The sequence below is a fragment of the Phocoena sinus genome, chromosome 16 (genome assembly GCF_008692025.1).
Source record: "Phocoena sinus isolate mPhoSin1 chromosome 16, mPhoSin1.pri, whole genome shotgun sequence".
Taxonomy (NCBI): Eukaryota; Metazoa; Chordata; class Mammalia; order Artiodactyla; family Phocoenidae; genus Phocoena; species Phocoena sinus.
Window position 1 is genome coordinate 6,730,391 of NC_045778.1, and position 235,046 is coordinate 6,965,436.

At 39.7% G+C, this 235,046-nt stretch overlaps 1 protein-coding gene across 5 annotated transcripts; it reads right to left on the minus strand.

The window, feature by feature from the left end:
- Nucleotides 1-8,314: 8,314 nt before the first annotated feature.
- Nucleotides 8,315-183,979, minus strand: LYST (lysosomal trafficking regulator). 5 transcript variants are annotated; one of them, XR_004346215.1, is made up of 53 exons: nucleotides 183,884-183,979; nucleotides 159,602-159,691; nucleotides 155,585-155,783; nucleotides 141,312-141,402; nucleotides 137,527-139,606; nucleotides 135,080-136,097; nucleotides 133,158-133,319; nucleotides 131,471-131,627; nucleotides 129,113-129,339; nucleotides 128,546-128,612; nucleotides 124,644-124,753; nucleotides 122,088-122,520; nucleotides 118,547-118,691; nucleotides 117,369-117,542; nucleotides 113,597-113,757; nucleotides 112,556-112,746; nucleotides 109,836-110,081; nucleotides 106,156-106,329; nucleotides 104,728-104,877; nucleotides 101,006-101,143; nucleotides 100,011-100,209; nucleotides 97,700-97,831; nucleotides 94,622-95,249; nucleotides 93,721-93,898; nucleotides 91,759-91,928; nucleotides 90,267-90,497; nucleotides 88,456-88,622; nucleotides 87,189-87,341; nucleotides 81,314-81,505; nucleotides 79,435-79,610; nucleotides 77,497-77,703; nucleotides 72,176-72,352; nucleotides 71,536-71,612; nucleotides 71,212-71,400; nucleotides 69,204-69,349; nucleotides 69,017-69,113; nucleotides 67,796-67,857; nucleotides 66,287-66,342; nucleotides 64,102-64,254; nucleotides 59,393-59,637; nucleotides 54,588-54,654; nucleotides 53,055-53,211; nucleotides 43,204-43,344; nucleotides 40,246-40,463; nucleotides 32,719-32,949; nucleotides 30,511-30,701; nucleotides 27,241-27,377; nucleotides 23,300-23,398; nucleotides 17,612-17,751; nucleotides 17,237-17,334; nucleotides 11,770-11,926; nucleotides 11,293-11,364; nucleotides 8,315-10,355 (listed from the first exon to the last, which is right to left on the minus strand). XR_004346215.1 is itself a non-coding variant. In XM_032608455.1 (53 exons), the coding sequence occupies exons 3-53, from the start codon at nucleotides 155,774-155,776 to the stop codon at nucleotides 10,217-10,219; spliced, it is 11,397 nt and encodes a 3,798-aa protein (XP_032464346.1). In that variant the 5' UTR covers nucleotides 155,777-155,783; nucleotides 159,602-159,691; nucleotides 183,884-183,979; the 3' UTR covers nucleotides 8,315-10,216. The 5 variants fall into 5 exon arrangements, 1 of the variants encoding a protein (XP_032464346.1); XR_004346213.1 differs by having other exon boundaries at nucleotides 69,017-69,116; XR_004346214.1 differs by lacking the exon at nucleotides 183,884-183,979 and adding an exon at nucleotides 183,652-183,775 and having other exon boundaries at nucleotides 69,017-69,116.
- Between the last annotated feature and the right edge of the window lie 51,067 nt (nucleotides 183,980-235,046).

Here is a 235,046-nt window from a genome sequence, read left to right on the forward strand (position 1 = left end):
CATAGGAGAAAGATTTCTCAACACTGAGTATGTTCAACACAATCAATTGTAATAACTGAAAGATTTAAAATTCAGGAAAATACAGTAGGAAAGAGACCACCAGTCTAACATAAAGCAGTGCAGAAGAGGATGGCTCACTAAGTGAGTACTGGTATAAAGCACATGTATCTAACGCAGCTGAACTGAAGTTGCAATGATGCAAAATGATGCCTGTACTGAGGACCAAGGAACGATGCTTGTGTATAGAGATGCACAGGCTAGAGAGGTGTGCAAGACACCTGTTCTTTCAGTCTCAACTACAGGCTGAGAGGCATCAGACCTCACAACGGTGTTCTCCAGACCACCATCAAATACAAAGCAGATGTGTAATTCTTATCTAACTAGGAGTACACAAGTTGGTTTTACTTAGTTGTAATAAAACTGTCTGTATAATATTATCTGTAGAAAGCACATAATGAAAGTAGCTAAGTAACCATTTGTGTTTAGGTCATATCAACAAGTATGAAAATTACAGTTTAGGTTTTTCCTAAAATCTCAGAAAAGATGGTCTTTTATCTTAATGCTTGAAACAGAATTCTAATGATTTTTAAAGCTCTTTTAATAAAATTAAGATCTGAGAATGAACGAATGACTTATTGTGATCAGGCTTCAGAAAATTTGGTAAGACCAGTTTAATTTACTTTGGAAATCAGCCAAACTTTGCCACAAAACAGCTTTTCTAAACTCATCTCTCGTTAACTTTGGTCATGAGGGAAAAAACAAGCTCAGCGCTTGAGTAATACTGCAGCCCAGACTCAGATGATATTCTAGTCACTGTGGCCTCAAAGGACACATTGTATTATTTAGTTTCTCTCAAATAGCTGAGTTGCAACCCAGCATCCCCAAAGTGGCAGGATGTATTTTTCTGTTCAGCTTATATAAGACAATAAAATTAGGGGTACCTCCTTCCCAACTCAGTGTACAGTCAAGTGTGTATATTTTGTATTAACAAATGTAGCTGCTTTTTATTTTTATTTTTTTGTAGCTGCTTTTTAAATTGTGGACTTTAAAATTGGACATAACCTGGGGGGAAAAGCTGATAAATACCGTGTGTGTTGCTACTTTTTGTGTGATACTCCAAGATACCAGTTTGTGCTGAACCTAAAACCTCTTTTGTTTCCCTTTGACCTCAATCTGGAATTGTTATTTCAAATGGCAATTCTTTGTTTTGTTTTATCCCCCATCTTCCCTCCCCACCCCAACTGCTCCTGCACGGTTTTAAGCCCGTTAACATTTGAAATGCTTTGGCTTCATAGTATATGGAGTGTTATCCTGAGGAGTATATTGAAAAATAACAGAGCTGTCCAAGGATTGGACAGGTTGGAAATAACTGGGTATATTTTGCCCCCAATTTGGGACAAACTGGAAATAGTTGAAGGATAATCAGCAAAGTTAAGGGTAACATGGATAATTCAAAACCTCCAGTAGTTTCAACCTCCAAATGTTAAGCTATTGAATTTCTTTCCTCCCTACTCACTTTTCTAAATATTGCCTTGTAACCCTCCCTTAACATTTGGCAATGTTATTATAATGTATCTTGGTGTGGGTTCCTTTGGGTTCATTTTATTTGGAACTCTCTGGGCCTTCTGGATCTGGGCTTCTGTTTTCTTCCCCAGGTCACAGAAGTTTTCAGCCATTATTTCTCCAAATAAGTCTTTTACCCGCCTGTGTCTCTCTTCTCCTTCTGGGATCCCTATGATGCAAATACTGGTCTGCTCAATGCTTTCCCACAAGTCCCTTGAGCTCTCCTTACTCTTTTTCATTCTGTTTTTTCTTTTCGCTGCTCTGATTAGATGAGTTCCACTGCCCTTCCTGTCTTTGATTCACTGGTCCTTTCTTGTACTCCATCTAGTCTGTTGTTGAACCCCTTTATTATAGTTTTCAGTTCAGTTGTTATATCCTTCAGCTCTGTGATTACTGTTTGGTACTTTCTGATATTTTCTTTCTCTGTTTTTGCTGAAATTCTCACTTTGTTCGTGCATCGTTCTTGTAAATGTCAGCAACAACAAAAAATCAATAGTCAATCTAAGAAAGAGACGGAAAATTTTTTACAAGCCAAACTGCAGATCGTAATCTGGGAGCCAGCCTCTCAGAGAGCTCTGAGAACTGTTCCAGAGCGGTGGAGGGTCGGGGAGCTTCAGTATATATGTGATTTTGGTGAAGGGTGCATGAAACCAAGCACAGGCCTCAGTAGAAGCTTGCTGCTAGCCATGAGGGACAGACATCTTAGTTAATGGTTTTAGTACTTTTCTAAGTATGGAAAGATACAGGAATCCGGGTTCATACAAAATTTCTCCCGAAAATATCACAGGGCCAGTTCTGTCAGTTTTCCCAGAGCGCAGAGTGCTTCATCCTGATCTTAACCCTGAACTCCTTTCAAAGTGTATTGTAGGTCCATGACTGTAGTGGCTAATGGCTTGATTCTCGTAGACATTGATGGTGAGCAATATTCTTTATTTTTCAGTCCCTTCCTTTTTGGTCTTACTTGTGGCCAAGGTTTGGGAGGCATTTCATGACCAATGTGTTCCACGGTGCTTGGGATGCTCACTCCCAGGTCAGGCAAGGATTCTGTGGATAGGCCACTTGCTGTGCTATTACTGGACTAGGCTCTGTTAACAGTAGCCACAAGCCTCTGGACCAGCTGTCTCACTATCCTGTTATGGGCCTGGGAATCATTCCCTCTTGTTGCTTCTTCCCACATCTAGAGGACACTGTTAGAGTCATTGCTCTTATAGAACTATATATCTGGTCAATTGTTGCAAGTTGCTTAATCATCATTAATTTTATCTGAGGCTCAGTCACACATTTGGTAATGCAAGAAACAACAAGCGTGTAAACTAGGCAGAATACAAGTAATATAGCTAGTGACAATTAATGAGATTATTAAGTAAATAATTAAGCTAAGAACTTCCGTTAGGTGCAGCCCAGTGTCTCTCCACATCATCTGACCAGTCTGCTCTGCACCAGTCACTATCTTTAAGGGAAATGATAAATGATACATAAAGTTCACCAAAGATGTCTGCACGTAAAAGGTGAGTGGTGGGTCACTGTGACCGCTTACAGGACAGAGAAACGAACGTTATCTTCTAAGGAGTTACGTGGCTGGTGCCAGAAGGAGGCCATGGGGGAGGCCTGGGTAACACATAATGCAGATGTACAATGCACACTGGGGGTGGGGGGCGGGGAGGAAGCCCAAACGGGCAGAGAAATCGTTTTATGTTTAAATTTTTCTTGTCTTGCCTTAAAATGTGAATTTTTATTTCATCAGTGCATTGTCCTCCTGCCCTTGGTGTCTTTCTATTTTCAGGTAAGACGCTTACCTCGGTTTCATCAAGGTATTTTGCTGAGGTTTTATCTTGTTCTTTTGTTTGGAGCGTATTCCTGTTTCTTCATTTTCCTGGACTCCCTGTGCTGGTTTCTGTGCATCAGGTAAAACAGCCACTTCTCCCAGTCCTGAAGGAGCAGATGTGTAGGAGATAAACCTTGTCCAACCCTGCCCTAGCTCCTGTTGTTTGCATGCCTGTGTGCGAAGCCAGTTCTATCTTGTCAAATGAGGCTCTTCAGGGGAGTTTTCAGGGCGAGATTTCCTTTTGTCTTCCTTTCCTGACACCCCTTTGATGTCCTGGAGAGGCAGCCCCTTCAGGTTGTCCGCACTGAGAATGTAGCTCTGGTATCTACCCAAAACTCACCTGGCTCTCCCCTGACTTCTAGGGTAACTGGGGCTCCTTGGGGGATTTGGGGGGGTGTTGTGAGGGGCCAGTTGGGGAGCCCCCAGGCTGCTGCTTCAGTTAGCAGGAGCTGAAAGGAAGGGGGTTTAGCTCAGGCCTTCCCCCTCTGTGGTTGGTCGGGGCCTCCCCACTTTCTTGCAGTAAGTGCACTGACTAGGTCCCAGCTTTGCTGGTGGCCTGTGTGTCCCAAGTCCCATGTTGGGGGCAGGGGCGCTCACCTGTGGAGTCTTCTTATTCTCTCCTCCCGGGTACCTGGGGTGGTCTGCAGCGCTACTGCAAGCAAGGCGCCTGGCTTCTTCATCTTCTTTTTCTTCTCCTGCCACATCTTAGTTATTGAAAACCAGCTGGTAGGCGGGGGTGATAGGTCCCTACAGCAATCTTTTGAAGTTTGCAGTGAGTATCTGGAGCACTAGGGGCAAAGGAAAACCTAAGGGGTCTTCCGGGGATCCTTTCAAAACAGGGAGCGAGGTCTTCCCCCCTGAGTTAAACTGCTGAGCAGCCTTAAGTCTACATTTCTTCTGCAGCCTCTGCTCTGGTAAAGGGCCAGAAAGCACTGTACATGTCTTACCTCATGTACTGTCTTACCTCATTTCTCTTTTCTCACAGAGTAAGTCCAGTTGGAGCATGGTGCTATGATTTAATGAGCCATTCTCGGGCCATTTTCCCTGGTCACCTACTTGTTATTGCGGCCAGACAGTATTACAAAAGAAAATAAGTGGACATCTTTGTCATTTGGAGTAGAGCCGTAGAGTTTCCGATGACTCAGAATGCACCCTAATGGGCTGTCTGAGGGGACTGATGTCTGGTTGCCCACACCCTTGGATCTGGGTTGAGAATGTGCCTTCACCCACCAAGAGGTCTATAATAAGTGTTGGTGGAGACACAGATTCGGCTGTTCTCAGCCCACTGAAAATTTCCTTCTCTAGAGAGTTGGTAAGTAAGTTCTTCCAAATGATAATTTAGAAGTGCACACTCGGGTTGTTCCGGCACGCCAAACTGACGCCCCTCTACAAATAATTCAAGTTACCAGGACCCTCTAACAAAAGTCATAACCAGGGCCCCTTTGGGTTGTCAAAGCCAGGACCCCCTAACGAGGGTCAAAACCAGGAAGAGGGACGCAGATTATTTCACTGAAGCCTTTAGTGACCAGGGTCCCGATCAGCCTCCAGGACTCAGGCAGACGGGGGTGAAGTTAGTATTTCCCATTTTGTTGAAAATGCAAGTACTGATACACAGAAATAGAAACAACAAACACAGTCGCACAGACAAAAAGATCAGACTATGGAATTGTAGCCTAAACAATTCCATCCCCCCTCCCAGATGCAGACCTCAAGACCAGATTGGCCCCGCTCTCAGAAGAGAACAGCCCAGATCGGCTCATTTCTCAAAAGGGCATAAGCCTAGATGAAGGAGGGTAATTCCCAGCTTGCACAACCGACTTACCCCCAAATGAAACAGAAGGCTGATGGTAGGTCAGAATGCATCTGGCTCAGAGTTCCCTGGAGCAGAATGAGCCCCAGTAGCTCCTGGGGACCCAGGGAAGGGGCTGCCCCAGTCAGGGTCGACCTGCCACGGGCACAGGCTCCTGGCTGGCTTGTCAGAAATTGCTGCTGAACCCAAGGTCGTGTGCCCTGTGCACAGGGAGACCAAACCAAAATGTCAGAGTTTCGAGCAGAGAAAGGTTTATTGCAGGGCCAAGCAAAGAGAAGGGGAACTTGGGCTCAGAAGACCCAAACTCCCCGATGGCTTTCAGGCCAGGGTTTTTAAAGACAGTGTTAGGGGAAAGGGTCGTAGGGTGCGTGAGCAGCTCGTGGACCTTCTTTGGACTGACTGGTGGTGAAGTAATAGGGTGATGTTTCCAGAATCTCAACCTTCTGGTTCCAACTAGCCTGGAGTCTAGGGGTTGGGGGCCCTAGTTTCTGTAGAACAGCTCAAAGGTCTGCATCAAAATTGTTGTGCATTTCCCTTCAGGAGGAACTAGGCTTCCCGCGAGTCTATTGTTCTGAGCAGTAACTGCTTGAGTCTGCTCTTTGGAAGTCAGCGAAGGCCTAGGAGACTAAAGGCTTTTTTCTGAAGGCTGATTGGAAGCTGGACCCTCAGGCAGTAGCTTTTAAAGTACACAAATGGACCTCTCTTTGGGGAAGACCGGAGGATGGGCGTTTCTGTCTGCTCCCTCTGCACTGAGCCCTGGGGTGTTAGTTGTTTCTTTGCTACCATCCCATTGAACCTGTGAACACAAGCCCTGAGGGCCACCAGAGCCAGGCTTTCAAGGGATATGGCCTCTGGGTAGCAACGCCAGAGATGCCACAGGCTCCTTTCTCGGAGACACTGGAAACCTGGCGGGGCAGAGGGAGAGCACGAATGTGACAGCCACTGGTTCCCATTTCTGAAGAGGGCTGCCATCGGCCTCAGGATGTGTGTTTAATTAGCAGCACCCCGGCACCCCCGCCCGCCCCCCCACCCACCCACCGCAGCCATCAAGATAAGCTCACAGCCTCTTTCACGGAAAGATAGGGGAGTTTGCTGCCTCTGGGCTCTGGCCTGGGTGGTAGCTGGTTAAGAACTGTTTTCCCCTTGTTACAGTTCTGTGGGACCGGGGAATGTAAGCCTGGTTGGCCACCAGAGCCAGATGGTCAGGGGGCACCCCCCGGCAGGCAGCGCCAAATCCGGAGCCCCAGACGTGCACACCCCCCTTTCTGGGAGATCCCCGCAACCCCAGGAAAGGAGAGGGCGCGCACAAAGATGGTGCCTGCCGCTTTGGCCGTCCTTGGGGCGTATTTCAGTGGCCTCCAGAAATGTGTTAAATGCCCGCCCCTCAGGCTGAAGCTCTCAAGACAGGCAACAGGCCTCTTACACAGGAAGACTGGGCACAGTTCAGTCCTGGCCTCGGCGCTGGGCCCTGGGGCGTTAGTCTGGTGAGTCCTGGAGAGCCCTTGAAGGTCGGCTTCTCAGATGCTCTAGCCTCGTGGGTCTTGGGGAGGCAGCCGCACTGGCTTTCCAAGCTAGATGGTTTTTGGGGGTTCATCTCTCGGGGGTAGGCCTTAAAAGTTGGGGTGCCCGATGTGGAGGTCAAAGCCTTACTCCTCAGGGAGAAGCTGGGAGCCGTCAGCCCCCCAGCCCACCCCTGACTGTGGGTCGCTGTGCCAGGAGTGGGGTTTAAGGTGAGAGCGCGTCTCGGCCTCTCCTACCCCTTTTGATGCGGGGTTTTGTTCACCAGATTCTAAGAATCGCTTTGCTAGTTCTTGGATTTCTTTCAGAGGAAATTGTTCTGTGTGTAGCTGTAGATTCAGGGTGTCCGCGGGATGTGGGTGCGCTCAGGGTCCTCCTGTGTCACCATCTTGAACCGGAACCCCTTGTAGCTCTTCTGTCTTTGATTCAAAACATTAACAGGTCATCCAAAATACTGAGAAGCAGATGACCAGCGATGAGCTCTGAAAGGCTGGAAAGAATTCCCCACGCCTCCCCTCCCCTCCCCCATCACCTAGTACTGGGCTTGCACGTAATTGGCAATCAGTGAACGTTGCTGAAAGGAAAAGTCAAGCTGAGATATGCAGGTAAAGGGGACATTCAGGTTGGCAGGCTTACACTGATAGATGCTGCTCCTGAGTTCTTCTGGGAACAGACACGTAGAAGCGGGTGTGCCCTCATCTTGAGAATCCCTCAAACACCGCAGATGCAAAGCAGAAAAAAAGAGTAATTCTGAGTTCCTGGAGTGCTGGTGGTTTAAGTCACCCACCTTTTGCAAGGCCCACCAGAGGAGCTGAGGTGTTTCCCTCCCTGAGCCTCTGTTCACTGACACTCCTGCCTCAGGTCTGCACGCGTACTGCCTGGAATACATCTGCTCCCATCTGCACCTGTCAAATTTCTCTTCATCCATTAGACAGCGGCAACGATTTGACTTTGCTGGATCCTCTTGATTTAGACTGAGTTCTTTGGTTGTGTTCTCTCAGAGGACCCTCCACTCTTCCTTCACAGCACTTACTACGTTTTGTGACTACGCACGCTGTGTTACGGACAGCACGTTGCCCTGGCAGTGCAGATCTGCTATTGGGCCTGGGGAGGGGGGAGGGACAGATAGTCTTTTCCTTTTAAAAATGAGTGGTTTGGGCTTCCCTGGTGGCGCAGTGGTTGCGAGTCCGCCTGCCGATGCAGGGGACACGGGTTCGTGCCCCGGTCCAGAAAGATCCCACGTGCTGCGGAGCGGCTGGGCCCGTGAGCCATGGCCGCTGAGCCTGCGCGTCCGGAGCCTGTGCTCCGCAACGGGAGAGGCCGCGGCAGTGAGAGGCCCGCGTACAGTTAAAAAAAAAAAAAAAAAAAAAAAGAGTGGTTTGACCTTAGGACTTCTGTCTAAACTCCATTTAAAGGCAGTAAAGATTGAAATATACAAGTTCTCACAAAGACCACAATTAAGAAATGAAAGTTATCCTTTTCTAGTGACATAAATTTATAGGGGAGCTAAAGAGAGAAACTATATGGCTTACCAAAAACAGCCACCAATTTGAGATCTGGTCATAATATTTAAACTGCAATGAGAATAGGCCCTCAAGTCTATTTTTATGAAATTTATCCCCACTGTGAAGTGGCAGTGTGTACAAAGGTAACACAGCTTGTGATAGTTTACAGAAATATTTGCTACAACATGCATATTATGAAGTGCTTCAAACATATACATATTAAGTTTCATGCTGAATAAATAATCCCCCCAATTTCATTTTTATTTTTACATAAAAATATAATATTGCACTCTTAACAAGACCAGTCATTTTGCATATTTTCTCTTTAGATAAATGATGAAATTCAGCCTTAAAAAAAAAAAAAGACTGAGTAGCAACCTTATTCTAATAAGGGACTAATGTAAAGTTCTCAGTAGAAAAATGAAAGTTAGACAAAAGCTGCGATTTTTTTTTTTTTAAACAAAGCAAATCACTTCAACGTGAATAGGAATAGTCTCATCTCTGCACCTATTTGGACCTCAGAATTAACAGGTGGTCTGTGCAAACCATGATCTCAGCGCAGCCGTGAGGTGCTCTTACCTATGTATGCAACTGAAGGTTACGAGCATACGTAGCCACTTGCTTCCTCTTGTATTTACCTTGACAGCAGAGACTTTGCAATTGCATTTTATACAGTTTTTAAGCAGAATGTTTTAGAACGTCTGGAAGTTACAAAAGTAGTTCTGTAAACACCATATGAATTAAATTTCCATAACAAACACGCAAGTAATTCTTAGGCAGGAATACATCTTTGTATCTCATGGTGACAGCTTATTTTACAGTGTTTCCAAAGCCAATAAAGCAGCGCCCCCAGTAAAAATAGAGCCATAATATCATGATAGACTATTCCAGGAGTTTTAGGAATTCTGCCTTTATCATGTGTAAGTTTGCTGTGGAGTACACAGATTTTTCTATTGTTCCTAGAATTCTCAAGTGGTATAGGTTAGTAGAAACAGTGGAAACTGCTTCCTAAAAGAATTATTCTGCCTCCTGTTTAAAACGAAGTAAGCTGTGTCCTTTTCTTTTGTAATTCTGTTTTGGGGAAGAAAACTCCTCCTGCATATTAGATTCAATGCCTTAACTGGACTGCATTATTAATATCTGTGCAAACTTCTTCTGAAGTGGAGGCTTTCTATTGCAAATTGTTAAGTATTTAATGCTCTGTAAATGGCAGATATTAAAAGAATTATCACTGTGTTTAAATCTTAGTGACTCAACTAAGGATATTCCATATCTAGTGTTACGGATTTTAAGTAGGATTTTTATGAAGAAACAGAATGTGTCTGAAAGTCAAAGATACTTGTGTTGTTGTTTGTGACTGTCAAAAAATTCTGGTTCTACTTTGAGCTAAGAAGGCAACAGGCAAAAACTGCCTAACACTGAGATTCAAATACTCAGATATTCCAAAAAATCTTTGGTGCAGAGGCACCTACTGAATTACACACTTCTCAAAGAAAGCAATGATCAAGTCCAGAATTCTTTCTCCTTATCTTTCCTTTTTTGGGGGGAGTGGGGTGGGTGTGTTATCTTGGCAGAAAACTTTTAAAATATAATCTTTAGAGCATTTTATACAAACAGCTGACCAATTTAAATCCTACTGGCTTTTTTGGAATAATAGAAAATGGAAAGTAATAGAAAACAGAAATAGAGAGACGCTCATCTTTTCTTTAGAATCCTCTATGGAAAAAAACCTTTAAGAATATGATTTTAATTTACTGTACCAGACTTAGACCTTGTTGGTTAGTGCATACTGACACACCCTCCAGGTTATCACTAAACAATACTTTCCTCTCAGGACCTCGTGAGGCTGCAGAATTCTATGCAGATGAATAGACTTTATCATTACTTGGACGGTTTGTTTGGTCATCCAGTTCTTCGGGTTTGACCTCCTGTAACCGGCGAAGTCGGCAAATCTAGCTTGGAGTTAAAGTGCCTTGCAGAATGCGAGGTTCTCACTCATCCTGCTGCATAGCTGCTGAGGAAGGAATAGAACATTGGCTGTTTCAGGCGCTGCTGGTCCTTCCGGCACCAGGCGATCACGGTCCCATCACTGTTTGCTGTGTACAAATGGTGGCCATCGCAGGAAAATGTAAGGCTGTGAAAAAAAAAAACCCATTTGTATATTGTGACTCTGAAAAGTGTATCAGCATATTGGTGATCGCATGGAAATCAGTGTAAGGGGGTTAAGATATGTTTACTGGAGCACAGAGACAAACAAAATGACGGCCTACAACTCATTGGTTTTGACTGTAATTCTAATGTAGTTTACTTGCTCTGCTGGCATGTTTGTGAAGCTCCTTCTAACCAAGTGATACAGACTAAAACCAGGACCAAAAGGATCGGTACTTTCTGTTCCTTCTTTGCATATTTTCTTTTCCCTTCTTGTTTAGCCTGATTACTTAAACTACAAATACTTGGGTACAGGAAACTTCGAAAAATACAGCAGTACTACACTTTCTCTCTATAGAAATAAATGGTGATTATTTTATGGAGGTATTTTATTTCCCTGAAAGGGGAAAGGGTAAAAAATGTTAACATTAATATATAATTAATGTAGGTTCATTAAACTTTACATTTAGTGGATTAAAAATTATTTTAATAAAGTAGAATTTGAATCCCTTCCTTCCAATTGAGTTTTTAAAGTCAAATTTGTTAACAGAGCAAAGGGTAACTGGTTGTTTAGCAGTCCCGTCAAGCACACGCCTGTAGCCATCAATCACCATTATGCGATCTTCCATAAGGAAAGGGAAAAAATCCATCACTTCTGCAGTTCAGGAGGCTTCCCTGGCGCGAGCCCAGCACGCCTGCCTGTGTGGGCTGTGAGCTCCTGACCCAGATTTTGAGCTCCATGAAGACAGGCATTTGGCCTCCTCTTGCCACAGGGCCCCGGGCATCCTGGGCTTCCATAAATGGCCGGCTGTTTATAATGACTTTCATTACGTACTTCTTTACCTCTGTGTGCTTTACTGCCTCTCCAACAAAACAGTCACAGAGTACGTTATGGAGGAAAGAAGAGGTGAGGGAGGTTTTACCTTACAATAGGCTTATTTGATTTAGGAAAGGTAATTTCCCGCACAGGCTTTAGGTCCCAAGTACTCCATAACCTAGAGGAAGAAAAAAGTCATCATCTAATTATGCAAACTAAAGTTTCCTTCCCTAAAAGTTGAACCTATGTGTTTACTTGTTAAAAGTCATCTGGAAGGAAACACAATAAACCGATTAACGGTAGTTACTTCTGGGCAGTTTGCCCAGGTGGGTGGGGAGAAAGGAAACCTAACTGTGTATTTTCATATTGTTACCCTTTCATAGTTGACAAACAATATAAAATTTCAAAAATGTACTAAAGCCACCTTTACTATTTATAAATAAAACGAAGAACTGAAGAACAGATATCCAAAGGTGATTTTAAATCTCTAAATATTATTATGTTTAGATAGTAAAAACCAATTTTTGAAACTGCTGTGCCCTTATAGACAAAAGTACACAAAGAAAGAAAAAACTCCTCTTACCTTACAATTCCATTTTCTAATCCCCCAGCAATCACGTTGATAGATATTCCTTCAGGCTGGTTAGAGAAAGCCACGGAACAAATGATCTCTCTGCAGTGGACATGTCCAACGAGGTCCCCGTTCACTGTCCAGAGTCTGAGGTCACTGCCCCCGCCAGCTAAAATGCCACAGTCACCTGCAGGTCACCAGGCTGTGGGTGTCACAGAGCCCCCTACACTGGGCCCCAGAGGGGCATCCCTGAGGGCCTGGCTTGTTTGTTTTAGTGATGAAGTTTATAGGCAACTCACGAAAGAAGTCTGTATAAATGGAACTACTGCACTGTAAGTCACACAGAGTTGGCATATTTATCTAGAGATGATGACCAGTGAAAAAATGAAAATAAATTAAGCTACAAGGTAGAGCAACAATGTAAATTAACCATGAATCTTTCTGTAGTCATGATATTTCAGCATACAAACTGCCAAATCTGAATTTGAAAGTACCTAGAAAGCTAAACAATCTCCAAAAAGAGAAGAAAATATTCTGTGAAACTATCTATAAGAAGTGACTTCTGGGACTTCTGAAGAAACAAAAGTTACAGTAGAAGCTGAGTTAAAAACTAATTCTTAAAAAAAATGAAAGCTAATTCTTCAGAATGTCTAAGATTGACTCTTACAAATCAATGTCTTATTAAACGAATTTTTTTTCCTTTCAAAGGCCATGAGTAACCAAACTTTTTGTAGTTTTCCAGGGGGTGGAGGAGGCACTAATTGCTTTAATATCTTCTATAAACTCGGGCTGTGGTTTGGGGCCTCATGGTGATGTGTCCAGCCTTCTTTGGAGAAATATTCTCATACTGATAAGACAGAGGTTAAGAGGTATGATAAAGTAAAGTTTGGACGACATAATGTGTTACTACACTTAATTTTATCTCTCCATTAGAACTAACAGAAAAGCAGACAATGTGTTTCTCTCTTTATTAAGGAAATGAAAAGATTTTATAGCAAAGAAATAAATATTGGAAATACTTCTTTACCTAAAGGTATGCGGAAGACCTTCCAACCAAAAGGCCTAGTGTGTCACCAACCAAAAGGCCTAGTGTGTTGCAGTATCATTCACAATAGCCAAAAGGTGGGAACAACCCAAATGTTTATCAAGAGATGAATGGATAAACAAAAATGTGGTGTATCTATACGATGGAATATTGTCTAGCTACAAAAAGGAATGAAGTTCTGATACAGGCACCAACACGGATAAACCTTGAAAGTGGTACGCTAAGTGAAATAACCCAGACACAAAAGGACAAATACTGTATGATTCCACTTATATAAAATATCTAGAATAGGCAAATTCACAGAGGGAGAAAGTCGAATAGAGGTTACCAGGCTCTGCTGGGGAGGGAGGAGTGTGGGAGTTATGGTTACAGAGTTTCTGTTCAGGGTGATGAAAAAGTTTGTGAAGCGGACAGTGGTGATGGTTGCACAACACTGTGAACGTAATAATGCCACTGAATTGTATTCTTTAAAATGGTTTAAATGGCAGCTTTTATGTTAAATATATTTTACCACACACATACACACACAAAGATTAAAAAATGCCCAGTGGTCTACTTCCCATTGTAGAATACTGATTAGGAGAGATTATCCAAATAAAGCATCAAGATATAAGAGACTCTGGGACTTCCCTGGTGGCACAGTGGTTAAGAATCCGCCTGCCAATGCAGGGGACACGGGTTCAATCCCTGGTCCGGGAAGATCCCACATGCCGCCGAGCAGCTAAGCCCGTGCACCACAACTACTGAGCCTGCGCTCTAGAGCCCGCGAGCCACAACTACTGACCCCGCGTGCCACAACTACTGAAGTCCGCGCACCTAGAGCCCACGTGCTGCGACAAGAGAAACCACCGTAATGAGAAGCCCGCGCGCTGCAATGAAGAGTAGCCCCTGCTCGCCGCAAGTAGAGAAAGCGCATGTGCAGCAACAAAGATCCAACGCAGCCAAAAATAAATAAATTAAAAAAAAAAGATACAGGAGACTCAATATGCTAAAGAAATACAATTGTAGATGATAAACTCATCTTTTACGTAAGTAGAGATTTCACTCTTTCTTTTGAATTTAATACCTAATAAAGATTTTTAAAAATATATAAAGTAACCGGATGTGTACTAGTACGGTCAGAAGGCTTACTGAAGTCATTGGATACCTATCCATAAACAATATTGATGTAGGGGTTGGTAATTGTAAGACACAGCTATTGCATGGCTTAGTTCTTCAAAATAAAAAATCTAAATGTGGTCCTCAACTCTGAAGTATGGTATGGAACTTAACAGGCAAAGAATTACCCTAGCAGATTGCCCAGAAACTTGGTCTACCACAAAACCAAGTAACCACTCATCTGCCTAAGATTATAAATATATATTAAAAAAAAATCGAGGCCCTTACCCAATACTGGATTGCTTTCATGTATAATTTAACATATCAACTAAAAGTCAGAAAGTTGGGTATTCCTGAAAAAAATCTTTATTCTTCCTATACATCTTCATCAAAATTAAAAGAAATTGGAGAACTACCCCCTACTCTGAATCTTAGAATATTATATTAACTTCAGAGTACCACTGGCAACACAGGAAAAGGCTATGAGCCCTAGTTGAAATGCATATATTTTGATATAGTGGCAGAATGATTTAAAAAAATACAGAAATCATCTACTATAATATTTACATAGTTTAATAAATTTTACATCTTATCACTATAACAACCACATCCCATAATAAGCCCTGGGAAATTAGGATCAGGAGGAATGAGTTTGCCAGTGTATCTTCAGCCCCAATACAGAAAAATTTGAGATTATATATGTGTATATATACTCACATATACACATTATATATTATATATACATATACATACACATGCATATGTATTTATTTCTCTTAAATTTTGATTTAAAAGTTACTTGGATGGTTATCACTAAAGTGTCAAGACTTTTCGTAGGCTAAATCTGGTAACTTTCTTCCCTTCCTGGACTATGAGAATAGGAGAATGAAATATAGTCTGGATCACTTAACATAAATTTGTCCTCTCTTTTAAAAAAAAATCATTATTTAAAAATAAATAAATAAATAATAAAAAATCATTATTTTTATTATGCTGTCTATACCAGTTGCTCTTTATGAGTCCTCTTCTATATGCACTGAGAGGCCTCAAACAAGTGTAGAAGGCCTTTTTGTTCAAAGTGGAAAGAACGTTCTAGCCATTACTCTGTTATACTGTGCACACTACCTAGGGGCACCTGAACACCCTACTAGTGAGCTGGTAATTGTAAGCAAAAGTAATTTGGTTTCTTGTTCCCATATGACTAGCTAATGTAATATCACAGATATAATAAATCACTACTGGCAGCAGGAAAGTAATTAACTTTACAAAATTTGGTTCCCTCGGGATCAGTCCTAACTTCCAAATGTTGCCAAAACAAGAAAGTAGAGAACTCTATATAAATAATCATTATATGATTCCCCCAAATTCCCTCTTGATGTGACATACTAAAAGCCACTAATGTATAAATCAAGGAGGAACAATTAGCAAAGTCATCAATCATCTGCCCACACTTATATTACCAAAGTCAACTGTTTAAGATCTTTCCCCTTAGTTATGCTGATTAGGAAATAAAAATGTTTTCATGACATTATTTTATGACTAGGGGTGAAGACTGGCAAATACTTCACACTGAAATCTTGAAGCATGACTGAAGATGTTACTTTTCTTGAATACAAGCATGAATGAGTGTTTTGCAAAAACAAGAGTTTTACTGTGGTATAATACAAAAATAAATATTCGGACTTTGTCCCAGGTCCCTGGCATAGAGCTCCTAAATCCTTGTTAATTTACTGTCTTTTTTATGCTAATGAGATAACTCCTGGGGGGAGGCCAAGACAGCTTCAGGATGGGAACTGGTCACCGGAGAAGCCAACCCTGAGTTAGAACTTACAGCACCTCCCACTTCCAGGGAAGGGAGAGGGGCGGGAGGTTGAGCTCAGTTCCTAATGGCCAATGATAGAATCTACTGCCTACAGAATGGAACCTTAGAAAAACTCCTAAACAACAGGGGGAGGAGAGTTTCCAAGTTGATGAGCACACTGACATGCCAGGAGGGTGGTGCAGTCTGACTCCACAGGGACAGACCCTGTAACCTCACCCTACCTAGCTTTTCTTCTGGCTGTTCACTTCTATCCTTTGTAATGAACCATAGTAGTAAGTACAGTGTTTTACTGAGTTTTGTGAGTCATTCGAGAGAATTATCAAACCTGGTGGGGGGTCCTGGGACTCCCAAATTTGCTAACTTCAACTAGTTAGTGTCAGAATTGAATTGCACTGTTGGACACCCAGTTGGTGTCATAGAATTAGAGAATTGTTTAGTATCTGGAAAGACCACACAGTTGGTGTCAGGAAAAAACAAACAATATGAAAAATGCAAGCAAAGGATAAAAGACCACCCACTGTAGATGTGTGGAAGATATCTGTACTGAGTGGACAAAAAGAAACAGTTTTTCAAAGGATCCTTTCAATGAATGGAAATGCAAACAGAAAAGTTATGAGCTTTTCAACAGTTCTTTCCCTCTGGATGCATCAAGTTTTTAAATATGTATACATGAAAAAACAAAAACTAAAAGCCAGACCTTTGATTAGGAGGCATATCTTTGTCATGTAAATTTTGGGCAAATCATACTTCCATTATTATTTTATACTACTCTCTCACAGGAACTACAAGACACATGTAGGAAGTTGATCATCTGCTGATGCTTTTCATTTAGTCAGGAGGGAGGTAGCAAAGTCAGTAGTTAAAAAGCAGAAGCAGGGCTTCCCTGGTGGCGCAGTGGTTGAGAGTCCGCCTGCTGATGCAGGGAACATGGGTTCGTGCCCCGGGGCCGGGAAGATCCCACATGCTGTGGAGCAGCTGGGCCCGTGAGCCCTGGCCGCTGAGCCTGCGCGTCCGGAGCCTGCGCTCCACAACGGGGGAGGCCACAACAGTGAGAGGCCCGCGTACCGCAAAAAAAAAAAAAAAAAAAAGCAGAAGCAAAAAAGAATGGAAAAATAAAACCAAAGAAAATTCAGATAATTATGTAACAGTAATTTGCTTAACTTACATGTGCTCAAATGCAATCTTACATATATCAGAAAAAGTTAAATTATGACAATACTAACTTTTGCATAAGTAGATGCCTAAATTGATGAACTCAATCTTCAACCTTACTGGTTTGTTTTTTGGCCTCGCTGTGTGGCATGCCGGATCTTAGTTCCCTGACTAGGGATCAAGCCCATGACCCCTGCATTGTGAGTGTGGAGTCTTAACACACATACATGCTATCACCTAAGTATACAGATCTGGCAGGGACCTGAGAGATGTAATGCAACAGTTTAACCTATGATGTAACCAGCCTGGCTGAATGCACTGTGAGTGCAACCACCCTGTGCTTTGGTTTGGGGCCAGCTCACCTGAGTCACACACGGTGGCAATGTCACCTGTAGTCTCACTGGCAGAGACGGCTGTGACAGGGCTTTTGTGTCCTGCCAGACTTTGTACGTAGCACAACCTGAAAGACCAAAGACATGAAATTGCATATGATCATTACATATAATTATATTCTCTTATTTGTATAATTCTTTTCCTCAGTGTATATGTATCTATTTATAAGGCATTCCTGACTATATTCCTAACTGATTTTTTAATTCAATAAGATTACAAAGGTAAAGTCCATACTTCATGCTTAAAGCTATTATGATATAAAGATATTATTTTAGTGCATCTATTTCTCACAGTAAGAACTAAAACATTAAAAATAGCTATTTTAGAGTTGGAGATTTCTGTACCTGTTTAAATCCCATATGATGCAGGTTCCATCTCTGCTCACACTTATCATTATACTGTACGGTTTGCAGACAAATAAGCTGGTTATCTCTTCTGTGTGCCCATAGAGATGCATCTGAGACTCCATTTCTATCTCTGAAGGCTAAAATTTAAAAAATAAGTAAAGTATAAGACAAAAACCATGACGAAAGGTATCCTAGTGTCGTATCTCAAAAATAAAAACAACCCAAGTGATTCAAATATTCTTCTCAAACATCTCATTTTTCAATCTAGTTCAACTTTTTCTAAAGAGTAAAACTAATTAAACATTAACAAATTTTAAATTGACCATAATTTCATCAACAAATAAGCTTTTCATTTTTGTCTATTCTTTTCCAGTCTTTAGCCAATTACATATGTATTTTATAGCTGTGATTATTGCCATACAAATAATTCCCTATTTTGTATTTTATACATTCTCCCATAAGCATTTTCCATTTTGACAGTGTCTTCAAAATGATTAAGTGTTATAATATTCTATACAGTAGTATACTATAATTTACTTGAGCATCCCTTTTTTTAAAAAATTAATTAATTAATTAATTAATTTATTTTTTGGCTGTGTTGGGTCTTTGTTCCCTCACACAGGCTTTCTCTAGTTGCAGTGGGCAGGGGCTACTCTTCCTTGCGCGTGCGCGGGCTTTCTCATCGCAGTGGCTTCTTGTTGCAGAGCAGGGGCTCAAGGTGCGCGGGCTCCAGTAGTTGTGGCACACGGGCTCAGCAGTTGTGGCTCGTTGGCTCTAGAGCACAGGGCTCAGTAGTTGTGGCACACAGAGTAGTTGCTCTGTGGCATGTGGGATCTTCCCGCGCCAGGGCTCGAACCTGTGTCCCCTTCTTTGGCAGGCGGATTCTTAACTACTGCACCCACCAGGGAAGCCCCCTTGAACATCCTTTATGATAGACATTTAAAATTGTTTCAAATTTTTCAAAATATAGATGTCATAATTAAATCCTTCATGTATATAAGTTTTGTTCCTCCTCTAAATCATTTCTTTAGAATTTCCAGGATTCTACTAGTGGATCAGTGAATATTAATAATTTTACAGTTCTTGAGTGTACTTTTCAAAGGCTTTGTACCAATTCATGATGCCACCAATGGCGATGTATTACTCATCAATAGTTGTGGACTGATTTTCTAAATCAAACATTGAAAAGTGATGTTCCAAGTTCCACATGGCTCACAGATGCCAGATGTCCACACAGGGTCTAACCTTTGTTTTCATTAGGGTAGCAGTTTATTGTCATAAAGTATTTCAATACAAAGAATATAGAAAAGTAGAAAGAAAGTATAATAAAAAGCTGTATACTGACCACTCAGTTTTAAACTAATCCTAATATTTTATAAGATCAGCTTATTTTTTAAATAAAGAAAACACTAAACATTACATAGTCTGTGTACTGTTTTACATCCTATTTCCTCTCTCTTGTCAGAAGTTACTATTATCCTGAATTTTGTATTTGTTTCCCATGTATGTAGAATTTATGTTCTACTATATGTTACTATAACAATTGTATTGTTTTTCATGTTGCTAAACTTTATATATATGGTATTAATTATTCTTTAGGTATCTGCTGCATCTTGCCTTTTTGATCACCACTGCTTTTGAAACATATGTGTTGAGTATTAGCTGCAGCTCATCTATTTTAAGTGCTTTATTTTTCACGTAAAAATACCTATTTTATTCTTAAAGACTCAAATGACCCGGCGATACCAGGCTTACAGCTCCCCTTGGAACCACTGGCTTGAGCCTGTGTGGCAGTGGCTTCTGTTTAGCTAGGGCACGTGGCCTTCAACTGCACACAACCACAGCAACCAGATGGCTCTGAACAAGGGCACGAGTCCTGGTTTCTGGGCCCCTTCTGGTTTCTCCTCCGTGACCTTCCCCGCAGGGCCACAGGGGTGTGCCAGCGCCCTTGCAGACCATTCTTCAGGGTCCCTGGGACCAAAGAATTCCTTGCCCCCAAAGGCCTGAGCTCCTTCCTTCTGTGCTTGAACTCTGCAGCACTTCAGTTTGTGACTCAATTCCATTCTAAATCTGTGAAAATTTCCCGAGTTTTAAATGGCAATCAAGGTTGCTTTAACTTGAATTTCTCTATTGTAACTAAGTTTAACTTTTTCACATATTCATTTTCTTATCTGTAAATCTGTGTGCTTGGTTTTGTGTATTTGTTACTACATTAAGAAGATTATTTGTAGGAGTTCCTCTATCTGTGGAATAGAATGCAAGTACCTTTCTTGTTTCTTCTGCTAGATGACCTGCCAGGCTAGGGACGCCTTACCCAAAGTCAAGTCTTGAGAATCCTGGACAACCCAGGGAATTCCAATCCAGGCTGTAATTCCAGGCAAGAGTTGGTCCTATCTGACTCATCCTTACTCTTAGGGACCAGCCTTTTGGACAAGGGCCTCCTTGGGACTCCCCAGCTTGCTCTGTCCCTTGTTGTTGTTTTCTATTCCTCTCACAAGAGGCTGTCCAAGGACAGTGTCAATATTCTAGGATTGACAAATGCCCTCAAGGCTAAAGCTCCCTCCTTGCTTATTAAAAAAATAATAATAATAAATAAATATATATATGTGTGTGTGTGTGTGCATTTTTTTTTTACTTCATGATCATGAATAATATTTATGGGGTAAACACAAGATAGGTACCCTATAGTGGTTATTGAAATTTTATAGATTTTTCACTTTAAAATGATTCCAAGAGTTAGTGTTACTAGATGATTCCCTGATGGATCAGAAAATAATTTCCATGGGTAGACCAGGAATCTTGTGTTGGCCTACTTCTCATAAAATGTTCTTGAAGGGTGTAATACTACCTTGATACACTGCATATATATTCTCCTACCACCATCAATTTAGAGAATAGAAATACAGGTGTTCACTTATATGAAGATGATGTGGCCACACTATTTAATTAGTGAAAAATGACTCAAGACCAACTATTTTTAAAATCAGTTATCACTTTTAGAAGACATTTCTTCTCTAATACTGTATATAAATGGCTTATAGATAACCATTCCCTATAACCAAGCAACGTATTCGTCATTACACATGTAGAATGCATTTTTAGCAGACTATCTTGGGATAGTCAACAGAAGAAACTCACAATGCTCAAAGTTATATATGCTTCACTAGCTCAGGAAAGTATTCATAAGATTTCCCTTGAAAATATTTTCAGACAACAATTATTTTGGTCATATCCTACATGGTGCTTGGGAGGTGGTCTTTCGTATGTGTCAAGGCCAACACAAACGAGAGCATAGGTACTTTTAGAACCATGGCATTCAGCGGGTTGGGAGAACAGAAGCTAGTAAACATGAGGTGTTTCCTGCCAACCTCACAGGCATAGGGTCACAACTGCAGCTTCAGGGACCCCAAAATGATGAGACGGTCCCCAATAAAAGCAACAACAACATCTACAAAAACCCAAGTAACCTTCTCTCAGATCAAACAAGGATAAAACCACACAGCTAAGATACCAATTTTGACATGATTTAAATAGTAACTGTTAATCTCATGACTTGATTACCTTAATACTATTAATACTTAGGAGAAAAAGAAAACCCCTTACAAATAATTGAAAAAATCCACTTTCAGGCAAATACAGAACTGAGGAAAGGTAAGCAACCTAAGACTTCACAATAACTTCAAACTAAAAGAAGCATGTGTCTTGCTGTATTCAAATGATAATAGCTACATCTTGATCTATTTTCAAAGCTATGTTGTACAAAATTACTCCTATACTGAGTACAGCTTAAATCTTTTTTTTTTTTTTAACCAATACTGTATACTGTGCTAGCGTACAATTAAAATTTTAAATTATAGGAAGAATGGAAGTAAGGAAAACTAAGAGCAAGGCTGTTCATAGTGTTGGGGAAAGCAAGAGGAAATAAAAAACAAAGATCAAGCTAGTTTTTAAATAGGTGTCTATGATGGTGCAAATGATCTGAGTGTACAAGCAGACAACGTGCTCTAGCAGCAGAGATTAGAATATATTTGTAGAAAAAGGAAACAGGGTGAGCTCGGAAGGTGAAAGGCAAATGGCAGTGGTAAATATTAGAGACATTATAAAATTAACATCCGCTTTAGGCCTTGGGGAGTAAAAAGGAGAAAACAGAAGACAATCCAAAGTGAAGGCGCCTCTCTGCTCAGACCCTCTAGCATTCTTCTTATTGTGGCCTGTGTATAAGACCCTCACCTCACTCTACTGTTCCTGCCCTGGATTTGGCACTCCTCCCAGCATGTTCTACTCTAAACTACACATAAAAGTATCTGCCATCCCCCAAACTACCATGCCTTTGTTTCCATGTGTTGGTTTACTTTTGCTACAATACTCTTTCCTCTTTTCTCCACTTAGTAAAATGGTCCTTTAAGATCTAGCTCATGTGTAACTTTTCAGGCTCCCTGACATCTGGTTGGTCCCACTTGTGGCTCTTCTAAGCTGTGTGTGAATCTTTCTTAGAGCACAACCTCACTGTCCTGCAATAACCTGTACATGCCAACCTCCTGACTCGGAGCCCTCACCACGGCCAGCCTGTATCACTACAGCGTCTCTGAACTGGTACCCTCCCCTCCAGCCCCACACCCCTTTTAAGCGATTCTCCTTGTAGGCGTTACAGTGATGGCCTTTAAAATGCTGACTGGATCATATCACTCCTGCTTCAAACATTTTAATGACTCCTTAGACTAAGAGACAGAAACAATATTATGGTCACATTTATACCCCAAGGATCGTGGCAAAGAACCTTAACAAGGGCTTAAAAGGGAATAAACTTGGACAGAAAAGTAAGGAACTGAGAATCACCCCTATGCTAGAAATACAGGTTTCACCCAGTAAACATGTTTTATAAAATAATGCAGAAAATTGTAATTAAAATAAAGCACAGAGCACATTTTAGACTAGAATGATAATCACTGAGTTATCACCCTAAACTTGCCACTAATCCTCAACAGCACCACAGACAGCTGATTCAAGAAAGGAATGACAGACCTACAGTGGAAATGCCTCTTGGGAATTGGTTCTTTAATTAACTACTAAAATACTGTAGGTTAATCTCTTAAAAAGCAAGTACTGTTACTGCAAAAAAACAAAAAAAGGAATGACAGTAGATTAAAAGAAGTATTGCATAATGTCTCTTCACTAGAGTGTTTTAATAATTTAACTCTCAAATCCAAAGGATTCAGTGAATGAAAAAATTTCTTCCAGTAAGTGGTAGAAATCAAGACTGGCTACTTGGATTTTTCTGTCATTTAATTCACACAGAGGGCACAGGAATGTTGAACATTAGGAGTTCTGTACTTCCAACTTTTATAGAATATCGTGGGGTACTTGTAAGCACTCAGGTTGATACCGAGAATGAAAGCAAGCAAGCATCAAAATGCCATGAAAAAGCCTAAACTCAAAACAGGTCATAACTCAAAATACTGTCTGTCTCTGACCTTTACGGTTATTTTCAAAATTTTTGTGATCGTAATAAACCTAAAATTAAAGAGTTAGACATGTGACCTTTTATATTTTAAGAGCTTATGTGAAGAGACTAAAGTACAAAAGATTAATGTACCAAAAATTTAATCTTATACCAAATGTATACTTTATAAAGGGTTTCTTCCCCTCACTGACATGAAAATCCCACAAAACGCGCCCAGGACCTACCGTGCCGCTCATGAATCTGTTTGTGTAGGCTGTGATGACACCACATTTGCTCCCAGTAAACAGTTGGCAACTGTCCGGTACCCAAGCACAACTAGTCACCTAGAGAAAGGACAAATCAAAGATTATCATGTTTAAAAAGCATAAGAAATGCTTCTACTTTTCTGACAATTATTTTAAAAATATACGATCACAAAATTTAAGGTAAACATTTTACTTGAAATGATTAGAATATTACAATGCATTGTCTATGATTTTACATTTTTCTGTGTACACACACACACACACACACACACACACAAATACACACAGGGCCATTTGTTCCTCAGAAATTTAAACAAAATGATCCAGGATTGACTAGATCCAAAGTTGAGAGAGAGGAGAGAGAGATGAGAGAGAGAGTGAGAGAGAGAGAGAGGAGAGAGAGAGAGAGAGGGAGGAGAGAGAGGTGTGTGTGTGTGTGTGTGTGTGTGAGAGAGAGAGAGATGCATGTACCTGATTTTTACTTTTATTCTTTCTTTTTTCCTTTTTCTGTCTTTGTAGGGAAACAGAGTATATATATAAATAGAGGTATTGCTTCTAACAGTTCTAAAGATTGCTAGATAGGAGAAGAAAGAAAGATAAACGTGGAGAAAAAATCTGGGATTATTCCTTGGGGATATAAACCTTTGAGTCCCAACCATGGCGACACTATTCAAGATGGCTCACCTCTTTGCTCGGCCTGACAGTCTTCCTCTGGCACTAGTGGACTCCCAGCACCACACCCCCAGCAGCTGTCCCCAGCGCTCTGCCCCCTCTCCAGTCCCACCTCTCCCAGTCGGTCGGCTGGTCAGCAATACCCACACACTTCACTTCACTTCACTAAGAAGACGGCGATCATCAGCCACAGACCTCATCCCTTTCCCTCCTTTGGGCCTCAAAATGTGTCGGCGTCGCCTCCTGATTTAGAGAAGCCCCTCTGTTTTTAACGCCAGCCCCAAACCACCCTGGTGTTTCTCAAACAACTGTCAGAATTTCAAGCTGTCATTTGCTGGCTTCTTCCCCTGGCCCTGCAAACGTTGTTCAAGTGTCTGCTACCTTGAAAAATGACTTGCTTGGAGCCGGACTCTTCTTAACTCTCAATATATCTTCAGAGTCCATTGGATCTAATTTTATCCTTTTGAGTTTCTTTCTTGAATAGTTCTATTTGTAAAGATTGATATTCATAATTTTATTCTTTCTTAGAGGTCTTCAAAGAGCAAAAAGAAAATGTACCTATTTCTTATATGAAGAATAAAACTCATTCTGTCTTGCAATTTACCATATGGGTCGACTGAACTCTTTTATAAACCTAAGTTACATTTCTAGGATTTCAATAATCTCATTTTTTTCTCTATTTTGAAACACTCTGCTATTTCATCATCCTAGGAATTATTTCATCTCTACTCTTCAATTATTCCCAACTATGCTAAAACAGAACAAACAAAATAAGAAAATGAAGAATGATGGATCTCCTGGAAGGATAATGTAAAATGTGAAATAAATTGTCACCTTAAAAAAAATAAATTTATTTATTTATTTATTCATTTATTTATTTTTGGCTGCATTGGGTCTTTGTTGCTGCACACGGGCTTTCTCTAGTTGTGGCGAGCAGGGGCTACTCTTCGTTACGGTGCGCGGGCTTCTCATTGCGGTGGCTTCTCTCATTGAGGAGCACGGGCTCTAGGCGCATGGGCTTCAGTAGTTGTGGCACGCAGGCTCAGTAGTTGTGGCTCGCGGGCTCTAGAGCGCAGGCTCAGTAGTTGTGACGCACGGGCTTAGTTGCTCCGCAGCATGTAGGATCTTCCCGGACCAGGGCTTGAACCCATGTCCCCTGCATTGGCAGGTGGATTCTTAACCACTGCCCCACCAGGGAAGTCCCTAAATTGTCATCTTTTGGTTTTCTTATTGCATTGTCAAAAGAATGTTGTCATCTTTTGAGAAAGTATAAAAGAAGACCAAAGACACATTTCTGTAGTCTACTTTCAGCTGTCATCGAACACAGTTGGAAATTGAGAATTTTTCATTTTCCGGCAATAATAGAAAAGAGAAGAAAATTGACAGGAACATGTTTCACAATTATGAGATCAATCAGAAGATAAAGGCTAAGAGACAGCAGGACTCTAATCTGTAATGATGATGATGAAATTGATCAGATAAGTGAAATCTCAGAGTGTGAGTCTTCATATGATAATACCCTGGACAAACTTTCTCACACTAAACAACCAATGAGTGAACAACATATTTCTAAGAACAAAATGAAATATGGTATTCTTATCTAGTTAGTTAGGCACTTGACCGGAAGTACTTATCACACCGTGTTTGCTAGAATCTGGATCATCCTGTTTTGCTAAAAGGACTTAACGAGAGTATTTTTCATCTTTAATGAGTTTCTGGGCCCAACTTTACATGATAGAAATAATTTTTCAGTGCTTAAATTCTTATTAAATGTATAATAAGCTTGTTTTTTCACTGTCCTTTATTCTTACTTTTGTTAGTTTACTGGTAAGCCAGATGACAAAAGGCAGTGACCTTTTTTTTCCAGGCATATTGAAGGTTAAGCAAACAAGCCATTGCTCTCCTTTCTTTCGCTGCCAAAAATTCCCCCAAAGTAGATGACTCCATCTTTAAAGTGCTCAGGGAATGGTGACGAATGTTAGGACTATATAAATAGGCACCAGGTGCTATGCAGGTAACGAAGTCAGAAACAGTAAAAGAACTTCCTATGGAAAGACAGTCAAAGAAAGAAGGTTTAACATACAATTTAGTACCGGAAAAAGTTATGGCAGTACTGTGTGTGTGTGTGTGTGTGTGTGTGTGTGTGTGTGTGTGTGTGTGTGTGTGTACATGGTGTTTTATAGTTTACAAAGCACTTTCAGAAACATTGGAGACATTTTTACAACAGCTTTATGAGAGAGTGGTGGGAGTATGACTAGCCCAGTTTTAGAGAAGAGGAAAGAAACTCAAGTTGGGTAAGGTTAAATTCCTTGCCAAAGGCTACATAGTAAATAACAGAGCTGGACACTAACACAGATCACAGAGCTACAGTTAGCTCCAAGGCTCTTTCTACCATGTTGTGATGCCTAAATACCCGGTTCCTTTAGAAAAAGCCAAGTATAAAACGTGGCACTCTGGTTATTGAAAATGACATAGTAAAGGGACTTCCCTGGTGGCGCTGTGATTAAGAATCTGCCTGCCAACGCAGGGGACACAGGTTTGAGCCCTGGTCCAGGAAGATCCCACATGCCGAGGAGCAGCTAAGCCCGTGCGTCACAACTACTGAGGCTGTGCTCTAGAGCCTGTGAGCCAAACTATTGAGCCCTTGTGCCACAACTACTGAAACCCACGTGCCTAGAGCCTGTGCTCTGCAACAAGAAGCCACCGCGACGAGAAGCCCGCACACCACAACAAAGAGTAGCCCCCGCTCACCGCAACTAGAGAAAGCCCGCACACAGCAATGAAGACCCAACACAGCTGTAGAGAGAGAAGAGAGAGAGAGAAAGAGAGAAGAAGAGAAAGGAAGAAGGAGGAAGGGAGGATGGGAGGAAGGAAGGAAGGGAGGATGGGAGGAAGGAAGGAAGGAAGGAAGGAAGGAAGGAAGGAAGGAAGGAAGGAAGGAAGGAAGGAAGAAAATGACACAGTAACTAAAGGTAAGTGGACGCTGAGAAGAAAGCAATGCTGATTTTGTTCCAATACTGAGCCATGAGCTGATGCTGGCTCAACAAGAGACTGGGTAGAGGACAAACTCTGGGGACATAGACAGCGGCAGTTAGGGAGTCTGTCAGCACTGTAAACAAGGCATACATCCAGCATCACCAGCTCCTGGACTGACTGTAGGATATTAAAGACTAGCTGCCATCAGTCTGACTCCTTTTTAAAGCATTATATTTAATTATTATTATAAAGTACTTCATGAAAATGTTTACCTGATACTGCTGTGAACCTTGTATAAAGTTTATTGGAGGCTCGCTCTGTTTACTCTTCAACCTTAGAATGTTATCAGCATACCCCCAGCTCAGGATGGCGGACCACTGAATGTCAGTACTGTTCATGCTTCTCACACCTCAAGGAGGAGAAATAAAAGCATCAGTTGCCACTGCCTCAGTTATTACCGGACAGCCGGCCACAATGGCAGGTTAAAGGTTCAAGTTCACACAGCAGAACACGGTCATTCCAGTGCAAAAGCATCTTTATATCCGTAAGATGGACCCAACTGTGTTAGTTTTATTCCTTTAAGGTTAATGGGATTCTAAGGGTAGAACTGTATTCTTTTTCACCTGTGGTGTTTTTGGTTGGGATTTATATGACTTAGTACTAAATTTCTGTTAAGAAATCTTTATAAAAGACAGTGATAATCAAGCTTCCTCTATTCATGTTCTGTGACACCTTACTTTTAACAATAAATATGAACTAGAAAATGTTTTAAAAAACATAGATACCCTGTTGAAAAATCAATATGGACAACTATTAATAATACCAGAAAGGGACCATTGCTAGAGCAGAAGCAATCCTGAGAAGGGATAATTTAATCCTTTCAACTGCAAGGACTGCACGGGAGACCTTCGTTTAACAAGGTTCTTTTCTTTTCTCATTGGACCCGTACACAGTATTATGTCCTTTTGGGATAAAGATCTGGACCTCCTGACATCAGCGTTTCTCATGATCTACACCTTGTTGGCACATTGACTAGGGCAAATGCAGCATAAATGCTGTAGCTGGTGCTGCCCTGGAAACTTAGAAGCTTTGAGTTCCTTAAGGAGAGAGAATGTGAGTACCTAGCATAATACCCAGCATATAAAGCAATAAAACAAATAAATATTTGTTGAATGAATCAACAGCACACTGAAAATGTAATTCACAGATTTCTTTTTGTTTCGTTGAGTATAATCCCAAATGTGGACATCACTTTTGCAATAAAGAAATTGGGATATCCTTGTTAAATATAAACTCCTCTCTATATAAGCTGCTATGGAAAGGAACCACACTTCATGAGCCTTGGGACCTTGCAAATTCTACCATAAAGACTGGCATGTAGTAGGAACTCAGTAACTGCTCCTGGTTTCTCATTCCAGCAACACAAGAGGCACCATATTTTTTAAAAAAAGAAAAATAAACTTCTGCTTTATCTATTTGAACAGTGGATCTTAAACAGGAGTTTGCAAGAAAATGGCTTTTGTAGCATGCACAGGCTTAGACTCAAGCCCCAGAGATTCCGAAGCGGTATGTCTTCAATGGGACCCAACCAAGTATCAATATATTTTGAAAAAAAGTACCTCAGGCAATTTTGAGGCATTGTCAGTTCTCAAGTAATTGGCCTATACTGGGCTAAAGATCATGAAAACCATGGCAGTTTAGTTGCTATATTGTATTATGCATATATAACTAAGCAAAATGACACAGTTATTTGACACAGCAGTGCTTAACACACATGGCCTTCCATCTGCCAGGTGCACTCCCAGTCAGTCCAGGCCTCTCCGAAATGGCCCCGTGGACAGTTCTGCGCTGGGTACAGCAGTGAACACTCACACGGCCCCTGGCCCCAGGGTGCTAACTGTCCAATGAGCATTTATTTATTAAGCACTTAGAATGAGTCCTGCGCTGTGTTAGTCATTCCTTATATTATTTCATTTAATCCTTACAGTGAATTACCCTGTGAGATAAGTCCTTTCATTACTCCCATTTTATAGCTTAAAAGCCAGGATTCCAAAAGTGTAAGTCATTTCCTCAAGATCACACAGGTATTAGGCAGCAGAACTGGAACGCAAATTCAGGTACCGTGCCGCCCGAGGCCATGGCTGTAACTTGTACGATACCACTTCCCTGGACACACCTAGATTCTGATAAATCCCAAATACATTCTATGAGGAAATAAAGTGTAATCTGAATGAACACAGCTATTAAGGGCCACTAAGGGCTTGTGACTGAAGTGGCACCAATAAGACAGGTTAGCAATTATACTGGACATATTTAAGTCCCATCATTAGCATGATAATACCAGCCCTTTCTCTCTGCTCTAAAGAGATAAACTTCAATCCACCCTAATTAATTTTTTAAAGATAAATTATTCACGCATTTTGGTACTTTAAGTATTATTAGTAGTAAATTACTCGTGACATACCTCATAGCTAATTGCAACGTACTAGTGAGAATAAAGTACTGATATTCCGACGATGATCAAACAGATTTTACCTTCTCCTCCTAGCTCACTAAACTTAGATAAAATGGTGCGCAGCCTCTTTTATTACTGACAACTATAAAGGCAATCGATCATTCATTTCATGACAGAATGAAGAGTGAGTCTGAAAGAACTGTGGCCCAGCCAGCACACTGAATTCCTTTAGGTGGCCGATGTTTGGCATGGTCCTGGCATCCCTGCACTGTGGTGCTCCGTCGGGTGGGAGGCCATGTGGACCGAGGAGCACAGTGCACAGAACGCAAGGTTAAACACTAACAGCGCGGAATGCTAAGACGTGTCTGGTCCACACGCGGGCTTCCGGGCAAATCTGCACACACCTGATACGAACAGATGGGTGCCCTCAGTCATTCATTTTAGTGTTTAAAGCCCATGCCTAGGACGTAGGAAGAGTTCTTTCGCATTAAGTAAAACGGTTAATTTGGGAGGACAGAGGGATTACTTGAGCGGAAAATGTCACTAGTTTGCCACAGTGTAGGTGACATTTAGAAATATGAAGAGGGCCTCTACTGACAGCACTTTTCCATGTGTTGCTTTCAGTGAGTCAGTGCACAGAAAGGTGAGAAAAACATTGCCTTCCAGACATACATATTTTTAAAACCTATTTTCAAGGCTATCATGACTTTCTTGTTTTGTTTTAATCTCATGCCTGTCTCTTCTGAGATCCTAGATTTGCTGGTCAGGTAAGTCTGTCTATTCTGGAATTCAAGAGTCTCAAAGTGTACATTTATATAAAACTGTTAATGTTTTCATCTTGTGAGACATTATTCTTGTCTCCTTCAACACCTCCTCTCATTTCAAATGACATTGCATTAGTTCCCATTTTTTTCACGTACTATGTTTTTAATTCCTACGTTGCATTAAATGAACACAAATTTGAGTTTAGTTTTTTGCCAAGGACTCAGAAAACTTAGAAATAAAACAAAATAGCAGCACAGATGAGGGGAAACATTCAGATCTCATGAAAGATTATGCCTAGGACAATTTTCATGTTTGATTTTACCTTGTTCTTTTGCTGTACGTCATCAGAAGACAGAAATTTCGGGACAAACCGCAGATTGCTCTAGTGGGCAGCGCCTGGAGAGAACCAAATCTTTCTCCGTGTGGCTGGCTGAAGCAGACCACAGGTACTGGGGCACTTGGGGAACCGACATACTCCCCCCACTTCAAGCCTTTTATCCATGACAAAGGACTCTACAACCGAGGAAAGTAAAGAGTACAATTTAAAAAAAGGTAGTAAATATAGAATCACTTCTAATTTAAACTCCAAACAGAGTAAGGGAAAGCAGCCTGATTATAAACCCTGTGTGGGCAAGAATTATTTTATAATTTTTTACTTCCCCCGTGCTTAGCATATGGAAATATGTGTTCTTGGTTGCTAGACACAGTGATGAACAAGACACATGAAGTCCCAGCGCCCGTGGAGCTGTCTGATAGCCGGGAAGCAGGGCAGACAACAACTAAACAAATACATCACAGATGTCAGCTGGTGCAAGTGCTATGAAGAAAGTCAAAGAAGGGGAAGAGGACCAAGAGTGACAGAGCTGCCCGTTTAGACGCGGGGGTCGGGTAAGACTGTCTGCGGACATAATGTCTGAGCAGACACCTGAGTGAAACAAGAGAGCAAACTGGGGGTTCTATCTGGGGACAGGGCATGCCAGGCGGAGGGAACAGCCAGTTGCAAAGGTCCTGGGGTGGGAAGGAGGCAGGTCTGTACACGTTCCCACTGCAAACAGACATACTGCCTCAGGTCCTTCATACTTGCCAACTTCAACTAGTTAACGAGCAATAAGTATAGTGGCAAATTAAATGGCGTTTATTACTTTTCAGAGACGTACTGTTATTTTGACATGTTAAAATAATCGATTCTAGTAAAAATAATGACCCTGGTAATGACAATGACTAAAATGATTTGTAAGGCTTCAAAAGCATATGAGTTTCATTGACAAGTAAACACAAAACAAAAATACAGCTTTCAACTATGAAACACAACACTGGTGGCCTGGGTTCAGCAAAGCAACATTGTCTCTCATATTGATGTTTTAAATTTAAATTTCATTTTTTACTAGTTGTATAAGTTTTGTTTGTATTTAACATGCAAATTTGATATATATGAGCTCTGAGCATAAATAACTTACATTTAGTATTCTATTTGCGTTCTACCTTTAGTGTATTTAAGAAGCATTATTATAAGAAACGACTATCAAAGCAAGATCTGTAAAAACCATGTTCTCTTAAAGTGGCTCCCAGATGACTGCAGTTCGACATCCGTGCTTTACTTTATCTCCAAGACCTTCACAACCTCTTTCCCTTGCCTTTTCATTTTCTGCGATTTCCTTCTGCAAACCTTTGTAACACTTCACAATTCACAATCTCCCATCTTTGCTGCTTTTATAATGAAGAATTTAGTTGAGGATTAGAATCCATTTTACTCTTAAGGCTTGCTTGCTTTATTTTTCTATTTCAGAGTAAAAATTATACCTACTTCCCTTTTTTTTTTTTTTTTTTTTTTTTGCGGTACGCGGGCCTCTCACTGTTGTGGCCTCTCCCGCTGCGGTGCACAGGCTCCGGACGCGCAGGCTCAGCGGCCATGGCTCACGGGCCCAGCCGCTCCGCGGCATGTGGGATCCTCCTGCACTGGGGCACGAACCCGTGTCCCCTGCATCGGCAGGCAGACTCTCAACCACTGCGCCACCAGGGAAGCCCCCTACTTCCCATTTTAAGAGGCAATACTTCTTATCATTACAACCTGGAGGGGCCAAAAAAACATGTATGATTTCCCCCTTCATTGTAAACCCAAACATTTACACTTCTGGTCAGCACCTCTGCTGGAAGATAATAACCAGGAAGGACCACGCTAGGCATGTCTGCACTGGCACAGCCATGCTCAGACTCTTCCCGAGTCCCGGATGGTTCCTTTCCTCTCATTTGCAATGCCTGTTATGTCACTGCCTGGTGAGGCTCTCCCCAGTAATGACCCTCAGGGAGGTTACAATCCGACCTGAGCTCCCAAAGTACTTTCTTCATAGCACTAACGCAGCATTTCCTACACACAGAACGTAGTGCAGGCATCTGTGTTCACTGGCTGGCACTCACCTTCAGGCCGGGACCGTGCTACTCACTTCCCTGCCCCTAGAGCCTGGGAGGGGACCTGACGGCTCAGGAGTTGAGCCAGTTTTTGCTGAATTCTATTGAAATCCAAATGACATACCGGATAGGGAATTTCCTTGACCTGTTCTCTGGTTTCCCGGAAAGCAAACTGCACCAACAACCCCACGGCAGCAGGAAGCTCCCCTTCGATGTTGAGCTTGGAGCCAGGTCTGCTCGCATGGGCCGACTGGAACAGCTGACGAGGGGTTCTGGCCGTAGGTTTTATCATGGTTTCCAGTGCTCGTCTCTGAACTGGATCTTCAACTGCAGAGACATCCATTCCAAAATATGTCTGAAGAATAAAAGAAAACGAGAGGTATGTAAAAAGCAAGACTTGGCGATAACACTGAAGGGGAAAACAACAACTTGTTTTATTCTCTAGGCAATGGTTTACTCTTCTCTGTTTCAAATGAAAAGGATTTTGAAATGTTTTTGAACAGGTTAACAATCATTAATAATCAGAATAGGAATTGAGATCAGAATAGGAATGATCAATGCTTCTGAATGGATGAATGAAAATAATGCACCTTGATTGGTGCTAATTAGGTATGTTTATAAAATTAATTTTAATTTAAGAGAATATCATATGAGACTTGATTTATCTGCACAGCAAAGGAATCCATCAACAAAATGAAAAGACAACCTACTGAATGAGAGAAATTGCTTGCAAATCATATATCTGATAAAGGGTTAGTATCCAAAATCTATAAAGAACTTACACAACTCAGTAGCAAACAAACCCATCTAATTAAAAAGGGGCTGCACTGTTGGTGGGAATGTAAATTGAAACAGCCACTATGGAGAACAGTATGCAGTCTCCTTAAAAACTAAAATAGAGCTACCATACGACCCAGCAACCCCACTCCTGGGCATATACCCTGAGAAAACAATAATTCAAAAGGAGTCATGTACCACAATGTTCATTGCAGCACTATTTACAATAGCCAGGACATAGAAGCCACCTAAGTGTCCATCGACAGACGAATGGATAAAGAAGATGTGGCACATATATACAATGGAATATTACTCAGCCATAAAAAGAAACAAAATTGAGTTATTTGTAGTAAGGTGGATGGACATACAGACTGTCATACAGAGTGATGTAAGTCAGAAAGAGAACAAATACCGTATGCTAACACATACATATGGAATCTAAAAAAAAAAAAAAATGGTTCTGAAGCACCTAGGGGCAGGACAGGAATAAAGACGCAGATGTAGAGAATGGACTTGAGGACACGGGGAGGGGGAAGGGTAAGCTGGGACGAAGTGAGAGAGTAGCACTGACATATATACACTACCAAATGTAAAATAGATAGCTAGTGGGAAGTGGCTGCATAGCACAGGGAGATCAGCTCAGTGCTTTGTGACCACCTAGAGAGGTGGGATAGGGAGGGTGGGAGGGAGATGCAAGAGGGAGGGGATATGGGGATATATGTATACGTATAGCTGATTCACTTTGTTACACAGCAGCAACTAACACAACAGTGTAAAGCAATTATACTCCAGTAAAGATGTTAAAAAAAATGGGAAAAATTACGGAACTTTTCTGCAAAGGAATATTATAAATAAATAAAGGAAGAAATTAAAAGACCATGGCGGGGGGCGGGCAGAGGACCTGAATAGACATTCTTCCAAAAAAGACATACAGACGGCCAACAGGTATATGAAAAGATGCTCAGCATCACTAATCATCAGGAAAATGCAAATAAAACCACAATGAAATATCATCTCACACCTGTAAGAATGGCTAGTATCAAAAAGACAGGAGATAACGACCGTTGGCAAGGATGTAGAGAAAAGGAAGCCCCTCTGCACTGTTGGTGGGAATGTAAATTGGTGCAGCCACTGTGGAGAACAGTATGCAGGTACCTCAGAAAACTAAAAATAGAGCTACCATATGATCCAGCATTTCCACTTCTGGGTATTTTTTTTTTTTTTTTAATTTATTTATTTATTTATTTATTTTTGGCTGTGTTGGGTCTTCGTTGCTGCACGCAGGCTTTCTCTAGTTGCAGCGAGTGGGGGTCTACTCTTTGTTGCAGTGCACAGGCTTCTCAGTGCAGTGGCTTCTCCTGTTGCGGAGCACGGGCTCTAGGCGCACGCGCTTCAGTAGTTGTGACACGCGGGCTCAGCAGCTGTGGCATGCGGGCTCAGTAGTTGTGGCTCGCAGGCTCAGTAGTTGTGGCACACGGGCTTAGTTGCCCCACGGCATGTGGGATCTTCCCAGGCCAGGGCTCGAACCTGTGTCCCTTGCACTGGCAGGCGGATTCTTAACCACTGCGCCACCAGGGAAGCCCCACTTCTGGGTATTTTGAAAACACTAATTTGAAAAGATACATGCACCCCTATGTTCATTACAGCCTTATTTATAATAGCCAGGACATGGAAGCACCCTAAGCATGCACCAATGGAATGGATGGAGACAATGTGGTAAATACATGCAATGGAATTATTACTCAGCCATAAGAAAGAATGAAATCTTGTCACAACACGGGTGGACCCTGAAGGTATGATGCTAAGTGAAACAAGTCAGACAGAGAGACAAATACCATACAAATAAGTATGATCTCATTTATATGTGGAATCTAAACAAACAAAAGACCAAGCTCCTAAGATTGGTGGTTGCCACAGGTGGGGTGTGGGCAAACGGGTGAAGGGAGCCAAAGGTACAAACTTCCAGCTATAAAGCAAGTAAGTCCTGGGATGTAACGTACAGCATGGTGACTGCAGTTAATAACATTGTACTGCAGATCTGAAAGTTCCTAAGAAAATAAATCTTAAAAGTCTTCATCCCAAGAAAAAAAATTTTTGTAACTATGTATGGGGTGGATGTTAACTAGACTTACTGCGGTGATCATTTTGCAAATGATCGAAATCAGTATGCTGTATACTGGAAACTAATATAATGTATGTCAATTATACCTCAAATTAAAAAAAAAAAGAAAAACTAAATGAGGTTTTTCTTTGGTCTTGTCTTTCAGTGAGAGTTGATGAAAAATAATCAGGTTTCAAAATTCAGTTCACCCAAAATAGCTTCTGCAAGCAGGTTAGTAGGTGGCTCTATTTTTTCTGTGGCTGCCTGTCAGATATTGGTCAGAAAACTAGAGTCAGGGAATTGGTCAAAATCATTTCAAGTGGTCAACAAAATCAAAAGAGACAAGAGAATGCAGCTATATGGCAACACGAAGACTGAAGAAAACTAGGGGAACCTGCCCCACCTCAATTTCTCAATTCCTAAAAATGAGAACTAGAAGTTCAAAACCATCTGTGTCTGCCTGAAATTACGTGATATCCAAATGCCCTTTTGTTCTTTGATGGGAATATGCTCAAAGAAAGAGTCTGATTCCTCTCAAAACACAATGGCTGGTGTCACAGGATGACTTTGTGTCGCTACCCCATCTTGAAGATGTCTAAGAATATCAACTATTGAGATATATTTTCTTACAAACAGAGACATTAGTAAGGAACCTAGATTTTTGTAGGTCTATATCTCTTCTCCTGTCTGGGCTGAAGAATCAGGATTCTAAACACCAGCATCACTGAAACCTAAGCAAAGTCTTTGTGCTTTCCATCCTGTAAGCTCAAGAGCAACTCATCCATGCTTTATTTATCCTTGGAGAGGATTAATTGAATTCTGATTCCCTCTCTCTGTGTTTGCTGTGCAGGTTTCCACATACATTTCTGAACCTGACTAGAACGTGGCAGTGAGAAGGCTGTAATGTGATGTATATCCTTCCAGCCTCCCTTAGCCAACCAGGCAAAGCTGTCAACGGAGGAAGCGGGACAGCTTCACCTCCCCGGCAAGGGGCAGAAGACTGGATGAGAAACAAAGTCAGGGTATTCCATCTTCAACCAAAACACTGCAGAGAGAGGTTGGCACACTTAATGTTGCACGCGACTGGTGTCCTCCATGCTGTCGCCTTTCTTAGGACATGAAGCTAGAGAGAAAGGGGGTTAGGGCAATAATCAGTCTAGAAAAGGAGTAAAAATTCAGGATCTGTCACAGTCCTTTTCTTTCCCACCTAGTGTTCATACATATATATATATATATATATATATATAAAGACTTCATGTGTAATACTAAATTACTGAAAAAGTCATTTGTCCAAAGTGATACATAGGAAAAGGTATATAAAAATGAAATTGCGATAGAATGTTAGTAGGTAGCTTAAGAGACTATTATTTAGGTTCTAATGAAAACTGTAAGTGCATCTGAAAGAGCAGCAGTGAAAATTGCAAGCTTTTTAACGTGAAGGGTGTTGTTACACTTTTCTTCTTAGTGTTAGAGTCAGATGGAGGGTGATGTGTACTTACTTTATTATTTTTAAAGCTAGCAGTCAGTAGCTGGGTATAGATCTGTAATGCTTGTGCATCTTGCTTGTGTAATTTAGCTTTTAGCATTGAATCAGTCAGCAAATTTCAGTTTTATATCTGCATAGAACATCTCTATAAATACCAAAAAAAAGTTTCAAAGATTCTTCAGAAGTTAATCTTCAACATCCACTCCCCTCGCCACCACCCTCGCACGACCACAAGGGCTCAAATACCTGTTGTTATAAACGCTTATCTAAGCAGGCTCATTCCTAATGGTTGCTTGATTTAATATACCCGAAAATTCAAATGAAGAATGGAATAATCCGATATCCAGGACTCTTAAAATTTACTTTAAATTAGTATCTTTACATTCTGTGGTATCAGTTTCTAGTGAACCCCATATATTGGTGAATGACGAATTAAGATCAAAAGGCATTTTTACATTCCTCTTAAAATATTTTTTCTATTTTTTTTAAATTAATGAATGAATTAATTTATTTTTGGCTGCGCTGGGTCTTCGTTGCTGTGCGCGGGCTTTCTCTAGTTGTGGCGAGCGGGGGCTACTCTTTGTTGCAGTGCGCGTCTTTCTCATTGCGGTGGCTTCTCTTATTGCGGAGCACGGGCTCTAGACGCACGGGCTTCAGCAGTTGTGCCACGCGAGCTCAGTAGTTGTGGCTCGCGGGCTCAGTAGTTGTGGTACATGGGCTTAGCTGCTCCACGGCATGTGGGATCTTCCCAGACCAGGGCTCGAACCCGTGTCCCCTACAATGGCAGGCGGATTCTTAACCACTGCGCCGCCAGGGAAGCCCTTACATTCCTTTTTACAAAGTTAACATTTATTTGGACTTAACTGGATGGCAGACATTACCCTGTATGCATTTTCTTATTTATGAGGCTGGTATTATTGTTCACACTTTACAAATTTGTACATTAAGGTACAGAGAAGTTAAGGTCACACTGCAGGTCACACAGTAAGTGGTAGAGTCACAGAGTGAGGATCTGAACTCAATTGTGGATTTAGAGACTGTGTGCTTAATTGTGACACTTGGTTTTGTCCCATGAATTGAGTTTTATTAAATTTCTAGAACAGGACTTCCCTGGTGGTCCAGTGGTTAAGACTCCACGCTTCTACTGCAGGGCACACGGGTTAGATCCCTGGTCAGGGAACTAAGATCCCACATGCCGCGTGGCGCAGCAAAATAAATAAATAAATTGTATTTAAATTTTCTAGAACAATGGAATAAACTCTATGCTTTTTAAAGCTGTAAAGTCTCAAAGAATTAATGAAAAAAATCTAGTAAGATGAGAATTAAGTGGTATATTTCAGCATACAGATACTTTTAATGTGAATTTTATATGAGAACAATCGAAAATTTGTGCCAGGATTATAGGCACAGAGTATATTGAGGTTAATGTCCAAATTCTTAATTGCGTTTAAAGTTACATTTTGCATCAAATATGAACAAAGTTCAAAAATTACACCTCAGTCTTTAAAACTCATAAAAATTTTATATACATTTTTATAGAGATATATTTTACTTACAATAAAACAATACAGATTTTTATAGTACCATCCCATGCAACCATCATGCAAATTAAGGTATAGAGCATTTCCATCACCCCAGAAAGTTCCCTGGTGCACCTGTGGCAGTCACTACTCTACTCCCCAGAGGCAATTAGGTTGGAAATTATCTTAAAGAAATAAAGAACCATCTTTAAGATAAATTCCCCATGATTTCTACCACTAAGAGATTAATGTTCCTTGTTCTTGAATTTCATGTAAACGGAGTGGATTCATACAGAGTGTACTCTTATGTAAGGCTTCTTTCATTCAGTGTAAAATGCTTTGGAGATTCATCCATGCTGTCACAGACATCTGAAATCCATTCCTCTTCACTGTTGGGTAGTATTCCACCTACCCAGTATCTGGAATTGTTAGTCTTTTTACTTTCAGTCATTCTCAAGGATATAAAGTGGTAACTCATCGTGGCTTTAATTTGCATTTCCCTGATGACTAAAGATGCCAGCACCTTTATCATTTGCTTACTGGCCATTCATATATGTTCCCTCCCTATGTGAATCTTATTCACCTTCGTATCCCTAGAGCCTAGCAAAATAAATGTTTCCTGAATAGATAGATTTTTTTTAAAAAAAGGTAGACTATCTAACAACATTAAAAAACATATGTTGAGGTGTAACAATTCTGCTTCTAGGAATTTATCTTGAAGAAGTGAAGAGGTACGTAAAGAAATAATCTGAGGAATATTAATTTTAATAGCAAATGCATACTAACTAAATATCCACAATAGGGGACTGGTTAAATAAATTATTGGATAGCCATACTTTGGAATAAATAGTATTAATATTATATAAATGGAGTGATACATATGTATAGATAAAAGTCTAGAAGGTGGTTTGATATTTATTTTTGGATGATGATATCAAAGTTGATTTTAAAATTTCTTCCTTTTGCAGTCTGTATCTTATACATTTTTCTAACAAGGCACAAATATTGCTTGTGCAATAAGGAAAAATGAGGCCATTTAAAAATAGAACATGTACTGATACACAGGACAGTATGCAGAAAAGAGTTACGTGGCAGGCCTGAAGGGCTCTCCTTAGGATGACATGCCTGCAAATGTGGTCCTTGGCTGGTGTCTGGGAACATGGATTTCAAGAGAGTTCCCACCTTCTCTACCTGATAAGAGTGGCTCACTGCACCCAAACTGTACAAACAGTGTGGTGTATACTGAATACTGGTCTCCTTCTGGACGCCTGGAATTTCAGGACTTGTGAGAGGGAGGGTGCCTACATGACCAGTCCTCAATAAAAACGCTGACACTGCATCCCTCATGAGCTTCCCTGGTAGACAACATCACACGTGCTGTCACAATTTGTTTCTGGAGGAAGTGAGTGAGTTCCTTGTGATTCACTGGGAGAAGTCTCTTGGAAGCTTGTGCCTGGTTTCCTCCAGCTTTGCCTGGTGCATCTTTTCCTTTTGCTGATTTTGCTTTGTACCCTTCACTGTAATAAACCTTAGCTGTAATTACAACTATACGCTGAGTTGTTAAGTCCTCATCCAACCTGGGGATGGTCTTGGGGAACCCCTGACAGATAGTATCTTAGTTATTCTTAAAGAGGCGAAATATAAAACCTGAAAAATCTTGGGCAAGTTTAGTGTCTTTGTCAATTCTCTTTGATAACTTGAGTATTGTAAAGAAACAGTCTAACCTTCTACCTTATATAAATGCAGAGTTTTAAAAGAGTCACTTACAGCAGGATGAAAAACATTGATGGCTTGGACAGAGGCCTTCCCTTTCTGCTTATACCCGAATACCAAGTCGATCCACTGACAGATGTTCTGGGACACGTAGTCAGACTCTAGAGCCTGTCTATGGATAAGGATAAAAAGACGAGGATCGTTACGTGCCCAAGGCGGGAGGTTGACGTGATTAACCCGTTCACCATTCTGGCGTACACCAAAATCGAAACCTAAAAGAGAAGAGTAATATCAGTGTTTATCTCCCCCGGAGCATGCTTCCTTTGGCCCACTGAGCAGATCGTAAGAGTTCACAGAAACAGCTATTGTGTGCTATAAACTAGAGAAGGAGCAGCGAGAGGATAGTAACACGGTTGCTCACCCGCTGACTTACCCCTCACAGAGCTACATGGATTAACGCTATCTATCCTAACTGAATCTGAGATCTTTCAACTTTACCCTTCCACCGCTTTATATCATATTGAAAAACAAGCAGAAAATCATTGCCCACTAATTCCAATATTCCAGTTATCAAATCTTCAAATGCATCAAGTGAGAAAATATCTCAATTGTAAACCTGATTAAAATAAAGTGAAGGCTTTTGTGTAAGCATTTCTGAATGATTGGTGTTAACATATAATAAATTCAAGACTACTTATATGTAGTAAGTATTAGCATTCTGTAGTTTAAAAACTCAACAAATACAAAGTATACACATTCCTAGAACGAACTGTCTTAGTCTATTAATTTTATGGTAAATCTATAGGTCTGTTCTGATTTCATTTCCACTAAGCATTCCTGTGGACAACAAAATTATACTAACACACTGAGTAAGAGGGTTCTTCCGCGATGTAAATAAGGTATTATCTAATTGCCTCATTAGTCTGCTAGTGTAAACAAAAATCTCAGAAGTGTTTCTTTAAAAAATTGTCCTAAAGGAAATGTCACCTTTGAACAGAAATTTTTTTGTGCTAACCTTTTTTTTTTAATGGACAGAAAATCCGAACACCATAGCAGAATCCAAATTTAAAAAGGCCTCTTAAAAGCTAATTATGCTCCATGTAAAATTAAGTTGCTGTCTGCCTACTTCTTGATCTTGTGAAAACAACTGGAAGGATCTTCACTAATTTTGGAAGTGCTCTGAAATGATACGATATAAAATATAAACTAAGGGCTTATATAAAATTAATACGGGGTGGGGGTGAGGGTCACCTCAAAAATCCCAGCAGTCATCCAACAGACAGCTGCAGGGTGACAGCGTTGGGATGTACTGGCTGAGCACCTCCATACTCTATGCGGCGGCTTCAGGGGAAGCAGCAGAGACTTACTGATTGATCAATGGTGACGAGGCATCTAAGGGCTGAGCTAGGAGGGGTTGAGCCACAGGGGGTCTCTGTGAACTCAAATCATTCCCAAATTTTTGGTGCTCTGGGGACACATCACAGAGGTAGACACTGTTCACCCAGAGCAGATGCCTGGAGGTACAATGAGAGGCCTAAAGGAATGCTCATAGGAAATAGCAGGATGTATATCTATAGCAAGTTATCGCTTCCAAAAATGGCTGTAACAACACCTGCTGTTGTGCATGCTTTTCTAGAATCTTGCTGCTCCCCTATCAAATGGCAAAGTCTATGCTCCTTCCTTTTGAATGTGGGCGGGCACTTGTGACTACCTCACAAACAGAATGCAGTGTAAGTGCCACCGTGTGACTTCCAAGGCTAGGCTGGAAAAGGCCATGCAGCTTCTGCTCATCTGTCTAGGGACACTTGCCTTTGGAACCCTGAGTTGCCAAGTAGGGTGTCCGAGGCCACCACGCTGTGAGGAAGTCCACACTAGTCCACGTGGAGAAACCACATGGAAAACCATGGACACTATCTGAAGAGAGAGATGCCCACCAGCCCTGTGCTGCTCTGTTCCCCTGGATGTTCCAGCTCCAGGCAATCTGAATGCACAAGAGACCCTGAGCCAAAACCACAAAAACCACTTGGCTGAGCTGTTCCTGAATTTCTGACCTGCAAAAACTGTGATGGATAATACATTCAATGTTGTTTTGAGTCACTAAGTATTGGGGTTATTCACTATGCAGCCACAGATAACAGGAACATACATACAAGAAACCACAGAGGAATGTGGTTTTTGGACAGAGAAATGAGTCCCTGATTGAAAGCCACCAGGCAGGTACCCCAGCTGCAGGTGCTGATATTTCACTGAGGCATTTCTCACTTGGGCAACACTATGAAGCTTGCTCCAGGTAATTAGCAGCACGGATTTATTAATGATTCTCTAAATAACTCCAGAGAGGCCAGTTAATATAGGAAAAAATTCTGAAGTCATTTGTCCAACATTAACCTCTCTAAAGATATAATTCTCAATTTCATGTATTTCCTAAAGGTCACATAAAAATATGAAAGTAAGTAATGTAGGAAAACAAGCCAAAGATACCCTGTAAAGGATTAACTGATCTTACGTTAAAGAACAGGTAAGATTACCAAGATTGTCGGTCACTGGCATCACAGAAAATCAGATTTTACCTTCTAGTATTCCTTTTCATTATTAGATAACTCTAGTTAGAGTGTTTTATTTCTAACTTGGTCATTCCTCATAAAATCATTGAGATTTTGGTTAATTCACACTGTTCTTTATAAATTCATGACCTTTTTTTAAAATCAGCATATTATAACTTTTGTAATCAGAGAAAATAATAAAGCAAGTTCTGTAACAGAATTAAAATACATGTTTACAAATACTTCTAATAGTTAAAAGTTACAGTTTTCCAGATATACCTAGTCCCATAAAATATTTAACATCCTCAAGCTCACTTGGAAATAACATTACATACTTAATAAGTAAAGGTATTTCTCTCATTTGGGGACTCAAATTTTAGGACTTACAAAAGGTATTTTTATTTTTGGAAAATTGTAAAGTAAGTACAAACACTCAGAAATTTAAATTAGAAACGGTTTACTGTTATACCTTCACGGTTAACTAAGAATTCTGGAAGGTAGAAAAACTCTGGGATAAGTTCTTTCACATCAGTCATGGACTCAAAAGAGGAGAGACGCCAGGTTGTGTGTGTAGAATGAAAAGTTCTGTCTGGGATGTCAAAACTCTGATCTGAAAAAATACAAATAACACACTTTAGACACAAAGACTTGATTCCATTTGAAACTTGTTACAATTAATTCACTTTTACTATTTCAAAAAGATTAAAATGATGTTCACTTTGTCCATAGTTTAAAAGAGATTATTCGTGTTCTTGAAAATAAATATTTCTCTACATAATTTGCAACTGCATTATGTTATTTTTAATCGGTATTATGCTTTCATAGTACATATAACTAGATAAATGTATATCACTTATTTGTTTAATTGATTACTGTCTGCCCAAGTAGAATGAAAGTTCTGTAAAAGCAGAGACCTGGGGTATCAACCATACCGAGCACATTCTAGGAACTGGATAATCATTTATTTACTGAATGAAAGAATAAGGAAGGAAAATTAAAGTTCAAATAGGTAAAATAAGTTTTTTCCCCCATCAAGAAGCAAGATTATTTCTTTACCTCCTTTCTTCCCTCTTTTATTTTTTTTGGGGGGGGGCACTGCTTTTTAGATGTTCTAACTCTAACCTAAAAAATTAAGTAAAATTTCCTATGAATGAAAATAAAACTAAGAAACCTTACTCCTTTGTTAAGTTTTTCTGGTGAACACTATTAATAATCAAGAACTGAGTTTTGACCCTGTCTTTTCTGTCAACAGCTATCAGACTTTCTATCCTAGAATATGAAATGATATCTAAAGACTAGCCCTTGAAAACAGCAGCAGCGTGGATGCTTCTTCAGAACCATGCTGTACCATCCAAAACTCCTCTCAACTTGCTGAAATTTGAACACATCTTTTTATCTGGAGACTGTTAGAGACTAATTTCAGCATCAAGCAAGGCACAATTTTTTAAAAATATGCTAAATCTTCCGCAAGCCTGACCTGCTTTGCCGAGCAACATTTTCTATTACTACTTTCTCATCTATTCTGTTGAGTCAGCATTGGCTGGGCACTAAATAAAATCTGGGGAGAAATTAGGTTTATAAATATTTCTTTTTTTCTCAGAAAGTAGGGAGGGCCACTTAAAGAAATATTTACTAACTCACTCAGGAGAAAAAGTTATTAATCTAAATGGAATCCAGCAAAATTAAAGGCAGTTCTGTGAGGCTATGATAGAATCACAGTATCTAGAGTAGAGACTACAGAACTGTGGAACAGGAGAAGCACACTGAGATTTCTGTTGGGATTTTTAAATTCTCTGCAGCTTCTTAATTAAAAAAAAAGTAATACTACATTTCCTATAATTTAGAAGATGTATGAACTCAACTGGTAGTTGTTAACCTAGCACTTTTGTCCCCCAGGGGACACTTGGCAATGCCTAGAGACATTTTTGGTTCTCACAGCTGGGTGGGAGGGGATGCCACTAGCATCTAGTAGGTGGGGGCCAGGGATACTGCTAAATGTCCTACAATGCACAGGACAGTCGCCATAACAAAGAATTATGTAGCTCAAAATGACTACAGTGCCAAGGTGAGAAACCCTGGACTAAATGAGAAGTCTAGAAATAAATTAAAAAGCCATCACACATCATTTTAAATTAATCAGAAGAAACTGAATGGGGACTTAGGTTGTCCCTGTTTTCTTTTTTTTTTTTTTAATCATTCTTAAATACACAATGAGGAAAACCTAGCATAATAGTTGATTGGGAGTTTTATATTACTATATCCTTGGGCTACATGAAAAGAAACGGAGGGCAGTAACAGTTCTGTTATACACTGCAGTCATCCCAAACCACATGTGAAATATTCTTTTTTATTATGACTGCCACTTTTTAATCAGAGCATTCACAAATCAGAACATGTCCAGAAAGATGAGCAGAGCAGTGACAGGTTTGGAAACCAGAGCAAACACAGCTTAAATATGAGTTTTTAAACACTTTACTAAGTACAGAACTGTCTTATTTATTTTTGTATTCCTTGCAGCAGCTGGGATAAGGCCTTGCATATAGGAAGCTCTCAACTGGATGTCAAATTAACTAAGGATAATTAGCCTGGGAATAAGCAAGAGTGAGAGGAGAAGGGGGACAGGGCAGTAATGTTCAAATATTTGAACAGCTGTCATACAGAATGTTTGTTTTGTGTACAGACAGAGGGACAAATATAAGAAAGCCCCTTTTATAGACCAAGTAGTCTACAGTCTATAAATTTCATTCCTCCAAGAGGTTGCATATGAGTATAAATATATACAGAAGTTCAAGAAGGGTTGAGTAAATGAACAGATGATTCCATAAAGGATTTTGGGCACCAGGAGGAACAACTACAGGACTAGTACCATGGTTTTCACTGGAAACTGATAGGTGAGTGTGTCCCTGTTTGCACGCAAAGCAGTAACTTCATCTCTACCTAAGTCATCTTCAGGCCTGAGGGCTGCCACTGAAAATGCCGAGGTAGAAGATTAACTAGACAGTTACTATAGTGAAGGTGGCAGTGTGGCTCTCCTATAACCACTTACAACTCACTCAGTTGTCAGAACAACTGACAATAACATATTCCCCTTTAGGGGCCAACGATAACTTAGGTGATCTCAAATAATTATTAAGTTGAACATTATAAAAAAGTGAATTGCATACACTTTAAAAGGGTAAAAAGCATAAATTTAATGCTATGTGAATGACAATTTTTAAATAGTGAATTGCACTTTTATAAACTTAGACATGTTCAATTTGAAGCTAAAATGTAAGACATTAACAAGGTCATGTGGCTTACTGCTGTTTTTTTTTTAACAACTTTATTGGAGTATAATTGCTTTACAATGTTGTGTTCGTTTCTGCTGCATAACAAAGTGAAGCTATATATATACATATATCCCCATATCCCCTCCCTCTTGTGTCTCCCTCCCACCCTCCCTATCCCATCCCTCTAGGTGGTTGCAAAGCACCGAGCTGATCTCCCTGTGTGATGCAGCCGCTTCCCACTAGCTATCTATTTTACATTTGGTAGTGTATATATGTCAATGTTACTCTATCACTTCATCCAGCTTACCCTTCTCCCTCCCCGTGTCCTCAGGTCCATTCTCTACATCTGTGTCTTTACTCCTGTTCCGCCCCTAGGTGCTTCAGAACCTTTTTTTTTTTTTTTTTTTTAGATTCCATATATATGTGTTAGCATACAGTATTTGTTTTTCTTTTTCGAACTTCCTTCAATCTGTATGACAGACTCTAGGTCCATCCACCTCACTACAAATAACTCAATTTCGTTTCTCTTTATGACTGAGTAATATTCCACTGTATACATGTGCCACATCTTCTTTATCCATTCACCTGTCAGTGCACACTTCGGTGGCTTCTATGTCCTGGCTATTGTAAACAGTGCTGCAATGAACATGGTGGTACATGACTCTTTCTGAATTATGGTTTTTTCAGGGTATATGCCCAGTAGTGGGATTGCTGAGTCATATGGTAGCTCTACTGTAAGTTTTTTAAGGAACCTCTATACTGTTCCCCATAGTGGCTGTATCAATTTACATTCCCACTAACAGTACAAGAGGGTTCCCTTTTCTCCACACCCTCTCCAGAATTTATTGTTTGCAGATTTTTTGATGATGGCCATTCTGACTGGTGTGAGGTGACACCTCATTGTAGTTCTGATCTGCATTTCTCAATGATTAGTGATGTTGAGCATTCTTTCATGTGTTTGTTGGCAATCTGTATATCTTCTTTGGAGAAATGTCTATTTAGGTCTTCTGCCCATTTTTGGATTGGGTTGTTTGTTTTTTTGATATTGAGCTACATGAGCTGCTTGTAAATTTTGGAGATTAATTCTTTGTCAGTTGCTTCGTTTGAAAATATTTTCTCCCATTCTGTGTGTTGTCTTTTCGTCTGGTTTATGGTTTCTTTGCTGTGCAAAAGCTTTTAACTTTCATTAGGTCCCATTTGTTTATTTTTGTTTTTTTCCCATTTCTCTAGGAGGTGGGTCAAAAAGGATCTTGCTGTGATTTATGTCCTAGAGTGTTCTGCCTATGTTTTCCTCTAAGAGTTTTATAGTGTCTGGCCTTACATTTAGGTCTTTAATCCATTTTGAGTTTATTTTTGTTTATGGTGTTAGGAAGTGTTCTAATTTCATTCTTTTACATGTAGCTGTCCAATTTTCCCAGCACCACTTATTGAAGAGGCTGTCTTTTCTCCACTGTATACTCTTGCCTCCTTTATCAAAGATAAGGTGACCATACCTGTGTGGGTTTATCTCTGGGCTTTCTATCCTGTTCCATTCACCTGTATTTCTGTTTTTGTGCCAGTACCATACTGTCTTGATTACTGTAGCTTTGTAGTATAGTCTGAAGTCTGGGAGCCTAATTCCTCCAGCTCCATTTTTCTTTCTCAAGATTGCTTTGGCTATTCAGGGTCTTTTGTGTCTCCTTACAAATTGTGCAATCTTTTTGTTCTAGTTCTGTGAAAAGTGCCATTGGTAGTTTGATAGGGATTGCACTGAATCTGTAGATTACTTTGGGTAGTATAGTCATTTTCACAATGTTGATTATTCCAATCCAAGAACATGGAATTTCTCTGCATCTGTTTGTATCATCTTTAATTTCTTTCATCAGTGTCTTACAGTTTTCTGCATACAGGTCTATTGTCTTCTTAGGTAGGTTTCTTCCTAGGTATTTTATTCTTTTTGTTGCAATGGTAAATGGGAGTGTTTCCTTAATTGCTCTTTCAGATTTTTCATCATTAGCGTATAGGAATGAAAGACATTTCTGTGCATTAATTTTGTATCCTGCTACTTTACTAAATTCATTGATTAGCTCTACTAGTTTTCTGGTAGCATCTTTAGGATTCTCTATGTATAGTATCATGTCATCTGCAAACAGTGACAGTTTTACCTCTTCTTTTCCGATTTGGATTCCTTTTATTTCTTTTTCTCCTCTGATTGATGTGGTTAAAATTTCCAAAACTATGTTGGATAATAGCAGTGAGAGTGGGCAACCTTTTCTTGTTCCTGATTTTAGAGGAAATGATTTCAGTCTTTCACCATTGAGAATGATGTTGGCTGTGGGTTTGTCATAAATGGTCTTTATTATGTTGAGGTAGGTTCCCTCTATGCCTACTTTCTGGAGAGTTTTTATCATAAATGGGTGTTGAATTTTGTCAAAAGCTTCTTCTGCATCTATTGAGCTGATGATAGGTTTTTATCATTCAGTTTGTTAATATGGTGTATCACATTGATTGATTTGTGTATACTGAAGAATCCTTGCATTCCTGGGATAAACCCCACTTGATCATGGTGTATGATCCTTTTAATGCGCTGTTGGATTCTGTTTGCTAGTATTTTGTTGAGAATTTTTTTTTTTTTTTTTTTTGCAGTATGCTGGCCTCTCACTGCTGTGGCCTCTCCTGCAGCGGAGCACAGGCTCCGGACACGCAGGCCCAGCAGCCATGGCTCACGGGCCCAGCCACTCCGTGGCATGCGGGATCCTCCCAGACCAGGGCACGAACCTGTGTCCCCTGCATCGGCAGGCGGACTCCCAACCACTGTGCCACCAGGGAGGCCCTGTTGAGAATTTTTGCATCTATGTTCATCAGTGATATTGGCCTGTAGTTTTCTTTCTTTGTGACATCTTTGTCTGGTTTTGTTATCAGGGTGACGGTGGCCTTGTAGAATGAGTTTGGGAGTGTTCTTCCCTCTGCTATATTTTGGAAGAGTTTGAAAAGGATAGGTGTTAGCTTTTCTCTAAATGTTTGATAGAATTCGCCTGTGAAGTCATCTGGTCCTAGGCTTTTGTTTGTTGGAAGATTTTTAATCACAGTTTCAATTTTAGTGCTTGTGATTGGTCTGTTTATATTTTATTTCTTCCTGGTTCAGTCTCGGAAGGTTGTTCTTTTCTAAGAATTTGTCCAATTCTTCCAGGTTGTCCATTTTATTGGCATAGAGTTGCTTGTAGTAATCTCTCATGATCCTTTGTACTTCTGCAGTGTCAGTTGTTACTTCTCCTTTTTCATTTCTAATTTGGTTTATTTGAGTCTTCTCCCTTTTTTTCTTGATGAGTCTGGCTAATGGTTATCAATTTTGTTTATCTTCTCAAAGAACCAGCTTTTAGTTTTATTGAACTTTGCTATTGTTTCCTTCAGTTCTTTTTCATGTATTTCTGATCTGATCTTGGATTTCTTTCCTTCTGATAACTTTGGCTGTTTTTTGTTGTTGTTGTTATTCTTTCTCTAATTGCTTTAGATTAAGGTTAGGTTGTGAATTTGAGATTTTTCTTGTTTCTTGAGGTAGTATTGTATTACTATAACCTGCCCTCTTAGAACTGCTTTTACTGCGTCCCAGAGGTTTTGGGTCATCGTGTTTTCATTGTCATTTGCTTCTAGGTATTTTTTGATTTCTTCAGCGATCTCTTGGTTATTTAGTAGCATATTGCTTAGTCTCCATGTGTTTGTATTTTTTACAGTTTTTTTCCTGTAATTGATATCTAGTCTCATAGCGTTGTGGTAGGAAGAGATACTTGATATGATTTCAATTTTCTGAAATCTACCAAGGCTTGATTTGTGACCCAAGATATGGTCTATCCTGGAAAATGTTCCATGAGCACTTGAGAAGAAAGTGTATTCTGTTGTTTTTGGATGGAATGTCCTATAAATGTCAATTAAGTCCATCTTGTTCAATGTATCATTTAAAGCTTGTGTTTCCTCATTTATTTTCATTTTGGATGATCTGTCCATTGGTGAAAGTGGGTGTTAGAGTCCCCTACTATGACTGTGTTACTGTCGATTTCCCCTTTTATGGCTGTTAGCATTTGCCTTATGTATTGAGGTGCTCCTATGTTGGGTGTATAAATAGTTACAATTGTTATATCTTCTTCTTGGATTAATCCCTTGTTCATTAGGTAGTGTCCCTCTTTGTCTCTTGTAATAGTCTTTATTTTAAAGTCTATTTTGTCTGATATGAGACTTGCTACTCCAGCTTTGTTTTGATTTCCATTTGCATGGAATATCTTTTTCCCTCCCCTCACTTTCAGTATGTATGTCTCCCTAGGTCTGAAATGGGTCTCTTGTAGACAGCATATATGCAGGTGTTGTTTTTGTATCCATTCAGCTAGTCTATGTCTTTTGGTTGGAGCTTTAATCCATTTACATTTAAGGTAGTTATTGATAGGTATGCTCCATTTTCTTAATTGTTTTGGGTTTGTTTTTGTAGGTCTTTTCCTTCTCTTGTGTTTCCTGCCTAGATAAGTCCCTTTAGCATTTGTTGTAAAGCTGGTTTAGTGGTGCTGAATTCTCTTAACTTTTATTGTCTGTAAAGGTTTTAATTTCTCCATTAACTCTGAATGAGATCCTTGCTGGGTAGAGTAATCTTGGTTGTAGGTTTTCCCTTTCATCACTTTAAATATGTCCTGCCACTCCCTTCTGGCTTGCAGTTTCTGCTGAAAGATCAGCTGTTAACATTATGGGGATTCCCTTGTTTGTATGTTATTTGTTGCTTTTCCCTTGCTCCTTTTAATATTTTTTCTTTGTATTTAATTTTTGATAGTTTGATTAATACGTGTCTTGGTGTGTTTCTCCTTGGGTTTATCCTGTATGGTACTCTCTGTGCTTCCTGGACTTGACTATTTCCTTTCCCTTGTTAGGGAAGTTTTTGACTATAATCTTTTCAAGTATTTTCTCAAGCCCTTTCTTTTTCTCTTCTTCTGGGACCCCTATAGTTCGAATGTTGGTGTGCTGAATGTTGTCCCAGAGGTCTCTGAGACTGTCCTCAGTTCTTTTCATTCTTTTTTCTTTATTCTGCTGCCTGGCAGTTATTTCCACCATTTTATCTTCCAGCTCACTTATCCGTTCTTCTGCCTCAGTTATTCTGCTATTGATTCCTTGTAAAGTTATTTTTAATTTTAGTAATTGTGTTGTTCATCACTGTTTGTTTGCCCTTTAGTTCTTCTAGATCCTTGTTAAATGTTTCTTGTATTTTCTCTATTCTGTTTCTGAGATTTTGGATCATCTTTACTATCATTATTCTGAATACTTTTCCAGGTAGGTTGCCTATTTTGTCTTCATTTATTTGGTCTTGTAGGTTTTTACCTTGCTCCTTTGTAACATATTTTTTTGTTGTTTCTTTTTCTTTTTTTTGATGGATGGTGCTGTATTCCTGTCTTACTGGTTGTTTGGCCTGAGATGTCCGGCACTGGAGTTTGCAGGCCGTTGGATAGAGCTGGGTCTTGGTGATGAGATGAGGATCTCTGGGAGGTCTCACTGTGATTAATATTCCTGGGGTCTGTTAGTCCAGCGGTTTGGACTCGGAGCTCCCACCACAGGAGCTCGGGCCTGACCTCTGGCCTGGGAAACAAGATCCCCCAAGCTTTGTGGCACGGCAAAAAAAAAAAAAGAAAGAAAGAAAGAAGCAGTACAATATCAAAGAATAAAAAACAAAATAAAATTAGAAAGATAAAAAAATATATTAGGAAAAATAAAAGTATAATTGAAACAACTGCAACAAGGCAAAATAAAAACACAACAGAAAAAAGAAAAAAAAGGGGGGGAGAATAAGCTAAAAAAAGAGAATGATAACAGTATAAAGAATAAAATTAGAAAACTAAAAGATTTATTAGGAAAAATACAAAAGAATCAACAACAATGAATCAACAGAACAGAACTCCAATCTAAAAGAGGAAAAAAGAAAAAAAAAAAAAGCCTTGGCTATAGGGGCGGGGTTTAGGTGGGGGATGGAACTTAGGCAGGGGCGGGGTTTAGGGTGGACCGGGACCTAGGCGGGTGGGGGGGTGACGTTTCAGCGTGGGGTGGGGCCTTTGCTTAGGACCTGCATGGAAGGGGAGAGGCAGCACCTCGAAAGGAGGGTCTCTGGAGTGTACAGTTTCGGAGGTTGGAGGCAGGGCCCTGCCTGAGGGTGTGTGGGTGGGGTTTAGGCCCAGCTCGTTGGAGGGGGTCTCAGAGGGGGTTTCTGCGTGTAGAGGTGGGGCCCCGGGTGGGGGGATGGGGTGGGGCTTGGGCTCTGCACGACAGGAGGGAGGCTCCGAGGGCAGAGGATTAGGCGGTGGAGCCCAGCACGTTCCCTGGTGCCTAAGTGGACAGGGAAAGCACTGGCCCCCGTTCCCCTTCGTTCCTTTGTGCCCCTCCCCCACCACCTCCCCCAGGGTCTCCCCCATCGCCACTGGACCCCTAACCGTGGGTGGGTCCTCCTGGGTGTAGGAACTCCTCCTCTCCCCCAGCCACCCTTCAGGGGTGCCGGTCCTGGAGGTCTGGGCTTTACTTTTGCTCCCCCTTCCCCACCTCCCACTCCCTCAGGACCCGCGCGCCTGGAGGGGGCCTCAGTGGGCAGAGGATCAGGTCCGGGGATCTCAGCAGGTTCCTGGGGGCCCAAGTGGGCAGGGGAAACCTGGCCACGCTCCCTTTGATCCTCTGCCCTCCCAATGGTTCCCCAATTTCCCCCTTCTGGCCTGGGATCCCTTCCCCTCAGGGGCGCCAGTCCCGTCCCGCCTCCACTTCTCCCACTTCACTCCCCCCATGCCCCGCGTCCTTCCCGGTCACTGGGGGTTCCTCCCGTCCCCTTAGGTATCCGCAGTCCCCCACTGGGGCCTGGTAGGTGCCCTAGTTGTGCGGAGACGCGAATTCCACATCCTCCTAGTACCACTGCTGGTTTCTTGAAGAGAATTTTGTTGCGGGAATATATAGAATTCTTTTTCCTATGGTTTGATTAGTTTCAGTACGTTCTCAGGACGTCAGACAAGTGTTTTATACCTGATGACCAATCTGACCTTTGAGGTAGTTATGAAACAACCCTTACCTTGATAGGCTAAAAACATCTTTGTGAAAGGAGGCATCCTGACCAGGAAGTGGAGCACGGTGCCGCTGTTGGAGTAGTGGGAACCGTAGTGGTAGGGCTGCACCGGGGGCATCGGGTCGTCTTCCCGGGCTCCTTTGCGGTACTCCTCCTCCAGGTACTGAAGGACACAGGGACCAGAACTCGTGACAGTGAGCTCCAGGCAGAGCTGGAGCCACCTCACTTGTCTTCTTTCCCATCCTCTCTGCTGCCCGTTAGATGCCATTCTCCATGGCTTGCCCATAGCCCTCCTGAGTGTCCGGGGGTCTGGTGCCCCACTAAGGCCTGACCACACACTGTGTGCACGTTTACCCTCTCATTTGCTCATAGAGAACCCACCTGTTCTGTACCCCACCTCCCAGCCCTCTGGCTCCCAACAAATACATAAATCTAAACTGATAATATCAGTTTAGATAATATATATCTAATATATCTCAACTGAAAAAGGGCTCAATAAATAAGAGCTGCCTCTCTCACTAGAGATGTCTTCGTCTTAAGAGGGTTTCAAGCTGTAATGCTACATTCTTTAGAGAAATGCTTCTCTATCAGAGGAACTGCAATAGAAATGTAAAACCTGTATCATATTATTGGAATTCTTTAATATAACATTTTATAGCTGTTTTGCAGTGGGGTTACACAGAAATAACGAAGATGGTGGTGACTTTTCAACTACTCCTGTCTTCCCATCATAAAGTAAGAAGCTCAACCAAATTTTTAATATCTGTCACTATTCTCATCTCCTGTAGCTTCTGTCTGTCTCTAATAACAAAGTCAGGTGACGGTGAATTTTCTGGAGTCACTTCTCTTTGATTCCCATAGCACTGCTGCATTTTTAGCTGCAGAAGAATCAAGCAGTGACAGTTGTAAGATGCTTGGATGGACCTTTCTGGAACTTTGACATAAGATAACATGGTGAATATGAGAAAACTGCTTCAGCTGCTCCTATCTTGATACTGTTGTGAAGAATGTAACATATGACTAATGGGTTTTTAAAAATCTCCAGCAGGATTCCATTAATATTGATTTCACAGAAATGGGTAATTAATTTCTATTTTTAAACTTTACAATCCAGTATTTTTTGTTAATAAACCTGTGCACAATTTGCTGAGATGAATAATAAGGGATTATGGTACATTATAAATATATTGATATTATTATATATAACACTAGGGGATACAAATAGTAGGTCCCTGGAAATCTTTGTGATTTTCATAAGGAATATAATTATTTATATATTTGAACATTATAATGGATTATGAGCTTCCAATTTATGTAACAGTAAGTGCATTTCTTTTTCTGGGCAAAATGTTTTCAGAGAATTAAGACAGAGAATAATATTTAAAATCACATAGTGATTTCCAGTTGTCTGTCAATCAAAGCACAAGGAAGTGGGAAACAGAAAAATCAATACTACACGTTTAAAATTAGGTAAAACAGTCTGTAAAACAAAAATCCAGTTTTTACTTATCAAAATACATGAGGAAAAACTAAACCTACCTTGTATGTGTCCACGTAACGATCTTCTTTTTCTTTGTACTGCACGGCTATGGGCTTGGAGAGATTTCTAAAAAGGAAGAGATGATGGAAAACATCAAAGTATGCTGATACTGTCAGGTTTAAGCTGCCTTAGATGTTTACAAATAAGTGGTCAACAAAATACTCAGCCCTTGGTTTAGTGCTTACACATGTTGCTTTGCAATTAAGTCACAATTATGACTTCATAACCTATGAACATAGAATTTTTCTAAACAGATGCATACCATTATTAGGAATTCCTGACTTAACGAGTAACCTACACAAGAAGAGCTGCTGTTCTCCCTCCCTTCTCTGGTTCCTCTACTTCCTCCAAATCATAATTGATGCTACCCATGGCAGCTGATTCCTACCAAGCCCTGGAAGTTCCTGCCCCCATTTCCAGATTCTACACCCAGCTCAGCAAGGAAGAGTGAAGGGCAGTTTGGACAGGAGATATGATCATGAGGAGATGTTATGTAATTACTAAGTTAGCGAAAACTGAAGAAACAACACATGCTTAAAATGACCACCCTGAGATCTGGAGTGCGAGTACTGACATAAACATTTTGTTATCTAATTCGGGGATAGTGACTGACACCATGTGCAGTGTAGCAAAGGTGTGCACGCGTATGCATGTCTGTGCTGGTGTTCACACTGTATCAGGGAGAGAAGAGAACTCTAGGATCAGTCTCCACTTTCACAAGCTACAGAGTCAAGCAGCATCTGTGTGAGGCCCATGAAAGAGCAAGAGAACAAGATGCAACGAGGAAGGGCAGAGGCTGCTCCGGCTGAGGTACCATCTGGTCGGGCACCGGGATGGGACCACCTGGAGTTTCAACATCTGGCACCACAACTAGTTCAACATCAAGATTTGCCCAAGTTTCAGTTAAGTCAAACCAGGTCTGCTTAGCCAGAGGTTGATATATCTATTTTTTGGGAAAATTATTTCCTAGGGATATTAAAATTAGTGATAGCAAACACATTCATTTCATTTTTGAGACTTTGATAATCCTAAAAACTTTGTTAAAAAGTAAAGACAGTTTTATAGCATAGATACAAATTCACCTCAATATAGGAGAAATCATGTTCAAGATCCTGTCATGCATGCAATTTTTTTCTAAACAGTGTAAGTAGTTTTTTTGAACACAGGTAATACTGTTGTGTTTGGAAAATCAGAAGTTACTGATGAGTGAATAGAATAAACCAAAAATCAACCACAATACTATTATTCACAATATATCTGGAAGGGTACATACCTTTCCAGATGCTCTCTCCTTATTTGTGTATGTATAATTACTTTTTAAATAAAAATCTCCCCCTCCCCCATAATATACATTTCTACAATATCATTCTTTTTTTAAAAATATAAATTTATTTATTTATTTTTGGCTGCGTTGGGTCTGTTGCTGTGCGCACACGGGCTTTATCTAGTTGCGTTGAGCTGGGGCTACTCTTTTCTCCGGTGTGCTGGCTTCTTATTGTGGTGGCTTCTCTTGTTGCGGAGCATGGGCTCTAGGCGTGCGGGCTTCAGTAGTTGTGCCTCACGGGCTCTAGAGAGCAGGCTCAGTAGTTGTGGCGCACGGGCTTAGCTGCTCCACAGCATGTGGGATCTTCCCGGACCAGGGCTCGAACCCATGTCCCCTGCATTGGCAGGTGGATTCTTAACCACTGCACTACCAGGGAAGTCCTCAGTAGTGTAAAAATTTTAATGTACATTAGCAGTGTATAAAAATGTCTAGAAGATAAATAATGTGCCATTTGCTCTTTTTTAAATTGACAAAAACTAAATTGAATCTGATTTCTTGAAAGCTGTCTGAACTAGGCCTATTTAGCAGGTATAATTAAAATATTCTAATACACTAAGTAGTATATTGGCAGTCAATTTTTCTTTAAACTACATAGATAAGTTTTTAATTGAAGTGTAATGGACATATAACACTATATTAGTTTCAGGTGTCCAACATAATGATTTGATATTTGTATATTCGAGATTACAAAATGATCACCACAGTAAGTCTAGGTAGCAGCCATCACCACACGTAGTTACAGGATTTTTTTTGTTGTGCTGAGAACTTTTAAGATTTACTCTCTCAGCAACTTTCAAACATGTAATGCAGTGTTATTAGCTAAGGTCATCGTGCTGTGCGTTGCATCCCAGGGCTCATTTCATAACTGGCAGCCTGTACCTTTTGACTCCCTTCACCCATTTTGCCACAATCCCACCACCACCCCCCAATGCTTCTGGCAGCCACCAATCTGTTCTCTGTATCAATGAGGTTTTCTGTTTGTTCTGTTTTTGTTTTGTTTTTATTTTTAGATTCCACATACAAGTGAGATCAAACTTATTTGTATGCTATTTGTCTTTGACTGACTTGTTTCACTTAGCACAGTGCCCTCAAGGTCCATCCATGCTGTCACAAGATTTCATTCTCTTTTATGGATAAATAGTATTCCATTGTGTGTGTGTGACATTTTATTTATCCATTCATCCACAGATGGACACTTAGGTTGTTTCCGTATCTTGGCTACTATAAATAACGCTGCAGTGAACATGGGGGTGCAGATATCTTTTCAAGTTAGTGCTTTCATTTCCTCTTGATAAATACCCAGAAGTAGAATGGTTGGATCATATGACAGATCTATTTTTAGTTTTTTAAGGAACCTCCATATTGTTCTCCACAGTGGCTGCACCAATTTACATTCCCACCAACAGTGCACAGGGTCTCTTTTCTCTGTATCCTTGCCAACAGTTGTTATTTCTTGACTTTTTGATCCTAGCCAGAGAATGTTATTTAAAACTAAAGAAACAGAATATTCCCTCATCAACTAGGGCTATTTGGTTACTCTAAAAGGCAACTCATTCAGGAAAGGCAGGATAAAAGCTTAATTCTTTTCCTTAGTTGTCAAATTTCAAAAGCAGGAATTGGTGCCCTACCCAAACAGTGACCAGTGAGTTTAGTTTTGCTTTGTTTTGGGGGCCTTTAAAAAGTGTCATTGTTAACTTAAGTATTTTTTAAATTCAAATGCGTTCAAGCAACTGTAGTCCTTATTGTTTCTGATGCCCAGATTGTCCTATCTTTGGCAGTGAGAGCCACTTCAAGTTGGCTCCTAAGTGTTTTATTTTTTTGTTAACTGTGGTAAAAAAACGCACATCACAAAACTTACCATCCTAACCATCCTCAAGTACCTAGTTCAGTGGTGTTAACAATATCAACACCGTTGTGCAATAGGTCTCTAAAACTTTTTCATTTTGTAAAGCTGAAACTCTACACCTGCTGAGCAACAACCCCCTATATCCACCCCCCTCTTCTCCTGTCCCCCACACCCATCATTCCACTCTCTGTCTCTCTGAGTTGACTGCCCTAGACAACTCATGAAGAGGAATCACACTGTTTGTCTTCTGTGGCTGGCTCATTCCATTTAGCACAACGTCCCCAGGGCTCATCATGTGACAGGACTTCCCTCCTTCTTAAGGTTGAATAATATTCCTCTGTATGTATGCACCTCATTTTCCCCATCCATTGATCCACAGACAGACACCTGGGCTGCCTCCACCTCCTGGCCACTGCGAATAAAGCTGCAATGAACATGTGTGTGCAAATATGGCTCCCGAGTCCTTCTGACAAGCCTATAGTAATTTCCTTGCTCTCTGACACAACAAAATAGCCTGGGCTCATCTTGTATGTTTTCTACTAATAAATGCAGAAGAAATGAGAGAATAGGAAATCACCATTCTGTAACCCCTAGTGAAATAATAGACTTGAACAATAATCATCAATGAAAGAAACAAGTTCAACGGGAGGCTGAACCCACGGACCAGCCTGAGCATCCTTAGAGTTGGGATATCACAGGCCTCCTGATATGGGGCAATATAAAGTCCACACCACCTCCTCTAGAGGATTCTTGCCAAAAAATGTTGAATCTGAATCTAAGCAAGCCTTTAGAAGTAATTTGCAGTCTCTAGGAAGTACAGAGGCTAGAGGAAAAACCTAAATGCTAATGTGGAATGGGGGACATCCTACAAGATCAATGACTTTTTTTTTTTTTTTTTTTTTTTGCGGTACACAGGCCTCTCACCGCTGTGGCTTCGCCCGTTGCGGAGCACAGGCTCCGGACGCGCAGGCTCAGCGGCCATGGCTCACGGGCCCAGCCACTCCGCGGCACGTGGGATCTTCCCGTACCGGGGCACGAACCCGTGTCCCCTGCATCGGCAGGCGGACTCTCAACCACTGCGCCACCAGGGAAGCCCCAAATGACTTATTTTTGTTTTAAAAACAGGTCAATGTTAGGAAGAAAGAAAGAGAAAAATACATACATAAAAATAGGGCTGTTCTAGATGTTATGTCTTTAGACACAAAGCATCCAAAGGTGACAGTGGGCCTGACTCAAACAAATCAACTATAGAAAGACACCTCTGATATACTCAGGGGACATTTGAAAATGGACTGGATATTAGATGATACCATGAAATTACTGTTGATTTTCTTAGATATGATAACAGCACTGAGGCTATGAAAGAAAATGTCCCACTTTTTTCTTAAGAGATGTGTACTAAAGATCATATGAATGACATAAAAGATTTGTGTGGCTCATCTTAAGAAGAAAAAAAAAGATGACATAAGTTTGGCAAAAATCTTGGTAATTGTTGAGCTGGGGTCATGGTCATATGGGGCTCATTATACATTCATTCTATTTTTGTGCATGTTTGAAAATTCTCACAATAAGAACTTCAGTAAAATAAATACATCATATTGACCAAGCCAAAAGGTGATGATGCCTTTAGTTACCTGTACACTGATGGATCGCTGAGGTCAAGGGTCTCACTAATGTAGTCAGCTAGGATAAACGGGAACACTGGATACTGCATGAGATCATTAAAGGATCGGCCGGCATGTTTGTTTAAGTGAGTCAAATATTCAAAATTAGTAATTTGTCCAGTATACCATAAATTTGTCAGAGCGGTGATATTGCCATATTCCAGAAGATTAGGGAGGTTATTTGTTAGTATATTGTGGTACACATCATCACGAACCTATAAGGGAAGGAGAGAAAAAAAACCCAGATTTTATTTTTAGGCTTGACATTTTCCTCCAAAGAATCCATGATATTATAGGCATGTTACTAATCTCAAGTCCTCCAAGAAAATACTTTTTGCTCAATAACACTGACTGGTGGGGAACTGAGATTCAAATCCACGTCTTCCTCCAAAGGTTGGGCTATTTATTTATTTATTGAAGTGTAGTTGATTAACAATATTATATTAGTTTCAGGTGTACAACATAGTGATTCAATGTCTTTATAGATTATACTCCCTTTAAAGTTGTTATAAAATGTTGGTTTCATTCCTTGTGCTGTACCATATACCCCTGTAACTTATTTATTTTGTACATAATAGTTTGTGCCTCTTAATCCTCTCCCCTTATCTTGCCCCTCCTCCTTCTCTCTCCCCACTGGTACCACTAGTTTGTTCTCCATATCTATGAGTCTATTTCTTTTTTTTTAATATTCATTCACTTGTGGCTCTTAACCACTATGTTTTGCAGCTGGAGAAATCAGTAAGAAACTAAGAAGTCTGTATAGAAAAGTCACTTATATACAGACCCTAAGAAAAAAAATCAATAAAGGAAAATGAAGAGTCTTCACCTAAGTAAATGCAACATGATGCAGCAGAAAGAGCATGGTTTTCTGACAGACAGAACGGGTCTTTTTTCTTGCTTAAACTCTTTGTGTTACAGTTATCATACCTGTAATATGAGGGTAATAATATTTATTTCCTGAGAATGAAATAAACTATCCTATGTAAAACAGAATACTTGATTTTCACTACTGATTGAAAACTAGTATATAAACTCCTTTTTAAGAGAGGCACAAAAGTTCTGTCACAGAAAAAAGGTATTCTGATTTCTTCTAAAGCAATTAAATGATAATTTATAATAAATGGAAAAAAACAGACGAGCCAGGACTTTGCTAAAAACAAATTTGAATTACCCCTCTTAAATATGTATATGCTTTACGCATAGGAAGGTGAGCCACAGATGTGGATAATCAAAGATGAGACTAAAAGTGAATGAGAAGAATGATCTTGGTTATGGAATAGGCAAGATTACAGGGTGTTTAAGAACCTAAACCTGAAGGTCTGTTTCACAACAGTGTGAATATACTTAACACAACTGAACTGTACGCTTGAAAATGGTTAAGGGCAACTTTTATGTTATGTATTTTTATGATAATTAAAAAAAAAAGAATCGGTTCAAGGCAAAAACAAAAACTAAACTTATATTCTAAATCTGAAGGTTACAATATGGAGGTTCCCTAAAAAACTAAAAATAGAACTACCATGTGACCCAGCAATCCCACTACTGGACATATACCCAGAGAAAACCATAATTCAAAAAGACATATGCACCCCAATGTTCACTGCAGCACTATTTACAATAGCCAGGACATGAAAGCAACCTACATGTCCATCAAGAGAAGAATGGATAAAGAAGATGTGATACATACATACAATGGAATATTACTCAGCCATAAAAAAGGAACAAAATTGGGTCATTTGTAGAGACGTGGATGGACCTAGAGATTGTCATACAGAGTGAAGTAAGTCAGAAAGAGAAAAACAAATATCATATACATATATATATATATATATATATTTTTTTTTTTTTTTTTTTTTTTTTTTTTGCAGTACACGGGCCTCTCACTGTTGTGGCCTCTCCCGCTGTGGAGCACAGGCTCCGGAAGTGCAGGCTCAGCGGCCATGGCTCACGGGCCCAGCCGCTCTGCGGCATGTGGGATCTTCCCAGACCAGGGCACGAACCCGTGTCCCCTGCATCGGCAGGCGGACTCTCAACCACCGCGCCACCAGTGAAGCCCCAAATATCATATATTAATGCATATATGTGGAATCTGAAAAAACTGGTATAGAAGATCTTATTTGCAAAGCAGAAATAGAGACACAGACGTAGAGAACAAACGTACGGATACCAAGGGGGAAGAGTCGGGGTGGGATGAATTGGGAGATTAGGATTGACATATAAACACAATTGATACTATGTATAAAATAGATAACTAGGGCTTCCCTGGTGGCGCAGTGGTTGAGAGTCTGCCTGCCGACGCAGGGGACGCAGGTTCGTGCCCTGGTCTGGGAAGATCCCATATGCCGTGGAGCGGCTGGGCCCGTGAGCCATGGCCGCTGAGCCTGTGCGTCCAGAGCCTGTGCTCCGCGACAGGAGAGGCCACAACAGTGAGAGGCCCGCGTACCGCAAAAGAAAAAGATAACAAATGAGAACCTACAGTATAGCACAGGGAACCCTACTCAGTGCTCTGTGGTGACCTAAATGGAAGGAAATCCAAAAAAGAGTGGATATAGGTATACATATAGCTGATTCACTTTGCTGTACAGCAGAAACTGACACAACATTGTAAAGCAACTATACTCCAATAAAAATTTAAAAAAAATAAATCTGAAGGTTGCCTACTGCTGAAGCTAAGGTTGGTGGAAAAGAATTTATGACAGTTTGCATACTAACTTCGGCAAGAAAAAGGAAACATTTATTCATTCAACAAATATTTATTGAGCACCTATATACCAGCATGTTTAAGGTGCTAAAGCTGAAGCACTTAACAAATCAAAGTCCTTACAGTCTACTGGGGAGAGACTGTTGGATGCTTTTAAGTGCTGTGAAAAAAATAGAGCAAAGCAAAGGAGATAAGGGATGCTTGGGGGTAGCAGTGAGGCAGGTGTTGCTGTTTTATTTAGAGTAATCAGGGAAGTCTCTCTGATAAGAAGACATTTGACCAGGGAACCTGAAAAAAGTAAGGGAGTCAGTAATGTAGTCCTAAGAGGAAAAGCATTCCAGGCAGCATTCTAGGCAGCAGTAAGTGCCAAGTCCCTGAGGCATCAGTGTGTCTGCTATAGTCAAGGTAAACAAGGTCTCCACAGCTGGATTAGAGACAGTGAAGGATAGAATGGAAGAAGATAAGGTCAGAGAGATAAGGAAGTGCCAGATTATTCAACACTGTAAGGTCTTTGCCTTTAATAGAGTGACACAGAAAGTGGTCGGAGGGTTTTGAGCAGAGGAATGGCACGACCTGACACACTTTAGCTGCTGTGTTGAGAACAGTCTGAAAGAAGAGGGAGTATGGAAGCAGGGAGGCCAGTTAGGAGGCTAGGGTAATGATTTATGCAAGAGATGACAGTGGCTTGGACCAGGATGGTAGCAGTGGAAGCAGTCAGATTCTGGATGTATTCTGAGGGGTGAGCCAACAGAACTTACTGATAGAGTAGATGTAGTAGATGAAAGAATAAGAGGAGTCGAGGATAATCCCCAGGTTTTTGACCTGGCCAATCAGAAACACTGGAGTCACCATTTACTGAGATGGGGAAAACTGCAAAGAGATTTTGCGGGGGAGATTAGAAATTCAGTTTTGTCCGTGTAAAATTTGAGATGCCAATTAGACTTCCAAGTGGAGATGCCAAGTAGAAACTTAAATATTTGAGTGGGCATCCAGGGAAGAGGTTTGGGTGGTGATATAAATCTGTAAGTCATTATAACACAGATAGTATTTAAAGTCACAAGATGGGATGAGAAGAGAAGAGGTCTGGAGGGTGAGCCCTGGGAATTCCCTAGCGTTCCAGTGTAGGACTCCGCGCTTTCACTGCCATGGCTTGGGTTCAGTTCCTGGATGTTCAATCCCTGGTCCGGGAACTAAGATCCTGAGAACCGTGCACTGCGGCCAAAAAATTTAAAAAATAAAAAATAAAACGAAGAGTGAGCGCCGAGATGCCCAGAGGAAGCATCTGCAAACAAGACTGAGGAGGAACGGCTGGTGAGCTAAAAGGAGAACTAAGAAAGTGATAACGCAGAAGCCCAGTGAGGAAGGTTTTTTTTTTTTTTTTTTTCCCTTTCTTTAAAGAAAGAGAGAATAATCAGCTGTGTCAAAGGCTGCTGAGGAGTCAAGTAAGATGAAGACTAAGAAATATGACCATAGGGTTTAGCAACACGGAGGTCACTGGTGATGCTAACCAGAGAAGTTACAGGAGGAGTGGTGAGATGAAGATCTGACTGGAGCGTTTCCAAAGAGAACCGGAGGGGAGGAACTGGAAGCAGCAATTATTCACAGTTTCTTCCAAGAGGTTTTCTATAAAGGCTAGCAGACACATAGTAGCTGAAAGGATGTGGCGGTCAAAAAAGGGTTTGTCAAAAATGGAATCTACTATCAAGGTTAAACTACTTTCAGGTTGGTTATACATTCGTTCATTTGCTTTTTACAGATACTGTCACTCTGGGGAATGAGAATTTAATACAGTTTTGGAGGACAAAAGTAATCCTAATATAACTAAGTATTTAATCAGTACTAAGAAATAAGGCAAGTTTTATTTGATTTCAGAAACAAAGTTTAAATAAGTTAAAACTTCATTTAATCAGTATGAGTGTAGTTACACTGATCCATGATCGCTTTGAAAAAGTATATGTATTAATAAAGGCAAATTTACCTTGGTGTTATCAAATGCCAACAGGAGTGTTCTGCCATTTGTTAAAAAGATTTCTACTGCATTATCTCTCAATTGCCACCAACGCTTGTGAACTTCTTTAATTTCTTCATATGTCCAGGAAAATGATGCTGGTTCCAATTCTCCCTGAAGGCTCTAAAGACAAAGGAAATAACATGAAAGTAATTTGCTCTACATAATTTTAGATTGTTAAAAACTATCAAAATGCAATAGAAAGTCTTCCTTTTGTGGCAAAATGGCAGATAAGATTCTCTGAAAATCCTCCCACTACTAAACCCTTCAAAATGCTGGATTAAAAAATCTAAGGAAAAGAATTTAAATAGACTTCGTTTAAACTTTTTTAGTAGGCTGTATTTTTTAGAGCAGTTTTAGGTTTATAGAATTGAGCAGATAGCATGGCGTTCCATGCTTCCCCACACTCAGTTTCCCTACTGTGAACACCTTGTTCTCACGTGCTGCATGTGCTACAACTGATGAGCCACTATTGAATAGGTCATTCTTAACTAAAGTCCATAGTTTAATCTTGGTGTTGTATAGTTCAATGGGTTTTGACAAATGTTTAATGACATGTATCCACCATTACAGTGTCATACAGACCAGTCTCACTGCTCTAAAATTCCCTTCTGTTCCATCTGGCAGCCACTGATCTTTTTATTGTCTCCACTGTTTTCCTTTTTCCAGAATGTCATATGGTTGGAATCATACAGTATGTAGACTTTTCAGACCGATTTCTTTTACTAAGCAAATATTCTCTTACATGTATAGTTGAGCTTGCAAGAAAGTAAGGGAAATGAAATCTCCAGGAGTCAAAAATAAAGAGAAATTTGAAAAACAGCTGTAAGGAGGAAGTGACACTTTGGCCTGCTCTATGTGTGCTTTACTACTGTACTGGGTCCCAACCCATTTCTAGAAGTAGAGACAGGAAATATATTACAAAGAAAATAAAATATTTTAATGAACACGTAATATTCTCATTCTTAAAAACAAAATCCTCCCTGTTTAGCTTCGACATTCAACATGAATTCAAGTTAATAAACATTAATTAAGCATCTACAGGCAAGGTGCTCTGCTAAGTGCTCTGCATAAAATAAATCTATGTATGATAAAAAGGGGGGACGAGATATTTGCACCCACTTTTAAAAGGCAAGATAGCAAATGTCATACAGGAAGTAAGAAAAAATGCTACAAAAGGACAGAGAAAAGAAGAAGCCTTCAATCTATTAAAAAGCAAGGGTCTTTTTCGAGTTTTAAAGGTGGAATACGTAACCTTTTGGATCCAGAAAAAAAGCTGGTTCATGTATCAACTATTAAATTCTTTGGTTGCTGAAAAGATACATCTTGAAAAATAACGTAACTATATTTTTACTAGCTGGGATAAATACTGTAGTAATTCCTATATGAATGATGAAATAATGCCTACTCAATTTTCGGGGGCTATATTAAATTAATTATTTTTAAACATGATTTGCTTTACAACCAAATTTTATGTTTTCACTCATTAATTTCTTTGAATCAAATATGTATTCACCATTAAACCATACATAATCTTATTTACTTACATCCTTAGCAGTTTGCAGCTTTAGAAGTTCTGAAACAAAGAGCCTTACTTCTGTTACAGGGCTCTCAAAACAATATTTTAATGGCTTGTAAATGAATTCAAATGGATAAAATGCTTTTCTGTACAAAAATGTGAATTGAGTCTGTTTTGGTATTTTTTGATTGATATCAGTATTTCCAGAAGAATAAAAATCATGACTACTAAGCTATGTGAATATCAGGATTACTTAAGTTATTCAATTAGACAATATTTTTCTTTCTTTTTGAAGGCAAATGTACATGATAGTAAACTGGGAGTGGCAGGGAATTTGTTGCTACTGAGGACAGTAGTGAGAAATTGAGTGGACATACACAGAAATAACAGGAGCACTTTAGAATATGACTCAATACTCAGGGCTCTGTGAATCAGACCATGAGCCAGAGGGGATGGCATGGTCTTCTTTTTAAAATTATCTTTAAAAAAAAAGTTGGAATTCAGACAAATTTACACAGAGTACGACAATTAATGAACTCTAACAGTTCTTTCTACAAGCTCTCTGGTTGTATTCAATTTATACATTTTGGGAATTTATCTAGATCCATACAAATGCAAACTTAAGCCTCTACTCACGGAACTTTCAACTGTGTCAGAAGCGTTATCTTCCACAAAATACATTCCACATTTACCTGCAGAAAATAATCGGTATGAGTTTAAAAATGTATATGCACTATTACCTTATATGGTTAAAGGCATGCCTCTGGAGTCAGTTGGACTGAATTTGAATCCCAGAACCCAGAACGAGCTAATACTCAATAAATATTTTTGAAGAGCATCCATGAGATCTTCGGCAAGTTGCTTAACCTCTTTGTACTTTAGCCTCATTATAAAAAGAAGAGGGAGGACTCTATTTCACAGGGTTACTGTGGGAATTAAATTAGAATATATGTAAAATGTTTATTAACAGTGTCTGCCACTTCATGCTAAAAGGTTTAGGCTATTAATTATTACCAGTATTCTTCTTAGGTTACTAGCATATTACTTTGCTTTATTTTGTCATACATTAACTGAAGTCAAGTTATCAACTAAATTTTCTAGCAAAAGAGGAACGCTTAATTATTTTGCTGACTTAAACACTCAATAGGGCAGAAAAGGCCTTACAAGATACTTCCCCAATTTTTCCCGCTTGATAGGCTGTTGTCAATGCATGTCCCTACGTCATGTATCCAAACAGTAGAAACTTCCCTGGGGCTCTGCAGTGGGTGCTGGTCACCTTGAGCACTGGCACGGCTGGCTCAGAGAAAGGCACCAACTCCATCCTTGGGACCATGGCGCTCAGCCCTGGCAAGCTCGAAACTCTGCCTGTCAGGCCTTCGGGGCTATAGCTTTAGCCAACTGCAGCGACTCTCAAATTTGAGGGTGCATCAGAATCTCTGCAGGGTTCATAAAAATGCAGATCGCTGGGCCCCACCCACAGAGTTTCAGATTCAGCAGGTCTGGGCTGGGGCCTGAGAATGCGTATTTCTTAGAAGTTCCTATGTGATGCTGACGCTCCTGATTCGGGGACTGTGCTTTGAGAACAACTGGCCCACAGCGTACAAATTGGTTCTTTAAGGGAATAGAGACTAGAGTGATAAAACCTTATTCCTTCATGTCTTGAGGACAAAGTTTCTCACCAAATGTAACTATCCATGGATCGACAGTCTTGGCCTTTCTCTCAGAAGTACAATAGAGAATATAAATTATGAACAATCTCAAGGTGGATATATTTCATATGCATAGGGGTATCTGTTAAAACAGTAGGCTTATAAGTATACCAATAATTCTTTACTTTAAAAATAAAAATTGATATATAATAAAAGGAATGATTAAATATAAAAATGTATACTCATGAAGAAAGTCAATTTTATAAAAATTAAAATGCTGTTCATGTGCTTTTCAGAGAATAAGACTGTCATTTTTCACATTCGTGAGTCATATACATTATATACAATGTTAAGGCAAAATAACCTAAAGAAAGAGCTTATTTGTTATAGAAAGTTCATCTCATTTAATGGTAGTGTGTCAAAACAATGCTTCAAATTATCTAAGAATAAAATAGGCAGGGTGAATATGTGTAAAAACCTGCAAAATGTGACTTACCTAACAACAATTCACCAGCTGTCTCTCTAGATGGTGCGACGCTGATACATCTTCGATTCACTCTGTCAAAACATATTTAAAATTACTATGATTAAATGTTTTGACCAATTTCAGAGAGTAAAAGCTTTATTTTATCATAGAAGATTTCAGCAACGCAGACTAGAGTTTCAAAAGCATAAAACATCTTGTTAAAATCCACATGAAAAGATCTCATTTATTGACGTTATAATAGAGGAGAAAATAGCAGAAACTTTTAGAAAAGGTGAATAATCCCAACACTCTTATGCAGAATACAGGGATTCCGTTATTTAAAAGAGATTTCAATATTTTATATTTTCCAGTAAATAAGCAAACATTGGTTCATGGCTCTGATACTTCAAACACAGAAAAGAAGCTTAGCATTCTAGGAAAAAGGGGGGATTCAGAGTCAGAAAAGTTCCTCTATTCTTTTTTTTTTTTTTTTTTGCGGTACGCGGGCCTCTCACTGTTGTGGCCCCTCCCGTTGCGGAGCACAGGCTCCGGACGCGCAGGCTCAGCGGCCATGGCTCACGGGCCCAGCCGCTCTGCGGCATGTGGGATCCTCCCAGACCGGGGCACGAACCCGCATCCCCTGCATTGGCAGGCGAACTCTCAACCACTGCACCACCAGGGAAGCCCTCCTTTATTCTTTAGTCAAGTCACTTATCGTTTTTGAGTCTCGCAGTTTTTTATCTATACGATGGGCATCATAACAACCTCGACCACAACAATAATGATAATACTATCAATAGTTACCATACTGACCCACTGAATAGTGCTATGACTTATCTTCCTCATGTAACAGATGAGGAAACTGAGACAGAGAGAGGCTAAGATCAGATGGCTAGTAAGAGGAGGAACTAGGATTTGAACCTTTAATCAACACACTAGATTGCCTCTTGAGATGCCACCAGCAGCGCTATCTATTTCACAGAGTTGTTGGAAAAATCAACTACAAAAATATATGTATGCAACCAAGGGCCAGAGCATGATGACTTAAGTCCAATGAATCCTCCCTAACAAAAATGTCTGTTCTTTTTGGATTCTGGCCATTCAGCTTTGTCTTCTCTTTGAGCCATGTTTGGGATCTTTCCCAAAACCATGGCATTATCTAAAATAAATATTACATAAGCGCAACAATAGACTATTAAAGTCTTTAACACCTTCAACAAAAGAGAAAATGTCTTATGGATTCAAATTTACCTTATAGACTCACTTGCAGCTTTGTCCTTTACAGTAGAAGAGAAAGAAGAATGAGTTTTGTCTTCAAATAGGTAAGAGAGTGGTGGTTTGACCACATCTGCTGAGGAAAAAAGGACATTATTATCTTTGTGTAATGCCCATAGTTAATCTGCTATATTTACATGTTGAGTCAAGAAGCCACTTTCACCTTCTGATTTTTGTCTATCCCTAAGGAGATACTTATTTGGAATAGTTAAGTAACATCTCTGTAAGCGCCTTCTCTCTCGATTTGGCCCTTCTGTTGGATCCAACTGCCATGAAGTTGGATAGTAGATGGGGTCATACCAGACTGCTCTGCAAGTGAAAAGAAAAGATTTTAAGTGGCAACCTGAAGTATTTGTAGTTTAAAAAAAATCATTTTAGAAATCGAATAAATAAATCAAACTGTATCTATTCAATTGAAAAATCCCAACCAGTTATATAATTAGAGTAGGATATGCATACACATTGTACAAAAGAATAACATTAAAAAAAAAAGTATCCTCTGCTCCAGAGTCCCACTGACCCTGCCTCAAGGCAAGCTCTGCTACCAATTTCTTGTATCTATTAAATTTTTAAAAAGATATAGCATGACTACTATGTATGCTTTAGCCATATATTAGACTTAGTATGGTTAACTAAAGAAAAAAATCAATTTTCCAAATTTTCTTCATTTCCCATTTTGCCTATTATCTAATGAAACAAATAAAATGAGTTCACTTTTGTAGTAATCACATTTCTTAACATGTTTTAAAGTAAATTAATATTTTAAATGAAAGGAAATAGAACCATATTAAATACATTTTTAGAAATAGATAAGAGAAAAAAAAAATTACCCTTAATCCCACTACCCCAAACATACCAAAATACTGGTAGTGATTACTTTCTTTCAGTTTTTAAAATTGCAGTTAAAATGATTATGTATACACAGTTCTATATCCCACCTTCTTTCACTGAACACAGTATAGTCTTTATTATTACCATTTTAAGTGGCTAACGTTATATTGAGTGGATGCATAATAACGTATTTAACTCTATTACTATTATTATATATTTAAGTTGTTTCCAATTCATTCACTAACATAAATAATGCAGAGATGAAAACCTTTATGCTTATTGCTTTTCCATATTTTGAATATTTTCCTTAGGACAGAATCACTAAAACAGGGTAACTGGAACTAGAAATAAAATGTTTGTAGGGTTCCTGACACATGTCAAAGTGTACAATGCCACCAAACCTCTGACCAAGGGCTAAGATACATTTCTTCCTGCTGTGGAGATTAGCACCTAAAAATAATTTTTTTTTGTACCATAAAAGGTAAAATACGGTATCTAAAGGTTTTAAATCAGCTTCTAGCAATAGTCAGTATTTTCCCATCTGTTTATTAATTCTATTTGTCTTATGTGAAGAGTATATTCATGTCTTTTGCTTATTCAAACTTTTGGGATCTTGATATTTTATTTTCAAATCTTTATGCATTTTTAAAACCATAAAAGTGTTAACTGTGAAATACTTGCTGAAAATAAACTTTGATGTTTTGTTGTGGCTATGCTTGTTAAATACACTGGAAAATATGAAAGGTCAAAGCCATTAATTTCTTCTTTGTACTTTCTTCAATTGTGTTTGATCTTAAGAAAGTTATCTGTCCATCACCATTGATAAATATCCTATTTTCTTCTACTTTGTAAACTTTTTGAGTTTCGTTCATTTGTTCACCTGGAATTTGCTTTAGTGCACAATGATTAATGTATAATGTTTAGTGCCTCAAAGTCATAATACCAATCAGTTACTTTAATCAAATTCAGAGAATAATACTTTAATTTCCCTCTTTTCCTTATTTGTGATGCATCTTTTTAACTGTGTTATTAAAATCTTAACTAGAAAAAGGTCTATTTCCCAACTATCCTGTTTCAGTGATTTCTCTATTCTTTTGCAAAGATCATATTTTAAAATGAAAGCCAATATATAGATTTTTCTCTCTGGAAGAGCTAATGCCTCTCCCTCTCATTATTTTTTCTCTCCCTAAAAATTAAAAAAAAATATTCTCATAGGATTATTCTTCAAGATGAAATAAATCACAAATGAGTAAACAAAAAATATTTAAACTAATGCGATAATGTTACGAATCTTTACTCTGGAGTGAAAATAACATCAATATATAAAAATTCATGCCTACCTATCATGCGTCAGTTGTTGAATAAGCTCCTGCCAGTGTCTGCTGGCACTCAGATCCACTTTATACATTCCTCTGATGTGCTGGATCACCTTTTTTCTCTCAATTCCTTGGGAAAGAGACACTGCCTGGGTGATATCCGCAGCTATTTTAGATATATCCTTTGATTTTGAATCAAGACGCTGAAAAAGACTAAACAAACAAGATGCCCATAAGTTAAGCATATGTGGAACATTAAAAGTATATCAAAACATGATACTTTAAAAGTATATGTGAAATCTAATGGGTTCCTAAAAGGCACAGCTTTTAGAACACATAAAATCCTACCTTTGCTGATTATTATTAACTGTTTTCTGCCAGTTGGCTTTATTCACATGTTCTTCAGTTTCATATTTCTTTTGTTCCTAAAAGATTTGGATAATAATATATTATATAAAACTTATTATTTACCATTTAACACTGGCACAGAGCTCAACAAACTAAATTTAAAACAAAGTTAACAAAGGAAAAAAATATTGTCCCCACGAGACCAAAATATTAAAATACATTAACCACTTAAATAATGCTATAACTCCCCTTTGTTTCCACACAATTTGGGTCACAGAAATTAGGGTGGAATGGTTAACTAGGGTTGCCAAACCCGATGGGTGTGCATAGTTGCTTGCTTCCTTATTTTGCCTTTTCATTAAAGAACCCAGAACTTAAGGTTGATGATTCAACTTGCTTGTCACTATTAAAATCTTTCCTTCCCTGAAAGCTAGTGACAATGGATAAGCAAGACCACAGAGAATAAAATGCTCCTTAAAACACGCCTATTTGTTCTCTCATAGTAAAAAAGCAATATAAAGTAAAAAGAATCAAATTCATTATCAATAGTACTCTATAACAAAAAAAAAACCTTTCATTCTTCAGTTATATTCAATCAGATATCCTAAGAAAATTGTTTCTTATGCTTTCACTGACTCACCTCTTTAATCACTTTAATAAGGTCTGATTTTGTTGATGCACTGGGGGGGATGCACTTATGACCACATAACTTTAAAGCATTCATAAGCAGCTCTGCTGTGTCTAGTTCTTCTTCAGTCAATTCATCTTCGTGATTATGTATCAACTCTGACAAATACAAAACTAACTTGGCTCCATGCTTTAAAAAAAAGTAACAATTTTTTTAATTAAAATTTTTTTAAAATCATAAAGAATTTTTATTTCTTACATTTAAATTATTTAACAGTAAATTAAATTACATTGCTAGATTTATTTGGTTGGATCTGGTTTAAATAAATCAGCTAAAAAAGACATTTTGGAAACAACTGAAGAAATTGTCAAACGATTATGTGTTGGGTATACGATGACATTACGGTACATGCTAATTTTGTTAGGTATAACAATGTTGTTACGGTTACATAAAAAATGTCTTGAAAAATGTCATGATTACTATAATTTACTTTAAAATACTTCAGAAAAAAGAAATGATGTTAATATGATAAAAATTATTAACAATTGTTAGATCTATGTGATGGTCATATGGTATGCATACAGTATTCACTAGTCTCCATTTTTCTTAGTATGTTTGAAAATTTTCATTGTAAAAGGTAAAGAAAAAGAGAAAGAGAGGAAAAGAAGGAAAGAAGGAAGGAAGGAAGGAGAGGGAGGGAGGGAGGAAGAAAAGAGGAAGGAAAGCAAAGAAGGAAGGAAAAGAAGGAAAGAAGGAAAAAAGCAAGCACACAACCTTTTGGGGAAAGAATTTTGGAGAGGATTTGCTAAAGGAATACAGAAAATAAGCCTGGGATAAAGAAAGATAATTCTTAGTTCTTCTCATAGAACTGAACTGGAAGGAAAACTTTCCTTTAAACCTTAAGGTAAGAGGATTATGCATGATTATTCTTTCTCCTTTAATTTCTGCCTGGGAGAATAAACATTGGAGAAAATTCCAGAACAAAAATGTATCTTTGGATCTGTTTGTAAGCATTCACTATTCCCTAGGGAGAACAAAAGGTGAAAAACTCTAAACCAATAACACGTCATCACTCAGTTCTGTGCATGTCTAGAGAAGGGTTGGTTTAGGCCAATCTTCTATGAACAGACCCTAAAAAGAAAATTAGAGTGTTACTTAAGGTAATGACAATGGTCCTTCCAAGTGTAAACCTAAACCAAACTTTGATTCATGATTTTTTAAGTGGCCCTTTCATGCCACAGATATTACACCTGATGGTTATGTGTACACTATGTATATTTAGACATTAATTTTGCCAACAAGTGAAATATGCATAATTTTACTTTTTAAAAAATTTACATCGATACAAATATCACTGCATTTGGCTTTATGATATTTTAAACTGTGAATAGTCAACAAATGGATTTGGAAACTATTACATTTTGGGTGATATTTAAATTAACACGCTGAATCACATCATGTCATTTCGCAAAAGCATAAGATGAACATATGCAATGATGAAAATAGCAAAGCTCATTTTAATGCAACATTTTAAATTAGTCAGGAGACAGCTGCTACCTGACCAAAAGAGAAAAATGAACAGATGCTCTGCAAGTAAAAGGCCTGAAGAGTTGGCAAATAAAGAGAAATGGTAAATGACTAGAATACTTTCATATGTGTGTCTGAAAGGCAATGTTCTTGATAGAACTCTAAAAAATTTCAGTTTAGTATTCAGTGACATTTAAAAATCATCTTGAAAAACTAGCAGAAATGTTTTTATTCATTCTGAATATCCAAAGAAACACATGATTTTTCTAGACACTGAAGTTGTTTCTAATATCTCATTTTAACATCCTCTGATCAATCATTTATTGGCTGCAGTTCCTGGGACTAGAAAAGGTGTTATTGGAGATACACACACGCGGAGTTATAAGTTATAAGTGATAATGTTGTCATCTTATTTTGAAAATGTTTTACAGATAGATAAAACAAATAAGTAATTATGGTAATGTCATCAGGAATTAAGCTTATCAACATTAATAAAAAGAAATATGAACATAAAATCCAAGAAAATCATGAATTCATGATTTATTTTTCTTCCTAAAAAAATACACAATTCTTAGCTTTGTTCACTAAAAAGGCTGAGAAGAAATGACAACCCAATAGAAATAAACGTACCTAGTCCCTAGCTTTAGAGTCTCTAAATACTATTATCTCATTACAAGGAAATAGGGGCTTCCTGGGGGAAGAGTTTGGCTCCAGGCCCAGGGAAGGAAATGTACAAGATGAGCCTGGGACATTCTTCTGCTCCAGAATGGAAGGAAGTTAATCATATTAACTTGTTAAAAATTAAAAAGGCCATGTTAAAAGGATAAAACAACTTGAATCTACAGAGGTGTTAATCTGAACAGGTGTGAAACTACTTAGTAAATTTATTAAAAAGTACCTGAGTTCATGACAAGACCTCAAAAATAAAATAAAAACAAATACAAAAATTAAAGGTTGCCAGGGCACCAACTTATTATTCTAAAAACAAACAGAGGAAAGAAGCAAGCATTTACCTTGCCTTTCCTACACAGACTATATTTCAGGGTAGCCAAAGAGCTGATAAGGGAATATTCTTCCCAATAGAAGAATCAGAGCTAATAGATGCTGGTGGAATGAGAAATGTAGAGAAATCACTATTTTGCAGCTCCTAATCAAAAAATGGATCCTGGCAGCTGTATGGCTGCTAAAACCATTAGGTTAAAGACTGAGGATGGGGCTTCCCGGTGGCGCAGTGGTTGAGAATCTGCCTGCCAATGCAGAGGACACGGGTTCGGGTCCTGGTCTGGGAAGATCCCACATGCCGCGGAGCAGCTAGGCCCGTGAGCCACAACTACTGAGCCTGCGCGTCTGGAGCCTGTGCCCCGCAACAAGAGAGGCCGCGACAGTGAGAGGCCCGCGCACCGCGATGAAGAGTAGCCCCCGCTTGCCGCAACTAGAGAAAGCCCTCGCACAGAAACGAAGACCCAACACAGCCAATAAATGAATGAATGAATGAATGAATGAATAAATAAATAAGTAAGATTGAACTTCACAACGGATGAATCAGGCTGCTACCATCTCAAAGAGCAGAGCAACCAGACATTCTCTGTCTCCTGCCATGATGTAATGGAAAACGCAAAGCACTCCTGAAGTATTCTTTTAAAAAACCAAGCACAAAGGCAAATATGAAATCAAGAACTGGAATCTAGTCAAGCCTCTAGATCTAGAGCCACAGGATGCAATCAGCCAAATCCAGAATGTGGGAAATTCTACAGAACAAATGACCCAGTGTCACCAACAAATACACGACATTAAAAAAAAAAAAAAGGTTGGGAAGGATAACTGCCAGAATTAAAAAGATGTAGCACACATCAAACAAACGCAGTGTAAGGGCCTTGTTTGGGTCCAGAATCAAGAGAACTATTTAAAAAAATATAAGAAAATTGGGAAAATTTAAACACTGGGTATTAGATGATGATAAGGAATTATTGTTACAATCACAGAGAGTGATAAGTTAAAACAAAGTCCTAACAGTCTGAGACACATACTGAAGTATTTACAGGTAAAATGATTTGATATCTGACATTTGTTTCAAAATACTACAAAGAAAAATTAAAGCTGCGTAATGTCATGTGGGGTTCTTTTTCTGATTTCTCCCAACTTTTAGGTATGTTTGCATGTTGCCATAATAAACCTTAAAAAAACTATCAGATAGAGTTCTTTGGTCTTGAGGTGGAGAGGAGGTTATTCTAGTGATTCAAGCATAAGGGGTGAAAGTGTAAACTAGGATGGGTGGGCAGACTATAGAGAAAGGCAGGACTAGACAAATAACTGGCCTTGGTAATAAAATGGATTCAAGAGAGAAGAAAGTCAACTGTGGTTCCAATGTTTCCAGCCGAAAGCAGTAAGGATACCACCAACAGAAATGGAGCAGTAGAGATGGGAGGCTGGTAGGAGAGGACTGGGAACATCAGGGCTGGATTCAGAGCAACGGCAGCTTTGCTAAGTATAAAACAATGAAAGAACATCTCTTTGAATTCTCCACAGAAGGAAACTATGGGCTAGGCACGCTTCTGCCTTGGGAAGGGAAGACAATGCCCCTAGTGCACCTGAGAGAGTCTCAATACCGGAAAGAGCACCTAAAAGTATCACTTCAAATCTCTAACCTTTTGGTTCTTAGTATGATAAATCTGAGTTTCCCAGGGATATATAAGGGATACCTGTCCTTTCTTAAATATCATCTAATACTTTATTTATAGGGGTATAATTTACATTCAATAAAGCATATAGACATTAAATGTTCATTTCTACGAGTTCTGACAACTGCATACGCCCATGTAACCACTACCCAGACTAAGATACAGCACATTTTTATCATCCCAGGCAGTTTCCTTATGCCCCTTTCCAATCAACTCCCCTTCTCACTGCCCCTCTCCTTACAGAGACAACTACTGCTTGATTCTATGACCATATCTTAATTTTGCCTGTTCTTGGGCTTCATATGAATAGAATCACAGAATGTCTACTCTTTTGTGCTTGGCTGTCCCTTTCACCAACACAATGATTTTGAGCTTCAACCACACTGGTGGGTGTATCAGTAGTCTGTTCCTTTTTATTGCTTGTATAGTAGTCTATTGTATAAATATATCACAACTTAGTTACACATTCTCCCACTGACAGACACTTGGGTTATTTCCCGTTTTTGGCTATTAGTAAAAAGGCTGCCATGGATATTCTTCTACTAGTCTTTTTATGGACATATGTTTTAATTTCTCTTAGGTAAATACCTAAAAATGGAATTTTAGGGTCACAGGTTAAGGGTATGCTCAATTTTATAAGAAACTGCTGAACAGCTGTCTAGAATGGCTGTACCATTTAAATTCTCCATCTATTAGTAGTTAAGTGATAGAATTTATAGACTTTAAAATTCTTTAAGTATTTTGAGTTTATCATTCCAGATGATCAACAAATATATTTTGTTTTAACTTACTATAAATATTTTTGAAATATGTTATATGTACTGTTGTTCGAGCTATTCACTATAGATGTTTCATGGATAATATAATGCTTAAAAAAGTCTCCAAACAGTTCTTAAAGAAAACATTTCAAGATTTAGTAACAAACTACAAAGGGTCTTATAAGAACTCAGATACAGAACTTCTTAAACCCTGGAAAAGGAAATGGGGAATAAACAGAGAGGTCAAATTGACTCTGGTAAAGAGCATCTGAAGAAAGACCTCAGAAAATATTTATCTGGTAAGAAAACTAATTTTTGGTGTTTTATATTTGACCAATAGTTTTTACTTATGAAGTACGGGGGTACTTACTTGCAGGGATGGGCTAAGACAGTCTCGTAGTATTTCCTGATGATTTGGTTCACGAACTATTTCAAAAATTTGCTTTCTCTCATGTGAAGGGTGGGCTGGTGACAAAATATGCACGAGCAGTCTCCCAAGCTGCATTCGGAAGGTTTCCTTACAAGACCATAAGATTTTAGCCCACTGCTGTCCGGAACCACTGGCTTTACTTGAACTCTTAAATTAAAACAGAAATGAATTAGGATCAAACTTCTTAAGCAATAATATCCTAACCTCAACACAGTCCTAAAAATCACAGAACATGTTTTACTCCAGAATTTTTTAAACAGTTGAAATTAGAAAGACATATACATCCATACAAATGGGGTTTAAAAGAGATGGATGTACACCAGTGTTTACAGCAGCATTGTTCAAAATAGCCAAAAGGTAGAAACAATCCAAATACCCACTGATGGATGAATGGATAAACAAAATGTGGTATATACACAGAATGGAATACTGTTCAGCCTTAAAAAGGAAGTTCTGATACATGCTTCAGTATGAATGAACTTAAAAACATTTTACTAAAATGAATCATGAAATAAGCCACATACAAAAAAGACAAATATTATATTAAATATTGTATGATAACTTATATGAGGTATCTAGAAAGTCAAAGTCAACGTATCTAGAAAGTCAAAGTCATAGAGACAAAGCAGAGTAGTGGTTTATCGGGGCTGGGGGAGGGGCTAATGGGGAGTTACTATTTCATGGGTACAGAGTTTCAGTTTGGGATAATGGAAAAAGTTCTGGGGATGGATAGTGGTAATGGCTGCACAACAGCGTGAATGGATTTAAGGTCACTGATATGTACACTTAAATAGCAAAATTTATGTTATGTATATTTTACCACAATTTTAAAAAGGAGAGACAAAGAAGTTAAAGTCCTAAGCCGCTTAAAGAAATTACCTAGGGCTTGGAAATTTTAAAAGGAAAAAAAAAAAGAACCATCAAAGAATAGTGGTAGATAAGCCTACATTGATTTTGCAATATAAAAGAGAAAGGATTCATAATAAAGACTTGAATTAGTACTAAAACATTGAGTATAATTGTCACAAATTAAGAACTGCATGTAAATTGACCATCAATATCCCCTAACAAATAACCAAATAAGTTGTTTTGATTGTGGTCCCACTAAGGCTAACCCAATCCTGATCAAATATCCTGCATCCTGCATCCTGCAAACTGGAATCGGTACATTTTAGAGTTTATTCTGAGTTTGGGAAATGGCTCTCCAATTACTCCTAGTCCTAAGGGCTCTGTGTGAATGATTCAGTTCTAAGTGGAACCGGCAGACAACAAAATCTAGTTTAGATTTAAGAGATTGGCAGAATCACGATTTATGAGTTCTGCTAGAATTAGATTAGCCTTTGGGATCTACGGAGTGTACTGACCAATTTGTTCCCTATGGTCAATTGTAAGTGGCCCACAGAACCCTAAGTGAGCTGATGATAAATGGAGCCTGATGCTTGTCAGTATTCTCTGTGTCACTTTGAAGGTGTTGGATATGCTTAAGGCAACATCTACACTTCATAATTATTCATAATAATAATAATTCTAGAGTAGGTAGCTATAAATAAAGTCCGTTAAAAACAGGTTATTAGTTTAAACCTCATAGTAATCATCAGATTCCTACTCTTTTCTGATGCTGATCTTATTTACAAAATTACAACATTAGAAAATGGTTGTTGGGTTACAGACTTAAAAACAATGCTGTATGAAGTGACTCCTTTTCGAAAGGGTAAATTAGCAATACATTTTACTCTGTTATTAACATTCAAGTTGTCTGAGTTTCAGAAAATGCTGTGAAAGTGTAGGAATATGATTTTGAAAACATATAATACAGACGCATAAAACCCCTGATCCTTTTCACTGAATGAACATTTCCCATGTAATTAATTTACTTACAGTAGATACTTTGAAGCCTTCTACCAGATATGTGAACATTTCTTTCTGAAATGGATTGAAAGCAGGCTGTTCATGATAAATATTTTCTTCAGAAATTTCAGTCTGGGAAACTGAGGTCTTGCTTTGAGGTGCATTTTCTGGAGTACTCAAAATGTCAATAATGTCTGGATTAAACTCTTTGAATTAAAAGACGAATAAAAAATTAGTCAAATCAAGTCAAAAAGTTAGTCAAATTTGAATTAGTCAAATCACTAGCCATAACAAATGATAATGATGCTGGCAAAAATATTCTATGTAATTTCTGATTCTGTTGTCACAATATAAATGTGTAGTAGGTGCATTAGATGTAGAAAATACAAAATACTAGAGAAAATGAATTCACCTAAGACAATGTAGAAATTTAAACATACATAAGTCACGCAGTTCTAAATTAAAGATTTATTTTACTAATGAAGATGAATTAAACTGAAAAATTATAAAAGTCATAAAGGTTTTTGTACAAATTAAACATAAAGACCATGTGATATTTACATTAGACAGATGTGCAGACCTGTTTCACTGGACATGCTATCCCATCAAATGCCATGCATGTGATAAAAATGGTTCAATTTCACAGTTTACCCTGGAGGCTGGTTGTCCCAAACATAAATTAGAAAAGTTAAAAAAAAAAAACAAAAAACCTCGCGTGTCACTTGAACGTTTTTTAGAATTTTGACTTATCTATAGTGTTTTTGAGTATATTTCTCTGCATAGCTTTTCAGTGGTTTCCGTAGGTATTAACGTTTATACATAAATATATAAATCATTTAGCCCCTGTAGAAACGTACATTAAAACCACAAGGCTATCCCCCTATATTACCTATCAGAATGGCTGAAATTAAAAACAGTGAAACTCCTGATGCTGGTAAAGACGTGAAGAGAACTGGACCACTCACACATTGCTGGTAGGGATATAAAGTTACTGCCACTCCAGAAAAGTCTGGCAGTTCCTTAACAAGAACAAAACACACATCCACCGTACAGCCTAGAAACTGCACTCTTGGACTTTTATCCCAGAAAAGGAAAGCCCCACGTTCACATGAAAACTTTTACGTAAATGTTTATAGCAGCTAGCTTTATTTGTAATAACCCCAAACTGAAAAACACCCAGATCAATTTTCTACAGGTAAATGACTAAACTGTGACATCTATGCTATGGACTACTCCTCACCAAAACCAAAAAGGGAACAAACTATTGATACATGCAACAACTAGGATGACTCTACAGAGAATTACGCTGAGTGAAAAAAGCCAGTCCTACACAAGGCTGCGTACTGTATGATTCCATTTATTTAGCATGCTTGAAATGATGAAAATATAGAAATGGAGAACAGATTGATAGTTGCCAGGGACTGAGGAAGGGATGGGGGTGGTAGGAAGATGGGTGTGGTGCTAAAAGGCAACATATAGATTCTTATGGTGATGGAAATGTTCTTTTTCTTGACTGTATCGATGTCAATATCCTGGTACTGATACTGGACTATAGTTTTGCAAGATCCATCAGGGGAAACTGGGTAAAGGGTACACAGGATCTCTGTAATACTTCCTAATAACTGCATGTGAACCTATGATTATCTCAAAGAAAAGTTTAAAAAAATATATTGGAGGTGCTGTACTATTTTAAACTTCAATGGTCAGTCTAGGCCAGCATTTAACATATTAAAAAGTGGAATTTTATTCAAGGCTATTAGTTCCAAATGAGAGATTCTTTTACTAGTGTGGATGCTAACAATGAAAGTATAATGCTGTTAAAAAATTTGAAACCTAGTCAGTTCTCTCTTAAATTATTTTCCTTTTAGTTCAATATCTGAGTAAGAACATATTTATTCTCTAGTCCTACCTTGATAAATAATCCTGTTAACTGCTAAAATGGTGAGCCGCTGCAGTCTCTGTGCAAGCTCTGTTTCGGTTGCCTGGACAGGATTCTCCTGGCTCATTCTCCGTTGCATCATCATATGAAGTTCATCACTTGCTACTGAACGCATTTTCATCAGAAGAGAGTCAGTTTGAGCAAGGGGAAATTTTCGAGGACCTTCAAGTATATGAATGAAAACGTCAAATGCCAGAGCTAACAAGGACCAAAGAAACTATTTCTGCTGTAACTTTTTGATTATCAGACCATGAAAAGAACCTTATTTAATTCAAAGGTAATTTATACAAAGGAAAGAGAGTGATTAAGAGAACGTATGTTTTCCCTCTTTGAAGAAGTGCAACAGTACCTCTGATGTCAAATTCCTAAACAAGAATGTTGAAGCCTGTGACATAGCTTAGTAGGGTGGATATCATTTGGCAAAATTTTAGTCCTCTGAAAAACTCGAACTGTTAGAAGGGTGTGTGTGTGTGTATATATATATATATATACACACACACATACAGTTCAGAATGCTTTGACAAAATATTTTCAAATACTGTTTCACTTCCTTGTATTCCAAAATAATCAACAGATTTTTAAAGCACATCACATTTTAGCATGAACATTACTATTTCTGGGTAATTAACATTGCTGGATTTTATAAATTAGTTTTGAAAAGTGTATATAGTGACATAGTAGAAATCAGCCAAATAAAGCGAAGAAAGAGCCCAGATATTAAAGTGATTTGGAACATATGCATCACGTGGGATTCAATCCTCAAAAGCATTTCCCGAGAAATGTTTCCTCAGGTTAAAGAGGCAGGAATGGGGTTCCTGCATCGTTACTGCACCTGCTCTGAAAGGCACCACACAGGGAGCGGATCCAGGAGAAAAGGAGGGGACTGAGTCTTGATTTAATGGACTGAAGGAGAAGGGCATCGGAAGTTGACCACAGGAACAAAAATGACGTCTTGGTAGGTGAGGAATAATGAAATCCTTCGTTGGAATTGAACCTTTTTTTAAATTATGAAAGCATATATATCAAAGTCCACAAAGAGCCTCTATACACATTACTTACAATAGGTTTTAATGACTCGTCCTGCAAAATATGTAAATATTTTAATAGCATTTTAGATTGTCCAGTATTTTAGGTAATCAGTATTTTTTATCAGTTAATACATTTTGGTAGGTGGAGTCACCTCTGAGACAAAAATGAAGCAAATAAAAAGAAGAAAAATTCATATCTGGGATATATTCAAGAATAATATTATCAGATGATGTCCTTAGCTTAAGCAGATTCTTCCAAACGTCTACATCTCTGACAGCTTTCATGCTGTATAAGCAGCTGATAATCACAATTCAGAGATGCAGCAGTACACCAAATAAGGGCATGTTAAGTCTTCTTCAGTTCTATGTACTTGAAAAAGGGGGAGGGTATCCCAGCAGTCAGGCTGTGAAGCTGCATTGAGCTGGTGTGGCCTCACATACTCTGCTTTCTAAGCCTCAGGTTCCTAATATGGAAGATGTGGATTAGAAAGTAAAATAGAGTCTATCTCACAGGCAGATACTTGTCACTATCTGACACTACACTAAGTATATTTGTTTACAGGCTTATTGACCATTTTCTCCAGTAAAACATAAGTTCCATGAGACCAGATGAAATCATAACTGATACATGGCTGATGCTCAATAAATATCTGATGGCTGAATGAATGGATAAAGAGGTTTGTTCTGTGGATTAAATAAAATAATGCACGTGAAACACAATGCCTGTCTCATACAAAGAATTAAAAGTTAATAGTTGGTATTGTTATTAATGGTTGAAATATAAAGGAAATTCATTGGTAGGTAAATTATAGCAATAACACGATATACATATATATATACACACACACACATACAGTTTAAATGTATGTGTAGCTCTTTAAATAATACCCTAACACTTACTTCTTCCTTTGTGTATTAAGGTGATGTGTAAAGTTTTTATATTGATAAGCAGACAAGGGAAAAAATATATATGTAAGAATGTACATTGCTATCCTGTTATAATAGCAAAAACAAACAAGTAAAAAAAATACCTTTGTTTATTGATAATGGTTAGGGAAGAAGGTTGGGAAGAAGATCATGGCAAATCTAACAGATTATTAGGCATTCATTAAATATAAGAATATTTGTATTGTATGGAAAAGTATACTATATTGAAATATAAATCAGTTTACAAACAGAAGGTTGAGTGATACTAAATAGTGATGATACTATTCAAGCAGAATTCTCTCTCTCTCTCTTATACATATCTATGTATATAAAAAAAAAAAGACACAGACACTAAGGAATCGGCGCTTTGTTCACTGGGTGGTAGGGAACCATCGGAGTTGTTGAGCAGAATGGTACACGAGTCAGGCTGTAAGAAGATTAAGCTGGCAATAAAATATTACCTAACGCCTCCAAGAGTATGAGAACTCACAATCTAGATGTGGCGAAAGTGCTGCTGAAGAAACGCTGGTCCCAGGCCATGGATATCCTGGGATTCACAGCCTGAGTGAACCTGTCTGCCATCAAAAACTGTGGTGCGTGGCCACAAGAGGAGCTGTCCCTACAAGGCCTGCGGGAGGTGCAGGGGGTGGCGGCTGTGGGGTTGGAGATGCCATCCGTCTCAGCAGTTTTCAGTAAACGCTGAACAAGTCTATCCAGGAAAAAAACATCCCTCCAAACATCTGTCACTAATGAGAACAGCCTGCATGAAACCTTTGAAGGAACAGTTGATGATCTAAATGATGGAAATATAAATCCCTCTCAGTCACTTTAGTATCATGAACAAATGGACTTAGGTGGGTTTTTAATAACCACACCGCTCAGAAGCAGAGGAGCTTCAGCACTGTGTATGTTTTGCACTGACAGTGTACAAGGCCAACACACTTTTGACAATAATTTTTGACTAATACTCAACAAATAAAACACAAGCTTTGCCAAATACATGTGTAAAACAACATGGAAGGAAATACAAAGCAACAGTTTAACACATATAAAGTGGAGTTTTATAAACTGGATTCACAATGACAGAATTTAAATAAGGTAGTATTTAAAACAGGAAGAATTCTTGGGAGAGACCTGAGAGACATAAAGATACAACAGACCTGGAAGGAGTGGGCGTTGGGTAGGACACAAAGAGATGGGTGCAGGGGCCTCGCTCCAGCAGTCTCTAAGTTTAGGCCTCGGTGGATCTGCAACATGAGGAAGCTGGACTGGATGACTTTCAAGGTCTTTTATCAAGTTCAAAATTTTTAGGATTCTATAAGCCTCATGTGGCCTTACGGTAGCTGCATTTACTTAGATAGTGTGAAAAATATAAGCCCCAGTAGAAGAGGCTAGAGGAGTCAGGAACAAAAAGGAGAATGGTTTAGAGAAAGGACTAAAAGTCTATTATCCACTTTAAAATGACTCACGCAAAGAAAAAATAAATAATACAAACGTGGAGCTCTGCGGGGCTCTTAGGCTTAGGGTGATAAAAGCGCTAGTACATAAAAGAGAGAGATGACAGACTGTTAGAGAAATCACAGACCAAACAGAAAATAGCAAAAGGGCCGCTGTGTTAGCCCAGGCACAAGCTGATCATAAACTAAACCAGGGAACTAGGTAGAAAAGGGAAGAAACAGATATGAGACAGAGAAACGTCAAGAAGGAAGAAATAGCAGGCATTTGTGCAGGTAGTAAAGGTATACTTTCCTCTGTCAAAGAGGGTGAATTCCATCTAAGCAGTCTCTGACTATCTAAGAAATCCTGCAAAGGGAAAATGGTCCAAAAGTCACCTTGTGGCATGCAGGCAGTTGAGCACTACTGCCAGATTTGGTAAAGGGTGGAATTCCACCTGGGACAAAAGAGGCACAACTGGGAGGGAAGCTCATGAGGACAGATTATATTCAGATATTACATCAAGGAAGGATAAAGAAGATGTGGCACATATTTACAATGGAGAATATTACTCAGCCATAAAAAGAAACGAGATTGAGTTATTTGTAGTGAGGTGGATAGACCTAGAGTCTGTCATACAGAGTGAAGTAAGTCAGAAAGAGAAAAACAGATACAGTATGCTACCACATATACATGGAATCTAAAAAAAAAAAACAAAAAAACTGGCTCTGAAGAACCTAGGGGCAGGACAGGAATAAGGATGCAGACATAGAGAATGGACTTGAGGACACGGGGAGGGGGAAGGATAAGCTGGGACGAAGTGAGTGAGTAGCATTGACATATATACACTACCAAATGTAAAATAGATAGCTAGTGGGAAGCAGCCGCATAGCACAGGGAGATCAGCTCGGTGCTTTGTGACCACCTAGAGGGGTGGGGTAGGGAGGGTGGGACGGAGGGAGACACAAGAGGGAAGAGATATGGGGACATATGTATATGTATAGCTGATTCACTTTGTTATAAAGCAGAAACTAACACACCATTGTAAAGCAATTATACTCCAATAAACATGTTAAAAAAATAGTAAATAAATTAAAGAAGGATGTATAGGGAGATAAGTTTAGTTACTGGATGCTTTACAAGTTTTATTTACATAAACTTTCATTTAGCATAATGTAAACATACTCCTGGGAAACAATGTATATTTGATAGCTTTTCTCTACAGATGAGTGTTTCACATGGTTTTAAACTTCGGCATAGCACCAACCACAATGAAGCAGTTTAACTCAGGTAGAAGAAAGATTTAGATTTAAAAGCCCTCAAGACTGTAGGGGTGATTAAACTTCAAACAATTTACCAAGTCCTCTGTTTGGAGAAATGTGTGTGTGTGTGTGTGTGTGTGTATGTGCGCATGTACCTATGTCCAGTATATACAGACGTGTATATGTGTGTGTGTGTGTGTGTGTGTGTGTGTGCATATATAGAGCCAATGTGTATGTGTGTGGGGTGTTTACGCTATCTTTCTGAATTAATGTGTATATAGGTCAGAGCAGATTTTGTGGAAACAATAAGTCTAACAATATTAAAAATAAGAATTTGATGGCATGTCCTCATTTACAGCACGTGCATAACATAACCATATCCGAGCCACCAACATCTCCTGCCCTGACTATTGCAATAGCCTCCTCCTTGCACTTCCCACTACCTTTCCCAGTTTCCTCTAATCCACTCTGCACAGAAACCAGAATGGTCTTTACAAAATGAAAAGCTGGTTATGTCATGCCAGCTACTTAAAAACCTCTGACAACTTCCCATTAGGATAAAATCTAATAAACTCCTTAACATGGCCCATACGATGACACGTGATCTGGTTCATGCCGTCCTGTATAGCCTCGTCTGGCAGCACTATCTCATCAAGGGCTATACTTCAGCTACATGGCTTTCTTTCAGTTCTCTGAACAACCTTAGCTTTTTCCTGCCCCAGGACCTGCACGTCAGCTGTTTGTTCTGCCTGTAATACTCTTCCTCTGGCTCCTGCTAACTCCTTTCTCACCCCTTATATTGAAATCCCACTTCCTCAGAGGCTTCCCTAACTCTGGATGTAAATCAGGCTGCCCTGTTACAGTCTCTATTCCTACCTTCTACATTTCTCTACTACTCTACGGTAGAAGGGAAGAATCTGTGTCTTTTTTTTTTTTTTTTCAACACTGTATCGTCAACATTTAACACGGTGCTTGGCACAAGGCAGGTGCTCAAGAGATAACTGAATGAGAACAGCACTGAAAAGAAAGCAGTAGGAAAGTAGCAGTTTTCCTCCTCTGGGAGGAAAACCTTCTCAAACTTTATAGTTTAGCTTTTGAAACAAAGAAACGTTTTCAAATGTGAGTGCCATCAGAATACAGGAGAGTCAAGCTATCTTCCATTTATAATTATTAAAACATTATTTCAGCACTCACCAGCAATGCTCTTTCGCTTTTGAAATATTGCATGATGGGGAGCAGAAGGCGACTGAGATGAATCTGTAAGGTTTTCAGAGTCATGATTTGCGGTGGTCCTTATAAATTCCATAGCAGCCTGGAGAACTCTATACTGTAGTGCAACAGCCATATCTAAAAACAGAAGATACTAGAATGTTTTCAAGCTATGTGGTTGTTAATTTTTTTAAAAATTGAATTGATTCTTACATTTATGCAATATCAAAACCGCCAATAGGGCTTCCCTGGCGGCGCAGCGGTTGACAGTCCGCCTGCCGATGCAGGGGACACGGGTTCGTGCCCCGGTCCGGGAGGATCCCACATGCCGCGGAGCGGCTGGGCCCGTGAGCCATGGCCGCTGAGCCTGCACGTCCGGAGCCTGTGCTCCGCAATGGGAGAGGCCACAACAGTGAGAGGCCCGCGTACCACAAAAGAAAAAAAACCAAAACTGCCAATAATGTTTTATTAGAGATAAATTTAAAATTTTTGATCAACGTGGGTTCTCAATGGTTGTAAACATTTCTTAACCATCTTTAAAAGCAATTTTAAAGCAAATTTCCAAATGATTACTATAAAAAATTCAATAGAAAAATACTAGCTCACAAATTTATTTCGTTTTATATAATTGTTTTAAAGAACAGCCTTTTTAATATATGAGGCAAAAGTTTAACCAGAAATTCTCACATTTTTCTGCCTCCTATTCACTATAATATTTGCCACTAAAGAAAACGAATGTTTTATGTTACTATTCAGCATAAGACTTTTCATTCTACTTGGTAAGAAAAATCAGCAGTTTTTTTGTTTTGTTTTGTTTTGTTTTAAAATATTTATTTATTTATTTGGTTGCACCAGGTCTTAGTTGCGGCATGTGAACTCTTAGTTGCCGCATGCAAACTTTTAGTTGCGGCATGAATGTGGGATCTATTCCCCGACCAGGGATCGAACCCAGGTCCCCTGCATTGGGAGCGTGGAGTCTTAACCACTGCACCACCAGGGAAGTCCTAGCAGCTTCTTTTAGTGATGTGTTGGCAGCTACTAATTACATCAGGGCATCACTTTTAAATTTTTGCCACTTAAAAAGGCTTTTTTTTAAAGCCAGTAAACAAAGTTAAGGATGAACCTTCAGTAAAACAGTTTCTCTCCTCTATCCCACTGTCTCTAGAGAAGCCAGAGAAAGAGATTGGGCTCTACTAACATTTTTGGCTATTATACAACTGCCCCCCACAAATCCATGAAAATTAGATCTTACTTTGGGTCCTCTTGCTTTTGCTGTTTTGAAGATATCCAAGCAGTACAATAAGATCTTCAATAACTCTAAAATACTGTGAGCCTGAGGAACTGCAAGCATGAATTGTAACTGCTATGAAAAGTTGCTGCAGATCACAAGCAAGCAATCTGTATTCATTCAAAGGAACGCTAAAGAAAAAGAACAAATAATTTAAGGCAAAAAGAACTGGTCTGAATTCCTGTTCTGCCAGTATTCATTCATTCTTTCATGCATTCATTCGATATTTATCCATGCTTACTCTATGGCAGGTTACATAAACTACATGCTAGGAACAGAAATAAGAAGACACGCTTTGACTCCTGTGAAAATTCAGCTTGCAAAGGACCAGACAAGTGAACAGATAACTATAACCAGTAAGTGGTGGTAAATGTAACAACAGAGACTAACACAAGATACTGTGGGAATGCACTGGCAGGTTCCCAACACACTAAAGGTGAAGATTCTATGGGTATGAAGAGGGATATTCTGAGAAGCCTTCACAGAAGTGGTGAATTTGAATAAATTAACTGACCTCTCTGAATCTCACTTACACAATGTATGTTTATTTTAAGGATTAAAAGAGATACAGATTTGAACGTATATATTAATCACTTACAACTACCTAATAAATATGAATTAGTATCTTCTGCCCCTCAATTTTTAACCTTGATAATCTACCTCAATGTGTGATATTAAGCCTCTCCACTTACTTTTTCAAAATCAAGCAAGAGTTAGAAATGGTAAATTCAGCGGGTGGGGGGGGGCAGCAATCAATAGAGTAGCATATAAGGACATTCTGTAAGTACAGTTTCTTTAAAACAACAACAGCAACAAACTGCTCTTAGCAGGAGCCTGCTGGTACTCTTCCCACGTTCCACCAATTTCATGCACTGTATTATAATCAAGACTAAATGTTTTGAGGAATACAATGCTTTGTATTTCTCATATGCCCAGCACACAGATCCTCAATAAAACAGGTGCCCAATAAAACCTGCACTGAGCTGACCACAAGTTGTCCTCTCTAGCACCCAGGAGCCTCCCTGCCTAGAGAGTCACCGGGGATATGCTCTGCCTTCTCTGCAAAAATATAGTTAATAGTTAATGTTTTAACGTGCAGTAAGATGATGCTTCTAGAGATGTGTATCTTAACATTATGCTAATAAAAATGTTATACTGTACATCATAAATGCAGACACTGAAGGCACAAAATCCAAATAAAAATATAACTGCCTAACGTATTTTTTAAAGCTGTTAATCAATTGGGTGGGCAGCCATTTGCCAATGTACTTTTCGCTACTAGAAATTCATTTATGGTAGTAGACAGCGGTACAGCATGCTAAAAGTGGGAGAGCATGGTGACTGTAAAGCACAGGCTTCTGAAGTGAGAAGACTCAGCCTCAAGTTCTCTGTTTACTAGCTGTGTGATCTGCAACAAGTTACTACATCTCTCTAATCCTCAATTTCCTATTCCTGATGGGGATAATAATTTCTGTAAGACTATAGTGGAAGCTTGGTAAATATATTTGAGGACAGTTAAATTTATTCACCTTGTCTTCAGGTTCTAAATACCTAAAAGTACGTCATATAAATAGCTTATTGTTTTTAAACCAAACTTTTTGAAAATGATGGAAAATATGCCCTCCAAATTTAATTTAACTTAATCAGTTTTGGAGGAAAGAAATTCTTTGCAAGTATTATGAAATATCAAATGCTTTAATGTAACCTGCTAGTAAAGTTTTTCCCTTTCCAAAGTTCTTATCAGATGTAGTTTTAAATAATGATTTAAAACTTACTTCTTTTCTAATCCATTCAGAGCTGCTACTGTATTACATAATACGTAGAGAAGACCATTATCCAACAACATATCTGCTACCTTAGAACAAGAATTTAATATTTGGAGAAGAAGTAAGAGAGCGTTATGCAAGAGCACGTTGTCATATAAGGAGGTCTCTATTAGTCCCAGAATAGGAATGACAGACCACTTCTGAAAAAGTCCCATGTTTTTCACATCTTCCAGATCAAATCTATAATAAATAATACAGTTAAGAGCACATTAGAAGCAATTAACCATGAAATAAGGAAAAATGATTGCAATATGGGCCATTTTGTTGACTTGATTTTGAAGCTATAAAGCATAAATTAGGGCAGCAAGGATTCTTAACTGTTTTTAGATCATAAATCCCTCCAATAAAAAGATAAAAGGTGTTGCTAGAAGTCTGTTCCAAGGCAAATATTCAAGGGAAACATTTATACAATTTCATGGTTTTAATTGACTCACTTTAATTTGTCCATGAACCACTAAGTTGTCCAAAGATCCCCTGCTCTAGGGATCTATATAACAAGTGTGCAGGAAAAAAAAAGACTACTATTTTACACAGTATTTCAGGGAACTAGTAAAAAGAGGTCTAGTGAAAGGAATGGATCTCGAGTTCTTGTTCCAATACTCTTTGTCTCTGGGATGGAGGGAAATTATTTACATGTTTTATACCTCATTTTCTTTATCTATCAAATATGTGTGGTGATATTTGCTCTACTTTCTTCTCTAGACTTTGTGAGAATTAAATGAGATGATGCAGAATTGCTTTGAAAGAGCCAAAAGCGGTATGCAAATGCAAAGTACTATTGTCATTGCTGCAACTAATAAGTAAATCCTTCAAGGTCTGAATTGGTCTACTTACAAATAAGTAGGAGACACTTAATAATAATACAAAGACACACATTTCTCTCTACTTTATCATACATAGAAATAACAGCTTAACTTTTCTGCCAAACTTTTGACTTGGGAGAAAAATACTCTTTAATTTTTGTACTTATTTGCTAATCCTTCAGCATTATACCAGGGACAAAGCTCAGTAATCAGTGTGCTGGAATTCCAGGTGGGGGATTTATTCTTCACCCAGATAAGCCGGGTCTCGGAGGGAGTGAGGAGCTCGTCTATGGAGCCCTCCTATAATCTGCTGCTGAGACCACAGAAGCCACCTTCTTCTCAGTTAACCTCAGGTTAACACTGGATACCAAATCTTAACTATCACTTTCTTTCATCTGATGCAGCATTTCTTTCTTTCTTTCTTACTTACTAGTTCCTAGCTAATGAATGAAATACAAAGGGAGAAATTATATTAGAAAGAATATAATATGGAAAATAATAAATTGATTCACCTGGAAAATGACTTTTAGCAGATTTTTTCTAAGAGTGACCAAGCGATTTTGTTAAGAGTCAGTTTAACAAATTTTACATTTAAGACAAAAGATCCCCAATTCTGGTGGAGGGAAGAACCCACTTACTCTTCATCAAGGCCTGCATGTCGGCCAAAGAACATTTCAATGAAGCATTCTAATAATTCCTGAGTTCCCCGATGAAGATACAACTGGTTGGCTAGCAAGGAAAAGCCACGATTCTTCAGAAATTTATCCTTTTGTTCCTTAGATGCTCTATTAAAATACGCATCTAATAGCTGAGGAAAAAAATTAAGTTAGACAATATATTAAAATTTTATATAATGTATACAAGTCAGACAGTGTATTATATTTGTAGTTGTACGTTATTGTTTAATTTCATCTGTATAGAACAGAGAAAGCTCAAAAAAATGCCACCTCCATAGCAAAACGAAAATGAACTTGGTCTCTGATTATTACGGAATGCTAATGATGACCCTGTCTTGGAGATCTTAATACTTTTGCGATGGGAAACTAGCTTTTTAGCTGAGCATGGACACCTAGCAGATTGGCAGCCTTAGCTGAGTGTAAGGAGAATATTTGTGCCTAATTCTAATTCTGAAAAAAGAAAAATGAGTCAGCACTGTATGAAGCTTTCTCTGAAAAAAAAAATATATGTATATATATATATATATATCCCAGACGTCTATTTTTCTAGACTTCTTAACATTCTATTTACCTTGAGCATAGGCCTAAACTTCCATCCTTTCCCAGAATCTTAAATGCAACATGTGTACAATCTAAGTAATTATTTTTCCTTCCAAACTCACTTCTTCCATGGTTCTGACCTTAGAGCACAGTAGCACCATCCTATGAGACTTTAAGGCTAATCTCACTTTTGGCTTTTCTTGTCCTGATTTCCCACATGTAATTATGAAGGTCTCTCACCTCCATTCCAGTGAATGTCTCTCAAATCTGTCTGTCCTTTGACTTTCCACTTCCCCAGATCAGGGACTCATCATCTCTCCCCTGGACCACTGTGATATCCTGCGAACACAACACTTCCACCTCTCTCTCCATGCGATGACTCCCTCACAGTGGTGATAGACTATTCTTCCCAAAACACACACCTCTTTACCGCCCTACTTAAAAAGCTTTCTAAGTTTACAGCATAATACAAACTACACCTTTTGCATGAATCCTTCCCTGGTTCCCGCATCAGAATTATTTGCTTTTCCTGTGCTCCCATTCTTCTTTATTAATACTACCACTGAAGCACTCATCACACAAGTCCTGACATTTTACTTAGTTGGGTATATGTCTCTCTTCCCCACTGGCCTATAAACTCCTAAATGCAGAGGCTTATTCCCCTTTATATCCCACATAGCAGCTAGCCCAGTGTTTTACACATGAAATGGAAGCTAAGTAAATAGTGGGTTGCAACTGATTTAACAATATCCCACATCAAACTAAGAAAACGAGAATCTTTAAAGACCATTTCAATATTGGGTTGTCTCCTAATGGGAACCATTCATATCAAATATTTATTCTTTCAACGATGTACTTAGGACCTTTTATATATTAGACACAAGATGCCTACCCTCACAGGACTTATATTTCAGTACGGGAGGTTAAAAAAAACCAAATACACAAACAAATTAAAAAGGTACTTACAAGACACACCTAGGATGCTATTATAGAACAAGTGAGGAGCAGGGCTAGACAGAAGCTGGTTTGAAAGGTGAACAGGAAAGGCCTCTTTGAGAAGGTGACATCTGAGCTGAAACCTGAAGTAAGTGTCTAAGATTTAACGATACTACACTGCAGGAGAGACTTCCAATGACCTGTGTGTTCCTTGTAAGTAGCAGACTTAAAAAAACATACTGATATGAATCAATATATAGAGGAGGGCTTAAAGTTGGATGATAAGACAGAGAAAAACAGAGGTAAGAAGTAACAAACCACATCAGCTCATTATGCCTAAGAATAAAAGAAAGCTTCAGGTCTATTTGAATACGTACATTCAAATTTTAAATTATGCATATGTCTATCGTTCCAAATGAAAACAACGTATTTAGCATTTGCCCTTACTTTAATAACTCCTTGTTGTACAGCAGGTGATGGGTGGTTAACGAGGACCAACAGCGTATCTGCTTGAATGAGCCTGTCCATCACATCTTCCAGCATAACATCAGGCAGGATGAGAAGAACTCCGCTTAAGAGTTCATACAACCCACAGCATACAGGTACCAAACAGTCTTCAGTTACGCTAAAACAGAGACCCAGAAAGTCTTACCGAAACAAGATCAGGGAGGAAAGTAGTGCCTCATGATTACCTTAAGAACTGTGATGAGTAGTAATAATTTTCACATGTGAAACAAAAGTGCATAAGGTTTAAAAAATGTTTCCTGATTTAACTGTGATTAACAAATTTGCCATCACTTTTTATCACCGGTATTCTTTAGGTATATCGTCTATTAAACACTAGTCTATTCTACATCTGTGATTTCCAATAGCCATTTGTGCTATTTAAACTATCTGAAATTAAACTAAAAATCCAGTTGCTCAGCCGCACTGGCCACATTTCAAGTGTGTTATGTGTCTCCTGCAGTGGACAGCACAGGTGAACGTTTCCATCATCCTGTGGAAAGTTCCACTGATGGTGCTAATTGAGATGCTTTGGGGAATGATAATAAATCGTATAATTTCCCTAAACTGAAGAGTTTTTCTCTAATAACCATATGGAATTAAATAAACCATAAGATAATTTTTTCTTCAGGAACAATTTATGGCTTATCCTTTGGTTAAATATGGAATTCAATATCACCTAGTATTAAAATAAGGAGAAAGGTACCTTTATTTGTTATTAATATATATGTTATAAGAGATGCCATAATAAAGACATTTCTACAAGTACAGAACTTCTTCAAAGAACAGTAAAAAAAAAAAAAAAAAGCGGGGAGGGGTTTGGCATACAAAAACATGTGAGTACCTGTGAGCACTTGTAGTTCGGTTGTGGTTTGGCTCATAACGGAGAGAAAAGGCAAAGTTTTCCCAGTCTTCGGTGTTCCTGTCAACAAGACTTGGCCACCGGCCGACAGCTGCAGAGCCATTCTGTGAGGGAAAAGCTAGCCCAAGGCTTGCAATAGTGCTGTGGCTTCGCTGGAACGAGGCCAGTCCCTTCAGGTAATCAGGTCGGCGTGGGCAGAACTCATCCCCAAGACTGTCATCGTCTGATCTGGGTTCTGTTCCCACCTCCTTCTGATCTACTTTGACCACTGGAAGTCCTGATGTTCCTTTTGGGACACCACTGACAGAGGCATGGGCTGAAAGGACAGCTTCCATTTCACAAACCGTTTTTGCAGACTCACAGCTACTGACAAAAGCATCTTCTTTGCCTTTCTTCAGCATCTCAGAACTCCCCCGAGGGCTCCATTTCTCTGGTTGGGAAGCAACATCATTATCTACAACGCTTTGTAACTTGTCAATACTACAACCCAAACTTCCAGTCAATTTTCGTGGTTGTATTTGAGGTGAAGAAGTAGGAAATGCTGGTAGGCTTCTAGAACGTAACATGCTGGCAGTCATCTGCTGTGGAACGGTACTGGAGGAATTGTCTCCTGGTGAGAGTAGACACAAAAACAGTACTGAAAAATCTTATGAGTGGGCCCACTTCTTTTCTACACTATCGGTCCCAACCAGAGCAATAACCCATTTATCTAGTGATACTGAAGAATCCATACAGGCTAACGATCATAGTAACTAATGCTTAAAAATTCTTAAGGTTAAAACTATTTTTCTTTTAACTACTTTTTATTAAAATTTTCCCAAAATACATATCTTTACCTGTCTCCTTAACAAAATACAATATTGCCTGAGTGATTCAAAGTTATTAGGATTAATGGTGCTACTGAAGTGAAATTAAGTGAATTAAGTGAAACTCAATGTACCTCAGGCTAGCAGTCACTAGGATGCACTTTGATACAGTGGAAAGAGTGTGGGCTTTGCAACGAGATATAACAGGATTCAAGCGATAGTTCAGCTAGTTAGGTGGCTTAGGTAGATCATTTAATGAGATGAGTGTTCACTTCTGCAAATGTAAAATGAGGGTTCAGAACATCTACTTTGCAAGGCTGCTTTAAGGATTGAGATCATATCCATGATGCACCTAGCATAGTGCCTGCCATATAATAGGTGCTCAATAAATGTTAGTGATAGTTGTACTTGGTGTTGTTATTACTAGGCTCAATGTCCCTAGACTGTTCTCTCACTCCTCCCTTTCTGTAGTCCCTTTTTGCTGCTATTACTGAGAAGAAACAGTTTTTTCACTTCTTGCCATAGCTCTCGAATTTTCTGCTTCTTATATTCTGTGTAGGAGGAGACCAGAAAAATCACTCTCATCCTTAGTGCATGGGATATAAGTGGATGCTACTCAAGGTATGGTCTGTGGGCCAGGAGCATGGGGATCAAGCACCACTGTGTGACTGTTTGAAATGCACATTCTCAGGCTCCACCCCAGATCTACTGAATCAGAACGTGTGAGGCAGGGGCCCAGGGATCTACGTTTTCACCAGTTCTCCAGCTGAGTTTTCAGCAAGCTAAAACTTGAGAAGCACTGATATAAAGTAAACAAGCACTGAATGAACTGCTCAGAGCTCAGGCTTTGTGGCAATAAAACAGCTCCATAGCTCAGAAGTTTTTCCTAGTTATTTCTGGGTTTTGGCTAGAGGAATAAGGTTGCCAAAAGAGACTGTTCAAACGACCTGGAAGAAATGGGGGCATGATTGTACTAGAAAATGTGTCAGAGTGATGCACAATCATTTAAAAAATGACACTTCCTATGAAATTCCAAATAAAACTAATTAGAACATAGCCTTAAAATATTATAATAAAAGGCCGTAAAACGTGCTAGAGAATAACTGAAACACTTTGGGAGAGAAGGAAAACTGGAGGTTAATACCCAGATACTGTGTCTTATCTATCCATGTCTCTATCTTACCAGCCTATTTAATGATTTGTATTGGAGCTGGAGACAGGAGTAGGTGGGACTAACAGTCCGGGAGAAGGAATGTCTCAGTCTGGGAGAGGATGGCAGTCAGGAAAGGAAAAGACATACAGTCAGTTCACAACCAGGAGACATGTACCTATTTTTTCTTTATATAAATAGAGATGAGGTTCTCTGTTAAGAACAAGCTAGGAAGAGAGAAAAGTACTGTTAGCTTAAAGACTTGAATATACTTGCTATGGAGACAGAAGAGGCAACTGATTCTGAATATACAGAAAAATTATAGGGCAGCATTAAAAGGCCAACTATGCCACAGACCCTTTTAATGGCAGGAATTCTAAGCAGCGTGAGGATGGTTAGATTGAGGAAAGGTTCAACTTCTTCAGGTCAAGCGTGCTAAAAGGCCAAGACAAGGAAAATGAAGAAATAAAATTATTGGCTGATGGGATCTAGGCTGGAAGGGGAAAACAGGCAGAGGGAACTTGGGAGGGTGATAAAGAAACCAGAAGGATAGGAAGTTGTCATAGAGAGTGGGAGACGGGAGGTTTATGGGTGGGAAGCGTTCTTTGATGGTGTCTAAGACAGATGCAAGCAGACTGGTAGATAAAGTAGAGGGGACGGTCCCCAGGGTCAAGGCTGGAGTACGGATGGCCACTCACGTGGCAAGTGAAGTTGTCTAGAATGAGTTCAGGTGGAAAGGAGACAGTAAGCCTAACATAGCTTTTGAAGAAAATGGGGAAATAAAGCAGAAGCTTAATGAAAGACAAATGACTATGACAGAAGGGGAGAGAGAATTCCAGAGCAAGAGGGCATGAGCCTCATCCACTCCCTAAGTTCTCCTGAGAGGCACCTGTTATACTGAGCTTGAGTTACGGATATCAGAAAGTAGTGAAATGGATTCCCTAAACATATTCTATCATTTTTAAGTTTAGCCTTCCATTTATTTATCCTGAATATCAGGTTGTATTATGCTGCTAAAACATGTACAATTTATTTATCTATTAATATTCAGAACTAAATACAGAAGGGTTATACTTTCAGCATTGTTTTCGTTTGTCTGTTTACCTTCAGGTGGTGAAGCAGTAAAACCACATGGGCTTATTACCATAAATCCAGGGCTAGTAACAGACTTTCCTCCACTGCTAGAATGCCTCAGGTACATGATTGACTGTACTTTCTCCTGAAAGATCTTGCCATCTAGGATCAAAAAAAGTTTTCAGACAATTTTAAAGAAGGATAAAACAAAAATATAACTTTAAAAGCAAGTCGTTAAATACAAATGTTTACAAAAAGATGTTCAAGGCAAAAAGAAAAAACGGCATCCTTTATAACAATGCGCATTTGATACGTGAGGACCCTCTACAACTTCTTACTCTAGATTCTTTTGTTGACTACTACTAGCCACATTAACTTCTATTTTCTTTGAATTCTAACTGTACTTATAGTTATTCCTATAGTTTAGCTGCTAACTGTTCACTTTTTATACGCTAATATGACCTCTCCAAGGAGACTGTTCATCAATTCATTCCTTGAGGGAAAGGCTGTGTCTTCTCTATTTTTACACAGCCCCAATATGACTCCAAAGTTGATACCTCCAGTTTAATCTTCCTTTTTGAGCTTCATACTTCTAAATTCAACTGCTTGATTTTTTAAATGCACCACAAATGCAACAAAGCTAAATCTGAGTCATCCTTCTGCCCTAAATTCCCTCCCGTGTTGTTCTCTGGTTCCTTTGGTAGAAGTACCTATTTCCCATGCAGGATCCAGGAGCCACCCTTGACCACAACCTTTCCTTTACCCATGTCAAGTCACTCTCCAGGTTCCACTGACTTTATTTCTGTTTCTGGAACTCTTCTCATCCCTAGCAAAGCGCTATAAGGCACGCTCTAATCCCCCTCACCTGGATTATTACCTCAGACTTCTAAATGGTATCCGTGACGGACCTCTGGTCACCCTCAAATCCTCATAGCTACCAGCCTTCTCTCTATGAAATGCCAATCTCTGCTTAAAACCTTCCAGTGGCTTTCTGCTGCCTCCTTACCGCTACAAGAATCTCCTCTCCCTTCAACTCCTACTCAGCCTTTAAGACTCAGAGCAGGCGTCACCACCTCCGGGAAATATCCCCTCGCCGTGCTCTATGCTACCCAAAATGAAATACTGACATCGCTGTGCTTTCCACATGGTGTACTTACCTGTTTATGTCTCTCTCCCCTCTACTAGACTGTAAACTCCTTAAGGGAGGCGACCACATTTTACTCATTGTTGCAACAACCCAGCGCTACCAGCCTCTTGGCATTGCTTTATTTACTAAATGTTAGCTGAACCTAACACAGAGTCATGCTGTATAATTTCACTTGGATTTTTACTGCGGCGGAATCATTTTATTCATTTATTATACTGTTTAAAATGGCTGTTGGACAACCAGTTTCCCTCTCTAAATTTACTATCTAGCTTTCTCACAGATATACTCTTGCTTGCTTTCTTACCACATCACCTTTTCCTAGCTCTTTTAAAACTCTGATTCTTCTATCTTTCTTTTACGCTGAGATTACTCTTTCTTGTTCCACCCTCTGAATAGTAATATCACCAACAGTTCCATCCTTAGCTTCCTTTTTCCTTCTCTCTCTCTCCACACTTTTCTTCAGTGGTCTCATCTGTTCCCAGAGCTTCAACTCACTTCTATGCAGGTGGTTTCTCTATACTGAATTTTACTGTAATAATTTACTTACATCGTATTCCTTGGCTCAAAACAAACACAACAAAACAAAATCCTTCAATTACCCCCAACTAGAATACAAGTTCAAATTCTCTGATCTTACATTCAAGGACTTGGAATAAATGATGGTCCCAAACTATATTTATGGTACTATTTCTCACTACTCCTTTATAAATCCCTTATATTAGGTAAAATTCATTATTCTTTATTTTCTCTTTCTATTTTTCCTCCCTTTAAGTCATTCTCTTCACCTGGAATGCTAATTCTCCAGTCTACCCATTAAATTTTACTTAAATTCTGCAATGCCCATGGCAGATATTAATCTATTAAATCTCTCTCCATACCTGTCCAATGAAACCCTAACTCTTCTGAAATCTAATTAGTTCTTCTTTTGCATCTCTTACATACTTACCAGATATTGTTTCTTATTATAATTATTTCAGCATATATATCTCCCCTTGCCTCTTGGCATTTAAGCCCTCTGAAGGCAGAGACTATGTCTGGTTCATTTCATGGCCCTCTGCCCCTGTCCCAATCCCAGTGTGTGATTAATTTCCAGCACAGAGGCCATTCAGTATATATCAAACAAACACAAATCAAGCGGGAAGGAAGAAACAAAAGTGGAAACAGCCAAGACCTAACAAAAATGATCATACCTACCTATGTGCAAAGAAAAGTAGAAGCCTGCAGGGTTATGGCAAACGTAAGTATTGGTAGGAGGGTGAGCTGCTAAAAGGAAACTGAAGACAGCTGCCAATAATTCCAGATCCGGAGGAGACCCCAGGACTTCTGCTATGATTTTCACAAATGACCGACAAACCTCTCGGGGCATGGATGTAAGCTGACCCTCTTTGTGTTCCTGAAAAAAAGAAACACTCTCTTTAGATTTAAAGAGAACTGTCAGCTTAACTAACATTTCTCACTGAAGCAAGATAATTCTGTTTAAGATAGAACTGTGTTGGTTTACTACTCCAGACTGACCATATTTACCATACAATTGAGTTGCTATTTCTCAATTCAAGCAACCCTGTTATTAAAATTCATTAAAACCAATGTCCCCATATAAATGTTAGCTACTATTAGTACTCTTATCACTACTACTACTACGACTACTTCTCCTGCTACTACTATGGGTTCAGAAGGGAAATTTTTTGATAGACAAAACTGATTACATGAATACACTATGTTCCAGTCTACAGAGTTATTTCTCACAACAGCTCTGAGAGGTTTTATCCATCATTTCTAGAATACGGAGGCCCGAAGTGGTTATGTGGCTAACTTAAACCACATAGAAAACATGTCAGAGTAGTGCATCCAACACATACTGGTACTTGTTATTTAAGAAATATGGAACAAGTTAAAATATCACTACAGTTGATGCCCGAGAGACTACAAAATTATTATTTTACCCCAACATAAAGAAATATTTCTGGAATTTAGCAGTTGCTCTTTTGTAACTGAGTTAGGAAAGGTCAAGCTACAAGAGGCTGGGGTTAAAAAACTCCGATACTATCAGCTGAAAGAAGGGATCCTGGAGAGTAGGGCAGACAGAAAATAACCTCACTGAAATTCCCTCAAAAATCTGAGTCCATAGCGTTATTAAACAGAAATCATCGCAGAAAATATCTCCAGAAGTAAAGTTACATGAAAAGTACCTGCAAAACCTGGCAAGTCAGTAGAAAGTGCTGCACCACTCGAGCTTTCAGTAACTGCTTAATATTAAACATCTGCTGCTGGTGATCTGCTCTGAGGAGGACTTCTAGGGCTGCCAGCAGAGTTTCCCAAACACCTTGCTGAGAAAAGAAACACATACCGATTAGCACAGAGTTACTGAAAAACATGCTGCATGCTTTTTAGAAGACATGCAATACATCAGTTTAACACTGTGTATATATTCAGGGTCAAAGATTAAATTTGTCTGAAAAAGTAAATCTTAGGGCTTCCCTGGTGGCACAGTGGTTGAGAATTCACCTGCCAATGGAGGGGACATTGGTTCGATCCCTGGTCCGGGAAGATCCCACATGCCACGGAGCAACTAAGCCTGTGCGCCACAACGACTGAGCCTGTGCTCTAGAGCCCATGAGCCACAACTACTGAGCCTGCGTGCCACAACTACTGAGGCCCGCGTGCCTAGAGCCTGTGCTCCGCAACAAGAGAAGCCACCGCAATGAGAAGGACGCACACCGCAAGGAAGAGTAGCCCCCGCTCGCCACAACTAGAGAAAGCCCGCGCGCAGCAACGAAGACCCAACACAGCCAAAAATAAATAAATTTATAAAAAGAAAAAGAAACACATGAAACACATTATCAATATTAACTATTTACAAATAATTTAGTTTCAAAGAGCATTATTAAAAATGTACAGATTTCAATGCTAATTTCTGTGTGCAGCATTTAATCAAATAATTTTAGAACAAGATGTACTAAATTGAAAAAAGTTAGACAATGTAGAAATTCTGCATTTTGGATTAATTTACTTTTAAGTCCAAATAATAGAATTATCTGCACAATTACTAAGTGTGCAGTTTCAAACAGTAGTTAGCATCTTTTTGAGGTGCTTTAAAATGCTTCTCCCATACTGAACCAATCTTAAATTATCCACAGTAATAGAGGAAAAGGAATCTTACATAGATAACTACTACTGAAAGATAATCTTCACCTCATTGTATTAGCCCAAATAACCTTTCAACAAAGTCATTAACAAAAAGCAAAGTTAACTGCCTTGGGTTGCAGGTCTTGCTGTTTTTCTGCCATTATCGATGGAAATGAATAACGGAAAGGCCAAGGAATTGACAGACTTCATCATACTATTCTAACGAAGGCCTCTCTCTTTATAAGACAGGGCCAAGGTGCCCTGAGAGAAAAAAGACATATGAAAACTGGAAGACGAGGCAGGCCAAGTATGAAAACTTGATTCAGGCCTGAAAAATAGTACTAAAATAGAGCAGTGCCAAAGCAAACAGACAACCAGCAACAAAAACAAAACAACTCAGCTAAAACAATAATTAGGAAAGAAAATCTTATTTCAAACCCATAGAAGTATTTGTGTATATCGCTTTTGAATTCAACAGAAAATGTTTTGTTTTTTAATCACACTGTGTTTTAATGCTCAAATTAGCATCCTCTTTTGAAATACTAAAATAGCTGTCCAATTTTTAGTTAAGATCTGATCTTCCAATCTACAATTGAGCTATTTCTTTATTACATGTTTATATTTATACTGCCTTTGATCCAACTTGTTTGTATTTACTATCACTATGTTCATTTGCTTTCTCTCCCTGAAACATTAAGTGTATTTTTATACATATATATGTGTGTGTGTATATACACACATATATATATATGGATTTTTTAAATTCTGAAAGTGAGTATTTATTCAGAATGAGAAATCACAACAAAATAGAAAGTTTTAAAAACTGACAACACCATAAAATCCAGAAAAAGCAATAGTTAGCTGCCTGACGCAGCTCTGTAATACTTTCCCCCTGTGTTTTGCAGGAGCATATTCTTTGATTGCTTCTTCATATAACAATAATTTTGTAATATAATTTTATATAGGAAGAACAGAAAAATAATTCTGTCTTTCCTCTAGCACGTTTGATCAAAACTTGTTTTTGTTAATGACAGATTAGAAGTGTTTCCTTCAGCTTCCTAACTCATTATTGATAGTGAGTAAATCTGGGGGGCTGTTGCCAAATTTGGAAGTAACCAAATTTTTAAAAATTCTAAAGGTACACACTTTGAACTGGTCTCTAATTACGTCTGATGATACTGTTGTTACACGCTAAATAACTCTGGACAATCTACAGTCTACACTAGAACTAAGGAGGCTCTATGAGCCATACCATGAAGACTATGCTTATAACTAGGGCAGAAAGGAAACAGCCCTATATTCATTCCCTGGCTGGGTCCTTGTGAAGACTACCTGATCCATCCAGCTGTTGAGATGCTTTGCCTAGACCTAAGATCAAAGCATGTTCCTTAGCTTATGCCTATCATGAAGCCAAGGCTTCATAGACTTGCCCTGTATTCTGATACAGCTCTATGACTTCTGGGTAACGTGGCTCCCTTACTCAGAAGTGCGTCTATTTCCCTCTCCTTGACTCTACTCTCCACACTCTTAGCAGGACCCCTTTCAGAGTTTATGGTAAATGCAAGTCTCCAATTGACTCAAATGTTCTCCAGCCAAGTACTGCTCTAGCTACTACCAGCAGCGCAAGCTCTGATCCTGACCCTCCAGATCAGCATTATCCATGGCTGTCTAAAACCTTGCACAGAAATTAATCTCCAGATTTCCATCTACAATTAACAGTATGTTGAAGTGGTAAATTTGTTCTGTTCTCCAAAAGAATGATTGGATGAATATTTAAAAGTAAATGCCTTTTTGTGCACCAAAGGAAACAATCAACAGAGTGAAAAGGCAACCTACAGAATGGGAGAAAATACTTGCAAACCATAAACGAGATAAGGATTAATATGCAGAATATATAAAGAACTCCTATAACTCATTAACAAAAAATCAAATAACCCAGTTAAAAAATGCTCAAAGGACTTGAATGGACATCTCTTCAAAGAAGATATACAAAGGGCCAATAAGTATATGAAAAGATGCTCATCATCACTAATCATCAGGAAAATAAATGCCAATCAAAACCACAACAAGCTATTACCTCATACCCTATAGAACAGGCACTATCAAAAAATAACAACTGTTTGGTGAGAATGTAAAAAATTTGGATCACTTGCACGTTGTTGGTAGGATTGTAAAATGGTGCTTCTCTTACGGAAAATAGTACGGAGGTTCCTCAAAAAGCTAAAAACAGAACTACCATATGATTCAACAATCTTACTTCTGCATACATATCTAAAATAATTGAAAACAGGATCTCAGAGAGACCTCTGCACATCCATGTTCACTGCAACGTAATTCACAATGGCCAACATGTGGAAGCAAGCTAAGTGTGCATGACAGATGAACAGATAAAGAAAATGTGGAATACACATACAATGGGATATTATTCCGTCTTAAAAAAGAAAAAAATCTTGTCATATGCTACAACACAGATGAACCTTGAGGACATAATGCAAAGTCAAATAAGCCAATCACAAAAAGACAAACACTGAATGATTCCACTTGTATTAAGTATCTAATGTAATCAGACTCATAGAAACAGAATGTAAGATGGTGGTTGCCAGGGACTGGGGGCAGGGGAAATGGAGAGTTGTTGTCCAATGGGTAGAGTTTCAGTCAAACGAGATGAAAAAGTTCTAGAGAAGTGCCATACAACAAAGTGTATACAGTTAATACTGTACTGTACACGTAAAAATTGTTGAGGGTAAATTCACAAGTGTTTTTTTACCACAAAAATAGTACATGCCTCTGCTTTATTCCATATCCTCCAGTCTAGCAATAGCTCCTCTAGCAGTTTAACATCCTGGATTATAGCGTTAGACTCGGCATCCAACTTAAATTCTCCATTCTCATTGATATGAATAATATCTTCACCACAGCAACCTTCAAGAAGGGTCTATGGAAAAATAACATTAATACAAGATGCATCAACAATCAGTTAATCCAAAAATTCAACAGAAATATTAAGCTTTCAATCTTAGCAGTCATAACATTAAATTCAAAGGAAAACTGGTGAATAACTCAACATTTCACCAAGTATCTTTAAATTGTTTTGTAAAACAATTCAAGTAATGAGAAAACCCCCAAATTTCAAATATTTATAAATGACTATTCAGTTTCAAATATGGGGTAAAAGAAACCACATCCTATTTTTTATATTCAATGAATCTGTTGGGTTTTAAATTTTTTCCAAGAAGCATTCATGCCACAAACGTATGGATCTTGACAGTTTCAAGAGTTGGGGTTTGGGGGCATGGGAAGAGGCATGGTCTTTTGCCTTAGTACTAGTACCCTCAGAGAGAAATACTTTCACAATGTTACCAAGTGCTTTTAGTTAGAAAGGTACTTAAATATATGATGACAGCTGGATCACAATAAAAGCTAATAAGGCTTTAAGATGCTAACTCTATAGCAGCATTGCCTAACGGGAACGGCACAGCACTAGGTGTCTGGAGAACTAGGTCCTCTTCCATAACTGTGGGAGCTGAAGCAAACAGCGGTCTCTCTGTGGGTTTCACTTTCACTAGTCTACAGAATGAGGGGCCAGCCAAGGAGACATCGCTGGCTAATCAAGATCTAAAAATCTTAATTTTTTTCTTTTACTCTTCTAAAATGTTTTAAAGGCAATTAAAATGTAATTATTTAACTGATGAAAAACCCAGAAGAGCCTTACTTTGATTAAATATATACTACTGAGTTTCCTTCATTTTCTTCAGGAATAACTGAAACACAAAACTCTATTATTGGAAGACTTTAATGAAGAGGTATCACTGCATATGAAACTCTGAGAATAAGTTGTTGTTTTTTATAGTGTCAAGAGCCACTTTCATTTCTTTTTTTTTTTAGAAGACGTTGTGGGTAGTAGTTTATTAATTTATTTATTTTTGCTGTGTTGGGTCTTCGTTTCTGTGCAAGGGCTTTGTCTAGTTGTGGCAAGCAGGGGCCACTCTTCATCGTGGTGCACGGGCCTCTCACTATCACGGCCTCTCTTGTTGCAGAGCACAGGCTCCAGACGCGCAGGCTCAGTAGTTGTGGCTCACGGGCCTAGTTGCTCCATGGCATGCGGGGTCCTCCCAGACCAGGGTTCGAACCCGTGTCCCCTGCATTGGCAGGCAGATTCTCAACCACTGCACCACCAGGGAAGCCCCAAAGAATAAGTTTTATGAGAACCTACCTTCAAAATGTGAAAGCCCACAATGCATTTTTGTTTGATCAACACCTGATGAATCATGGAAAGTCCATTACAATTTTCTAATTCATGCATTCTCTGTTGGTTGTATTTAATTAATGAGAGTATAATTCTCAGTGCTAATGCTTGAGTTTCTTCACAGATACTGAGTTCCACAACCTAAAAAAAAAGTAGATATATTTTTTCTAATTTGTTGAGATTAAAAATTTAACATGTGTGGTTATCTTCCATTATGTAACGTCAACCCATTAGTTTCATTTGAAAGCTTATTTTTTTATTGCTGACACTGTTTGTAATTACTTAAGAATTGTAAAGAAACAAAACTAAAAACCATAAATTCTCACCTCACACCAGTCAGACTGGCCATCATCAAAAAATCTACGAACAATAAATGCTGGAGAGGATGTGGAGAAAAGGGAACGCTCTTGCACTGTTGGTGGGAATGTAAATTGATAAACTGATACAGCCACTATGGGGAACAGTATGGAGGTCCTTAAAAAACTAAAAATAGAAGTACCATATGACCCAGCAATCCCACTACTGGGCAAATACCCTGAGAGAACCATAATTCAAAAAGAGTCATGTACCACCATGTTCATTGCAGCTCTATTTACAATAGCCAGGACATGGAAGCAACCTAAGTGTCCGTCAACAGATGAATGGATAAAGAAGATGTGGCACATATATACAGTGGAATATTACTCAGCCATAAAAAGAAACGAAATTTGAGTTATTTGTAGTGAGGTGGATGGACCCAGAGTCTGTCATACAGAGTGAAGTAAGTCAGAAAGAGAAAAACAAATACCGTATGCTAACACATACATATGGAACCTAAAAAAAAAAGGTTCAGAAGAACCTAGAGGCAGGACAGGAATAAAGACACAGATGTAGAGAATGGACTTAAGGACACAAGGAGGGGGAAGGATAAGCTGGGACGAAGTAAGAGAATGGCATGGACATTATATACACTACCAAATGTAAAATAGATAGCTAGTGGGAAGCAGCTGCATAGCACAGGGAGATGAGCTCGGTGCTTTGTGACCACCTAGAGGGGTGGGGTAGGGAGGGTGGGAGGGAGGCAGACGCAAGAAGGAAGAGATATGGGAACATATGTATATGTATAACTGATTCTCTTTGTTATAAAGCAGAAACTAACACAACATTGTAAAGCAATTATACTCCAATAAAGATGTTAAAAAAAATAATGAATACACAGTACAAAAAAACCCCCATAAATTCCGTGTTCATTTGTCTCTTAAATATTCTATAAATTGACTAAAATAACACTGATAACCTTAGAATTCAGTAGCATTTTATTAGTGATCTGAAATGTCAGCAAAATGCCTCAAATTTTTGATGATTAGTCACTCAACAAACAGGATCTGTGTTCTGTGCTGTGGGAGATGAAGAAGTAATAGGCGTGCTACCTGCCTCCAATAGGGGTCAAATGATAAGACGTACGTATAGAAACTACGGATTGTGACTTGCACTTCGATTCCCCCAGTGCTTTCTGGAAACGACTATATGGAAGAAACACACACCTTATTATGATGATAAAAGGCAAAGAAGAGTGAGACACCGTGAATGCACGAGAGCATAAAAACTACTTCTGACTCCACTCTGCTCAGCACAGGGAAGCCTACATGGAGAAGATGGCCTGGAGAGAGAGCAAAACCCTGGGAAGCAGGGATAAATGGGTGGCCAGGGTGGGCCACAGTCAGGAGAGAGACGAAGACTGGAAGTTCACGGTGCATCTAGGAGAATGCAGATTGCCTATTTGGTTGGATGGTGGACATTAGGCTCAAAAGGCAGGCTATAACACACCACTGTAAAGCAATTATACTCCAATAAAGATGTTAAAAAAAAAAAACAGGCAGGCTATATGTGTAAGGATTTTTTTTTAATTTATTTTTGGCTGTGTTGGGTCTTCGTTGCTGTGCACGGGCTTTCTCTAGTTGCAGCGAGCAGGGGCTACTCTTTGTTGCGGTGCATGGGCTTCCCATTGCGGTGGCTTGTCTCGTTGCGGAGCACGGGCTCTAGGCACTTGAGCTTCAGTAGTTGTGGCTCGCGGGCTCTAGAGCGCAGGCTCCGTAGTTGTGGCGCACGGGCTTAGTTGCTCTGCGGCATGTGAGATCTTCCCGGACCAAGGATCGAACCCCTGTCCCCTGCACTGGCAGGCGGATTCTTAACCACTGCGTCACCAGGGAAGTCCCACGTGTAAGGATTTTAAGGAGACTGAATTTTATTTTTGTAGGAAAGGACGGATACTAAACAAAGTTTCTAAGTTTTAAGTGTAAAAACATACTTTAAAAGTCTTATTGGCAAGATCCTATATGTATGCAAGATAAAAAATTAACCATTTCCTCTAGGATCTAGTCACTGTGTAACAGTAAACATAACAAAATTATATTCAATAACGTGATGAAAGAGGAAAAACCGTTTTGAAATTATACAAAGCTATAAAAGTAGATCACAAAATGCTGGTAAGTTAAATGAAAAGCTTTTAATTTTAAAACACTAGGTACTAGATGCAAAAAAAAAGTTTGAGAAAGCAAAAGGAGGAAAGACAGCTTAGAGTATGGCGGATCAAATGCTTATCAAATATTTATAAGAACAGTAACAAATGGGCTTCCCTGGTGGCACAGTGGTTGAGAGTCTGCCTGCCGATGCAGGGGACACGGGTTCGTGCCCCGGTCCGGGAAGATCCCACATGCACGCAGAGCGGCTGGGCCTGTGAGCCATGGCCACTGAGCCTGCGCGTCCGGAGCCTGTGCTCCGCCGCAACGGGAGAGGCCACAGCAGTGAGAGGCCCGCGTACCGCAAAAAAAAAAGAACAATAACAACAAACACTGATATGTCTCTTATCGCAAAATTAATCAAAAGGTTAAAAGAAAGAAGGCCGGTTAGGGAGACAGTATAATGTTGCAGAAGTTATACTTAAGGAGAAATTTTTGAGGATGAAAAAAGATCAGGGCAGCTTTAATTAAACAAGGATATGCACCACAAGGAAGTAGAAATGACTTGTACTGAAGAGAGGCCATTTGTACCCCCATCTGGATTCTACCAATCCCCGAAACAGTCACATACACTATTGACTGCCTACTCTGCACCAGGAAAGATATGGTGCTGGCCCTCAGATGACTAAATAGAACAGATAATTAAACATGTTTCTCTAAAACAGTACCTATGGCATGAGTCAAAATTTTTGTATTTCTCCTTCGCTTTAAATAAACTTCAAACCCGAACAAACTATTTTTGTACTTATTTGACCTTTTTTTCCCCATGCATCTGGAAGCTTCAAGGGAAAAACAAGTTTCACAAAATTATTTTAAGGAATACATTTCTTCTATATTTTTACTATGATATGCTTTTCTTTTTTCTCATTGGCAATTTTAAATCTTGTACATTTAACACTTAATTGTTCTAATTGCATTTCTGGATAATAGGAAACTTCTAAAATCTTCATAAATTAAAAAGAAATTTTAATCAAAAATTATCTGTGGCAGAAAGTTTGATGACATTCTAAACAATATGTGCTTTTTTAATCTTAAAAGTTTAATATAGTTGATATATGGTTTTATTTGTATTCGAAAAGAAATCCTAAAATGTATCAATAATAAAGAGGTAGTTTCTCCTTAAATAAAATTATAAGCAGTGATTCTTACCCTAGCAAAGAGAAAGACAAATATACCAGTTCCACCAATTTCGTGCAGAATGCCTTGAAGGGTTTTACATTCAGTGGGCCGGAGATTCTTTAGATGATAAGGTTCTAATAAGATGCTGTGAACTTCTTTTGAGCTGAAGGGTCTTTGAGAGAGTTGTGTTTTCATTTGACCTTTAAGTCTAATAACTGGCTCATAGATGGTGTACTGAGCAGGACAGTAAGTGGTATACACAACGGAAAGATTTTCCTGAAACACAAATATTTTCCTTCAGTAACTAAACAAAGTTTAAAAAGTAAGTTATTAACTAGCAAATGAATATTTCAAAGTGAAAAGACAACCAAGAAATCCTTTTCTTTGTTTTAAAAAAGAGAGACACTACACTAAACAAAGATGGACATGAGAAGCAACCCAGGTCCCCACAAAGGAAAAGATCAGTTTCATTTAGCAGAGATCAATATGTGTAAACCACATCAAGGCTGAGAAAAGTTCCAGCTTTGATCTTTTGAGAATAAACATGAAATTATACCTATTATCACTGAAAACAACAAGCCCATACCACACTCATTGCGTGCCAGGCAGTGTTCTATGCATTTATAAATATTAACCAATCTTTACAACCCTATGAGTTGGAGACTCTGGGTCAATGTATTCAAATGTATCTTGGTCTTGAATTTGCTCATGGGCTGCCTACTCATTTAAAGATGACTCTAAACTAGATCATTCTTTCTACTAGAATAAAATTCCAGACTATCAGCGTACCTAACTGAAATTGAATGGAACTTTCAATATTTCTCCCATGCAGAGGGTAGTTTTGATCAGGTTCTGGCTGTCTGTCAAATATTCTATTAACTACTTTTAAAATGATGGTAAATTTTAAATGCAAAATATACTCTGAGGCGCCCTCCGTGGAGGCAGCTGCAGGAGCTCAAGCTTAGGGAAATCAGGTAGATTCAAGATCTTCTCACAGAAGCCGGGGCGGGCGGTGGGGCCTTGGGCTTCGATCATTTTCAACTCGTGGTAATTTAAGTATAGTTTCATCAGGCATCACCTAGCATATATGCATACCAACTAAACTGACTACACAGTCTACTGTATATGATTATGCTGGGTGAAACAAAATTGTATATCTGTAACAGTTTTCATTAGAAACCTGATAAAATGCCCAGTTACCTGAAACATGTCCCACCTGACACCAATGCCTTGCCAGGAGGGCACCATCTCTGCCTGACTGCTAACTCATACCTCATAACCCCAAAATAATGAAGTCAGGCTTTAAAAATCTGCTTTCTAAAAAAGACTTTTCACATAAAACCTGCATAATTTTTATCTGTGATAATTCCTGTTGCATTTTATGACTTACAACCTATATTCTTTTCGGACAAAATAAAATTATGTTTTGAACAGACATTTGTTGTATGAGCTCCTTCGTCTTCCTAAAGCGGAGATGCTCAATGTGTGGTCCCCAACCAGGAGCATCAGCATGACCTGGGAATTTGTTAAAAATGCAAACTCTTGGACCACACTTCAGATCTACTGAAGCCGAAGCTCTGGCCCAGCAATCTACGTTTTAACAAGCCCTCTGGGTGATTCTGGTTGGAGAATCATTTCTCTAAAGCATGTTTGGTCAACGGTGGCACATTTGGGGTGGGATTAATTCTTAGTTGTATGACACCGCCCATGCGCTGCAGAATACTTAAAATCCCTGGCCCCCACTCAATAATAGTGGACAGCCAAAATGCCCCCAACCCCCATTTTAAAATACTCCTTAGGGAGAAAAAGATTGTGTGCCTAATACCAGATCCTCAGTTAAATTCCACAGGTATCTACTCTATATTTATTTTACCACAGATATATATTTAACACCACTTAAGACTTACATGTGTTTTACAAAATATCTGAACTAGAACTTCTCCTTCACTGTAGTCAAATGTTACAGCTTTAAAATATAATATATTTTGATTGTAAAATATACCCCTCATTAACAACAACAATAACAAAATAGATCCCAAAGTAGTAGTCTCCAAGTAAGAAATATCTCTGACTTATAATTGTACCTCTCATAAGAAAGCAAGAGAAGGAGGAACATAGTTTCATGGCTAAAAAACTCTACCAGCTTTTAGTAGATCTTCTAAGACCACGAAGGGTCAGTTTCCTAGCTGCTATAATGAAAAATATCTATCACAAGCTCCTAATCTATATATTAGTATAACAAAATATTAGAATAATGTATAAAATGCAATCAAGAGTCTCATATAAGCAGAGTGAGCAATCATTTGAAAGCAAAATTCCTAGTTGTTATTGATATTAAAGAAAGAAATATTCTAAAATCTGAATATGTGTAATTAATATAAATAAAAGTTAGTATTTATTTGTAAGTATGGGAGAGAAAGGTAATAAGCAATTTTTTAAGGCTAACACGTGTTATATTTTCATTATATCATAAACATTTTTCTCAAATGATTAATAGGTATAATCTAAACTAAACTGATACTTAGTATAGAAATATAGTTCCAAGGAAAAGCAGACGAAAATTTGAAACATGAAAATGAATTCTGAGGTGGTCAAAGTATTTCAATTAAAAAGAAAAACATTTCTAAGTAAAGAAAATATTGACAAACAGAAAAGAAAAACTCTAAAAATCTAATTCCCAGCTAATGACACATTCAATAAACACACATAACAGTTACTATAAAGTTAAAACTTATAAAATGGAAACTTACAATTAGAAGACCAATGTCCACATCTTTGTTGGTCATAAAAAGTTCTCTGATTTGTTCACATTGCAAAATGTCTTTATTAATATATTTGGAGTAGTCATTCACAGGCTTGCCATATTTACATGGCATTATGGATGTATAATTGGGTCCACAAGCATATAAATAAAATGCCTCTTGTGAGCCAATCTTAGCTCCTGAATAGCAAAAAAATAAAGTTATTTACTTAAAATACTCCAACCAAAGTTTTTCGTAAAAAACAAGAAACCAAGAGGGTTTTTTTGCTAGATTCTTATAGTTGTTCACTGTATCTTACAAAATTGATAAAGCCTCCATTTCCAAATTGGTGTAATGAGCAAATAATTTACAGCAAGATTATCTGCTGGATGTAAGATGAATTAACATAGATACATATATAAAGTTAACTGAAAGCTCTTGGTACAATGAAGTCATGAAATGTCTAGTTGCTCTTTAGGCTAAAAGCAGGTTTGGTTTTGTTTCGCCTCTTTTTTTTTCTTTTTTGTAAATGGAAACTATACCTCAGTAAATTCCTTTTAAAAATAACATGTGGATCTTTATTCCTTCATCCATCCATCCATCTATTCAATAAACACTGTCTGAATGCTATTACGTGCCAGGTTTGGTGATATGTTTTTTTAAATCACATATTTCTTTTTCCCCGAAAATGTGGTATTTTTTAATATATTAAAATTATAAATAAAAGAGACAACCAGTCTAAGTGTACCTGTCATAACAGTGCATTTTCCAGGATTATAAAGTTGATTTAATATAAGCATCTCTTTTGGGGAGGGTATGGGGGTAGGATGTACACCTCTACATTAAATGTATGTATCAATTATAAGAAGCACCTAGATTATAAAAATGTTAAAATATTTTAAAAGTACATCTTGGAATCTAGGAAATACAGTACCTACTAAGTACAAGTGAAGGAACAGGGATTAATACTTTATCCAGGATAAGTAACTTAGTTTAACATTTGTTAACTGAAAGAAAAATTTGGAAATGCTTTGAAGGGGAAAAATATACCATTGAAAAGAAGTAAATTTCCCAGGTCCCATTTGCCAGCCAATTGCAGAAATTCTTCTTGGGATGATAAACAATGGCCAATCATGCAAAATGTTTTATTGCTGTCAGATGACAAACTTGTTTTTCTTGGAAGCATAAAATCCAAAGTAACATCAGGCTTCCTACGTTAAAAACAAAGTTAAATCAATTACTTCAGTGAGTACTAGGGATTTTTAAAGTATGAATGTTTAAAAACGGGAAATTCTTGAACACGTTTCTTGGTTCAGTATCAGATAGCTGGTGATGGGACAGAGAGGAGGGCTGATTCTCTCGTGCCTTGGTCCAAGGTGCTGCTGGTCCACAAGCCCCAGAGGAGGGCAGCAGAACAGAGATGCTGATGGTCCTACACCAGGCCGTGGGAAGCATGACCAGACATTTGCTGCAAGCTTTCTTTGCCACTTGACTTCTGCATATTCACCTTCCTGGTTTAAGATATAAATCTACCACTTCCCCCCTGATTTTACCAGAAAGTCTCCCATCTCAGTAAACAATTCCTAAAAATCTCATGTCCTCTATGAGGGCTTCAAAAACTAATCAGAAAAAGAATATCACTTCTTCAGGTTTTGCTCTGACAAGGCACTAAAACGCCAATGCTTTTTGGCATTTTCTGTTTTTTCAGTGCTAAATCATCACCGAGCTTTTGATTAGTCTCTTGCTTTCCTTCATATAAAGGTTACAGGAATCCTTACAAAAGGCAGAGTAGGAAGAGGTAAACTAGCGGTTTCTCCTAGAGAGACACACATGATGGGAGAACTTCATCCTCTAGTTGAAATGGCAGAGTGCCAAGCTCTACCCCCATTTTAGAAATGTTTTAACCTCCATATTAAGATAATGAAGGTAGCTTATAAAGACAAAGTTTGTGAATAAGACAAAGGACTTAGAATAAGCTAATAATGAGATATTCTATTTTGGTATGTATTTATTTAAAAACTTTCCCCTAAGGCTTTCTGCTTCATACTCAACATATAAATTTAACTATTTTAATAGGAGTATTTTTAACAAAGGAAAGATGTGAGCTAACTCTTTTTTACTGAGGTATAATTGACATATAACATTATAGTGAGATAACTTCTATTACTGTACAGGCATCTTTCTAGAACCAACTAAATGGCTGTGACTGAAACAGTACTGCCCCCTAGTGGCATTATGACAATACAGTTTTTTTTTTTTTTTTTTTAAACATCTTTATTGGGGTATAATTGCTTTACAATGGTGTGTTAGTTTCTGCTTTATAACAAAGTGAATCAGCTATACATATACATATGTTCCCATATGTCTTCCCTCTTGCGTCTCCCTCCCTCCCACGACAATACAGTTTTTATGGGCAAAGAAAACCTACTGTAAGATCAATGCGAGATGAGTTCAACAAACACTAAAATAATTCATACTATCTACTATGTGCCATATATTCCTACCATATTTGTGTGCTGTTCATCAAATAAAAATTAATAGAAAATATTAATAGGTTTTTTCAGTGTCATTACATCCTGAAATATATTATTTGTAGAAATTATTCTATTAGTTCAGAGAGTGATAAAAATAGTGCCGAATTTAAATCAACAGAATAATATATTCATCCTTGGTCACTTGCTCATTGCTCTATCAATAGATAAAATCATTAACTTGTACCAAAGGGGAAAAAATTCCCGCAAGGTAATGAAGAAATAAGTGGGTGAGTAAAAATTAGTGCTATGTGAATCAAGTGACTATACTCATAACTTCAGAACTGGCCACAGAGAACATCTAGACTCTCACTCTGAACATGTCTAATGATTAGTTTATGATTCCTATATCTGTCAGCTGGCCTGATTCACCAAAACGCTGTCAGGTTAGTAAAGCACAGGGTTTTAAAGCAGGCTCTATCCAGACTCAGAGTCCAGTTTGCGTTTCAGCCGCCCTCCTCACTGCTGGTAGGGCTTTGGGTCAGTTACCTTGTCCTACCCTGGGTCTCAGCTGCCTCACATGTAAAATACACCTCTTTCATCATGCTGTTGGGAGGTCTAATTGAGGTCATCCATGTCAAATGCTTACTACACTGCCTGGTGTGTGCTGAGAGCTCAAGAAAGGAGGAGGAGAGAGTCCAGGAGACTCTGTCCCAGCCCCATCCCCAATCCCAACCGATCTAACTCAAGGCTCTGGAAACAAACAGAGATTGGCTAACCGCTGCCATTCAGGCTTAGGCAGTTACGAAGACAGAACTTCTCAGAAAATATTTTATTTGGACTATGGAAATTGAGCTTCAATGACATATTTTCATGTATTTTTTAAAAATGAATAAACTGTTTCCTGTGGCAGACACTGTGGACTGGCTACCCTAGAGCCGTTCACAAGCCCCTTGCCCTGCCTTCCTGAGGCTGGACGGCTGTAAGCAATCAACTCCTGCAGCCACTGCAGCGCTGACCGGTACACAGCCTTCCCATAGTTCCCACAGGCCCTTTCCTCTGCCTGGCCCACTCACTCTTCCTCCCTCCTGCTCATGGAAAACTCCATCTCCTTCAGGTCTCAGCTTAAATAAACTGTTCCTAGATAGGTCTTCCCTGATGTACCTCCCTTAAGTAGCAAACCTGGTATTTTCTGTCTCAGGACACATTTGTTATCCCCACAGTACTTGTCATGATTTGTACACTCATTTAATCGTGTATGCTTGCGGTCTGCTTCCTCACAGGACTGTGAGCCCCAAAAGGCAGGGAACGTGTCTGTCTTGTTCAGCAAGCCCCCGAGCCTGATATAGCATGTGCTCAGCACATAATAATTCCTCAGTAAGTATTGGATGAACAAATGAACGAAAAAATAGGTTAATTTGTGCTAAGGGTATATGTTATCTCTATGATCTAATCTACTTTGAGGGACTTTTGAGAGAATTGGAAGATCATGTATATAATGCACCTAGCAAAAGGTCTGTGACATAATAGGTTTGCAATATTTTAGACCATTCAATTAAATCTAGACTCCTCATCCTGGATCCAAAGCTGCTGTCACATAGTATCACCATGCCCACTCACTTTTCTTGCTTATTATTCAACTTAGACTGTTCCTTCCAGCCAGCTTGGTCCTTTCCCATGTTACACTAGTTTCCAAATCTGTACCCCCTTTCATGCTATTTCATTCAATAAAATACTTCCCAATGCTTACAATTTCCAAGATACCTTATAGTTCTCTTAGTGTTACATTTTACATTAAGATATTCTACAAAACATTTCTTATTAATTTGACTCACAATTCTCCTGGTTTGTAAAAGTCATATAGTACTATAACCAAATCTATCACCTGGCATATTTCTAGGACCCTATCTTAATCTATCACCTGATACATTGGCTTATATTTTTCTCTAGTCATTCTAATTTCTTTTGAAACTCTGATTTAATTTAGGTATAGTTTTATTAGCCACTTCATTTAAATAATTCCTTATGGATTCATTTTATAATATATGGGCTTGATGGACTAAATTATAGGTTCAGTTGCTTGATGTAATATACATTCTACATGAATGCCTAAATGTTCAGATTTCTGCATGCTCCCCAAATCCAAATATTAATCTTCAACAATTATTTCTAAGGGGAATTAATTTTGTGTGAAAGTGATAAATAGGAAAAAATATCTAACTTGACAGACTCTTATGTTAATATATAGTAAAATTTTACCTATAGTTTTCTCTAATCTGTTTCAGAAGCTGTAACAGAATAATTAAAATTGTAACTGACATTAATATGTATTTACTAAAAATGTTTCATACCTCTGTCCAGAGACCCATATGGAGATCTTCCCGTGGATATTCTTTTTCCCTTGGGGCTGCTGCAAGTAGCTGAGTACTAAATGTTGCCATTTGCTTGGAAGGAAAATATTCTCCTGTGATTCAACCTGTGCTAGTAAAACAGCTTTCGTATCGTCATTTGAATCCATGCACACACTGCACAAAAAGAAAAAAGGTAAAGGCTAAAAACATGAAATTTCTGATCTCAGTTTTTAACATGTATATCAACTACAATTCTAGATATTTAAGTGAAATTAAAAATCAGTTCTATTATTAAACTAACTTGAAAAGGCAGTAGGTCTTTGTTTTATACCGTAATCTGCTTAGTTATTTTATTATACTATTACCTCAATTCATGAACTAAAATAGATTTGGCTCATTTGCTAGTTAGGGTTAACAATTTGGGCAATAATCTTCAGAATTCAATTTGCAAAAAAAAAATTTTATTAGTACTATCTACACAGTCATTGCCTTTTTAGAAATTACAGTGTAATATTTGGTTCACACAAAAATTAATACATATTATACATAAATATCTAAATGCCTAAAACAAGGATGTATTGTTGGTCTAACCTACTTCGAAGGATTACTAAGAGAATTAAGATATAATTTATATAATGTACCAAGTAACCTTTATTACATTTACAGAGCATAGATCCCTAAGCAACATGTTTCATTTAAAGTTTTATAAAGATAGTATCATACTAGTCATACTCACTCAATACAAATAAAAGACTTGTATCTATACTAGTTAACAAAGGCGGTAGGAAAAAAAGGACAAGACAGCAAGAAGAACCTAAGCTTATTAGATAGTGGTTCTTAAATATATAATCTGCATGAAAAACTGCTGTCTGATAACAACGTAAGATCACTGCAATCTGATGGAATACTTTCATAGATAGGACTTCAGTAAGTATTTGGTCTAAGATACAACTGAGAATTAACATAATGTACTTCAGAGTTTAATTATAGATTTTTAGATAGAATAATAATATATTGTTACAAAGGCTGTATTAATAACTGTTAGAATGTATCTTCCTTTTTTAAAGAATTTTCTATTTTGCTGTAATGATCTTTATTAGCAGATTTCACATTAATGTCTCTTACATAAATTATTTAAATACATGAGCTATTCATGATGGGTTGAGGATAATCATTACCGAAAGATAAAAGTGCCACTGTGGGGATCAGCCCACACTTGGATCATCAGCGCTTTGGATCCCAATGAGATCATATGAATACAGCCTTCCTCTATGAGCCTTTCACCAGTACTCACGTACTCTGCACCTTCCGGTCTGTTGTGCTCTATGAGAAAAAGATGTCAGAATGATCAGTTTAGCAACTGATTAAAAATGAGTGGAAAAGTGAATCTAAAAGATTACAAAGCATGGTTGTTCATTTGTAGTAAATTATTTACCTGGAATGTCTGAACATTCCAGGTAAATAAACAACATTTATTTCCAAACAACATTTCCAAAGTTTCGATATTAACTCCAAAATAAAGCATGAAGAGTGAAAACAGTAATTGAGCGCAACAGAAGTTGTTAAATGTTTTAAAATACATGATAACCGAGGGCTAATTGCAGGAATCAAGAGATCACTGTGATGTCACTGTGCCATGATTCTTTTATCGACTGGACTCGACCACGGTGACATCGGGGCCCCAGCCCAGGGAGCACACACCATTGTCACATGCCTTGCACCACCAAAAATCTCTATAATAATAATAGCATGCTTTCTTTAAAAAAAAATTTATATTAAAATTCCTTTTAGAAGAATTGTGGTGTTTGAATATAGTCCTTGTTTAGACTCCCTGATGCGTGATCTCTGAACCTAATTACTGAGTGATTCTGAAACTCTAACATCTCTCTCCAAGGCAAGCGAGCAAAGGTAAATGCTACAGGCTTTGAGCCATCTGGTTATGATCCTGACTTCTCTTTCTCACCACTTAAAACCTAGCACTGCCTGAGTATGTATGATGAGCTCAGGCCTCAGCCATGCGACCTATTACCATGATTCATGACTTCATGTAAAGCTACATTAAGATGTACCAAAATATAAAATGCATGCCCAAAGGCTCAGACTTTTAGAGAAGATAAACACTGCCAGTTATCAGATTGCACATATATTGGTTGTCAATTTTCTACGGGTATAACCACCGCCAGGGACTTCCCTGGCCGTCCAGTGGTTAAGACTTTGCCTTCCAGTGCAGGGGGTGCGGGTTTGATCCCTGGTTGGGGAGCTAAGATCCCACGTACCTCGTAGCCAAAAAAGCAAAACATAAAGCAGAAGCAACATTGTAACAAATTCAATAAGGACTTTAAAAAAATGGTCCATATCAAAAAAAAAATCTTATTAAAAAACAACAACAACAAACCACCACCAATTTTTAAGAATACTCCCCCTAGCAATGATAATAGTCTTAAAAAAGAACAGTTAAATTCATTGATTATCTTGAGGACTATTGCCCAAGATATAAGATATATAGAGAACTCATATCTGAAGTGATATCAAGAAAAATGTTTCCATATCAAATCTGAACTTGTACAATTAAGGGACCAGAAGAGAAACCAGTGTGTATTCAGGAATTCAGAGTAGTTATATTATAAATATTTCTTAATTTAGTGCTCATGACAATCTTGTGAGGTAAACATTATTATCCCCATTGTGAGGGTGACAGAACTGAGGTGCTGAGAGGCTAAATAACTTGCTCAACGGCACACAGTGGTTTAGTGGCAAAGGATGTGTTATCACTGTAATATTTTCTTCACCTTCCTTCAATTTTTTTGTAGGTATACTATCTTTAAATGTTAATTTTAAATGTTCATACAAGATTATCTTTCTAAAACACACGTTTTCTAATACATCTTTACAATAAGAAATTTAAAAAAATGTTCCCAATACTTAGTTTTCTCAGGTCATTGTGTATATTTATTCATTTTATAAGAGGCCGTTTACATTGTGATTGCTCTCACTTAATATGTAAGAAAGAGATCTGCAGTTTATAGTGTAGTGGTGACATTTAAGCTCTGGAATTAAATACAGGTGGGTTTAAATCCATTTCCAGCACTTACCACACACATAGACTGGTCATGCTGCTTAACTTCATCTACAAATATGGACAGTATGGGCACTCACCTTACTGAAATGTTGTGAAGATTAAAAATGTATAGAGCAAGAGCAAAGTGACACAATCCAGAAAGCTCTCCATGTACATCAGACAGCACCATCGTCAATAACATCACATGTATATCGTTCAGAGCTATCAATTCTTAGGTGGCGAAATTCAATTCACAAAAGAAAACACTATAACTACCTAAAACATTAAATTATCTGCTAAGATTTCTTAGAAGTTCAGCTTCCTAGGCTAACCCATAAAAGTACCTAAGTGTGTTCTGCTAATAACTTGGAAATAACGTCCGTGGAAAAGTAGATTCAGAGCTCCAACTGTGGATATCAGGTGACATTTCCCACCCTTCAATCTCGACAGTGTCGTTAAGGTTTTCCATTCCATCTACAGGTCAGCGGTAGAAGACCTCCCTGGAAACCAGATACTGGAGAAGGCCTAGTGTTCTGAAGCAGAGGCTCTGCTGGCATGTGTAAACCTTGTGGAATGAGCAGCTATTGAGGCCAGCACCTCCCTATAATCATAACCCCCTAAACCTGTCTCATTCAGTCATTTCATTCATTCATGGACCCTAAGAATTAGCCTACCTGCTTTACTTACCACTACCATAAACTGCTTCCTAACGAACAGCTTCTTTCTACCTAGCAGTTTCCTAGTAGCATAATCGCGATTCGAGCAGTTATAGAAAGAACTGGAATGAAATTTATTCTCACTCTGGAGGTTGGCTGATGCGTTTAAACATTCTGTGATGGGAACGAGGAGAGAGGCACTGAGGTAAGATTCAGCATAAGAAAGACAGCTTGAACTACGAGAGAGAAAGGAGATGAAATGGAGGCGGACTAACAGGAGGTGGGAAACCGTTAGCAGACGGATGGAAAAGTGGCTACAGGGTTTTATCCTTTCCTTTTCAAACACCAGGAGCCACCCTAACCCAGTGACGGGACCAGGAAAGAGGCAAGAAAGGGGGCTGGTGAGCCCCGCAGCAGGTGCAGATGTGGCCCACCTGCCTCCCCCGCCCCTTACACACTAGGCAAAAGAACAGAAGAAAATGGAGTTTTCAGGGCTATCTGACAACTCAGGCTTCGGTAAGTCAGAGCCTGCCCTGCTGAGGCATTCCATGTGAAGAGCATGTTGAGAGTAAGTCACAGCAGCGCTGTATTCTCAGTGCTTAACTACTATAAAACCGCCGCTGGGGGCTTCCCTGGTGGCGCAGTGGTTGAGAGTCCGCCTGCCGATGCAGGGGACACGGGTTCATGCCCCGGTCCGGGAAGATCCCACATGCCGCGGAGCGGCTGGGCCCGTGAGCCACACCTACTGAGCCTGCGCGTCTGGAGCCTGTGCTCCGCAACAAGAAAGGCCGCGATAGTGAGAGGCCTGCGCACCGTGATGAAGAGTGGCCCCCCGCTTGCCACGACTAAAGAAAGCCCTCGCACAGAAACGAAGACCCAACCCAGCAAAAATAAATTAATTAATAAAAAACTCCTACCCCCAACATCTTCAAAAAAAAAAAAAAAAAAAAAAAAAAAACCGCCGCTGGAAAAATCTTAGTGCAACCGATAACGCCGTTGTCATACCTGTTCCACCAAAATTACTATCCAGTAAAATTAACGATTTGTTTCTTTTCTTTGTCTTCTTTCCTTTTTCTGTGGTACTCTCAGCTTCGTGAATGCGCTCCACATTAAACCACAGTGAAACGCTGAAACCTTCCGACAGGTGTGGCCAGCAGTTTTGTCCTAGCAATGGCAAGTGGATGGGGGCTACATGCCAAGAGGAAAGCAGCTGCTGGGGAAAACTGTCACTGTCACCCTCCTTCTTGCTCCACGAAACTCGTGCTCTTCTTAATAACCCCATGGCCTTACTGTTTAGAATCGCGGGACACTTTTGTGAAAAAGATGAAACACCATTGCTTAAATTTGGAGTATGCAGCAAAGGGAAGGTGAGATACTGTGAAGGACTCATAGTAATGTCACTTTCAACAATTTTCAGAATACCCAGAAGAAGAATTTCCTAGAGGAGAAGAAAACCACACAAAACTTTACAATCATGTTACAAGGTACATAATAATCTTGAAAGTCAGGTTATAAATGAAAATACAAATATATACATATGCATATCAGCATTCCCACTTAAATACCTTCCTAGCTACTATATCATTAAAATATTCATTTTTTGTGTGTAGTTAAGATAAAATATGAAACAGAGGTTTCAGTCCTAAAATATATAATCTCTTGTGGTTAAAACCTAAAAAGTTATCAGTTGGTTTTAAGTACTAGCAATTAAATACAATAATTATATCAGGAATCATTTCTAGCAAAGAAAGACGTTTATTTCCAAGTACACTATAGTTGCTTCTATCAATTATTTTTAAATGAGGGGTAGAATCAGAGACCTTACAAATGCTTCAGATTTCTGAATGGCATTTACAGCATGACTGACTTCACAAAGTTGAGTGCTCCGTTACTTTCCACCTTATTTTACATGTCTTTTCCCTAATCAAATAAAATTTCTTTCATCTCTGTTTGGTAAACTAAAATAAGGTTTTTAGGTTTATTTATAATTACAAGTTTTTGGTTAAACTCAAACAGAGAATGTACAGAAGAGATGACAGGAAACAAGTATTTAATTAAAGGGAAAAGCAACGACTAAGGAGACAAGTAAAAAAATAGAAAACATTAACCCAGTACAATGCCCTACCCATGCATAAAATAACATCTAATGTTGATTATTACAATGATAAATGAACTCAGAAAAATAGAATAGAAACATTCCATAAATATACAGTCAGTTCTCAATTGTCTACACGAGTGGTTTTTTTTTTAACATGTTTATTGGAGTATAATTGCTTTACACTGTTGTGTTAGTTGCTGCTGTATAACAAAGTGAATCAGATACACATATGTCCCCATATCTCTTCCCTCTTGCGTCTCCCTCCCTCCCACCCTCCCTAACCCACCCCTCTAGGTGGTCACAAAGCACCGAGCTGATCTCCCTGTGCTACGCGGCTGCTTCCCACTAGCTATTGGTTTTACATTTGGTAGTGTATACGTGTCCGTGCCACTCTCTCACTTCGTCCCAGCTTACCTTTCCCTCTCCCCATGTCCTCAAGTCCATTCTCTACATCTGCGTCCTTATTCCTGTCCTGCCCCTAGGTGCTTCAGAACTTTTTTTTTTTTAGATTCCATATGTATGTGTTAGCATACGGTATTTGTTCTCTTTCTGACTTACTTCACTCTGTATGACAGACTCTAGGTCCATCCACCTCACTACAAATAACTCAATTTCATTTCTTTTTACGGCTGAGTAATATTCCATTGTATATATGTGCCACATCTTCTTTATCCATTCACCTATCGATGGACACTTAGGTTGCTTCCATGTCCTGGCTATCGTAAATAGTGCTGCAATGAACATTGTGGTACATGACTCTTTTTGAATTATGGTTTCCTCAGGGTATATGCCCAGCAGTGGGATTGCTGGGTCGTATGGTAGTTCTATTTTTAAGTTTTTTAAGGAACCTCCATACTGTTCTCCGTTACACTAGTGGTTTTTGACCTTGTGTTCCACAGAGCTCCCTTGGGGTCTACAAAGCTCAAGTGGGGTGGTGAAATGGGCAGGGCTCAGGAACATCCTTCAACCTTGCTTCAAAGAAAGTATCTCCAAAGTTTTCTGTTTTATTTGCTTATGCTTCTAGTCAAGGTTTCATTATAAAAATGGGTTTCTCAGCAAAGAACGGTCTAAAAATCACTAAGCTGCACCAATGGACAAGTGATAGAAGATAAATGAAGAGTGAGTAACAATTTTCTTAAAGAAAAGGGTAACTCTCAAAATGGTTATAATTGCTTATAATTATCTTTAGTAATTAAAATTATTTAGCATTTCTTAAGCACAAAGACTTGGGGTGGAATGGGGTAAAGGGAATACAATCCCAATGATACGTCTAGCTAGCCAAAATTGAAGCAAAATGGTTAAAACTGTGTAAATAACAAAATAATCGAGAAGTTCACACACAATAACATGGAGCTGACTATATAATAATTACCACATCAAAAGAGGGAGCTTAGTGATTTCTAAATAATAAAAAAAATTCTATTAGTTATCAGTGAAAAAATGGCAAATTATAGCATATTTACTGTACAAGGAGATTTCTCCAGAAATATTCTCAAAAGAAGGGTTAGCTCTTCCGAACATGTTCTTGAACTCATCAAAGACACCAAAAGATCCACCAGTACTCTCTGGCATGCTAAATTAAAGAAAGAGAGAAGGGGGAAAATTAAAGCCGATATACAATAATTAAAAGAACGGAATAAGCAATTTCACTGAAAGAGATCAAACACTATTGTCACATCTTGAATGGATTATAAATACTCTAATAATCCAAAAATCTGCTGAAGAAATAACAATACAATTAAATGCAAACCAACTAACCAACTGACAAGCAACAACAAAACCACTTTTCTTAAAGATTGGTTAGCTCAAAGTAAAATAAAGGTATTATTTAAAGAAGCATAAATTAATACAGTATTTCTTAAATAAGCTGTTAGGTACCATAAAATAGTCTGCTACCTTCTCATGTTGAAAATGTTTAATTTATGACTATAACTTTCTAAATAGAAAATTAGATGACATAAGTAAAAGTGGAAGTATTAAAAATTACAAAAACACTAAAATATGACAAGTGATTAGTTTGAACACTTTATTCTATCATGGGGTTTACTATGAAATATAATTGGTAATACACAAATTCATATAACTGTCTAGAGTAAAATAAATATTTGTAGCGTATATTACAGCGATTGAAGTATATACTTGCATGCATTATCTCAGCCAATCCTAACCAAAAAAAAGTCCTACAAAATAAATATTATCTCCCTTTTGGACATGACAAAATAATTCTGATATAAAACCTGAGAACAGAAGTTATGTTTCAGCAACATGTTTTGTAGAAGCAGTGAACTGATACAGTAGCGTAATGGCAGACATATCTAGAAATAAACTTGCAACAAGACTATAAAATAGCATGGACTTTATCCTGTAAGTAACATCAATCAGTTAAAGGTTTTAGAGTAGGAAAATAACATGATCGATGTAAACTGTATGTGCTTAGATTTTTTTTTCCAGTTCAAAACTAACAGGCTCCAGTTCAAAATGGGGGAATAGAGATATACACATACATATACATATGCCTTTGTCTACCACCGAAAAGTCGCTGAACTGAAAGTTCAGAATAACAAAAAGGAAGAAACCCATAACAGGAAAAAAGTGGGGAGGCAGTGGGCATTGGGAGCAGGTCAAGTGAGAGATTTAAAAATATTTCTTGAAGATGGAAGGAGAGACAGATAAAAGAGAAAGCTGCAGCCCAGAATCTCTTTGAATTACAAAGGGGCTCAGAGGAATGAAGAGCCGATCTGTCCCAAATCTGAGGAGGAAGTAAGAACGGGGTTGCAAGCACAGGGATTAATAAAAGGTCTGTCTGTGACATCCACCTCTCTCCTTGATTCCGAGTAAACAGCACGGATAAGTCCCCTTTCACCTTTATGCCCGAAACCTGTAAACTCTTCTCAAAAGAAACTGAATGGCTTCTGCCAAGAAAAAGCTGAGATGTATGGTGGGATGTTAGCATCAGGGCTACCAGGTATAACTGTAAAAGTCTGTAGACTGGCCGAGTTGCCTAACCAAGGGGAAAAATAGGAACTGAAGAGTGTACAGAGTACACAGAGAACTCCTAATACTCAACAACAACAAAAGAAACACCCTGATTTTGAAAAAGGGTGAAGGATTTGAATAGACATGTCTCCAAAGAAGATATACAGATGGCTAACAAGTACATGAAAAGATGATCAACGTCACTAATTACGGAAATGCAAATCAAAACCACAGTGAGATACCACAGTGAGGAAAACATCAGACAAATTCAGCAGGGAGACATTCTACAGCATGATCAGTCCTCCTCAAAACTCTCCAGGTCATTAAACAGGGAAAGTCTAAGAAATTGTCACAGCCAAGAGGGAACCTAAGGAGGTATGACAACTAAATGCAATGTGAATCCTGGCTAAGATCTTTAAACAGAAGAACATTAGGTACACACTAAGGCAATCTGAATAAACTATGGACATTAGTTAATAATGATATAACAATATAGGTTCATTAATTATAGCAAATATACTAAGGTTAGTCTGGGTACTCTCTGTACCATCTGCTCAATCTCTCTGTAAAGGTAAAGCTGTTGTAAAAAATAAAGCTTATTAATAAAAAAATTAAAAAGCAATCTACATTAAATCAAAATAAAATAAAAAAATGATTTTTAAAAACCTGAAGTACTGATGTATGCTACAACATGGATGAAAATATTATGCTAAGCGAAAGAAACCAGTCACAAAAAAACACATATTCCATTTACATGAAATATCTAGAATAGGTAAATCTGTAAGACAGGAAATAGATTAGTGACTGCCAGGGGCTGGGGCACGTGCGTGGGGGAGGGTGAAGGGGAAAGAGGGAGTGACTGCTACAGGGTATGGGGGTTTCTCTTGGGGCGATGAAAATGTTTTAACGTGGACAACTCTGAACCTACTAAAAAACACTAAACTGTATACTTCAAATGGGTGAATGGTATAGTATATTAATATATCTCAATTATATCACAAATATATCTCATGTATACAAGTTATATCTCAGTAAAGCTGTTAGAAAAGATAATGGAATAGAATTTCTCAGAGCTAAGCTGGAAATAAGTCTTCAGATCAAAAAAGTCCACTAAGTGCCCAACACAATAAATAAAAATATACCCATACACTAAGTAGATGGGGAAGAAGGGAAGGCTTTTCCTTACCGTGTAATCCCAATTAATAAATGAAGATGGAATGATGGAAACAGAAAATTACTATTTGGCAAGCCACGATATTAACTGTTTCAGTCAAGAATCATCAATGGATGCTAAAATGAGTGGGTTAAAGTATGATGAAAAAAAGGATATTTACATAGCCTTAAGTTATCTCCCCATAAGAAACTTACTAATTATAAAGAGAAAATACTAACAATGGAAACACCTGGCAAAACACCACCTTAACCAAGTGATCAGTCAACATCACCAGTAATAAGATATAGATATCATGAACCCCTAGATATGATGCACTGTGAAAAGGCATAGCATCACTTGTGAGATATGCATGCCCAAAATGCATAACTTGAATTTGATCATGAGAAAATATGCGACAAACCCAAATTAACATTTTGTGTATGTCAGCCTTAATTCTCCAATTACAATTTAGGTTTCTCCAACTAAAATCTAGGTTTCTATCTAGTGTATATAATATAATCACATTACGTATTCATTATGAATTTGTCAAATGTCTGTGAAAGTACAGAGTAGAGAGTGGGCACTCAAGCAATACCTGATAAAAGCAGCAATACAGGGCTTCCCTGGTGGCACAGTGGTTGAGAATCTGCCTGTCAATGCAGGGGACACGGGTTCGAGCCCTGGTCTGGGAAGATCCCACATGCTGCGGAGCAACTAGGCCCGTGAGCCACAACTACTGAGCCTGCGCGTCTGGAGCCTGTGCTCCACAACAAGAGAGGCCGCGATAGTGAGAGGCCCACGCACCGCGATGAAGAGTGGCCCTCGCTTGCCACAACTAAAGAAAGCCCTTGCACAGAAACGAAGACCCAATACAGCAAAAATAAATAAATAAAATTAATAAAAACGTCTACCCCCAACATCTTCTTTAAAAAAAAAAAAAAAGCAGCAATACAGTGTTTAGACTGGGCTACAGTCCTCGCAATGCCACTTCTATGTATATGACCCTGAACAACTAATTTGGTCCCTTGGAATTTAGATTTTCCTCTCTATAAACTCAAGATACTTATACTATGTCTACCGCATTGGATGGTTCTGAGAAACAAAAGAGATGATGCATATAAAGCTACTTTTGAAACCACCCAGCACTATGCCAATGGAAGCCATTACTGTCAACTCTTCATTTCACATAGCAACAAAGTTATTTCAAAGCTATTGTTTAAAACAGTTTCAACGCACCTTGAAAATCAGAATCAGTCTGTGTTAAAATACTCAAGAACCCTCCTAAAAGATTTTTCACAGTTCCCTGAAGATTAAAAAACAAAAGAAATTAAATGTCTTACCTCATGAAAGCATGAAGCAACTGTAATATCATAATAAATTACTTGATAGTCTACTGCATACACATTTCTAGGTATTTTAAAATAAGTGGAGAGAATGCTATGTGTAGGATTATACATAATTTTCATTTTGTTTTTTATGCTGTTTTGTTTTCTGAGTTTTCAAAACAATGACCATATATTAAAATTAAATGCAATTTTTCAAATATTATCCACTCTCAGAAACATACTAGGATTCTTATTAGTTAGCCAATGACAACATTAATTTTTATGCTACTTTGGAGAACTATGGAAATAGAAGATTTTTAGAATATCACTTGTACTAAAAACATACATTAAGGTATTATAAAAGGTAAGTAATCATCTCAATTTCCAGACAAGTTGGGTTATATATAAACAAAGAGATGAGTAATTGGGGCATGCGTGTGGTAAGTATTGATCACATTTAACTAAATACATCTTTTACCTGTTGCATGAGTAGAAAAATATTCTTTTCTTTCTGCCTGATGATTTTCAAAAAACTCTCAAATACGTGGGAAAGCACGTCAAGTTTGGCTTTACCAGCAGAAAGCAAATTTAATTCCAGCGTACAAATCTCAGGATAAATTATTTCCCCTTGAGTGAGGTTTTCAAGTAAGTCATTTGGACTGCTTGATGCACTGAAACTTTCTACTTCAGGCTTTAAGTCTACCCCTAAAAAGGGGAAAAGAAAAGATTATTTTTATTCCCTAAACATTGACAAAAGATTTCAAATCTCGTTCATCATTTAGGAGATCTAGTGGCACAAGTGCTATTTATAAGAGGCTCACAAAACCTTTTCCTACTGCTTGACTTTTGATTACAATAAGTATCCTGAAAAATCAAATCATATGGATATTTTGAAGATAAATGAGTAGCCTTAAAAGTAATTTTGATCTTCACTAGAACCACGAATATTATCAACTGTAATTTTTACAGACCTGTGACACAGGTTTAACACACTCCTTTGACACAACTGGAACAAAATGCTATCCCGAACTTTCTGATGCCAAAATACCTAAATCACAGGGTAGTTCATTTGTTTGCCCATATCTCTGTGAAAACAGTAGGTCTGGCTATTGGTTGGATGAATTTTATACTGTGTCTTCTTCATAAGTGAGAAACAGACAGACTTTCAATGAATTTCAATTTCAAGTACTTTCAACAAATATTACATTTTGGAAATTTTAACTGTTATGCTCTTTAAAGAAACTGCTGTACTCTTTTAAAGAGTTCATATAGGTAAGAAATGTATAAATTTCTACCTAGACCAAAATTCTTTAAATTAAGATTTAGCAAACTTACAAAAAGGAGGAAATCTATCATTATAAAATCATGTCTGTACTCTGATAAAACTAACACTGTTGGGACTTCCCTGGCAGTCCAGCGGTTAAGACGTCGTGCTTCCATTGCAGGGAGCGCAGGTTAGATCCCTGGTCAGGGAACTAAGATCGCGCATGCCACACGGTGCGGCCAAACAAACAAAACAAAACAAAAAACTAACACTATTAAACCAATATTTTTTCAAAAGCACCTGCTCAGGAGGTGGGGGGGGGGGGGACGGAGAAGTGGAAGAAGGTGGTTAAAAAGTACAAACTTCCAGTTATAAGATAAATAAGTACTAGGGATATAATGTACAACATGATGACTATAGTCACCATTGCTGTATGATATACAGGAAAGTTAAGAGAGTAGATTCTAAGAGTTCTCATCACAAGGAGAAATGTTTATTTCTTTTCTTTTTATTGTATCTATATGAGATGATGAATGCTAACTGAACCTATTGTGGTAATCATTTCACAGTATACGTCAATCCAACCACCTTAAACTTATACAGTGATGTGTGTCAATTATTTCTCAATAAAACTGGAAAAAACATATTAAAGTAGTTTGTTTAATGAATCAAGTAAGCTACATGAATATATATGTGTGTGGCTTTCAATTCGTGGCTGTTCCTTTGTTCTTTTCACTCTCTTTATGGTAAAAAAAACAAAGAAACAAAAAATACGTGCTATGGGTCCATCAAGCCCTTTCAGTAGGACATCAGTGATTATTCCCATTCACTCAGTGGGAAAGAAAACAGACTTTGAGGAAGATAAACCACTGCAAACTTAGTGAAGACTAACAGTACTGGCAGAGTCACAAGATCAGCAGATGAAAAGACTAAGCCTTCCCAGAAATCTCCATATTTTCCATTCTACCCAAGTTTTAGGCCTGGAAACAAAGGACCATATGCAATGTCGTTCCGTCCTAAACAAGCTGGGCTGTGGTGAACTAAGAAGAAATCTATGCTGCACCATCACTGGAGGCCACAAAGAGATGTCTGCATTCCTTATATTATTTAAGCTTTATAACAAACTGCCTGCAATGCTCTTCCTGTCAATGTTTGCTGCATAGATCTTTTGTATTTAGGCCTCAACGTAAACACATCTTCAGAGAGGCCTTCTCCGACCCCAGTCACTATCACATCACCCTGTTTTATTTCTTCATACTGCTTATTTCTGATACTTATTGTTTGTCTTTTCCACTAGAATATATATGAAAGCAGGGACTTCCTCTACCCTGTATTCTTAGGCACTCGGTCAATGTTTGTGATAACAAAATATATTTCATTGTTTTAAACTGCTTACAAGAATGTCAGAATTTGTTGTCAAGATCAAATGAAATGATGATGCAATGCACTTTTTAAATGTAAGGCAATACAATGTAAGGCAATACAAAATTCTAAAGTGATACTATTATGAACCATTTGCTAATTAATAATCTGACTTCAAATCCAATCACAAGTCCTTCGGTGATATTTTACCATCATCCCAGGTTTCACTATCCTCAGGATTGCTTTCAGTATCTGCTTCATAACCTTCTTCTTCAACCAAAAGTTTAATACTGCAACACTGAGAATCCTCAGCTTCTTCTGAAAAATCACCAGGTTGGGATGACAATTCTTCTTCAGACTGATGACTCTATAAGATCAGTGTAATTAAAAGGCAAAAGCTGTAATGTTTGTTCATTTTTCATAAATAAGGTATTTACTACTCAAAAGTCATTTTAAGGATAGCTTCGGTATTTTAAGAAAAAAAATCTTAGGAATCAATATTAACCATTACACATTATGAAATTCGCACAGAATAATTTTCTTGATTAACACCTCAGAAAATAGCTGTCCTAAAAGATTAAGCTATAGGTCATTTCAGTTTTACTGAAAAATAAGTCTAAGAAATTTCATTCTAGTTATATGATAAGAAATGACTAAAAACCACAATGAGGTAGAATTAAGTTGTACTTCTTACAACTTAATGTGAATAAATATGTATTATTTTTACATATTTGTTCATGGAAAGGATTTTTTCATAGGATTTTTATAAATAAAGTGTTTCATAAATTAGATAACCAGAGAAGAGATGAAAAATTTTCAAGGAAATTAATTTTAAGATTTCAGAATGCAGTTGTCTATATACAAGCATCTCAGAAATCAAGAGTTCCAGCATTAACTCCCTGTGCAATACCTTGTGGCATGAAATTTTCTTTCTCTTATAAAAATGCTACTAATAAAAAAAAACAAAAAAAAAACAAAAAAAAAATGCTACTAATATCTTCATTTTAGAAAACATACTTGAAGAAGCTCAGAGTATTTTATCATTGCAACAGTAATAAAAGGTAGAGTAAACTTTTTTTTTAATAAGTAGGTAGGTATTTTAACCCACCTAGGTATTTTGACCTTTTAGGTAGGTATTTTCACATCTTCCAGTTAACCAACTGATTCAGTAATATGATGAAGGCATTAGTAGTTATTTCAGTAAGTTTTTAACTTATGACAAACAGTAACATAAAACATTATGGCAGAAGATTATAAAATGCCAATGTATGTCCAGACCAAGGAATTTAAAAAGAAGTTACATAAGGATAAAGGAGAGGTGACAATTAACTAAAGGTAAAGAAACATAAAAGGAGAGGGAAATTAACTAAATATGTATCCGAGTTTCAGGAAAAAAAATTAAAATAGTTCTTTTAGAAAACAATGTTAACAGAACAACTAAAAAACTATGACTGCTATTTTCTATGCGAGTACTAGTCATTTTTAATGCTGAGTGATTTAAAATTAAAGTGAGAAGAGAGTTCTGGAAATATTAGCTGCACCAATATAGGATCAAATAAGACAGCTGAGTCACTGCCATCCCTGAATTGTTATTTAATAAACTATCAGTTTATACGTAAGACTTATCAAATAATACCTTTCCACCTAACTAGAAGTAATTCTCAGAAAATCTCCAGATTAGATGAAGAAAAGCATGTCATACTGCTCTGTTTTTTATGAGATACGGCACTGACTAAATACAATCCACCCCACATGACGGCGACACGGCCCATCGAACTCACATGACCAAATCCTGGCCCATATGTCCTAACCACATTCGTTGGTGTCTTACTCCCATCCCACACGCTTCTGCCTCTGCCAGTCACACCCAAACAACACAACTGTCAGTTATTCATACCTTCTCAGTCATAGCATCATCGTGTTCAAAATCTGCTGAATGATTCCCCAGTGCAACTCGAAGCAGGGCATCAAATAAAGGCTTTGCTAATTCTGTTTCAATCACCTTTGACTTGGAAAGATGGCTCCTCATTTCAAGCAGTATATTTTCCACAGACAAGTTCTAAGGTAAAAAAAAAAGAGAGAGAGACTAAGAATATTAACATGCTTTAAGAAAAAATTAAACAGTGACAAAACAAATGATAAATTAATAGTTACTTAAGTAAATGCTAGTCCATTTATTTGCAGTTGATATGAAATTAAAATGACTATAAATACCTAGCGCTTATACAAACATCCTACTGTTACAATTAATAACAACATTTTAATTTATCAAATGCTTTACTCATCTTATTTGGTTTTGAATTTCGATGTACCATAAATTGTATCATGCAAAAAACGTTTAGTTAAAACTTCAGGGGTTTGATTAACCATCTCTAGATTTTACAAATTCCTTCTTGGAGATTCCTTAAGACTCTAAGAAGCACTTATGTTCTAATCCTTTTCTCTTCCTCCTTTCTTTACTCCTTCCCATCTGTCCTTGAGGGGAACTCTCACTGCTTGCCTACGTTCCTCTACTAGGGAATGAGGCCATAAGGATGGATAGGAAACTGACTTCTTCCCTAAGGAATTATCTCCGTCCAATGTGAGACACAGATACATACAGACAAGATATGATGGTGACCATACGAGAGCTATAAATAAAGTTCTCTGAGTACAGAAAAGAGAGGATGTGCCTGAGAGACCTGTCGAAGTGTCCAGAGGAAGGACTGTATTAGATGAACAATGAAGAACAAGTTGGAGACAGCAGGCATAGAAGCAGAGAGAGAGAATACGTCAGACAGAAGAACAGGTACAAAAGTACAGAAGTGATGACAAAGAATGCCATCTCCAGAAGCTGTCAGCTCAGTATGGCTGATTGCAGCATGGTGAAGGACAGTAGGAAATTAGGCTAAACAAGGAAGTGAAAGCAAGACTGTGATGGGCTCTGTGTGCTATACTAAGGAGTGTCTATTTTAATTGTGAGCAACGTGGAGGAATCAAGATGTTTTAGACAGGAGGCATTACAGAGGCTGGGACTGCAGTCAGGAGAGCCTGTTGGCTGACAGAACGGTTAGGGGTGAGTTAGTAAGGAAAGAAGGGATCTGCCATATTCGAAGTGTCCTTAGAAGCAAGGCCCGAAACTGAGGACTCCTTTTTCTCTGAGACATGCTCTCAGGAGAAATTTGCAAAGGTGTGAGGGAGGCAGAATATGTTGGGGAAAGAAACCAGGCAAAGATGCGGTTCCAGAATAACTGTGTAGCCCCAGCCTAATTCCATGGGAAGCTCTGGACCCTCAGCTGCACCACAGAAACTGGCACACACACACACCCCCAGAGCCATTCCCATCAATCACCGGCTCTGAGCACCTTCCCCAGGTCGGCCAAGGGCACTTCTTGGGAGATGCGTGCAGGTGTGAGTCCTCAGCAGCCAACGTCTGCAGCAGACGGTGGACGGGGGGATCAGCTTGGTAGGGGATCTGGGCAGGGCACCAAACAGAATCACACCAAGGCTGAAAAGTCTGAACTTTGAAATACAATACTCATTATTACTCATCTGACATTCAGTAAGTAACTAATGCCTTTCAGAGTTGGTAAATTTGTCACATGTGGGTTCTGAATTCCAAACTAAAACGTAAGCTTCTTGAGGGCAAGAACAGGCTCATGTACTCCTCTGTGTCCGCCACAGTACCTGGTACTGTTCTAAGCGTGCAGGAGCACCTCAAAACTTAGAATCTTTGGAAAAACAAAATGACAATAGTATTACATTAGAACTTTAAACAAACAAACAAACAAATATATGTATATGTAAAACACAATAGCTAGAGGAAGGACAAGTTACTACCTGATTAGGTAACTCCAATTCCATCTTCTGCTGACTAGCTCTGGTGCCATGAAGACAAATAGCCAAAAGGGCTTCCAAAAGTCGTATGCCCTGAAGTGAGGTCTCGCTTTCTCGATTCGTAAATACTTTTGCTTCCTCGGGAGCAGCTTCCGCGGCTGGAATATGTTCCGCATTCATGGAAGAAATAGGCTGTGACTCCAATTTACCTGAACTGTCAGCACTCTTTTTCAGACTACCCAGTTCTGAAGGTGTGGGGTCACTTTTCACAGTCAAAGATAATAAATCTTCCTTCACAGTGACCTCAGATTGAGAAGGTCTGTGTAAATCTTGGTTTTCCTCTACATTTATATCTCCCTCCTTTCTCCCGTGCTCAGGACTTCTGAATAGTTCCTGTATTATCATAAATATTAATTTATGGCATACTCGGAAACCACCAAGCCTATAAAACTGTTTCTGGAAAACTGGACTCAACATGTAGATCCAATGACACATTGACCAAATGTCTGCTGCTTGGTGCATGTGTTTGGGAGAGGGCAGGACGAGGCTCTCGAGAGAGAAACATGGCAGCATGTGTTGCAAAGGCTCGCTCGCTGTACTGTCATAGCCAGAAGTATCTTCTGAATCATTGGCTGACTCTCTATCAGATTCTGCTTCTTTACTTACGCACAAGAACGCCACACAGAGGAAGAGGTTTATCGTGTTGATATAAACATCCTGGGTGACAGACTTCCGTTTCTTTGGATAAGCATCTTTGAGGCGGGCATAAAATTTGCTAAGACTCTGAGAATCTGAATAAGCTTGCTGGTTGTACAAAGTACTGACATTTAAAGATGACAGCTCCTTCTGTTCAAGGTCTGTCCCATCAATACCTGGAATTGAAGAATCTTTCTGTTGTTGCCCTAGGCTGATTATCAGAGTTTCAAATGCTTTTAGCGAGTGATTTCGAATACCATCTAAGTAATTTAATTCAATTATTTGGTTCACTCCATTACAACTTAAAAACAAATCTCTTATTACCCTGTGAGAGAAAAAAAAATACAAGAGCTTTTACATATAGCAACATCATTTATAAGTAGGTACATATACTATTTAAATATGTCATTGCTAAACACTACCTATTTCAACTCATCAATTATCTGGCTGAAGTCCTCAGATATGACCAGGATCTCAAGTGGCTTTCTAGTCACTTTTACATCCTTCTTCAAACACTCCAGCAGCATTTGAAAAGAACAGATTACAACGCATCTCAAGTTAAACGAAGCAATACATCTCAAGTTAAGTTAAACTAAGCATATTTTTCTCCAAATGGCAAATTTCTCTATCGATTCTCAGTGCCACAGCCACCATCACATTTGAGATGGACACTCCGGAAGCCCGGAGGCATTTGTGTGTCCATCTGTTTGTCTGCCTGATGGATCACCCAGGACTTTTGTTTGTTTTAAATCTGTATGTCACACAGGGAAAGAAGCAAACTGCAGATCTGAAGTTTTTCAGCTCTGTCTCAGGTAAGACTCACGGATCTGGATCACTGGCCACAAATATGCCAAGGAGTTAAAAACTTTCAAAGCAAAGTCAGTTCTATTTAAACAATGTCAGAATGTCAGGAATTTTTAAAAAAATGATTGTAAAGATAATGAATGATCACAGATGGGTTGTATTTTATTACGTTTTTTAAATGGTGTATGCATTAATTTGAAAGGCCAAACTACCCATCAGAAGCAAGCTTTATTTATAAAACTATTTTTTAAGTATCAGAGTTGATAATCACAAAATCTGCAAAACTCATTGATGGGATTCTAAATAATTTTAATTTTCTTCTTTTTGCTTAATGGTATTTTCCACATATATTGCTTAGGCAATAAATGTAGATATGGTATTTAAAAAATAATAATTCCCTTAATTTCACTACCTCCATAAATAATTATCATTTTATGTATATGCATATTTTACCTAGTTGTAAATAAGCAGATGATATTTTTATTTTATTTTATTGATAAAATATTATAAGTGTTTTTTCATGTCCCAACATGATCCTTTTAAACATTATTTTTTAATGGCTAATAATAGTACATCAACAAAATATAAAATAATTAATTTAACCTTGCCCCTGCTGTTGGATACTTGTGTTGTGTCCATTTTTTTCTCAGAAATATATTTAAAACTTTACTTTTTCTTTTTCAGAGAAATTAAAATCAATGGCTCTATCCTCTTCTCTATGACCACCCCAGTAAAAACAAACAAATGAACAAATATATAAATGTTAAAAAAAAAAATCTGACATGGGATGGGAATTTTCTGGTAGTTGTTAAACTAAAAATTAAATCCTAGGAAAAAATAAATAATAAAGATATTCAAAAGCATACAATGAGAGAAAAATATCTACACACACGTGCACACACAGACACACACACACACACACACACACACACACACACACATACACGAACCTTGATTTAAGCAGGGTAGGCAGAGTTTTTAAATAAATCTGAACCACTTCCTGGGGCAAACACTGGTCATGATGGCTACATACATGAGTCTGAGCTGAAGTAATGTCGAGCTGTTGACAATGATGTGCTAATTCAACTCCTCTTTGGAGCACAGGATTAAATATGTAGTTATACAATTTCCACTGAACAACTATATTGCCTTTCTGGATTAAACTGGAAATGTGACTTGCAATCTGCACACTACATAATCTGTCTTCTTCAAAAACAAAACTCTGATAAGCCTCTAAGGCATCCCATTTCCACAAGAGGTCTTCAGATCCACTGCTGGGCAGGATCCCTTGAAATCTGTAAGAAGGACTGGATAAACCTGAGGAAGGTTCAGCATCGCATGCGTTTCCCTGCAGGGTCTCTTCTAATTTGGCTAGTTGATCTGAGTCAACGGTACAAATATTGCAAGCTGCTTTCTTAGTTTTTTGTGGTATCTCGGCTCCTCCTAACTGATCCAAAATAAGTTTGTTAAGAATATTTAATATATGCTGCCGACAGTTTTTCAGGGCTGGCGATTTAAAAGCATAGAGCAAAGGGATGATCACAGATTTGGGATCCATGCAACAGCATATGCCGATGTTCTGAACACCCGAGAGAATCTGGACGCACGTGCTGCTCAAGGAAGCCTGCTGCAGTAAGCGTAAACACTGGTGAGCACACACTGCAATGCAACAGCACCGCTCGGGGTAATACACGTCTCCATCTGCCGTCTCTTCAAACGGGTTTTTGGAAACTTGGTTTTTAAAAGCCGAAACCAGCAGACCTGAGAGATCTCTGTGGTGATGCATGAGGTGGGAATATTCACACCGTCTGTGCCTTTTTCTTGTACACATTGAATGATGAAGTTGCTCTGATTTCACTTTTTTGACAGTGCTCATTATTTTCATCACACTATTGATGAGGGCTTTCAAATGTTCTGAGGCCTCAGGAGGAACCCCATCTCTTACAACCAGCCACTCCATTTGAAGAACTGCTGTTTCAAGTAAATGAAATCCATGATGCTGAATGAATTCTTGAACCAGATCCATGGCTTGACTGAAGAAGAAAGGATTTGAAGCTGCACTTTGAAGACAACAGATCAGGATCTGTAAAACTCCCTCTAGGAGCTCAGGTAAAAGCAGCGCTCTATGGCGATACTCGGAAAACACAAAATCTTCCTGAACCTCTTGTAGTGTTTTCTTTTGTCTTGGTGCAAAAGGGTCAGGCTGCTTTTCTAGGCAAGTTCTAATTTTTAAAGCTGCTCTAAGCAATTCCGTTAAATTTTTTCTAAGACTTTCTGGCATCATCTCTGCCATACTAATATCTACTGACATAAGATGCAACACTGTTCGAAAAAGCATCCGTTGAATCAAAGCCACCGGTTCTTCAGTCCAACCTGCAGAAACCATCCGATTCTCCAAATTGTCGCTGAGATTACAGCAGTCCCCAAGACCCGCTAGGAACTCAGTCAGCGTGGGCACTACACTGGCAGCTAGAGCGGAATTATGATTCAAGGTAATGTCAAACTTACAAACTTTCTCTAATAAAGATAACAGAACATGACATAAGTCAAATGGAGAATTGTTCATGTGACTGATGATAGACAAGGCCGCTGGCTCACTTAAAATGTCAGTGTTTGACTCTTGTCTTGGAATCTTCTCTCTGGAATCTTCCAAAGCCATGGTACCAGGAGGGGTCTGTTCTTTGGTTGATAAGTGGTCAAGCTTAGCTGTAAGGTGGTCTTCTTTAGGAGACTGTGTTACAAAATGCTGCAGCAGATGGGACCTTCTATGCTTAGTCATTACTATACTTTTGTCATCTGAATTGACTTCTGAATCTGAGGTGGAGAGCTGTGTCTTTCTTGCATCTCTTACAGAATAGCGATGGGTAGTTTTACGCTGTCGTCTGCTTTGTTGAAAAACATTTACTTTTGCAGAAACCTGACCGGCTGGGGCACTTCCTTCTAAATATAATTTTTCCTGAGTAGATCTTTGAGAACTTGAGTTCTTTTCTTTGGTCAGGACTATATCAGCTGAGAATGGTAGATTAAAATCTAACAATATGAAGAAAGAAAATTTAGAATACCTTAATATGTTTTAAAACTCAGTTTGCATAGGTGATTACCCTCTTACTTATCATTCACTTTAGGAGTTTATCCTCAGTATATTTTTATTATGGGGCTGATTTCCTTTAGCCTTTTGTTATGTCTCTACTCCCCTTCCTCCCCTTATCACTTCACTTCCTTATCCCGCTCATGTTAAGTACCAGGTGGCACTGGTTCAAAGGATACAAATTGATTCTGAAAACAACAAGGAGAACAGTGTTAGGAAAGTAGTACCGGTATTTAGCGCTACTATTCCTACCATTTTACAAATCTCCTCCGATAATGCCATTAATTAAGACACAGGGGTGTATTATATTCTCAAAACAGTATTTAGTTTATAGCCCTGATATAACTTAGAAACTTTAAGATTTTCTAAAATTATTTTTAAATCATACAGTAGATACCAAATGTTCTCCAAGACTGAGGTTAAAAGAGTTATTCATTCACAATATCTACGGCATGTGCTACGCACTGAACTAGGCACAGGTACAGGCATTCCTGTTTCATCCTCAGTGCCTAGAACCTAGGGCTGCCGTGTGGTCACCACTCAATACCTATCTCTTAGGGAAATGAATAAATTTTTCATACTAATTAAAAAGATAATGAAATTGGTCTTTCCCTTTGCAATAACACGTAATAAGATCTATACAAAGATACAGTTACAATTCAGAATGAATTAAAAAAATCTGTAAATAAAAGACTTGTGCTTTAATTAAGGGAGATTAAAAGAAGTCTGACAAATTCCATGTATGCAAAAGATGCAGGCAATGAAGACAACTTCCCCAAAAGGACACAAATTAGATTTCTTAAGTGATTAACAATTTGTGAATTCTATAAATTAAGAAGAAAACAAGAGCAGAATCAGTGAATCAACAAATATGTAGGATAACAATATTACAAGAACTTAGGTAACTCCCTAAAAGAGAGCTCCATATCAGAAATACATTAAAAATGCATATATGGCATTAAAATACAATTCAGGAGATTCTTCTTTTTTTTTTCAACCTGAGATATCCTTAAGCATCTCACAATTCGCATATTCCAGAAGTGGTCAAGGGGGAAAACTGTTAATCCCTCCACTGAAACATTTAAACTAAGTTTCATATACTTAATATGATATATATACACATATTTTTATTTTTTCTGAATCAGAAATTAAAAGTATGTAGTGACCTTAAGTGTAATAATTCTACCAAGTTCTGAAACAAAATATTACTTTAAATTTATCCTTTAAAAGCAACACTAGAAAAACTAAACTGCAAAAGTCATTGACGGAGTACTGGTAATGGAAAGCAGCCTTTAAAATAAGCAAAGAATCTTTAATTTCTTTCTTCAAACTTTTCACTCTCCATTTCTCAAATGTTAGGCTACATATCCATATTTACTCCTTTTGCTAAGTGTTCTGCTTCTTCATCTATTTTCTAATCATCATTACATTCAAGGAATCCCCTAAGAAGGACCATGGTTTCTGTATTATTAGAAGAAATAAAAATTATTTGCCTAAAGAATTTTTCATATTAAGTATCATACTAATATATACCGTTCTGATTTTGAGCCGTATCAACCGTTACAGCAGAAGTAACTTTTCAATGGAACTTTTTTTCCCAGTGGAATTGTGATAACACAGGTGATATGATAAAGAAAAGAAACATACCTGTTGCCTTTTCTAGTTGAACAGGTATCTTCCATACCAGTGGAAGGAGTGACAGAAGAAGGGTAAGGAGTTCTTCTCTACATGTCAATGCCTGTATTAGAAATAAAAGAATCCTTCATGTTCTAAGGTCATGAAACACATTAATTCCTAATATTCTGTCTTAAATTGAACCAAAAAATCCTTTTTCTTGAGAAGGAAGAATCAAGTTAACCTATTTTAAATCCAATTAAAGCTGCAATACTTTGCAACTTATAAACCCTGCCAATGACAGAAGAATGTAAGAGTATTTGACGGTATTTAGCACATTCTTGCCGATTTTTCCAAAACTAGCTGTTATTACCACCATGCACATTGTAAGAATACCTTACCTATGAAAAAAAAAATTTGCTAGGTGCAAATGAAAAGTTAAGCCCTATTAATTAGCAAACCAATAACATAAGTTACTAGAAAAGAAAGTCTTCATGCAGTTAAATTTAAAACTCAGAGAACACAATTTTAAAAAGAGAAACTGACATTGTTAATAAAATAATATATCTAAAGAGAGAAAGACGTATTAGTGACGGTCATCCAATAAATAGTTATTGATTGCACACTAGGTCCACAGCATTTACTGTCTTACCCTTTCTGGAGGATATGGTCCAAGCCCTGCAGAAGGTCCCCTCATTTGGTCCACAGAATACATATACGCAAAACAGTTCAAGAACAGAAGGCATGTAGTATGTGTACATACCCAGGTGTGGTACAGGCATTCAGTTTAGGAGTTAAGAAAAAGGAGCAATCATTATCAGTTAGAGGTGTGGAGGTGCTAGACCTGGAAACGTTGGGACATGGGTGGTCAAGGAATTAATGACAAAACAAGTTTAAATTCCTCACATCAATCAGTGGGGAGGGGTTCAGGGTGATACAATCAGATTTGCCACTATGTAGAGGATGGAATTGGCAGGGAGGGGAAGGGATTGATCAGTGTCAGAGGCAGGGAAACAGTACAGATGAGAGATAATAATGATCTGAAGCCCTCGGATAGTAAAATTGAAAAGGAGGAGACATACTTGAGAAACTGTAAGGGAGAACTGAAATGACTTGCAGTTGACTACCTGTGGGAGTCATCAGGGCAGAGGTTAAGGACATGGGTGAGATTTCCTAGGGAGAGTATCAGGAGGACAAGAGAATTCTACCCAGAATGGAGCTCTGGAGAACAACATTGAAAGAACTGTGGATGGTGGACCTGAAGAGCAGCCTGCAATGGAGACTGAGAAGTAGTTTCCCCCAAAGAGAAGCAGAACAAGAAATAACAAGGGAAGAGAGCAGTTCAAGAAAGAAAGGTCAACCAGGTCAAGAGCTGCTGTTCTTTAATTGTGTAAGATGATGGCAGGAAAGTATTTAGCAAGTAGAGGGTCACCGGTGACCTTAACAAGCACAGTTTTAATGGAGTGATGAGGGTGCAGGTCATATTACGATAGGCTGAAGAGTCGAAGGGAATGAGAAAGCAGAGACATAGATTCAGACTATCACTTTCTAGTGTCCTGGTTATGAAAAGCCTCAAAATTCTGCAAAAGTAAAATTTAAACTCCTTCTCAGGCTTGGAAGACCTTTCATGACACGATTCCTGCTGACTTGTCCAGTTGTAGCTCCCATCACCACATCTGACCCTTCCTCACATGTCCAGCTATTAAGGGTTTCCTGAACACCACTGGTCTTTGCAAACGTCTTCCTCACATACACTGCTCTTGCAATTCTCTCACCATCCTCCCATCTGCCAAATGCCAGCTCATTCCTCAGGTCTTAATTCCTCTATGGGGAGACTTCGCTAATCCCCGCTAGGTCAAGTTGGGTTACATGCCTCTAATTTAGTACAGCAACCAATTTGCTGAACGGTTAATGTCTGAATGCCCGTTTTCCTCTTTCATTCATTCAACAAATACTTATTGAGCCCCTACTATGTGCCAGACGCTTTGGATGTAGTGGAAGATGATACTCACATCCTTACAAAGCTGACACTCTAGCAAGGGAGACAGAAAATAATGGGCACAGATAAGAAAATTCCAGACAGAATGCTGTGCAATGGAGAAAATTAAACAGGAGAGGGATGACAGAGTGATGGGAAGGGGAACATTTAAACTGGCTAGTCAGGATGGGCCACTTGAGCAGCTACTTAACTGATGAGACGGAAGAATCCATGCAAAGACAGGGAAGCAAAGGGCTCATAGGAAGTATATAAAGGGTTGGGAATGGATTTGACTTTTCCATAGAATAGCAGGCAGTCCAGTGTGGCTGAAGCATAGCATAGGGGAGGGCGCTAGGAGATAAGCCTGGAAAGTCAGCGAGGTGGACAGTGCCAGATCCAATGTGGCCTTGGGGGTCATGTGAAGGAGTTTGGATTTATCTCTAAATATGAAGGGAAACTTTTCCAAACATACTTGCCAGGCCTCTCTCAGAGCATGAACTGCAGGGCTCAGGCTCTAGTCCTTAGCAATCACCTCCCTTTTCTGCTACTCGATGCCTTGTACGTAGTCAGATATCCATAAACATTACCTGCACGAATGACTTTGAATTCTGGATGTGAGGTAAAAATTATATCAAAGGTCCCCCATTTTTATGTGCTTTACTTCAGAATTAATAAGACTAAAGATGTCTATATAACATTCACACGTGTAGCTTGTACTCTGTACGTATCTCAACATTTTTTAAGATGCCAGCAAAAGATACATAGTCTTTAAAAAAAAATGTAAACCAATTTCAGGCAGGTCATTCCTGCAGAGTCCTCCTAAGCTGAGTCTTTATCTTTAGCAGATGAACTAATAACTTTCTAACAGAGCTTGGTGACACCTCAAGGGTGTGTGAAGAAGTGCTATAGACACGCTGTCCTTATAATTCAGCCCTTGTTTCCCCACAGTACACTGGCAAATCACCACTGCTGTGTGAGCTGGCATTCCTGCCCCTGGCCTCTGCAACACGCGGCCTGGAACTTCTCTCGCTCCTTCCCACTTAGCTCAGGGCTCAATATGCCAAATTAGGCAGTACATGACACAAACAGATCCATTCCTTGGCTATTCCTAGACTGTCCAATCTACAGAAATCATACTACTCCTCATTTAATACTTACACTTTTATGTTTCCCCCTGTGCAGGGAAAATGACTGTGTCATACATTTTTTAATTCCCCATACCAATAATAAAGTGAAATCACTCTCACGCAGGTAGTAAGAAGCATATTGTAAGTACCTACCAGGTGCCAGGCACCATCCCTTTCACAATTCTATTGTTTTGACTGGATTTTATATTAAGTGCCCACCCTAACCATCCAGAAGTAGTGGTGGCAGGATGGGAGAGAAAGGGCAAGCTTATTGGGGGGGAAGGTGTTCAGGAAGCTACACAGGCAGGTGGGCACCAGATCAAGGACCTCAGGATGACATGCTAAGGAACATGGAATGAAGTTATTTTAATTGGTATTAATGGTATGACTTTAAATTTGGGCATGCTAATTAAACGTAATGTTCCAGACATAGCAGAAACATGTGTTATTCATTCATTCATTCATTCATTCATTTTGGCCGTGCTGCACAGCATGCAGGATCTCAGTTCCCCAACCGGGGACTGAACCTGCACCCCCTGCAGAGGAAGCACGGAGTCTTAACCACTGGACCACGAGGGAAGTCCCAAGTGCTATTTATTTCAGTCCTTTATTTCTTCTATCAGAATTTTATAATTATTTCTAAAATACGTATATCTGTACACACATATGTGAACATTTCTTCAATAGTACTGTAAACAGAATCTTTTTAAAATTTCCTAGCTATACAGCTTTAGTTAAAGGAAACAATATATTTGACTTATATTCCATAACTTTGCTGAACAGTTTTCGGCTGACCTTTTGGATTTTTCTGTACACATCATTTAAACAATTTTTATCTCTCCATCTTTCTCACATTAAGCTGTCATTACTTTCATACTCCACTTTACTATCGAATGTTTTTAAAACACGATGTCAAACAGACTAGTAATAAAGTTATTCTTATATTGGTTCTATTACAAAGCTTCTTATTAAAAATAATTTTGGTTTTTCTATACAAACAGCTCATACAACTCAACAACAAAAAAACAACCCAATCGAGAAATGGGCAGAAGACCTAAACAGACATTTCTCCAAAGAAGACATACAGATGTCCCACAGGCACATGAAAGATGCTCAACATCACTAATCATTAGAGAAATGCAAATCAAAACTACAATGAGGTATCACCTCACACCAGTCAGAATGGCCATCATCAGAAAATCCACAAACAACAAATGCTGGAGAGGGTGTGGAGAAAAGGTAACCGTCTTGCACTGCTGGTGGGAATGTAAATTGGTGCATCCACTATGGAAAACAGTATGGAGGCTTGTCAAGAAACTAAAAATAGATTTGCCATATGATCCAGCAATCCTATTCCTGGGCATATATCCAGATAAAACTATAATTCAAAAAGATACATGCACCCCTATGTTCATAGCAGCACTATTCACAACATCCAAGACATGGAAACAACCTAAATGCTTATGGACAGATGAATGGATAAAGATGTCGTACATATATATACAATGGAATGCTACTCAGCCAAAAAGAATGAAATAATGTCGTTTGCAGCAAGATGGATGGACCTAGAGATGATCATACTAAGTGAAGTAAGTCAGAAAGGGAAAGACAAATACCACAGGATATCACTTACATATGGAATCTAAAATAGGACATAAATGAACTTATCTATGAAACAGAAACAGAGTCACAGACATAGAGAACAGACTTGTGGTTGCCAAGGGGGAGAGGGGGTGGGGAAGGGATAGACTGGGAGTTTGGGGTTAGCAGATGCAAACTATTATACATAGAATGGATGAACAACAAGGTCCTACTGTATAGCCCAGGGAACTATATTCAATATCATATGATAAATCATAATGGAAAAGAATATGAAAAGGAATGATATATGTATAACTGAATCACTTTGCTGTACAGCAGAAGTTAACACAACATTGTAAATCAACTATACTTCAATAAAATAAATTTTTTTTGGTTTTTCTACTCTTTGTATATGAAACCCTCTATTAATTTATTTTTAGAGTTTTTGTCAAGAAGAGATGAATTCTGTCAAATGTTATTCTGATGTCTCAGGATAATTGTATGTACTGTTTCTCCCACTGATGTCAAACATCATGCTAATAGTTTTTCTTGCATTAGACCAGGAGTTGCAAACTCACTTTGTAAAGGGCCAGAATGTAAATATTTTAGGCTTTGTGAGTCATATATGGTCTGTGTTGCATATTCTTTTTCTTTTAACAACTCTTTAAAAACACCAAAACTCTTCTTAGCTTGTGTGCTGCTCACAAACAGATCACTGACAGCAGGATTTGGCCTGTAGGCCATAGTTCGCCCAACCAGCCTCCGTTCCCTCTCCTCCTTCTCTCCCATCAAAAATGGTTATTAGGGCTTCCCTGGTGGCGCAGTGGTTGAGAGTCCGCCTGCCGATGCAGGGGACACGAGTTCGTGCCCCGGTCCGGGAGGATCCCACATGCCGCGGAGTGGCTGGGCCCATGAGCCATGGCCACTGAGCCTGCGCGTCCGGAGCCTGTGCTCCGCAATGGGAGAGGCCACAGCAGTGAGAGGCCCACGTACCGCAAAAAAAAAAAAAAAAAAAAAAAAAAAAAGGTTATTAAATGGCTGCAATACTCTTAGTTAAGACTCCAGGAAAACTTAAGGTGGTACCTAGTAGACCCTGTTAGCTAGACAAAAGTACTACTAAGAATCTTGAGTGTGTTGTTCCACACAAGCCTTACATGCCCAAGGTAGAGAGAGGTCTGTATCAAAAACAATTATAGACGTGGCTTTGGGGGCATGGACTGAACTCCACTAAGGTTCAGAAGAAACTCACAATATTTTTAAAGAAGTTGTATTACTAAAAATTACTAACAGCTTGGACTAAAAGGGGCAGAGACAGATTAAAATGATGAGACTTCTGGGTGCCCACTTTTTTACAGGCAGGAGGCAGAATGAGAAAGCTGAAATTATGGGCTATGTATTCTGGAAAAGAGAGGACATCTCAGAGGGTGGAGCCAAGAGCCCTGGAGAACCGGAGACTAGGGAACCCCTCCTAAGGAAAAGAAACATACTTCCTGCTTCCAGAGCAAGGTGTGTGATAACGCATGCCTGGCAGCATTTCAGTGGATTAATGGCTGCTATGTGCCTCCTGTCACCTGCTAGTTGAATACAAGTATGTAGTGTGTTTAACTTGTTCCTATCTCATCATTGTGTGCAGGGTGTGCAGGGGGCAGATTACTTGTCTTTTTATTCACAAGCCTCTCAATCAAGAAGAGCTGCAACCAAAGTACTGCACTTGGAAGCCCCGAGGGCACCCGGAGTGACGCACATTGTGAGCTCAGGGACTTCGGGCCTATGCCACTGTGGAGCGTTACTTTGAGCGTTCTGGTAGGGAGGGGGTGTGGGAGGGACGCTAATAATCATGGTCAGAGGGGAGACTACGTAGATAAAACGTGGCCACAAGTCATTTCCTCCCATCAAGTGCTGGACTCTATGTTCCCATCTCTTAAACCTGCACCGGCCTTGTGACTTGCTTTGACCAACGGAATGTGGCAGAAGTGAGATTATGTGACTTCCTGCAGCTTCCCCCTCACCCTCTTAGAATGCTTCCACCTATGGAAAGAAGCTGAGACTAGCCTCCTGAAAGACGAGAGGCCGCGTGGGTGAGAACTGACGAGGCGGCCTGGCCAACGGTCCCATCCGACAGCCCTCAGTCTTCTGCCAACCAACCGCACATTCGGATGTAAGCCCCGCCGACACCACAGGAGCAGAGCCTGTGATCCCAGCTGAGCCTGTCTGAACTGCCCCAGAATCATGAGCAAATAAGTCATTGTTTTATGCCACTAAGTTTTTGGAATGTGGTTTGTTACACAGCAATCAACTGATGTACTCATTGCTCCTATCTAGTAGCCTGGGTGCAAAGGGAGATAATGCAGTGGATTATCTACTGCTGTCCAGTGGCTAACATTTCCACTGCAATCATACTCCCACTCCTCCAAGAAGTAGGAATGCCAGCATCCCCTACACTCCCCCTCACCCCTGCCAGACCAACCACACATAGATAAATCCTGGCATGTGTGTAAACAGAATCTGTGGAACTAGATGTAGTAAGTTAAAGTTTATTTATTATTACCTTTACTAAATTTAATGTTTGCATTATTCTCCAACAGAAGCAATTCTTGCTAATAATATTGTCAATGACTGACTCGTCCAATCTGAAGAATACTTTGCATTGCCTATTCTCTTACTTAAAAACCTCCCCAATATTTTCAGAATAAAATTAAGACTCCTTGCTACGGTAGACAAGGCTTGCCATCACATGGTCTATGCCTTCCAGTCTCCCGACTAGCCAACCCCCGACATGCAGCCTTTGCTCTAACCCTACTAGCTGATCTTTCTCCAACCCTCAGTGTGTTTGCATTTGCAGTTCCCTTGGTCTAATGCCTCCTCCCCCTTTACACCGCCAATCCCTATTTAAACATGTCAATTTCTCTAAGAAGCATCTCCTGAGGACTCTCTCCTTTACACTCCCCAAATACTTTCACACTGTTTTGTCACCGTTAAAAAAATATGTATCTGTCCATCCCTTCAAAAGCTATGAGCTCCCGGTAAAGACAGTCTCTGCTCTTGTATCTCTGCATCTAGCAGAGATGCTAGCACATAGCAGGTACATAATGGTCTGCTGACTAAACCAGTGAATGAACTGTGTAGCCACAGTTTTAAAAGTCTGATTATTTTCCAATTATACTTACTTTATGTATTATTATGATAGGCCATTTATGTAGTGCTATATATTAAAGTGACAATGCTACAGGAATGTAAGAAGAATAAAGTACTCTCTTACACATAAAATAGCTATTTTTTAAATTACATTTTGTCCATAAATGTACAGCCTCTTTCAGTAAAACTTCATACTTTACTCAGCAAAATAAGTAACTTTACAGAACATCCACAGAATGTGAATAGGTATGGAAATTATACATACTGGAAATTTTAAAAGTATATTTATAACACATGGTTGTGTATATTAGCTCTTTTTTGGTATATTGTATTGGTAATAAGTCATGTAATTTTCTACCGATTACATTAGAATTAAGCTATATATATGTTCATAATTAGGGTACAGAAAAAATTAGAAACCATTATTATCTAATATTACATGGAAACAAATCATTTTTACGTTGGAAGAGATCTTTTAAGTCATCCAACTAGATGTATTTATGTTACTGATGAGGATACTGAGATTTGGAGCAATTAAGTCACTAAAGCCACCCATCTAATTGATATTGGTACCAAGATTAAAAAATCAAGGATAAGTCCGTAAGAGAATGGACTTGAGGATATGGGGAGGGGGAAGGGTAAGCTGGGACAAAGTGAGAGTGGCATGGACATATATACACTACCAAACGTAAAATAGATAGCTAGTGGGAAGCAGCCGCATAGCACAGGGAGATCAGCTCGGTGCTTTGTGACCACCTAGAGGGGTGGGATAGGGAGTGTGGGAGGGAGGGAGACGCAAGAGGGAAGAGATATGGGAACATATGTATATGCATAACTGATTCACTTTGTTATAAAGCAGAAACTAACACACCATTGTAAAGCAACTATACTCCAATAAAGATGTTTAAAAAAAATCAAGGATAATTGTTATTTTTTAGGCTGGGCAGTTTTCAAGTTTACAAGTTTTCAAAAAACTTGTAAAGGTCTCAGTATAGGTCCACTCTAACTTTAACCATTAAAAAGGTTACGTTTTTGCTACTTAGGCAGAGCATTTTTTTCCCTAAGAATAAGTAGATTAACATGTCTGTATATAATAAATTATGACCAAATGGGGTTTATCCCAGGAATGCAAAGTTGCTTCAACATTTAGAAACCATCAATGTAATTCACCTACATTAATAGGAAGATAATATGATAGTCTGAATAGACACAGAAAAGGCATTTGACAAAATCCAACATCCATTCAGGATAGAAACTCTCAACAAGCTGGAAATAAAAGAGAACTTCCTCATTGTCATAAAAGGCATCTAGGAAAAATCTAGACTTGACATCAGATTTAATGGTGAGATACTGAACCTTTTTCCCTACGGTTGACACAAGGCAGGATGTGAAATTATCCTTTACAAAAAAGAAGTGAAATTATCATTATTTACAGATGACATGATTGTTTACACAGAAAATCCTAAGGAAACCACAGAAAAACTTTAAGATGGATAAATTTAGCAAAAGCATAAGACACAAGGTCAATGTATAAAAATCAACTGTATTTCTATGAGCAATAAACAGAAAAATAAAAATTTTAAATGCCATTTATAATGTCATAAAAAAGAATAAACTATTTAGAATAAACTTACCCCCAAAAATATAAGACCGCTACACTAAAACTGCAAAATACTGCAGAGAAATTTGAGAAGACTCAAACAGAGATTTATACCATACCATTTTTCTCATGGATTAAGAAACTCAGGATTGTTAAGATGTAAGATGTCAATTCTCTCCTAATTGATTTCTGGATTCAAGAACATCACAAGTGAAATCATAGCAGGCACTCTGTAGAAATAATAAGTTGATTCTAAAATGTATATGGAAATACAAAGGATCTAGAATGTTCTTCAAACATTCTTGAAAAAGAAGTACAAATTGGAGAACTTACACCATGTAATTTCTAGACTTACTATAAAAGCTATAGTAATCAAGACAGTATGGTATTAGTGAAAGAATAGATGACAGGTAAGGAGTAGAACAGAGAGTCTAGAAATAAACCATAAATATATGGTCAACTGATTTTTAACCAAGGTGGCAAGGTTTTTCAGTGGGGGAAAGAACAGACTTTTGAGAAGAAATGTTGCTGGAACAACTGGGTAACTATAAAGGAGAAAGGGGCAGAAATGAACCGTAACTCCTACCTCACACCATACACAAATATTAATTCAAAATGGATCACAGACCTAAAAGTAAAAATAATAACAAAAAAGCCCCTAGGGGGGAAAAACATCAGAGAATATCTTTGCAGCTTTGGACTTGCAAGACCAAGATTTCTTAGACAAGATACAAAAAGCACTATTCACACAGGAAAAAAATTTTGCTTTTTGAAAGACATTGTTAAGAAATGAAAAGGTGGGACTTCCCTGGCACTCCAGTGGTTAAGACCGTGCTTCCACTGCAGGGAGCGTGGGTTCCATTCCTAGTCAGGGAACTATGATGTTGCATGCAGAAAGAAATGAAAAGGCAAGCCACAAAGAAAGTATTTGCAATTTAACAGAGATTTTTATCCAGGATACTTAAAGAATTACAGCAACTGGATAACAAACGAATAACCTGACTTTAAAAATGGGCACAAAACTTGAACAGACGTTCACAAAAGAAGATATACAGATGGCCAATAAGCACATAAAAAATGCTCAGCATCATTAGTTGTCAGAGACATGCAAATTAAAACTGCAGTGAGATACTACTTCATATTCACTTAGAATGGCTGATACTAAAAAGACTGGCAGTGTCAAATATTAGAGAGGATGTAAAACAACTGGAATTCTCATACACTGCTGGTGAGAATGAAAAGTGGTACAACCACTTGGAAAAACAGTTTGGCAATTTCTTATAAAGTTAAATACCTACCCTTTGCCCAGAAATCATATGCCTAGATATTTACCCAGGAGACATGAAAATATATTCACACAAAGACATCTATAAGAATATTCACAGCAGTTTTATTCAAAATAGCCAAATGTAAACAACCCAAAAGGTTAAACAACAGGTGAATAGTTAAAGAAATTATGGTATATCCATACAACAAAATACTAACCAGAAACAAAAAGTAGTGAACTACTGATTCAATCAACATGGATGAATCTCCGAGATACAAGAGTACATACTGCATGATTACATTTACGTGAAGTACTAGAACAAGCAACACTACACTTAGATGTTAAAAGTCAGAACAGTGGTTATCTTGCAGTGGGGGAAGGAGAGTGGCTGACTGAAAAGGAGTATGACAAAACTTTCTAGGGTGGTGGAAATGTTCTAACCATTGACCTGGGTGGTGGTTACAGAGGTGTATATATTTGTCAAAACTTATCCAACAATACACTTAACATCTGTACATTTACTATATGTAAATTATATATCAGTAAAAAGTCTGCTTAATTCTGTATATTAAATATCTGTTAATGAAGCAAAAGTATTGCATAGAAGGACAAGGGCTTAAACTGCCTCTTCTCTAGAGTATCCAAGAAGTGTTCCAACTCATGAGAAGCACAGATACAAAAGTTAAAGTTCCATGTGGAATCTAGAAAAATGGTACAGATGAACCAGTTTGCAAGGCAGAAATAGAGACACAGACGTAAGAGAACAAACGTATGGACACCAAGGGGGGAAGTGGGGGTGGGATGAACTGGGAGATTGGGACTGACATATATATACTAGTATGTATAAAATAGATAACTAACGAGAACCTGCTCTATAGCACAGGGAACTCTACTTCACTTTGCTGTACAGCAGAAACTAACACAACATTGTAAAACAACTATACTCCAGTTTAAAAAAAAAAAGCTAAAGTTCCTCCTGTACAGCATCTAGTGTTTTGATTCCATTTTAAATGATTAAATCTTATGCAATTAAATTCCCCTTAAAGAGCCAAAAGATCATTCTCCATTTTCTGGTTTAAACAATTAAATCTTGAGAAGTCTCTCTTTTTTTTTTTTTTTTTTTTTTTTTTGCGGTACGCGGGCCTCTCACTGTTGTGGCCTCTCCAGTTGCAGAGCATAGGCTCCGGACACGCAGGCTCCGCGGCCATGGCTCACGGGCCCAGCCACCCCACAGCAAGTGGGATCTTTCCGGACCGGGGCAGGAACCCGTGTCCCCCGCACCGGCAGGCGGACTCTCAACTACTGCGCCACCAGGGAAGCCCGAGAAGTCTCATTTTTAAAATGGCTATTTATTTTCACTCTACTTCTACTTCTACTGTCCCTACTACCATTGCTACAGATATTCCAAAAAGTGAGTGACTGGGGGAAAGAGGGCATTAAAAAATATTATCGTAGGAAAAAGTGTTGTTGCAATTATGACCTGAACACGTTCAATCATTTAATAGTACATTAAAAGATATTTCACAACTTAAAAGAGAAAGACAGAAAGTAGATTAATGTTTGCTTAGGGCCAAGGGGGATGGGAGGGATAGGGGAGTGATGGCTAAAAGGCACCGGTTTCTATTTGAGAGGATGAAAATGTCCTAAAATTGACTGTGGTGACAGTTGCACATATGTGTGACTACATTAAAAACCACCAAATTGTGCATATGAAATAGGTGAATTCTATGATATGTGAACTATAGCTCAATAAAGCTGTCATTTAAAAAAAGCCATTGAGATTCTGATTGGGACTGCATTGGAATCTATAGATCAATTTGGAGAAAACAGATATATTTACAATATTAATTTTTCCCAATACATGAAAATTATGTAGTTCTGCCCTTATTTGGGTCTTCTTTAGTTTCTCTCAACAATTTTTTATAGAATTTTATAGAGAAATTTGTACATAATTTATCAGATTTATTCCTGGGTAACTGATATTTCTGATGCTACTTATATAGTATGTTAAGAAAAAAAGAGAGAAAGCACTGAATTGTCCTAATGTGGGGTAAGAAGATGAATAGAGCATGATATGCACAGTAAGTCATCAAAATTTTGAATTTCACATCACTATATGTGGTCTAACAAATAATTTTTTCTGATTTTAAAATTTATGGAAAAGTCATACAGGGCTTCCCTGGTGGCGCAGTGGTTGAGAGTCCGCCTGCTGATGCAGGGGACACAGGTTCGTGCCCCGGTCCGGGAAGATCCCACATGCCGTGGAGCGGCTGGGCCCGTGAGCCATGGCTGCTGAGCTTTCGCGTCCGGAGCCTGTGCTCCGCAACGGGAGAGGCCACAACAGTGAGAGGCCCACATACCACACACACACACACACACACACACACACACACACACACACACACACACACACACAAAAAGAGTCATACAAATATATAAAAATTAAATTATATTTAGTCACATTTGATAAACCACATTCAGAAAAAAGAATAAAATTATATAAACCTATATAATGTTACAAATCAATGCTATCTCAATAAAAAGAAATAAAATTTAAAAATACATAAACCTGCAAATATTCTGGAAAATTCCATGACAGGTAGACACCACAGTGAACAAATATGTCCTGACTTATATTTGTTAGGTTCCTTAGCTTACAGTGAAAACAGATACTGTTTAATTTTAGTATCTATGCTTACCCAATATATGTATTTATTAGCAAAATGCTTTCATGGCAAAGAAATTTTATTTTACAATGGTTAAGTTTACATCTAAAGCCAGTAACATTTAAAGTGTTTAAAGCTGTCCATCATATTGGTGCTACAGAGCCCTTATTATCCTTTAAATTCAAGTTAATTGAAATATTATTATCTAACTGCATTAATTAGTAGATGGTGGACTTTTCCTTCATAAAATAAGTATTTGTTTTCTACTAAAATGAAGTAGATATAAATCACATCTGGGCTTCAAGTTAACCTTGTATGAGCTACTTAATGTTTCCAGATCTCAGTCTTTCACCTACCAAAGGAGGTTAGATGAAGACATCTCCATAGTCCCAACTAGCTTTAAAATTCTGTTAATTCTATAACAAGGAAACAGCAAAATACCATATGGTCTTAACATAGTTTAAGCAAACACAGTAGTGTATGAAAAACTAGATGTGTACAAGATGAAAGACTTAGTAATTATTAGCTTACACAAAGGATTCTCTACTTTTTTCACCCCAGAATTAGCAAGTTCCCTAGATATCATTTACACTAAACTTTTCAAAAACATACCTGATACTTACTGAAAGTGCAAATGCATGATGTTTCTGAATCGTGATCTTATCTCTACTAATAATCATAGTTATCTCACACTGGAATTAGGATAAAAAGCATAGTGTATATGAAACCATTTTAGAAGAAAGGCTACATATAACTGTAAGGTATTTTAGACATTTTGAAAAGTATCCAAATAAATAATATGTTCACAAATGCGGCTACTTTTCCTTGTCTGAGTGATGTGATAGAACTTTATCTCAAAGAGACTCTCAGAAATTATGTAACCCAGAAATTACGTATCTATAATTAACTAAAATTTAGTGATGAAGAAAATGATTTGATATGAAAATGTTACCTGATCAATAATAGAATTTAGCTTGGTAAGTAACAGAAATCCTCGGCCGTGGACGAGGTATTGGCCAAGGGTTGCCATGTGTGTCTCCTCCTCTTCTTCCTCCTTGGCCCCCACTCTCTGGACCACCGCATTGCAAAGCCGGTTGACATCGGTCAGAAATTCACGTGCCAATGAGTTACTGTCAGTGCTCATGACCGAGCTATAAAATAAGTAATAGAAAAGAGATTAGAAAAACTAAAAATTATGTTTAAAACTATGTGTTTTTGTTGCTGTTTGTTTTTAACTGAAGACTAACTTCAAATTACTGGGCATTGGTATCTAACCTTATAATCTTTTCAGACATAGTTCCGACCTAGTCAGGGGCTCCTTAAATATTCCTACATGGCAGAAATTAGTCCTGGGCGTGAAATGGCTGAGTAGAACCATGCACAGGTACGTGAAAGCGCGGGGAGAGAAGACACTAGGGAGTGGTGGCAGTTAAGGTAGATGCTGACTTCCTCTCTTAAATGCCTCACTGCAGAATAAAAGTAAATGCATAACTTATAAAATATTCTTGCTGCACATGTTTTGAAAGATAAATGGATCTTTTAAAAATATAAACTGTTTTTCACTTGATAGAAGCCACAATCACTGACCCACATCCTCAAACACATGAGGGGTGGGTGGGGAAAAGATTTACCACCAGGTGAATAAAAATACAAGAATTCTAGCAGCTGAAGTTATGGCACTTCATTTCTTGCTACACATCTGAATCAAATAAAGGGCAGTGTGACATTTCAGGATTAAGGAAAACAGTATAGTAAAACAGACAAAAGAGAGGCAAAACACAAATGTAAAGAAAAACATGTATAAATCTTCAGAAGAGGAAAAAGCATGAAGAACAAAATCCCCAAAGAATTTCAAAATAGTTTAATTTTAGGATTAAAAGTAATTTTGAGACACCCAGTTACCCTGAGAACCTTGTAACCTGACAGCTTAAATTAAATGAAATGTGTATTGCAGTCTTCCTTCACCCTTTGGGGGAAGACCTTCCATCGTCCCTGCTGAGAAGGCAGTGGGCCATGTGACTATGTCTACTGCCAAGAGGCACTGCCAGTCTCTGGGCCCAAATCAGCTGACACACACCTGATTCAGGATCAGCCAACAAATACGATGGCTGCAAGATGTGACTCGTATGGTACAGCCTGTAAAGAGGCCTTGGCCAATCAAGTTTTCTTTCTCTCTCATAGGAATTTGAATTAGGGGCATAGTTGTGCTGGAAAGTCAGAGAGAGATGACCCTGTGGTGGTCACTATGAGGTAGCTGAGGCCAACTGAGTGAAAATTAACCAAGAGGATGCAGAAAGAGATAAACATGAAAGGGAGAGACCGAAGAAATTCCTAATACTACTTTGGTTCCTATTCATTCAAGAGCCTGATGGTTTAATTCCTGGATTCCCATCAGAATTCTAGGTATTGTTACAATAACAATCCCCTCTATAATATAACAAGTACCATTATTTTAAATATTGAACATTAGGAAAATAAAAGTATAAAAAAAGGTACATCGCTCATTATCCCAAAATGCAGCAATAGCCACTATTATATATAATATTACTTCTTTATAAGCTTTTGTAAAGTAAAATTGTTCAATAAATCAAGTAACCTGATTTATATTCAGTCTGTATTTATCCAACTTTATTAATTTATTTCACTTAATCTGTCATTGATTTTAAGATATATAATTATTTAGTGTACTACTACAAAAGAAAAAACACTGCCAATTAAACTATAATACAATGCTTTCTTATCACTTAGAATTTTCCATACAATATCACCTTCTGGACCACCAGGACCATCCACCATGCAACATTTCTTAAGAGTGCTACCCTACTGTTCCGGGGATTTTCTTCCAAAGAGGCTGACATCATTCTGTAAGTTTTGATGCTGGTGGCTTTCTTAACCTCACCAGATGAGGTCGGTAGAAAATTTCAGAAAATAACCAGGAAACATTGAAAACTCATCAGATATAGTACAACAATTCATGTTACTCAACTGAAGCGCTGACAATGTGAACAGCTATGACCCAGGTCACCTCATGGGCACACAAGAACAACTCTTCCACAACTGCAGCCCACTGACAGTGTTTCTAAGACACCATCATTTGCAAGGCACAGTGCAACTTTGCGAACAATAAAAATGTGAAAAACTAAAAAACTGTGGTAATAATTAGGGCCCATCTTCAAGAAATTAAGATAATGAAAATTAATGTGAATTTTTAGACAATTAATGAGGAAATAATTTCAATCCCACTTCCCAAAAGCACAAGATGCCATGTCAGTAAAAAGTATTATAATATATGCAGAAACATTTTTCCTGATTTAAAAACGTGTATAAAATATACACACAGTTACATATAGAGGGTATTACACATAGATGACCTATTACCTGCTTGTTTCATTTAGATATTTCAGAAATCTTTTCCCATGAGCTCTCTTTTACTCTGTTTAATAGCTGCATGCTTACTCTTTTTAATACATTCCACTGCATGTATATATTACATACAGTTCATATATTTCATTATTAGATGTACTATCACTATGTAGCCAATCTGTCACTGTTAGACATTTAGGTTATTTCTAGTTTCTTATTATCATAAACAAAGCTGCAAGAAACATCCTTACAATATTTGCGCATTTATCCTATTATTTCCTTGAAGTAGAAATTGCTGTTACTTCATATAATAGGCTTCACACGTTTCTGTTAGGTTTATTCCAAGGTGTTTTATGGTTTTTGCCATTATTCTGAATGGGATTTTATTTTCCATTATATTGATACATTCTTACTCAGATAGAAAACTGGTATATAGGAGGCCTATAGGAAGTAGATTTATTTTGAGATATCCAAACTTTACTCATATGTCCAAACTTCTCACTGAACTCTCTTATTGATTTTCTCAGAATTTCCAGATATAAAACCCTGTCATCTACAAAGAACAAAAATTCTGAATTTTTCTATCCAATATTCACACACTTTCTACTCTTTCAATTGCATGAGTACTAGCAGAACAACACTGGTAGGGGTGATGGGGACACTTTTGCTTTGCACATTAAGAAATACTTATTTCTTCCTATGCATCTAATAGGAATGCTGAATTTACCTATTGCCTTTCAGCCGTTCTGAATGTCAACTGAAAAGATGATTGCATGGTAATTCTTAAAGATTTTTTTGGAATATTTAAAATACCCAGAAAAGTGCAAAGAACGTATAACGTGAGGTTATAGCCAATGCTCAGACCTCAGATCTAGCAAGTATTAACATTATGCTATGTTCAGTTCTGTTCCCATGTGTGGGTGTGTCTGTGTGTGTGTGTATGTGTGTAAAGAAATCAAACCTTATAGTACAGGAAAGCCACACTCCACCCACACCTCTTCCACCTCTCTAGTTGCTGTTTATCATTTCCATACATATTTTTATAATTTTGACAATGTTATAGCCATAAAATATTCAGTACTGTTTTAGTTATTTTTAACACTTTATATAAACAGTATATTATAGGTGGGTGGAATGAATTGGGAGATTGAGATTGATACATATACTCTACTATATATAAAATAGATAACTAAGGAGAACCTACTGTAAAGCACAGGGAAGTCTACTCAGTGCTCTGTGGTGACTAGATAGGAAGGGAATCTCAAAAAGAGTGGATATATGTGTATGTATAACTGATTCACTTTGCTGCACAGCAGAAACTAACACAACATTGTGAAGCAACAATACTCCAATAAAAATTAATAAAAAATAGTGTATTATATGCATCCTCTCATAACTTTGCTTCTCCCCCTCGACATTAAGTTCATTCCTTTAAACCACTGTGCAATATGCCATGGTATGAATAAACCACAATTTACATATCTAGAAAGTTTAGCTGTTTTCACTTTGGGGTTTAAAAATTTAATGTCACATAACTATATAGTTTCAAAGTCTTGGACTGAACCAAGGATTTTGACTGCTAATATATGTTACATTAAATACTTACCAATCTTTCAACACTTCTGTAACATTTAGGGTCTTTATGATTTGAGTTCATGAACTAGACGAAACAAATAATCTTAGAACAAAGCTTCACCTACAAAAAAAAAAAAAAAGGAGAAAGATATTAACAGCAATAGTAAAACAAATATTTTTAACAACTGAAGTTCTGACATAAAAACAAGAGGCCAGTCTCCATATCTGATGTATGAAACAGACAACGATTTTTTTGAATCTCAAGAACACACTAAAAAATGCCTGTAGCTTCAAGAATCGTGTCTTGAGAGATGGAGTCTTGGAACATATTTGATCTGAAAAACGTAACCTGACTGTAGCTCCCCACGGCTCTTCTCCCAACCCCCAACTTATAACCTCCAGGTAAATCCCTACAAAGGAAGGAGAATCAGGCAACATCAGTCCTCTTAACAATGAAATCTAGGTTGAGGATATATGAGAAATCAGAAAATACTACAGCCAAACAATGAATAAACCACCACCAAATTTCCTATCCTTCTTGAATTTTTAAAAATGAATTAATCTTTTGTGTATAACACAATGAAGGCTATTTCTAGAATACCAAAGGATAAATTCCTACTTCTGGGGTAGCAAGAAGGTGCTTCTCTGTAGTTTTCTCCTTCTCTACAGTTTTTACCAGGCAGAGGCATGAGAAAAAACTTCCTTATTACAGTTATAAGGCAAACATAAAGGTTTATTTTGAACCACAAGTTTATAAAATCAAAACGACCTTTAATTGCTTTAAAATGCTCAAATCTAGAGAACTGTCTTGAATTCCTTTCAGCTTGACAGACAGTTCTCGTACCACACTATTCTAGGCCCTTGACAATAGAGTAGGCAGGAAATAGGACAGAGCTGCTGTTACACTACATAGGACTTTGTGTGAATTAGGGAAAAAGCACCTCCTCCTAGGCTGAGGCAGCCCATGGCACACAGCTATCAAAGCACAGGCTAGATTTCAGTCCTACTCGCGCACTCCACTGGCCAAGCACCAGTGCATCAACTGCTCGACCAAACGAAACAGCCCTGGAATGGAGTCTCAAAACACCTTCCAGACCTGCTCCTACTGCATCATCCCTGTAGTTTTAACTCTAGAATTTGGGCGGGGAAATTATCAATCAAATCATGGAGCAGAAACTAACACACCATTGTAAAGCAATTACACTCCAATAAAGATGTAAAAAAAAAAAAAAAAAAATCATGAGCATGAGGTCTTGTATGAATTGAGCTGACTACCGGCACCCTCTAGCTTGGACTACTACAAGGTGGAGCGATTTATCTCACGATCCTAAAACAATTCCAGCTCACTCAGCCTGGCCATTAGAAGTGAAGGCTGACAGACAACTGGATCCATCTGTTTCTCTCTCTTACCGAGGGACATTTCTAGGCCAAGCTGAGGGATTTTTCTAATGTTCTTAAACTGACATGGCTTCTTTAGCTCCATATTTTACACAGCCCAGCTTGGATATCCATGGAGTCTCACTCCATCCAAGATCATAATCCTATCCGCCAGCACAGTCAGCTGTGCCCTCCTTCACTCTGCCATCACTCTTTATTCACAGCTGTATTCTAGCTTTTATCACCCTATATTATTATGCTGGGTGTCCATAAAGTCTGAAAATACAGGGTTTTTAAAAAAATAAATTGAAGATGTGCCTAGGACATTATATATCTTTGCCCCTGTTTCCAAACTACATGGACACCCTGTAGCTACTTATCTATATGACTGTCTTACCTCCTAGGTCATGAGTTCCTTAAGGCCAGGAACTGTGTCTTATTACTTTTTGCACTTTATAACTATCATGCCAAATTTTAAATTCATCATCATTACAATTTTCACCTTCTAATACAACTATTGTTATAGTGACATAATAAGACTTGCTCCCAACAATATTACTAGAATTTTTATATTCTTAAAATTTGCCATAAATGAAAAGCATAATAACAAAATGCCTCTAATCATATAAATGACCTTCCCAGAAAAATAGCAGGTTTCACTTTCTCTAATTCAGTGACAGGTACAGTGTAAAATATAAATGCCCAAAACAAAACAAAACCTGACAATGTATTAGCTATAACCCCTAGTTTTATGTCATCAGAAATTTCATCAATATGCCATTTAATTAAACAAATGTTTATTGAGCATTCATTATACGCCAGCTACTATTTTTGACACTGACTATAGAGCAAAAATAAAATCCCTACCGTCATGGATTCTAGTGGGGTAGAGACAGAAAAAATAAACCCATTCTAATGTCAGGTAGTAGTACTAAGTGCTATGAAAACAAAGTAAAACAGAATAAGGGTACAGAGCGACAGGAATGCTACTTCAGATAGGGCTGGCGAGGAATGCCTGAAGATGTGATATCCGAGCAAAACCCTGAATGAAGTAAGAAAACAGCCCGTGTGAGTATCCGGGGAAAGAGTATTCCAGGGCTCTGAGATTAGTGTATGTTTGATGCACTGGATACTGAGTGAAGAGAAGAAAGAGAGAAGTTAAACATTACCACAAAAGTGAGAAAAGCCTCTCGCTCCTACTTCTCAGGGACTGAAGTCAGATGTAGAAAGAAGAAACAGGAGTGTTCCTCTGGAACTCTCGTGAGGAATGGAAGCCTCCTTCCTGCCCACCCTCCTTTCCTTGCCCACCCCCCCCCCCCAAAAAAAAAGAGACAGAATAGCGCAGTTCACGGACAGGTAAGACTAGTTGGGAGGGAAAATAAAGTTCGCCTTTAGCTATGTCAAGTTTGATGGGTCTCTCAGGAAGCAAGTAAAAGATATCAAGCAGGCAGCTGGATATACCAAACTGGGAGGATGGGACTGGTGAGTCAGCTTGGGAGTTATCAGCATATAGATGCAGTTTAATGAGACCAGATGGATGAAACAACCCAGAGCAGTGCTGTCTGGCAGAACTTCCTGCAATGATGGGGACTGTGCCTAGTGGCTATGGTATTGAACAGTGGGGACCCAGAGAATGAGTGTAAGTGGGGCAGAGAAGAGGTTCTAGGACTGAGCCCTGGGGTTAACACCACTGACTCAGGGAGATTCCAGCATAGGAGACCAGGAAGAAATAACATGTGAGGCGGGAAAAAAAAATCAGGAGTGGTCCTTCCCAGAAACCAGGGGAGGAAAACTTGAAACAGGAAAGATTGATCAACTGTGTCAAATATCGCTGAGAGGCTGAGTAAGATGGAAACTGGGAACTGACCGCTGGATTCAGCAACACTGAAGTTACAGACAACCGTGTCCAAGAGTGGCCTCAGTGGAGTCGCAAAGAGTGGTGAAGAAATGGAGGCAAGGGGTCTAGAAAACTCCTTAGAGAAGCTCTGCCCAAAAGGGTAGCAAGGAAATGGGTGATAGCTTGAAAGGGACATTAGATAGGGGAGTTGTTGTTGGCTATTTCTTTTTTTTTTTTTTAAGAAAAAAAGATATAACAGCATGTTTGGAAGCTGAGATATCATAGCATGTTTGTACAGCATGTTTCTCCAACAGAGAAAGGAAAATAGATGAAAAACTAGAATGAGAGGAGATAATACCAGGGCCAATGAGGAGGCAAAATGAAGAGGATCCAACGTGCAAGTGGAAGCAACAGTGACAGTTCATCCGACGGAGTAAGAAGCATGACAGAGTTCATGAGTACAGATGCAGGAAGACTCGTGTATCTGGCAGTGGGAGGACCAAGATTTGGAGGCTTCTGTCTTCTCAGTGAAATAAACCACAAGTTTACCAGCTGAGAGTCAGAAGTGGGAGGTGTTTTAATCTGATGAGTGGAACAGGGTCAAAACTGCAGCCCCTAAAAGATTTCCCACATGGCTGCCAGTTAGTAACTAAGATCAAGTTCCGCTGTTCAGTAACTGTACCCATACTATAGTCCCACTCTCCATTGTGTCCCCAAGAACAGAATGATAGAACAGATGATGTCAAACACCTTGTGGAAATCTACGTATGTTACAGCTACAGCACTTTCCTGATGTGTATCTGGACATCCCCATCAAAAGTAGAAACTGGGTGATCTGCATGAATTAGTTTTAGAGAATCCCCTTAACCTTTACTGCCCATCTAGTCCTTCTGTAAACGTTTGCAAATCTTTTAAAATGATCGCTAGAATCTTTTGTGAAGGTAACTTCAAACTCACTAAAATCTATGGAATCTACACTCTTTTTTATAATTTTGGAACTTTATTCCTCCACAGTCTTCTGAAAATTTTCAAATTTACCATAATAACTCAGCAATGACATTAACAAATTTTCTCAGAACCTGAACCTGGGATGTGAATTCATTTAGAGCAACCAGAGATTCTGATACAATCTCCTCCTCACTCTTGGGCTTAAATTTTCTATTATTCATATTACTTCTACACTTATTAGTCTGTGTGTAGACCGTTCTTCGTGTCAGAGAAGACAGAAAGAAAACAGAAGTTGAGAAGTTTCATTTACTCTCTGTATCGGATTATAGGGTCAGTTTGTTTCAAGGAAGAATCTATTATTTGCCTGTTGTTTTCATCTTCTATATATAAAATGTAAAAAGGTCAGCCTTAACCTTTTTCAAAACCTCAGCTCATTATTTTCAGAGGGTTGTGTTCCTCTTTTATATATAAATAATTTTGTTTTTGTTATTTGTTTCATATCCTTCTTCTGCACGTTATTTTAAAATCTGAGTCCAATTGGCCACTTTACCTCTACCTTTCTTCACATATTGTTTCCAATTGTTCCATAAAGACCAGTCTATGGTCATCTTACAACCACTTTCCCTTCTAGAAACAGTATCCATGGCACCTTACCTATCTTTTCTTTGAACTTTAGGAACTCTGCATTTCCAATTCTCTATATTCCAGCTTTGCTTCATATTCTTCTTCCTGTTTATTATGTATTCATTTAGCTATCATTTACTAAACACTCCCTTTGTGCCAGGCATTAAGAATACACACTGTGAAAGCAGTCCCAGTCTCTGCCCCTCAGGAAGATCACGTTATGGTGGCAAAGGCAAACCAACACACAGGGTACTGCATACTGATAAGGTGCACTGAACCCAATCTGAGGAGTCAGGGAAGCTTCATGAAGGAGATAATCTTCAAGAAAAAGCAGAACAGGTAAAGGGAGACAAGGAGAGAAGAAAGGCATTACAGACAGGAAGAGAGGCTCAAGCCAAGTCCTTGGAAGAATTACAATAAGTTTGGTATCAAAAAGCAAAATGAGCAGCAGGAAAACAAGGATGGAGAGAATGGTGACCAAGGATAAATAAAAGGATTTATTGATGTGCTTGTAAACGTGAATTTCTGATGGTGTCAATTTCCTCAGCTATTTGAGATTCTCCAGCAGCATTCAGCTGCTTGGATCTAACAGGAGAGAATACAGATTGTATCACTGGTCTTGAAATGAGGGTTTTGGTGGGTGGAGGCAGCAGAAGCATTAAGTGGAAGGGAATCAGGGGTACAGGTGAAAGAACGATCCATATGGTCAAAATGTGTACAGGCTGGGTAGGGAAGAGAAAGACACCAGGCAAATGTTGACATACAGGTAATCAATCCCTATGAGAGAGAAGAACAGAGAATGTGCTACGGAAGATACTGGAATTCACAGATTTTTGAAGCAAGCAGTTCCAGATGATGACAACATCCAGAGTGTGACCCTGCAAGTCAGTGTCTGAGGTGAAGTGAAAGGTTACTGTAGCCAAGTAACCATGAAGCTAGTTTTCTGGACAATAGATCACTATAAGCTCTTGAAAGCTCCTTGATGACAGGGAATTTTTCTGTTGCATTTACTGCTAAATCTACAGCATCTAGAATAGTACGTGGCACAGAGAAGGCAATCATTTGAATGAATGACATGACTTTTCTCTCAGGATTCCCATTATGTTCACTGTCTAACTAAGCCCTCACAGTGGGTCAAAATTAGGCTCAGAGTATCAGCTCACCGATTATTTCCTTTACCTTCTGGAAATGAAATACTCAACAACATAAGTTTTGCTTTATTGAGTGAGACTTCCCACAGACATTTGGATAGCTGACTTTGATATTTTAGCTCTGATCTGCTTCTGTGATTAATTTCTGCAACCTATTATCCAAAAGGTCACAGAATTAAGCTTTCACCCTCAGTCTTGTGGATTTTCAAACATTTATTTTCTTGACATATAGAACGACTACACCTGCCCCTACACCAAGCCATTACTACATACATTCTTCACCTTTCGGCATTTGAAAAGACCTTGTCACTTCTGTGTTTTAATCAGTGCAACCAATGATATTACATTTACCATTGAAGATAAAATCTCAAGCTCAACAGGACTTCCCTGGTGGCGCAGTGGTTAAGAATCCGCCAGCCAGTGCAGGGGACATGGGTTCAATCCCTGGTCTGGGAAGATCCCACATGCCGCGGAGCAACTAAGCCCGTGCACCACAACTACTGAGCCTGTGCTCTAGAGGCCGCAAGCCACAACTACTGAGCCTGAGAGCCACAACTACTGAAGCCTACACGCCTAGAGCCTGTGCTCCACAACAAGAGAAGCCACTGCAATGAGAAGCCCACGCACCGCAATGAAGCGTAGCCCCCGCTCGCCGCAACTAGAGAAAAGCCCACGTGCAACGAAGACCCAACAAAGCTGTAAATAAATAAAATTTTTAAAAAATCTCAAGCTCAACAATATGGCAAGAAGTACTCCAAAGGTCACCAAGTTTCCTTCTCAAGAACTGTTAAATAACAAGTGGCCATGGTGATAAGAAGGGTGGAGTCCATTGTGCTACAGTTCACTTTTTCACTAATTCATCCATTCATTGATTCAACCAATATTTATTACTTATTCAATAAATATTTACAAGTCTGATTACTCATTCTATTTTTTTTAGTTTCTGAATCTGTTCTGAATAGTCAGATTGTCAACACTGTGACAGTGGTGAAAACAAAGGCGGCAGATTTGGAATCAAGCAATTACTAGCCAGTCACACAGAGGTGTGTGGAGTTTGGCTTCCTTTTCCATAAGATGTCCATCCCATACAGTTGCTATGTGGATCTTCGGAGATTATATGATATCAGTAAACATTCTTGGAATATGTTGTATGTAGTTCTATTTTAAATGCTTGGCACTAGCTGAGCATGTTCCAACAGAGAGTGCCATCTGGAGGAAGAAAAGATCACTACAACCTTTCCTCACAGACCAGTTAGCATGGAAATGTTAATGTTCTGCTTTATGATGATGTAGTTTCCAAGGAAACACTGAAAATAAAAGCAGAGGGTACCTGCATTTTTTTATCTTTTCCCTACCTTGTGACTTCTACAGAAAACAAGAAGTAAAAGGAAGAAAAGAAAAAAAGATTATTATAACAATGAAGTTTATTCTTATAGCCTGATTAAAAAGCGTATTTTTTTCTTATCAAACAGTGCCACCTGAAGCACTCAATTCCTAATCTTTCATCAAATGCCAAAAATCCTGGTACATTGTCTTTTAAAATAATACTATGTACTTGCCTAAATCTGTTAATTACAACAGTATCAGAGAAATTACCATTAGAAAGAATATTTTTCAGAAATGTACTACGTACCGAAGAGGAGAGTACTACAGATCACAGGATTATTGTGAGGCTTAAACAAAATAATGCACAGAATAATTAGTACTCAATGAATTCTGTTGAATCAGAATCTGTTACGATTTGAAGCAGCCTTCATGAAAATAAGGGTTGGTTCATATGGACTCTTAGCTATGCTAAATCCCATCTCTCCACAGTTCAATATACATTGATTAGAGACTAATTAATGACTTTCCCAAAGATCTCACACATTCTTTGCAACACATTACTAAAAATCAAAAAAACTTAGGAGGAGAAAAATGATAACACTATTTATACAATTTCATAAATGACACGAATAAAGGAATAAACATGAATAAGTTAGAAGCGTACATTTGCACAATGGCAGAAACTTTAGACATCATATTCTCCAACCCCACATTCTATAGGAAACAAAAACTGAAGCCAACAGGTTCAAGATCCCATGACAGTTGTCCTGGGAGTTATACGATATTTTTGGAGCTAATTAACTAGAACTAAAATAACCCAAGTTTAGAAGACACAGCCTTTTTCTTCTGTCAGGTCAATTAAAAATTAGACAGTGGGCAAAGAAGTTTCCTTAACACCAAATGCTATCTCTAAATGTTACCCAGAACCTTTACTCAAGTCCACTAGTTTGCAATCTGTACACCAGGAAGCAAGATTTTAAAATCTCGCTCTACACACTTTTGTAACCACAACACAGAGCCGTATGTTTGAAATACAGGAAACTTGTGTGGGAGAGGGGAGAAGATACTATGAACTGAGCTTGTTCAGATTAACAGAATTCTCTTTAAGGAATAAGCTAGTTAAGGCATATCGGTTGAATTAAATTATACAACATTTAAGCAAGCAAATGTCTGTTAATCTAGGCTTTACTCTGTAAATTTTTGGTCATACTACGTATGTTAACTAATAACCATCAGAATGATTCCCAACTACAGACTTAAGACAGAAAGTTTATTAGGATACTATTTACATACCAAAATTTTTTTTCTTCTTGCAAGTAGCTTGTTTTCTTTTTTTCAATTGAAGTATAGTTGATTTACAACATTATATTAGTTTCAGGTGTATAGCATAGTGATTTAATATTTTTATAGATTATTCTCCATCTAAAGTTATTACAAAATAATGGCTATATTTTCCTGTGCTGTACAATATATCCTTGTTGCTTATCCATTTTATTATGCATATTTTTATTAATATAAGCATCTTAATCTATGTTATAGTAGATAAATATTGTCTTGAGAAAATTGAAGTAAAATTTGATAGTCATTGAATATGAAAAATTAAAATCTATTTTGTGGGCTTATTTTTTATAAAATTCTTGAAATTTAAAATGAGAGTTGGGGGGACTTCCCTGGCGGTCCAGTGGTTAAGACTTCCCCTTCTAATGCAGGGCGTGCGGGTTCGATCCCTGGTTGGGGAGCTAAGATCCCACATGCCTCGGGGCCAAAAAAAACGAAACAAAACATAAAACAGAAGCAATATTGTAACCAATTCAATAAAGACTTTCAAAATGGTCCACATCAAAAAAATAACTAAAATAAAATGAGAGTTAGGAAAGGATGTGACACTTTAACAAAGCTCTAAATTAAATAGCTGAATCAGAGATCTGTTAAAAACCACTTTAGCAATAAGGTAAATCTTTCTCGCACAATCCCGTAATTACTGCTAATTCACCATACTTGAGGAGGATGTTCAACTTCCATTTAATCAATAACTTCAACAGGAATTATAACAGTTGTTTTAGACTATAGCAGTTGTTTAGAGCTCAGGTCCTTCTTGACAAACACTGAACTTGATTTTCTGAATTCTGCTTTAAAGAATATCTGATTGGAAGTCAGGATGTCACACACATCCTTATGGAGTTTGGACTGTGGTCTCCAGCTCCTTAGATACTAATGTGGTATCATGAAAAAAAACGTGATTAAGGCTTTGAACTCCGCCAGACCCTACAGAGTCTGAGTAACTCCCCCAGACCCCCTGAGGAACTGAATTGACAGTTCCAATTTGGACTGCTAGCAACACAGCTGGCCGCACCCCCACCCCACCCCACCGCCGCCCAGTACCCTGTCAGGCAAGGGGAGAAGGTGTTCCTGCACCGCCAAGCCATCTGAGGTGGCTCTCTGACGGCCTGGGGCAAGGGCTCCGAAAGTAGGGTAGCAGCATGTGAGGCAAACAGTAGGCCAGTTAAGCTTGATGAGGTAATCGCGGCACCTCCCCAAACCTTCTTCCCGGGGTTCTCTTACCACGCCACTTCCAGGTATACTGTAGATTAAACAGCCTTATGGATATAAATCCCTCAGACAACGTTGTCTCTAAGGGCAAATCATTTACAGTCTGAATAACTATCTTAGACATGAACCTTTGGAACACAACCATTTATAAGAAGTAACTACCATCCTTAACGTTTTTTCAACTAACACTGAAGTAAGTAACAAGTTGACTGCCAGTAAAGGAAAACTGCCATGGAGCTTACATTTTATGAATTACTTGAGAATGAAAATCTATTAGAGAATCAACACACAGAGAGTTAAATGATCTTAGTACCTCCTCAGAATTTTATAGATAAGAACCCTAAGGCAGATGGAGGTTAAGAGATTTCCCAAAAGTCACAGGGCTTCACACCTGGGTCTTCAGATCCTGTCCAATGTTCTTCCTAATACTGCATGAAATTTTTGAGAGACTTCTCACAGCCCAACTATGTCTTTTAGAATGCTACCTGGCAGAGCATTTCAGTGATTAGGTCTGGCACTAAGTGCAACTGTAAGTAGGCAGTAACCCTGCCTGCCTGTCTGTCCTCCAGGCAATGTATCCTGCCACCCTAGTCTTCCACAGGTTCATGTTATCTTTTTCCATTTGTTTCCCCATTTCTCATTTACATCAAGAAGTGACCTGAAAAAAAGGAAAATTCTGCTCCTCCTAGAAAGAAGTATTTACATTTTAACAAGAAGTAACACCTTCAGCTCTAACCAGGATTGCAACATAAGAGAGGTGAAAGTTGGCTCTGACCTAGGTGTTCCATATTAAAAATATAGGACTATAGGCGGCCATCAAGCAAGCCACCGAGGATAAGAAAATAACTACAGTGTGATGGGGTGCACCATGGGAGGGGGGCAGGGGACTGGTCATTTTGGTTTGCTGGGTCATACTCCTTTCTTTGGTATGTTATTTGGTATATTCTAAGCTGACTGAGTTTTCTTCACACTGATGCTTGGAGAGAAGGTGTAAGGATTCTTTTCTCTTTAGGTTTGGCTTTTCATTATAAACTCTAAAGGGACTTCGCAGTGCAGAACGTTTGATGCAAGTCAATTCCAAAGGGTCTAGGGCGGGATGGGGAGAAAGGTCGTGTCCAACCGGACTCTGCCAGAAATGAATGCACGAATGATGAACGCCCAGGAATCTCTGGAAAGTAGATTGCTACCTAAGTTCTAGTCCCTTCCTAAAACCACTTAATAGGGTTCTATTACATAAACAGTAGGATTTTTATTCTCTTTACCTTGTCAGTTTACAACTGAATGAAATAAGTACACGTGCACTGCTTTCTGTCTCTGTTGCCAATGGCTTCTCAGCTGGCTGTAGCTTTCAACAAATTTCCCTAACCAAAACAGGACTTCTTCAGGGCTTGGGGGACAAAGTTCTTTTATCTCAGTCCTTGGGAGAGTTTTGTATGCAGTAGCCTGGCCCCAGGTGATAGGTTGGTTTGAAGCCTTTTTGTTTTTATTTCTGCTGTATCAAAGCCAAGAACCATCAAATGAATGACGAAAATGGAAGAATGAAAGGTGATTCAACCCTCTTCTTGATTTTGCTCCTCCATTCTCCAACAGAAAATGATAATTGGAGAACTTATAATCTCACTTGAAATCACTGCCTGGTTGTGAATGATTCTTAACTGCTCATTTTCCTTGGGAGCCCCTAGGTCTTTCTCACCTTAGAAAGCAGCCCAGGCCTGCCAGCCGAGTGCAAAGAAGCTGGAACAGCCGTGACCTTCCTTCTCTGTGCACCCACCTGCTGAGGCTGTTTCTGAAGTGCTCTCGGCTGGTGTGGGAGCTCGCTGCTCCTGGCACACGTGCCTTCCCCACTGTCCCTACACCTCCAAGCGCTCTTGCTGCCTATGGCTGATATGTCATGGAAGAAAGCAATGCACCGCCTGGGACACAACTTGAAAACACGTGGAAAGGAGAGCGGAAAGGACTTGGATCACATGAGGTCACGCTTCATGCCCTGATGGTTCAGAATTTTACACCTGTTTGTCCAACTTAGGTCTTGGTGGGAAAAGCAGAAAATTTAAAAATGTTTCGAGAAGCTTAAAAATATATATATAGGACCATGATAATCCTTAACTAGTAAATGTGGAAGAAAATGTTTATACTGTTCCTACTTTTATTCTGTATTATGCATTTAGGCTAAGTCAAGGTACAAAAATGTGTTGAATGAAATATTTCCAAATTATGTAGAATTGTGTAGGCTGTTCAAGTAAAACTCAATAAAATGATCTGGCGGGGGAAGGGTCAAAATCTAAGAAAGCAATGGCTCCAGAAAAGTGTACATACTATTTTTTTCACATTTCAGGAAGCTAACAAACACCACTGCCTGTTTCCCTCCCCTTCCCCAAACAGGTGAAGTCTTCGTTCTTGCTTTCCTTCACAGCTGCTTTGAAACCTGTGATTGGCCCAGAGAGGAGACGTCATCCTGGCTCCCTGTATGACAAAACTGGCCAGGAAATAAAGGAAACCCAGGCACAGTGTAGCAAGGCAGAATTTTAAAAGAAATTCTGAGGAAGTCACACCGAAATGTATCAAACGTAAGCCCTTCAACAAGCAGTTCATTTTCTCTAAACCAAACAAATTGGGCAACCAGATAACTCAGATGAACCTGTGTTTGATCCTGAGCACCATAAAAGAATGGAAATTCTCAGACATTGTGGTTATAGCAAGGCTGCACGAAAAGGAACTCTGAAGGCCCATCCCAGTAAAGCATCTCCCCTGGCTTTACATCCCTACTGGAAGGAATTGTGCTAGAAGTTTTATACTGAATAGTTCATCCATCTTCATAATAGATCTCTAGATTTTCACAGAATGATAATGATGATGATACACCTAACACCCACCAAGATTAACTACTACACAGCAGGCACTTCTGTAAGCACTCTCCTAGAGTGGCTGGTTTAATCCTCATAACAGTCTCGTAAGTACAAATATTGATCTATCCCTACTTGTCACGTGTTGGAAACTGAAGCACATGAGGTTAGGTAACTGCTCAAGGTCACAGAGCTTCAAGTGTCAGAGGCAGGATTCAGACCCAGGCCATCTCTCTGCACTCTGTATACAAACGTCTATTCTCCAAAACAGTGACTCCTACCCTCCATCAAACCAGCTCTTCCTTCCTCATTCCTATTTCAGTTAATGGCCTCTACCCAGTCACTTCGGAAAAAAGAAAAAAACCAAAACAAAAACAGAATAGCACTTCATCCGGGGCCTAGTCAATTCTTCCTCTTGACAGCTTGCTGGCTCACCTCTGCATCTGTTACTTGCTATCTCTATGACCCTGGGTACTTGACTTCCTCTAAGTCTCAGTTTCTTATCTATAAAACTGAGTTCCTAAGGGCACCTCAAGTTGTTGTGAATATTAAAACTAAATGAGACAGCGCTGGGCCCGGCAGAGTGTCGGAAGATCAATAATTAGTAGCTATTATGGTCATGATCTTGAGTCTGGTCCTTCCCCTCTAAACTTACGCTTAAGCATTCTCCGGTCCTCATCTCTCTCACTTGCCATACCAGCAACCTCTTATTTGGTCACCCTGTCTGGTCTATTTTCCATTCACTTCAAATTCTACAACTGCTAAAAATGTCAGCCACATTCCTTAAAAATCATAAATGACACTCCAATTCCTAGGGAATAAGATCCCGACTCCTTATCATCATGCTATGGGATTCCCTCCCCCATCTAACCTTTTTAATCTCTCAACACATCCCAAAACACACTGCACTACCCCATAACTCCTCCTAAGGGTACACGCTTTCTCAACACCATTTCACTGTTGTTGCTGTTGTTTTTTTTTAAATCATGTTGCTGCTGCTACAGAAATTCCCATTAATTCCCAATTACTTTTCTACATGCCTTAATCCTAGGACTCACCATATTGTATTACAGAATTATATTGTTTCTTTCAAAGCTAGATTATACTTTCCTTAAGAAGGGAAATCAGGTCTTATTTGTTTAAAAAAAAAATCATTTGTGCCTGACACTGTCACAAATGGGAAGAGCTCAATAAATAAAAACAAATTCATTTAATACTAACTTTGATAGGAAGCATTTTGTTATTCAAATCCCTTTAGGAAATATTCCCACAGCTAAAGCATGGAGAAATAAACAGGCACGTTTACAAAAGTCTTTCTCCATTCCACAGCAAGAATTTGATGTATTAAGGAAAGTGCTACAGAAACACCTAAAAACCTTACCAAAATTTTTTGATATTAAAAACAAAAAACTTCAGCAATAAAATCTTGGATGTTTATTCTTCCTATGTTAAAGAGTATAATTCAGAGTTTACAGTTTCAAAATTCTTTCAAATCAGTAGTAGACATGATGGTTTTCCATACCTCCCAAAGAAACACTAAAAAACATCTTGGAACCTTATCCTAAATGTGAAATGAAAAAATAAAAAATAATTTATAGAGCAACATCATAATGATCAACAGTTTTTAATATATACTTTGCATATGGTAAAAGAGTCTGCAAAATAAGTTTTAGAAATACTGAACATAGATATTTACAAGCTTTAAAGACCCCTTGCAAACATACATAGTACTAGTTTCCTCATTCCTCTGTAATTCTTACAGACACAATGAAAATTCGCTTCCCTTCTAAAAAAAAGATTTAGTTGAGGCAATTATAGACAAATGTGTTTACTGTTACAAAACATTTCACATCAAGAAAAATAACAGTGAGACCAAACTGAGATCCAGTTGTTTCATCTATTGTTCTCTAACCACTCATGAAGATAGATAGACAGCAGGAAAGAAAGGCACAGGGGTTGGGAGTGATGGAGAACAGAAATAAAACAGGAATATGTACTAAACACTTCCTGAGTGAATGCATTTCAAATTCAACCTGCACTTAATATTTTTTTCGACCACACTGGTATCATTACAATCTAGTTTCTATCACTGTGATCTATATGTAGACACGTGCAAAGAAAATGGTTAAAGTTATAAATAAACTACACACTAGAAACCAAACCCTTCTGTTTTCCATGTTGTATAAGGCATCTTTTGGCTATGGGATTACTTTCTCAAAATGCATTAAAATGTTCAAGAAATTGGTGGTATAGGAGAAAGAATACTAGACTAAAAGTCAAGAGACTTTTGGTTTTCTGTTTTGCCTCAAACTCTTTAGCATCTCAGGCAAAGTGCTTAACCTTTCTGATCCCCATTCTTCTTATACATATTTAAACAAAAACAAAAGTAGATGATCTCTAAACATTTTTTAGGCTATGGACTTTTGTGACAGTACAACAGTCAGAAAATAGCAATATAGTAATAGTCATACAGTAATAGTAAACATCAAGATTAATTTAGGATTAAAATTACACATTCTAAATGTTTCCTTAAACTGTACGTAATCAGGTTTTGTCAAAACCACTGCGATTTTATTTTAAAAAAATAAGGTGTAGAAAAAAATAAATATATTTCAGTAGTGTGGAACGTATGACTTTAGAAATATTCTCCAAAATATTTAAATAAAGCTAACGGAAAAGCAAGAACAGTTATCAGCATTACTGTCTTTGGAAGCATCATTAAGAGGAAATCCAGAAAATGGCAAAGGATTTTAATCTTTAATAGACTAAAATAAAATCATAGTGCATTAAAGGTTCAGATAAGCAAATATCAAAAAGCAGTGTAAGAGTGAGCTGATGAATATACAGCTGTCCTACAATTCACAGCAGTAAAATCTCCTTTTACCATTGGTGAGGATACACTGAATTTTGTACTTCAATGAATGAATACCCAGAAGCAATAACAATGAATGCACTTTATGAACTGATAAACATGTTTTGTTGGCCTTTCGAATAAAGCACATAGTTATAATAAAGGAGGAAATCATTCTCACCATTGTTTTAATTTTATACTCATCTAAACTTTGTATAATAATTATACTGTTGAAATAATATCTATGCAATTACGACTATTACTCTTCCATCTAAGGAACCAAGACAAGTGAACTACAAAACTTAATAAGAATTTCACTGCAGCAAATCACATTTTGATCAGAGCAATTTTAAAGAGGGAAGAGAAAGGAAAAAATTAATATACTATTATTGCTCTTTAAAAGTTCATAATATAAAACAAGCATATAGATTGGAATTCACTTTTGCTAAACAGAAATTACCAAGAGCAGTGAATTCAGCCAAGAAACAAATGCTACCACAACAGAAAACATAAGTATATTTAACCAGAAAATATTTCCAATGTACAAAGACACAGTTAACTTTTAAAAAGAAGGAGTATAAGGACAAATCCCTAGAAAATAGCAAACCCAGCCCAACAACAATCTTGGTGGTGGAACATGGTTAAACCATTCCAAAAAAACAGGCTTAAAAGTAGAGGAAAAGGGACTTCCCTGGTGGTCCAGTGGTCAAGACTCCATGCTGCCAATGCAGGGGGTCCGGGTTCGATCCCTGGTTAGGGAACTGGATCCCACATGCCGCAACTAAAGATCCTGCATGCCACAACTAAAGATCCTGCATGCTACAACTAAAGATCCTGTGTGCTGCAACTAAAGATCCCTCATGCCACAACTAAGACCCGGCACAGCCAAATAAATAAATATAAAATAAAAATTAAAGTCTTAAAAAAAAAAAGTAGTGGAAAAAACAGAATCCTAGAGTTAGTCCACAACCTAGATGTCACTTTCCAATATTTCACCCAAATTAGGACTTTGATCCCTTCAATAAACACTCCCCACCCAGTCCAGTTTCTGACAGATTATAGTCATTATGAAGTTTGTCTTTCTTGATCTAAAATGTTTCTTCCTCTTACTTTCACTCTTTTGATTACTACAAAATTACTGACTAGACAATATTAGGAGGCACAGCTTGGACTTCCATCTCCTTCTCAGTTTTTAACCCCTCATCTCCTTTGGCTTCTTCACTGCCTACATTTAAAAAAGAAAAAAATCATGTTGACACCTTCCTCTTTCAAGATTACTCAGGGTAATCTGCACTGGAAGTAGTCTTCTCCCTTCCCCTCCACCCCTCTGTGCACTGCAGTCTGGCTTTTGCCCACACTGCTGTACCGGAACTACTCAAGTCAAGACCAATCCAACAGATATGTTCCAGTCCTTATCTCATTTGACCTCTCTGAGGAACATGAAGCATATGAGACTATTAATCATTCACTTCTTTTCTTCTTTAATATTTGTTTATTTATCTAGGCTGTGGTGGGTCTTAATTGTGGCACGCGGTCTTCTTAGTTGCGGCATGCGTGCAGGATCTAGTTCCCTGACCAGGGATCAAACCCAGGCCCCCTGCATTGGGAGCACGAAGTCTTAACCACTGGACCACCAGGGAAGTCCCAATCACTCACTTCTTAAATCTCTCTTCTCTCGACTTGGAAGATGCCAAATCTCTTTTAGTTTTCCTCCTGCCCCTCCGACAACTCCTTCTGTCTCCTTGGCTGGATGCTTCTTTGCCAGCTCCTTCACGTAGGTGAGCCTCTGCATTTTCCCCTCTGCCTCACTTCCCTTTGCGTTCTGTGACAATATCATCCACTTCTAAGGTTTCAGGTACCATCTATATACTAATGGCCTCCAAATTTTCATCTAGAGATGAATTCATAACTTCCTTCAGACCCTTAGAGAACAAGGCATGCCCAGAGCATTTTGGAGCAGTATTATGGGGCTAGAGAATAATCTTAGGCTAGTAAGCTCCATTCACATCTCTCAAATTTAAGGCTCAATTCATTCCTTCTCAACATCCACAACCCCTTTCCAGGGTGACAGGTCCTCTGGTTACCCATGACTGATATGATTAAACATCTCTATTTGCCCAGGACAGTCCTAGTTTATGCTTCTTGTCCCAGAGTAATTATTAATGACATTCTTTTCATTTTCGAAATAACACCTGTTTGGTCAATACATTATATAATCACCCTACCTGCCACCATCCTTTCTGATTTTTCATGCACAGCTAGCTGAGTCCTCCCCCTACCCCTGAATTCTTTACTCCCTTACCATTAGGATCCCTAGTTCTGTTGCTATGAAACCTCCCTATATCCTCTACCTTCACACAGGAAGGTCACTTCATCTCCTCCTCTTAATAAACCCCTATACACACCCAGATCCCAGGCCAGAGGACAAGTCAATACTATCCTGGCTTCCCAAGGTGGTTTGCACATTATTATTATCCCATTTCATCCACCTTTAATGTTATATTATAACCATATTTAAAGTTAACACAACTGACCTTTGAGTCATGCATCTCCATTTACTGAGAATTTTGTCATACAACTCTTATCTTCCTCTGCACACAAGATCTGTTATTCTGGGGGCTTCACTATCCATAAGAAAAATTAATGTCAACACACTAGGATTTAGAGCATTCTGACTTCCTTTCCTTCAGTGACCCCTACTTTGCAGAAGGCCGGCATGGTTTCAATAGCTGGGCATAAGGGCTACGGGGCTAGAAAGACTCAGGTACTTCCTGTGTGCCTTGGGGAAAATTACTTAACCTCACTGAGCCCCAGTTTCCTCATTTGTAAAATGAAGCTCCTAATATGTACCTCACAGGATGGTTGTGAAAAGTAAGTATGATAACCTACGGGAAGCATTCAGTACAGTGACTAGTATAGAGTACTCAATAAACAGTAGCTTTTATTAATATTACTATTGTTGTAATTAGCACTATTGATCTTAGCTGCTCACCACCATCGGTCATACTTTGGCCCTTATCATCACCTGCAATTGCTCCAACTCCAGAATCTTAAATTTAGGACTCTCACATCACATTTTTCTGTCTCTAGTTCTCCTTCACTTCCATTAATCCTGCAGCTTACTCACTGGGATTCTTCATCCTCTTCATTCTCCACATTCATCAGCTCTGTCTTGGCTTCGCTTTCTTCCTTAATCAAGCAGGATACCTAAGGTTCAGCCCTTCGATTGACCACCTCACTACCACCCGCAGTCCCCTGACTTCACAGCACCCCGGCCCAAGTCCTCCATCATACCTTCCCTTCCAATCCCCTTCCAGGTTCAGCCTATTTGCCTTCTGCTGTGTTATGCGGAGCTGCTGGAGAAAACTGCTTCAGCACTCACAGCTTCTTCCTACATTTGTGACTGCAGGGGTGTTAAACAGTATCAGCAATTAGGTCACTGATCCCTGGCCAAGGCCGTTTTCCAATCACAACGGTAAGTTTTCTTTTCCCCTCAAAATTACACCGATCCACGCTCTTCCTTCTCAATCTCAGCAGATAACCTTGCTTCACAGAGACAACTGATGCTATCCTGGATACTTATCTATAAATCTGTATCCGTATCTACTCCCTATTTCCTTTTCCTTTTTTTAAAGGAATATGCGTCACGGCTTTTCTTCGGGATATTAACCCTTTCACCTGTGCTCCTGTTGCCGATCCTTCCACTTCCTCTGAGATTATGTCTAATTACCTTCCTTCTCTTGTGACTTCAATTTTCTCACCTCTTCAATGGCCCCCTTCCTTCAGTCCACTAAAGTATCCTTATCTCTTCCATTTTTAAAGAAAAACAAACCTTCCCTGATCACACCTCCCCACTCAAGCTTCTATCCACTGTCCTCCCTTCTTTACCAAAGTATTTGAAAGAATGTATTTACTGAATGAAGACTTTTTTAATTTGGTTCAGACTTCTCTCCTGAGCTCCAGACCTACATATGTTAAAATTTTTAATTATATGTGACTCATTCCAGAATCAGTTCCAAGAAAGAAAACAGCTACTTCCACCAAACTGATGTGAACTGATGAATTTCACGTCTCCCCATCTACTCCTCCACTTCTTTTTTTATTTATTTTTATGAATTTATTTATGAATTTATTTATTTTTGGCTGCATTGGGTCTTTGTTGCTGCGCACGGACTTTCGCCAGTCGCGGCGAGCGGGGGCTACTCTTCGTTGTGGTGCACGGGCTTCTCACTGTGGTGGCTTCTCTTATTGCGGAGCATGGGCTCTAGGCATGCGGGCTTCAGTAGTTGTGGCACACAGGCTCAGTAGTTGTGGTGCACGGGCTTAGTTTCTCCATGGCACGTGGGACCTTCTCGGACCAGGGCTCAAATCCGAGTCCCCTGCATTGGCAGGCAGATTCTTAACCACTGCACCACCAGGGAAGCCCCATTTGTATTTTTAGAATTAAGATCAATTACCAGCATCACCATTCCCTCAGACAATCTAGAATCCTTAAAGCCCACTTTGATTCCTCCCTCAACTTTCCCCCATATCTAAGCAAGTCCTTTCTAAAATCTCCCATATCTGTCCCTTTTGTGTCTCCCCAGGACTCTTACTGTTGAGGCTCTCCTCACCTAACAGTACTTCACAGGGGGGGATGACGTGAGGGTTAAATGAGATGATAAATGGGAATGCACTCTGTAAGATGTGAGGTGCTTACAAAGATTATTTAATATTATTATACCTTTGGCAAAGTGAGCATGAGGTTAGTGTAATATGACGTGTTCTTTAAAAACCAACTCTGCATCTTAGTGATCAGTTCTTTTTTTTCTAATCACAAAGCATCTGTTTGGCAATCTGGTCTACAATTTTTCTAGGAATCAGTCAGTGTCAAGATGTTTAATGTATAGCTTCTGGGCTTCACCTCCCCACACATTTTTTAATTTAAAATATGCAATTCTTCAGGTTTCTGGCAAAAATCTTCTATTCTCCTTACTTTTTAAAGACAAGTGGCAGTAGCTGTAGAAGTACGTGTAGTACTCCACCTTATCATTCATCATCTATTTCTTCCACTCTTCTCAAATGGCTAGAAGTTCTCTTATTTCCTGATCTATCTTGAGTTTCAACTTCAAAGAATTGCATTTGAATGGAATAATGACTAGACCTTTGGAAAATTGTTTGATTCCTTTCTTGGCTAATTAAAATGGTTACACTTTAAGTATTACTCTTTCATATTATTGGATAAGATTTTTCTTTGTTTTTGTTTTCCTCTTCCCAGAAGTTAGATTTGGAGAGCATTCAAAATTTCCAAATATCTCAATTACTGTAAAACAAAGTCAGGAGAATTAAGAGGCACAGGACAAACACTGCTGAGAAGCAATAGCAGAAGAAAGTAGTATCAAAGAGAATATAGCATCCCTATCAACTCTAAGATCGGTTTATAGCTATTTATCTAACAGATTTTTATATACTTTCATGACACATTTAGGTTACAACTCCATTTAAAAATATTAGCATATTACCTGGTTTCTTAAAATGTAAGGGGCAGCCTTAAATTCTAAGAGCATGATATATTTTCCATACAAGTTTTACAGGTCAAATTCTATTGCTCCAAATACTGCATAATTTGATGAAAAAGATCTCCATTTAACATGTGATGGCCCATTTCTTTCAAGCCATCTTTAATGAAACAGAAGAATTAGGATAATCCCTGTATATTACTGACTATTAGTAAACTATTAAAAATATAGGTCACTACCATTGTAATTTTGCAAATGGCCAAGTGAAGCTACATTTGATAACAAGATTTCTGAGGCTTAAAAAAAAGTTCTTGAACTTAAGCCAGGCATCTAAATATAATTGAGAAAAAGATTAATCAGATGAAGGTGTTCAAGTTAGATACAACACTCTGAAATTCTGGATTATATGGCTTTCTCTGCAAATGAAACTAACAAACAGATGCTCTAAGTGCAAGCAAATAAAAGCAAAGCTACATTTGGTGAAAAAAATGATTAGGCTGGTCCAAATGGCTAAAAAGAAAATGAGCGTGAGAAAAAGTTGGGAGTTCATGGTTGAAAATATTAAACCCCTGTTACAGTCAGGATAACATAAAAAGTGTCTTAAATACAAAGTCACTAGTGTCTACTACTAATCTCCACTTGGAGTCTAATTTCATTATTTTCTTACCAACTCCTAACCTTCTCCCCACCAAACTGCTCCTCTCATAAACCCCATCTCGGTATATGTCTACTCCATCTTTCTACTTGCTCAGGACAAAAATTTTGGTGTCCTTTAAGTCTCCTGTTGACCCTACCCTCAATTTGTCTAGAAATCAACCACTCCACCAATTCCTCTCTGGTCCCAGGTACATCCTCTCTGGCCTGGACTGCAGCAAGCGTCCTGGAATTGATATCCCTGCTTCTGCCCAACCCCTCACCCTACCCCAGACAAAATCTATTCTCCATCCAGCCACCAGAGTGACCCTTTTAAAAGGCAAGTCTGATTATATCCCTTCTCTATTCAGAAGTGTGAGCCCCCTTCTCACTCAGAGTGGAAGCCCAAGTCCTTACACAATCTGATTCCCCATTCCCACTTACCGCTCTCCTTCATTTCTGCGACTCTTACTTTGCTCACTCCACCACAGCCAAATCAGCCTCTCTGCTGTCCTCAAATGTGCCCAGTCCACTCCTGCCTCTAAGCTTTTTGCAAGTGCCTTTCTTTCTGCTTGAACACTCTTCCCTCAGAGAGGTGCATGGATTACCCTCTCACTTCCCTTTGATCTTGGGCTCAAATGTCATCTTCCCTAGGAAGTTTTACCTGGCTACCTCTAGTTAAAACTGCAAGTCACGGGGGCTTCCGCTTGTGCCCCGGTCCGGGAGGATCCCACATGCCGTGGAGCGGCTGGGCCCGTGAGCCATGGCCGCTGAGCCTGTGCGTCCGGAGCCTGTGCTCCGCAGCGGGAGAGGCCACAGCAGTGAGAGGCCCGCGTACCGCAAAAAAAAAAAAAAAAACTGCAAGTCTCACAGAGGACAGATTTGTGGTTGCCAAGGCGGAGGGCATGGAGTGGGAGTTTGGGATTAGCAGATGTAAGCTATTATATGGAATGGATAAACAACAAGGTCCTACTGTAGGGCACAGAGAAATATATTCAGTATCCTATGATAAACCACAATGGAAAAGAATATTTAAAAAAAAGAATGTGTGTGTGTATATATATATATGTGTATATAAATAACTGAATCACTTTGCTGTATAGCAGAAATTAATACAACATTGTAAATCAACTATCAAAATATACTTCAATAAAATAAAACTGCAAGTCTCTCCGTCTTCCCTGCTTTTTCTCCATAGTCCTTAACACCATCTGACATAGCACATATTTTGTTTATCATCTGCGATTCCCCACTAATGTAAGCTCCGTGTAGGAGGGGATATTTATGTTTAGGAAACTGTCTTGTACACCGTAGGTGCTCAAAAAATATTTACTATATTCATATACAATTTTATAGTTTACAAATTGTTTTCATGTAAATTAAATAATATAGTAACTCATTATCTCCTTATGCTCCCCCCCTTTTCCAAATTCTCCAATCTTTGCAGTAATATGGATGACAACAAAGAGCTATCAGAAAAGAAAAGTTGCTGGCTACTTGCAAAGCTCTTTAAAACAGATCCCCCGTATTAATTAACTACATTTATAAAATGAAAGCTCAGAGTCAACATCTTTATTAGCATAAGGTTCCTGGGTATGGAAGTTTAAAGTAACAGAGGAGAATAGCCAAGGATCACCAGGAAGACAAGCCCAATTCAGTTTGTCCTATCAGTCTGCTCAACAAACCCTAAGGAAAGTGCAGGCTGAATTCAATATTCGAGGAAACACTGAATTCAATCAACCCCGATGTATTCAACACGAGATTCAACTCCCTTAAAATGTTCTATCTGCTTGAAGCTACCTCATCAACTACCAAGTGCTGTCACTGGGTGTGTATGGTCTGCTGAGCATATAGGGAATAGTTTTGTTTTGTTTAACCTGGTAAGACTCAGAGCTAGGAAGCGTTTTTTAAAGCCTCTGAGCTTACCCACTCCGCCACTAAGCAACCCGTTGGCCTCCACCCTGTGGTGCCGGGGTCTCCCTGGGTTATTTCCCGTACAGTTTAATCCCACCAGAGGCCAACGGGCATCTCAGCCAAGGCTCCAATGATGCCCGGGACAGACGGCAGATGTCTCAGAGGATCCTCTGGAGAGTCTCTCGCCCGGGCAAGGGGTGTTACAGGCAGGAGAAAAGCAGCGGACCAAGGCGCACGGGGGAGATGACAGGTGGGCGAGCAACCGCCGGGCAAGATCGTAAAGAGCGACCCGCAGGGTGGTGGCGCGGAAACTGTCAACTCCAGCCGTCAACCTGCCAGTGTGGGCCCGGCCGGGGTGCAGGTTGTGCCGCGGCACAGGATAATAAATACAATCGAGATCGCAGCAAATCGCCGCCAGCCCGCTTAACCTCCGCCCTCCAAGCGCCAGGAAATAAAGTTAGTGGCTGGTGGGCGCGCGCCCACCGCAAAGGTCCGGAGAGGCCGGGCAGTGCTCCTGCCCGCGGCTCACCTGCTGTCAGAGGCGGCCCGGGCACGGCAGGGAGACGTCCCGGAGCCGGATAGAAACCCCGGGCCGGCGCGTCGGGCCGAGTACCCCTCGCGCTCAGCCCGGCCGCCGCGACCCCCATCCCGGGCTGACTGCTAGCCGCCCCCCGCGCCAACCGCCTTCCGTCCAGGCCACCTATTGGGTCCGGAACCCCTAGCCCTCTGCCGGCATCGCCGGGCCCGGGGGCCGCCTTTACCTGCTCCCTGGCCTCCGTCGCCGCCGCACGCTCCGCCTCACCGGGAAAACCCCGAGTCGTAGCCGCTGTCCCTGCCAACGCCGCCGCAAACTCCCCACCCCCGCCCCCTCAGGTAACCCAGGAAACCGGGAACACCACCCCCTCCCTCCCCCCGTCCGGCCCCAGACCCGCTCTCCTGCGCCTGCGCACTTGCCCGCCGGATGCGTCCCGAGCCCCGCCCCTCGCCGGTAGGGCAGCGCCAGCGTCGCAGGCGTGACACGTAGAGCACGGGAGCCAATGAAGAAGGGAGGAGGGCGGGCCGAGCCACTGGGCTGGGGCCGCGGGGTTCCTCCCCGCGCGGGGGAGGCTCTCCTGGTTCTCACTCTCCCAGGGGCTCGCGAGGCGGCTGCGTCGCCCCCTAGGGTGAGCCTGCACAATTTGAAAAGCATCAAACACATGCGCAGCGTCCTCTCTCTCTGTTCAACACCGACTGTCATCCAGTTCCCCTTGTGTGGCTCCGGAGGATGGGGGTAGAAGAAATACGGGAAGGGGTCGCGAGAGGGAGAAAGGGTTACCCGCGAGGAACCCTGCCCTTCCTTTGGGGCTGGAAAAAAAACAGTTTACAAAGGTTACTGTAGGCTTCTTACAAAACCGGAAAGAGGTTTACGAAGCTACCCTAGAATTAATTCAGCGCAAAGGTGTATGTTTCAACTTAGCCCTTTTAAAACACAGTTGTAGGCAGCGTGGGCTGTCAACATTGTATGTCTTATAACAGCAGTGCCTCCAGAGGGCGGGAACCCTAGGTTACCTATAAGGATGTTTTAGCTGCATCTTTGACTGTCAGGTCCAGCACACGGCTGACAGACTTCTGATGCCGGCAGTTTGACATATTAGCGGACAACCCTCGTCACCACCCAGTCACTGAGGCTGGCCTTGCGGTGGAATGTCAAAGGTACTGGGAAAGCGCTTGGGCTTTGAGGTCTGAGGGTCGGAGTTTCAAGTCCTACCTAATACAAAGTACAGCTGACCTTTGAACAAGAGGGAAGTTGTTAGGGGCACTGACCCCCTGCTAGTTAAAAATCCTGTATATGGCTTTGCGTTCTACCTAATGGATTCAACCAACCTCAGATGGTGTAGTACTGTAAAACAGATTTAGTGAAAAAATTTTGTTTGTAAGTGGACCCGTGCTGTTCATACCTGTTGTTCAAGGGTCAGCTGTATAAGCAATGGTTTACTAATTGACAGCAGCTGCTTTAGAATCAACAACTCCAGTAATTTTTGCATAGGAATCAAGAAATAGAAATAATTCAGGATATTATATCCTAAGGCTGTATACCAAATGCAACTTCCATCTGCCCCAACGACAAACCAAGTAAATAGGTGCCCAGTGATGTGGTTTGAAGGGGCTCTCGGGGAAGATCCTGTACTTTAAAATATCTCCCCACTGACATCTGAAGTGCAACTATTAGCAATTCATACGTTTGTGCAGAGGTCGCACACTTCCTACAGGAATCTTGTAAAACTGGAATACTCCGGGGATGGGCAACACACGAAGTCCCCAGCAAGTTAGTGAAAGAGATGTTATTCACTTAACAAATATGTAATGGGCACCTACTATGTGCCGGTTACTGTGTGCTAAGTGCCCAAGATGCTTTGGGGAATTTCCCTGAACTCAGAGGAAGCCAAACTTGACATATTTCACAGTTTTACCTATAACCAAACCTACTCTTGTTTATACATCAACTGTCACACACTAATCTCAAAAACACCTCTTTTTTTTCTTTAATGGAAAAAATAAAGCCATAGAAGTGTTAAGTAACAAGCCAGTTTCTGTTTCTCTTGAATGGAAAATAATAGATGGTCATGATTTCGTTAAAGTCAAAGAGAACGAAACAAACTTTATACGACAATGGTACACAACCGGCCCTCAAAGTACTATTTTTTTGTAAAAGGCACAGAGTAATGTCTTTTGTGACTATTCTTTTCTCTTCATATCTGAGTTACAAAGTATTTTAACCAAGCTACCATAGTATTGGCTCTGTGCAAGAGTATCTTAGAATGTAGATATTAAGTATACATGTTAGATAAAACTTAGTTTAAAATATTTCAAACGAACACACAATATAATGTGTAATCAAGTGCATGCAATAGAAGAAAGAATAAAGAAAAGTCATAAGAGATCTAGAAGGAAGCCCTACTTATGTATTTATTGCATACTGGAAAACTTTGTAAGTGGGCAATTCTCCAGATAATTTGACTCTAAAATTAGAATCTAAAAGGAGATTCTAAAATCAAGGTTTTAAAAGGTGCGGTTAATGTATATGTGCATCATTTCACACTGAATTCACCAAAATATGTTAAAATACTTATTTCGTGACTACATGCATATGTAAATCAGACCATGTCACACCTCTGCTCAAAACCCTGCAATGGCTCCCCCTTTCACTCAGGTAAAACCAAAGTCCTTACAATGGGTTGCAGAACTCTGCACCGTCCAGCTCCTCACAACTTCATCTCTTCCTACTCTGCCATCCGGCAGGCACACTGGCGTCTTTACTGTTTACCAAACATTCCAGATACATTCCTGTCCTAAGGCCTTTGCACTGGCTGTTGCCTTTGCTTGCAATGCGTTTTCTCCAGATAGCCACATAGAGAACCCCTTTACCTCCTTCCTGTCTTTGCTCAAAGTTCATCTTCTCAATGAAGTTTACCTCAACACTGCCCTTAAACCTGAACAAGATGGGACTCTGCCCTAGGCCCCATACTTAAGTCTCCCTCATGTCACAAATGCCATCTGTTACGAGTGCAGTTGATTCCCACTCCCTTGACCACATTCATATGTTGAAGCGCTAACCCATACATGACTCTGGAGACAGAGCCTTAAAGGAGGTAATCAGCCTTTTAATTAAGGTTAAAAGAGGTCATAAGGGGGGGGGGCTCATCCAATAGGACTAGTGTCCTTATGAGAAGGGGAAGAGTCACCAGAGCTTTCCACACATGCACAAAGGAAAGGCCATGTGAGGACACAGTGAGACTGTGGCTGTCTGCAAACCAGGAAGAAAGGTCTCACCAGAAACCAGCCCCACTGGTACCTTGATCTGGGACTCCCAGCCACAAGAACAATGAGAAAATAAATTTCTGTTGTTTAAGCCACCTAGGCTGTAGTATTTTGTTACGGCAACCCTAGCAGTCTAGCATACCCACCAAAATAATTTTATTAAAGAACATACGGGTTTTCTGTCAGCTTGGGGTCTGGTGCCGAAGTCTACACTGTGTGATCCTAAACATCGTCTTTCTCATTGAACCTATCAGCTTCAAACATTCATATTTTAGCCATTTATTATGTTTATTTTTATTGTCTCCTGCATTTAGACTATAAGCTCCATGAAGGCAGCAACACTTGCTCTGTTTATGATGTATCCCATGTACCAGAATAGTACCTGACACATAGTAAGCACTCAGTAAATATTTTTTGAATGAATAGTTTAATTAAGAAGATTTTGTTCAAATTCAAGTAAATATCCAAAGAATAAGTTATTCATACTTTGAGATGAAGTTTGACAACTCTAATGCCTACTGCACTGCACTGGCATAGAAATGGATTTGTAAAGAAGTGGTAGAGGGGATGCAGGGCTGTCATTTCAGGAACAGTAACATGGTCAAAATTATACAGATGGTCCACCTTTGCCTACAGACCAAGTAATTGCTACATTAAAAAATTATAGTTGTAGGGCTTCCCTGGTGGCGCACTGGTTGAGAGTCCGCCTGCCGATGCAGGGGACATGGGTTCGTGCCCTGGTCTGGGAAGATCCCACATGCCGTGGAGCGGCTGGGCCCGTGAGCCATGGCCGCTGGGCCTGCACGTCCGGAGCCTGTGCTCCGCAACGGGAGAGGCCACAACAGTGAGAGGCCCGCGTACCACAAAAAAAAAAAAAAAAAAAATTATAGTTGTATAAATTTAGTTTGGGAGTGCTTTACTTTATTAGGATGTATATGGATCTTTAAAAAACGTGCTTTTTAATAGATACCTTGAAACTTTATTGAAGAAGTCAATTCATAATTAATGTCTCCACTAGGTTACAAGTAACATCCACTCTTTTTTGCAAAGCTTATCAGAGTAGGTTTTTTTCGTTTGTTTGATTTTTGTTTTTTGTTTTTACTGTACACGGGCCTCTCACTGCTGTGGCCTCTCCCATTGTGGAGCACAGGCTCCCGAAGCGCAGGCTCAGAGGCCATGGCTCACGGGCCCAGCCGCCCCGAGGCATGTGGGATCCTCCCGGACCGGGTCACGAACCCTTGTCCCCTGCATCAGCAGGCGGACTCTCAACCACTGCGCCACCAGGGAAGCCCGAGAGTAGGTTTTAATAAGATTCTTTTATGTACTTTTCTCTACTAAATCACTGATAACATTTTAAATCCCCCAAAATACGTATACTTTACTTTAAAACTCTTATGACATTGCATTAAAAGACTGGTAAACAGCAAAAAAAAATTTGTGGGAAGATCTTTTCAACCAGCTAAAAGCGTTAAAACAACCCAGATATTCCCTTCTTTGCTGTGGAAAGTTCATACTGAGTGTGTCTTAGTGTCCTACATTCTCGCTTGCCATTTCTTCTTTTTATTGTTGATATTTGTCTGTCTTAATTCCCAATATATTCCTGTGGTAAACAAGTTTCTGATTAACTTTGAGCTATGAGCTGCGTGAGCTGTTTATTTTGGAAGAGAACACTAAGTCTATCCTATACAACAGACAGGCTAAGAAGTGGAAGGAAATTAAGAAATGTTATCATAAGAAATGCATGTTTGCTATCCATTCCTGTTTAAAAGCCAAGAGCCCAGGGGATCAGAGCAGATTAAAAATTCATAAGAACACTCTAAATCTCATGGTAACTCATTCAGAAGACCAGAAAAACAAAGAAACAGTTCACGGTATCAGCAAGTTCACAGAACAGAATATTACTTGACCAGTTCAAAGCAAGAGTTGGAAAGGGTCAGTCAGGTTCAAAGTAAGGAACAGGTAAAGATTTTATACATATATATGTGTGTGTGTGTGTGTGTGTGTGTGTGTGTGTGTGTGTGTGTGTGTGTCACTGCCTACTCAAAGAAACCTGTGCTACATAAGAATATTCTTAATGTACATTTTCTCTATAATTTCATACATGCCACTAGTTTGGACCACTTCAGAAAATGTCTCTGATTCTACCTAACACCACAAACGGAATCCACTAGTGAGATTGTAACACTGATGCCTTATTTCAGGCCTTCATTCAATTACTGTCTCTTTTCTGTGTACTTGCAATGTTTGAGGCTTTGGGATATAGAGGTAGATAAAAGACATTCTATTATGGAGAACAGTATGGAGGTTCCTTAAAAAACTAAAAATAGAGTTACCATATGATCCAGCAATCCCACTCCTGGACATATATCCAGTGAAAACTATAATTTGAAAAGATACATGCACCCCAATGTTCATAGCAGCACTATTTACAATAGCCAAGAAATGGAAGCAACCTAAATGTCTATCGACAGATAAATGGATAAAGAAGATGTGGTATATATACATACAATGGAATAACAGCCGTAAAAAAGAATGAAATAATGTCATCTGCAGCAACATAGACGGACCTAGAGATTACCATATTCAGTGAAGTAAATCAGAGAGAGACAAATATATAATATCAATTATACGTGGAATCTAAAAAAATGATACTTACTTACGAAACAGAAATGGACTCACAGACATAGAAAACAAACTTGTGGTTACCAAAGGGGTAGCAGGAGGGTGAGGGGGGAGATAAATTAGGAGTTTGGGATTAACAGATACACACTACTGTAAATAAAACAGGTAAACAACAAGAACCTACTGTATAGCATGGGGAACTATACTCAATATCTTGTAATAACCTATAATGGAAAAGGATCTGAAAAAGAATAGACAAATATATGTATATGAATCACTTTGCTGTACACTTGAAACTAACACAATATTGTAAATTAACTTTAATTTTTTAAAAAAGACATTCTAGGACTATTGGGAGCTCCAGAAAAGTAAACAAGCAATTACAGTGGATGGTGATGAAGGTTATGACAGTGTCACGCACAGGGATCCCTGAGGCACTGTGGAGGGACGTCCAACCCCACCTCTGGGATCAGAAAAGACATCTTGGAAAAGCTGACTCTAGACTTCAGACTTAAAAGCCTCAGTAGGCTTCAGGCAGGCCAATTTTTCATAACTGCTTTTAGTGCCCCCAATCTAGGACAAAATTTTTAAAATGAGATCAATGTGGTGAGTTTTTCCGCAAAGCTGAGTTTATTCAATTCAAAAGATTGTCCTCTAGTATTCTGAAACTATGCCCTTCCTACTTTTTGGGAATTTAAATCACCTTTCTTTATGATATGGCAAGCAGAGCCATGCATATGTTTAATGGCCTTTCTTGACCAATTACATGGGAATAAAAAGTTGGCGAGCTGATTGGTCCCTGAAAGAGTTTATTGTTTTGCTCTTTATTTTTACTTTTTGGCAGCAGTCTATAAAATCCACGTGTCCAGAAACCAGGCTGGGCCGGCAGGGAGTTCTCAGCCCATATGCTCCTCCTCAGACCAGCAGCACCAGCATGTGAGAAATGCAGAATCTCAGGCCGAGCCCCAGACTCACTGAGTCACACCTGGCATTTCAACGAGATACTTAGGTGAGTTCTATGCACATTAAAGTTTAAGAAGCACTCTTTTAGGAGGGGGAAGAGCATGTGTAAAAACTGGTGAGAGAGCAGATGTAGAGAACAGACTTGTGGCTGCTGAGCGGGACAGGAAATGGAGTGGGAGTTTGGGGTTAGCAGATGCAAACTATTACATATAGACTGCATAAACAACAAGGTGCTACTGTACAGCACAGGGAACCATATTCAATACCCTGAGATAAACCATAATGGAGGGCTTCCCTGGTGGCGCAGTGGTTGAGAGTCCGCCTGCCGATGCAGGGGACACAGATTCGTGCCCTGGTCAGCGAAGATCCCACATGCCGCGGAGCGGCTGGGCCCGTGAGCCATGGCCGCTGAGCCTCCGCGTCCAGAGCCTGTGCTCCGCAACGGGAGAGGCCACAACAGTGATTGGCCCGTGTAATGCAAAAAAAAAAAAAAGTATGCATTATCTCTTTTATCAGCTAATAGGGAAAGAATATCCCAAGTGAGTGTGACAGACAAGCCAGAACACAATCGAATACAGTAGTCTTCCCCATGTTCCTTAACACCCAGTACCTATCGTTATTTTCGTAATTTGTTTGTCTTCTCAAATATACTTTGAGTTCAATAAGTTGTGAGGACTGCATTTTAGCATTCTGTATTCCCAAGTGCCTGAGACAGTAGCTGCTCAATATTTTTTTTTAATAAATGAGGAGGAAGAATACAGGAGCTGAAAGAATTCTCCATGACCTGTGGTCTCATGGTCAATAGTTGTTAGAGGTTATATATCTTTTACACTTAGGGAGATTTTATTTAAATCCTGACTTTTGTGGCTGGAATATCAGAATATTTCATATCTATGTGCATTCTGATGTGGCATCCTGATAGTAAAGTGCTGTTTTATGAATGGATAAAGAAGATGTGGTATATATATACAATGGAATATTACTCAGCCATAAAAAAGGATGAAATAATGCCATTTGCTGCAGCATGGATGGACCTAGAGATGATCATACTAAGTGAAGTAACTCAGGCAGAGAAAGATGAATACCATATGATATGTGGAATCTGAAATATGACACAAATGAACTTATCTATAAAACAGAAACAGTATCACAGACATAGAGAATAGACTTGTGGTTGCCAAGGGGGGAGGAGGGGAGGGGAGGGATGGATTGGGAGTTTGGGGTTAGCAGATGCAAACTATGATATATAGAATGGATAGGTCTTACTGTATAGACCAGGGAACTATATTCAATATTCTGTAAGAAACCGTAATGGAAAGGAATATGAAAAAGAATATATATATATATATATATATATATATATATATATATATTACTGAGTCATTTTGCTGTGCAGCAGAAATTAACAGTGTAAATCACCTATACTTCAGTAAAATAAATTAAAAAAAAATAAAGCGCTATTTTATGCAACGAGAAATCAGACTTGTAAAAATTACATAATCCTTTCCCCAGTTCACAATGTAAACTAATTTGAGAGGCATAGGCCTGTCATATATTTGGAATCAGAACTGAATATTAATGTAGTGTGACCCCATCTTCAGCCTAAGCTATATAGCCTAAGCTATATTCAGCCTAAGCTATATATTTCAGCCTAAGCTATATGGTGGGAGTCGTAGGGGTCTCGGTGGGGCTGTCCAGGAATAGCCTACGTGAGCGAGTGAAAAGTATTCTGGGGAAGCTCTCGTTCTAAGTTTCTCTGGTACACAAGCTCATCTAATAATAAAACTTGGGCCGCAGAAGGGAAGGGATGAATGTATGTACAGTATGGTGTCTGGTATCCAAATTTGATCCTCACCAGCATCTGAGATATTTCTAAGTCCTGAGCTTTCAAATATATTTCAAAGGGATCTGAGATGAAAAACTGAAAGGCCTGTTTTCACTAAAATGTCTGTAGAATCCCTGGTCCCAGGCAGCTCTGCCTTTAAGATCCATGCAAGCAAGCAGTCACACCAGAGAAAAGAGAACAGCTCTACTGTGCCATGGGGAGGGGCCTGCAGTGCGCCAGCCACAGCGGAGGGAGGGCACTCATTTCCTTAGCTGTTTGCCCCGAGCCTTGGCTTGAAGCAAAAACCCTTCTCCCTGCCCAGCTTGTGCTGACATTAGAGCAATGCAGGAAATGAAGGACTCCACGGGAACACAGAATTCACTTTGTAAACAGCTGGCTTGTGGTCAGCTTTTGCCTTTTTCAAGCAGCTACTCCGTGAGTCAAGTTCTGAGACAGTTGTATCACCTAGTAGTAGAGATGCAGCCGAGGCATGTTACCTTATTGAAAATAAAATATAGACTCTGTTTGGAAGTGTAACAATATCCAACCTGTAAGAAGTAATCTGAGGGCTTCCCTGGTGGCGCAGTGGTTGGGAGTCCGCCTGCCGATGCAGGGGACATGGGTTCGTGCCCCGGTCTGGGAAGATCCCACATGCCGCGGAGCGGCTGGGCCCGTGAGCCATGGCCGCTGAGCCTGCATGTCCAGAGCCTGTGCTCCGCAATGGGAGAGGCCACAACAGTGAGAGGCCCGCGTGCCAAAAAAAAACAAAAAAAAAGTAATCTGAAACACACAGTAATATTGGGAAAAATGCAGACGTTATGTTGGAAAATCAATCACTGAAATATAAAATGAAGAAGACAGGGTGGGGACTTCCCTGGCGGTCCAGGGGTCAGGGCTTGGCACTTTCACTGCTGAGGGCCCAGGTTTGATCACTGGTTGGGGAACTAACATCCTGCAAGCCACGTGGCGCAGGGGAAAAATATTCTAAAAATCTGAGGAATACAAGTAAGACATTTTTAAGCACCTTTGTGAACTGTAAAGGACCTTAAATAAGCAAGGTATTTAAAAACATCTGGGTCTATTTAATAACATAGTCTTCTGGATTTTCATCCATATTTTTTAAAAGATCATGTCATTTCATATGGGTCACTGTGGTGGAGTAGTTTAGTCAGCAAAGCCCCAAGGCAGTCACACCAAGCAGTCACACTCAGGAGCAAGTGAGCTCAAGCCTTGAGCTGCATAAAGACTCCCGGCCACAAGACAGTCTTGCCAAAATACAGTGCCTCCCTGGGCAAGGGGAGAGCTGCTTTGTAGCAAGTGGCTCTGGCTCTCTGGGTGGTCTTTGTGGCCGGGGTACAAGTTGCCATTTGACTCAGATTCTCCTGAATTCGATGTGATTTCTGGAGTATACTCCCCTAGTCTATCCCACTCTCCCTCCCCCACCCAACATCCCTAAGAATCAGATACCAGCCACCTGAAAGAAAAGGAATGATTTCAGACTGCACGAGTTTCTTCTCCAGACCTTAAAAGCATCAACCAAGAATGTGAGGTCACCAAATCAAAGGAATAAATGGCCAGGAAATGTACTATAAAGCACTGTCACAGGACCACTCGCCCCTCAGGATAACCTCTCCTGACTTTTGTCCTGCCCAACCTAGAGCACCATTTCTGGAGGTCAGCTGCTGACTGATAATTAGGTCTAATAGAGAGCGAGAGTTTCCTGAAAGGATGCAGACAACACTGTGTTTGCTGGCAGCTGTGCCTCTGCTGATTGTTGGAAACCTGGCTTTTGACCCTATGCTCGCTCTCCACCACCACACCCAACTCAGGCAATTTAGCGAAGCCAGCTCCTCACACGTTGAAGGCAGCTCTCAAGTAAGTATCCTACCCACCACCGTGGCATCTCTCTCTCTCTCTCTCTCTCTCCTGTGCCAGATCTCACTGGCAGCACGCGGGCTCTTCGTTGCTGCCTGCGGGATCTTCTTAGCGGCACGCGGGATCTTTCTTAGTTGCCAGCATCTTTAGTTGCAGGGTGCGGGCTCTTTTAGTTGCCGCATGTGGGATCTAGTTCCCTGACCAGGAATCAAACCCGGGCCCCCTGCACTGGGAGCACAGAGTCTTAACCACTGGACCACCAGGGACCACTGGACCCTGTGGCTGATTCTTAATAAAGAGACTTGGTTTTAGAACATTCATCCCCAGGGCGAATGCACTTGCAGGTATGTGGGAGTTTCCTGAAATAGGATAAATTCAACTCAGACCTTATAATAGATGTCTTTGAAAATAAGATAAATCCTTGGCCACTGGAAGACCGGTTTACAAGCAGGAGCATTTGGTGGAAAATGCCATCATCCCAAGTGCCACCTCTGTTTCTGGGTTCCCTAATCAGATGCCTGAGAATTAGTGTGAAAGACACCATTTAAAGGGAAAGAGAACAGGGAGAAAGATTTTCCTCCAAATAGTCTCTTGTTTGATCACCATGCATTACACTCATCTTTTCCCCTCTAATTAGAAATGTCATCTTTATTCCATACTAAGGTTCTTTCTCTTCTCCATAAAATAGAGAAATATACACCTGTCAACTGATAGCCCTGAAAATGGATCTCAATCTTCAGAGGAATAACTGCTGTCTCATTTTTTCTTTGATTTCACTGCTGTTACATATATAGCACTGTGCCTTCTGTCTTGTATACACAAGTGATTGATTATATCACTTGAATTCTGTAATTGTTCCAAACCTGTATTCTATTTACTGGCTACTTCTTCAATTTCAGGGAGTGAAGAAGGAGAAATGCAAGAGGAAGAATATATCCCATTCAATGGTAATTTACCAGTCTGTGTGAAAAAAAGATCAGTAGTCTTGCCTTATCCTGCCTTCCCTTCTAAAGAATCAATAACACAGACATTCTGAAAACACAGAAGAGAAGAATGTAGGCTGTAAGATCTAAAAGTAAGTTCACTGGTCATTTCTTCTAAGGTAAGAAAGCTGTGCCGATCTATGACTCAGGAAAAGTTTCATGGTTTGGCACCAACATCTTAACAGTGACTCTCAGCAGTCTTTACCACATGTAATATGTACTATAGGCCAGAAATAACCACGTGAAGCAGGTTCGAGTTTTTTCTTCTATCTACAAGTTTTCATAAAAACGTAAAGACTGCCTGGATGAAATACACGTATAGTGTATAGGACTATTACCATCTATTTTTACTGAGAGTACTTTTTAGTAATCTTGGCTCAGGGCTTTCTTTCTCTGTGCCTATTTCTTATTTATGGAAAGCTGTCTCCTTAACTGCCCAGTATTAAAATCCCTCCAGCAGTTTTCCTATCACTCTTCAAATGTCCCTGGAATTCCACTTCTTACTCAAAGATTTTTCTTATCCAAATGGGAATGATGAAGTATGGCTGCACTTTCAATCCCACTCCTGGGCATATACCCGGAGAAAACCATAATTCGAAAAGATAATGCACCCCAGTGTTCGTTGTAGCACAATTTACAATAGCCAAGACATGGAAACAACCTAAATGTCCATCAACAGAGGAATGGATAAAGAAGATGTGGTACATATATACAATGGAATATTACTCAGCCATGAAAAAGAATGAAATAATGCCATTTGCAGCAACATGGATAGACCTAGAGATTATCATACTAAGTGAAGTAAGTCAGACAGAGAGAGACAAATATCATATGATATCATTATATGTGGAATCTAAAAAAAGGATACAAATGAACTTATTCACAAAACAGAAACAGACTCACAAACTTAGAAAACAAACTTATAGTTACCGAAGGGGAAATGTGGGAGGGGGGAGGGATAAATTGGGAGTTTGGGATTAACAGATATACACTACTATATATAAAATAGATAATCAACAAGGACCTACTGTATAGCACAGGGAACTTTACTCAATATTCTGTAATAACCTATATGGAAAAAGAATCTGAAAAATAATGGATATATGGATATGGATAACTGAAACACTTTGCTGTACACCTGAAATTAATGCAAATTGTAAATCAACTATACCCCAATATAAAATAAAAATTAAAAGTTCTATTCAAACCTCAAAAAAAAAGTATGGCTGCACTTTATCCTTTAAAGAATTCCATTTAGCTTCCTTTGAGGAAGGACATGAGTTCAATGTACTCTCATTCAGGTTGGCTAAATAGGCCCCAGTGTTGCACGGGATGCCAGTCACTGTGTGATAATTCAGATGATCTTTTTTTTTTTTTTTTTTTGAGGTTACCAGAATGCTTTCATTTGGATAGCTCTTCTCTCATGAATGTACAGGGGCATTTGTTATTTTACTGATGGTAAAATTAGAGCCTAGAGAAATTAGGTAACTTAACTGTTAGTAACCGGCAGGGTGGGGCTGGAACTCAGGTTTCCTGATTCCAAATTCCTAAGCAGGTCATGACAGAGTAATAACTACAAAATTTAATAACTGGATTTCTTGAAAGGATTTTCTTAAAAGCATTTGGCCAAAGTCTAATTTTAGAGTTCAAGTGATAACAGCATTGTCACGTTTCAACTGGTTGTTAACTTCTCTGTGTGAAAAACATACTTTTACTGCAGGGAAGAGTTAAAATATTCTTTCCAGGGTCTTTGCTGTGCTTTAATTATTAAGCATTACTTCAAGGGTATTTATATTATGATACTGAAGATGCACACTTACCATGCACAATTACTTTCAAGGGAGGGAAAAGAAGGGGAGTTAGAATTACCATATGATCCAGCAATTCCGCTCCTGGGTATATACCCTAAAGAACTGAAAGCAGAGACTTGAACAGATACTTGTAACTCTGATGTTCATAGCAGCGTCATTCACAACAATCAAAAGGTAGAAGCAACCCAAGTATCCATACATGGATGAATGGATAAACAAAACGTGGTCTATGCATACAATGGAATAGAATTCAGCTTTAAAAAGGAAAGAAGTTCTGTTATTTGCTACAACATGGATGAACCTTGAGGATATTATGCTAAGTGAAACAAGCCAGTCATAAAGGAGAATATATGATTCCACATATATGAGGCACTTAGAATAATTAAATTCATAGAGACAGAAAGTAGAATGATGGTTGTCAGGGCCTAGGGGGAGGAAATAATGGGGAGTGAGTGTTTAATGGGGACAGAGTATTACTTGGGGATGATGAAAAAGTTCTGGCGATGGATGGTGATGAAGTTTGCACAATGGTGTGAATGTACTTAACGCCACAGAACTGTCCACTTAAAATGGTTAAAATGATAAATGTTCTGTTTTACATAGTTTAATACACACACACACACACACACACACACACACACACACACACACACAGACGAGACAGAACAATTAACCCTAATCTGGAGGGAGGAATATACGGAAGGCTTCTCAGAGGAGGTGGTTTCATCCTGAAAGATGAAAAGAGGGTTGGTAGGCAGGAGAGAAGGAAAAGTTCCTCTAGGCTGAGGAAATAACTACGGGAAGTTGGAAGGCAAATTACAAGGTTGTATTCAAGGAATAGCAACTTATCCAGGTGACTGGACACTTGAAGGTGACTGCATACTTGTGGGTAAGTTACAAGAGATGAAGCTGCAGTGGTGAGGTGGGGGAAATCTTGAGGCCCCCTGCATGCCACGCAAGAATTTGGAGCTTTATTCTGTAGGCAATGGGAAGACTGGAGTCCTTTAAGCTTGGGGACATGATCAAGCTTGCATTTTGGAAAGATACTGCTTGGCAGTTGTGTGAAGAATGGGTTGGAGGGGAAAGATTAGAGGCAGGGACACTGGTAGAGAGAGTCTGGCAAAAGCCAAGAGACAATGAGGGCCAAGCTGAGAGGACGTGGAATGGAGGGGGCTGTTTAGCAGGATGTGGAAACCAGCAGGAGGTGGGCAGTGAGAAAGCTTGTGGAGTGGAGGACAGCCCAGGCCACTTGGCTTCTCAGTGCACGGAGGTGTCTTTTCATCCACTTCCGTCTTTTCATTTTCATCCACATCGCCAGCTCAGCTGACCCACCCACAAGTTCTCCAGGTCTCCTGTCTCAGAACAAGCACTCAAGACCCCTCCCAACCTTGACCCTACTTGGGCTTACTCTTCCCTCCCAATCCCTAAACCCCTGACTTCCCACACTGTCCTCAGCCGCCTCTCCATCTGGCAGGCATTCTGACTCTTGCTAGCTTTCCCTCCAATCTCACCCGCAGTCTTTCCCTTCCCCTCCAACTCAGCCACAGAATTTGTTATTTATCCCTTCATAATTCCCCACTCCAGTCCTTAGTTCTGTGCTGTCTCCCTCCTCTGCCTAGACCAGTCTCTAGCCTCTGAGATAGAGGGACTTGAGCTATCCTTAGCCCAGATCAGGAATATGGTAGAGGCTGAAGGGTTAGAGATCTAGCTGCAGGGGTGAGAGTGAGAAAGAGAGAGAGAGAAAGAAAGAAAATGCACTTTGGATATGTTGGGTTTGATGTACCTCGTCTAATAACATCTCACAGAAGTCCACCTGCACCCACTTACTGCGTGAGTCCTTGTACCTACACCATGCCCAAGACAGTCAACCTCAGTTTACTGACATCCAAGAATCAGAGCTGGACTCTCTCGAATAAGGGTCACTGGCTCACTGCATTCTCCTTCCTTTCTGCACAGTATCTCCGGGCAAGCAGTCTGTAGGAACCAGCTCCAGAAAGCACCAAGGCTGCCAGGAATTCAGCTATTAAATCATCTTCCTCGGTGGTTCTAAAGCTCTCAGCCTGTACCCAGCCTGCCCACCAAATCTGCACACTTGCTTGGCGGGCACTGGGAGGTCTCAGAAACACTTTAACCTACCTGTACAGTGATTGTCTTTTTCAGGTGAGCAAGGAACTCTTCCCTTTGGTCGTCACTGTGTAGGCATCTTCACTGCAGGCTCATTAGCAACCACCTACTCTGTGTTGCTGCAGTGAAACTGGTTTCTTCCATGCTGTTAAGCGAGCCGGGTCTCTCGTTTGCAGTCAGTTCACTTCTGGCTTCTGTTCAGCTGACTTAGGATAGAATCACTCTCCTAGCATTATAAGAACATGCCCAGTTGAGTCAAACAAACGGAAACCCCATTAAGTGGCAAAGGCAAATCCTGCTGCACTCCCTGATGTCACTGGGAGCAGACGGCAGAGGAATAGCTTCGTGCACCACAAGAACCTCCCAACACCACTTCCCCATGGAAGAATGGATACTCGGCCAAAAGAGGCAATGCACCAAACACTCTGGCACTACAGCTGCTCTTTTCAAAGCCAGATCGTCATTGGAAAGGACTTCTTATGAGCCCTCTGCTGCTTTTTCATTTGGCGATGGGGCTAGGCAATCTCTGCGTTGCCGGCAAGGCGAGTGGCCCTCTCTCCCTCTGGCTCTCTGGCAGATGGCCATGCTTGGATCACATGGGGAAGTTGGCACATCGAGTGTGATTCCTTTGCAGTGTAGCTGCAGCAAGGATTTCCAATTAGTGATTTTGTGATGGCTGCGGTGAGTCATAGCGCCCTGATTCTCCTGCAGAGGGTGAGGGTCTGTTTGTCCCCATGAGGATCGTCATTACTCTTGTTCTGAGAATTCTGCAGTCCTTGGAGGACCTAGAACCAAACTAAACGCCAGAATGTGAGTCCTGAGCCTGGCAGCTGCCACTCGCCATCTGGTTGCAAACTTTCACCAAACTTGCAGTGTAGATTTTTTTGGCCCTTCTTTTGTGCAGACATCTGCCCCTTTCCCTTTCTTTCTGCTATTATTCTTTTCTTTAATTTTTTTTTTTTTTTTTGGCGGTACACAGGCCTCTCACTGTTGTGGCCTCTCCTGTTGCGGAGCACAGGCTCCGGACGCGCAGGCTCAGCGGCCATGGCTCACGGGCCCAGCTGCTCTGCGGCATGTGGGATCCTCCCGGACCGAGGCACGAACCCGTGTCCCCTGCATTGGCAGGTGGACTCTCAACAACCACTGCGCCACCAGGGAAGCCCTCTTTTTTAAAATTTTGATTTAAAAATACTCTCATCTTTTTAATCTCATGCCTGTTATGGATTTATGGACTAATATTTTTATTAACAAATTCATGTGCATATATATATATATATATAAAACAATAAATTGTTACCTTTTATTCAGCATTTAAGCCAGGCCCTAGGTTAGCACCTTACAAACATTATTGTATTTAATTCTCACGACAATTCTGCCAAATAAGTATTTTTGTTCCCATTTTACGGATAAGAAATCTGAGACTTGCCCAATGTCACAGTGATTTATTTATTTTTTGTTCTCAAGTAGTTGCTTTATTCCTGTCAATTATTTGCTTTAATATTTATTTTATTTTTAAAAATTTATTGAAGTATAGTTGATTTACAATGTTGTGTTCATTTCAGGTATACAGCAAAGTGATTCAGTAATATATATATATATATATATATATATATATATATACACACACACATACACACACACACACACACATATATTCTTTTTCAGATACTTTTCCATTATGGTTTATTACAAAATATTGCATATAGTTCCCTGGGCTATACAGTAGGAACTTGTTGTTTATCTATTTTATATACAGTAGTTTGTATATTCTAATCCCAAACTCCTAATTTATCCCTCCCCCTACCCTTTCCCCTCTGGTAACCATAAGTTTGTCACACTGCTTTTATATGGTAGCACTAGTTAGTTTAACTTCCACTTCCATGCTCTTAACTACTTACTAGGTTGCTCTGTGTGTGTGTGTGTGTGTGTGTGTGTGTGTGTGTGTGAGATACATAATACATATAAGTATATACAGACTATAAAGGTGTACAATAAATGTTTGTTGTTACTATTATGTATTATATGTATTTACTCCAAACTTTCAGTGTTATTACTGTACCTAGAAATTGATACTAATTATGTTATATTCTGGACACAGATTACAGCTAAACAAATTCATATTATAACATCATGGTGGCACCTAGAACAGTGGCTATTAAAGTGGATGCTTAGGGCTTCCCTGGTGGCGCAGTGGTTGAGAGTCTGTCTGCTGATGCAGGGGACATGGGTTCGTGCCCCAGTCCGGGAAGATCCCACATGCTGCGGAGCAGCTGGGCCTGTGAGCCATGGCCGCTGAGCCTGCGCGTCCGGAGCCTGTGCTCCGCAACGGGAGAGGCCACAACGGTGAGAAGCCCGCGTACCGCAAAAAAAAAAAAAAAAGTGGAAAAACTGGTAAAATCTGAATAAAGTCTAATACTTAGTTGTACCAATGTTAATTTCTTAGTTTTGATCCATGTTATAACGGTTATGAAGATGTAAACATTAGGGGAAGCCTGGTGTAGGGTATAGGGGAACTCTCTGTACTCTCTTTGCAATTTTTCTATAGATCCAAAATTATTCCAAAATAAAACATTTATTAAAAATAATAACAACAATATTATGGATATGAAACATCATCGATACCTTTCTCTTATGGCTCCTCCCCAGAGGTAATCATTATCCAGAATGCAGTGCTTATCATTCAAAAAGCCTAACAACTATCCCTTCCCATCATCCTTACCCCCTGGTAACCATAAGTTCATTCTCAAAGTTTGTGAATCTGTTTCTGTTTTGTCAATAAGTTCATTTGTATCATTTTTTTTTAGATTCCACATATAAGCAATATCATACAATATTTCTCTTTCTCTGTCTTACTTCACTCAGTATGACAACCTCTAGATCCATCCATGTTGCTGCCACTGGCATTATTTCATTCTTTTTAATGGCTGAGTAATACTCCATTGCATATATGTACTGCATCAGGGAGTTTGGGATCGACATGTACACACTGCTATATTTTAAATGGATAATCAACAAGAACCTACTGTATAGCACAGGGAACTCTGCTCAGTATTATGTAACAACCTAAATGGGAAAAGAATTTGTAAAAGAATAGATTCATGTATATGTATAACTGAATCAGTTTGCTGTACACCTGAAACTATCACAACATTGTTAATCAAATATACTCCAATATAAAATAAAAAGTTAAAAAAAAAAAAGCCTAACAGAACTAACTGCAAGTATACGGAACTGTTGGCCAAGAGCAGCAATTTTTAAAGATTGCTTTCTTTTTTTTTTTTTTTTTTTTGCAGTACGCGGGCCTCTCACTGTTGTGGCCTCTCCCGTTGCGGAGCACAGGCTCCGGACGCGCAGGCTCAGCGGCCACGGCTCACGGGCCCAGCCGCTCCGCAGCGTGTGGGATTTTCCCGGACGGGGCACGAACCCGCGTCCCCTGCATCGGCAGGCGGACTCTCAACCACTGTGCCACCAGGGAAGCCCAAGATTGCTTTCTTTTCAATTTTTTTTTTCAGATGAATGTATTTGCTTATTTTTTTTTCTCTGAAGTGTAGTTGATTTACAATGTTGTGTCAATTTCTGCTGTACAGCAAAGTGCTTTATATATATATATATATATATATATATATATATATATATATATATATACACACACACACACATATACATTATTTTTGAAAATATTCTTTTCCATTATGGTTTATCATAAGATATTGAATATAGTTCCCTGCGCTGTATAGTAGGACCTTATTGTTTATCACTTGTATATATAATAGCTTACATTTGCTAATCCCCAAATCCTAGTTCATCCCTCCTCCAACCCACTCCCTTTTGGCAACCACAAGTCTCTTTTCTATGTCTGTGAGTCTGTTTCTGTTCATAGATAAGTCCATTTATGTTCTATTTTAGATTCCACATATAAGAGATATCATATGGTATTTGTCTTTGTCTGACTTACTTCACTTAGTATGATCATCTCTAGGTCCATCCACGTTGCTGCAGATGGCATTATTTTGTTCTTTTTCATGGCTGAGTAGTATCCCATCGTATATATGTGCCACTTCTTAAACAAGATTTCTTAACGCCTTTGGACTTCGGTGAGAGGTCAGGAAGGAGGTTCCTCCTAGAGACCCTGCCCCTCCTTCAAGCAGTAGCACTGCTCTGAGCCCCTCCCCTTCATCAACTCACTTCCATCCTGACCAGCTGCCCAGCCCACAGCCTTGGTCCCACCACAGACCTCATCGAGGAGGCCACCTGTAGGCCACTGCCACTGCCCTCCTGCAGTCCCTTCCCCTCAACCTTTCCCTAACCAAATTTCTCTGAGTTTTAGGACACAGGAGGACACATGAGGACCTCTGAGAGTTGCCAGTCTCTATTACAACCCAGGCCAGTAGACAAGAGCCCTGAGGCTCAGCCCTTTTCTATAGGAGAGACAAGAGTCATGCCATGTGGTGTGTTCTAAATGGGAGAACTCCCACTGAAAGCCCGGAAGACTATTTCCTCAGCACTCAAACTGTGCACCTGGACAACTCTCCCCCTCCAGCTGCCCACACACACAGGGTCCTGCACTGGGACGGGGGAGGGACAGGGCTCTGAGGGCCCCTTTCCTTGCTTCCGAGGCCAAGGTATTTCCCTTATGTCTAAAGGTCATTAGAAGGGCGATAGCTCTGAGACCTCATTCGTCTGTTTATTTAAAGATTCCATTAATTAAAAAAAAAAAGGGGGGGCTTCCCTCGTGGCACAGTGGTTAAGAATCCACCTGCCAATGCAGGCGACACAGGTTCAAGCCCTGGTCCGGGAAGGTCCCACATGCCGCGGAGCAACTAAGCCCATGTGCCACAACTACTGAGCTCATGTGCCACAACTACTGGAGCCCACACACCTAGAGCCCATGCTCCGCAACAAGAGAAGCCACCGCAATGAGAAGCCCGCGCACCGCAACGAAGAGTAGCCTCCACTCACCGCAACTAGAGAAAGCCCGCATGCAGCAACAAAGACCCAACGCAGCCAAAAATAAATAAATTATAATAAATAAATAAAGATTCCCCCAGAATATTGCTAAGCAATAAAAAAGAACAAAATAATGCCATCTGCAGCAACATGGATGGACCTATAGATTGTCATACTGAGTGAAGTAAGTCAGACACAGAAAGGCAAATATATGATATCGCTTATACGTGGAATCTAAAAAAAGGAGGGGTACAAGTGAACATATTTACAAAACAGAAGTAGAGCCACAGATGTAGAAAACAAACTTATGGTTACTAGGGGGTAAGGGGGGTGTGGATAAATGATAACCAAATGATAACCTGCTGTATAGCACAGGGAACTCTACTCAATACTCTGTAATGGCCTATATGGGAAAAGAATCTTAAAAGAAAAAAAAAAGAAAGAAAAGTGGATATATGTATAACTGATTCACTTTGCTGTACACCTGAAACTAATGCAACATTGTAAATCAACTAGACTCCAATAAAAAAATTCTTTTTAATTATCAAAAATAAAAGCAAAAAAAAAAAAAGATTCCCCCTTCATGTTGTTTATAAAAAAGGAACTGTGAAGCTAGAGATTCACAGAGGCCCTCACAGAGAAGCCATAGACGGCCTGCCAAGTAGGACTGGTCAAGACTGTGCGAGGCTGACCAGGAGAGTTAAGAAAGGGGAAGTGTCTGGCCAAAGTCTCTGGGGAAATAAATAGACTTATCAGTTATCCTTTGACCTGCAGATACTGTTCTTTTGTCAGGAAAAACAGACCATACAGTTTTTGGATTCCTGAAAGGTAACCCGGGAAAGTGGGAGGAGTGGTGCCTCCTACGTTCTCCCACACTTGTTCTCCCACACTCGGGCCATCTAGTGCTAGATCCTGAGGCAGAAGGACAGCAGACATGAATTACTTGTCTGTGCTTTTTCTACAATTAACACAAAAAAGAGAATATCTAGGGAGAGTAGGAATGGGGAAGAAGGAGAAGGGGAATTCAGGCTAAGGTGCTTGTTTACCTCACTTCAGCTTTTAAGGGCTGACAACCCTAACCAGTAAGACAAGGCTACTTGTGTCAGCACTGAAGTAAATATCTGAGGTGATAGGTCTTTGTTTTCTCTACTAATTCACCTAATTTCTTTTTAAAAAGTCTACAAAGCCTACTGGATTGTGAAATTCATTTCACACTACAGACACCTAGAATCACAAGATTTTAAAGAAGGATCATTGTGGATTTTAGAGTGAAATGTGATGGTAAGATACATAAAGCTAAGTCATGAAGTTCTATGTTATAGAAAAAAAAAAAAACCACGTTCACAGGTTTCTTAACAATCAGGACCATCATTGTTTATGTTTCCAAGTAGAAATGGATTTTCTCCCTTCAGGTACTGGCGTGTGGTCCTAAGACCTGTGAGCCGGAACGCCTGAGTTCTACCCCGGTCCTGCTGACACCAGATATTTCACCGTACATGAGAAGTGAACCGCCTGTATATGATCGCTAAGAGGCTGTAATCAATGCTGTTCATAAAGCTGGAGAGCAAAGTGGACATAGGCAAACACAAAATCCACATGGCAAGTATACAGAGATTACATACACAACGTAATGATGAGGGCACTGTGATTAATAATGTGAAATGAGAAGTGTTGCTCTCACAGATTATTAGCAAAAGAAATTCCCTCCAGAGATGATGAATGTTGAAATTGGTTGAATATTGATGGGACCTTCAGCTTCTGAACTGGAAGGGTCTGTGTATTCCATTCTGAATGACTTTCAGAAAAGGAGTTTAAACAACTTTCCCACGTAATTGTCTCAATGTCTAAATGAGCCTGATGGTGAGAAAGCTATTCCTTTCATTTACTCCACTGCTACCTTTGCTCTTAATCCCATGAGGTGGGGCAAAAAGGGCATGTATTTAGGTACGAGCCTGTCCTGGCTGTGCTACTTCTTGCTTTGTGCGTGAACCGGAGGGAGGGAAATGACCCTCTGCTCCCAGTTCCCTTGTCTATTAAGGCACCAGTGAGAAAAACAATAATGCTTAGAGCTAGTGTCCATGCAAAGCACTCTATACAGAGACAAAAAAGCTGATTATTATCATTCTAGGGTGTCATATTTAGAAAAGACAAGTATTAACATGATAAGATTTTAAGCAATTAATGTACTGCAATTCAGCCGCAACCACACGGAAGAACTGCACGAAACATAATGTGAAGTGGAGGAAGCCAGACTCAATACAGAGGGGCTTCTGGGGGCTGGGAACATTCTCTCTTGATCTGTGTGTTGTTGACACGGGTGTGGTCAGTTTGCGCTCACTCATCCCTTCTGAGCATAGGACGTGTGCCCTTTTCTGTACGTGTGTCCTTCTTCAACAAAAACTGAAAATTTTTTCTTTAGAAAAACTAGATACCGTGGATAAAAAACAACAGCAACAACGATAAGAATCTCCAGATTTCGCCATCTTCCAGAGACAGTGAAGGCGTTCCGAACAAGCCTGCCCAAAATGTGCCATTTTGGCACATGGATTATTTTGAGCAGAAGGCAATCAAGACACAGCAGACTCGAGGAAAACTTTTACCCCCTTCTTGACTACCTAACATAATTTAGATCAGGGCCTGGCCCAGAAAGACAGCTTGTACCTTGTACCAGAGGTAACTTTATATCTGAAAGACCTACTGTACGGCAGGGCGAACATCTAATGGCCTGACCTCTGCTCCTCCTATTGTCCTGTGAACGGCCCTCCTCCCCTTTGAAGCCCTTATCCCATTGTAGTTCCTTAGCTCTGGATGGCATAAGCGCCTCAACCGCCCAACTTGCCCCAGGTCTCACTCTCTTTGTAGGGCTCCCGTATGGTACGTATACAATTAAATTTGGTTTTCTCCCATTAATCTGCCTTAGGTCATTTTTATTGTTCAACCAGCCACAGAACCTAAGGGCTAGAAGGGAATTTTTTCCTCCCTGACAATAGCTACTCTAAATGTTTAGATGTAGATCCTTCCAGAATGTTTTCTCTCTATGTAAATATATACTTTGTGAAAATGCAATCACATTCTACATCTTTTGGTAACCCAGTTTTACCACCAGGCAATATACTGTAGAGTCCAAGCAGTAATACTGCATGTTATTAACTGCATAGCACTGGAGTCTATTTTATCAATGCCCTATTATGTTATTACAAACACTGATAAATAAGACTTGCTCGGACATCTCTGCTCAGTATTTGGTTTATCGTTTTAAGATTCTGAAAATGGAATTGGTGACTCTAGGGCACACACCTTTAAGGCACTGGGTTTTCTTCTAGAAAGACTGCACTGATTTACATTCCCACCTACAGGGGTTGAAAATTCACCTTTCCCCTGTTGCCTTGCAAAAATGGATATTATCATTCCTCTTTTTTTTTTTAATTAATTTATTTATTTTTAGCTGTGTTGGGTCTTTGTTTCTGTGCGAGGGCGTTCTCTAGTTGCGGCGAGCGGGGGCCACTCTTCATCGCGGTGCGCGGGCCTCTCACTATCGTGGCCTCTCTTGTTGCGGAGCACAGGCTCCAGACGCGCAGGCTCAGTGGTATGGCTCACGGGCCCAGTTGCTCCGCAACATGTGGAATCTTCCCAGACCAGGCCTCGAACCTGTGTCCCCTGCGTTGGCAGGCGGATTCAACCACTGCGCCACCAGGGAAGCCCTATCATTCTTTTTAATCTTTGCCATTCTGGAAATTTCATGTAACTGAGCCCAAGGGTCACAGGAGAGGCAACGGGGGTTGAAGTTCCAACTCCGGGATGGAACAGACTTGGGTCCTCCTTCCAGCTCAGAACCTCAGTTTCTTCAGCTATAAAATGAGATAATTGGGGGACTTCCCTGGCAGTCCAGGGGTTCAGACTCCATGCTTCCACTGCAGGGGCCGTGGGTTCCATCCCTGGTTGGGGAACTAAGACCCCACATGCTGTGAGGCATGGCCAAAGATTTTTTTTAAATGAGATAAATGACATTTCCTAAAAAGAAGAGCTCGATAGCTCAACACTAGTCACGACCACCTCCGACTCTGAAACTCCCTTCCTCTCTTGTTTCCTCCCAGCATCCTGGGTGTTCCCCTGTGCACGTAAATCCCGTCCCACCACTCCATCACACCCTTTCTTAAAACACTTCCTTGGCCACTGTACATAGAACAAAATCTAAACTCCTTAACCTGACTGACCTGACTCCACTTGCTCTGCCTCTGCCCGCCTCCCCGGCAGATGCTGGATGCTGACAGGCCTCGCTTTCCCTTGCCCAGCTCTCCGCGGCTGCACCGGCCTCTTTTGGTTCCTTGCTCAGTCCCCAGGCCCGTCTCCTGGACTGCTCCTCCTGTCCTTGTCTTCAGCTTAAAAACCACGCCCTTACAGAGACCTTCCCCGCCGCACCTGCCGTTTTCTCACAGAGCATCCTGTTCTGTGCCTTCACAGTTCTTATCACTATATGTAATTACATATTTCTTTGCTTGGGGATTTTCTGTCTCCCCACCGCCTGGTAAGCTCAATGACAACAGAGACAAGGCCTGTTTGGTTCACTGCTGTATCCCCACTGCCTGCCTCCTTAATAGATGCTCAATAAACACTAGTTCAATGAGCGAATAGCCGTTTCACTTTTCCTCTGGTTTGGTGGCTTATAAACCCATAGCGCTGTGCTATGCAAATCTGTGCTGTCAAATCTCTGTGACCTGTCCCTCTGGGCAGCTCTCTTTCTGATCTGAGCCTCCCCCAGGCCATTTCTGATCCCTCTCATCCCCCCGTCCCTGAGTTCCTGTTTTCTATTTCACCTTCTGCAGCTCTGAAATGAAATACCTGCTCTTTTGTATTGTTTGTTCAGTGTTTGAAATCCCTCCCCTCACCTCAGGGAACCATTCATTACACTAATCGTTTCTTCAAATGGCACTCCATCCCAGGGGGTACTGGGACGGGGGTTCAATAAATATTAATTCACTCAGCATTTACTTATGAAGTGCCAGGCAGTATATTAAGCACTCAGGATACAAAGATGCATGAGATACAGCATTTACTAACTTCAAGGAACTCCCAGTCTAGCAACGGAAGCACATAATTATAATATTCTGTAGCAGGTGCAATGATTTGCTATATAAAAGACAAAGAGTCTCACAGGGAAAGGAGATCTAATCCAATTTGAGAGAGAGAAAGATCCTTCTTTCTGGAGGACATGTCATCGGATCTGAGCCAGATAAAGGGGAGGAAGGCATTACAAGCACAGGGAACCGCATGAGCCCAGATATGGAACAGAAAAGCAACATTCTGTGGACAGGAAAACAGTCAGCCCTTTAGCATTGCTAGAAAATCAAGTGCAGCCAGAGAAATAAGTCAGAGCAGTGAGCTGGGGCCTGATCAGGAGGCACTGGAGTCATGGTTAGAAGCTTGGACGTTTAAGTAGGAAGAGGTCCCTGAAAGTTTTAATGAGGGGTGGGTGGTGGGGCGGGAGGTGGTGGATTTGAGAGGATGCATTTTGAGGCAGCAGACCCGGTGAATTTGATGAGGCTCTGACCTGGGGCAGAGGTCACAGAGAGAGAGTCAGAAACAGTTTCCAGAACCTTTAAGAAGTCAAGCTGGTAGGACTCGGTTACTGATGAAGTGTGGGGCAGGTTGGCTGAAGGTTGCTGAGAAAGAGTCAAGAGCCTGGGGGATGCAGAGATGATGATGGGATTGCATCAACCAAGGGCACACTGGGGAAGCAGGTTTGGTGAGCCGGAGAGAGTGAGGTGATCCATCAGGTTTGGGATGCGTTGAATCTGAGGTGCTTGTAGGAACCTGGGAGAAACAGGCCCAGAAAGGAGGGCTGAAAGTCAAGGTTTGGGAGTCATTACTCTCCGGAGAGCATGTGAAATGCAACAAGCAGTGGCCCAAGGATGGTACCCAGGGAAACCCCAACATTTGTCCTCAGCTGGAATGAGAGAAAGATAGATGTAGTTAGCATCCTCTCTAGTTATCTGTTCTTCCATGCTTGTTAATCTTGTTCCCATTGCCTTCCAATTTCCCCTAGACTTGGGTAACCAATCGCTAATTGCTAATAATAGCTGTCATTTATTGAGCACTTACTATGCGCTATGTATATTCTAAGTGCTTTGCCTGCATTGATTTCTTTACTCGGTACAAAAAGCCGCAAGAGGTGTTCTCCCCATTTTGGGGGATGATGGGACTGATGCCACAGGTGAGCAATCTGCCACAGCTCAGGACTGTTGATAAGCAGGTGTAGCCACTGTTATGTGGAGACAATTCTCTCTCTCGGAGGAGAGCTGCTCACCCTTCATAAATCAGATTGCAAAGCTCTTTCTTTCATTTTCTGTCTTTCTCTTAGAGACAAAAAAGGCAGCTGTAGTGTTGCTTGTTAAACATTTCTGGGCCCTAAAGAAAGACTGAAGGGAGAAAGAACTTTTTAATGAGGTCTAGAGTCCAATTAGCCTTATCGTGAATTAATTTTTCATTTTTCCTCTTAAGTACTAGGGTTCAAAACTGAAAAAACGTTGCTGAGTATGGCAGGGTGCCATCATTCTGAGGCACACACAATTCCTATAAATATCCTTTGTTTGGGAATGCACGTATTAGGAGAGACACAAATCATGCGGATAACACGTGTTATAGCTACTCCACGGTTGAATGGGCCTTCCCCATACTCCCTTCGTGCTTTCTAAGGTTGAATAGTATATTGTGAAACACTTTGTGTATAAAAGAACTTTATTATGTAGTTTTGGGGAATAATCCAAGACTGACTTTATCAGCTAGTCATTTTATAGAGAGCTTTTTCTGTAAATTTTTGGTAATGTTATATTTTCTGACATTATATCCAAAGCTGGATAATGATGATCTGTTATAAAGCATTCAAAGAAAAAACACACAAAACTAGGAACATGAACCTTTATCAGTGTGTCAGTGAAGCTCTGGAAATATTCTAGAACTCTTTTATATGCTTGCTGGTATGAGAGTGTTAATAAGAGTTCTGTTTTAAATTAGAAGTAAGACTTTATTTACAAAAACAGGTGGCTGCCCACAGGCCATAGTTTGCCAATCGGATTTTTTTTTAAATACTGCAATAAAGCATTATCTATCTGAAAGCTTTTCCTGTAAGACCAGAAACAAGACAAGGATGCCCACTCTTGCCCCTTTTATTCAACATAGTATTGGAAATCCTAGCCAGAAAAATTAAGCAAGAAAAAGAAATAAAAGGCATCCAAATCAGAAAGGAAGAAGTAAAAATGTCTCTTTTTGCAGATGACATATTATATATTAAAAATTCCTAAAGGCTCCACCAAAAAACTGTTGGAACTAACAAGCAAACTCAGTGAACTTGCAGGATACAAAATCAATATACAAAACTCAGCTGTATTTCTATACACTAACAACAACTATCAGAAAGAAAAATTAAGAAAACAATCTCATTTACAATTGCATCAAAAGGATAAAATATCTAGGACTAAATGTAATCAAGAAGGTGAAAGACCTGTACACTGAAAACTATAAGATACTGATGAAAGAAATTGATGATGACACGAATAAATGGAAAGATATTCCATGCTCATGAATTGGAAGAATTAATATTATTAAAATGTCCATACTACTCAAGTAATCTACAGCTTCAATGCAATCCTTATCAAAATTCCAATGACATTTTTCACAGAAATAGAACAAACAATCCTAAAATGTGTATAGAACCACAAAAGACCATGACTAGCCAAAGCAATCTTGAGAAAGAAGAACAAAGCTGGAGGCATCACATATCCTGATTTCAAACTATATTACAAAGCTATAGTAATCAAAACAGTATGATGTTGGCATAAAATTGGACACATAGGTCAGTGAAACAGAATAGAGAGCTCAGAAAAAAACCCACAAAATATGGCCAATAATATACAATGGGGAAAGGACAGTCTCTTCAATAAATGGTGATGGGAAAACTGGACAGCCATATGCAAAAGAATAAAATTAACCATACCCCAAAACCAACTCAAAATGAATTAAAGACTGAACATAAGCCCTAAAACCATAAAACTCCTGGAAGAAAACAGAGGTGGTAAGCTCCTTGACTGTGGTTTTGGCAAAGATTTTTTTGGTTTTGACACTAAAAGCAAAAGCAACAAAAGCAAAAATAAACAAGGGGGACTACATCAAACTTCTGCACAGCAAAGGAAACCATCAACAAAATGAAAAGGCAACCTACTGAATGCGAGAAAATGCGTGCAAGTCAGATATCTGATAAAGGATTAATATCCAAAATATACAAAGAACTCACACAACTTAAGAGCAGAAAACCAAACAGTCCAGTTAAAAATGTGTAGAATAGAAATTTTTCCAAAGAAGAAACAGAAACAGACTCACAGACACAGAAAACAAAGTTGTGGTTACCAAAGGGGAAAAGGGATGGGGGAGGGATAAATTAGGAGTTCGAGATTAGCAGATAAAAACTACTATATATAAAATAGATAAACAACAAGGTCCTACTGTATAGCACAGGGGACTACAGTCAATACCCTGTAATAAACCATAATGGAAAAGAATATGTGTATATATGTATAACAATCACTTTGCTGTACAGCAGAAACTAACACAACATTGTAAATCAACTATACTTCAATAAAAAAAAAACACAATGAGATATCACATACCTGTTAAGATGGCTATTATCAAAAAGGCAAGTAATAACAGGTTTTGGCAAGGATGTGGAGAAAAGGGAACGCTTATGCACTGTTGGTGGGAATGTAAATTGATGCAGCCACTATGGAAAACAATTTGGAGGTTCCTCAAAAAATTAAAAATAGAACATATGATCCAGCAATTTCACTTCCGGGCATTTATCTGAAGGAAACAAAAGTACTAAATTGAAAAGATCTATGCATCCCTATGTTCATTACAGCATTATTTTCAACAGCCAAGACATGGAAGCAATCTAAGTGTTCATTGATGGATGAACGGATAAAGAAAATGTAGTATACATATACAATGGAATGTTAGCTATAAAAAAAGAAGGAAATTCTGCCATTTGCAGCAACATGGATGGACCTTAAGGGTATTATGTTGAGTGAAAAAAGTCAGACAGAGAAAGACAAATACCATACGATCTCACTTATATGAGGAATCTTAAAAAAAACAAACAAAAAACCGTAAAAACAAAAAAAACCTAAAACCAAAAACAGAGGTGGAGCATGGGGGTGGGCGAAATGGGTGAAGGGAGTCAAAAAGTGCAAACCACCAGTTATAAAATAAATAAGTCCTGGGGATGTAATGTACGGCATAGTGACTATAGTTAATAATACTAGGGACTTCCCTGGTGGTGCAGTGGTTAAGAATCTGCCTGCCAATGTAGGGAACACAGGTTCGAGCCCTGGTCCGGGAAGATCCCACATGCCACGGAGCAACTAAGCCCATGCGTCACAACTACTGAGCCTGCGTGCCACAACTACTGAAGCCCATGTGCCTAGAGTCCGTGCTCTGCAACAAGAGAAGCCACCGCAATGAGAAGCCCGCGCACCACAACAAAGAGTAGCCCCAGCTCACCGCAACCAGGGAAAGCCCATGCCCAGCAATGAAAACCCAATGCAGCCAAAAAAAAAAATTTTTTTTTTAAAGTTTAAAAAATAATAATAATACTGTATTGTAAACTTGAAAGTTGCTAAAAGATCTTCTTATCGCAAGAAAAAAAATTGTAACTATGTGTGGTGATGGATGTTGACTCTACTTAATGAGGTGATCATTTTACAATACATACAAATATTAAATCATTGTATGGTACACCTGAAACTAATATAATGCTATATGTTAAGTATATCTCAAAAACAAAACTGCACAGAATTTCTAACTACTCTTTGGGCAGAAATGGAGAGCCATAGAACTTAGATACTATTTCCAAATAAGTTGCAAAGTAAGGCAAAAAAGGAGAAATCATCCATTTCACCTATCAGTAAAAAGCTAAAATACCAAAATCCATCTTAGAATGTTGTAGGACAAACACATGCTTTTATAGAACTAGAGCATTCAGAGGTGTTAAAAACATGTATGTATGTGTATATACACATACACACACACATAAAATGTATCTTGATGACTGAATTGTTTGTGTCCCTTTAAAAGCTACACCGGAGCCTAGTGCCTCATTCACCTCACCCTAGCCCCAGCCCCGAAAATTAAAACCATCTTGAGGAACTTGTATATCATGGGGTTTAAGGCACTAAGGGAAAGCAGCCCACACAAACTCTCTTCTATCAACACTCAAAATTCTCCAGCTCAAATTTATGACTTTCTGATGATTATTGTTCTCTTTGTCTCTCTGACACACACACATAAGCACTCATACAAACCCACATTCTTTCTCTATAGTCCTTTATTAAAATGTAAGAATGTAAACAGTGTTGTGATAATAGCCCAAATCTACTAATAATAGCTAAATTGTTTGACTGTTTACTTCATGCATGATGTCATGTAATCCATGGAACACTCCTGTGTGGGAGGTGTTTTTAGAACCGTTTTATGATGAGGAAACTGAGGCTCGGAGAGGTTAAGAAGCAAATGCAGCCTCTGGCGACAGACTAGCTTCCACCTTTACCTCTATCACAGTTCCTACAACTTAATCACCCTGAGACTTAGATTCCTTTCGATAGTAAAATGTGAATGCTAATTGTCTATACTTCATAGATCTACATAAGGATTAAATAAGATATGCTGGCACATAGCAAGCATCCAATAGATGATGATGATGATGGTGATGGTGATGGTGGTGATGTAACTGGCCAAAGGTCAATAGCTACTAGGAGGTGACATCATGCTGCTACAGAACTCCCAGAATCCCTTCCTCCAGAGGCAGGGCCTCAACCCTGGGTAGGTGGGAAGATAAGAGGTAAAGGGTATCTATTTATCTCCTTCAAATTAATGACAGATTTTGAACTACCACAGATACTATGTTCCAAATGTATCATAGCCCTTGACCTTTCCCATCCGCTGAGCCAGTCAAAGACCCCGCAGCGGGACAGCTCCCAGAGTCATCAAGAAGCCCAGCCCAGGGAGTCCTGGCTTCTGTGCCGAGCCTCAAAATTCCAGTTCTACCGTCCAGGCTAGTTTGGCAAATGTTGCTATTTATATCTCTTCCTTTGAATGGCTATTTCACAACTGCAACCTACACAATTCGCATACTTCCCCTGCTATGCTTCCACCTCCCCTCTCCCCCACCAACACACACATTTTTTCCAGTGTGGACTCCACATTTAATCATTTAGTCATAAGGGTTTTTTTTTTTGTTTTGACATCTCCTTTGCTGAAATTCTGTGCAATTACTGAGAGCACAAGAAACGAAACTGAATTTCACATCAGCCTCTCTCCCCGTCCCTCTCAGCCTTTCTCCTTGTTACCCTGAATGAAGACCCTACCCCTTCTGAGAAGCCTCTAGTTTTCTCAAGGACTTTCCTCCCTCAATCATCCCTTCCCTCCAGCATCATAAGTTTCTCCTTATGTCTATCAGTCTATTATTTCCAGGGTCCTATCTTTATACCAAAAAACCTACACTTTCCTCCAGCTATGGCCCCATGGCTTTGCTGCCCCGCCCAGGAAACCTGTCCACATCCTTTTCTCTCTTCCTCTCTTCAAGCTACTGCAGTTGGCTCTGGCCCCTCCCCTTCCGCTAAGACTGTTCTCTCAAGGTCGTCAGAGACAACACACTGCCTTATAAAACTGCAGCCCTATCAGAGTCGTTTCCCTGTCCTCTTTTTTTTGTTTGTTTGTTTTTTTGCGGTACGCGGGCCTCTCACTGTTGGGGCCTCTCCCGTTGCGGAGCACAGGCTCCGGACGCGCAGGCTCAGTGGCCATGGCTCACGGGCCCAGCCGCTCCGCGGCATGTGGGATCTTCCCAGACCGGGGCACGAACCCGTGTCCCCTGCATCGGCAGGCAGACTCTCAACCACTGTGCCAAAAGGGAAGCCCTCCCTGTCCTCTTTTGACTTGACTTCTCAACAGCATTTGTCACCAAGGACCATGCTCCTGCTTAAACACAGTCTTTCCTTGGCTTCTGGGATATTACATTCTCCTGGGATTTCCACCGGCCACTTCTTTGCTGGCTTCTCCTCACCCACCAGATCTCTGCATAATTTTGGTGGATCCCCGTTGTATTAGTGTGCTAGGGATGCTGTACCAAATCACCATCGACTGGGTGGCTTAAACCACAGAAATGTATTGTCTCACAGTGCTGGAGGCAACAAGTCCAAGATCAAGGTGTGGGCAGGCAAAGGGGGAGGAGGGTGGGAGAGGGAAGGATTAGGAGTCTGGGGTTAGTAGATGCAAACTCTTATATATAGGATGGATAAACAACAAGGTCCTGCTGTATAGCACAGGGAACTATATTCAATATCCTGTGATAAACCATAATGGAAAAGAATATGAAAAAAAAGTATATGTATAACTGAGTCACTTTGCTGTACAGCAGAAATTAACATAACACTGTAAATCAACTATACTTCCTGCCAAAAAAGGTGTTGGCAGGGTTGCTTCCTTCCGAGGGCTGTGAGTGAGGATCTGTTCCAGACCCTTCTCCTGGCTTCTGGAGGTTTACTGGCAATCTCTGGTGTTCCATGCCTTGTAGATCTCTGCCTTCGCCTTCACATGACATTCTCCCTGTGTGCGTGTCTCTGTGTCCAAATTTCTCCTTTTGATAGGGCACCAGTCATACTGGATTAAGGGCCCACCCTACTCGAATGTGACCTCATTTTAACTAATTAAATCTGCAACCATCCTATTTCCAAATAAGATCACATTCTGAGGTACTAGGGGTTAGGACTTCAGCATATGAAATTTTTTTTGCGGGGGGGATACAATTTAATCCATAACATCAGTCTTGGGACTTGGCTCCATCTCAGATGATCTTGCATCATCCCATGGCTTAAATGTCATCTCTATGCCAAAGCTTCCCAATTCTAGGTCCAACCCTGGCCTAGAACTCTACACCAGTTCTTCTCAAAGTGTGCTCCCCAACCAGGGGCATCAATGTCACCTGGGAACTTGTGAAAAATGCAGATCTGGGGACTTCCCTGGCGGTCCAGTGATTAAGAATCCACCTTCCAATGCAGGGGACGTGGGTGCGATCCCTGGTCAGGGAACTAAAATCCCACGTGCCGTGGAGCAACTAAGCCTGTGTGCCGCAACTACTGAGCCCATGCACTACATGGGCTCACAACTAGAGGGAAGTCCATGCATACCTGAAGATCCCCTGTGCCGCACCTAAGACCCGACACAGCCAAACAAATAAAAATAAATAAATAAATTAAAAGTGCAGATTTTCAGGTCTTACCCCAGATCTATTGAATCAGAAACTCTGGGGGCGGGGTCCAGCAGTCTGCTTTAACGAGCCCTGCAGGGTAATCTGATACAGGCTGGGTTTTTTGGGGTTTTTTTTTTTTTGCGGTACGCGGGCCTCTCACTGTTGTGGCCTCTCCTGTTGCGGAGCACAGGCTCCGGACGCGCAGGCTCAGTGGCCACGGCTCACGGGTCCAGCCGCTCCACGGCACGTGGGATCTTCCCGGACTGGGGCACGAACCCGTGTCCCCTGCATCGGCAGGCGGACTCTCAACCACTGCGCCACCAGGGAAGTCCCAGGCAGGTTTTAAGAACCACGACTCCAGAATCACATATCCAAGAGTCTATCTTTACAACTCTACTTAGAAACCTGATAGGTTCCTCAGAAAGAACTCTTGATTTCCACATCCTCCCTTGCGCTGCCCTCCCCCTTCAGACCATTTCCCTCCATCCTCACCTTAGAAAATGGCACCATCATGTCAAAGCACAGGAATATTCCAGAAGGAAAAAGAAAAGCAAACGAATAGAGAATGAGCTCGGTGTGTGCTCAAGGAACAGAAAGACGTGCAGTCTGGCTGAAGTGCAGGATACAAAGGGCGGCGCAGAACAAGCCAGGTGTGAAGGGCAGGGAGGGAGGCAGAGGCTTTGGGTGATGTGCAGACAAAACAGCAACAAACACGTTTTGTGGCATCCACATCTCCCTCGGTTGAGCTCCCTTGCATTCTGGGAAATGGCCTTTCCTGACACAGCAGTGAGGACTCAACTCATCGGTGAGCAGTGTTCATCCTGTAAATGTAAGGACCGCCCCCCCCACCCCCTACCCCCATCCCTTTTACCGACAGGGGCCTCTGTGCCCCAGCTTCTATGAGTGTTGGCTGATGACAACTCCCAGCCCCTTTCTCCTGGGAATGGGCCTCTAGCAAACAGGAATCGTGGCTCCTGTGAGGCCATGCCCCACCCTCACCAGGCTGTGTATACTGAGGCACAAAAGCTTGGGGTTCTTAAGGGGGATTGACTTCATGGTGTAATTGGGATTTCCAGGGCTGCCTGGAGGGATGAGCTTGAAGCTAGCCTCCAGCTGAGAACCCCACTTGCTTTGGAGGGGAAGGTTCAGGAGAACTTGAGTAATTGGGGGGTTGGTTGGCCACAGTTGCAGAAATCCACAGAAGTAAAGAGGGTCCTGAAGAGGAATTTGATTCTTCAGGACAGAGGCTGGGGGTGGTGCTGATGATAGTAGAGTGGTTTATCCAGAGTGAAAGGTCACTTATGTTAAGATTATTGCTTTTGTTAAACACAATTCGAAATCTCTGAATCCAAGGCATTCATCAAATGCCAGTAGTCCCAGCCTGCTGACTATTATGTTTCCTGAAGTATGGGACAAGTTCTTTTCTAGAATATTCTGCTGTACCTTCCTTCTCTGCTCCTCCCGTTTGAAAATAATGTGACTGAAGGAAGTGCTCTTTGGGGGTTGAGACTGACCCCCCTGGTACCCCCAGACTGGGCTGGCATCCTCCTTAGCTCTCTGGTATCCTTTGCTTCCCTAAAGAAGCACTTACCACACCGCATTGTCCATATAATCGCCCATTTATTGTGTAATAAGGCCAAGAAGACGCAAGAACGCTGAGCGTAACTCAGGCTAACGTGGCCTGCTCCCTTGTTGTCTCGTGGAAAATACTTAGAAAATATTTGTGGAATGATAAAAATGAGAGAGTAAATGAATGAATGGTCAATATACCAAAGTGCATAAGTTCCATGTAAAGGCAAATTTGTTTTCCCTTATGCAATGTCCCTCTGCTATATGTCTGTTTAATCTGTTTGCTCTCTTGCCTCCATGGGTGGCAAAAACTGTCTCTGGTCCCCTCTGATCCTTGCAACAGACAACAGAACTAGTGTTGGATTTAGTGCTTAATTTTGAATACTTAATTAACCAGTTAACGTTTATTTCAGCACAAATTATTTTAAAGATATTTTAAAGGTAGGGATTTAAAAAGAAATAAAATTCAGCGGTCTTCAAGAAGCTCATGTGGCTGATTATACAATTCATTCTTCTCAAAAAGAGTGTCTTGCTGAATGCAAAACTAAGTTTGGTTTAATATTTGTTCCTTTGTTATACTTTCCGTGGAAGTACATTCACATACCATTAAAAACGTCTTCTGCAGACCACGTGGCCTAGTTTTGTCAGCAAACATGACAGGCATACCCACCAGGCTCTGGCTGTGGGTGAGATCAGTACATGTTACTGCTTGGCTAGAAAGGCAAGGTTGCTGGTTCAAGTCCTACTCTGTGTACCTGTGTATCGGGAATCAGCGTCCCGATAGCAGGACATGTTTGAATCTGAATCCGAGTTGTAGGGTGGGCAGGCCCACTTTAAACAGCAGGCACCTTTCAAGTTCCGGCACTAGATCGCCTGCTCCAGGCTTTGAAATAAAATCAAAGCTTGCTTTGGCCTTGCCGTGAGCTTTCATCTAATAATAGTCTGATAGGTATGTGTACAGCAGCTTTTTAAAATTTAAATATTACCCTTTAATGACAGGAACACAGAGTCTTTGAGTTTCTTGGCATCTGAGAGGTGAGTCATGCATTTTATAGATACAGAATTGAAAGAGGAACGACTTGCATGAGGCCAGATGGCAACTCCAAGGATACAGTGGCTCCAGCGCCATGAGGCTGCCCAGAACTACTGGGCCAGCTGCCATCTTTTCATCCCTCCACTGTACCAAGTATGAACATGAGTAGAGAAAAGCAATTCTGGCCACTGAGATGAGAAGAAACAGATGCCAAAGTTCATAGCTCTTGAAAAGGTAAGACAGACCAGGTTGCATTTCTGCTGTGCCCCGTTGGGGTAAAGATATACAGGTGGTGGGGGGCTTCCCTGGTGGCACAGTGGTTGGGAGTCCGCCTGCCGATGCAGGGGACACGGGTTCGTGCCCCAGTCTGGGAAGATCCCACATGCCCGTGGAGCGGCTGGGCCCGTGAGCCACGGCCGCTGAGCCTGCACGTCTGGAGCCTGTGCTCCGCAACGGGAGAGGCCCACAACAGTGAGAGGCCCGTGCACCGCAAAAAAAAAAAAAAAAAAAAAAAAAAAAAAGATATACAGGTGGTGGGTTTCTTTCTTCTCACCTGTTTCCTGTCCCCACTTGGCCTCTGAAAGTCAGCCAGCACTCTTTCTTCAGCAAATGTGTGCTGGTTCTGGGCAAAACAACATTATATAAAAATAGAAAAAGGTGAACCATGACATTGACTCTAATTGGCCCAAAGGGTCTTTGTCCCTAACCTAGAAGTCATGCAATCTTGCATTTTCCCATTAGGGATGGAGACATTTGACTTATCACCCATAGAAATTTTCCCACTTTCTTGGGCATAATGGGTGTTAGCAAAAGCATCCTTCATCTACTGAACACCTGTTTGAGGCAAGTACCACTGGGCATTTTGTATGGTCTCCACTTAATCCTTATGACAAATATATATTTATTGAGCAACTGAATGTGCTGGACACTGTTGGGGACCAGAGATACAAAAATAAACTGGGCACAGTCCCTGCTCTCCAGAGTTGTATAGTCTAGTGTAGAAAATATACTCATGATCAAGAAGTTACAATACAGTATAATACAATGAGATGTCACCTCACACAAGTCAGAATGGCCGTCATCAAAAATCTACAAACAATAAATGCCGGAGAGGGTGTGGAGAAAAGGGAACCCTCCTACGCTGTTGATGAGAATGTAAATTGGTACAGCCACTATGGAGAACAGTATGGAGGTTCCTTAAAAAACTAAAAATAGAGCTACCATGTGATCCAGCAATCCCAATCCTGGGCATATATCCAGAGAAAAACATGGTTCGAAAGGATACATGCACCCCAATGTTCATTGCAACACTGTTTACAATAGCTAAGACATGGAAGCAACCTAAATGTCCATCAACAGATGAATGGATAAAGAAGATGTGGTACATATATACAATGGAATATTATTCAGCCATCAAAAACAATGAAATAATGCCATTTGCCGCAACATGGAGATTATCATACTAAGTGAAGTAAGTCAGAGAAAGACAAATATTATATGACACCACTTATATGCAGCATCTAAAAATGATACAAATGAACTTATTTACAAAACAGAAACAGACTCACAGGCTTAGAGAATAAATTTATGGTTACCAGGGGGGAAGGGTTGGAGGGGGATAGTTAGGGAGTTTGGGATTGACATGCACACGTTGCGTATTTAAAATAGATAACCAGGGCTTCCCTGGTGGCGCAGGGGTTGAGAATCTGCCTGTCAATGCAGGAGACACGGGTTCAATCCCTGGCCTAGGAAGATCCCACATGCCGCGGAGCAACAAAGCCTGTGCACCACAACTACTGAGCCTGCGCTCTAGAGCCCGCGAGCCGCAACTATTGAGCCCGCGAGCCACAACTATTGAAGCCTGTGCGCCCAGAGCCCACACTTTGCAACAAGAGAAGCCACCGCAATGAGAAGCCCACGCAGCGCAATGAAGAGTAGCCCCCGCTCATCGCAACTAGAGAAAACCGTGCACAGCAACAAAGACCCAACACAGCCAAAAATAAAATAAATATTTAAAAAAGAATAAAATAAAATAACCAACAAAGACCTACTATAAAAAATAAAATAAATATATCTGTATTTATAAGAAAAGAAATTACAATACAGTATATAATAAGGGCAAAAAGGTGAGCCCAGATGTCTATGGGAGCAAATAGGAGGAAACCCTAACCCAGTTTTGGGGTGCCGACGAAGTCTCCTTGTGGGAAGTGATGTCTAAGCACTATGTGATGAAAATTATCATCTCCAGAGTTACCTCTGAGCCTCAGAGTTTGTGGAAGACAGAATACTGGCTCCCAAAGATGCCCACATTCTAATCCCCAGAGCCTATGAATATGTTACCTTATATGGCAAAGAAGACTTTGCTGATGTGATTAAGTTAAAAATTTTGAGGTGGGGAGATTATTTTGGGTTGTCTGGTAGGCCCGATGTAAGCACATGTAACCCCTTATAACAGGGAAGCAAGAAGGTCAAAGTCAGTAGTGGGAGATGTAAAGATAGAAGCAAGTAGTTGGAGTGATGAGAGTAAGGGGCCACAAGCCAAGGGATACGGGTGGCCTCTAGAAGCTGAAACAAGTAAGGAAACAGATTCTCCTTGAGAGCCTCCTAAAGGACACTGCCCTGCTGACACTTGGTTTTAATCAGTAAGACTCATTTTGGACTTGTTCTACAACTGTAATAGAATACATTGGTGTGGTTTTAAGCCATTAGGTTTGTAGTAATTTGTCACAGCAGCAATAGAAAACTAATATACGGACTTCCCTGGTGGTGCAGTGGTTAAGACTCCACGTTCCCAGTGCAGGTGGCCCAGGTTCAATCCCTGGTCAGGGAGCTAGATTCCACATGCATGCTGCAACTGAGTTCGCGTGTCACAACTAAGGAACCTGCGAGCCACCACTAAAGACCCAGTGCAACCAAAGAAATAAATAAACATTAACAGCAAAAAAGAAAACTAATATAGATTTTAAGTCATAACTGGTGCAACGTCACAAATTAGATAGGATGAACCCCGGATTAAAACCAAGAGTGAATATTCCAAAGCCTGGGTGGGCTTTCCCTAAAGCTTATGTTACCTCTTAAGAAACTTCTTGGGTATCTGCTCAGTATGTTTTGAAGAGCTTGTCTGCCAGGCTCCTTCCATTCTCTCTTGCCTAAGGCACAAGTGTTCTTATGAAGATAGTGTGTGGTATTAGATGCTAACGTGCTAGGATGTTAGGCAGAGGACATGCGTGGATCAGTGCATTGTTTTTTGAATAGCATAGTAGAAAGAGAACTAGATTAACACTAAGAGACTTCAGGTCTCCAGTCCTAAAGCTGTAATCAGCGCGGGGACTTGAGCAAACCCCTTCACATTTCTGGGCTTCATTTCGCTCATCTGAACAATAAGGGCTTGAGTGAAATGGTTTTTGGTGCTGCTTTAGTTGTTGTTTTTTTTTTCCATGCGGGATCTTAGCTCCCCAACCAGGGATGGAACCCGTGCCCCAGCAATGGAAGCATGGAGTCTTAACCACTGGACCACAGGGAAGTCCCGATGTGTTTTAGTTTTAACGTCCTACAATTCCTAAAGGCAGGATGTCCTATCCCTCCTCCCCAGCACGTACCTTTGAAGCCAGTAAGCCCCCAATGCGAGTTCAGTTTAGCAGCTTGGATGCCAGTTCATTTATTATTAACCAGGAAAAGGAAAGAAACCTCTCCTCTTCCAAAGAGGCCAGTGTTAGCAGAGATCGTCTGAAATTCCCTGAGTTTCAGAAACTGCGCAGGTCGAGCTGAAAGATTAATTAGCAACCGGCAAAGTTGAAGAGAATGATCTTGGTTTGTAAATTCTGTCACTGCACATAAAGTATTATGTGAATGGTTGTAAATGAACAGTAGCTCTAGCTAATTCTGGAAATGGCCATATTCCCATGTTATCTGGTGCTGGAGCCTGAAAGGAGAGCTTGAAATAAGATCTGGATCTTTGGCAAATGATCTTAGGGGCCCCAGTACATGAGAGTCAAGGCCGTCTCAGATTGTGTGTTCAAACTAAATGCCAATTTGTTAACGCAGAGCGATTCTGAGGCTTTAGCTCTGCTGGAGAGATACCCTGTGGGTTTCAAGCAACCTTAATACTTGGCATGTCACAGCTTTGTATCTTTGATGCATGGAACCCACAGTACAAATTTGCCTTGACCTTTCTCTACAGGTCCTGGTACAATCCCATGAATGCGGCTGATGCCGCCCAAATTGCTTCCTTGTCATTTCCCTGCTTTCTGCCTGGAGATGCCTGGGAAGACTTAGGCAAACACACAGACTATGAACCCAACCAATCAACAAATAGTAAACAATCCCATGGCCTTAAAATATTTTTCCTTCTTGACGTCTCTATACAACACTGATGCGACCGTCACTCTCTTCCAAAACATGTTTCTACCTTCTTCGAAGATGCTTTACTCCATTCATTCCCCTTCTCTGCTGCTCCTCCCTTATCTCCACCTCTGTCTTCTCTTCTTCCCTTGGCTGGTCATCTTAGTCTTCCATTTCCAACCTTGGTTCTCAACTCCTTCCCCTGCATGTTATCTCCCTTGATAACCTCATCCAATCAGCATTCGATTAGCACGCTAAAGCAGATGGTCCTGAAACTGACAGAGAGCTCGGAGCCTCCCTCATGCCCCAGTTCCCACCATACTGAAGGTGCTGGCATCACAGAGCTCAGGCTGGATCCCGTCTCTGCCGCCCAGAAAAGCTGTGTGAATGTGGACCAGTGACAAGCCTCAGTCTCCTTATCTGTACAATGGAAAGAACCATAGAAGGGACTTCCTGATGTTGTAGCAAGCATGAAAGAAGTGAATGCTGTAAAGTGATTGACACCTAGCAGTCACTTAACACATGCTATCTGTAATTCTTATTTGAATAATTAAGCTTTTTAACTTGCATACTTTGTTGGCAGATCCAATGCACACCTCTCCTCCCTGAAAAAATGAAACACTTCACACAAGCCCTCCAGTGGTTCCTGTTTCTTTGAGTGGTGTCACCTGCCTTTCCATTTTGTATTCTTTCTTTGAAATTTTTTTTTTTTTTTTTTTTTTTTTTTTTGGCTGCACCACACGGCATGCGGGATCTCAGTCCCCTGACCAGGTATCGAACCCGTGCCCCCTGCAGTGGAAGCGCGGAGTCGTAACCACTGGACCGCCAGGGAAGTCCATGCCTCCCCATTTTCTAGACCCACGAGTTTGAAGTCAACTTTGAGCCTTTCTCTTTTTTGTCTCTGTATCTGATGAATTGCCAAATCCTACATCTCAGTTCAAATCTGCCTCTTCCTCTCCATTCCTACCCCCAGTAACCCAATTTACATCGATTAGTGTCCCCGTTCCCCAATCAACCTCCCTTAGTCTCATGTTTTTGTGCTGCCAACGCATCCATCTTCATCTTGGCCCAGAGCTGTAATTTCACGCTCCCCTGATCTTAAACACACTTCTACTGATTCACCCTTCTTGTTGAATGAAAGCCAGTCCCTCAGGGTAACATTCAAGTTCCTACACAGTAGGGTTGAGACTTGGCTGAGAGTGTGTGAGGAGTGGGAAGAGGGCCGCCCTCGGGATGCTGGAGTAGGTGTCAACTGCGGTGGGGGAAAGAGGAGTCACTCGATTGTTTTAAGTGCCAGAGAGTATATATACAAAGAGAATGGATAACTGCAGTTTACATAGTGACAAATATCAAAAATCCTATGGGCATGAATAACATTCAATCATAGATATTTATCAAGCATCTACTGAGTGCCAGACACAATGGCTGGGTGTTGGGAATACAGCAGTGAAGGGCTTTGCTCTCAAAAATTTACAGTTGGAGCGGGAGCCAGAGAAATCCACAGACAGTCGTAACACAGCACGGAAAACTCTGAGCACTTCCATGGGAATATACAGGAGCAGCTCCCACACCTGCGGGGGTTGGTGGGGAGGGAGGAAAGCTTCTGGGAGGAAAGGACACCTTAGTGGAGACAGATGCACAAAGACTCACTCAGCCAGGTGAGGATGGAGGGGTAAGGACGCCAGGGGATGTTTCAAGATGAGGGGGTCTCATGGGCCCACCAAGAGACAGAGAAACCTTGGTGTGTTGGTGCCTGAGGGCTGAGGCTTAGCCAGGGGCAGAAGTCAGAGGTGTTGCGAGAGAAGATTAACAGGTAAGCAAGGGGACGGATTAGGAAGAACTTTCTTTACCATGATAAAAGGTGTTGGCTTTTATCCTGGGGGAAAACGGCAGCCACTAACAAGTTTTAAGCAGGTAATGGGCTCATCAGATTTTCTTTATTATCAGAAACTGATGAAAAAGGCAAGGATTTTAGCTGAGGAGAGTCTAAATACACCAATCATTAGAACTCAGAAAATTTCAGTAATAGACACACCTCGGAGATATTGTGGGTTTAGTTCCAGCCCACTCCAATAAAGCAAGTCACACAAATGCTTTGGTTTCCCAGTGCATATAAAAGTTATGTTTACACTATGCTATAGTCTGTTAAGCGTGCAATAGCATTATGTCTAAAAAAACAATGTACATATCTTAATTTAAAAATACTTTATTGGGCTTCCCTGGTGGCGCAGTGGTTGAGAGTCCACCTGCCGATGCAGGGGACACGGGTTCGTGCCCCGGTCAGCGAAGATCCCGGATGCCGCGGAGCGGCTGGGCCCGTGAGCCATGGCCGCTGAGCCTGCACGTCCGGAGCCTGTGCTCCGCAACGGGAGAGGCCAAAGCAGTGAGAGGCCCGCGTACCGCAATAAATAAATAAATAAATAAACTTTATTGCTGGGACTTCCCCGGTGGTCTGGTTAAGACTCCCCGCCTCCACTGCACAGGACATGAGTTCGATCCCTGGTTGGGGAACTAAGATTCCACATGTCGCAAGGCGTGGCCAAAAAAACCCCCAAAAAACTAAAACCTTTATTGCTAAAAAATGCTAACCATCAGCTGAGACTTTAGTGAGTTGTAGCAGTACCATCAAAGATTACTGATCACAGATCACCATAACAAATAGAGTATCAATGAAACACACAGTTTGAAATATTGTGAGGATTACCAAAATGTGACACAGAAACACAAAGTGAGCAAACGCTGTTGGAAAAATGGCACCGATAGACTTGCTCGATGCAGGGTTGCCCCAAACCCTTCTATTTGTAAAAAACGCAGTATCTGCAGAGCACAGTAAAGCAGACTGCAATTAAATGAGGTCTGCCTGTAATTCTATTTCAATATCTGGAACTTCAATTTTAAGACACTTAATTGTCCTTGGTTCTTTACCTCTGACCCTTGCGGTTTATAAGTAACATGGGAAGTCATCAACTGATGTATGTGCTGTTGTCTAGATAAATATTTATTAGGATGTCACAGTCAGAAAGGACTCCAGCCGCGTTTGGCATAAAAATAAAGACACTGGTGCACTGAATGATGGGTCCTGGCTTTTTTCTGGTTTGCTGCCTTGATTTAGCACTGTCTGTCTTCTGTGGCCCCGAGTAACTATAAAATAACCCAAGGTGGAGGCATGTTGCCTGGATAGGCACTGAGGGGGCTTATAGACCTGGCCCAGACCAACACCGCACTCTCAGGGAGACTAGGTCATGGTAGGTGCCCCACAAGGAGCCTGAAGCAGATTCACTAGGGAAGAGAAGAGAATGAGCTGGTGGGGTCAGGCTTCCTAGAAGGAGGGGACTTGGGTCCCATTATGTTAATAGATCCTGGCCCTTTGAGCTCAATTTCTAAAGACAGAGATATAATCTCCCCTCCAGGTCCAGACTCAAAGACTGGCTTAATAGAATTTAGTCCTATGAAGCATATATCCTTAGTGAAATGATGGCTTAGTCTTGATGGATTAGTCATCACAGGGGTTACTGTAGCGTAATGGGACAGCCCTGGAAAAGGGAATTAGTCACAGAGTGGAGATGACTTATATTTGATTATTTCCCACAATGAAGGTTGAAGAAGTGGCTCCCCAAACCCCATGTATTTTTCAAGGTCATTGAAAATTTCAGCATCACCATTATCCTACAATAACTGGTGTCACCAAACTGGGGAACAGCTCTAGAATGTGAGTTAATGCTGTAGAGTGTACTTACATTACAGAAAGCCACTGCATTTTTGTTCCATCTGTATAACAGTGGGATTTCACACACAAGCAATACTGTACAGTGCAGGCTCGGTGAGATGCCTGCCTGGGTGCGTCATCTGGAACCATTTATCTACCGTGTGACTTTAAGTTTCTTAACCTCTCTGTTAAGGAGCCTCTTGCTAAAATGGGGATAAAAATATCTAAATGGGGATATCGAAAAGGGGGATTAAAGATATCTACATTACAGATTTATTGTGAGGATTAAAGGAGATAATTCATGGACGGTGCTTAGCACAGAAAATGCGTTTCAGAGAGTGACACTGGGTGATTAATGTCAACCTAGTATTTTACTTCTTCTGGGGGAATTTGTGTTTCTTCTGGGATTTACCTGCTCTTGTCATCTGTCCACTTTTCAATTAGGGGCAAGTCACATTTTCCTTATTAATCTCAATTGAAATCTACCTGCATGAATTCACATGACAACTGTGTCAAGGCTCTTAGACCTTGAGAAAACAAAGCAGCCCTGGCTTATGTCTGCACTGAAACCTGGATGATTTCACAGGCCCCTTTACAGTTTGCTCATCATCCTCTCACAGACTTTCCTTCTATGGTATCAGTTCTTCCGCAAGAACACTTAACCCTTCTTTTTCTTTCTTTTAATCCTTTTGACACTTCCTGTTCTCCTTAAATACTTAGGCTCCCTTCCCGCACTAAAGAGACACTGACCATGAGATTTTGTACATAAACCACTATGGATCCCAGAGGGAAAACTGAAATCAAAGGAAAAACTACATTCCAATTACTTGGGCGTCTTCGGCACATGGTTGTGAATTGTATTTATTTAGCCAATCATCTACCATTGATTGAGCGCTCACATGTGTCAGGCAAGGTGCTGGCACCTGTCCAAGATGGAAGGACATGGACCAAGGCTCAAGGATCTCAGACCAAATAGAAGACCCTGAAGGATCTTCCAAGGCAATAGAAATAAAACCAAAAATAAACAAATGGGACCTAATCAAACTTAAAAGCTTTTGCACAGCAAAGGAAACCATAAACAAAACGAAAAGACAACCTACAGAATGGGAGAAAAATATTTGCAAATGATGTGACCAACAAGGGCTTAATTTCCAAAGATACAAAGAACTCATACAGCTCAACAACAACAAAACAACAAACCTAATCGAAAAATGGGCAGAAGACCTAAATAGACATTTCTCCAAAGAAGAAATAGAGATGGTCAAGTAGGCACATGAAAAGATGCTCAACATCACTAATTATTAGAGAAATGCAAATCAAAACTACAGTGAGGTACCACCTCTCACTGGTCAGAACGGCCATCATTAAAAAGTCTACAAATAACAAATGCTGGAGAGGGTGTGGAGAAAAGGGAACCCTCCTACGCTGTTGGTGGGAATGAATGTAAGTTGGTGCAGCCACTATGGAGAACAGCATGGAGGTTCCTCAAAAAACTAAAAATAGATTTGCCATATGATCCAGCAATCCCATTCCTGGGCATATATCCAGACAAAAATATAATTCAAAAAATACTTGCACCCCTATACTCATAGCAGCACTATTCACAACAGCCAAGACCTGGAAACAACCTGAATGTCCATTGACAGATGAATGGATGAATATATATACAATATATACAATGGAATACTACTCAGCCATAAAAAGAATGAAATAATGTCATTTGCAGCAACATGGGTGCAACTAGAGATTATCATACTAAGTGAAGTTAGTCAGAAAGAGAAAGACAAATACCATATGACATCACCTATATGTGGAATCTAAAATAGGACACAAATGAACTTATCTCTGAAACAGAAACAGACTCACGGTCATAGAGAACAGACTTGTGGTTGCCAAGGGAGAGGGGGTGAGGGATGGATTGGGGTTAGCAGATGTAAGCTTTTATGTATAGATTAGACAAACAACAAGGTCCTACTGTATAGCACAAAGAACTATATTCAATATCCTATGATAAACCACAGTGGAAGAGAATATTAAAAAAGAATGTGTACATGTATAACTGAATCACTTTGCTATACAGCAGAAATTAACACAACGTTGTAAATCAACTATACTTCAATTTTAAAAAAAGATCCTGAAGGAAGGCACCAGACTTGGTGAAGTGGCTGCTGTGAACCTATGAACAGGGGCAAAGCAAGGACAAGGAGCGGCGTGTACTGCATGTGAAACATGTCTGTACTGAGGGCACTTGTATTTTCATGTTCGTTTGCTATTTTTTCCTTAGTGAAGCCCTAGAAGACAGAGTCCTGGTCATCTTCTTTCTCGGGGGCTCCCAGGGCTTTGCCCCACGAGCAGTCCTTCCCTTTGATCTGTACCATGAGCTATGTGGGGTCAAAAACCAGGACGCAGTCGAGCTGCCACAGATCATGTGCCAGTTGACTTCTTTTCCCTGGTGAGGTGGGTTCAAGCCCAGATTCTGCTCCATCCCAACAGAGCAACAGAAGTCTACACATGACAAAGCAGTTGCTTTCTGAAATGCACTTACTGTGCGAAGCACTTACACAAATTATCTCTTTTCATTCTCATTACAAACCTATAAGGTAGGTATTATCATCTCCATTTTAGAGCTGAGGAGCCAGAGGCACAGAGAGGTTAAATAACTTGCTCAAGGTCACACAGCTGATAAGTGGTGCTTCCAGATTATGAACCCAGATAGATCTCTCACAAGATCCTATGCTATGCGATACTGCTCGCCCATGAAATCTCACTGTTATACAGGAGAAATTTAAAAAGAGAAATAGTTTATTCACTTATTAGATTGGCAAAGACTAGGAAGCTGAGTGATGTCTAGGGTGGGGAGGGCCTGGGGAAAGGTGTGCTTTGCTACCGCTTGTAGATAAAGATGATGGACTTCTACTCCTCCTTTCCTAAGTCAGAATTTGTTCAGGTAGCCTCCTGTCTCCAGGTCCAGAATGGAGCCCAAGCATTTTAAGCCACTATTTTTCAAGCTATAAACATGAAGTTTGTTTGTTGGGTCCCAACCAGTGTCTTTCGAAAAACTGAAGTCGAGTAAAAATAGAGTGTATTGTACCTTTCATCTGGAGTTCTGGTTCGTGTGAGAAAATAAAGGTCTTTATTCTTCAAGCCAACTTGTATTGGGATTGTTGTTCCTTTGCAGCTGAAAGCATCCTGGATGATTCACTGAAGTGTGAACTGTGCAGTATTTCTGGAGGGCAATCTGACTACATGTATCAAAAATTTCACTAAACATACTCGGCAATACCACTTCTAGGAATATATCTCAAAGAAGGAAATGTTTGCGTGGACAGTTTAAAAGGATGTTCATGGAATCAACATTTTAATAGCAAAAAAAACAGACCTGAATAACCGTTTAATAAAGATTATATAAAATATGTTGTATCCTAGGTCTGGATTCTATGCAAGGAAAAGCTACGCAACCAGCAATCGGTGAGATTTATAAGTTAGTGAATTGTTCACACTAACAGGAAACTGTGCATAAGTGACACAAATAGGAAATTAGTCGAGCCACTGAGTTAAAAAGTTAAGACACCTGTGCTTTTTGCAACCTTTGATGTATAATAATTGATAGAAACAAAGATCATCACTAGACGCTAAAACCATTGGATAAAAGATTGCAGGAGCAGGATGTGCACGTGATCTCAAAGGATCACCCCTAAGGTTATTTACTGATTACAAGGGAGTCGGAGGACTTTATACTGAAGAGATCTGGCAGATGCCACCTTAACCAAGTGATCAGACTTTGCAATCCCAACGAGACGCTGGGAACCTCCTGATGTGATGCCTTGTAAGTACCGATACCACCTAGGTCGTATCCTTGTCAGAAAGATTAAACCAGATCTAGCCAAAAGGAAACAAATTCAGATTGTAGGGCCTTCTACAAGACAATTGGCTTGGACTCTTCAAAAAATGTCCACGTCACGAGAGAAAAAAAAGCCGCGAGAATATTCTAGAACAGTGCTGTCCAACAGAAATATAATGTGAGCTATACATGCAATTTAAACTTTTTTAATAGACAAATAGGTAAAACTAATTTTAATAATGTATTTTTAGCCCAATACATTCAGTGTATTATCATTTCAATATGCAATCAATATACAGAATTACTGATGAGATAATTTACATTTTTTGTGTGTGCGTTAAGTCTTGAGTACACTCAATTTGGACCAGCCATATTTCAAGGGCTCAAGAACCACATAGGACTGGGGGGTTCTGTATTGAAAGGTACAGCTCTAGACTAAAGATGGCTAAACGGACATAACAACCAAATGAAATTAGGATCCTGTATTGGAACAAAAAAAAATAGCTATAAAGAAAACTGTGGGAATAATTGGGGAAATTTAAGGGTAGAATGTATATTAGATAATATTATTGTATATATGGTAAAGTTCTTGGTAATAATAGTACTTATATAAAAAGAATTACATTATTCTTAGGAGATAAGTGCTAAAGTACTTGGGTGTCAAGTATGATGTCTGCAACTTACTTTCAAATGGTTCAACAAATTATAAATAGGTGGTAAGTCAATAAATAGAGGTTGAGATAGATATTGATATATAGAGGGAGGGAGCAAATGTTAATAATTGGTGAATCTAGGGAAGGATATTCAGATGTTTATGGTACTGTTTTTCCCAACCTTTCCAAGCTTTGATAGGCCTAAGAGAAAAAATAGATTCCAATAATGATAATGACATTTTACATTCTTTACAGTTTATGGCGTATTTTCATATATATTGTGAATCTGATCCTTTCAAAAGTCCATGGAGGTAGACATATGGTGTGTTTTATCTTTATTTTATAGTCAATGAAAACATTTCTTCAGCACCTAACCACATGCCAGGCATGGCACATGCATTTTCTCTTTTAATTTCCCAAAGAACTCCCAGAGGCAGGTGGAGTCTCTCCCTTCACAGCGGGGTGACATTGGAGGCTTTGGGAGGTCAGGGGACTGCCAGGGATGTGAACTGGCAAGCCCCAGAGCTGGGGTTAAATGCATCTCTGTCCCACTCTGGGGCCTGAGCTCCTTTCTCTGTGTCCTGTTTCACAGATGTAGAAGTGGAAGCCCAGAGAAGTTAACTAACTTGTTCAAAGTCACACAGCTACCGAGGGCAAAGGCAGAATTCAAGCCCCACGCTTCATTCAGTCTCTGATTCCAGGGTTCTTTTTTCACAGCACACTCTGAAGTCGGTTTGGCTCTAACGGGTGGCTCATGTGAGAAGAAATCTCGGAGAAAGGGCCCCCGGCACAGGAAATTAGTCGAGTTATTGAAGTGCAGCGAAGGAAAGGCCCCTTGAGCTCAGAGCAGGCCTGGCTGGGGGAAAAAGCTCTGTAAAAATAAAAGCACGACTGCACCGACTAAATCACCTGATGCTCTGATTAAGAAGCATGAGTTGCCACACCATGTGATGGGGCGGCTGTAAGCTCCGGCCCTGGAGACATGGCCTGGCACAGATTCCATCATTGGAGGGTGGTATTCAGGTAGGATTGTGTTTGGGGGGATGGGAGGAGGGGGGAGCAGTTCAGAACTCCAGTCTCACAACTGTGCTGCATTGTTGTAAATGTAAATACTCTTCTTCAGTTTTCACTTAATTTTCAATGAAATTAAAATTTTTCAAATAAAAACTAAATTTTTCATTTAATTTTAATGATCTGATTAAAAGACTGGGTGCATTACTGAAAGTCTTAGCCCTGAGAACAATGAAGTTCTTTGCCAAAATACTGAAATAAGAAAAAACTAGCGGACTTCCCTGGTGGTGCAGTGGTTAAGAATCTGCCTGCCAATGCAGGGGACACGGGTTCAAGCCCTGGTCTGGGAAGATCCCACATGCTGCAGAGCAACTAAGCCTGTGCACCACAACTACTGAGCCCGCGAACCACAACTACTGAGCCTGTGTGCCACAACTACCCCACACCTAGAGCCCGTGCTCCACAACGAGAGAAGCCACCACAATGAGAAGCCCGCACACCACAATGAAGAGTAGCCCTGCTCGCCGCAACTAGAGAAAGCCCGCACGCAGCAACAAAGACCAAACACTGCCAAAAATAAATAAAAATAAATCGATTAATTTAAAAAAAAAAGAAAGAAGAAACGAGCCATCGTAACAGGAATCTAAGGGAATCGTGCGTTTTACATCAGAACAGGCTCAGGGCAGTGAGGACTTCTAAAGGGAGATCGTCCCTTCAAGGACCACCTCGTCTTCTCCCACTGAGTAGGGGACTCCAGCAGGGACCTACCAGGGGGCTGTGAAGCTGAGAAGGTCACCACCTTGTTACTGAGCCCAAGCTCATACTGCTCACCGCACGACGGCAGGCCAATATATCGAGAGGTGAGGTGTTGGGGTAAGGAATAGCAATTTGATTTGGAAAGCCAGGAGGCCAGGAAGCCGGTGGACTCGTGTCCCAAAGAACCATCTTGCCTGGGTTAGAATTCAGGCTTCTTTTATATTAAAAAGGGAGGGAGTAAAGTCAAACATCTGCTTGTTCCCGTCAGCCTCCTGAGGGGAGGTGTTAACTTCTTCCTCCCTGCAGTCATTCACAGGTGGGGCCTGGTCAGGATATTTCCTGTGAGCTAACCAAAGGTATCTTAGCTTAATGCTCATTACCTGGGGAGCAGGGTTAGGGTTAGGGTTAGGGCTCCCAGAGATGGGTCACTAGGTATAATTTAAGCTTATAGGCAACATTCCTTTAACGATTAACTTGTAACAGAATACAGAAGATTCTTCCCTATTACATTCTGAGCATTGATCTGGAACCACAAAGCACTGCCTGAACTGCTGGAGGGAGCTGACTGGCTGTCCTGGAGACAGTGGAGCTCTGGGTCTGTCCAGGCTCAGCCTCCCGAGAGTGTGTCCTTTGAGAAGCCTGGGACGCACCCAGGACCCTCACCCTGACTGTGGCAAGGCCTAGGCTGGGAGTCATGATGGCCCCTTTTCTTTTTTCAGTGTTACGCAAGTGTAGTTGATTTACACGGTTGTGTTCATCTCTGCTGTACAGCACA

Excerpts from the sequence above, each read along its gene's own strand:
- LYST (XM_032608455.1), bottom strand. The coding sequence starts at position 155,776 with ATGAGCACTGACAGTAACTCATTGGCACGTGAATTTCTGACCGATGTC. Across the intron at positions 77,704-79,434 it reads AAGGCTTCAAAGTATCTACT|AGTTCAAGTAAAGCCAGTGG; the intron begins GTAAGTAAATTA and ends TTTTAATTTAAG. Across the intron at positions 64,255-66,286 it reads CTGACACAGTTGAAAGTTCC|AGCCTTCAGGGAGAATTGGA; the intron begins GTGAGTAGAGGC and ends CTTTGTCTTTAG.